General features: G+C 42.2%; 2 protein-coding genes and 2 pseudogenes across 5 annotated transcripts; 3 read left to right on the plus strand and 1 right to left on the minus strand.

Annotated features, from left to right (window-relative positions):
* Positions 1 to 586: 586 nt before the first annotated feature.
* JADE3 (jade family PHD finger 3) lies at positions 587 to 212,231 on the plus strand. 2 transcript variants are annotated; one of them, XM_056107343.1, is made up of 11 exons: positions 587 to 714; positions 129,543 to 129,599; positions 130,294 to 130,373; positions 151,721 to 151,878; positions 171,518 to 171,708; positions 177,796 to 178,007; positions 188,536 to 188,703; positions 191,907 to 192,023; positions 204,153 to 204,623; positions 207,484 to 207,601; positions 209,163 to 212,231. In XM_056107343.1, the coding sequence occupies exons 2-11, from the start codon at positions 129,554 to 129,556 to the stop codon at positions 210,062 to 210,064; spliced, it is 2,463 nt and encodes an 820-aa protein (XP_055963318.1). In that variant the 5' UTR covers positions 587 to 714; positions 129,543 to 129,553; the 3' UTR covers positions 210,065 to 212,231. The 2 variants fall into 2 exon arrangements, with proteins under 2 accessions (XP_055963318.1, XP_055963319.1); XM_056107344.1 differs by lacking the exon at positions 587 to 714 and adding an exon at positions 1,141 to 1,192.
* Positions 39,449 to 40,444, minus strand: LOC130016637 (mirror-image polydactyly gene 1 protein-like; annotated as a pseudogene).
* Positions 161,964 to 162,775, plus strand: LOC130016627 (E3 ubiquitin-protein ligase RNF138-like; annotated as a pseudogene).
* A 19,022-nt stretch (positions 212,232 to 231,253) lies between the features above and the next one.
* On the plus strand, positions 231,254 to 259,058 carry RGN (regucalcin). 3 transcript variants are annotated; one of them, XM_056107350.1, is made up of 7 exons: positions 231,254 to 231,543; positions 235,233 to 235,410; positions 239,990 to 240,172; positions 252,820 to 253,035; positions 254,002 to 254,133; positions 255,532 to 255,686; positions 258,734 to 259,058. In XM_056107350.1, the coding sequence occupies exons 2-7, from the start codon at positions 235,248 to 235,250 to the stop codon at positions 258,782 to 258,784; spliced, it is 900 nt and encodes a 299-aa protein (XP_055963325.1). In that variant the 5' UTR covers positions 231,254 to 231,543; positions 235,233 to 235,247; the 3' UTR covers positions 258,785 to 259,058. The 3 variants fall into 3 exon arrangements, with proteins under 3 accessions (XP_055963325.1, XP_055963324.1, XP_055963326.1); XM_056107349.1 differs by lacking the exon at positions 231,254 to 231,543 and adding an exon at positions 234,714 to 234,791; XM_056107351.1 differs by lacking the exons at positions 231,254 to 231,543; positions 252,820 to 253,035 and adding an exon at positions 234,714 to 234,791.
* The last annotated feature ends 29,300 nt before the right edge of the window (positions 259,059 to 288,358 follow it).

Here is a 288,358-nt window from a genome sequence, read left to right on the forward strand (position 1 = left end):
AACCACAAGCACATATATTATTCATTCATTAGGAGCTAGTAGTTTACACAATTGTGAGGCTGGCTAAGAAAATCTGAAATCTGTAGTGTATGCACTTAGAGAGGAAAAGTAGGGCCCATCACGATTATCCGTGATCATTTCTCTTTTTTTAGAGCAACAGATAAGGAGCTTTAATTACATCATCAAAATATCTACAGAGCAGCACCTAGCTGAGCGTTCGATCCAATAATTGAGGGCTGTAGCTTCACCTACCTGCCATATCAAAGAGCCACACATCATAAACCATTTGTACTGGCAACTGGATGCACATACTTCGTTACTAGCTACCTTCGCCTTATTATTATAGGTAATGCATGCACAAGCAAGCTAGAGCAACAGCGGCCGGCTACGAGTTCTATCCACGAAGGTGCTACTTGGAGAACTTTAGAATAGGAAGGCGCCAGGACAAGCTCCATTTGCGTTTCAACAGAGCCAAGCACCTCCCAGCCGTCCTCTCTGGCACTTAGCGGGCCGAGGCTCCTCCCGGCAGCAGCACGCCCAGCGGGAGCGGCGAAGAACCCACCTGGAGCACAGCGCCGCGGGTGCGGGAGCACGAATGGGCGGAGCTTCGCGGCGCGCCCGCTGTGCTGACGGCGCCCAGCCCGCCAGAAGAGCGCTCGGCGGGCGAACGGCGGGGAGCCAGCCGGGTAGGGCAAGCGCGGCCGGCGCTTGCGGGTGAGTAGGGGGGGGGGGGGAGCGGTAGGAGGGGGGCAAGAAGGAAGGGGAAGAGGCGGAGCGTGGGAGCGCACAGTGTCAGGAATACAATAGTGCTCAGCGCTGCTTCAGCCGCCGCCGCCGCCGCCACCGCCGCCACCAACCACCACCACCACCGCTGTCGCCGCCGCCGCCGCCGCCGCTGCTGCTGCCGCTACCGCCGCCGCCGCCGCCCAACCGCCTGCCCGGAGCTGAGGCCTGACGGGCCGGGCGGGCGAGGGCCGAGGGCGGGAGCCGAAACACAGGGGGAGGCTCCGGCGGATCGAGCGGCCGGAGCGGGGGGCGGGGGTGGGGAGGAGATTTCGGGGGCAGGTGCGAGGGAGCGGAGAGAAGAAAGCGAGCGGGTAGGGGGGCGGTTACCACTCCTACCGGACTCGCCCGGCACGGAACCGGGCCCGTGAGGAGAGCCGGGAAGACGCGGCGAGCGCGCCTAGCGAAGGTAAGTGCCCCCGGGGCTAGACGCGGCGCGAACGCGGTTTGGGGGCTGTCGCGCCGGCGGGGCAAGCCAGAGCGGCGGCCTCAGAGAGCCCGGGCGGGCGGCGCGGAGCGCAGGGTCCCGGCCCAGCCTCACCGCGCTGGGGGTCGCTCTAGCAGCGCCGTCGCCGCCCTCGTCCCCCGCGTCTTCTGGCCGGGAGCGTGTGTGTGGGCTGAGGGAAAGTGCCCGGCTGCCCCGAGGGCGGCCGGAGCCGCGGCGGGGGGCCGTCGCGGGGTCGGGGGCGGACGCTGGGGCTCGGCTGCAGCCCGCGGCTTCCCTCAGGCAGGAATTGAGCGCCATAACTGTGGCGGCTTTTTTCCCAGGTGCCCCCTCCCTCTCTCGCTCGCTGCCCGGAGTCGGGGCTCACGGGGTCAACCCCGCGGCGGGAGGACCTGTTCTGGCAGCCGCCACCCGGGGGGCTCGTCCGCGGAGCGAGGGCGCACCCCGGCTTTTCCAGGTTTGCGGAGGGGGCGCGGAGGAGCGAGTGCCTGAGGTGGGGGGGGGGGCGGCCGGCGCGGGGAGGCCCTGAGTATAGCCCCACGGCGGGATCGCAGGCGCCCCGCAGGCGACCAACTTTCCCTCCCCCTCAGTCATTGTTCGGGCGCTGTGGGTCGGTGGCCGCCGAAACCTCCAAACCCCGGGCGGTCTGGGGGGGGGGCGGGGGAGGGCTGGTGGGGTGGGAACGCGTGAGTGTTTGGCGAGGTTTACGGGGTGGGGGACGGTGAAGAGGGAACTTTCCCACCGCTCGAACGGCAAAGTTTAACTTATCCACTCATCGAGTTGATTTGATTCCCTCTGCCACGGGGCAATCGAAGTTTTTTTTTAACACAAAAAGTTAACCCTCCCCTTGCCCTGCCACAGAGGCGGGGGGGGGGGGGGGGATGGGGGGATGGGGGAGTGGGAGGGATACTGGGATCCGTGGTGGTGGGAAATGGGTACTGGTGGAGGGATGGGTATTTGATCATGGTATAATTGAAACCCAAGCACAAAAATTTTTAAGTCTACAACTGTACCTCATGATGTCTCACTAATAAAAGTTTTAAAAAAAGTTAACCCTCCCCTTGTTCGGTCTTTTTCTCCTGGCTTTTCAGGGCCACTGCTTGCCTGAAGTCTGGCTTTAAATGGCCCGGCGCATCCTACATGTGTGATTTGTGAGGGGCCAATGGAGTTGGCTCTTGAGTGACAGTAATGGTGGTCAGAGAAGTCAGGTTTTCAAGTTTACGGTATCGTTGTGTAGCCCTGGGTCATATGTAACTGTTAGGCATTTGGCAAGAAACTTGTTTGGCTGCCTCTCTGACTTTCTGGTGTGGCTGAGAACTCCGTGGCTTTAGATGTGCACGAGGTTTGGTGCTGTTCTTGGGGCTTTGGGGATTTTGTTTTTGTGTTGTTTTCCTGGGCCAGCAGTTTATCTTCGGACTGAGAGATGAGCTTCCCCACACACCCCTTGGCGGCCTGATTGTATAAGAAATCAAAACTGTGTGGATGGTGCTGCCCAGTGGCTTGGAGGTAAAGGTGAACTAACTCCCTGTATACCTTCTGAGGAAGATAACTGTCTGCTTCTCTCAGCTTGGAGATGAGTGGAAAATAATTTAGGTAAAACCTGTTTGCACAACATCTTTACTTACTTGAAGCAACCCAAAATTCGCTTTCTTAGAGTCATTTTCTTAAATACCTCCCCTGCAGCCACTTCTTGTCAGCGTAAGGTAGTGCGGGAATGAAAGGGGGGAGGTGTAGTTAGGGGGGCGCGCGTTGGCGAGGGGGGCAGGGTGCTCAAGAAAAATTGTCTTGAACAAAACTTTGTGTTTTTATTTAATTCAACATTTTCATTTCATTGTATCCGTGAACAGTAGGAATATGAATCACTGACCTCCATACCTTGTGCACAGTGTAGTTGTCTTTGATCACTCTGGATATGTTAAAATAGATGTTTTTCCCCATTTTTCTTTTGTTTAGCTGGGAGTTAGTCTAACTATAACATATCATTTCGTTTAAAGTGAGCACTGAGCTTAAATACTTGAACTGTGAAAAGATAATATCTCCATTGAAGAGATGCGAGGATTACATGAGATCTTTGAGAAGTGTTTCTCAATTAATGTTAGCTATCATTAATGCTTCCTTTTTCAACTGTACTCTTCTGTACAATTTTGTTTACTACAGAAGAGCTCTTGCCCCAGTATTGTTGCCTTGAGACAGATCCTTGCATTCTTTCATTCTTCATCTAGTCATTTTGGAATACTCAGGAGCACAGGTCTAGTTCCAGAACCTGCATTTGCTATTTCTATGTTTCCTGAGTCATAATGCTGTATTTTGTCAATGTAGTAAATACCTCCTTATAGGATACTTCGAATCTTAACAACAGGCAACTTATTAAGAGAGAAAGGCCTTCCTTCTGGAAGTATTTCTGATCAGCTGGAGCCCGGAGTGACTTAGAGCAGCCCTAATCGGGCCTGTGGTTCACTTTCTGGCTTATAGAAGAGGTATCCTAGAAGCAGGACAGGTGATGGGTACAGGGCTTTCATTACAGTTGAAAGATACAGGTTAGTGAAAGTTAAAATATAGAACAAACGATGATGAAGGCTGTAGGTTGGCTGTGATCTTCTCCTTTGATAATGCCTCTCTTTTTCCTCTTTTGTGTTCCACCAATCATGACAACCATTTTCTCCCCTAAGCTACACAAAGCCATTTCTTTCTGTCCAGTACGTTGAGGCCTAACTGGAATTAGCAAGTATTTTGGAGTCTGTTTGTGTGTGTATGGAGAGTGGTGGGTACATGAGGCCAGGTGTTGGGTGTTCATGAAGACAGAGTTCTTAGGAGTCTAGAACTAGAACAGGGATAGAGAGCCCAGGGCCAAAAAGTGAGGTTTAATATTAGACATAACACATATACCTCCTTGTGGAGTTTATAAAAAATATTAGCTCAGGTACAGATCATACACTGGCTTATTTGAAGAAAATGTCTCATCAGGAGATAACATGCTCTGACCTTTATTTGCCTCACCTCATATGTGGGTGGTAGAAATTATATGACACCTATCTGGTATTCTTCTGAAATGGCTACTATGGTGACACTTGAATGATTTACAAGTTTCTGCCCATTCTTCCAGTTATATGGGCTGGGAAATCTGAAACATTTTGATTTGTGGAATGGGGAGAATCTGGGATGAGTAGGTTGATATGATGAATAAAAGCAAACTGTCATTATGGAGAAAATAACTATTGCTTTGGGTTTTCTGTTTTTTTGGAATCTTTGTGATTCCCCATTGCTATTTTTGCCTCCTCCCTGTAGGTTTCTTCACAGACAGTAGCAGCAAAGCATTCACCATAGAACTGAATCTGTGCTTCTCTTGGGTAGCAGCAAGATATAACTTTTCTTTTGAAGAATTTTTGCCTGATCCCATAGCTAAGCTTGTTGAAAGAAAGGTAAGAACTCAGAAGTCATTGGACTAAAGAAATAAGGGGCTTAATGTGGGGAAATAGTACTGGTTCTTTACTGGATCTTTGACCAATAGGAATTTTTAGGCAGTTAATAATTTAATAACTGTCGTAGCCGAGAAGCTATAGCTAAGCCCTGCTACTGAAGGATCTCCTTATGCCTTGATATTTGCTCATAGGCAAGGAAACTTGAGATTGGAGTAGCTTGGATTGGTGTCAAGATAATAGGGTACCAGAGCCAAAGAGATAGTATAAGAGGTAAGCACTTACCTCATATGTGGTTGTGGCAGAAGTTGCTGGAGCTGCAATCTAGTTCACATCCCCAGCCCTACATATGGTTTTTCCAAGCACTGCTGGATATGCTACCCATCTCCCCCACAAAAAGGCATGGCCTGTGTGCTGGAATCTCCTAGAGAAATTATTTTTGATAATTGTTTTTTAAAAGTTGCAAAAACAAAACAAAGAATTCCTGTCTTTTCTCTATCAAGGTTATTAGTTTTGAACAGTGTATCCCATTTACTTTATCATTTGCTCTGTTTATTTGTTTCTTTTTCTGTATCATTTGAGAGAAACTACTGAGAGATTGGTACTTGTCAGGGGTACCCTTTCATGAAGGGTGACTTAGATGCAGCCACTGGACATAACAGAACTTGGATGGTTATTCAAGGAGAACCTTAGAGGTAGAGTGAAATCTGCTCATAGCTGTGAAGTTCACATTTGTAAATCACATGGAATCTTTGGTGGTAGGCAATAGAAATAATTACCATTTTATAAAAGTGACTCAGATAAATGCCATTTTTCTCATTCTTAAGTTTTTTCATAGCTACATTAAATTTTAATACTGTTATGAAAAAACCACCTTGCCACTCACCAACTTTGCAGCCATAATATATTTTAAATTCCTTTATTTAGCAAACATTGTATTGGGAGTCTCCTTTTTGCTGTTTGTGTAAGTAGGGAAAATTTTTCATCTACTTTCAACTCAAATATCCAGTGGAAAGGAAGTAAGGAAACCAGTTATCATTGTCAGGGATAAGAGTACTCAGTTGAAGGAGTGTCCGTGGGGTGAGTAGGTACATCAAGCTGGTTAAGGATCTAGAGACAGATACTTAAGAGTTGTTTGGGTTGTATGTGAGTGTGGGGATTAATTTCCTCTGATGCTTAGATGAAAAGGTTCATGAGTTAAGGAAGGCATTGGTATCAAAACCCAGGGCAGGCTATGGGGGTCAGACCAATGCATTCTAATCTACCATTTATTCAAAGCCCATTACTTCTTTATGCTTAAGTTTCCTCATCTGCCGAACCACATATTTGAGATAATAATTTAGACAATAATTACACTGCAGACATTTATTTCACCTTCCCCTCCAAACATGCAGCATGTAAGGAAATAGCAAGAAAAGTATTGGATATTATGGTGGAATTAAAGGTGGAGGTGTTTCTATTTTTTCTGTAAATATTTTAATTACTAATTTTACCGAGAGCTGTGATGGGGATTACAATATGGGATAATAACAATAAGAGCAGCAAGGATTTGTTAGCCAGTTGCAGTATGCTGAGCACTATGCTAAGTGCTTAACATATGGCATCTCTTTGAGGTGTAAGTCTTAAAGAAGTAAAATAGCAGTATTTCTGACAAAGGTATTACAGCAAATAACAAGTAGACTGTTTCTCTGAGAGAGACCAAGGTGTCATGGTATAACTAAAGGATGAGTAAGAATAAGCAAGGTGAAAGTCAGAAGAGATCACCAAGCAGACAGGGTTGTGAGGGCACTGAAGTGGGAGAAAGATACGGAAAAGATCCACAGAGGTTTGGTTAGCCTGGGGAAAGAGATGAAATAGGCAGGGAAAAGATTGACAGGGCCTTGTGGGACCTCGTTAAGGCACTGCTGATTTATTACAAGGGCTTTGGGAAACTGCTAGAAGGTGTTTTTCACCTTTTCTTAAACCACATGATGTGTGCAGGGATCATGTGTGGGTAATATATATGTATTTGATCCAGAAAAGCATATAGGCTTAAATAAAAGTGGCTTGAGAAAGTAGAATTTAAAAGGATTTAAACAACATTAAAGTGTGCCCTTAACGTCTGTGTAAAGTTTCTCCCTGTTCAAAGCAAACCTCTGTCTTGTTTGTGGACCACACCCAGCAGTTCTCAGGATTTACCCCTAGTTCTGTACCTGGGGATCACTCCTGGCGAGACTTGGGGTGAGGGTGAACATATGGGGTCGTAGGAATCAAACCTGGGTCGGCTGTGTGCAAAGCAAGTGCCTTAACTGCTATACTATCTCTCCAACTCCAATAAAGTTGTTTTTAAACTATACCTGTATTTATTCCTATAGTACTCAAGGTTCCTGTGTTTCATATGTGTTTGAGAAAAATAATTCCTCCTTTAGTGTTCTACTTTATGTTGTTTTTTGTCTGTTTGTTTTTGTTTGGGTGCTATACACAGCAGGGCTCAGGATTTAGTTCTGGCTCTGTGCTCAGAGATCACTCTTGCCTGGCTCAGGAGAAACCATATGGATGCCAGGGATTGAACCTGTGTCAGCTGTGTTCAAGGTAAGCGCCCTACCTCCTATACTTCAGCTCCAGCTCAATGTGTTCCACTTTGTGAACCAGTGAAGATAATGTTTCTGGCACAAATAAGTAGCTCCTTTTTTGTTTTATTTTCATCCAGGTACTGTGGAGTTTTCTCTCTCAAACTGTTTGTTAGATGCAATGTAAACTTCATTGGAGGAAAAGGGTGTTCTTTTTTTCCTTTCCGTACCACAAACATGTCAAAATCACCTGTATCTGTTAGGGTATTGTGGGCGATGATCAGGGTTGGTTAGCAGATGGTTGGATGATCTAGAATAACCAGCCTTCCTTAGATATCTGGTGGTTGGCATGCTGAACAGTCTAGGAAGTCCTAAGCTGGGATGGCTTATCTCCACTCCGAAGCTGGGATGGCTTACCTCCACTCCGAGTCGTTTGCCCTACAGTTGGCTAGTCTGCATTTCTTCCCTTTTTTAAGCTTTTGGGTTAACCCAGCAATGCTTAGGAATTACTCATGACTCTGCACTTAGGAATTATTCCTGCAGGTGCTCGAGGGATCATATGGGATGCTGGGGATCAAACCCCGATTAGCTGCATGCAGGGCAAGTGACTTACCCACTGTACTATCTCTGTAGACCCTAGTCTGTATTTCTTAACATGATTGTCTCAAAGGCATAAGGAGTAGCAAGCCGAGACAGTCAGCAGTACAAAAATACTTCTCAAGCCTCTCATGTAACATTTGATGTTTTCCCTTCAGCCAAAGAAGAAACATGGCAACCAAAGCCAAGGCCAGTGGTTGTATGACGGGACCATCCAAAGATGTGAATGTAGGAATCAAAAATGTTTTGGGGCCATTATGCAGTAATGACTGCAGTATTGCATAATAATTAGTAATGAATGTAACCTCTTTTCCCTTTGGCGAGTCTTGTTAAACACTCATTTCTAAATACACTGCATTCTTGAGACTAAGCAATATAATTATTCTACCTTTTCTACCCTCTACAGAGTATAGCGTGAGTTTTTCTAGGACAATGCCAAAGGGAGACAGTGTGGCTCTGGAGGTAGTTATTTTTGTGAGTGGATTAACTGCTCACTGATCTTTGGTGGCTATTATCAGAGGAGGCCTTGTTTTTTCTCATTCTCTTGTTCAATAAGCACTTTATCACAAAATAATGTTAAATATGTGCTTCACAACCGAGGGCCATATGGCTCTCTCTGGACTTCTAGGATATTCCAAGGGACCCACATGTGTGTAAATGAACCACAGCATGGGAAGAACTGGTAGAACCTGAGGGCCACGGGAAGGAAACAAGTTTGAAAGGCAGCCACAGTTGGAAAAATGTTGAGAAACACTGCTAGATTGTACCAGGTGTTATAGTTGAGCAAAAAGATAGTTAATTAGGAATCCATCATTCCATGGAAGATGAAAGAACTATTTGTAAACTTTCCTTGTACTCTTTAGGTAATTTATGGTTTTTACCTAAGGATAAAGGATTCTCTGTGGATATGTTTTATTTGGTCAAGAGTTTAAAATCTGGTGTTTGCAATAAAGAATCTAGTATTATGTTGTGAAATGGGTGGTCCAATGACCAGTAATTGTAAGGAATCAGTCTTTTACCTTTGCTTGTGAAGATTTAAGAAGTAGCACCTTTCATGTAATATAAATAAAATGGCTTTGTAAATGGCTTGTGTCCTAAAATAAGGTAAAGGCCCTCCAGTTGATCATCGATTTGCTTGAGCGGGCCCAGTAACGTCTCCATTGGAGACTTCGTTGTTACTGTGTTTGGCATATCGGATACGTCACGGGGAGCTTGCCAGGCTCTGCCATGCGGGCGAGATACTCTCGGTAGCTTGCCGGGCTCTCCGAGAGGGGCGGAGGAATCGAACTCGGGTCGACCATGTTGGCTGCGTGCAAGGCAAACGCCCTACCCTTGTGCTATCGCTCCAGTCCTAAAATATATTACTTTAAAAATGCTTGTGGATCCCAGAAAAGACATACGGAAAACTGAATAGAAGGCTGACTTTGTACATCTTGCAGAGGTACATTCCTCCAGAAATTTGCCTGACTTTCCTCCTAAAATAATATTAAAATGAAAAAATCTGGCACTTTAAAAGTCCATAATTTGGAAATAACCATCAGGATTATAAACATTATAAACATTATATTGTCTGACACAGTAAACACAGGAATTTATTCAAATATTTACAGGATACTTGGAGTATTGTTTAAATTACTAAAAAGAGGCCATACACTAAGCATCAATCAGGACAAGTATCATGACTATAAAATATTACACTGATAGAACATGATCACCAAGATGTGTGAAATGAGAAAAGCAAGTATTAGAACAGTGCTGCCATTTATGTAAACTACTGAAGAAATAATTTTTACATTTTTGCTTAAGAGACAAAGATATTTTTTGGTGATGCAAAATAGTTTTATTGAAACTTATTTAGAAAGAGATGAGGGGAAAGAGGCTTGATGGCCTGGATTAACGCATAGTCCGTTCACTTTTCTGCTCCAAGCTGCTGGGTTCTGCATTAAGTCCTTGTGCTTCTGGGGCCGTGGCTGTGCTGGGGAGCCGCTCGTGGGGGGTGACTGGTGACCTCGGTAGGGCGTGAAGGACGGACCGGAACGCCCCCCTTCCCATGAGGTTTTAGTCGCCCCCACTCCCCCGGCTCATACCTGCTGTCCACAAGGCTCCCATGTGGCCGCCATCTTTCTTTCCAGAGGGAGGAGGGCGGAAGGGAGCAACACCCTTTCCCCTCCGGGCAGACATGATGGCCTGGATTAACGCATAGTCCTTTCACTTTTCTGCTCCAAGCTGCTGGGTTCTGCATTAAGTCCTTGTGCTTCTGGGGCTGTGGCTGTGCTGGAGAGCCGCTCGTGGGGGGCAACTGGTGACCTCGGTAGGGCGTGAAGGACGGACCGGAACGCCCCCCTTCCCATAAGGTTTTAGTCGCCCCCACACCCCTGGCTCATACCTGCTGTCCACAAGGCTCCCATGTGGCCGCCATCCTTCTTTCCAGAGAAGAGAGGGCGAATGGGGCAACACCCTTTCCCCTCCAGCAGACTTGATGGCCTGGATTAACACATAGTCCTTTCACTTTTCTGCTCCAAGCTGCCGGGTTCTGCATTAAGTCCTTGTGCTTCTGGGACTGTGGCCGTGCTGGGGAGCCGCTCGTGGGGGGCAACTGTTGACCTTGGTAGGGCGTGAAGGACGGACCGGAACGCCCCCCTTCTCATGAGGTTTTAGTCGCCCCCACACCCCTGGCTCATACCTGCTGTCCACAAGGCTCGATGAGGGGAAAGAGGAAGTACCTGTTCAAAGGAGAATGCAGGCCTAAGAGCAAGCCAGTAGACAAAATATTTCTGAAAGATTATTGAAGCACTGAACTTCTGAGCACATATGACCAGGGCTTTAGGGTGGAAAAGAGTCTTTGTTTGGGTTCTTTTGTTCTGAGGTACATCTGGTAGTGCTCAGGGATTACTCTTGGCTCTCTGCTAAGGTATCATTCATGGTATTGTTGGAGGGACCATATGCGGTACTGGCAATTGGACCTGGGTCAGCAGTATGTAAGGCAAGTTGCTTAGCCTGATTACTAGATCTTGGGCCGTTGTTGACATTTTATGTCTTTGTTTTGGGCCACACCCACTGTGGTCAAGGCTTGCTCTTGTTTTGTGCTTAGGGGTCACTCCTGGTAGTACTCAGGGAACCATATGTGGTACCAGGGGTCAAACCTGGGTTGGCCACATGTAAGGCAAGAACCTTACCTGCTGTATTGTCTTTCCAGCCCTGATAGAGTCTTTTCACAGTATGAACTTGTATATATAGTCAATGAATTTTAAGCTATGCTATTATATTAATAATATTAGGGGGAGGGGTAATATTGGGTTACTTACTCCTGACTTTGTGTGTGGAGCAACTTCTGCAGCACCCAGGGCACCATATGGTGCTGGGGACTATAGGAGGCTCTTGTAGCCATTTTCTGGCCCTGTTATCCGATTTTTAATTAAATACATTTATTTAAAAAGAGATAGTGTTTATTTAGGGCAATATGAATTCTCATCAACTTCCGCCCAAGTTGACCTAGTCAGAATGAATAAAAATAATAAAATCTGTTAAAGAATATATCACCAGTTTTCTTTCTTAGAAATGTCTCAAAAATAGTATAATTCTGAATTTTTATTTTTGGTTTGGGTACCACACCTGGCAGTACTCAAGGGTCACTCCCAACTCTGTTGGAGAGTCACTCTGGCCATGCTCAGGGGACCATTCAGTACCAGGATCAAACACGGGCCTCCCGCCTGCAAAGCATGCATTAAGCCCAGTGAGCTATTTATCTGCCCCTCATAATTCTGAAATTTTAACTATAGTTCTGAGATTCCAGAATAGCATGAGTGGAATCATACATATGTAACCTTTTTTATTCTAACTTTTTTACATGAATTAATAGATTGTTACTTTTTTAATCACTGAATGATTGTACATTGTATGATTGTACCACAGTTTGTTCATTTACCTGTTGAAGGAAAACTTGACTACTTCCATTTTTATGGCAATTAAAAATAAAGCTTCAGGTGCTAGATACCAGGGGTTAAGGTGCTTGCTTTGTAAGTGTCAGTGGCCAACCCTGGTTCCATCCCTGGTACTGGTACTGCTGGGTGTGGCTCAACCCTCCCACCCCACCAAATAAAGTGGCAATAAACAATAAACATGTTTTTTTCAGTTCATTTGGCTAAATATAAGAAATAGGATTGAGTTTTTGTAAGAATCTAACAAAATGTCTTCCAAAGTGGCCCCTCCATTTTGCATTCCCACCTGCCTTAAATCTGAGGTATGTGGCAAGTTCCTTTTTCTTTAAATGCATGCCCAAAAGTTCTAAAATCATTTGTTGAAAAGGCTATCTTTTCTCCACTGAATTGCTTTTGTATCTATGTCAGAAAACAATGCTTTGTCAGTCTATTTCTGGGCTTTCTTCTATCGCATTGATCTGTATGTCTTTCATTTTGCTATTACCACAGTGTCTTAAAACCAGATATGAGTACTCATTTCTTTATTAGAATTTTAGTGGTGAGAGAAAGCATCCTTAGCTTCTTCCTATCTTGGAAGGATTGCTGTCTCTCACCGTATACTATTAAGTTGATTTTAGGGTCTTTATAGAGCCAGGGAGATAGCTTTGACCCCAAGTTTAATCCCTGGTACCCACAACCCACAAGTATGACCAAATGTGGCCCTGAACATTGCTAAGAATAGCCTTACCCACCCAGCACTATTTGGTATTGCCCCTATAATAAATAATGGAAATAATAACAAAAATAGTATATACACACCCTGTTGTAGTGTAAAGAGCTAGCATAATAGATCTGGAACTGCTGTCTTGAAAAGGTTTGATTGCATTATTAGTCTATGGTTTCTGGGAAATTGACTCTTCAAACCTTTTGAAAATATATTTTTATTCCTTTTCTAGTGCCCCCTATTTTTTTATGCTAGTCCAAGTTCCTGCTTTAATCATAATCTTTCTACCTGAATGTTTTTTTTTGTAGGAGTACTGCTATTTATTCAGCCACTGATTAGCTGATTGAATTGGGCATGAACTCTACCTTACTTTTTTTTTCATTTTTTACAATTTTATTTATTGAATCACTGTAAGAGCAGTTACAAAGCTTTTGGGTTGAAGTCTCGGTCATACAATGAAACACCCGTACCTTCACCAGTGCCCATTCTCCACCACCAAAAACCCTAGTATACCCTCATCCCACACCCTCCCCCCACCTGTGGGGCAGATGATTTCCATATTACTTTCTCTCTACTTTGATCATATTCAATATTTCGACACCAGACCCATCATTATTATTTGAGATTTTACCCCAACACTCAGATATGCTGAAAAGGCAACAATAGACAATTTGTGTTCTGTTGCTGGTTATGAATAACATACGATGTCGTGTGGCTGTAGTAGGGCCATGTGATTTTGAAATTCCGAAATTTTAACACTTAAATCTGGAGGAATTACTGCCAAAAGCCACTGGTTTTCGAGATTTGTTTCTGAGTCTCTGGGATCATGGCTGTTGAGCTGCTTGATCAGGAGCCAGAGAGGCCGTTCGTGGGCGATAATTTGTGGTCTCATTTGGGTGGGGAGGACAGGCCCGGCTCCACCCCATCCCGTGAAGCCCAACAAGTTTCGTCACTGCGGGCCCAGGTCTGACTGTCCAGTGGCCTCTGAAGGATGACGGACACCGAGCCGCCAAGAGGGCGCAGGTGGAGTGACAACACTCTTTCCTCCCTGGGGTGGCCCGGTGACAGTAACATACTGTGGGATCCGGAAGCATTTCTGCCAAAAGCCACTGGGTTTTGAGATTTGTTTCTGAGTCTCTGGGATCATGGCCGTTAAGCAGCTGGATCAGGAGCCAGAGAGGCCATTTGTGGGCGATGACTTGGGGTCTCGTTGGGGTGGGGAGGACAAGCCCGGCTCCATCCCCATCCTGAGAGGCCCTATGTGTCTCGTCACTGGGGGCCCAAACCTGACTATCCAGTGGCCTCTGAAGGATGGGCCGCCAGGGGGAACAGGCCAAGGCACAAAACCTATTCCCACCTGGGTGGTTGGCCTAGCACTGGTAACCTACTGCAGGGACCGGACACATTTCTACCTAAAGCCGCAGGTTTCCAAGATTTGTTTCTGAGTCTCTGGGATCATGGCCATTAAGCAGTTCAATCAGGAACCAGAGAGGCCTTGCCTCCAATTATATAGCTGAGCCGGAGGTGGTTTGTGGGTGTGTTTCCCACATACCTAACTTTTGGCTGTTTACTTTCTTGGTAAACTTTGCCCCAAGTTTTTGGGGTCTGGCCAAAGGCACAGCAGCAATTTTGGGGTATCTGGAAGTCTGAAGGTGCCATCAGGCTGCTGATGCACTCACCTCACAGGTACAGATTGACCTGCTGGCGGCACCATACCCCCTTCTACCTGAATTTTTTGCTTTAGCATTTCATTTATACCAGATCTGCTAGCAGTAAATTATGTTTTAGTTTGGGCTGAGAGAGTCTTCATTTTTCCTTCACTTTTAAGGGATATTTTCATGGAATATGGAATTCTGATGCGACAATATTTTCTTCTTTCAGGATTCTACTTCACTATTGCCTTGTATGGTTCATAAGTCTGCAGTAATTCTTACCCTCATTTGTCTATAGTCAATGTGTCCTTTTCCCTTTTGCTGCTTCGTCTTCACACAAGTATGGCTTTTGTACTTTTTTTCACATTTATCCTCCTTGGTATTCTTTAATCTTTATTTGTGGTTTGTTGTCTACTTTTGATTTTGGAAAGTTCTAGGCAATTTCTCTTTTTATTTTTTTGGGCCACACCCAGTAATGTTTAGGGCTTACTCCTGGCTCTGAACTCAGGGTCACTCCTGGTGGGCTAAGCGGACCATATGGGGTGTTGGGGGTTGAACCCAGGTTGACCATGTGCAAAGCAAGTACCCTCACTGCAGTACTATTGCTCCTTCCCCCTTTGGCCATTTCTTAAGTAATTTGTTGTACTTTTCTGTGACTCTTTGAGATTCTAATTACAAGTATATTTCACTGTTTGATAATGTCCCACAGTTTCTGAATGCTATGTATTATGTTTTTTTCTCACTTTTGTCAATTTTAATATTAATGTTTTTGGTCCCTCTCAAGCAGTGCACTTCCACCCAATTGGACCAGATTGCCCAATATGATTTTAATTTTCATTGACTTGATCAGTAAACTTGATCTTCTTACTCACTTATTCTTTCCCTGGCTGTGCTCATTCTACTGTAGAGAATGCTTTTAATATTTTTTCGTTTATAGTGTTTCCGTTTGATTCTTAATTTGTCTTTGCTTAGCAAATTTTATATTATATGTATAATCTTACTTATTGGCTACCTTCTCTATTAGAGTCTTTGACAAATTAATCGTGATTCTTTACATTCATTTAATTTCTGATAATCCCAAAACATATGTGTAACCAAGTCTGAATCTGATAGTTGCTTTGTTACTTGGAATTGTGTGTGTGTGTGTGTGTGTGTGTGTGTGTGCATGCGCACGCATGTGTGGGGGGTTGGCTTTTTGAGTCAGACCCCTTGATACTCGGGGTTTACTCCTGGCTCTGCACAGAGGGATCATATGGAATGCTGGGGATTGAACCCAGGTCTGCCAGGTGTAAAGGCAAACGCCCTACCCTCTATACTTATCACTTAAACCCTTGGAATATTTTCCTGCCTTTTATTGTGCCTCATAAACAAGTTGAAAACAGAACATGGGCAAGAGATGCTGGAGTAAATATTTGACGTGTTTGGAGAACATACATTTCCTTCTGCTAGGCTTTTAGTATGGGGGTTTAAGCTAATCTAGTGAGGAGCTGGCATGCGTTTGATGTTTGTTTTTGCTATAGGCACCAGAGATTTCTGATTCCTCTTGTGATGCCTTCTTTTTGCCTCTTGCTTGGCTTTGGGTTTTTCCTTTGTGCTATTTCCCAAGAGCTATCTCTTACAGCCCTCCCAGTTGTATTTCACTGTTACTAACCTCATAGTTGGTTTGCCAACTAGGGGGTGGTTGGTGGGGGGAGGAGAGAGTTCTCTAATGATTTGATTAAGCCTCAGATTTAGGCATACACTGGGACCTAGGTCTTTAGTGTATCCTTGGCAGGATTTTCTGCCCCTCCTCCAGGGGTGAATCTTCCCTTTCCCTTTTGTTTCCCCAGCTTCTGTAAATATCCACCAGTGTCCTCAAGTCATGGGTTTTAAGCCAGTTCCCCTGCAGTTGAAGTCTTTTGTTCTGTACTAGAGATAGGAAAAGGGATCTGGGTGGATTTGATTGTGGGGCTGTTTTCCCTACAAAATATATAGTTTGGATTATCTGATTGCTTTATAGATATTTTATAAATACATATTACCCAAATATATTATCCAAATATATGCATATACATGTATTCAGAACTATTGAGAGCTTTAATGAGGCCTGGTTTCTTAGAGCCTCCTTAATGTGAATGACTTACGATTTCTCAGATCCTATCTTTTGTTTGTTTTTGGACCATATTGAGTGGTACTCAGGGGCTACTCTTGGCTCAGTGCTTGGAGGCTACTCCTAGAGGTACTCACAGTACCATGTAGTGTGGGAAATTGAACCTGTGATGGTCCCAGCCCTTTAAACCATCTCCCTGGTCCTCAAATCTAGGTTAACACATCTTTTTACAGGACACCTCCAACATTTCAGTACACTGAGGAGAGAGTTGTAAAAACTCAATATGCTCACTCAGTTCTTTCCCTTGAGCACTCATTTATCATTAGAAAATCAGCGCAAACGCCCCTTTCTTGCATAATGGCAATGTAGTATGTTCAGATTCAGACTAAGCTTGCATCAAGGACAGAGGGAACATATTTTCCCCTGGAGAACTTCTCCCTTTCTTCTGAGACAGACAAAAGGCTACCAGACAGTGTGGATGAATTCCAGGTATATGCAAATAAAGAACCTATTTTTTCTGATTTTCTTCTTAGAGAATTGTTGCTTGCTATTTAGTTAACAAGCCAAATATCAGTTCTCATTTTGTGTTAAGAAAATCACATGTAACATGTTATAATAGCCATATAAATTCCATGTAAAGCAATAGTTTGAAGATAGAATATTTTTCAGGCTGTCAAAATAAAAATTGGGACTTTTCCATACTTCCACTGTGAAAAGTATAAGTCTGCCTCAGCAATGCGTGACTTCCTAGTATACACAACAGTCAGAACTGCAGGCAACTTTTTCCTGACTCCATCATGGTTTCTTTCTTTCCCCATGATTCCTTACCTACTTACAATGTTAAAAAGCAGTAGGAATTATTTTCTTTTCAAACTTAGATGAAACTTTGAGTATAATACAGTTGTATTCTATTTGTCTCATGTGAAACTCATGTCTTATATAGGAAGTGTGTGCTGAAACTGCATTTAAATACAATATAAACATTTTTATACTTCCAAACAGACCAACTTGTAAAGTTTTCAGTTATGCCCTTCGACTTCTTTAGGAGAATCCTGTGAGCACTTGGCTTTAGGAAGGTCATCTATTGATGTTCTGTTGTCCTGATCTCTGTGCCAACACACCCTAGGTCCAGCTAAACTTCCTTCCAGACTGCTGTCCACAAAGATTCAGGACCTTTGTAACATTCCTACTACTCACTGATCACTACTGCTCACTGCATAGTAATAAGTGTCCATATTTGAGAGACCCTAGCAGTCAATATTCTCAGCACCAAGTCATAACCATTCCCACCATCCTTACCTTTTTTTCAAATATATTCTACCCATTCCATCCGAGCATTCACTCATAGATTCTAAACACACCATTAGTCATCCTGTTGCTCTATCTATTCTGCCTCTGCCTGTAGTTATCTATATTTTGGGGGGTTTTTTTCATCCTTTACATTCCTCAGTATACACTCAAGGGCTCAGTATTTTTTTAAAAAAATTAGTGGTTTCTACCATTTCTAAAGGTTAACTGGATTAAATGTGTTCATTATTTTTTCCCTAAGTGGGATGATGCAATTGAATGCTTCATGTCCATAAAGTCCTTTCACCTCCCATGTTTACAGTGTGACTTTTCAGCCATTCCTATCAAGTAGAGTCTGTTTCTCTACTTCCTGAATCTAGACTGTTTTTTAACTTTTTTGACCAGTGAAATGCAGTACGAGTAACTGTGTGACTTCTGAGTTTTATATCTCAAGAAGTCTTGTAGCTTTCCTCTTGCTCCCTGGGAACCCTGAACCAAACATGTTAAGAAGCCCTGATGAGTATGCTGGAGTAAGAGGCATATGTGAGGAGAGCAGCAAATAAACCTACCATCAAGTTCAGAAATAGTGCAGTGTGTACATGCCTTGCATGCAGCTGGCATGGGTTCCATGTGAGGCACCAAATAATGATCCCCTGAGCACCACCAAGAGTGCTCCCTGAGCATAGGACCAGGAGTAAGCCCTGAGCACATGTGGGATGACTGTGGCCCAGAAACTTAAGGCAAAGCGTACCATCAAACATATGAATGAGATCATCTTAGAATGTTTAGCCCCAGTTCCATTGCCTTATGACTGACCCCCAGATGAAGGCCCCTAAGAAAAGCCAGCAAAAGAACCATCTAATTCAAACCTAGTTTTCTGGTGCACAGAATTGTAAGTAAATAAAGGGGTTGTTATTTTAAGCTACTACTTTTGGGGGCATTTTATTACTTAGTGATAATTAACAGAAAGGGCAGCATTTGTATTTCATTTTTTCCAGGGCCTGGCCATAGTAGGTTTTCTCTCTGAAACCAATCTTCGTGATTTGTATGTGCTTTTAATTAGGAACTAGGATAACCCCTTCCAGTTACAAATGATGAAAGGAAGTTGCATGACAATGAAAACAAATGGTTTATTCAAGGTTATGTAATAGCAGTATCAGATATCAAAATCTATATCTCAGGTAGAGGTAGATTATTTCCTAGTGAATTTCTTATTTGCTCTTGGTTCTTGATGGCTAACTTGTCCCTGACTGATTGGGTTGTGTAAATTAGAGGCAGGTATAACATTGTGCATCTTCTGCATTTTCATACTCTCCTGCTATCCCAAACACATACTCGTTAACAGACACATCAGCATCCAATAAATACTTGTTGATTAATTGACATTTAAAAAGCAATTATACTTAGAGCTGTTCCATATCTTCTAGTGGTAATTAAGATAGTATGCATTTGTCAAAACCTGAACTATAGTTTAAAGGGTAAAATATTAAATTATGATTTAATTCAAAGCTATTTTGTTGAGAATTTTTTTTTATTTTTATTGATTTATTTTGAATACCCATCCCTCCACCAGTGACCATTTCCCACCACCACGGATCCCAGTATCCCTCCCACCCCCCATCTCCCCCCAACCCACCCTGCCTCTGTGGCAGGGAATTCCCTTTTGTTCTTTCTCTCCTATTGGGTGTTGTGGTTTGCAAAAGAGTTAAGCCTGATTTTCAGGGAGAAATGTTGGATGATTTACTTTCCATTGATCACTTTGTATATAAGGAGATGTCGCGGCATGCGGTTTGGAGTAAAGGTCCTGGTTCCCGCATGCCCAAGCTATGCGTGTAGAGGCTCATGGTCACCGGGGTTCCATCTGGAGGAGGCGGGATGCGGCACCTACCCCATCTGGGACTTCCCGGTGATCTCGGCTCTGTTTGGGACTTGGAACATTCTCCGGGAGCTGTGGAGCCTCCCAGCGGCCTTTCTTCTCTGTGGCTGTGTGCTGTAAAGATAGCGCTGGGGGGCGGGTTGTTGAGGATCTTTTTTTTTATAAATATGGCTAAATTTGTAAGTAACATATTATTTTGAGAAAATAAATTTGGCCCTTCAAAAATATATTTGCACCTAACAGACACTCAGTAATGTTAGGTTTTTTTCTCCTTGTATACAAAGGCTTCACGATCATTTGGCAAAACTTGCTAAAGAGGGGCCAGAGAGATATTACAGGAATTAAGGCATTTGCCTCACATGGAGCCAACTATAGTTAGATCCTGGGCCATGCATATGGATGGTATCTTGAGCACAGAGATAGGAGTAGCTCCTGCACACTACCAGGTGTGACCCAGCCCCCTCCCATTAAGTACCGGTAAAGGAAGCATTCCTGCCTTTGAACCTAACCGGATTCCAGATGGCTTTCATTGTCTTATGATGTTTAAAAGGTATATAAATTGCCATTTTGGAATTCCTGAGTAAATAAAGCAAAATATATAAGTGCTGTCACACTATTCGAAGGGCTGACCACCTAAAACCTTAATTTACTTTGAAAGACTTAGGTTCAGAACAAACCATTAGCCCTCTGTTAGATGGCCAAATATTTTCTCTCTTGGTGGTTTGGGGCACAACACCAGCTGTGATCAGGCATTACTTCTGCATCTGCTTTCAGGGAACAGGGGATCATATGGATGATCGAACCCAGATCAGCCATGAGCAAAGCCAAGCCATATTTTTAGGCTTTTTGTACAAAAATATTTGTACAAATATTTTGGATCATTATTTACTAATGATTAGAATGTAGACTTTTTTTTTGCTTTTTGGGTCATACCTGGTGATGCGCAGGGGTTACTTGTGGTTCTGCACCTCAGGAATTACTCCCGGCATTGCTTACAGGAACATAAGGGATGGTGGGAATTGAACCCTGGGTCGGCTGCATGCAAGGCAAATGCCCTACCCTCTGTGCTATCGCTCCAGCCCCAAATATAGAATTTTTTTTTGCTTTTTGGGCCACACCCGGCGATGGACAAGGGTTACTCCTGGCTCTGCACTCAGGAATCACCCCTGGCGGTGCTCAGGGGACCATGTGGGATGCTGGGAATCGAACCCAGGTCGGCCGCATGCAAGGCAAACGCCCTACCTGCTGTGCTATTGCTCCGGCCCCACAAATATAGACTTTTTAAACTAATATTTAAACTTACAGATTTTATTTATTAGAGATATATAAACTTCTGTTTGATAGGAACAGTACAGATTAACTGATCTCTAACACAGTGGTCTTCAACCAGCACTGGTCCACAAGTGTTGAAAGGTTGAAGATATTAACTTATGTTAACTTGTTCTAAGATATTAACCTCTTGATATCTCATTCTGGCCTTTTTACTTTTAGTACCTGTAGCCACTGAATATGTCAAATACTCTTTGAATCAGTTTTCTGTCTCATAGGTCCTCTCACAAATTAGTCTCTGATATTTATTCATTCTTTATTTGTAAGTTTTATTATATTTTGGCATCCAAATATTCTGTGACATTGTCTGTTGTAATGACCCATCCTGTACAAAGTCCCTGAAATCCACTACTGATTGCTGGGTTTGATGCTTTACCAGCACCTTGAAATAACTTTGTTGTCATCCTGGTACCTGAAGAGGTCCTCACAGGAAAAAACTGGATACCTCTGCAGGTACTTAAGAACACAGCAGACTCTCTAAAACCACTTGCACAGAATGAGAAACTGTTGGTTCTGTTCTTCTATACTTTGAGGGGATGATATTAAGAACATTTATTTTAGGAGATCCAAAGAAAACACACATACTAGGCCCTTGTTTCTTATCAAATACAATTCTTATAATCTGATTTTACTAGTAATAGCCATAAAATAAGTATATTGGAACAATAAAATTTGATAAACTGCGAGCTGCCTTAAAATTCCAGTAGCTTTGACAAAATATACTGCAACTCATTGTGCTGGAAGCCTCTTTTTCCTTGACAGGTTTTATTTTAACACTTTCCTTTTCTCACATGATCAACAAATTCAGCAAATGCCCTGTGTTCCAGGCACTAGGCCCTGCTTAACATTGACCTTCCCCACCTCCCCTCCTACTTGTGCCCCAAGCAGGTTCCACTAGCATCAACATCAGTCATTGATTTGCAGTTGTCTAGTATTAAAATAGAGAATAGAATTCCAGTGGAGGTTCTCAGCACCCAAAGGATTAAAATGGAGTCTAGCAAAAAATAATAGATTTTCACGTTTAAGAAGGTATAATTATGTACAGTACCACAGAATATTAAGTGCATCCAGCTTTGAACCATTCTGTGAAATGGTTAAGCCAGGTTAAAAATAAGTTTTACTAACAACCCAGTATTAATAAATATTCTAAATTGGCTTTTAGCTTTATTTAAAGATACATAAAATGAATACTTCACATAAAAACTCAAACTCAGAAATAATCCCTGTATGGTTCCTATTCATTTTTTTAAATACATACTTTCTGTGCAGCATTGGGAATCCTTTGCAGAGCAAGTCTGAACCCAAGTTTGAAAACAAAAAAGGGGTTGATTAGTAGGTAGTGGGCAAATATTCAACCTGTTTTTTATTTCCTGGTGATTATTAACATAAAATTATTTAATAATCATACATTTGGGTTTTTTGGCCACATTCATCAATACTCAGCACTTACTCCTGGCTCTGCACTCAGGAATAACTCCTGACAGTACCCAAGTATTTTTATTTATTTATTTATATTTTATTTATATTTGTATTATAATTATTTTATTTATAGTTATTTCTGTTTTATTTAATTAATATTTATTTTTATACATAAAGCTTTTAAATCTCTGACACATTAACAATGATTCAAAGAATTCTAAAAACTTAGACAAAAGTATTTGGCGGATTCGAGTTAATGGGCCAACCTGGTTTTTTTTCCTTGGCTTCCCTGTCAAATGAATCATAGATGGAGTCTTTGGTTATAGTTTTGGCCATGGGAGGCATTTCTGAAATGCCCACATAGATTTTTTTGGCCATTCTGGAACTGGTTGTGATGGTATAGGCATTGCTTTGGTAGCATTTCATTGATGACATGCAAAAGGTCTCCTTCATTCCTCATCTGAAATTGGCATTGTAAATCGAATACAGAGTCAGTTTCGAGGCAGAGGAACTGAACGATATCCATGTGATCACTGTGAAAACCAGGGAACTTTTCTGATAGTCCCATTAGAGTGGTGCCATAGCTGGGTGATGTGGAAAGGCAGTCAGGAGAGCAGAAAGAGCAGGTCTAAAACAAGGAACATCTTAATCGATTTTTAATTTTATTTATTTTATATAATATAAATAAGTATAAATATATATATAAATATAAGTAACTCCTGGCAGTAGCCAAGTATTTATATTTATTTATTTATTTATTTATTTATATGGTCCCCAAGGGACCATATTGAATGCCGGAGATCAAACCCTGAAACCCTGGTTGACTGCATCCAAGGAAAATGTCCTACCTGATGTACCGTTGCTCTGGCCCCAAAATTCTTTAATATTTAGATATCTCTCTTTCTCTCTCCTCTCTCTCTCTCCTCTTTCTCCTCTCTCTTCTCTGTCCTTTCAGCTTTTGCCCTGGAACCTGTGCTCTTCTTATAATTTATAGACCTAAAAATATTGAACAACTTAACTAGACTTGGATTTACAACTTTTGAACTCATCAGTGCGAAGTCTTTTTCTCAGTTGAGTTTTTTTCAAGTATTTAGCTTATTTGAAGGAAGGTTGGGGTCATTCACAGCAGTGCTCAGGATCCACTCCTGGCTTTGTGCTCAGTGGTCACTGCTGATGGTACTCCAAACACCATTTGTAGTGTCAGGGGTCAAACTGGTATTGGCCACATGCAAGGCAAGCACCTTGACCACTGTTCTTTTTCTGCAAGTCAACTGCCTTAACCACTGTGCTACCTCTCCATCCCCCCATTTTAAAAACCTCATTTGTAATTCTGTTGGTTTTTTTTTATTGTCTTTTAGAAAACATTCTGAATAAAAATAATTTGTTGTTTACATGACTTAACAGCAAATATTTGTAGCTTGACTTCATTTTATTAATGGTGTCAGTCATCAACCAATATTTTAATTTTGATATTCCAATTCATCATTTTTAAAGAGTTCATTTATGGGCTGGAGCGATAGCACAGTGGGTAAGGCGTTTCCCTTGCACACAGCCGACCCGGTTGGCCCAGGTTCAATTCTTCCGCCCCTCTCAGAGAGCCCAACAAGCTACGGAGAGTATCTCGCCCACACAGCAAAGCCTGGCAAGCTCCCCATCTCACAATGTAGATGTTACTGAGCCTGCTCAAGCAAATCGATGAACAACGGGAGGACAATGCAGTGCAGTGCATTTGTGGGGAAAAGAGGTACATCTGGCAGTACTCAGAAGGTATTCCAGGTGATGTATATGGAGCCAGGTGTTAGTGGGGATAAGGTCCTGTCAGAAGTGATCCCTTAGCACAGAGCGAGAAGTAAACCCTGAGCACAGCCAGATGTGGCCCCCAAATAAAAGTTTTATCTATTTCTGTTTTTTTTTCTTTTTGGATCACACCCGACATTGCACAGGGGTTACTCCTGGCTCTGTACTCAGGAATTACTCCTGGCGGTGCTCGGGGGACCATATGGGATGCAGAGAATCAAACCCGGGTCGGCCACATGCAAGGCAAACGCCCTACCCACTGTGCTATTGCTTCAACTCCCCTATTTCTGTTTTTATAATAAATTAGATAGAAATATAGATCTTGTACATGTTGTTCTAGATTTGTACCTGAATATTTTGTCTCTTTTGGAGTTGTTATGAATGGTGGCATTTTAAAAAAGCCTTATTTAAAAAAAATTTATTAAGACTCCATGATTTGTGTAGATTTTTTTTTTCTTATTGGGTCATACCCAGCGCCAGCGATACTCAGGGGTTACTACTGGCTCTATATTCAGGAATTACTCCTGGTGGTGCTTGGGGGACCCTATGGGATGCCGGAGATTGAGCCCAGGTTGGCCGCGTGCAAGGCAAATGCCCTACCCACTGTACTATCAATTTTGCGCGTAAATGGTGTTTTTTAAGAAAATTCAGCTTCAAGTTGTTTATTGCCCCCATATAGAAACTCACTTTTTGTAATTTACCTTACATCTTGTTCCTTTGCCTAGCTATTGTAAGTTTTTTTTTCTTTTTGGGTCACACCCAGGGATGCACAGGTATTATTCCTGCTTCATGCTCTCAGGCATTACTCCTGGCAGTGCTCAGGGGACCATATGGAATGTTGGGAATCGAACCCGGCTTGGTCGCGTGCAAGGCAAATGCCCTACCCTCTGTGCTATCACTCCAGCCCAACATTTTATTTTTTGACTGAGATTCTATAATTTATAAAAAATTGAATCACTGTGAGATGCAGAATTACAAAGGTAATCATGGTTGGGTCCCAAAGGGGAGAGGGAGTTTCTGTAATTTTTAGTTATAAGATATTTTCTTTTTTTTTTCTTTTGGGAGCCGGGATCGGACGGGGACGCTATACCTAACTCTGTGCTCAGGAATTATTCCTGGTGGTGCTCAGGAAACATATGGGATGCTGGGGATTGAGCCTGAGCCAGCTGTGTGCAAGGTAATGATGCCTACACACTGTACTATTTCTCTGCCCCAGTTGTTGTAAGATTCTAAAAATAGACGTATCTTTTGCTTGTAGGAGTACTGGATTTGCAAAATTCCCAGCACTTTATCGTCCCCCAAGCTGCATCAAGAGTGACCTCTGATCTAAACGTTGCCAAGTATGCCCCCCATAAAACAACAAAAATCGATTCCATGATAATATTCTCAGCAACAATCATGTTGTTTAGGCATATGAATAGTTATTTTCTTTTAATATTTAATATTTTGTTCCTTGTTTTATAGACTAAGATTTCCAGAGGTGAGAAAGGACATTTTCTTTTTTCACCTTTAAATCTTTCAACTCTGAATTCTTTATCAGGGTGATGAAATTCCCTTTTATTACCAGTTTGCTGAGATTTTCTATCATGAATGCATGCTGAATTTGATACATGCTTTTATCATCAACTGATGTGATTGTTGGGTTTTCCATTTTTAGGCTTTCTATGGTTTATTAAATTGATTTTTGAATATTAAGCCTGAGACAAACCTCGTTTATTGTAAAATTATTCACAGAAAGGATGTTGATCTATAGTTTTATTTAAGGATTTTCTGGATTTGGTGTTGGGGCTTTATAAAATGTTTGGGAAAGATTCCTACTCCTGTTTTCTGGAAGATATCTTGTATAATTGGTGTGTCTTTTCCCCTTAAGTGTTTGTTTGAATTTGCTAGTGAAACCATCTGGACCTGGGCTTTTCTTTTTAAAAAAGAATTTTAAGGACCAGAATGATAGTACAGTAGGGAAGGCATTTTCCTTTCATGTGGCCAACCTGGGTTCCATCCCCGATTTCCCATATGGTCCCCTAAACATGCCAGGAGTGACTCCTGAGTGCAGAGCCAGGAATAACCCCTGAGCATCACTGGGTGTATCCCCCAAACCAAAAAAAATCTTTAAAGAATTTTAATAGAGATGCCTTTTTGCATTCCTTGATATTGGTAATAAAACAGGTTGTTTTTCTTTCTCATTCTTGCTAGGATTTATCAATTTCATCAGTCTTTCAAAGTTCACTTTTTAATTGATTTTTCTCTTTTCACTTTCATTGATTTCTTCTTTGTTTTAATTCTTTTTAATGTAGGAGTACTGCTATTTATTCAGTCATTGGTTAAGCTGATTGAATTGGGCATGAATTGCACATTACTTTTTTTGTTTAATTTTTTTAATTGAGTACCCATTACAAAGGTCTTTGTAATTGGGTTTCAGTCATACAATGATCCAGCACCCATCCCTCCACCAAAGTACATTTCCTACCACCAGTGTCCCGTTTCCTACCACCAGCCCCCAATCCCCCCCCCCCACGCCAACACCCTGCCTTCCTCTATGGGAGATACTTTCCTTCTCTCTCTCCTTTTCCTTTTGTGCATTATGGTTTGCAATGCAGGTACTAAGAGGTCCTGGTATTTGTTCAGGGTATTCAGCATTTTTATCGGAATGGTAAGGCTGAAGTAGCTTTTCATTGGGTAGCTGCTTTGGGGTGTGGATGTGACTGCCAAGGATTCCAGAAGTACAAGTTGGTGGGGGGAGGCATCCCATCCCGACCCTGAGAAAGCCTGGAGATTTCCGTCACAGAACCTGCATATCCAAATTTTCAGCAGATTATATCTTGGTGAGGTCCGTGGAGACAGTGGAGTCAGGCCAGGGGTATGGCAGCTATTTTGGATTGTGGAAGCAAGTGGCTGCCAGGGGCCCTGCTTGGGCAGGCACCAGACTTACCTGCCCCCCCCCAATATACCTTGGTGTGTTCAGCCATGTTCACGGGTCTGAGATTAACTGTGGCTTTTGATCTCTTTCCAGATTTATGGGTCTCTGAAGTAAAGCCACTAAATGAGCTTGTATAGCTGAGCTAGAGGTGGTTTGTGTTCATGGCTCCCACATACCTAACTAAGCCATTTAAACTATTGGTAAACTTGGCCCCAAGCTGTTAGGTCTAGTCAAAGGCACAGTGACAATTTGGGGGTGTCAGTCAGTCTCAAGGCACCATCAGGCTGCTGATGCATTTGCCCTGCTGGTACAGGTTGACCATATCCCCTTAATTATTTTTACTATTAACTTATTCCTTTTTCTGTTCCTCTAAGGAAGGAGTCTAGATTATTTTTCTTGGAAATTCTTTCCTAAAAGAATGTTTCTTCATATAAATGAACCTCTAAACACTGCTTCAGTTGCAATTTACAAATTTATCTTCACTTTTCCTTAATTTTAAGTATTTCATAGTTTTTCTTGAAAGTTTCTCCTTGATTCATGTATTAGATGTATATTATCTCACTTTGAAATACTTGGAATTTTCTGTTTTATCTCTTTGTCGATTTCTGTTTTTTTTGTGATCAGGGAACATATTCCTTATGATTTAAATTCTTTCACATTTGAGGTTTGTTTTATGACCTAGGATATAGTCAGTCTCGTTCAAAGACTATATATTCTTTTATTTTCTGGTAGTGTGTTCTATGCATGTCAGTTAATTTCACTTGGTTTATAATGGTGTTCAGATGATAATATTGCTAATTTTTTTGGTCGACTAGTTCTAAATATTAGAGTGTTACCTTCAGTTATAATTATGGATTTTTTCTAATTCTAACTTTAGGTTTGATATATTTTGCTTCAGATGTTTTAAAGCATTCTTGTTTGGCACTTACATCCTTAGGATTAAGTCTTTGGGGGTAAATTAATAATCTTTTTGGTTCTCAGGAGGCCTGGGGGCCCCAAGAGCAATTCTCAGGGCATCTAGGCCAGTGGTTTAGTGAAAGGACCTGAGGATACAATGCTGCTCAGAGTTTGTGGTGCCAGGGCCACCCAGAGAGTATTCAGGGGCCTACAGAGCTGCATCTGGAAATGTCTGGGGGTCCTTATGGTGCTGGAGATCAAACCCAGGTTGGGTAATGTCTCCAGACTTCCATATCTCACTTTTTCCCTGTGATTTTCTTTCCTCTGAATTGTTTTTTTTGGGGGGGAGGGGGATCAACGTATCATATTTTTTTTCATTCTTCGGCTTTCCACTTACCTGTATTATTATATTTAAAGTGACTTTAAAGAAATAAAGTGATTTTCCTATAAAGCAGTGTGTAGTTGGGTCATGTTTCTAAATCTGTTCTGACCAATCTGTTTTTTTAATTTTAGCATAGACCCTTACCTATAGTATAATTATTTTTATGCTTAGCTTAGGCCTGTAGTTTCTTTTCTTTGTGTTACTTCTGTTGTTCCCTCTTTTTCTACTTTATCGCCTTCTTATGGGTTATTTGAACTTTTTAGTACTTCTTTTTATCTATTGCAGACTTTTACTTTATCAGTGCATATTTTTGTGGTTCCTCTAGGCATTATAATGTGCATTCTTAGCTTTGTGGTCTACTTAAAATCATTACTTCCCTACTTCAAGAGGATGTAAAATCCGACCACTATATAGGTTTCTTTACCCTTCTCCTTAATATTGTAGATACATCCTACATATCACATCTATAATTTTTCAGAGTTCCTTCACACATTATCATTTATGCTGTCAGCTGCCAACCATATTTTAAAGAATTCAAGAAAAGACTTAAAAATTTATCAATTGTGTTGCTGCTTTTTAGTCCTGTTTTAAATTTCTTTCTGATAGTTTCCCAACTACTCAAGAACTTCTATATTAGTTTTTAGAGCAGGATCCTGACTATAAATTCTCATGGATATTTTTGCTGGATGTAGAATTATGTGTTTACAGTTCTTTTATTTCCAAACTTATACTACTTGTGCTACTTTGTTTTGACCCTTATGGTTTGTAGTGAAAAATACACTGTTATTCAAGTTGTACTCTTGTAAGATAGTGTTGTTTTTCTCTGACTGCTTTTAAGCTTTCTTTGTATTTATGTTGAACAGTTTAATTTGCATGTGTCTGGATGTGGATTTCACTGATTTTATTCTATTTGGAGTTTTTCCCTGTTAGCTATTCAAGTAATTAGCCTCTAGGTTCCAGAATTGACTGAAAGGATAATGAATGACACAAGACTTTGTTTAAAAGTGTCTTTGCATTATAGGGACTTGTACACATTAGACATAGAAATACATATCTCAGACAGAATTTAACATTGGTTTCGTAAATCATGTTTGTAATTCCAATTCTTTCAGTGATGTGGAAGGTGGCTGGAAATGGACTAGCATGGAGAGAATTGAGCTCCAAAGAGAATGAGTTTGTAGCTTTAAATACTTTGTGAATTGCAGGTCTATAATGTTCATTTTCAATTTATTTTTCCACCAGTCTGTTACTATGCATTCACAGAATTTGTGCCCCCCCCAACATGAAACTCTGACATAAATATATGTTGCAATGCTGTCTGAAGGAAAGTCAGAAAATTTGGCAGGAGGCATCAGGTTTTGGTTTGAGCAGGGATTGGTACATTGTAGCATGCCAACCAAATCTGGCCCACTACCCTTGCTTAGAGTGGGTTTTTCTGTTTTTAAGGTGTTGGGAAAAAACCTACAGAATGACATGTAAAAATTATATGGAATTCAAATTTCAGTTGTGTGTTTATTGAACCACAGCCATGTTCATTTGTTTACCTGTTATCAATAATTTATTTAATACTACAATAACAGTTGAACAGTAAGACAAAGAACAGTGGCCTGCAGAGAAAAAATTATTTACTGTTACTTTACAGAAAGTTAGCTAACTCCTAATTTAGAATAATATCTAGTAAATTGAGGGGTTTTTTTGCTTTATTGAGTCATACCTGGTGGTACACAGGGGTGTTACTCCTAGCTTTGCACTCAGGAATTACTCCTAGCAGTGCTCAGGGACCATGTGGGATGCCGGGAATCGAATCCCGTTTGGCTGCGTGCAAGGCAAATACCCTACCCAGTGTACTATCACTCCAGCCCCATTAAATTGAGTATTATGTCAGTGATCTGAACTGTATGAAAACAGAACTGTGTGAAAAAAGAATTCATTTCTCTCATTTCTTTACTCCCCTGCATCACTCACCCTGATTGTTGCTTCTGCAATAAACAACAAACTTGGGTTTGCTTTGTTCACACACCTTACCTGTGGTGATCATGCACATTTTTGGTTACCATGATCAACAGAATTGCACACTTGATTTTGGTACCAGGGATCCCAAATAGCAGAGCTGCTGAAGTCACCGTCAAATGTATGAAGTGATGCAGGAGATCAAAGACATTTGTGGGGGTCTATCACTGTATCACCCCAGGATCCTGTACCTTATTATTTGTTGCAGTCTCTTAATACTTAGATAAATATACACCTAGCAGTAGCAAAAATAATGTTTTATGTAGAGAGGCAGGGAACAAATTAAAAAAAGTGAGCAAATTTTAGACGTTAAGGATTTTTTGGGAGGGCATTATGTCAGAAATATACTTAAATTTCACTTGTAAAACATTTCCAGATTTATATTAATGAAAGCACTGGCAGTAAATACTATTTGTATTTTTAAAACTAAAACCCCAACTCCCCATCAAATAAAGGTAGAACCCAAATTTTTCTCTTTTAATAGTCTTAGGCATAAGAAAGGTAGTAGCTAAGTGTTTTTAACTGATTAAAGTTTTAGACACCTAAATACATACTAAATATTTTCAATCCTGAAGCAATATCCTACATTACCTATATATTTTTAAATGAATCCTTCAAGAAAGTGTGCTATTTTAGTCAAAATGGGTGAACGTGAAGGGCATTACGCTAAGTGAAATAAGCCAGGCATACATGCATGGTACTGTTTAATGTGGAGTTCTTTAAAAAGCCAGTCTCATAGAAATAGAGTACAATGGTATTTCAGAGGGCTAGAGGTGTCACAAATGAGGAAAGAGAGGTCGGTAAAAGAAAACTCTTTGTGATTAAAGAGGGTCAGCTATACAGCATGTTGACTGTATGAAGTTTGCTGAGAGTAGATCTTAAGAATTTTCACTTTAAAAACAAAGGTAACAGGTAATGGATCTGTTAATTAACTGTAGGGATCCTTTCACAGTGTGTACCAAACCATATTCTGTACTTTTAAATATATTTTAATTTTGTAAGTTATACTTTAGTAAAGCTGAGGGGGAAAATGAGGAGCGAGCTTTTTAAAAAATATATCTTAATTAGCCCTTCAAATCAGGAAAAATTGATTGCAAGTAAAACCAGAAATGCTTCTACCTCAATGTCTGAAGAAGATTGTTACTTGGAGATACTTGAGACATACAAGTATAAAGGACTCAGGGAGATTTTCTTGGCTGAAAGAGATAAAAGCTGTTATTTAAATTTTGTTTTCCTCCTTCTGAGTTGGGCTTTTTACTGGTCTAATTACCTGTTTGACTTCATTCAGGCTTCTTTTGTGGCACTCTTTTTCTATGACTTGTGACTTGTGAGGGGAAATGGCTGGTCACTTTTAGATGAAGGGGAAAACCCAACTCTAACCGGAAACATTGCCCCTTTCCTCTACACATAGAGTGGATCTTTCCCTTGCCTGCAGGACAGCTTTGTCAGCTTACTTTACAAGTCTTTTGAGATGATCATGGTCTCCCAGTCCCTGCCTTCTATATCAAGAACCAAATGAGCATGCCTGTGCTACATAAGTATTTTAGGGACCTGAAGAGAGTACAAAAGTTAAAATGCTTGGGGCTGGAGCAATAGCACAGCAGGTAGGGTGTTTGCCTTGCACGCAGCCAATCCGGGTTCGATTCCCAGCATCCCATATGGTCCCTCAAGCACCGCCAGGAGCAATTCCTGAGTGCATGAGCCAGGAGTAACCACTGTGTATCACGGGGTATGACCCCCCTCCCGTTGATCATCGATTTGCTCGAGTGGGCCCAGTAATGTCTCCATTGGAGACTTTGTTGTTACTGTGTCTGGCATATCAAATACTCTCGGTAGCTTGCCGGGCTCTCCGAGAGGGGCGGAGGAATCGAACTCTGGTCGGCCATGTTGGCTGCGTGCAAGGCAGACGCCCTACCTGCTGTGCTATCACTCCAGCCCCAAAAAGAAAAAAAAGTTAAAATGCTTATATAGCAGGAAACTTGTTGCCCTGACACCAGTTATGTTCAAATCCCAACACGATGTATGGTCCCATGAACACTACCAGGTACGCACCCCCCAAAAAAAGATGTTTTAGACCCAATTTCTGTTACCCAGTGAATTTAGGCTTCTTAAGTGGATTGCATTTCATAGAATTCTTAGAAACAACCAATTTTAAATGCACACTATGCATTAATTTCTAGGGTAAAATATTCTCTTGTTCGGAAACAGGTTTTTAGATGACAAAACTCTTTGTTCTGTGCATGCACATATATTTTCTTTTTTAAAGGAATTTTTTATTTTTATCATTTTATTGAAGTACTAGAATTTGCGATATTGTTCACTAGCGGTAGGGCGTTTGCCTTGCATGCAGCTGGCCCGGCTGAGCCAGGTTTGATTCCTCTGCCCCTCTCGGAGAGCCCGGCAAGCTATCGAGAGTATCTTGCCCACACGGCAAAGCCTGGCAAGCTACCCGTGACGTATTCAATATGCCAAACACAGTAACAATAAGTCTAAAAATGGAGACGTTACTGAGCCCACTCGAGCAAATTGATGAACAACTGGAGGACAGTGCAGTGCAGTATTTTTATACAGATGTCATTCCAACACCACACCCATCACCACTTTCCTCCCTCAGTGTCTCAAGGTGCATATATATTTGCTATAGCTATATTCAGTAACTATATATGTTAATTATAGGATCCATTGCTACCATAAAGTATAGTTGTCATAAAATACTCTGGGCTATACCACCTTAGAGATAAAACATGAATATGAGTAATAGTCAATCAAAGACTTTTGCTATTATAATTCTCCAGCTTCTAGAGCATATACATATACTCTTCAAACATACACACTTTACGCTGGATGCCTGCTATGTTTTTCTTTTCTTATTTTGTTTGTTCATTTGTTTTTTTGCCACACTCAGTGATGTTCAGGAGTTACTCAGGGCTCTGTGCTCAGAAATTACTCCTGGCCTGGTGGTGTTTGCAGGATCATGGGGGATGCCAGAGATTGAACCCAGATTGGCTATCTGTAAGACAAGCACATTTCCTGCTGTACTATATCTCTCTGGTTCCTCTGCTGTGTTTTTCTCCGATATTTTAGAACAGAGCTTCTTAAGCTTTTTCCACTCTTGACCCCTTTTCACTCAAAATTTTTTTCACCTAAACCTGGGTATATAAAATAGATATAAAAATGAAACATTTACTAATAATTATAAGCAAGTTTATTTAAAATACATTTTAAGATTGTTATAACCCCCCACTTTCAGTTATGTAACCTCCATATGGGTTTTCCAGTCACAGTTTAAGAAGCTAGGCATTGGGCCAGAGAGAAAGTACAAGAGTAAAGAACTTTGCTTGCAGTACATTTGACCCTGGCTTAATCCCTGGCACTGTACGTGGTTCCCTGATTACCTCCAGGAGTAGTTACTGAGCACAGAGCCAGGAGTAAGATCTCAGCACAGCCAGGTGTGACCCAGCCCCCCACCTCCACCCCACAAGAAAGAAGCTAGACTTTTAGAACAGTTATTTTCAACTACTAGGTTCACAAAAATTTCCTGCTGGTCTACCATAGAGCTACTTAGGTCTATGGTCTACCATAGAGCTACAGGTGTTCCTGTGTTTTGTAGCAAAAATATTCTTATTACAAATAATGGAGTTTTAATGCTCATTTATTTGCAGAAAAGTGTTGTACCATATCCGATGGTGCATATATTCCTATTCCTCATATTTCACTGAGGAGATTTTAGATGTATGAAGCTAAAAATTTAATTTCTTCCTTTACCTAAACTAGGCCATCTCCTGCTTTCATCCGAGATATTGGATTTAACTTGTCATCTTCCTACCTATCCATTCTATTATGTACAGCCTGTACCCACTTCATGTTTAAGTGGTTGGCCTATTTCGCCAGCACAGCTACTTCATAAAAGTTGATTGTCATTCCTCCCCAAACCGTCATTTGCATTTGTATCCCTTTTCCCCTGCCTTTTTTTCTAGCTTCCTGAGGCAGGAGCTTACATTATTTATTTGAATCTTTTTCTTCTTTTCCAATGTGAACATTTAGTTCTATTAATTTCCCTCTCAGCACTGATTTGTGTCCCACAATTTTGATTTGTTGTATTTTCATTTTCATGCAATTCAGTGTCATATATATGTATATATATATATATATATTACTTTCCACTCATATCCTTATAATTGAAATAAGTTCTGGTAGAATATAGATGGATTGTATTTTTTTTAATTTTTATTAGTGAGACACCATGAGGTACAGTTGTAGACTTAAAAATTTTTGTGCTTGGGTTTCAATTATACAATGATCAAATACAAAATTTGATTGTATTTTTTAAACTCAGTCTGCCAATCTCTTGAAATTAGTTTATTCAGAACATTTGTACTTGCTGATCCTCCAAAGATCAGTAAAATGTCTGTTCATAGAATAAATCTAGATTTGTTCCTGACTTCTTCCTAAGTCACTTTTATATGACATCATAGAAAGCTTACCTAAATGAAGAGTTAAATGTTTCTGGAAGGCCTAAACCTTATTTTGCCATATAGCAAGTTTATGAGCTTGGGAAAACGTTACCATTAAAAATGCTCACTGAGGGGCTGGAGCAATAGCACAGCGGTTAGGGCGTTTGCCTTGCACGCGGCCAACCTGGGTTCGATTCCCAGCATCCCATATGGTTCCCTGAACACCGCCAGGGGTGTTTCCTGAGCACAGAGCCAGGAGTAACCCCTGTGCATTGTCGGGTGTGACCCAAAAAGAAAAAACAAAAAAAATGCTCACTGAGGGCTGGAGAAATAGTACAGTAGGTAGGACGCTTACCTTGAATGTGGCCAACCCAGGTTTGATGGTTAGCAACCCATATGTTCCCCCCAAACACTGTCAGAACTAATTTTTCACTGCATAGCCAGGAGTAACCCCTGGCTATGTACATTGCCAAGTGTGACCCAAACACATACACACACACACACACACACACACACACACACACACACGAATGCTCAGCAAGAGACTAGAGCTATAGTGCAGCCGGTAGGACATTTGCCTTGCACATGACTGAACTGGGTTCAATTCCTGGCACTCCAAATGGTCCCCTGAACTCCACCAGTGATCCTCTGAGCACAGAGCCATGAGTACTCACAGATCCCTTAGCACAAAGCCTCAACACTGCCAGGTGTGGCTCAAAAACAAAAAACAGTGCTCAGGGCTTGATACTAGAGACACACAGATAATATATGCACACTCCTTGCCTAACAGTAATTTTTTGTGGTTTATTCAATCACAGTGCGATACACAGTTACAAAGTTGTTGATACTTTGGTTTCAATAGTGGTTTGGGGACATTAGTGGTGGCAATGTACATTGATAAAGGGACAGGTGTTGGAAGATTATATGACTGAAGCAAGCTACTTTTTTATAGTGTAGGAGCACTGCTATTTATTCAGCTATTGATTAAGCTGATTGAATTGGGCATGAACTCCACATTACTTTTTTAAATTTTGGTGGGGGGGAACAGAGCGATAGCACAGCGGATAGGGCATTTGCCCTACAAGCGGCCAACTCAGGTTCAATTCTTCTGTCACTCTTGGAGAACCCAACAAGCTACCAAGAGTATCCTGCCCGCATGGCAAAGCCTGGCAAGCTCCTGGTGGCATATTCAGTATGCCAAAAACAGTAACAAGTCTCACAATGGAGACGTTACTGGTGCCCGTTCGAGCAAATCAATGAACAATGGGAGGACAGTGCTACAGTGCAACAGTGCTTTTTAAAAATTTTTTTAATTTTATAAGTTCACAATGTTTGATTACATTTAATATTCAAACACCAATCCCACCATCATTATACCTTTCCACCACCAAATTCGGGATGTTTCCATCCCAAACCCCAATCCCTGCCCCAAAATACAACAAAAATAATATATTTCATATTGTCTGTTATGAAGAACTGCTGAACATGCTTGCAAAAAAGTGTTCATATAGGAAACAGTGTGAAGATTGTTCTACTTTGGCAGGAACCATTAGGACATTCTATAGGATATTACTAACATGTTAAAGTTTGGGTGATGTGATCTTTGGTATATATATATGAAAATATGTATATATGCATATATATTTTCCTCTATGACTTGTTGCCTACTATCTGAACCCCATCAAATGTGAAGTAATTATGGAGAATGCATAGGGAGTGTCTTAGGATGTGTCACAGTCACATGGTCCAGGAATATGTTTGCTCATATGTGAGGCTCAGCCTGAGCGTGTGGGGAGTAGCCTTGAGTGTGGAAGCGGTTGGGTTGTGGAGGTTTTTGGCTGCTGGAGCTGGATTCCTTGGGGTGGGGAGGGCTCTCACCCGCCCCCCTCTGGGGTGCCCCAGTGAAGACAGCCTGGTGAGGGGTCAGGGCATTCTGCTGTGCTCTTTCAGGGGTTTTATAGTCCTTGGGTCTTAGCTGTTAATGAGATTACAAGGCACCAGGTGCAGTTTGTGGGTGTGACTGCCAAGCTACTGGAAAACTGGGGAGCTGGGTGGTGGAAGCCCAGTCCTGATCCAAGCGGGTCTGGGATCTCAGTCATGGGTTCCCACCTACCTCTGCATTACAGGCCCTAACTGCATCTTTTGATATCTTTTGAGATTTATGGGTCTCTGAAATAAGGTCAATAAATGAGTTAATATATCTTAGCTGGAGGTGGTTAGTGGGTGTGTCTCCCACATACCTAACTTTTGGCCATTTAATTTCTTGGTGAAATTGGCCCCAAGTTGTTGAGGTCTGGCCAAAGGCACAGCAGCAATTTGGGCTATCTGGAAGTCTGAAGGCACCATCAGGCTGCTGATGCACTTGCCCCCAGGTACAGGTTGACCTGCTGATGGCACCATACCCCCTAACAGTAATTTATAGTCAAAGGAAGACACATAGAAGTGACCAGATAACTACAGCATATAAATATAGTAGCGGTTAGTAGGGGCTTTATACCCATCTGTGGGTGGGGGGATTTGGAAGGAAGATTTCCAATTAGAAGTGAAGATAATGGTAAATTTTATTATTTTTTATTGAATCACTGATACAGTTATCACTTTCATGTTTGAGTTACAGTTATACAATGATCAAATACCCATCCCTCCACCAGTGCACATCCTCCATCACCAGTCTCCCGATATACCCCTTCTTTCTCAACCTCCCCCTGCCTCCATGGCAGACAATTTCCCCCAATAATGTTAAATTTTAAGTAACAAGTGGAGATTGACCACATAAAAGGGAGCAGCAGAGGAATTTTCTTTAATTTTTGAATTTTTGTTCATGTTTAAGGAAAGATTAGCAATACAGTCAGGAAAATAAACTCAGTAGCCATCTACCCCTAGGCATTTATATTGTATAATCTAGATGTTCTTGGGCTTTGATTTTGCATGAGTGGGGGGCCTCCCAAGCAAGATTTGGTGGACACACAGACCTTATCTAGTAATGCTTTGATATTCAGACAACTGGGCTGAATGGTTCAAAGCTTTTGCTAGTGATGTGAAAATGTTGAGATCCCCCAGTGCTGGGTACCAACTGGACTGCCCTGAAGTGCAGGGGCTGCAGGGGATGGGGAGCGTGGGAACACTGGTCAAGGGAAGTTAACACTAGTGGTGGTATTGGTGCAGAAACATTGTATTTCTTTGTTTTTTTTGTGGGGATTTTTTGTGGGGAGGTTGTTGTTGTTGTTGTTTTTCTTTATGGGTTACACCTGGCAATGCTCAGAAGTTACTCCTAGCTCAGAAGTTACTCAGGAATTACATGTATGAGCTTCTGGGTTTGTTCCCCATCACCTCAAAGAAACAAAAAGAAACAAGACTTCATCCATACAATCATGTGTTCTAACACTGAGATATAATATCCCTGACACTGTCCCCACCCCAGTCTGTGGGAGTTTTGAAGATTAAGATCACTAAAATTAAGATTTTGACCTCTGTTCACCATGGATTAGGAATCAGTTCTTGGACCATTAAGCTCTGATAATTGCTAAGGTATGTGAAAATGCCTTTGGAAAGTCCCTCCTTTAAATGAAGGATCACATAAAAGAATGTAGCTCTAGGGGCTAGAGTACAGGGATTAAGTTACTTGATTTGTATGTATCTGACTCTGGTTCTATCTGATTCCTCAAACATCACCAGGGTATTCCAGGTAATTCCTAACACCACAGAGTCCAAGCAGCATCACTGGATCCCTGCATTGAACACTCTCCTAGTTAGCCAGAAGCCACAAGGAGGAGCTCCCACAGCACTGCTTGGACTCCACCAAAAAAGAATATAAGTCTACAGCTTTGTCCTGGACTTACGTGGGATAATGAACCAATCTTATTTAAGGATCATTTTATTTTTGGAGATCAAAAGAGGCCAGCTTCTTTGATATTGAATCCTGAAATTTGGCAAGTGTAAAGGATACCTATGTTTTCCCTGTTTTTTTGTGTGTGTGTTTGTAACTGATTTTTTAATTTTTTTTATTTTTAATTTTTATTAGTGAGACACTATGAGGTACAGTTGTAGACTTACAAATTTTTGTGCTTGGGTTTCAATTATACAATGATCAAATACCCATCCCTCCACCAGTGCCCATTTCCCACCACCAAGGATCCCAGTATCCCTCACACCCCCCATCCCCCCATCCCACCCTGCCTCTGTGGCAGGGCATTCCCTTTGGTTCTCTCTCTCCTTTTGGGTGTTGTGGTTTGCAAAAGAGGCATTGAGTGGCAATCATGTTTGGTCTATATTCTACTTTCAGCATGTGTCTCCTATCCAAGGAGGATCCTCCCAACACCCTTTATTTGGTGCTCCCTTCTCTATCTGAGCTGCCTTTTTCCCTAGCATGTGTGGCTGGCCTCCAAGCCATGGATCAAAATTCCTGGTACTAATCTCGGCCATTCTTGGGTGTTAGTCTCCTATTTTGTTACTTTATGTTCCCCAGATGAATGCAATCTTTCTATGTCTATCTCTCTCTTTCTGACTCATTTCGCTTAACATGATACTTTCCATGTAGTACTACTTGTATGTAAATTTCATGACTTCATCTTTTCTAACAGCTACATAGTACTCCATTGTGTAAATGTACCAAAGTTTCTTTAACCAGTCATCGGTTCTCGGGCACTCAGGTTTTTTCAGATTCTGGTTATTGTAAAGAGTGCTGCAATGAACAAACAAGTGCAGATGTCACTTCGACTATACTTTTTTTGCCTCTCTGGGATGTATTCCAAGGAATGGTATTGCTGGGTCAAATGGGAGCTCAATTTCTAATTTTTGGAGAATCGTCCATACTGTTTTCCAAAAGGACTGAAACAGTCGGCATTCCCACCAGCAGTGAAGGAAGGTCCCTTTCTCGCCACATCCGCACCAGCACCAGTTGCTTTTATTCTTGTGGATGTGGGTCAGTCTCTTCAGAGCACATTCTTGATTGTTTTCAGCAGTCAGATGTCTCATGTTGTTTGCTGAAGTCTGGTTCTGCTCTTTCAGATGATGAAGCTCCTGCTCTAGCTATTTGCACTGACACAAAGCAGCATCCCGTTCTTCTATCACAGCATTCATTTCTTCTGCAGTTATTCTCTTTCTGCGTTCCTTGGTCTTGTAGATTCTATCCACAATTATAGCTCCATTCTTCTGAATGGCTATGCCTGTGTCTGCATTGTTTATTCTGTTAAGTAATTCCTGTAATGTTATGTCATTTTCTTCAGGGTTAATATTTTCTAGCGCTTTTAGAGACATTTCCATATGCTTGGCTCGTGCAATTGCTTCATCTCACTCCTCATCAGCTAACTGTAGTTGTGAAAGAATAGCTTCATCATGCTCTCTCTGAGCAAAATAGACTTCTTCAACCAGAGCTGCTGTTTTTCCAGCAATTTGAGCTTCTGTCGCTTTCTCCTGGAGTTCCAGCTTAAGCTTTAATAATCTTTTTTATCTTCACTAGTGAGTTCTTCTTGAAGCTTTTTATTGCTTGCTCTGAGAATGTCCAATTCTTTCATAAAAAATGTTACTGTCTCCTCTGTATTTAAGTCTGAAATAACTTGAGAAGGAATCATACATTCATAATGCATATCATTATTTCTATTTCCCATCATGTTGGAATTCACAGCAGTGTGGTCATCAGTCTCATCACCTGGAGATGGACAGCTGACCTGAAAATTTCTTAAGCTTTGTTCTGTCAGTTCTACTCCCTCATATTTGGCTTCGTTAACTAATTCAGTGAAATTCTGATGTGTGCTTCCCCTAGAATTCATAGTTGGCTGTTCATCTGGTTTTGTACTTTTATCTTCTTCTATTATGCCTTGTTCAAGGTAACCATGGGCTACATATGAAGGAGTCTTATTCCCATTTTGGATGTCAAAATAAAATGCCTTTTGACCAGTCTTCCATTTGTATTTTTTAAAATATTTTTATTAGTGAAACACCATGAGGTACAGTTATAGACTTATAAATTTTTGTGCTTGGGTTCCAGTTATACAATAATCAAGTACCCATCCCTCCACCAGTGCCCATCCTCCACCACCACGTGTCCCAGCATCCCTCCCACCTCCCATCCCCCCGTCCCACCCTACCTCTGTGGCAGGGCATTCCCCCTTGTTCTCTCTCCCTTCTTTTGGGTACTGTGTTTTGCAAGAGAGGCACTGAGTGGCAATCATGTTTGGTCTATAGACTACTTTTAGCATGCTTCTCCCACCCTGGGAGGGTCCTCACAACACCCTTTATTTGGTGCTATCTTCTCTATCTGAGCTTCCTTTTCACCTAGCACGTGTGGCTGGCCTTCAAGTCATGGAGCAAAATTCCTGGTACTAATCTCAGCCATTCCTGGGTGTTAGTCTCCCGTTTTGTTGCTTTATGTTCCACAGATGAATGCAATCTTTTTGTGTCTGTCCCGCTCTTTCTGACTCATTTCGCTTAACATGGTACTTTCCATGTAGTACCATTTGTACTATTTGTATGTAAATTTCATAACTTCATCTTTTCTAACAGCTACATAGTACTCCATTGTGTAAATGTACCAAAGTTTCTTTAACCAGTCATCTGTTCTCGGGCACTCAGGTTTTTTCCAGATTCTGGCTACTGTAAAGAGTGCTGCAATGAACAAACAATTGCAGATGTCAATTCGACTATACCTTTTTGCCTCTCTGGGATATTTTCCCAGCAGTGCTATAGCTGGGTCAAATGGCAGATAAAATTCTAATTTTTTGAGAATCGTCCATACTGTTTTCCAAAAGGGTTGGACCAGCCGACATTCCCACCAGCAGTGAAGGAAGGTCCCTTTCTCGCCACATCCGCGCCAGCACCAGTTGCTTTTGTTCTTGTGAATGTGGGCCAGTCTCTGTGGTGTAAAATGATATATCATTGTTGTTTTGATCTGCATCTCTCTGATGATTAGTGATGTAGAGCATTTTCTCATGTGCCTTTTTGCCATTCGGATTTCTTCTTTGCGAAAGTTTCTGTTCATTTCCTCACCCCATTTTTTGATGGGGTTGGGTGATTTCTTCTTGTGGAGTTTAACCAGTACCTTGTATATCCTTGATATCAACCCCTTGTCGGATGTGTATTTGGTGAATATCCTTTCCCATTCTGTAGGCTGTCTTTGTATTTTGGTCACTGTTTCTTTTGAGGTGCAGAAGCTTCTTAGTTTAAGATAGTCACATTTGTCTATCTCTTTTTTCACTTGCTCGGCCAGTGGCGTGACATCTTTGAAGATATCATTAGCTTCAATATCATGGAGAGTTTTGCCAACTTTGTCTTCAATAAACATTATGGATTCCGGTCTGATGTTGAGGTCATAAATCCATTTCGATCTTACTTTTGTGCATGGCGTTAGGCAGAGATCTGAGCCCACTTTTTTGCATGTAGCCGTCCAGTTTTGCCAGCACAATTTATTTATTTATTTATTTTTACAAAACTTTCAAGTTTAAGTCTCAGTCATACAATGATCAAACACCTGTCCCTTTACCAGTACATATTTTCCACCACCAAGAAGCCCAATATAAGCCCCCCACCCCACCCCTCCCCATGCCTGTGAGGAAGATGATTTCCACTTAACTTTCTCTCTATTTTGATCACATTCATTATTATTTTTTTGATTTACAATTTTTTGTGCTTGGGTTTCGATTATACAATAATCAAATACCCATCCCTCTATCAGTGCCCATTTTCCACAACCATGGATAATATCCCTCCCACCCACCCCCCATCCCACCCTGCCTCTGTGGCAGGGCATTCCCTTCTGTTCTCTCTCTCCCCCTGGGTGCTGTGGTCTGCAAAAGTCATTGAGTGGCAAACATGTTCAGTCCATAGTATACTTTCAACATGCATCTCCCCTCCTGGAAGGATCCTCCAAACACACTTTATTTGGTGCTCCCTTCTCTATCTGAGCTGCCCTTTCCCCTAGAATGCTGGGCTGGCCTCTAAGCTATGGAGTAATCTTCCTGGTGCTGATCTCAGATATTCTTGGGTATTAATCTCATATTTTGTTACTTTATATCCCCCAGATGAATGCAATCTTTCTATGTCTATCCCTCTCTTTCTGACTCATTTCGCTTAGCTTGATACTTTCCATGTTGTACCACTTGTATGTAAATTTCATGACTGCATCTTTTCTAACAGCTACATAGTACTCCATTGTGTAGATGTACCAAAGTTTCTTTAACCAGTCATCTGTTCTTGGGCACTCAGGTTTCTTCCAGTTTCTGGCTATGCCAGCACAATTTATTAAAGAGGCTTTCCCTGCTCCATTTCACTTTTCTTGACCCCTTATCGAAGATTAGATGATTATATGCTTGGGAGGAGATATCTGTATATTCAACTCTGTTCCATTGGTCTGAAGCTCTGCCTTTGTTCCAGTACCATGCTGTTTTAATGATTACTGCTTTGTAGTAGAGCTTGAAGTTAGGTAAGTTGATTCCTCCCATTTTCTTTTTCCCAAGAATCGCTTTCGCTATTCCCAGGGGCTTATTGTTCCATATAAATTTCAGGAGTGTTTGCTTCATTTCTTTGAAGAATGTCACGGATATCCTTATAGGGATTGCATTGAATTTGTACAGTGCTTTGGGAAGTATTGCCATTTTGACAATGTTGATTCTCCACATCCGTGAACATTTTTCCATTTCCTCGTTTCCTCTTTTGTTTCCTGAAGTAGCGTTTTGTAGTTTTCTTTGTACTGGTCCTTTACTTCCTTAGTTAAGCTGATTCCCAGGTACTTGATTTTCTGGGGCACAATTGTGAATGGGATTGTTTTCTTCATGTCACTTTCTTCTCTTTCACTATTTGCATATAGGAAAGCCATGGATTTTTGGGTATTGATTTTATAGGCTGCCACTTTACTATACAAGCCTATTGTTTCTAGGAGTTTCTTGGTAGAGGTTTTAGGATTCTCTAAGTATAGTATCATATCATCTGCAAATAGTGAGAGCTTAATTTCTTCTTTCCCTATCTGGATGCCCTTAATATCTTTTTCTTGCCTAATCGCTATTGCAAGTACTTCAAGTACTATATTGAACAATAGTGGAGAGAGTGGTCATCCTTGTCTCGTCCCTAACCTTAGGGGGAAGGCTCTCAGTTTTTCCCCATTGAGGATGATGTTTGCTGTAGGTTTGTGGTAGATGGCTTTAACTATATTGAGGAAAGTCCCCTCTATACCCATTTTGGCAAGGGTTTTCATCATGAATGAGTGCTGGATCTTGACAAAAGCTTTTTCTGCATCTATTGATATAATCATATGATTTTTATCTTTTCTTTTGTTGATATGATGGATTATGTTGATTGATTTCCAAATGTTGAACCATCCTTGCATCCCTGGGATGAATCCCACTTGGTCATGATGTATGATCTTTTTGATGAGTTGTTGAATTCTATTGGCTAGTATTTTGTTGAGAATCTTCGCATCCGTGTTCATCAGGGATATCGGCGTGTAGTTTTCTTTTCTTGTGGTGTCTTTGTTTCCTTTTGGTATTAGATATGGGCTTCATAGAAACTGTTTGGGAGAGTTTCTGTTTTTTCAATTTCCTGGAAAAGCTTGAGAAGAACTGGCAATAGGTCCTCTTTAAATGTTTGGAAATATTCGCTGGTAAATCCTTCTGGGCCTGGGCTTTTGTTTTTGGGAAGACTTTTGATTACTGTTTCAATTTCCTTGATGTGAATAGGTCTATTCAGGTACTCTATATCTTCTTGATTCAGCTTTGGGAGATGATAGGAATCCAGGAATTTATCCATTTCTTCTAGGTTCTCGTGTTTCGTGGCATACAGACTTTCAAAGTAGTCTCTGATGATCTCTTGAATTTCTTTAGTTTCTGTTGTGATATCCCCATTCTTGTTTCTGATTCGATTTATTAGGGCTCTCTCTCTCTGTTTCTTTGTGAGTGTTGCTAGTGGTTTATCTATCTTATTTATTTTCTCGAAGAACCAGCTCTTGGTTTCATTGATCTTTCGGATTGTTTCTTTGTTTTCCATGTCGTTGATTTCTGCTCTAAGTTTTATGATCTCTTTCCTTCTGCCTGATTCAGGCTCTTTCTGTTGATCCTTTTCTAAGGTCTTGAGCTGTGAGGTCAAGTTGTTTATGTGCATCGTTTCTACAGATCTAAGATATGCTTGCAGAGCTATAAAATTTCCCCCTTAATACAGCTTCCGCTGAGTCCCATAAGTTCTGGTAGTTTGTGTCTTCATTCTCATTTGTTTCCAGGTATCTGTTGATTTCATCCTTGACTTCGTTCCTGACCCACTCGTTGTTCTGCATCGAGTTGTTTAATTTCCAGGTGTTTGATTTGGTTCTCCGTGTCTGTGTGTGATTCACTTCTATACTCAGTGCATCATGGTCCGAAAAGATGGCTGATACTATTTCTATCTTCCTGATTCTGTTGAGGTCTGTTTTGTGTCCTAGTGCATGGTCTGTTTTGGAAAATGTTCCGTGCGCACTGGAGAAGAATGTGTATTCTTTCTTTTTGGGGTGTAAAGCCCTGTATAGGTCAATAAGCCCTCTCTCTTCTATTTCTTCTTTCAAAGCCAAGAATTCCTTGCTGGGTTTTGTTCTTGTTGATCTTTCCAGAGGTGATAAGGCGATGTTGAAGTCTCCAAGTACTATTGTGTTGGTAGCGATGTCCTCCTTAAAATCTGTTAGCAGTTGTTTTAAATATTTAGCTGTTCCCTCATTAGGTGCATATACATTTAAGAGTGTGATTTCTTCCTGTTGTACGTATCCCCTGATGAAAAGAAAATAGCCTTCACTGTCCCTTCTCATCTTTTTCAACGTGAAATTAATGTTGTCAGATACTAGTATGGCCACCCCAGCTTTTTTGAAGGAGCTGTGTGCTTGCAGGATTCTTTTCCATCCTTTGACTTTGAGTCTGTGTTTGCTCTGGCTGTTGAGATGAGTTTCTTGTAGGCAGTAGAATGTTGGGTTCTGTCTCTGTATCCATTTTGCCACTCTGTGTCTCTTAAATGGTGAATTTAGACCGTTGACATTGAGAGAGAATATGGTTATGGGGTTTTGTGTCATGTTTCTGTGAGGGTATGTTGTGGTTGTAGGGTTTGTCTTGTCTTATAGTAACCCCTTTAGCCCTTGTTTTAGGTTTGGTTTTGAGTCTATGAAGTTCCTGAGCTGCTGTTTATCTATAAAATAGTGTACCGTTCCTTTGATTTTGAGGGAGAGTTAAGCCGGATAGAGTATTCTTGGTGAAGCATTCATTTCCGTGAGTTTTTTGACTATTATCTCGCCACTGCCTTCAGGCTTGGAGGGTTTCCTCTGATCGGTCTGCTGTGAATCTAAGGGGTGCTCCTTTGTATGTGATTTCCTTCTTTGCCCTTGCTGCTTGCAGTATTGTGTCTCTATCGGCAGCATCGATCATTCGAACTATGATATGTCTTGGAGTGTTTTTGTTCGGGTCTCTTTTAGCTGGCACCCTTCGGGCTCCTTGAACCTGAATGGCTGCATTGTGGAGCTCTGGGAATTTTTCAGCAATGATTTGTTTGACGGTGTTTTTTTCGTTGGGATTGTTTCCCTGAGCTTCAGGTAGTCCCATGATTCTAATGTTGTTCCTCTTGGAATTATCTGCTAGGACTCTGATTTTCTGTAGAACTATTTTGAGATCCCTTGCCACTGTTTGTTGTTGCGTGTTGGCTTGGTGCAGCTGATCTTCCAGCTCACTGATTCTCTCTTCAGCTGCAGTCATTCTATTGTTAAGAGAAGAGACTGAGTTTCTTATTTCATCTACGGAATCTTTTAATCGTGACATTTCTGCTCTCATTTCTTCGCCTAATTTGTCAATTTTTTATGTGGTGTTACTGGCTGTCTGTCTGACTGTTTCATTGAGTTGATTGAACGTCTTCATGACTTTCCATCAGAATTCGATGTCAGAGAGGTCCCTTAGGTGAGCAGTATCTACAGAATCTTCTAGATTATTTTCGTTGTCCTCCCCTTGTGGTGGGGATTTTCTTTGTTTCTTCATATTGCTGAGTAGGTTGGGGACTAGATTCCTTGGGGACTAGGATCCTTAGTATGGGTAAACAACCCATGGCCGCATTGGCGGCCGCCCGCCAGATAACAGGCCACGCCCACTTCTGAAGTCACGCACACTTGTGAAGAGGCCACGCCTCTACAGAAACCTGGGTTTGGGATGAGATGGGCGCCGCGTGAGGAGTGAAGAGGGGAGGGCAGACACTCAAAACTGCTTTTCTCCAGGCGTCTGGGTCTTGCAGGGAGAGATGGAAGTCTTGCAGGGAGAGATGGAAGTCCCGGGGTCTTGCAGGGAGAGATGGAAGTCCCGGGGTCACGAACCGCTGTTTTCCCTGTTTTATTGGCTTTGGTTTTGACTTAATGTGTTCCTAGTCACTGATAACAAATATTTAGGTTAAGTATCAAGTATTATTGATAGTTAAGGAGACAAGTGAGTACTACAAAGGGGTAAAAGGTATGGTGATGGTAGTGCACAGAGATACAACCTTGAATATAGATACATATAGCAGGTAAAGTCTTAATGTGTTCCTAGTCACTGATAACAAATATTTAGGTTAAGTATCAAGTATTATTGATAGTTAAGGAGACAAGTGAGTACTACAAAGGGGTAAAAGGTATGGTGATGGTAGTGCACAGAGATACAACCTTGAATATAGATACATATAGCAGGTAAAGTCTATATGTAGTCTATATAGAGAGTCTATAAGTAGATATATAATGTACATAAAGAAAAACAAGTCAGTATTATACAACTCTTAATAATCTCAAGATGAATATATCATTTAACCAGTGAATAGGTCAAGAAAAACATTACCAACACACCTCAAGGGGAAGTACTATGTTTTAATATGTATTTTCCTGAAGCCTTTATTGAACAGCTTTTCTTATTTTAATGACATTTGAATATCATCTTATGAAAGAGCCTGGTGAAGAATTTTACCTTTTCTTTTCTCTTGAGCGATAGCACAGCGGGTAGGGCGTCTGCCTTGCACGCAGCCAACATGGCCGACCCGAGTTCGATTCCTCCGCCCCTCTCGGAGAGCCCGGCAAGCTACCGAGAGTATTCGATATGCCAGACACAGTAACAACAAAGTCTCCAATGGAGACGTTACTGGGCCCGCTCGAGCAAATCGACGATCAACGGGAGGGCCTTTACCTTTACCTTTACCTTTTCTCTTGAGTAATAGCACAGCGGTAGGGTGTTTGCCTTGCACGCAGCCAACATGGCTGACCCGAGTTCGATTCCTCCGCCCCTCTTGGAAAGCCCGGCAAGCTACCGAGAGTATCTCGCCCGCATGGCATAGCCTGGCAAGCTACCCATGATGTATTCGATATGCCAAACACAGTAACAAGTCTCACGATGGAAACGTTACTGGGACCACTCGGGCAAATCGATGAACAACGGGAGGACTGTGACCGTTTTCTATTGAGTAATCTGTCTTATTAATTTACTGGACATAGTAATCTCATTGTTTGCACCTATTGACTTTTTTACATTCACTTGATTGACTTCCCGTTAACTGTCAATTTGCTCCAGCGGGCGCCAGTAACATCTCAATTTGTCCCTGTCGCGTGCTAGTGTAGCCCAATGGCGTCTATTCGTTCTAGGAACATGAAGAGCCTCAAACCGATCGTTCATGATCTTGATGAAGAAGTCTGACCTTTTGGTAGGTGGGTGGCCACGTGGTCTTTTGACATCACATGGAATCCAGTCGGTAACAGCTCTAGTCCAGCAATCATCTCTTAATCTCATTACGTGACCAGCCCCTCTGATTTTTGATGCCTTGGCAAACGAGACAGCATCCCTGATTCTTGATCATTGATGGAGGTTGAAACTCCGGATTCTTTCTCTCATTTGAGTGAAATGTGATACTCCAAACATAGCTATTTCAATTCCTCTTCGGGAGACCTGAATACTGTTCTCATCCAGTTTTCATAGGGCCCAGGTCTCTGAGGCATATGTTAATGCAGGAAGAACAGTGGAATCGAAGAGATGTGCCCGGAGCCGGAGGTTTTTCGTCCTCTTAGCTATTTCGTCAACGCTCTTGAAGGAGTTCCAAGCCGCTCTCTTCCTCCTGCACAACTCAGGTGCCAGGTCATTCATCGTGTTGACTTCTCAACCTAGGTACACATAACTGTTGCATTTGGAGATGGTCGTTCCGTTGAGAGCGAATGGAGCGTCAGGAATGAGGCTGTTTCTCATAAACATTGTCTTCGTGAGATTCAGCTGTAGTCTGACCTTTCCACGCTCAAGGTCGAAGTCAGCCAGCATTTGTGCATCTTGGCTAATGTTTGGTGTTATTAGAACAATGTCATCAGCAAAGCGGAGGTAGTGTAGTTGCCGACTATCTATCTTCACTCCCATTCCTTCCCATTCCAGTTGTCACATGATGTCCTTGAGGGTGACACTGAAGAGTTTCGGTGAAATGGTATCACCCTGCCGAACCCATCTCTTGACATCAATGATTACTTCTTTGTAAAATGGTGAGATCCTGGTAGTGAATCCATAATACAGCTCATGGAGGATCCTGATGTATTGAGTTTGAATGCCCTGATTGGCTAGGGCTACAATGACCGCTTCCATCTCAACAGAATCAAAGGCCTTCTTTAAATCAATGAACGTTAGACAGAGCAGCATCTGGAACTCCCTAGAAACCTCAATGAGCTTGATTATCATGTGGATATGGTCGATGGTTCTGTATCCTTTGCAGAACCCGGCTTGCTCACATGGTTGTAGATGACAGACAATAGGCAGATTGGGCGATAGTTGCCAATGTCGTGGATGTCTCCCTTCTTGTACAGTAGTACAGACCTGCTGGTTTTCGATTGGGACAGAACCCTGCATTCTGATAGGTAGTGTGTGAAGAGCCGAGCCAACGTACTGATGAGTACTGGTTCTTCAGGTGTTCAGGTCTGGCCTTGTCTGGGCCGGGTGCTGTTCATTTCTTTACCAACAGAATGGCGTGTCGGATTTCAGAAGGGGGAACATTGGGAACGACATATCCATCCTGTGGAATTTGGTATGTCAGCAGGTGGACATGGCTATCGAAGAGATTTGAGTAGAAGTCCTTGATAATCTTCTCCATTGCCCTTCTGGAAGATGGGATAGAACCATCAGGACGTCGGAGGGCAGACATCTTGGTCTTGTAGTTGGCGAAGGACAGGCGGGCGTTACAAATGCTTTTCCCGGCTTCTGCCACATCTACCAGCACTTCTGATCTTCTCTCTTTGAGGTCTTCCTTGATCGAATCTCTGCACTGCTTTGCGAGCTCGGACGTTCGCTTGCGGTTGCCTGAAGCATGCGCCAAACCATGTTGGCGAATAAGCTCAAGATATTTCGAAGACCGGTGTTTTTTTTGTGGCTATCTCTCTCTTGGCGTTCCTCACACAATCATGGAGGTGCTGAACCAGTCAATCATATTCCTCGTCAATGTTGTCAACAATGGCATCTTCCCATGTTGCAGCACTAGTGCCAAAGAGCTCCCAGTTTGTGGTTGTTCTAGGAGTTCTCTTTTTAAACTTTGCAGCCCTTTCTCCCCGATCTGTGAAGTAGAATTTTGCACAAAGGAGACGGTGGTCTGATCCCGTTTGGAATTTTGGGACAACAGCGACATTGGTCAGGCAAAACCGTCGATTGAATATGATGTAGTCTATTTTGTTGTGGAACCGTCCACCGGGAGACTCCCATGTCTAACGTTTAGATTTGGCCTTCTGGAACCTTGAGTCACCATGGATGGTCTTGGTCGCCATGATGAACTCAGACAGTCTCTCACCCTGTTCCATTCTAGGCCATAGTTCCCAATGTGGAGTTCTTTGACTGATTTTCTAGGTCCTATCTTGGCATTAAAATCACCCACAATGATCCTGTAGAAGGTGTGGTCTTCTTTATTGAACTTCTCCAGTTCCATGTAGAACTTCTCAATTTCTCCTTCATCATAATTGGATGTTGGTGCATAGACAACGAAGATAGAAACTGCCGGCAGTGAGCCACATCTATTCAAGTGTGATCATCCGATTCGGGTTGTTAGGCATTTGAATAAATCAATGCTCATGTTCAAGTTCATATTGACAAGGACACTGTTTCCTCCGACACCTCTTTTATCGCATGTTCCGAGGAACAATTCTTCTCCAGTATCAAAAACGACGTGATGTGATTGTTGCCTTATTGTCTCGGTCAGAACAATGATGTCGTACTTGATCTTTTGCGCTTTTACCATCAGGTCCTCGATGGATGCATCTGATGCTAGCGTACGTGCATTGAAAGTACAGACGATCATTTTTGTCTTCCTTCGTTGTGGCAGCCTAGTTCGGCCTTGAGATTTTATCAGCCTCTCCTTTCTCATCCTTCTCAGTGCTGCCATATTGGTGACCCCTTTAGGGTCAGGGGAATGAGACCCATTGTAATTACTGATTTTGGCATATCGAATACACAACGGATAGCTTGTGAGGCTCTGCCGTGCGGGCGAAATACTCTCGGTAGCTTGCCAGGCTCTCCGAGAGGGATAGAGGCTTTTGGGGTGGCCTCTCATCACCCTTGTAGGTGTTCCCATGGTTCAACCCATATTTGAACCCTATCAAATATGGTATGGCAATTCTGGAAGATGGGTATTTAGTGTCTTATAATGTGTAGCGTGGCCACTTACGAGTTGGCTTTTTGTGGAGAGGGATTGGGCCACACTCCACAGTGCTTGGTGGTTTCTGGGGATCAAACTAGAGTTTGATATATGTAGCACAAGTGTCTTAACCTATACTATCTCACCAACCCCATGAGTTTGCTTTGTTGCTAAAGTCAATTTTGGATTTTGTCCTGGGCATTTTGAATAGTATGATATTAGACTACAGCTTTTACAGCCCAATGAGCAATGTTGAATTATTTGTTTCATCAGCCAACTGATCTGGATAGGTGCAGACTGCAAAGTTCTAAAACTCACTTTCTATGGATTGTAGTTTCAGTATCAATTCAGCATTCACTGTCTTTGCTTTTAATCTATTCAGATCTCTCCACTTATGACACCCAGTGGTCAGTGTGGGACCTGAATGTTCCTCTCAAGAGTCTTAGATATGCTAATTAGTAAAAGATACACATATGTACAAGTTGAAATTATAATTCAGTTTATAAATATGTGACTTTATGGGTTTACTTTCCTGAGCTTTGTTTTCTTCCATTGTGTATTCTGGTTTCCTAGTCAGAAACCAGCCATTTTCCAATACTTCCCAAAGCACTGTACAAATTCAATGCAATCCCTATAAGGATACCCATGACATTCTTCAAAGAAATGGAGCAAACACTCCTGAAATTTATATGGAACAATAAGCCCCCACGAATAGCTAAAGCAATTCTTGGGAAAAAGAAAATGGGAGGAATCAACCTCCCTAACTTCAAACTCTACTACAAGGCAGTAATAATTAAAACAGCATGGTACTGGAACAAAAGCAGAGCTGCAGACCAATGGAACAAAGTTGAATATACTGACATTTCCTCCCAAACATATAATCTAATTTTTGATAAGGGGGCAAGAAAAGTGAAATGGAGCAGGGAAAGCCTCTTCAATAAACTGTGCTGGCAAAATTGGACGGCTACATACAAAAAAGTGGGCTCAGATCTCTGCCTAACACCATGCACAAAAGTAAGATCAAAATGGATTTATGACCTCAACATCAGACCAGAATCCATAATGTTTATTGAAGACAAAGTCGGCAAAACTCTCCATGATATTGAAGCTAATGGTATCTTCAAAGATGTCACGCCACTGGCCGAGCAAGTGAAAACAGAGATAGACAAATGGGACTATCTTAAACTAAGAAGCTTCTGCACCTCAAAAGAAACATTGACCAAAATACAAAGACAACCTACAGAATGGGAAAGGATATTCACCAAGTACATATCCGACAAGGGGTTGATATCAAGGATATACAAGGTACTGGTTAAACTCCACAAGAAGAAATCACCCAACCCCATCAAAAAATGTGGTGAGGAAATGAATAGAAGCTTTCGCAAAGAAGAAATTCGAATGGCAAAAAGGCACATGAGAAAATGCTCTACATCACTAATCATCAGAGAGATGCAGATCAAAACCACAATGAGATATCATTTCACACCACAGAGACTGGCCCACATCCACAAGAACAAAAGCAACCGGTGCTGGCGCGGATGTGGCGAGAAAGGGACCCTCCTTCACTGCTGGTGGGAATGCCGGCTGGTCCAACCCTTTTGGAAAACAGTATGGACGATTCTCAAAAAATTAGAATTTTATCTGCCATTTGACCCAGCGATAGCACTCCTGGGAATATATCCCAGAGAGGCAAAAAGGTATAGTCGAAGTGACATCTGCAATTGTTTGTTCATTGCAGCACTCTTTACAATAGCCAGAATCTGGAAAAAACCTGAGTGCCCGAGAACAGATGACTGGTTAAAGAAACTTTGGTACATTTACACAATGGAGTACTATGTAGCTGTTAGAAAAGATGAAGTTATGAAATTTACATACAAGTGGTACTACATGGAAAGTATCATGTTAAGCGAAATGAGTCAGAAAGAGCGGGATAGACACAGAAAGATTGCATTCATCTGGGGAACATAAAGCAACAAAAAGGGAGATTAACACCCAGGAATGGCTGAGATTAGTACCAGGAATTTTGCTCCATATGAATGGAAGGCCAGCCACAGGCTCTAGGTGAAAAGGAAGCTCAGATAGAGAAGAGAGTACCAAATGAAGGGTGTTGTGAGGGCCCTCCCAGGGTGGGAGAAGCATGCTAAAAGTAGTCGATAGACCAAACATGATTGCCACTCAAAGCCTCTCTTGGAAAACACAGTACCCAAAAGAAGAGAGAGAGAACAAGGGGGAATACCTTGCCACAGAGGCAGGATGGGACGGGGGGGGGGGGGGAGAATGCAGGTTGGGGGGGGATGCTGGGACCAGTGGGGATGGATGACGGGCACTGGTGGAGGGATGGGCACTTGATCATTGTATAACTGAAACCCAAGCACAAAATTTGTAAGCCTATAACTGTACCTCATGGTTTTTCACTAATAAAAAAAGAAAAAAAACAGGGGAAAAAAAAAGAAACCAGCCATTTTCAAGATACACTGCCTCTGTGGCACAGGGAACAGACAGAAAGTAAGAAAAAAAAACAATGAAATTGGCTTTGCACTTTTGTAGCTGCATTCAACCAAGTGGGATGAAAAATTCCTCTCCTTTGAGAGTTTTAACTTCTATAGTATCCCTCTTCCAGTCATTGATTGTGCTGTCACAACCTCCAACAAGGGTTATTATGAACATGAGAGAAGAAAGAACAAGGAGGGGAAATGGGATTTATTTATAGGCTGAGGTTTTTTTAATGTAGGAGTACTACTACTTACTCAGCCATTGATTAAGCTGATTTAATTGGGCATGAACTCCACATTACTTTTTTATTCAGAATTTTAATTTAATTTTTATTATTTTTAATCACTGTGAGATAGTTACAAAGCTTTCCTGTTTGAGTTTCAGTCATACAATGATCGATCACCCAAGCCTCCACCAGTGCCCATCTTCTACCTCCAAGAACCCCAGTATTCCCCCATATCCCACCCCTCTCCCTGCCTCTATGGCGACAATCTCTCCCATACTCACTTTTGTATTGCTTGTTATAAATAGCATAGGATGTTGCATGGCTACAAGAGCGGTCGTGTGCTCTCGGAACTCCAAAATTCCAGATAATTAGGGTCTGGAAAAATCTCTACAGCAAGCTGCTCAGTTTGGAGATTCTTTTGTGTGTCTCTGGATCTTGCTGTTTAGGAGTTTAATTAACAGCCCGAGCCAGTTTGTGGGTTTGACCTCCAGGGTTCCATGGCGGGGGTCGAGGGGTATGGGGGGAATGAGAAGGACCTACAGACTGAGTTTTATGACTTCATTTTTCCAAAAAGTATCTTGAGTTGAGCATGTGCTGTAATCATAGTGCTGAAAATGTCAGATTCTGATATATTAAGTTTCATCTAGTGAATTCTGGGAAAAATAGTAAATTCACCATTTCATTTGTACTTGGCATTTTGGTAATCCTTATTCAACTGCCAATTGATAGAATGTGTGTGTGGTGTTGTTTTCCTGGAAGGACCTCACACATGCAAACCAAGTGTTCCGCTGTTGAGCTACATTCCTAACACTAATGTGCACTTTATAGAGTTCTTTAATAGTTCCACATACACTCTGTACATAGTTTACAGTTGTAGTTGGTGGATAAAAAGGTAGGTGTATTTTTGTTCCATCTTAGAAATAGAAATCCTAACTGATAATTTAAGTTATAGTTTAGATTGTTATCCACAACACCAGAGCATTTATCCCTGAAATAAGTTTCAGAGGTGCAGTGTTCCGTTTAGTTAAATGGACAAAAGTTAAAGGGTAAAGTAGAAACTGCATTATTGGCTGAATACATAATGACATCAGGAAAAACAAATGTACTTTCTGAAGGCATACATAACAAGCTCATCTGGAAGCACAATTCTTTGTCCTCATGTAGCATATCATTGACCTCTGTGTTTTCCTTGGTTCTTCCTCTCTATTACATTCTCTTACTTCAGTTCTGTTCCTTTCTAGTAACCTTTATCCCCTAGGATTTCATTCATCAACCCCTTTCTCCTCCCTCCTTTTTGTGTGTCTGCTTTTATCCCACACTCCTTGTTAACATTACAGTCATAACTTTTTTTCACCAGACTGTCTTCCAAGAATATACTGCCATGTGACACCTCAAGATGTAAGTACTTGTAAGATGGAGAAACTAGCCTGGAAAGGTGGGAGGGTTGAGTCAGCTTTTGCTCATAGATTAAGAACAGACCTAGTCTCTGCTAGGGATTGTGGTAATTTAACCATCTGCTTTTCTAGCATATTAGAAATTTTTTCTCATAGTATTTTTCATTGTTGAAGTTGCAGCTTAGGAATGTGGGTCTAGAAAGATGGTATTATTCAAGTCACACTAACCTCATTAATTTAGGAATATATTGGAGCCTTATGGGTTTTTTTTGCTGCTAACCTTGAATTTTAATAGGAAGAAACTACTGACTGCTACTTTTATGTGTTTCCTATGGTAGTTAATCACTGTAGGAAGGAAATCCTAAATGATCGCAATAATGTAAGAGGCCAGAGAGGTGGGTAGTTCAGGGATTAAAGTGTAGGCCTTGGCACCAAATAAAGGGTGTTGGGAAGATCTGCCCAGGATGGGAGATGCATGCTGAAAGTAGACTATAGAGGGAACATGATTGCCACTCAATTCCTCTTTTGCAAACCACAGAACCTAAAAGGAGAGAGAGAACAAAAGGGAATGCCCTGCCACAGAGGGCAGAGTGGGATGGGGGGATGGGAGGTGGGAGGGATACTGGGATCAGTGGTGGTGGAGAATGGGCACTGGTGGAGGGATGGGTACTCGATCATTGTATAACTGAAACCCAAGCACAAAAATTTGTAAGTCTACAACTGTACCTCATGGTGTTTCTCTAATAAAAATTAAAAAAAAAGTGTAGGCCTTGGGGCTGGAGCAATAGCAGAGCCTTTGCCTTGCACGCAGCCAACCCGGGTTCGATTTCCAGCATCCCATATGGTCTCCTGAGCACCGCCAGGAGTGATTCCTGAGTGCAGAGCCAGGAATCAGCCCTGAGTATCGCCGGTGTGACCCAAAAAGCAATAATAATAATAATAATAATAATAATAATAATAATAATAATGAAAGTGTAGGCCTTGGGGTCTGGAGTGTTAGTACGGCGGGTAGGGCATTTGCCTTGCATGCGCCGACCTGGGTTCGATTCACATCATCCCATGTGGTCCCTCGAGCACTATCAGGAGTAATTTCTGAGTGCAGAGACAGGAGGAACTCCTGTACATCGCCGGGTGTAACCCAAAAAGAAAAATAACATGAAGTGCAGGCTTTGCATGTGGCCAACCCCAATTTGGTTCATGACACTGCATAGTCCCTTGGCCCCCACCCAATATCTCTAGGTGCAGCCCTGGATATAATGCCTGAAGAATACCACATCCTTGGACCATTGCATTGAACTGCCAGAGGAATTCCCTAGGCTTCCTGAGCACCACTTGGGGAACAACCCCCCAACACACACACACACACACACACACACACACACACACACATTGGCAAGGCACATGTTAATGTGTTGCACGTTTTATTTAGCCTTGTGCTTTCAATATTTTTATGGTAGAAACACATTTTTTGAAAAACACAATGGGGCCAGAACTGTAGTATAGTGGGTAGGGCACTGGCCTTGTATGCGATTGAGCTAGGTTCAATTTCCAGCACCTCATGTGGTTCCCCAAGCCCGCCAAGAGTAAGCCCTGAGTACCAACAAGTGTAGCCAATAACTCCCCCCCCCCAAAAAACTTACAGTTGGCTTTCAAGGTGTTTATTCAGATCATTAGGTTCCAGACATGCAAAGGCTGTTGAATTCATAACCTTCTGGGAATATATTAGCTATGTAAATATTAAAAATTTTTGGTACAAAAGATAAGGTATATTTTGAAATGAAGATTCTCAAGTACAGTATGTTGTCTCATTTACTCCCACTAAAATCCATTATCATCTTTTTAAATTGTTTTTCAAAATTTAATTTTATTAAAGCACTGTGGAGTATAAAGTTATTCACAGTTGGGTTTTTGACTTACAATGTTCCATCACCAATCCTGTCACCAGTGTTAGCTTCCCTCCACCAGTATTCCCAGATTCCCTCTTCTACCCACTCACCCGAGCCCCAGCCTGCCATTTTGACAGGCACCTTTAAATTTGGTTACATAAGTTTGGGTCTCACAATTTCAATATCGTTTACTTTGTGGTTTAGATATTTAGCGCTCTTATTTCTTAACATCACCAATTTACCTGAGTCTCCTTGACCCTTCGTCCTATTGATTCTCATCTCTCTCTACTCCCCTTCCTCTTCATTCTATTTCTTTTCTTCTGCCTATACTCTGGGGTCAAGTATGATCTAGACATCTGCTCTTAATCCATTGCTTTTCCTCATCCAGTTACTCTAAACACCACATATAAGTGATATCATCCTGTTCCATCCATTTCTTGGGCTGGAGCAATAGCACAGTGGGTGGGGCATTTGCCTTGCAAATGGTTGACCCTGGTTCGATTCCTCCATCCCTCTCGGAGAGCCCGGCAAGCTACCAAGAGTATACTGCCCGCACAGCAGAGCCTGGCAAGCTCCCTGTGGTGTATTCGATATGCCAAAAATAGTAACAAGTCTCACAATGGAGACATTACTGATGCCCGCTCGAGCAAATTGATGAACAACAGGAGTACAGTGCTACATTCCTACAGTGCATCCATTTCACAGCAAATTGAATGATTTTATCAGTCCTTACAGCTGTGTAGTGTTCCATTGTGCATATATACCATGTCTTCACAATCTGCTGATCTGTTGTTGGACATCTATATTCCAAATCTTAGCTATTGTACTGAGTGCTACAATGAATAATGATGTGCATATGTCCTTTCTTGTGTTTTTCTATCATGGAGGTAGATACCCAAAAGTGGAATTGCTGGGTTTTAGGGTAGCTCAATTTAAAATTTACTGAGAAATTTCCATACTGTTTTCCATAGGGGTTGAACCAGACTATATTCCTACCTGCAGTGGATGAGAATTCCTTTAACACCATATCCTGGCCAATGCAGTCTGTTCACATTATGTTTGTTAAGTGCCATTCTCACTAGTGTGAGATGGTACTCATCTTATCTTGATTTCCCTAATAAAGAATGATGGTGAGCATTTTTCCATGTGCCTATTGGCCATCTGTTGATCTTCTTCAGAGAAGTCCCTGTTCATTTCCTCTCCCCATTTTTGATGGGGTTTTTGGATTCAACGTAATCTCTGATGATCCTTTGAATTTCTGTCATGTCTGTTGTGACATTTCTGATTTGGTTTATTAGGATTCTCTCTTCCCTTGTGAGTCTTGCTAGTGGTTTATCAATCTTGTTTATTTTTTTTTAAAGAACCAGCTCTTGGTTTCATTGATCTTTTGGATTTTTTTTATTCCAGTTCATTAATTTCTACTCTAAGTTTTGTTATTTCCTTCCTCCTGCCTGCTTTGAGCTCCTTTTGTTGGTCATTTTCCAGTTTCTTAAGTTGTGCAGTTATTTATATGGGCCCTTTCTTCCTTCCTGATGAATGCTTGCCTAGATACGAACTTTACTCTTAACACTGCTTTTGCTATATCCCAAAAGTTCTGGTAGTTAATGCCCTCATTCATGTTTGTTTCTAGTAAACTCTTAATTTCCTCTTTGATTTCCTCTCTGACTCACTGGTTGTTCAGTAATGAGATATTTAATTTTGAGATGTTCAATTTGTTTCTCATTTCTGTTTGTGGTTGGCATCTACTTTCACTCTATCATAGTCTGAGAAGGTACTTGATATGATTTCTATGCTCTTGACTTTGTAAAGGTATATTTTGTGTCCCAACATGTGCATCGTAGAGATAGTCCCATGTGCATTGAAAAAGAATTGTGTTTGGCTTTTTGAGAATCAAAAGCCATATATATATATATTTACTAATTCCCTTTCTTCCACTTCTTCCTTCAAAGAAAGTATTTCTTACTGAGCTTTAGTCTAGTTGATCTATCAAGATGTGATAGAGTGGTATTGAAGTCTCCAACTACTATTTTGTTGCTATCAATGGCTTTTTTCAAGTCTGTTAGTAGTTGTTTTAAGTATTTTGTTCGTCCCTCAGTAGGTGGATATATGTTTAGGAGTGTGAGTTCTTACTGATGTACATATCCCTTTATCATTAAGAAATGCCCTTCTTAAGATGGAATAGAGATCACTAAGAAAATGATGTCTGGAGGAATCAGTCGAGTTGGGAGATGTGTGTTGAAAGTAGATAATGGACCAAACATGATGACCTCTCAGTGTCTGTATTGCAAACCATAATACTCAAAAGTGTGATTATTGTCTGCCATGGAGGTGGTGGTGGTGGGGTGCGTATACTGGGGAGATTGTTGGTGGGGTATGTGCACTGGTGGAGGGATGGGTGTTTGATCATTGTGTGATTGTAGCCCAAACATGAAAGCTTGTAACTTTCTCATGGTAATTCAATAAAATTTAAAAAAAAAGAAATTACTGAAAAAAAAAAGAAATGCCTCTCTGTCTCTTATAACCCTTTTCATCCTTTTCAGTCTGTGTCATTTGATATTAGTGTGGCCACCCACGCCTTTTTGAGGGTTTTTTTTGCTTGAAGAATTGTCTTCCAACCTTTGACTTTGAGCCTGTGTTTGCTCTGACTATTCAAATGTGTTGCAGGCAACAGAATGTTGGGCGCAGTTTTCTAATCCACCCTGTCACTCTGTCTCTTAATTGATGCATTTAGTCGTTAGAGTCAATGAGAGACGTTATTGTCATGGGGTTTTGTACTATCTTCCTGCAGGAACTTGGTGTGTTTGTGGGAACTCATTTTGTCTTATTTCTTCTTGTAAAGAAGGTTTTGAGTCTATGAAGTACTGAAGATGATGTTTACCTGTGAATTTGTGTATTATTTCTTTATACCTGAATGAGAATCAAGTTTGGTTATTAATTCTTGGCAAGACATTCATTTTGTTGTTGTTGTTTTTGATATATCCCACCACTATCTTTGGACCGAGAGGGTTTCATTTGATAAATCTGCTTTAAATCTTAAGGTCACGCCTTTGTATATAATGTTCTTCTTTGATCTTGCTACTTTAAGTATTCTGTCTTTATGCTTTTCATCATTCTGATTAGGATGTGTCTTGGAGCATTTTCTTTTTTTTTCTTTTTTATAAATTTATTTATTGAATCACCGTGAGAGCAGTTACAAAACTTTCAAGTTTAAGTCTCAGGCATACAATGATACCTGTACCTTCCCCAGTGCCCATTTTCCACCACCAAGTCATAGTCGCAGTCACAGTCACAGTCCTCCCGTTGTTCATCGATTTGCTCGAGCGGGCCCAGTAACATCTCCATCATGAGACTTGTTGTTACTATGTTTGGCATATCGAATACATCACGGGTAGCTTGCCAGGCTCTGCTGTGTGGGCAAAATACTCTCAGTAGCTTGCCGGGCTCTCTGAGAGGGGTGGAGGAATTGAACTCGGGTCGGCCATGTTGGCCACTTGTAAGGCAAATGCCCTACCGCTGATTCCACCACCAAAAACCCCAGTATTTCCCCCAACCCAAACCCTCCCCCTACCTGTGGGGCAGATGACTTCCACATTACTCTCTATTTTGATCACATTCAATATTTCTACACCAGACCCAACATTATTATTTGGGATTTTACCCCAACACTCAGATCTGCTGAAAATGCAACTGTAGACAATTTGTTTTCTATTGCTGATTATAAATAACATATAATGTCGCACAGCTGCAGTAGTGACCGTGCAGTTTTGAAATTCCAAAATTTTAACACTTAAACATGGAGGGATTTCTGCCAAAACCTGCTGGGTTCCGATATTTGTTCCTGAGTATCTGGTATCATGGCCGTGAAGCAGCTTGATCAGGAGTCAGAGAGGCTGTTGGTGGGTCAGGTGCAGGTAACCTACTGTGGGGACCAGATTCATTTCTGCCAAAAGCTGTTGGGTTCCAAGATTTGTTTCTAAGTCTCTGGGATCATGACTGTTAAGCAGTTTGATCAGGAATCAGAGAGGCCTTGCCTCCAATTATATAGCTGAGCTGGAGGTGGTTTGTGGGTGTGTCTCCCACATACCTAACTTTTGGCCATTTACTTTCTTGGTAAACTTGGCTCAAAATTGTTGGGGTCTGGCCAAAGGCACAGCAGCAATTTTGGGGTATCTAGAAGTCTGAAGGCACCATCAAGCTGCTGATGCAGTCACCTCACAGATATAGATTGACCTGCTGGCGGCACCATACCCCACAGAGAGTTTTCATTTGGATTTCTTTTATCTGGTACCCTACACAGGCTTCCTAGATTGGGTGCATGCACTCTTCAGCTTTGGGAACTTAAGAGCAGTGATATATTTGACTATAGCTTCTTCATTAGGATTGCTTTCCTGGCCCTCTGGGACCCCAATAATTCTTGTATTGTTTCTCTTGAATTCATCCCAATGTTCTCTTGTCAGATGTTTTTGTTTGTTTGTTTTGAGGGTTTTTTCCATTTGCTGCTGTTGTCTGGATATTTTCTGCGCCTCAATAAAACTTTCATTTCTGTAATTTCTATTTGTAGTGTCCTCATTTGTGCTCTCATATTCTCTTATGTTTTATTGGTAGTCCATTCCATTGTTTTCTCTGACATTCTTAAACAACCTCAACAATTCATCTCTAATTTCCTTATCAGAGAGTTTCCATAGCCAGTTATTACTGGGTGAGTCTTCCGGGCTACATCTTCACTCACTTAACCTGGTGTGGTTCTGTGTTGCTTTCCCATTGTAATGTTTAAAGTTTGGAGTTGTTTCTTGTGTGTTGTTGTGTGGCTAGGGGGCTACAGTTAGGATATCTTTGTATGCTGACAGTGAATTATAAAGAGGTGAAGAAACGTGCGGCCACATAGCATAGCTGTCATTGGTTGGGTGGGGGTAAATCCTGACCTAGGAAGGCAAGATGGTGATCTTGAGTACCAAGCTTAGCAAGCCAGTCCACTGCTTCACTCACCTCAGTTGCTGTAGCATTTCTCTCTATTAATCACCTTGATTGCTAGCAGGACAGACTCAGGGAACTGCCTGAGTTCATATTCCATTGTCATATGCCAGACAGTCCCTCCTTGAACCAAAACAGTAATGGACATTTCCCACAGTTTAGGTTTTTGGTTTTTTTCTTTTGACAAAGCAGCTAATTTGAAAGAAAGTCACTTATTCTTCTTCTTACTCTTTTGTGTTAGTCATTTCCATGGGATGTTTCTGTGAAGATTTCTTTAAATGTTGGTGAAATTCACTTTGGTACTGGGGGAAGAACTATAAGGCACAAAAACAGTGATTAGTCAACATTTCTGTTAAGAGTACTAATTTAATACATAAATTTGTCCAAGACATGCTAATTCAAGCTAAGTTTAAGACCACTAAAATTCTTGTAATCCCTTGCCTATAATAATTTTCAGTACCAATTAAGTGAACTATTCCTTATTGATTGTGAAATATTCCCAGGTAACACCATTAAAAACTGTAGTTAATTCAGGTTATTGTAATAGTTTTTATAGTTTGTCTTGGGATGACTGTACTGCATTTTGTAGAATCTTTGAAATCAAAACTGATAAAAGTTTTAGTTCTAGGTTGATGGAACTTGATGACTAGAAGGATGTTAAAGAATACCAAATCCTGGGGCCAGAGCAAGAGCACAGTGGGTAGGGTACTTGCCTTGCATACAACTGATCAGGTTTGATCCCTGGCACCCCGTATCATCTCCTGATCCCACCAGGAGTTATCCCTCAGTACAAATCCAGGAGCAAACCCTGAGAACCACTTGGTATTGCCCAAAACGTGCAGACATTCTTTCTAAAACATTTTTTTCTGACTCTTGACTTTTTCCCCCATAAAGAATATTTTCCCTTCATATATTTTGAAGCTACTTCCTCATTTTTCCATGACAAATTGTTCTCTTTTCCAAGCCAAGATATATTCCAGGCACTTTCACCACAGTTCCCAGCTCTCCCATTCATAGACACACAGAGCAAATCTCCTTGCTACAAAATATTTGATTTGTTTTGGGACTACTCCAGCAATGCTTAAAAAGATGCTTTTAACTCTGTGCTCCCGGATCACTTTTAGCAGTGCTTGGGTGATCACGTAGTACTGGAGATTAAACCAGGTCTTTCCATATGCAAAGCGTTCACTCAACCTGTTGAGTTTCCTGTCCAACCCCACTTCGCCAAAATTTTTTATAATGTAGGAGTACTGCTGTTTGTTCAGACATTGATTAAGCTGATTGAATTGGGCATAAACTCCACATTACTTTTTTTTAAAATTTATCACTGTGAGATAGAGTTACAAAGCTTTCATGTTTGAGATTCAGCCATACAATGATGGAACACCCATCCCTCCACCAGTGCACATTTTCCACCACCAATGTCCCCAGTATCCCCTCCCTGTATACCCCCCACATCCCAGTCCTCACCCTGCCTCTATGGCAGACAGTTTCCCCAATATTCTTTCTGTAATTTTGGGCATTATGTTTTGCTCAAAATTTCCTACCACCATTCAAGCCTATGTGGCAGGGGCAGACACTAGATAATTTATTTTCCATTGCTCATTTTCAATATCATGAGAGAATGCATGGCTGTGATTGTAAATGTAAATTTCTAGATTGTAAATGATTAGGTTCCAGAGACATCTCTGGATGGCACCAATCCATTTTGGGATTCAATTGGGAGTCTTAGGGCCAGGGCTGTTGGTGCGCACCCAGAGGCAAATTGTGGGCATGACAGCCTGACAGTCAGTCTGCTGACTGTCAGGGGAGGGACAGCCCGGGTCCAGTGCCATCGTGTGGCCTGGAGATTCAGTCCTGGAACCTGCATGCCTGGGCCTTAATTGTGGAAGCTCTTCGTCACTGGGATGGATATCTGTCAATGGATATCATGGAATATCTGGGGTGTCTCAGTGAAATTGGCTCATTATGGGGCTCGGAGAGATCTCTGGTGCTATGGTGTCTTCCTGGACTCACTGCTGGGCCAGGGCTGTTGGTGTGCTAAGATCCACATTACAAAATTTTCAGCAGATTATATCTTGGTGAGATCCATCATGAGATGGTGGGGTCAGGCTGGGGTAGCACTGTCTTCCTGTTGTTCATCGATTTGCTCGAGTGGGCACCAGTAACATCTCACAACAAATTGTGAGACTTGTTGTTCCTGTTTTCGTCATATTGAATATATCACAGGTAGTTTGCCAGGCTTTGCTGTGCAGGCGAGATACTCTCGGTAGCTTGCCGAGCGGCAATTTTGGATTATGGAAGCAGGTGGCTGCCGGGGCCTCTGCTTGGGGCATAGGCCATCCCTCCTCCCTCCAATTTTCCCTGGTCTGTTCAGTCATGCACGGGTTCAAGCTTAACTGTGGCTTTTGAGCTCTTTTAAGATTTATTTAGGGGTCTCTGAATCAAAGCTGGCAGTAGAGCTTACAGGGTAGTGCTGGAGTTGGTTCGTGGGGGTGACTGCCAGTGCTTCCATGTGTATTGGGAAGTGGGGGAAGGTAACCCACTCCAACTCTGAGAAAGCCTGGAGATTTCAGTCACAAAACGTGCATACCAGAATTTTCAGAATCTTGGTAAGGTCCATCCTGAGACAGTAGAGTCAGGTGGGGGATATGGCAGCGATTTTGGATTGTGGGAGCAAGTGGCTGCTGGGGGCTCTGTTTGGGCAGGCCACCAGGCCAACCTACCCTCCTCCTTTTTACCCCAGTCTCTTCAGCCATGCGTGCGTCCAAGATTAACTGTGACTTTTGATCTCTTTTGAGATTTATCTATGGATCTCTGAAGTAAGGCCAATAAATAAGCTTGTATAGCTGAGCAAGAGGTGGTCTGTGGGTGTGACTCCAACATACCTAGCTTCTGGCCATTTAATTTCTTGGTAAACTTGGTCCCAAGTTGTTGAGGTCTGGCCATAGGCACTGCCGCAATTTTAGGGTATCAAGAAGCCTGAAGGCACCTAAGGCTGCTAATGCACTCAGCCCGCAGGTACGGGTTGACCTGTTGGTGACACCGTACCCCCACTTCCCAAAATATTTTAAGCCATCTTATTTTTCTACTCCCCATATTCCCTTTCCACAATCTTTGGCATTCTTGAGCTAAAACCTTTGTGGTTCATTTAATAACTTCTTATTTTGAGGATTTTTTTTAAATTTTGGCGTCACACTTGGTGATGCTAAGGGCTTACTCTTGCCTCTGTGCTTAGATATCCTGCTGGTGTTCCAGTGGCCATATGCATTGCCAGGATTCAAACCCAGGTTTGCTTCATGGAAAGCAAGCATTCTACCAGCTGAACTATCTCTCCAGCTGTATTTGAAAGATTTTTGTTTGTTTGTTTTTGTTTTTGTTTTTGTTTTTGTTTTCAAGGTTGGAGCGATAGCACAGTGGTAGGGCATGTGCCTTCTGCGCAGCCAGCCTGGCAGAGCCGGCTTTGATTCCTCCGCCCCTCTTGGAAAGCCCAGCAAACTACCAAGAGTATCTTGCCCGCTTGGCAAAGCCTGTCGAGCTACCTGCGACGTAATTAATATGCCAAACACAGTAACAACAAGTCTAAAAAATGGAGATGTTACTGGGCCCACTCGAGCAAAATCAATGAACAACGGGAAGACAGTGTTTGTTTGTTCAATTTTTATATATTTTATTTTCTTAAATAGTTCATTGCATATAATATTCAAACACCAATCCCACCACTGAGCACCACAATAAGAGGGAAGTGTGTGAAGGTTGTTGTATTTCATTCCGGAGCAATTTAAGCCCCTATATAAGAGAATACAAGCAAGTATGTTAAAACCAAAAGTATGCTACTTTTGGTAAGTAAGTGGGCTAGAGTATAAAAGGTCGCATGCTCTTGGACATTCTGTGTCGCTCTCTTCTGGGAGCTTTGTTTTATAGTCTCTGGATCTTGGCCGTTGATGTGATTACATGGGCTGGGACAGTTTGTGGGTGTTACTGCCAAGCTACTGGAAAACTGGGAAGCTGGGGGAGGGAGGCCCAGTCTCAATCCCAGCAGGCTTGGGGAGCTCAGTCACGGGTCCCAATACCTGGGTTTTTCTGCCAGTTTCCACTTGGGTGAGGCTCATCTGAGTTTGGGTAGGGTGGTCTTGAGCATGACAGCGGTTGGGTTCTGGAGGTTTTTGGCTGCTGGGATTTTGCTTGGGGCAGGGAGGGAAACTCAACACACCCCCCTCCTAGGTGCCCCTGTGAAGACAGCCTGGCATGGGGTCAGGACATTCTGCATTGCTCCTTTCTGGGAGCTTGTGTTTATAGTGTCTGGATCTTGGCTGTTGATGAGGTTACATGGTGCCAGCGGCAGTTTGTGGGTGTGACTGCCAAGCTACTGGAAAACTGGGGAGCTGCGGGGAGGAGGCCCAGTCCCGATCCGAGTGGGTGGCCTTGAGCATGGCAGCGGTTAGGTTCTGCAGATTTTCGGCTGCTGGGGTTCTGTTTGGGGTGGGGAGGGAAACTCAACCCGCCCCCCTTATTTCAAGGATTTTAGTGCAGTAGAAATACTCGGTGTCATTTGACTATATACATTGTTGTTACAAATTCTTTGTGTTTATTTCTGTATAGTATTTATCATCTTGTTTAGTCTTGTGTTCTTTTGCTTTTACTTTTCATATAGAAGATTTTTTAACTATTTCTTGTAGGTAGAGCAGTTGGTGAATTCTGTTAGTTTGGTATTTGAGAAAGTTCTTATTTCTGTATGATACTTAACTAATAATGTTGCAAGGTATAATCTTAGCTGGTAGATTTGGGAGAAAGAGGGCCACACCTAGTGGCACTCTCAGAGTGGTACCCTGTTCAAGGGTTGCTGCTGACAGTGCTGAGGGTGCAGATATTTGAAGTGCTAAGGATTAAACCTAACATGTGAAGCATGTGTGCTAACCCTTTATCTCTCTGGTCCCTTGGATGGTAGTTATTATATTTTAGTTTTCTGAATATATCATTACACTCTCTTACCTCCCTTCAGATTTTCTTTTTTGAAGTACCTTTGTATATTACCTGCTTCTTTTCCTTAGCAGCCTTTAAATTTTGCTTTGTTGTTGACTTTTAACAAATTTTATAATGATGCATCTCACAAATATTTCTTTTTGCTTTTAGAAATTTGGGTGTTCTGTTAGCTTCCTGGACATGTATAATTAGTTGATTCCCTGGGTTTGGGACATTTATAGCTATTATTTCTTTGAATAGCTTTTCTGTTCCCATTTTCTCTTTCTGTCTTCTAGGATACCCATTATCTTTATCTTTCCTTGAAATGCAATCTAATATTTCCCAGTTTCTTTTTTTCCAGTGGTAAGTTGCCACTGTAATTTTCTCTTATTACCTTTCTCTTTAAGATTAGTTTCTGCATTTTTCTAAATCTTGGTTCCCTATCCTCTTCTATTTCAGCCATTTTTTTTCTTTTTGGATCACACCCGGCGATGCACAGGGGTTACTCCTGGCTCATGCACTCAGAAATTACTCCTGGAAGTGCTCAGGGGACCATATGGGATGCTGGGAATCGAACCCGGGTCAGCTGCGTGCGAAGCAAATGTCCTACCCGCTGTGCTATTGCTCCAGCCCCCATTTCAGTCATTTTAAAAATGGGGGTAAGTGTTCCTGGTTTGGGCAACACCTCCAATACCCCAATAGGGGCCCAAATAGGGGCCATATCTGGCTTTGTGATCAAGAGTAACCTCTACAAGTCTCAAACTATATGTGGTGCCAAGGCCTTCACATCAGGGACATGGGCTCATTCTCATGCAAGGTAGTATCTTTTCTCTTACACTACCTCAATGGCCCCTATTTTACATATTCATTTCCAGTTTCACAATTCCTTTCCTGTATAAGATTATTAAGCCTGCTTGATGTTCATTTGTTTTGATTTTGGTTTTGGTGGGCACATGTAGGGTGCACAGGGCTTAGTCCTGCGTCTGTACTCAGGAATTACTCCTGGTAGAAATTAGGGAGTCCTATGCATGCTGGGAATCAAACTTGGGTCAGCTGCCTACAAGGCAAGCTGTACGGTCTCTTTGGCCCTTGATGTGCTTTCTGTGTAGGCAGAGAAACATATGGTGCCATTTTTCACTCTTCTACCAATCCAGGTGGGTTGGAGCGATAGCACAGCAGGTAGAGTCTTGCCTTGAACGCAGCCGACCTGGCTGACCAGGGTTCGATTCCTTCGCCCCTCTCAGCCCGGCAAGTATCTCGCCTGCATGGCAAAGCCTGGCAAGCTACCCATGATGTATTCGATATGCCAAACACAGTAACAAGTGTCACAATGGAGACGTTACTGGGCCTGCTCGAGCAAAATCGATGAACAACGGGAGGACAGCAACAGTGACCAATCCAGGTATGTCCATATTTAGAATCTGCATTTTTATGTCACCACCTCAGTATCTGGGTCCCTTTAGTTCATAACAGGTTTCTATCCAGTCTCCATAGTCCTTCATTTCCTGTCTCTGCTACTAGACTTCAGACCGAACACCAGTACCAGTGCTCAGTTAGCAAACAACATACTTCATTCTCAAATTAGTAGTTGCTTGTGCCAACCTAGGTGCAGCAGCACATAGATGCTGCTTTGGCTACATTTCCCTTCCCATTCCCTCTTCCACTTCTTTACCAAGTCATCAACCACTCACCTTGGACGTAAAAAATACTCGGGTCAGACCTACAAAGTCGGCAGTGAGCTGGTGGGACTTTCATGTAGGTAAGTTTATTTCTGGTTGTGAAAGCTTATCCAGAATGTATTTCAGAAAATAGAATTACTGGATTTTAAGAGTATTAATGTTTTGTTCTTCAAAGTGGCTTTGCCAATTTATATCCTTGTCCTTTAAGTTGTCATTTGTGTAACATGATTCCCAAACCTTTTTCTAATTTTGGTTTCCCTCTCTAAATTCACTTTTGATGGTAATTGTGATACTCTGTTTACTGCTTATTTATTCATTTGTCAAACTGAGAATATTTCTGAATTCAGTCTAACTTGAGTACTTGTATCACAGTATGGTATTGACTGGCATCAAAAAATGAACAGCTACTTGGGTGGTGATAATGTTAGTGGGAAGGTGTAAAGGTGGTGGGATTGCTGTTGGAATATTGAACGTAATAAATCATTGTGAACAACTTTATAAAAATAAAATAATAAAATATGCTTTAAAAATGAACAGCTAGTTCCGTACACCCCAGCATTTCCACCTTTGGGAATATACCTCAAGATTCCAAAAACACAACACAGAAAAGACATCTGCACTCCTATGTTCATTGCAGCACTATTCACAGTAGCCAAAATATGGATACAACCCAAGTGCTCAAGAACAGATGATTGAATAAAGAAACTATGGTACATATACACAGTGGAATACTACTCAGACATAAGAAAAAGATGAAGTCGTGCAGTTTGCTAATACATGAATTGATCTGGAGAGTACCATGCTGAGTGAAATGAGTCAGAGGGAGTGGGGCAGATATAGAGTTACCTCACTCATATACTGACCGTAAATAAATATAGGTAGGAAATTAACTAATGCACAAAGGTGATTGAAACAAAGAGCAGGAGAACTGGTCCCTAGTAGTAAGCTTGCCACTATGGGCAGAGGTTGGATAGATCAGGGAAGTATCACAACAACAATGATAGGGGAAAGTGGTCACTCTCGATGAGGACTGGGTGCTAAAAGGAGATAAATGATGTGTATGAAGCACTTTCAGTAACAGTATTGTAAAACATAGTGCCTAAAGTGGAGAAAAAGGGAAAATGCCTACTATAGAGGCAAGCTGGGGGGCAGGATGGAGACTTGGGACATTGGTGGAGGCAAGTGGACACTGGTGAAGGAACTGATGTTGGAACATTGTACACCTGGAATTTTGTAACTTTGGAATTCAATTTAAAATTTTTTTAAATAAAAACATGTATATCAAGTTAAAAAGAATGTATAGTTAGGGGTCAGAGAGTTAGTCCACCATATAATACACTTGATTTGCATGCAACCAGCCTGGGTTCTATCCCCAACACTCCATATGGTTCTCTGAGCACAGCCAGTAGTGATCCCTGAGCACTGACACAGGAATAAGCCCTGAGTACAGCTGAGTGTGAGCAAAAAATGAACAACTATTATCCCACATATAAGAAATGTTTTTTCATTGCAGTGACTACATAATTCTGTGTAAATTGCAAAATTGTTTGTAAATTGATGCAAATTCCAAAGAGTAGTCATCCTGTTTTTGCTTTTGAGTTTTCTTATTTCTTCCTCTAAGTCACTAATTCTAGGTTTATGTATTTCTCTAGTCAAAATTGTGATCAGCAGTGGGTCAAAGGTGTAGATCTGTCAGATTTACCTTTCATGTTTAACTTTCTGAAGCCTGGGTTCTTATTTTGGTGGGAGGACACTACACCTGACTCTCCTCAGGGCTTTCTCCTGGCTCTGTGCTCAGGAATCACTGCTGATGGACTTGGGGGGTATATGTAGTCCCAGGGATCAAACCTGGGTTGGCCGCAAGCAGGGGAAGCACCTTACCCACCCTACCATCGCTTTAGTCCCTGAAGCTTGAATTTTTTAAAAAAATTTACCAAGTTTGTCAGCTGTCTTCACATATACCAAACCTATGAAGAATTTTCTCAGTACATGAATAAGTAACTAGGGCTGGAATGATTGCTTGGTGGGTTGAATCAAATGCTTTTTATTGTTTTGTTTTGGGGATACATCCAGCTATGTTCAGGGTTTACTTCTGGCTCTGTGCTCAGGGATCACTCCTTGTGGGACTGCAGAAGATTTTGAAACCATACAAACTTGAAGCCAGGAATCAAAGGGATTAATAATTCTGATTCAAGCGAGTAAATCTCTTCCTAGAGTACAGCTTAGTTTTGTTAATTAACTAGCCAGGAATATCCCCCCAGTTGAGATTTAACTCTCTACATGCCCCAATAAGTCATGTGTCTGTACCTAGCTCAATTATTATCTCTACCAGAAAGTAGTCCCTGTAGCTCTCTCTATTGCCACTGGCCAAGGTGGCAGATTCCTCCATTCCTGCTCTCGTAGTACTTTGTTCATAAAATTATCCTGGTTTTTGAAGGATTACTCCACAGCTTAGAGCCCGGCCTCACATGATGAGGGAAAAGACAGCTCAGATAGAGAATGGACCATAAAGTAAAGGGTGCTAGGAGGACCCGCTCAGGATGGGAGATGCGGGCTGAAAGTAGACTATAGACCAAACATGATGGCCACTTAATACCTCTATTGCAAACCACAACATCCAAAAAGAGAGAGAGCACAAAAGGGAGTGCCCTTTCACAGAGGCGGGGTAGGGTGGAGGCGATGGGGTGCGGGTGGTGGGAGAGATACTGTGACCATTGGTGGAAAATAGGCACTGGTGGAAGGATGGGTACTTGAACATTGTATGACTGAAATGCAAGCATGAAAGTTTGTAAGCCTGTAATTGTACCTCACCGTGATTCACTAATAAAAAATTAAAAAAGAAAAGAAAAAATTATCCTGGTTTTCACCCCATCCAGATTTGGGCAGTGCATAACCTAGTCAGACTAATGATTGTAATTTGTGCAAAGAAGTGTTGTAAGTGTTGTAATAATAGACCTGACTTTGAAAGACCTGCTTACAAGGTTGTTAGTTGACTAGTATCTGAGAACTTGATTTTCAGCGGAGTTCCCACCATTGCCAGAATTGATAATGATGGTTTATTGTGCCCAAACTGTTGATACAGTTTGGTTTCTGCTGAGTAAGTTTTCCTTCATGAAGTCTGGAATTTTGGTTTGTTGATCAGGAGGTGCCTATATGACCAGCCACCGATAACAACCCCGGGTCCCGAGTCTCTAATGAGCGTCCTTAGTAGACAGCTTTTCGCATGTGTTATAATAGCTCTTTGGTAGGGAAATTAAGTGAATACTGTGCAACTCCACTGGGAGAAGACTCTTAGAGGCTTATTCCTGGTTTCCCCTGAATTTCACCCAGTGTGCCCTTGCTGATTTTGTTTTGTATCCTTTCACTATAATAACATATACAGAATTGATTACATGCTGCATTCTGTGATTCCTCCTAGTGAACTTGGGGATGGTTTTCTGTGATACCTGACATAGAATCCTTGCAAAAACATTGTTAAATGTTTGTTCAACACTCACTCAAAGGATTTAGTCCTGGTAAGGAACCCAGTGAAGAAAGGAGTTTCTTGTGTTAGCCTTGACTCTCCTTTTGAATAGTCACCTTTAAACTTGAACATTCTTCACTTCTCAAGTACAGTCCACAGGGTCCTACCAATGGGAATCTGTGCATACTGGGGAGCAATGGGAGAATTTTAAAGGATTACCAGGATCAGATATGCATTTGGGGAATCAAGAATCAGGAATATTTGTGAGGAGTGTTTGCTTTGTCATTTTAAAACTTATTGCAAAGCCACTAAAATTATCATAGTACAGTAATGGACTAGAAATTTGATCTAATACCCAAGCTTCTCAGATTCCAGCCTAAAATTCCTCAAATCTCTGTTGTTATTGTGATTCTAGGAGTCAATTCTAGGGCAAGGCAGACGGTCTACCAATGAGCTACAACTCTGATCCTTCAAATCTTTGAGTTCTTTGGTGTACCTGTAAAAGTGAATGTATATAGACTTAGTTTCTTCTCAGCTTTCTTTCTGATACAAGTCATGTGAAATCAAATATCACTTATACCACCTTCACCAAAGCCCTTTGAAATTTTTAGTTGATTGTGATACTGTTAGTTTTCAGTAGGAATTGGGGTTTGTGAATTTAGAACCTAGGAAAACCAGTAAGCATGCAAGCAGTTTTTACTCTTCTCCTGTGACTTACTGATGTTTCAAATCACTGCTCAGGGATAATTTTGTTTAATTTTGTCTTGTTTTGGCCCACAACTGGCAATGCTCGGGTTACTCCTGATTCTTTACTCACGCAGTGCTCAAGGGACCATATGGGATGCCAGGGATCAAACTTGGGTCCGCTGTGTGCAAGACAAGCACCCTACCAGCAGTACTATCTCTCTAGCTCCTTGTTACTTTGAATTTTTGTAATTTTTTTCCTTTTGTAAAAAATATTCCTTTTTCCACAGTATACTGCCATTCTTTTGTCTTTTATTTGTCTTTCTGCACGTAAAGGGTGATGTTTCCTAAAGGTAAAGGTAAAGGTAAAGGCCCTCCCGTTGATCGTCGATTTGCTCGAGCGGGCCCAGTAATGTCTCCATTGGAGACTTTGTTGTTACTGTGTCTGGCATATCGAATACTCTCGGTAGCTTGCCGGGCTCTCCGAGAGGGGCGGAGGAATCGAACTCGGGTCGGCCATGTTGGCCGCTTGTAAGGCGAACGCCCTACCGCTGTGCTATCGCTCCAAGGGAAAGTTTAATTATAGCATGCAGTAATCTCCTTGGGGAGATCAGAGAAAATCAGTTACTACACATTAGATAGAAAGATCTTTTAAATGTTTTTTTGAAAGAAAAACATCCTCTACTGAAGGAACAGAAGTGGGATGATGGAGTTTTGCTGTTCCTGTTTTGCATTTCTGAGAGTAAACTTGAAAGCACAGGATCTTCTGACCATTGGAGCTGAAATTATATATGCAGCGTTTCTCATGAAATAACATTTACCTCTAAAAATACAGCGTTTATTCTTGTCTTGGGTAATTCTAAAACTTTCTAAGCAGAAAATTTTGATGCAGTTTGCTGGTTCAAGGCCCATATGAACGTGAATTAACATTGATTACATGTCTGTGTATTGACTGATTCCTGAAATGATGTCTCATAGGGTTTAAAATTGAACCTCTGTGGTGAGCATGTGGTGCTAACTGGGAGTATGCCAGTTAGTCATAGCACCTGCGCCTTTTCACAGGGTCTTGTTGAGGCTGCCCAAGAGTCACACACTCAGAGGTAGGAATTCTGCCAATGAGAATTCTATTCTAAATGTCAAGAGTCAGAGTTATAGTCTAGCAAGCTGACTAAAACTCTGAAGCAGGAGAAACAGAACTGAAAATAAAATCAGGTCCCACCCAAACTCATACTGATGGTAATGATCAGTTCCCTTTTTTATTAACCTACTTTTGCATTAAACAGCATTCAAGAATCCTGGGTGTGGGGGTGGTGGTGGGAAGTTTCAAAGTAATGGTGGTGGGAAGGTGCAATGGTGGTTAGATTGGTGTTGAAATATGGAATGTAAACAATTATTGTGAACAACTTTATGAAAAATTTAAAAATAAAAAAATTAAGTAATGTGGAGTTCATTCATGCCTGCTTCAATCAGGTTAATAAAGAGTATTGAATAAATAGCAGTACTCCTACATAAAAATAGTAATGAATAAACAGCAGCACTCCTGCATAAAAAAAGAATCCTGGGGCTGGAGCAATAGCACAGCAGGTAGGGCATTTGCCTTGTACGCCGGTGACCCGGGTTCGATTCCCAGTACCCATTATGGACCCCCAGCACTGCCAGGAGTAATTCCTGACTGCAGAGCCAGGAGTAACCCCTGTACATTGCCAAGTGTGACCCAAAAAACAAACAAAAGAAGAATCCTGGGTGTGATTGCCTAGGAATATGGGAAGAGGGTAATCAGATCGGACTTAGAAATTTAAGATGTACACAAGGGGACCTAATACCTCGCTGGGTACACAAAACGATTACCTTAATTTTGGTAAGTACAGTACAAACTCCTAAAGAAAACTAGGGCATTTAAGTTATGAAAAATGTGTATATAAGCATTAGTTCATTTTTTTCTTTGTTCATTATAGGTCCTCAGAAGTTCATAGATAGATTTTCCAGAGTATGTGAGGGCTTTTGAGATAAAAAGAAGCAAAGGAAAGGTGTCTTGTCATTTTTTGTTTTGTTTTGTTTGTGAGTAAAATCCTACAGTATTTGGTTCAACAGCATGAAATTGCTGGTACTCAAACATTTTGACCTGCTACAATGGCACTTTCATATGTTCAGTTTAGTTTATTTTCAGCACACAGATGCTTTGAAAATATTCTGTTACTGTCTTGGGCTTAACTTTATCAGAGTCAGAAGGATATCAAAATCTAGAAAGACTTATTCTTTTTAATAATTTATATTATTCCATATCAAACTTTTAACTGTATATATTGATTTATAACAAATATTAGAAATATGTTTATAACAAAATATAATACATATTACATACATTACATATTACATTACATATGTATTTAATATATTATAATATGTATTATGTGTATTATTTAATATGTATTATATGTATGTAATAATACATGTTAAATATATAGTTTGATGAGTTTGATTATATTCATATACCCATGAAACCATGACTGCAAACAAGAGCCATCACTTTTAAAAGTTTACTTGTCCTCTTATTTTCCAAAAAGCAGTTATTTTGAAAAAGCAGAGGAGGCAAGTGAAGGAATCTAGCACTCAACTGGGGTGAAAGAGTTGATTTAAGGAAAAGAGAAAGTAGAAATAACAGTGCCACAAGCACAGAGAGTGGGGGTAGAAAGGGGAAACATCTTGCCTCTCTTTGGTGACAAGAACATTTAACATGAATTTTGCTCCTTCAGAAATATTTATTTTTTTAAATTTTTTTATTAAACACCATGAGGTACAGTTATAGACTGACAAACTTTCATGCTTGGGTTTCAGTTATACAAAATATCTATTTGTTTTTCTTTTGGGGTCACACCCGGCGATTCTCAGGAGTTACTCCTGGCTCTACACTTACGAATTACTCCTGGCAGTGCTCAAAGGACAATATGGGATGCCAGGGTATTGAACCCGGGTCAGCCCTGTGCAAGGCAAACGTGCTCTCCACTGTCCTATGCTCCAGCTCCTCAGAAATATTTATAAGGGCCTTCTCTTCCATGCTCAGTGACCTGGGTGTTACTCCCTATGGCCCTTGTGTTGCATTGCTGAAGAGGGGTGAGCCATACAGTGTCAGGGATTAAACTTGGGGCCTTTTACATTGTAGTATTGTACTTTAACTATCTCCCTAGCACCCACACTTCCACCCCCACTTTTAAAAATTTTAGGTACACAGTATAGTATTGTTAATAGGCACGGCATAGCACAACAGATACCTAAAATATTTATCTTGCATAAGTGAAACTATATGCTGACTGAAACAGCTCCTCCCATATTATAATCTCTCCAGTCCCAGGTAGTCATATTCTGTTCTCTGCATCTATGTGTCTGATTGGTTTAGATATCCATGTAAATAAAATCAGGCATATTTTCCTTTATGCCTGCCCCCGCGCCTGGCTGTCCTCACCGGGGCCCCTTGGAGGGGGGAGGGTTGAGTTTCTCTCCCCCCACCACCCCGAGCAGAGCCCCAGCAGCTGAGGACCTCCGGAGCCAGCCACGGCCATGCTGGGACCACTCTCCACACGTCTGGACGGACCTCATGCATGAAAGAACTGGCAGAGGAACCCAGGCATGCGGGTCCCGGGGCTGAGTTCTCCAAGCCTACTCAGATTGGGACTGGGCCTTCTCCACCCAGACCCCCTATCTTCCAGTAGGTAGGTGTCACACCTACCAGCTGCCGACAGCGCCAGGTTGGTCCCATCAACAGCCAAGACGCAGAGACTATAAAACCCAGCTCCCAGAGGAGAACAGCGCAGTCTCCTGCCCCCACGCCTGGCTGTCCTCACCGGGGCCCCTTGGGGGGGGGTTGAGTTTCTCTCGCCCCGAGCAGAGCCCCAGCAGCTGAGGACCTCTGGAGCCAGCCACGACCATGCTGGGACCACTCTCCACACGTCCGGACGGTCCTCATGCATGAAAGAACTGGCAGAGGAACATTCGCGGCTGCACAACATCTTATTATCTTTCCTTTGCAGAACCTGGCAGGCTACAAGAAGTATCCTGCCCGCAAGGCAGAGTCTGGCAAACTGCCCGTGTCATACTCAATATGTCAAATACCAGTAACAATGATGGGTCTCATCCTCCTAATCCTGAAAGAGCATTGAAATGGCTCTTTTAAAATCTCAGGGCTAGGTAGAAGGAGACATTACTGGTGCCTGCTCGAGACAATTGACGAACAACAAGATGATCGTGATCGTGATTTTCCTTTATATCACTAGCTAATTTTGAGTAGCATAATATTATCCAGGTTTGTTCATGATGTTGCAAAAGAGGTGGTATTCCCTTCTTTTAAAGACTAATTTTTTATTGTGTATTTATACCACATTTTATCCATTTATCTATCAGTGGATGTTTAGGTTGCTTTCATGTTTGACTATTGTGAATAATGCTGCAGTGAATAAGGCAGTACAGATAACTTTTCAAGGACCAGAGAGATAGTAGAGCAAGTGGGCACTTGCCTGTACCCAAGTTCAATTCCCAGTATCCAATATGGTCCCCCGAATACCACCACAAGTAATTTCTGAATACAGAGCCAGGAGTTACCACTGAGCATTCACAGAGTGTGCCCCCCCCCCCAAAAAACCAAAATACTCCAGATAACTCTTCAAGATCTTGGTTTTAATTATTTTATATATATATATAGATTGTGTCTATGAAATATGCATAGTTCAGCATCACTAGTTATCAGGGAAATGTAAATCAAAATTACCACAGTAATGTATTCCTTCACACCTGTTTGGTTATTTTTTAAAATAATCTTGTCAGGGATATGGAGAATTTAGAACACTTATGTACTGTTACTGGGAATATAAAATGGTGTGTCCATTATAGATTACTTCTTGATCACTTGATATCACGTTACTCATCGATTTGCTTAAGTGGGAGCCAGTAACGTCTCCATTTGTCCCTGTCACGTGCTAGTGTAGCCCAGTGGCGTCTCCTCGTTACAGGAACATGAAGAGCCTCAAACCATTTGTTCAGGGTCTTGACGAAGAAGTCTTACCATCTCGTAGGTGGGCGGCCATGCGATCTTTTGATGTCCCATGGAACATCTAGCGGTCGTCTTCAAATTGCATTACTTGTTCAGCCCATCTGATTTTCGATGCCTTGGCAAATGAGACAGTATCCCTGATTCTCGATTGTCAATGGAGGTTGGAACTCCGGATGCCTTCTCTCACTTGAGTGAAGCGTGATACTCCAAGCATAGCTCTTTTGATTCCTCTTTGGATGACCTGAATAGTGTTCTTATCCTGTTTTTGTAGGGCCCAGGTCTCTGAAGCATATGTTAGTGCAGGAAGAATGGTGAAGTTAAAGAAATTTGCCCGGAACCATAGGTTCTTCGTCCTCTTAGCTATTTCTTCAATGCTCTTGAAGGTGTTCCACGCTGCTCTCTTCCTCCTGCACAGCTCAGGTGCCAGGTCGTTCGTCATGTTGAGTTCTCAACCTAGGTACATATCACTGCTGCATTCAGAGATGTTCATTCTGTTGAGAGCAAATGGAACATCTGGAACTAGTCTGTTTTTCATAAACATTGTTTTTGTGAGATTCAGCTGCAGTCCGATCTTCCCACACTCACAGTTGAAGTCGGCAAGCATTTGTGCCACTTGGCTAATGTTTGGTGTTATTAGAACGATGTCATCAGCGAAGCGGAGGTGGTGTAGTTGCCGACCGTCTGTCTTTACTCCCATTCCTTCCCATTCTAGTCATCGCATGACGTTCTCAAGGGTGGCACTGAAGAGTTTCAGTGAAATGGTATCGCCCTGCCGAACTCCTCTCTACGTCGATGATCACTTCCTTGTAGAATGGTGAGATCCTGGTGGTGAATCCATAATACAGCTCATGGAGGATCCTGATGTACTGAGTTTGAACACCCTGTTTGGCTAGGGCTTCGATGACCACTTCAGTCTCAACAGAATCAAAGGCTTTCTTTATCAATTTAAAGAAGACCTTTCAAACCACAGCACTCAAAAGGAGAGAGAACAAAATGGAATGCCCTGCCACAGATGTAGGGGGGGATGGGGGGATGGGGGGTGGAAGGGATACTGGGATCAGTGGTGGTGGAGAATGGGCACTGGTGGAGGGATGTGTATTCGATCATTCTATAACTGAAACCCAAGCACAAAATTTGTAAGTCTACAACTGTACCTCATAGTGTTTCACTAATAAAAATTTAAAAAAAAGAAATATATTGCACACAGTGCAAATATGTAAATGTGTGTAACATTTCTTTGGCATGTTCATTGCTTAATAATTATATGATGTCTTTGGGCTGGAGCGATAGCACAGTGGTAGGGCGTTTGCCTTGCACGCAGCCAACATGGCCGACCCGAGTTCGATTCTTTCGCCCCTCTCGGAGAGCCCGGCAAGCTACCGAGGGTATCTTGCCCTCACGGCAGAGCCTGGCAAGCTACCCTGTGATGTATTCGATATGCCACAGTAACAACAAAGTCTCCAATGGAGATGTTACTGGGCCCGCTCGAGCAAATTGATGAACAATGGGAGGACAGGACAGTGATCATCCCTGTCTTTAATTTTCTCTTTTACTTTCAAATCTATTTTGTCTGATCTAAGACTGGCTCTATCTTTTTAGGGCTGCTGCATGTCTATATGATTGTTTTCCTACCTTTCACTCTGAGCTTGTCTTAATCATAAAAATTCAGATTTGTCTTCTGCAAGCTGTAGAAACTTGACTTTTCTTCCAAATTAATCCAGCCACTCAATACATTTTGATTTGGGTTCAGCTATTGATCTATAGGAGTTTATTGGGGTTTTTTTCTGTATATTCTGATTACTTGTGAACATTCTCTTGTTTCTTAGGCCTTCTTTTATTTTCTTTCCCTATATTTTGATATCTAATTATGAACTGATTTGATGTGATTTATCTCTTCCAATATGATTATCTTAAATAACTTTTCTTGATATATCTATGTATTAAAAATTTAACTTTATACCCTCTATTAAATTTAAAGCAAATATGTCTGCGTTATGGGAATTATGTGATAACATATTTTGTTGAGGTGTAAATTTATGCCATTGAATCATATACATACTTATACCCTAATGTTGCCTCAAATCAAAAGTAGAAAAAGTAGAATAAAAATTGTAGTTATTATGAATGAAAAAATCATTTAAAATATTAAAAAATAAATAAAATAAAGAAGGCCTTTCATTCTGTCCATTATAGAAAACAGTAAAAATAATAAATAAAAGTAGAACAACTGTATAATCCAGCAATCTCACAACCGTATAATCTAGCAATCTCACTTTTCATATAAATCTAAAAGTAATGTTTGTTGTTTTTGTTCTTTTGACTTTTGACTTTGGGGCCACCCCCAGCAGTATTCAAGTCTTACTCCTGACTCTGTACTCTGGAATCACTCCTGGCAGGGCTCAAGAGACCATAAGAGGTACCCAGGATTGACCGTGGGTTGGTCACATACAGGGCAAGTGCCATACCCTTTGTACTACTGCTCCGGGCCACAAAATGTTTTGTTTTTAACTTGGATATCTTTGAAAGAGAATTTGGTTCCAGGGGAGAATTGTAAAAAGATACACCCAGATCCCCCATCTTCCAGGTGTTACACCCACCAACTGCCTTCGTGCTGTGTAATCCCATCAACGGCCAAGACCCAGAGACTATAAAAACTTGGGCCGAGATCTCCAAGTCTACTCGGATTGGGGCCGGGCATCCTCCACCCAGATCTTCCAAATTCCAGTAGGCGGGGGTCACACCCACCAACTGGCCCCCTGGTGCCATGTAATCCCATCAACAGCCAAGACCCAGAGACTATAAAAACCAGCTCCCGGAAGAGAACAGTGCAGTCTCCTGCCCCCGCGCCTGGCTGCCCTCGCTGGGGCCCCTTGGAGGGGAGCGGGTTGAGCTTTCCTCCCTGCCCCGACCAGGGCTCCGGCAGCCAAAGACCTCCAGGACCAACCACCACCATGCTGAGACCACTCTCCGCACACATGAAGGTACTGGCAGAGGGACAAAGTCACGCAGGTTCCGCGTGTAATCCCATCAACGGCCAAGACCCAGAGACTATAAAAACCAGCTCCCAGAACCGGACATCTTATTATGACATCTTATTATCTCATTCCTACTTTGGACAAACTGGCAGGCTACCGAATGTAGCCTGCCCACACGGCAGAGTCTGGCAAACTCCCCGTGGTGTACCCAATATGCCAAAACGCAATAACAATGATGGGTCTCATTCTCCTAAAGAGCCTTGAATATAATCTCAGGGCTAGGATGAAGGAGACGTTACTGGGGCCTGCTCGAGGCAATCGACGAATAACAGGATGGTTGCCCTGGAAGAGAACAGCGCAGAGTCTCCTGCCTCCATGCCTGGCTGTCCTCAAAGGGTCCCCTTGGAGGAGGGTGGGTCGAGTTTCTCTCCCTACCTTATTATCTAGGTCTTACTCTGGAGAACCTGGCAGGCTACCAAAAGTATCCTGCCCACACGGCAAAGTCTGGCAAACTCCCCGTGGCATATTCAGTATGCCAAAAACCAGTAACAATGATGGGTCTCATTCTCCTGACCCTGAAAGAGCCTCGAATGTGGCACTTCTTAAAATTTCAAGGCTAGGACGAAGGAGACGTTACTGGGGCCTGCTCGAGGCAATCAATGACTAACATGCAAGAAAATTGCAGACCCTGTTGATGGGGGAACAATAGATGTTAAATTTCCCTAGAGAAGGGACTCTGCAAGGAAAATTAGACTGAGAGATGAACTTTAGTTGCATTGTGGAGTGCTTTGGGTTCAAGGCCTATGAGTTTGAAATTTCTACTTAGTCATTGAAGGTTTTTGTGCTCTTAATCTGCCAACTAACGTTAAAAGTATACAATTGAAATTTACTTTTCCAGCTTGTTCCAGACTAAAAATGTTATCACGTATCTCAGTTGCACCTTCATTTGAATGAACTTTGAATAACTTGATTGTTCCCCAAAGTTAAATTTACTCTCAAAGGGGAAAAATGCTTCCATTGACATTATTCAAAGAATTAAATGATGAAGGAGCAGAAAGCAAATCCAAGGGAAAAAGGTCCAAAACATTTTGAGATGTTGCATCTCTTGAAAGTTTTCCTATAATTAGATATGTAAATTTTGGCATTTAAAAATAATTACTTCGGGGCTGGAGAGATATCACAGTGCGTAAGGGCATTTGCCTTGCACGCGGCCAACCCGGGTTCAATTCTCAGCATCCCATATGGTCCCCCGAGCACCACCAGGAGTATTTCCTGAGTGCATGAGCCAGGAGTAATCCCTGTGCAATGCAGGGTGTGACCCAAAAAGCAAATAAATAAATAAATAATTTAAAAAAAAAATAAAAGTAATTACTTCATGGTTAACACGTGTATAATTAATCTTTTGAGTTGACATCTACCCTGCATTTACTGGAGTAGCACTGATACAAGTCAGAGGATGGGATTATAACTAGAAAGAAAAGGGATTCTAATAATAATGTTAATTCTCTTCAGTTGAGGGATTAGGGTGTGGGATGTGGTTCTATGACTTTCTAGTTGCCTAATTAACTGCTGATTACAGAGGAAACTCATCCACCTCTCAGATAAAGATTTTTTCTAATTTTTAATTGAGATCCTGTAGTTTACAGTGCTGTTAAGAATGGTTTCCCATGCACATAATTCCAATACAACCCATCACCAGTGTATCCCATCCCTTTCCTAATGGCCTCAAGATCCTGCTCTCCCAAGCCTCCGCCAACTCAACTGTATGTATTAGTTATCCTATTATGTTGGACTTTTGTTGCTATCTTGCTGTGTATCTTTTAAGTCCCATGTATGAGAGAGATCATTCTGTATCCATCTCCTTCCTTCTAACTTGATTTCACTCAGCATGTTATACTGTAGTTTCATCTGTGTTACTGCCAATTGCGTGATTTTACTTTCGCATAGCTGCATTGTATTCCACTATGTTTATATACCACAACTTCTTGATCCATAGTTGGGTGTTTGGGTTGTTTCTGTATCTTTGCTATTGTTCTGTGTGCAATGATGAACACAGGTGTCCGTATATCTTTTGAATTTTTTTTGTGTTCTGTGGGATAAAGTGTGCCAAGAAGTGATAATGTTGGGTTGTATGGTAGTTCTATTCCTATTTTTTGCATAGATTTCCATGTTGCTTTCCATAAAAGCTGAACCAAATGATAGTCCCACCAACAATTGATGAGGGTTCCATTCTCACCATAACCTCTCAAATACTGTTTCCAGACTTGGATATGTATCATTCTTACTGGCATGAGCTGTTAATCTCATTGCATTTTTCATTTTCACAGCATTTTTATTTGCATTTCCCTAATTGTGAGTGATAATGAGCACTATTTCATATTCCTGTCGGTCATCTGCATGTCTTCTTTGGGGAAATGTCTGTTCATCTCCTCACCCTATTTATGGATGAGGTCATTGGATTTTGTTTGTTGGGTTTTGTAAATGCTTTATAGATCTTGAATATCAACCCTTTATCATATGTACTGTGTGCAACTATTTTCTCCCATTCATTAGGGTATCTCTTTTTATTAGATCTTAAATTTATTTTTCTGTGCAACAGCTTTTTAATTTGATGTAGGTCCATTTGTTTATTTTTGGCTTTGTTGACGATTGATCTACATTCAGTTTCCTAGAGAGTTATGATGATGTTTTCTTCAGTGTATTTTATGGATTCAGTGTATCATTGTATTTTTTGGTCTCTTCTTGAGACCTTTACTCCACTTTGACTTCACGTTTATGAAGAGTGTGACATGTGGCTCTCATTTCATTTTTTTATTTATGGCTATATAGTTTTCCCAGCACCATTTGTTGAAGAAATTTTTTCTTTACTCCACTTCATATATTTAGCTAATTTTCATAGATTAACTGGACACAAATCTGGTTGCTTAACTCTGGGACTCAGTTCTGTTCCATTGGTTTGCAGTTACTGGTCACATTTTTCTTTAGTCCAGTCCAGTTCAGTTATGATTATTGTAGCTTTGTAATATAGTTCAAAGTTGGGAAACCCAATGTTTCCCATCTTCCTATTTTCTTAAGATTGTTTTGGCTATTCAGCGAGTTTTATGATTCCATGCAAAAATTTTAAAACTTCTTTGAAAAACATCATTGGAATTTTAATAGGTATTGCATTCAGTCTGTATAGTACTTTGGATAGGATGGTCATTTTAACAATGTTGCTTTTTCAAATCCATGAACATGAAATGTCTTTTCATTTCTTGATGTTCTTTTCTGGGCTGGAGCGATAGCACAACAGGTAGAGCATTTGCCTTGCATGCAGCCAACCTGCGTTCGATTCCTCCATCCCTCTTGGAGATCCCGGCAAGCTACTGAGAGTATCCCGCCCACACAGCAGAGCCTGGCAAGCTCCCGGTGGCGTATTTGATAGGCCAAAAAAAAAAGTAACAAGTCTCACAATGGAGACATTACTGGTGCCTGCTCGAGCAAATCAATAAACAACGGGAGGACAGTGCTACAGATGTTCTTTTCTATTTCTCTTAGTGATTTATAGTTTTTAATTTATAAGACTTTCACCTCCCTTGTTGTTTTAATTTTATTATTTGTGTACAGGAATACCACTTATTTTTATGAATTAATTTTGTCACCTACTACCTTACTGTATTATTTATTTTTATTATTTTTATTTTTATAGCACAGCGGTAGGGCATATGCCATGCACGCAGCCAGCCTGGCCGAGCCGGGTTTGATTCCTCCGCCCCTCTCGGAGAGCCTGGCAAGCTACCGAGAGTATTTAATATGCCAAACACAGTAACAAGAAGTCTCACAATGGAGACGTTACTGGGCCCGCTTGAGCAAATCAATGAACAACGGGAGGACAGTGTTTTATTTTTATTTACTGTATTACTTATTTTTATATAATTTTGTATTATTTCTACATGTTCTTTTGTGGAGTTTTTAGGGTTCTCATTATGTAGTATCATGTCATAGGCAAATAGTGATAATTTGACTTACTCGTTTTCAATTTGGATCCCTTCGATATCTTCTACTTGTCTGATTGCTTTGATGACAAGTTCCAAAACTATGTTGAATAAGAGTGGTGATAGTGGAAATTGTTGTCTTGTGCCTGATCTCAGGAGAAAGACTTTCAGTTTTTCACCATTGAGTATGATATGAGTGTGGTTTTGTTGTAGATAGTTGTTTCTATCTTGAGGTACGTTCATTCTATTCCTACTTTTTGAATGTTTTTTTTAATCATGAATGGGCGTTGGATCTTGTCAAAAGTCTTCTCTTCATTGATTTATATGACTATATGTTTTTTATCTTCTTATTGATATGGTATAGTACATTAATTGATTTGTGTGTATTGAACCATCCTTGCATCCCTGGGATGAACCCCACTTGATTATGGTATACAATCCTTTTGCCATGCTGCTGGATTCTGTTTGCTAGGATTTTGTTGAGGATCTTGCATCAATGTTCACCAGGGACATTGGTCTGTAATTTTCTTTTTTTACTAGTCGTTTAAGTATGATATTGATTTCATAGAATCTGTTAAGGAGGATTTCTGTTTCCTCAGAATTTTGGAAGACCTTGAGGAGTGTGGGCACTGGGTCTTCTTTGGAACTTTTTTAGTAGAACACACTATCCATCTGGACCTGGGATTTTCTTCTTGGAGAAATTGTTAATTACTATTTCAATGTCTGCTTGAGATTGGTCCATTAATGTTTTCTATTTCCTCTTGGTTCCGTCTTAGAAGTTCATAAGATTTTAAGAATTTGTCCATTTCTGTTAGGTTCTTGAGCTTAGTGGCATAAAGTTGTTCATAGTAACCTCTTAGGAGTTTTTGTATTTCTGAGGTATATGTTGTGACTTCTTCCCTGTCATCTCTGGTCCTATTTATTGTTTTCTTTTTCTCTTATTATTGTTTTTAATTTTTATTTAAGCACTGGTTACAAAGTTATTCATAGTTGAGTTTTAGGCAGACAGTGCTCCAGCACCAATTCTGCTGTCAACTTCCCTCAAACAGTGTTCCTAGTTCCCTCTCCTACCAGCCCCACCCCCAAGGCCTGCCATCCTGACAAACATCTTTTTATGCTTGCTTGTTAAAGTTTGGGTCTCTTGATTTCAGTGTTGTTGACTCTGTGGTTTAGATATTTAGTTCTGTTATTCCTTAACACCTAAATCCCCTTCATCCTTGTTCCCTGTTATTTTGCATCTGTCTCTTCTCCCCCCACTTGATTTCTTTCCTTCTCTTCCCTATACCCTGGGGCCAGGGGTGATCTAAGCATTGCCTCTTAATGCCATTGCACTTCATCCTGTTATTCTGAATAGCGTGTATAAGTGATATCATCCTGTGTTTATTCTTCTCATGGCTTGCTTTACTTACCATAATATCTTCTAGTTTCATCCATGTTGCAGCAAATTGCATGATTTCATCACTCCTTACAGCTGCATAGCATTAATCACTTAATCACTTAACTTCCCGTTAGTCGTCGATTTGCTCGAGCGGGCACCAGTAACGTCTCCATTTGTCCCTGTCGCGTGCTAGTGTAGCCCAATGGCATCTGTTCGCTCTGGGAACATGAAGAGCCTCAAACCGATCGTTCATGATCTTGACGAAGAAATCTGACCGTCTGGTAGGTGGGCGGCCACGCGGTCTTTTGACATCCCGTGGAATCCAGTCGGTAACAGCTCTAGTCCAGCGGTCGTCTTTAAGTCTCATTACGTGACCAGCCCATCTGATTTTTGACACCTTGGCAAATGAGACAGCGTCCCTGATTCTTGATCGTTGACGGATGTCAGAACTCTGGATTCTTTCTCTCATTTGAGTGAAACATGATATTCCAAGCATAGCTCTTTCTATTCTTCTTTGGGAGACCTGAATAGCGTTCTCATCCTGTTTGCGTAGGGCCCAGGTCTCTGAGGCATATGTTAATGCAGGAAGAACAGTGGAATCAAAGAGATGTGCCCGGAGCCGGAGGTTCTTCGTCCTCTTAGTTATCTCTTCCACGTTCTTGAAGGCGTTCCAAGCCGCTCTCTTCCTCCTGCGCAGCTCGGGTGCCAGGTCATTTGTCATATTGACTTCTCGACCTAGGTACACATAGCTGTTGCATTCGGAGATGGTCGTTCCTTTGAGAGAGAATGGGGCATCAGGAACGAGGCTGTTTCTCATAAACATTGTCTTCGTAAGATTCAGCTGTAGTCCTACTTTTCCACACTCACGGTCAAAGTCGGCCAGCATTTGTGCCGCTTGACTGATGTTTGGTGTTATTAAAACAATGTCATCAGCAAAACGGAGGTGGTGTAGTTGCCGACCATCTATCTTCACTCCCATTCCTTCCCATTCCAGCCGTTGCATGATGTTCTCGAGGGTGGCACTGAAGAGTTTCGGTGAAATGGTATCACCCTGCCGAACCCCTCTCTTGACATCAACGATCACTTCTTTGTAGAATGGTGAGATCCTGGTAGTGAATCCGCAATACAGCTCACGGAGGATCTTGATGTATTGGGCTTGAATGCCCTGATTGGCTAGGGCTTCAATGACCACTTCCGTCTCAACAGAATCAAAGGCCTTCTTTAAATCAATGAACGTTAAACAGAGCGGCATCTTGAACTCCTGAGAAACCTCAATGAGCTTGGTTATCGTGTGGATATGGTCGATGGTGCTGAATCCTTTGCAGAACCCAGCTTGCTCGCATGGTTGTCCTTCATCTAGTGTTCTGCCAATCCTATTTAGGATGACTCGAGTGAACAACTTGTAGATGACAGACAATAGGCAGATCGGGCAATAGTTGCCAATGTCATGGATGTCTCCCTTCTTGAACAGTAGTACGGTCCTGCTGGTTTTCCATTGGGACGGAACCTTGCATTCAGACAGGTAGCGTGTGAAGAGCCGAGCCAGTGTATTGATGAGTGCTGACGGCAGGTTCTTCAGGTGTTCAGGTCTGACCTTGTCTGGGCCGGGTGCTGTTCATTTCTTTACTGACGAAATGGCGTGTCGGATTTCGGAAGGGAGAATGCTGGGAACAACATATCCATCCTGTGGAATTTGGTGTGTCGGCAAGTGGACATGGCTATCGAAGAGATTTGAGTAGAAGTCATGGATAATCTTCTCCATTGCCGTTCTGGAGGATGTGATGGATCCATCAGGACGTTTTAGGGCAGTCATCTTGGTCTTGTAGTTGGTGAAGGACAGGCGGGTGTTGCGAATACTTTTCCCGGCTTCTGCTGCATCTACCAGTACTTCTGCTCTTCTCTCTTTGAGGTCTTCCTTGATCGCATCTCTGCACTGCTTTGCGAGCTCAGACATTAGCTTGCAGTTGCCTGAGGCATGCGCCAAACCATGCTGGCGAATTAGCTCAAGAGTTTTCACATAGACCAGTAACTACAACTGGTCTCATTCACCTGACCCTGAAGGCATAGCATTACAGTGTGTATATATACACCCATGGCTGGAGCAATAACACAGCGGGTAGGGTGTTTGCCTTGCATGCGGCCAACTTGGCCGACCTGAGTTCAGTTCCTCTGCCCATCTTGAAGAGCCGGGCAAGCTACTGAGAGTAACTCGCCTGCACAGCAAAGCCTGGCAAGCTCCCCATGACATATTTGATATGCCAAATACGGTAACAATAAGTCTCACAATGGAGATGTTACTGGGCCCACTCAAGCAAATTGATGAACAACCGGAGGAGAGTACTACATGTACACCAAACCTTCATGATTCTCTTATCTGCCATTGGAACCTAGGTTGATTCCAAATCTTAGATAATATACTGAGTGCTGCTATGAATAATAGTGTGCGTACATCCTTTTGAATGAATATTTTTCTGTCCTGGGAGTAGATGTCAAAAATTGAAATTGCTGCATTTCAATTTTAAGTTTACTGAGAACTTAAACTTACTGATTTCCTCCATACTGTTTTCCATAAGGGTTGAATCAGACAACATTCCCACCAGCAATGGATGAGAGTTTCTTTTTCATCATATCCCCACCAACACAGATTGTTCCCAGCATTTTTGATATATGGCATCCTCACTTGTGTGAGATACTATCTCATTGTTGTCTTGATTTGTACTTCCCTAATAATAAGTGATGTTGTGAATTTTTCATGTACCTGTTGGCCATCCATTGCTATTCATCAGAGAAATCCTTGTTCATTTGCTCTAACCATGTTTGGATGGAGTTTCTGGATTTTTTTATTGTTCTTTGTTGAGTACTTTACAGATCCTGGCTATTAACCTTTATTTGATGTATTGACTGCAAATATTTTCTCTAATTCAGTTAACTGTCTTTTATTTTTAGCCACTGTTTCTCTTGGCTTGCAGAAACTCTTTAAGTCGATATACTGCCATTTATTTATTTTTTGTTCTGTTGTTTTGCCAGTGTCATTGAAGACACCTTTAAGGTCTAGGTCCTCTTCTTAGTGAGTCTAGCTAATAGTTTGTCAATCTTGTTTGCTTTTACAAAGAACCAATTCCTGGTTTGGTTGACCTTTTGCATTGTTTTCTGTATCATTGATTTTTGCTCTAATATTTTATTATCTTTTGCCTTCTATTTGCTTTGGGTTTCATTTGTTGTTCTTTTTCTAGTTTCTCTAGTTGAAGATTAGATTATTGATTTGAGCTCTTTCTTCCTGGTATTCACGTCAATAACTAGAAATTTCCCTCTTAGTACTACTTTTGCTGTGTTCCATAGATTTTGATAATTGGTATCTTCATTCTCATTTGTTTTGAGAAATCATTTGTTTTTTTATTTTTATTACAATTGTTATGTTTTTTAAGTTCTAGGTATTTAGTCTTTGTGCCACTTTCTCTTTATGTTTAATTTCTACTTTGTGACTCTGTAGTCTAAGATACTTGGTATGATTTCTATTTTTGTCATTTTTATGGATGTTCAAGTTATGTCCCAGCATGTGATCTGTCCTGGACAATGTTCCATATGCTGTGGAGAAGAATGTTTATTCAGTCGTTTGGGAGAGGAAGGTCCTGAATATGTCTTTTAGACTCGGTTCTTCCCATTCCTCATTTAGGGTTCTTAATTCTTTATTGATATTTTGCCTGGTTGATCTTTCCAATGATGAGAGTGGAACAATGAAGTCTTCCACTACTATTGTGCTGCTATTGATGTATTTCCTCAAGTCTCTTAGAAGTTGCTTTATAAAGTTTACTGCCCCTGGACTGGAACAATAGCACAGCGGGTAGGGCGTTTGCCTTGCATGCAGCCAACCCGGGTTCAATTCCGAGCATCCCATATGGTCCCCAGAGCACTGCCAGAAGTGATTCCTGAGTGCAAAGCCAGGAGTAACCCCTGAGCATTTCCAGGAGTGTCCCAAAACAACAAAAAAAGAAAGTTTACTGCCCCTTCATTTGGTGCATATATATTAATGACAGTTTAGACCTTATGATCTTTTGATCCCTTGGTGAGCATGTAATGTACTTTCCTATCTTTTATTTTCTTTGGTTTGTTATTTGGCCTGTAACCAGTACAGCTGTCCCTGTTTTTTATTTCTGCAATTTTCCTGTATAATTGTCTTTCAACCATTGACTCTGGGCATGTGTTTATCATGGGAGTTTAAGTGTGTTTCCTGTAAGCAACAAAATGTCAGGTTTTGAGTCTGGAGCTATAGTACAGCGAGTAGGCTATTTGCCTTGCACGCTGCTGACCCCAGTTCGATCCTCAGCATCCCATATGGTCCCCTGAGCACTACCAGGAGTAATTCCTGAGGGCAGAGCCAGGAGTAACCCCTGAGCACCGCTGGGTGTGACCCAAAAAGCTGTCACTGTCCTGCCATTGTTCATCGATTTGATCGAGTGGGCACAGTAACGTCTCCATTGTGACATTTGTTACTGTGTTTGACATATCAAATACGTCATGGGTAGCTTGCCAGGCTTTTGCCATGCAGGCAAGATACTCTTGGTAGCTTGCCAGGCTCTCCAAGAGGGGTGGAGGAATCGAACCTGGTTCGGTCATGTGGCTTGTGTGCAAGGCCAACGCCCTACCCGCTCCCAAAAAGAAAAAAAAAGTCGGGTTTTTTTTCTGCTGATCCAGCCTACTAGTCTGTGTCACTTGTTTGTTTTGTTTTGTTTGGGGGCCACACCCGGCAGTGCTCAGGGCTGACTCCTTAATCTGTGCTCAGGCATCATTTTTGGTGAGATTTGAGAGACTATATGGAGTGCTAGAGTTCCTACGTGCTGTACTCTCCCCAGCCTATCTGAGTAACAATCTTGCTGGGTAGAGGATTGTCAGTTGGAAGTTCTTTTCTTTCAAAACTTTGTATATGTTATATTTGGACCATTCTTGTCTTGTTTATAGAGTTTCTCTAGAGAAATCTGCAATGAATCTGATGTGCTGTCCCTTGTATGTGAGGTTTTGTTTCTGTCTTGCAGCCAAGACTTCTTAGAAGTCAGTCTTCGTCTTTGGTTCTTGCCATTTTGATTACAAAATGTCTTAATATAGTTTACTTTAGTAGGTACTCTTGAGCCTCTTGTATCTGCACTCCCATCTCATTCTTCAGATTGGGTAAATTATCCTAAATGATCTCTCCCACTATTTTTTTTTCTTTTCCTCTGTTGTCTCCTGAAATTCCTATGATTCTAAAATTGTTCCTCCTGGCATTGTCAGTAATTTACCTTATGTTCTCTTTATTTTTTTCAATCTCTTTTGTATTTCCTTATTTGTTTACTATATCTTTGCATGTACTTCTTAACTTTTTGACTTCACCCATATCACTTCTAAGGCTTCTACTGCATTTTAAGTTGTTACATCTATTCAGATGTTACCTTTCATTTGTTCCAACAAACTCCCTTCAAGTTTGTTGATTCTTGGCACAATCGTCATTTTCAAATTGTTAAGCATTTTTATGATTATTATGAAGACTTCTTCAGGCAAACTTTAGAGGTCTTGGTACTAGTGATCCACCTGGGATTTTGTTGCCTCCTGTTGGTATCTTGCAATTTAGATGTTACACTTAAGCTTGGTCAGGATTAGGTTGGATGAGTGTTGTTTAATGATGCTGTTTCTGTCCAGAGGATGTTCCTTGTTTTTAAGCTGGGAGTGTGTAGATGTCTAGAAGATACTGCCTCTTCACTGCCACAGCACATGTGCTTCGGTCTTTTGTTTTAATAGTATTGTTGCAATGTATGGCTCAGATGCGCAATAGTGTTGTTGCAGTGTTAGTCCAGGTATTTTCCCAATCCTGCTGCCTGCTGAAACACAAAAGCCATTTTCTGAGCAGGCCACACAGCACAGTGTCAAGTTGTGTGAGTAACCCCTGAGCATCACTGGGTGTGACCCAAAAAGAACAAAAAAGAAGTTTATAGATGAAATAAGAAAATTTAGTGGAAGGCCTTAGCAGTAGAGTGATTACAGCTGAGAATGCAGTCAGTGAACTCCAAGATGAGATGCAGAAAACGTGTAGAGAAAAGCAGAAGTTGGAAAAACTCCTCAAATAAACAGCAGATGAAAGAACTTTGGGATGAATTCAAGAGGAACAATATCATGGGAGTCCCAGAACAGGAAAGTAGTTCCAATGAAGAAATATTAGAGGGCTGGAGCAATAGTACAGAAGAGAGGGTGTTTGCCTTGCACGCAGCTGAACTGGGTTCAATCCTCGGCATCCCATATGGTCCCCTGAGCACCACCAGGAGTGATTCCTGAGTGCAGAGCCAGGAATAACCCCTGAGCATCGCTGGGTGTGACTCAGAAAGCAAACAAAAAATAAATTAAATTTAAAAAATTTAGGAGCTGGGGCTGGAGTGATAGCACAGCAGGTAGAGCATTTGCTTTGCATGCAGCCGACCCATATGGTCCCCTGAGCACCACCAGGAGTGATTCCTGAATGCAGAGCCAGGAGTAACCCTTGTACATCGCTGGGTGTGACCCAAAAAGAAAAAAAATTAAAAAAGAAGTATTAGTCAAAGGAATCATGGATGAAAAATTCCCAGAGTATGCATGCACCCAGATTCAAGAGAATGGAAGGGTGGCAGCTAAAATGGACACAAAATATTACAAGACAAATCCTAATCAGACAAAACACCCTTGGTCTGGGGAAGTGTCAAGGGGGTACTTTCAAGTAGGATGAGGAATTGAAATGGAATGACATTTACTACTCATATGACTGGTATCACCTGTTTCTAATATAGATCAGATCTTTAACCCCTCTGTGATCTTGGGCTCCCCTTCTAGCTACAGCACAGTTGTGCCTGCTTTGAGAATAGTTCAGTGTCTTGGGTATAACAGTCACTTCTGAATTCTAAGTGCCTTCTGAATTCTTTTTTTTAAATTATTTTTAGTGAAACACCATGAGGTACAGTTGTAGATTTACAATTTTTTGTGGCGTTCTGAATTCTAAGGCCGAAGCAATAGTATAGCGAGTAAGGCACTTACCTGGCTCGTGGCTGACCCAGGTTCAATCCTCAATATCTCATATGGTCCCCCAAGCACTGCCAGGCATGACTCTTGAGCACAGGCCCAGAAGTAACCCAAGCATTGCTGGATGTAACACAAAAACAAAACATAAAAAGAGGGAACTTGGAACTGGAATGACAGTACAGTGGAGATGGCGTTTGCCTTGCACATGGCCGACCCAGGTTCAGTCCGTAGCATCCCATGGTTCTCCGAGCACTGCCAGGGGTAATTCCTGAGTGCAGAGCCAGGAGTAACCCCTTAACATTGCCAGGTGTGACCCAAAAAGTCACAAAAAGGGGAGGGAGCTGAGCAGTAGTAAAGCAGGTAAGGCATTTGCCTTGAATGCAGCTGACCCTGGTTCAATCTCCAGCATCCCATATGGTTCCCCAAGCATCGCCAGGGGTAATTCCTGAGTGCAGAGCCAGGAGTACCCACTGAACATCAAAAGCAAAAAACAAAAAACATAGTGGTTAAAATAATAATTTATTTCGTTCTGTGAGTTGGTCATTTGTGATGAGCCTTGCTAAGTAAGTGGTTCTACTATTAACTCATCTCAATTAGTGCCTGTGGTCAACTATAGTTCAGTCAGAAGCTCAGCTCCTGAGCTTATCTGACTGTTATATGAGGCTATGGCAGGGAGTAGAAGCACATTTTTATTTGAGTTGTTTTTGGTTTCATTTTGTTTTGCTTTTGGGGAGGACTACACCTGGCAGTGCCCAGAGGTTACTCTTGTATCTACACTCAGAGATTACTCTTGTTGGAGCTCAGGGGACCATATTGGATGCCAGTAATCGATCCCAGGTCAGCCACATGCAAGGCAAGCACTGGACTTACTGTACTATTGCTCTGGCCCCAAGGCCTGCACATTTCTTATCTTTTCATAGCCTAGCCTAGGACTCTTTTTGTGGTAGCTGAGAAGCCTTCAAAGAATGAATTTTTAAATAAAATAAATTATAGCAGTAGTACAGCAGTTACAATGCTTGCCTTACAGGCAGTCAACTTGAGTTTGATACCTGTCAACACATACGGTCTCCCCTGAGCATCGCCATGAGTAATACCTGAGCACAAAGCCAGGAGTAAGTCCTGAGTACCACAGGTATGGCCCCAAACACACACTAAATAAATAAAATTTCATTTCAGTTATTTCCAAAATAGCAGCAGTTCAATAAATCCAAAATTTTGCTGTTAAAAGTTTGGCGAACAAAAGAGTATATTGGGTGTTTTGTTTGTTTTGGAGCCATACCCGGTGATGCTCGGGGATTACTTCTGACTCTGCACTCAAGAATTTCTCCTGCTGTGCTCAGAGGACCATATGTGGTTTTGGGGATCAAGCCTGAATTGGCCACATGCAAGGTAGGCGCCCTATCCACTGGCCCCACAAAAGAATGCATTTGTTTAATTGAATCACCGTTACAAAGATAGACCATTACAAAGATAATTATGATTGGTTTCCAGTCATACAATGTTCCAACACCCATCCCTTCACCACTGTAGATTTCCTATCACCAGTGTCCCCACTTTGCCTCCCCACCAACCCCCTACCTGCCTCTATAGCCGGTACCTTCTCTCTCTCTTTCTCTCTCGCTCACTCTCCTTTTGTGCATTATGGTTTTCAATACAGATACTAAGAGGTAATCCTGTTTGCTCAGGGTGTTGGGTTTTTATCAGGAAGGTACAGCTGGAATAGTTTTTTCAACTGGGTGGCAATTTGTGGTGTGGACATTACTGCTGGGGCTTCCAGAAGTACAAGGAGGTAAGGGGAGGTAGCCCACCCCAACCCTGAGAAAGCCTGGAGCTTTCAGTCACAAAACCTGTATACCTGAATTTTCAATAGATTAACATCCCAGTTAAGTCAATCCTGAGACAGTGGATTCTGGCTGTATGGTGGCGATTTTGGATTGTGGGAACAATCAGCTGCTGGAGGTTCTGTTTGGGCAGGCACTGGGCTAACCTGCCTCACTCCAATGTACCCGGGTTGTTCAGCCTTGTGGGGGTCTGGGATTAACAGTGGCTTTTGATTTCTTTTGAGATTTGTTTATGGGTCTCTGAAGCAAGGCCAGTAGAAGAGCTTACAAGGTGGTGCTGGAGTTGATTTGTGGAGGTGACTGCCAAGGCTTCCAAGAATATGGGGAAGTTGGGGGATGTGGCCCCTCTGATTCTGAGAAAGCCTGGAGATTTCAGTCACAAAACCTGCATACCCGAATTTTCAGCAGGTTCCAGCTGGGGGCATGGCAGGGATTTTGGATTGTGGGAGCAAACAGCTTCTGGGAGCTCTGTTTGGGCAGGCACTGTGCTAATCCACCCCTTCCGATGTGCCCCAGGTTGTTCAACTTTGTGCAGGTCGAAGATTAACTGCAGCTTTTGTCGCTTTTGAGATTTATTTAAGTCTTTATTATCTCAAGGCTGATAAATGAGCTTGTATGGCTGAGCCAGAGGTAGTTTGTGGGTGTGGCTTTCTCATACGGTACTTCTGCAGTTTAATTTCTAGGAAAACTTGGGCCTGAGTTGTTAGAGTAGGGCCAGAGGCATAATGGTGATTTGGGGGTGTCAGGAAGCCTGAGGGCACCTTCAGGCTGCTGATGCACTCATCCCATGGGTCCAGGTTGACCCACCTGTGACCTATGCCCTCTGGGCCCTAGTGGCAATGGCAGCAGCAGCCCCAACAAAGACCAGGAACAGAGCAAAGGATGCTACTCTTTGCGACTTGGGTACTATGGGCAGGCCACAGCCACCAGTCCACCAGAACCTGACCAGAGAGCACACACCCCCATCCTTAGTCTCCAGACAGTTGGTGCTCAGGGAGGTCCTACTCTATAATATTCTGTGGGCAGTGTGGGCTGATCTGGGTGTCACTAGGAATGGCACCCCCTAGACTTCCTGAACTCTGCTAGCTGGAAGTACATAAAGAAAAGGTTAGAAAATGGGGGCCATTTTGCTGTCACACAAACTATATTATGCCAGTTTTCAGTCATTCCTCTAACATCTTAAAACATACGTGTTATGGGGGCTGGAGCAATAGCACAGTGGATAGGGCGTTTGCCTTGCACGCGGCCGACCTGGGTTCGATTCCCAGCATACCATATGGTCCCCTGAGCACCGCTAGGGGTAATTCCTGAGCGCAGAGCCAGGAGTATGCCCTGTGCATTGCCGGGTGTTACCCAAAAAGCAAAAAAAAAAAAGTCTTCTTTGTGTTCAGTGGTAAAGGCTAATCAGTAACAAAAATTGTTAAAATGGTTCATAAGTGAGGACTTTGATGACACTTATTTTGTGAAACAATTATTTTGAAACTTGGATCCTCTGCTGTCTGAATGTGCCTCACATTTTTTTTAATTCAGAATCATTAATTCTGGACCCTAGAGATTTTTTGTTTGTGTGTTTGTTTAGGGATCACACCCAGAGATGATGAGGGATTACTCCTGTTTCTTCACTCAGGAATTCTCCTGGCAGTGTTCAGGGAACCATATGGGATGCCAGGGAATGAGCCTTGTGCAAGGTAAATTCCCTACACACTATTCTACAGTTCTGACCCACCATAGATGTTTAAAACATAGTTTCAGGCGCACAGGAGAGATAGTCCAGTAGGAAGGTGCTTACTTGTACCTTGAGGTCCACCCGGGTTTGATCCTAGCACTCATAGGGTCTCCCAAGCACCACCAGGAGTAATCCATGAGCACAGAGCCAAGAAAAAGCCTTGTGTCATCCAAAAAGCAGAACAAAACAAAAAGTTTCAGATTCACTGACACTCCTCAAGTCAGAAGTCTGCGCCCATGTCATCTGCCTTTTAAATCTGGGTGTATTTATGATTGCTTCAACTAATGCAATAGAGTTTGTGACTTCTGAAACTTTAATAAAAGACAATCTAGCTTCTGCCTTGTTCATTAGAATATTTATAGTGGGCCTTAGAGTTTGTATATCTGATTAACCTTGAGCCACTTGTGCTGGAGAGGTGTCATGTTGGTGTCTGGAGATGTTCTCTTCTGTAAGCTTAGTCATCATCCTGTCAAAGGTGCTAAAGTAATGAAAAAACGCCACTGGCCGAGCAAGTGAAAACAGAGATAGACAAATGGGACTATCTTAAACTAAGAAGCTTCTGCACCTCAAAAGAAACATTGACCAAAATACAAAGACAGCCTACAGAATGGGAAAGGATATTCACCAAGTATACATCCGACAAGGGGTTGATATCAAGGATATACAAGGTACTGGTTAAACTCCACAAGAAGAAATCACCCAACCCCATCAAAAAATGGGGTGAGGAAATGAACAGAAACTTTCGCAAAGAAGAAATTCGAATGGCAAAAAGGCACATGAGAAAATGCTCTACATCACTAATCATCAGAGAGATGCAGATCAAAACCACAATGAGATATCATTTCACACCACAGAGACTGGCCCACATCCACAAGAACAAAAGCAACCGGTGCTGGCGCGGATGTGGCGAGAAAGGGACCCTCCTTCACTGCTGGTGGGAATGCCGGCTGGTCCAACTTTTGGAAAACAGTATGGACGACTCTCAAAAAATTAGAATTTGATCTGCCATTTGACCCAGCGATAGCACTCCTGGGAGTATATCCCAGAGAGGCAAAAAGGTATAGTCGAAGTGACATCTGCAATTGTTTGTTCATTGCAGCACTCTTTACAATAGCCAGAATCTGGAAAAAACCTGAGTGCTCAAGAACAGATGACTGGTTAAAGAAACTTTGGTACATTTACACAATGGAGTACTATGTAGCTGTTAGAAAAGATGAAGTTATGAAATTTACATACAAGTGGTACTACATGGAAAGTATCATGTTGAGCGAAATGAGTCAGAAAGAGCAGGGTAGACACAGAAAGATTGCATTCATCTGGGGAACATAAAGCAACAAAAAGGGAGAGTAACACCCAGGAATGGCTGAGATTAGTACCAGGAATTTTGCTCCATGAATGGAAGGCCAGCCACAGGCTCTAGGTGAAAAGGAAGCTCAGATAGAGAAGAGAGTACCAAATGAAGGGTGTTGTGAGGGCCCTCCCAGGGTGGGAGAAGCATGCTAAAAGTAGTCGATAGACCAAACATGATCGCCACTCAAAGCCTCTCTTGGAAAACACAGTACCCAAAAGAAGAGAGAGAGAACAAGGGGGAATACCCTGCCACAGAGGCAGGATGGGACGGGGGGGGGGGATGAGGGTGGGGGGGATGCTGGGACCCATGGGGATGGATGACAGGCACTGGTGGAGGGATGGGCACTTGATCATTGTATAACTGAAACCCAAGCACAAAATTTGTAAGCCTATAACTGTACCTCATGGTTTTTCACTAATAAAAAAAGAAAAAAAAGTTTAAAAATTAAAAAAAAAAATAAAGTAATGAAAAAAAATGAAGAAACATACAGATGATCCCAGGTGTTTGAAACTTTTAATCTGAGGATCCAGATAGCTTAGATTAGGATAAAAGAGCATTCCATTTTGTGTTTTATCTAAATTTGGAATCTACAGAATTGGTGAGATGATAAAATGGTGATTTTTTTTTCTTTTTGAGTCATACCCAGCGATGCTCAGGGGTTACTCCTGGCTCTTCACTCTGGAATTACTCCTGGAGGTGCTCGGGGGACCATATGGGATGCTGGGAATCAAACCCGAGTCTGCCACGTGCAAGTCAAACACCCTACCTGCTGTACTAGCGCTCGGTCCCCGTGGTGGTTGTTTTATGACATGATTTTCAGTGGTTTGTTAACAGCACTTGATAACTGGAACGGAATAAATGAATGGGTGTGGCAATATTCCAAAATTTTAATTTATGGACACTGAGGTAAGAATCACACTATTTTCCCATCATAAAATACATTTCTTTATTTTTTCCAGCCATTACAAATGGAAAATCCATTCTTATCTCATGAGCTATACCAAAAACAAGCAGCACGATAGACTTAGCCTAGAGTCCATAGTTTGCTAACCTTTGATCTAAAAGATTTTGTAATGCTCATAAATGTAATCTTAGGGCTTCTGGACAGCATTGTTCTGATTTCATGCTTTGAATTCATATCTCCTTTCTAAGCAAAATTATAGTAGATAAAAACAAAAATCTGAAAGGCATATCTGTGATCAAGAGAACAAATCTCTGTATGAGAAATAGATCAAACAGTAAGTGGAGATTATTAGTCATAGGCCTCTAGCTACTGATGTGCTAGACTCTGGATATACAAAAAGATAGGGATGACTGGAAATGGCTATAGATAATGGGGATTATAAGCACTCAGGGAATGGAAGAAATGATTTGTTTGAAGTCAACAATTGCCCATGAACAGAGATAGAGAAAGATGTTACTTCTATTCCCAGTGGCCATCAGGAAAGCAGTGAGACTCATATTGATTTACTATCTACATCCATGCTTTTCCCTCTCGTAAGGTTCAAACTGAGAATTCTGGAAGGAAGAGAATGATTAGAGGAGAGAAATTATATTTCTTCAAGTTTAACCTACGAACTGAAATTTCAAAGTAAGGATGGTTGTCAAAATTAACTATCAAGAAAATTAGCCATCAAGAAAATTAACCCCCACTAGAAATAATTTTAGAATGACATTTTTTTAGGGGAGGGGACTTCTACGTAGTATTAAGGGAGCCTTGGGGCCACTCCCATTGATTCTTGGCAAACCAATTAGTAGATTAATGGAAGGACCTAAGGATGTGCTGCTTCTTGGGTCCAACAGTGCTGGGGATTACCTAGGCCATCCCAGTAATACTTGAGGCACCACGTGGGGCAGGGGATTGAACCAGGGTCAGCTACTTTAAAGACATGTGCCTTAACTCCTGTACCGTCTCTCTAGCCCCTAGAATGACTTTAAACATTTTCAGAGAAGGCCTCAAGTGCAGTGCTTGTGTGAGGCCCTCGCACCACCACAAATTGCAACAGCAATACAATTACAGATATGTGTGTGTGTGTATTGTGTTTTGGACCACATCTGGCAGTGCTCCAAGGATACTCCTTACACAGTACTTGAGGGCCACTCTTACTAGTGTTTAAGGGACCATGCAGTGCTAGGGAGCATACCTGAGTTTCTTTCACGCAAAGAATGTTCATCAACCCATTGATCTCCCCTGCCTAAATCAGTATTATATTTTAGCCTTTATGTTTTTAGTCGGGGACCAACCCATATTCTGAAACCAGGACTAAGATAGCCATTTCCTAACTGATTTTGTCCTCAAAATCACTCTCCACCCAGGGGCCAGTGGTTTATTTCAAAGAAATTGAAGCTGTATGTAGCCCCTACGCACTTGCCATGGCTAGAAACCAATACATGTATATTTCACATGTATTTATTTAGATTATTTCAAATGTTAACATAGGAGAATTTATTTTGTATTTCCTTTTGTATTGGGGCCACATCTGACAGTACTCACTACTTACTCCTAGCTGTGCACTCAGAAATCACTCTTGGCATTGCTTAGGGGACCATATGTGATACCAGGAATCTAACCCAGGCTGGCTACATGCAAGACAAGCTCTCTACCAACTATACTATCGGTCTGGCCCCTAAAATCGAATTTAATAGTTGGTTGGATGTTTCAGGGTTAAGAGAAAAGAGTTAAGATCTTTTTGTTTTAAGACAGTATAAAACAGGATGCTTTGCATAAAACCAACCTCACAAAGAACAGCACAGAGTCTCTTGCCCCCATGTCTGGCTATCCTCACCGGGGCCCCTTGTAGGGGGACAGGTTGAGTTTCCCTCTCCACCCTGAGCAGAGCCCCGGCAGCTGAAAACCTCTGGGACCCAGCCACAGCCATGCTGAGACCACTCTCTACATACTAGGATGAGCCTCATGCATGAAGGAACTGGCAGAGGAACCCAGATGTGCAGGACCCGGGGCAGAGATCTCTAAGCCTGCTCGGATCAGGACTGGGCCTCCTCCACCCAGATCCCCCATCTTCCAGTAGCTAGACAGTTATACCCACCAACAGCATGTAACCCCATCAACAGCCAAGATCCAGAGACTATAAGACCAAGCTCTAGTTCTCACTCTCAGAGAACCTGGAGAGACTACCAAGAGTTTCTTACCCGCATATATGCCTAACTGGGAACACCTGTAAAGGTGATTAGAGGCTGCCCCAAAAGCCTTCATCCCTCTGGGAGAGCCTGGCAAGCTACCGAGAGTGTCCTGCCCACACAACAGAGCCTGAAAAGCTCCCCGTGGCTTATTCGATAGGCCAAAAACAGTAACAATGATGGTCCTCATTCCCCTGACCCTGAAAGAGCCCCCAATATGCCATTGGGCTACACTAGCACACGACAGGGATGGATGAAGACATTACTGGTACCTGCTCGAGCAAATTGATGAACAATGGGGTGATAGTGATAGTAATAGTGAAAGCAGGATGCCAAGTGAGATTACTAGAAGGGAGGAAGAGTCAGGGAGAAAAGAATATGTTGACCTCAGGGCTGATCATTATCAACTTGATGTGCCAGAGGTTTGGGATTGTTTTCTATTTTTCTTTCTTTTCCTCTTCTTTCTTTCTGTCCTGGAAGTCATAAGCTTTCATGTAGTGTAAAAGGATACTTCAGGGAAGCCCCATTACTTACAAAACAGGCTATTTGGGAACAACACCAGGAACACAACAGAGAGCAGTTGCTTCAAGAGGGATGGTTAAAAGGAAGAAACAAATAATCAGTATATCAAATGCCACTAATGGATACTTAGAGATCTGGGAACTTAGAGAGCTTGGAACTATGCTTAGACTGATGACTTTCCAAAGCCAGTTGAGTGACATAGAGAGCAAGAAAGAGAAGACAGACCATTGAATACTTTTGGAAGATTTTGCAAAAAAAGCAAAATACAAACTCATTAGCGAGAAATGTAGACTTCACTTGATCACTTGACTTCCCGTTAATCGTCAATTTGCTCGAGCAGGCACCAGTAACGTCTCCATTTGTCCCTGTCGCATGCTAGTATAGCCCAATGGCATCTGTTCATTCTAGGAATGCAAAGAGCCTCAAACTGATCGTTCATGATTTTGATGAAGAAGTCTGACCATCTGGTAGGTGGGCAGCCACGTGGTCTTTTGTTTGTTTTTTTTTCTTTTTTTTGCTTTTTGGGTCACACCCAGAAACGCTCAGGGGTTACTCCTGGCTCTGCACTCAGGAATTATACCTGGCGGTGCTTGGGGGACCATATGGGATGCTGGGAATCGAACCCCAGGTCGGACGCATGCAAGGCAAACTCCCTACCCGCTGTGCTATTGATCCAGCCCCCACATGGTCTTTTGATGTCCCGTGGAATCCAGTCGGTAACGGCTCAGTCCAGTGGTCATCTCTGTATCTCATTACGTGTCCAGCCCATCTGATTTTTGACGCCTTGGCAAACGAGACAGCTTCCCTCATTCTTGATCGTCGATGGAGGTTGGAACTCCGGATTCTTTTTCTCATTTGAGTGAAACATGATACTCCAAGCATAGCTCTTTCAATTCCTCTTTGGGAGACCCGAATAGCATTCTCATCCTGTTTGCGTAGGGCCCAGGTCTCTGGGGTGTATGTTAATGCAGAAGAACAGTGGAATCAAAGAGATGTGCCCGGAGCTGGAGGTTCTTCGTCCTCTTAGCTATTTCTTTAACGCTCTTGAAGGCGTTCCAAGCTGCTCTCTTCCTCCTGCGCAACTCAGACTTCTCGACCTAGGTACACAAAACTGTTGCATTCGGAGATGGTTGTTCCATTGAGAGTGAATGGAGCATCAGGAATGAGGCTGTTTCTCATAAACATTGTCTTCGTGAGATTCAACTCACGAAGTCCGACCTTTCCACACTCACGTTCGAAGTCGGCCAGCATTTGTGCTGCTTGACTAATGTTTGGAGTTATTAGAACAATGTCATCAGCAAAGCGGAGGTGGTCGAGTTGCCAACCATCTATCTTCACTCCTATTCCTTCCCATTCCAGTCGTCGCATGATGTTCTCGAGGGTGGCACTGAAGAGTTTGGGTGAAATGGTATCACCCTGCCAGACCCCTCTCTTGACATCGATGATTACTTCTTTGTAGAATGGTGAGATCCTGGTAGTGAATTCGTAATACAGCTCACGGAGGATCCTGATGTATTGATTTTGAATGCCCTGATTGGCTAGGGCTTCGATGACTGCTTCCATCTCAACAGAATCAAAGGCCTTCTTTAAATCAATGAACGTTAGACAGAGTGGCACCTGGAACTCCCGAGAAACCTCATTGAGATTGGTTATCGTGTGGATATGGTCGATGGTGCCGAATCCTTTGCAGAATCTGGCTTGCTCGCATGGTTGTCCTTCATCTAGTGTTCTGCCAATCTTATTCAGGATGACTCGAGTGAACAGCTTGTAGATGACAGACAATAGGCAGATTGGGCGATAGTTGCCAATGTCGTGGATGTCTCCCTTTTTGAACAGTAGTACAGACCTGCTGGTTTTCGATTGGGACGGAACCTTGCATTCAGACAGATAGCGTGTGAAGAGCTGAGACAATGTATTGATGAGTACTGACGGCAGGTTCTTCAGGTGTTCAGGTCTGACCTTGTCTGGACTGGATGCTGTTCGTTTCTTTACCAACGAAATGGCGTGTCAGATTTCAGAAGGGAGAACATTGGGAACGACATATCCATCCTGTGGAATTTGGTATGTGGGCAGGTGGACATGGCTATCAAAGAGATCCGAGTAGAAGTCCTGGATAATCTTCTCCATTGCCCTTCTGGAAGATGTGATAGATCCATCAGGACGTTGGAGGTAGTCATTTTGGTCTTGTAGTTGGCGAAGGACAGGCGGGCGTTACAAATGCTTTTCCCGGCTTTTGCTGCATCTACCAGCACTTCTGCTCTTCTCTCTTTGAGGTCTTCCTTGATCGCATCTCTGCACTGCTTTGCGAGCTTGGACGTTAACTTGCGGTTACCTGAGGCATGCGCCAAACCATGTTGGTGAATAAGCTCAAGAGTTTTTGAAGACAGGCTTTTTTTTTGGCTATCTCTCTTGACATTCCTCACACAATCATGGAGGTGCTGAACCAATCGATCATATTCCTCGTCAATGTTGTCAACAATGGCATCTTCCGATGTTGCAGCAATAGTGCCAAAGAGCTCCCAGTTGTTGGTCGTTCTGGGAGTTCTTTTCTTAAACTTTGCAGCCCATTCTCCCCACTCTGTGAAGTAGAATTTTGCACAAAGGAGACGGTGGTCTGATCCCGTTTGGAATTTTGGGACAACAGTGACATCGGTCTGGCAAAACCGTCGCTTGAATTTGATGTGGTCTATTTCGTTGTGGAACCGTCCACTGGGAGACTCCCATGTCCAACAATTAGATTCAACCTTCTGGAACTGTGAGTTACCAGGGATGGTATTGCTCGACATGATGAACTCAGACAGTCTCTCACCCTGTTCATTCCATTCTAGGCCATGGGTCCCGATGTGGAGTTCTTCGGCTGATTTTCTAGGTCCTATCTTGGCATTAAAATCACCCACAGTGATCTTGTAAAAGGTGTGGTCTTCTTTATAGAACTTCTCCAGTTCCATGTAGAACTTCTCAATTTCTCCTTCATCATAATTGGCTATTGGTGCATAGACAACGAAGATAGAAACTGCCGGCAGTAAGCCACATCTATTCAAATGTAAACGTCCGATTCTGGTTGTTAGGCATTCGAATGAATCAATGTTTATGGCCAAGTTCATGTTGACAAGGACACCGACGCCTCCAACGCCTCTTTAATCACATGTTCTGAGGAACAATTCTTCTCCAATGTCGAAAACGGCATGATGTGATTGGTGCCTTCTTGTCTCGGTCAGACCAATGATGTCGTACTTGATCTTTCGTGCTTGTACCATCAGGTCCTCGAGGGATGCATCCGATGCTAGCATACGTGCATTGAAAGTACAGACAATCATTTTTGTCTTCCTTTGTTTTGGCAGCCTAGTTCGGCCTTGAGATTTTATCAGCCTCTTCTTTCTCATCCTTCTCAATGTTGCCATATTGGTGACACCTTCAGGGTCAGGGGAATGAGACCCATTGTAATTACTGGTTTTGGCATATTGAATACACAATGGATAGCTTGCAAGGCTCTGCCGTGCAGGCGGAATACTCTTGGTAGCTTGCCAAGCTCTCTGAGAGGGATAGAGGCTTTGGGGGTGGCCTCTAATCACCGTTGTAGGTGTTCCCATGGTTCAAACCATATTTGAACCCTATCAAATATGGTACAGCAATTCTGGAAGATGGATATTAAGTGTCTTATAATGTGCCGTGCAGCTGCAACGCATCCTGGAGCGTGGTGGCGGCTGGGTAGTGGAGGTAGTGGAAGTCTGCCAGTGAGGTATTTATCTGGTATTGGTAGGGGTAGGGTGGGTCTAATGTGCGCAATCCAATCCCTGGGTCTCTGGCAATCCAATCCCTGGGTCTCTGGCGGTTGGTGGAACTAGACACGGCAGGGTAGGGTGGGCCTCCTGACTTTAATCCCTTCCTCACCTGTGGTTGGTGGAAGCAAGCAGAGAATCTCTGTCCCCGGGTCCGTTGAACCTGGAGTCCAAGGTCTCAGAGTTCCGCTTATCTTGTTCTGTGGGGCTTCAGTCATGCGTGAGTTTCAACCCGAGCTTCCAGAAAGCGTCTTGGAGCATGGCGGCGGCTGGGTATCGGAGGTAGTGAAGGTAATGTAGACTTAAGAGAGAGTTTATAGATATAAGAAAGTAGATATAGGAATCTGTTATCAGTTACATATCTAGTATAAAGACAGAATTAGTAAAAAGCACATTTTTCCTGTTAACAGAAACTTCATTTAACACTATCTAAAAATTAGAGTGGATGAACTTGCTAGTGAGTTTCCTGTCATTGTAGTGGTTAAGAGAAGTCAACAGTGTTAAAAACCATCTTGGATGGTGTCATTGAATAATTTAGCTTCTGTTTATTTTTCAACAGGGCCCAAAGTTATAATAAGCATTATGAAATAACAAATTATAGGGACTAGAGCAATAGTCCAGTGGGTAGGGCATTTTCCTTGCATGTGGCTGACCCAGATCCGATCTCTGGCATCCCATATGGTTCCCCAAGCATCACGAGGAGTAATTCCTGTGTGCATATCCAGGAGAAAACCCTGAGCATTGCTGGTCTAGGACCACAAACCAAAATAATTAAAAATAATAAATTAGTAGGAAGAGAAGTAACACGGGAGCAGAGGTTCATCAGTAATGTGGGGGAGTAGTATAGCTATATATCCAAGCCAGAGTCAACAACACTGAAAATATTAGATTCAAACTACAATGACCAAACTTTAAAACACCTGTGAAGGTGGCAACCTAGGGGGGAGTAGGGGAGGGAACCTGGGGATACTGATGGAACAAAGTTGACACTCGTGGTGGGACTGGTGCTAGAATATATGCCTCAAACTCAACTAATAATCTTGTAAATCACAGTTATTTAATGAAATAATTTTTAATTAACAACTTATGGGTTGAAGAGCTAGTACAGCAGGTTGGGCCCTTTCCTTGCACACAGGTGACCCGGGTTCAATCTCTGGCATCCCAGATGGTTCCCCAAGTGACAGGAGTGATCCCTGGCAAGAGTAAGCCCTGATCACCAGGTATGGCCCCAAGACAAAAATCAACAAAAAATTAATGCCTTGTCTGGTGATTTCTTGACCAATTTATCAAATCAGTGGGGTGTAAGTTAGTGTAGCTTTGGTCTTGAAGGTTGAAATAAAACTGGGAATTATCAAATAAGTATTGAGGCTTAATGTCCAGAAAAGTTTCGTCATTGTGATAGTCAACCATGATCTCGGCTCACGGGTATTTTTAATAAGATATTTGACACACAGAGTTGAATCTATTTCAAGTATTTTTCTATTATTCTTTCATTGCTTCTATAAAAGACTGTTGCATGGACTAATTAAAAAGGCACTGAGAATCTGTATTGCAAACCATAATGCCCAAAAGTAGAGAGAGAGTATGGGGGAAATTATCTGCCATGGAGGCATAGGGAGGGTGGGGAAGGCGGGGTATACTGGGGAGATTGGTGGTGGTGAATGTGCACTGGTGGAGGAATAGGTATTTCATCATTGTATGATTGTAACTCAAACATGAAAGCTTGTAACTGTATCTCTCAGTGATTCAATAATTTTTTAAAAGGCAATGAGAGGGCCCAGAGTGATGATAGTATAACAGGTGGGGTGTTTTTAGCCTTGTACATGGCCAACTTGGATTCGATCTCCGACATCCCATATGGTCTCCCGAAGTACTGCCAGGAATAATGCCTAAGCACAGAGCCAGTAATAACCCCTGAGTATCACCCGGTGTGACCCAAAAGGCAAAGAATGCCCTGAGAGGGGCTGGAGAGCTAATACAGTGAATATAATGTTTGCCTTGTATGCAGCAGGCCAGGGTTCGATCCCTGGAACCCCATAGGGTCCCTGAAGCCCTGCCATGAGTGATCCTGAGCAGAGACCCAGGAGTAAGCAAGCCCTGAGCACCACCAATGTGGCCCATAAACAACCCCTGAGGGCCGAAGAGTTAGCCCAGCAGGTAAAGTGCTTGCATTGCATGTAGCTAACTACCCAGAACTCCATCTGACCCCCCCAAGCACTGCTAGGAGTGATCCATGAGCACAGAGCAAAGAGTAAGCCCTGAGAAGTAGATGTGGCCCCAAAACAAAAAATAAAAAGGCACTGAAATGATAAAAGAAATGAATAGAGAATAAAAATTTTCCCCTTTTCTCTGCTTCCTATTCCTATAATAGATGCTTTTAGTTTCCAAAGAAGTTTGGTTTTCTAAGGTCAGTGAATATAGTTTCCATCTATATTTTCTAGTCCTCACCTTAGTTATTTTAGTGATTCTCTTCAGTAAGCATTTAAAACAATTGAGGGGTAACCTTTTGCTGTTTTGTCTCAAATGAGTACTTATTTCTCTCCAAATCTGGTTGCTCGGGGTATTGAAGCATGAACAACATAAATGGCTGAACTCAACTAATTCTCAGAAAGCCACATTTTAGTCAATACTTTCCAATTTTCTCACTCATAATTTCTTTTACAGAACTAACAAGTGGTAAAACTAATTAAAGTTTTGTTTCTTCTCATCATACATTTTAAATTCTCTGTTAACCTTTTGAAAATGTTAATGAGAAGTAAAATTACTGAACTCCAGATAGGGAAACTAGAAAATGCAAGTAATGAAAAAACAGCTCAACACCACCACCACCACCAAAGAAGAATCAAGACACCAGATGTGATGAATAAATATTTATTATGAATAAATACCTTTCAGGGGAAAATATATACATGCTTTTTACACTTTCCTTCTGTGGATCACAGATAGAGGTCAGCCGCCCAGTTGTGCTATTGCTATATTAATATCAGAGAAATTAAATATCACAGCAATTAAAATTACCAGGAAGCTCATCTTAGTGATGCAGAAGGTCAGTCCACCCAGAAGACATGTGCATGCACCAAATAACAGCTTCAAAGAAGCAAAACTCTATAACTGAGCAGAGAAATAGAAACTTCCCTGCCAATTTCACTGCCCCTCTTTCAGTAATTGATAGAACTTATAGATAGAAAGTCCTCAGTAATGATACTGAAGGACTGTTATCACCAATCATCCAGGTCTGATTGACAGAGTGCTTCACTTTGGCAAATGTCTACTATACTTCCTTTTCAAATACATAAGTAACATTCACCAATAGACTTCCTTGTATGTTAACTTCCATATCTGACTAATCCTTTGCTATGGACATTGCTCTGAGGACGTCAGCATTTTTAACAACCCTCTCCACTTCACTCACGCCCACACACCTTGATTGATTTTGGGATTAACTCTGAAAATCCACTCTGATTGACTTGTCACACATCATTAGCTTCCCAGTTTTAGGTTGTGATCACCCAAGTCATAGTAACAGTATGTATGATGCACCTGGTCTTGTGATTTCTCTGAGGGAGCTAAAGGACTTGGTTTCTCAGTTCTGGTGGCCAGTTCAGTACCTGCTTTCTGTTAGCCCGATATTGAGAATTGGTGGTGAGCAGTGGCTTTGAACTTTCTCGGTAAATTTGGGATTGTTTCTTTTTGTTATACTTAATATGTGTGACTTGCATGCCTGTTACTAACAGCTGGGATAAAGATTATTTTTCCTCCTAATAAGTTCTGATAATCACTTTAAATCAGGAATATTTTATTGTAAATATATTAGGGGTACATGAGTAAAAATTTCAGTGTCACAGCACAGAAAGATTGCATTCATCTGGGGAACATAAAGTAATATATGGGAAACTAACACCCAGGAGTGGCCGAGACTAGTACCAGGAATTTTGCTCCATGACTTGGAGGCCAGCCACACGTGCTAGGGGAAAAGGAAGCTCAGATAGAGAAGGAAGCACCAAATAAAGGGTGTTGGGAGGATCCTCCCAGGATGGGAGAAGGATGCCGAAAGTAGACTATAGACCAAACATGATTGCCACTCAGTGCCTCTCTTGCAAACCACAGAACCCAAAAGAAGAGAGAGAGAGAACAAAAGGCACAGAGGCAGGGTGGGATGGTGGGGATGGGGGGTGGGAGGGATGCTGGGACCTGTGGTGGTGGAGGATGGACGCTGGTGGAGGGATGGGTACTTGATCATTGTACAACTGAAACCCAAGCACAAAAATTTGTAAGTCTGTAACTGTACCTCGTGGTGTTTCACTAATAAAAAAATTTTAAAAATTATTTCCAAAAAAAAGACATAATGGAAAGTATTTTATGAAAGTATTTTTTCTGTGAAAAAATGAATTATGTATTTCATAGTAAAAGCTATTGTTAATTTACTTTTTAAATTTGTTTTGTGGTCATACCTAGTGGCGTTCAAATGTTACTCCTGGCATATAAAGCATGCACTCAGTTCTTTAATCTATCTTACCTTAAAATGATAAATTGGTTTTCCCTTACATGTTTTGGTGATCCAGGGATTGAACATGCAAGACTGGTGCTCTACCACTGCACTACATCCCTGGCCGAAGGAGACTTAACTGGCAAATATTATCATTAACCACATTTATATTTTGTAATTTTTCTCTTCACTATTAAGATATAAAGCTTATTTATCTGAAGAGTTGAAATTGTTTAATATATACATCAATTAGAAAATATACTGCTAATTTCTCTTTTGATTTGGGGCCACCCCCAGCAGTGCTCAGGGCTTACACCTGACTCTGCACTCAGGAATTACTCCTGGCAGTGCTCAGGGGAATCATATGGGGTTCTGGAATCCAACCCAGGTCGGCTGCATGCAAGGCAAATGCCCTACCCACTGTACTATTGCTATGACCACTGTACAGCTAATTTTTAAGTTATTCGAACTAAGGCCTATTCCTTTTAATATTGAAAGGGCAACGACCATTAATATCTATCAAGATAATATCACAGAAGAGGCCACCCAAGCTGAATCCTTCCAGTGAAGTCTCGTGTCAGCCAAATAATCAACTAAGAATTTGGAAGAGAATAGTATTAGAAGAAAGTGATAATTCAATTGTATGTTCCAGTTTTCTATATTTTTTTCTTTCTTTAAAAGAAAGTTTTTGTTCAGACTTAACAACACTAAAAACATGAGATCTAAGCTACAGCTACTGGAACTTGGTAATGTGCCTGTCAAGTGACAGGCAAGTAGGTTGTGGTGGGGGGGATGGAGTATGGGAACACATTGGTTAAGAGAAGTTGACTACTGGTAGAGGGATTGGTGTCAAATATATGCCTAAAACCCAAATATCAGTAACTTTGTCAATCACAGATTTTTAATTAAATAAAAATTATTTTTAAAAATGTAAGAAAGTTTTTTGTTTAGTTCTGAGGTTGACAGAAGAGTTGTCTGTGAGCCAAGTCTAGCCTTCCAACTATTTCTATATATGTTATGAGCTAAGAATGGTTTTTACATTTTTAAATGGTTGGAAATAAAGAATAATGTTTCCTCACATGTGTAAATTATATTAAATTCAAATTTCAGTGTTCAAACTACAAGTAGTAGTTTTATTAGAATAAACCTGTGTTCATTTCTATATGCACCATCTATGGCTGCTTTAATGCTGCAATAGTAGATATAAGTACTTGCAACAGAGACCATATGACACATAAAGTCAAAAGTATTTGCTATCTGGTCCTTTATGAAAAAAAATTCTGATCCTGATTTAAACTCTGTTCCCACCCTGGCTTTCCCATGCAGAATGATTTATCCTTTGTATTTGATGTTTTCTTCATTTTTCTTCAACGAATTTTTGAAAGCTTTGGTGAAGATGTGACCTTTAGACTCTTCTGATCCCAGAGGACTTGTAAGCTTTAATTTTGAAAACTAAACTTTAAAACTTTAAAATGATGAAGAAAGATTAGTTTAAAGTACAAAAAAATTGTCTACTCCCTGTTTTGGTGCTTTTCTACCCCTGCCCCTTCCATCTCTCCTTCTTCTCATCTTTCCTTCTCCTTCCTTTTTCATTTTAACTCCACATTCTGACAGAGGTAGCCATTGATATTTGTAGCACATTGTGTATTTGCCAGAAGATATTTATTTTAAAGACCCCAGTTTATACATTTGTGTAAGAACTCCTGAGTCTTTTTTCCTCTTCTCCCCACTTTGTGTAGCTCCCACTTTTACTTATTTTGGAGCCACACCTGGTGGTGCTCAGGAGGGGATTGCCATGCCAGGGATTGAGCATGGGCCTCCTGTATGCAAAACATGTGCTCAGCAAAAGAGGTAGCTCAATGAGCTGAGCGCATGCTTTGCATGTGGGAGACTTTGGTTCAATTCCAAGCAACACAGGTGCCCTGAGCACCACTGAGTTACCTCCTAAAAATTAAAAATAAAAGACAAAGATTTGTTGACAGTGAGGAAAAGAAATATGTGGCATATATTCTTGTTCTCCTGATTGGTTTGATTTGCTCAGTCTTTACATAGACTTTTGTGGCTTTAGTGGCATTAAGCCCTGGACTACTGTAATGTAGAAATGAAAGATCTATGCGGCAGACAAAGTGAAGTTTTGTTTCCACAGCATTGAGGCAGTGAACATTTTTAGAAGGGGTGAATTCTACTAAAGCACAGGTGGAGCAGGGTCAGAGAGATAGTACAGTGGGAATGGCTTGCATGAGAGCAACCCCGGTTTGATAACCAGTGTCATATATGGTCTGTGTCCCCTCCTCCTCCCATTCAAACCAGCCCTACCAGGTGTGATCCCTCAGCTCAGAGCCAGAGCCAGAAATAAGCCCTGAGTATGGCCTAAACCCGCCTCCCAGAAAAGCACAGGCAATGGTCTCAGTGTGGAGTTAGTATTGTTTACTCCATAACAAAGGTATTTAACTCAAGAAACATTTATAAGGGTCAAAGAGATAGTACGGGGATTACATGAAGCCAACTCCAGTTTTGTCTCCAGCACCCCTGAGCACTATCAGATGTAACCCCCTAAAACTTAAAGCAATACATTTATAGAACTTGTGATTTCACCTTAAGTAGTTTAGGAGATTTTTGCCTCCTTTAAAAATAAAAAACTATGTTGGTCTGGTCTTAAGAGTGGCCTTACTCAGGGGCTGGAGTGATCTCACAGCAGGTAGGGCATTTGCCTTGCACACAGCCGACCCAGGTTCAATTCCCAGCATCCCACATGGTCCCCCAAGCACCGCCAGGAGTAATTTCTGAGTGCATGAGCCAGGAGTAACGGCTGTGCATCGCTGGGTGTGACCCCCCTCCCCAAAAAAAAGCAAAAAAAAAAGAGTGGCCTTACTCAAAGGTCTGTCTCTATTAATGACTCTGAAGAATATTTTCCTAAAAACCTAAGGAAACTGAACTACGAATTCTTCTTTACTTAGGATTTACTCCCAGATACCATCATGAATTTATCCTCTCTGATTTTATCTTAAGTTCTTCTTGATCCTATTTACATGTTCATCCTGTTCAACTTCTTGAGCTGATGAGCTTAGTAAGTTCCTTAAGCATTGCTCAAAGTCCTGCTTTCTTTTTGATAAAAATTGCCTTTAGGTTTCAGGAAGCGGCCCTTTGTTACTCTAACTGAGTGAATAAGCTCAAAATAAGCTCAAGTTACTCATTTCTACACTATTTTTGATTCTTATCATTTTTGCTTCATATTTTTGATTCTTATCATTTTGAGAACAGAATTTCTCAACTTACCAGTATTGACATTTTAATCACTTAATCACTTAATCCCCGTTATTCATCGATTTATTCGAGCGGGTGCCAGTAACATCTCCATTCATCCCGGTTGCGTGCTAGCGTAGCCCAATGGTATCTGTTCGTTCTAGGAACATGCAGAGCCTCAAACCGATCATTTAGGGTCTTGACGAAGAAGTCTGACCATCTTATAGGTGGGCGTCCACGTGATCTTTTGATGTCCCGTGGAATCCAATCAGTAAATGGCTCTAGTCCAGAGGTTGTCTGTAAACCTCATTACGTCTCCAGCCCATCTGATTTTTGATGTCTTGGCAAATGAGACAGCGTCCCTGATTCTTGAGTGTTGACGAAGATCAGAACTTCGGATTTTATCTCTCATTTGAGTGAATCGTGATATTCCAAGCATAGTTCTTTCGATTCCTCTTTGAGAGACCCAAATAGCGTTCTCATCCTGTTTTCGTAGGGTCCAGGTCTCTGAGGCATATGTTAATGCAGGAAGAATAGTGGAATCAAAGAGATGTGCTCGTAGCTGGAGGTTCTTTGTCCTTTTAGTTATTTCTTCAATGCTCTTGAAGGCATTCCAAGCCGCTCTCTTCCTCCTGCGCACTCAGGTGCCAGGTCATTCATCATGTTGATTTCTCGACCTAGGTATATATAACTGTTGCATTCGGAGATGGTGGTTCCGTTGAGAGCTAATGGAGCGTCAGGAACAAGGCTGTTTCTCATAAACATTGTCTTCGTAAGATTCAGCTGTAGTCCGACCTTTCCACATTCACGGTCAAAGTCATTCAGCATTTGTGCTGCTTGGTTGATGTTTGGTGTTATTAGAACGATGTCATCAGCAAAGCGGAGGTGGTGTAGTTGCCGACCATCTATCTTCACTCCCATGCTTTCCCATTCCAGTCGTCGCATGATGTTCTCAAGGGTGGCACTGAAGAGTTTTGGTGAAATGGTATCACCCTGCCGAACCCCTCTCTTGATATGGATGATTACTTCTTTGTAGAATGGTGAGATCTTGGTAGTGAATCCGCAATAGAGCTCACGAAGGATCTTGATGTATTGAGTTTGTACGCCCTGATTGGCTAGGGCTTCCATGACCGCTTCCGTCTCAACAGAATCAAAGGCCTTCTTTAAATCAATGAACGTTAGACAGAGCGGCATCTTGAACTCCCGAGATACCTCAATGAGCTTGGTTATTGTGTGGATATGGTCGATGGTACTGAATCCTTTTCGGAATCCAGCTTGTTCACATGGTTGTCCTTCATCTAGTGTTCTGCTAATCCTATTCAGGATGACACGAGTGAATAGTTTGTAGATGACAGACAATAGGCAGATTGGGCGATAGTTGCCAATGTCGTGAATGTCTCCTTTCTTGTATAGTAGTACAGTCCTGCTGGTTTTCCATTGGGATGGAACCTTGCATTCAGACAGGTAGCGTGTGAAGAGTCGAGCCAATGTATTGATGAGTACTGATGGTAAGTTCTTCAGGTGTTCAGGTCTGATCTTGTCTGGGCCAGGTGCTCTTTGTTTCTTTACCGACGAGATGGCATGTTGGATTTCGGAAGGGAGAACATTGGGAACGACATATCCATCATGTGGTATGTGGTATGTGGGCAAGTGGATGTGGCTATTAAAGAGATCTGAGTAGAAGTCATGAATAATCTTCTCCATTGCCCTTCTGGAAGATGTGATAGATCCATCATGATGTGGGAGGGCAGTCATCTTGGTTTTGTAGTTGGTGAAGGACAGGCGGGCATTACGAATGTTTTTCCCAGCTTCTGCTGCATCTACCAGTACTGCTGCTCTCCTGTTTTTGAGGTCATCCTTGATGGCTTCTCTGCACTGTTTTGCCAGTTCGGATGTTCGCTTGTGGTTGCCTGAGGCACGTGCCAAGCCACGTTGGCGAATAAGTTCAAGAGTGTTCGAAGAAAGAAGGTTTTTTGTGGTTATCTCTCTCTTGGCATTCCTTGCACAATCATGGAGGTGTTGAATCATTCGATTGTATTCCTCATCAATGTTGTCAATGACGGCATCTTCCCATGTTGCCGCAATAGAGCCAAAGAGCTCCCAGTTGGTGGTTGTTCTGGGAGTCCTCTTCTTAAACCTTGCATTCTTTTCTCCTCGTTCTGTGAGGTAGAATTTTGCACGAAGAAGACGGTGGTCTTCTTGACATTTTAGGTCAGATAAATATACTAGTCTCTGCTGTAGGATGTTTAGCAGCCTCTGACCCTTGAACCTACACCCTAGATATTGATAACACCTCTCTCTTCCAAGTCACAACTGAAAATGTCATCAGATATTATCATGCATCCGCCAAAGGATAAAATTCCCTTCTGTTAAGAACCCCAGGCTTAGGTATTTCTCTTTTTCAAACTGCAAAGGTTTGTTGTTTATTACTTTTTATTATTATTAGCTATCCATGTGATATGGAGACTTCACTACCCCTTTGACTGCATTATGATTTTTCTCATTTTTTTCCAACTCTGCTGAAAATCCATCTTGAATGTCAGTAACAACTACTTTTATAGTTTGTCTTCCTGATCATCTGTCATTTGTGGGTCATGAGGGCCAGACACCTTGAAATCACAGAAGTAGTTTTTCTTAATGACAAATGTTTTTACATGGATACTGTAATGTGGGGAATGAAACTTGAATGCTTTGCCCACAAAAGTCTGTTACTTTAATGGTATTAGATTGGTTTACGACTTTTACCTATTTTCTATTTATTTTATTTCATAAATATAATCTTGCTATAAAACTAATTTCCAATTTTTTCCACTTAGCACATTTTCCTGATGAAAGAAAATACTTTATACTTTAATCATAAAATATACTTTAATTAGTCCTCTTTTTCTTGATAGCCAAGTCTCATTTATTTCTATTATAGAGTTTTAATACCATTTTTGTTTAGAAATCATTTTGTGTGATTTTAATTACTTATTTTTTTCCTTGTGGGGAGGGTTCTTCCAAGTAGTCACCAGAACCACTCCGGGGACCATGTGGTTCTGGGAATCAAACTTGGGACCTATGGCATGCTAGGCATGTGCTTCCAGCCCTTTGAACTATCTCCCTAGCCCTTGAATTATTTTTCAAAGATGAATGTTGGAAATAAAATTCCCAGGTCACAGGGTGTGACTATTAAACTAGAATCTTAGTTTTTTTTGCTGCTATTTTATGTCACTGCTGAGAGCAGTGCTCCTTACACTAATTGTGCTTTTCAAAAGTTTGACTTTGAGGGGAAATAAAAGGAAATAAAAGGCTTGTGTTTTATTTAATCACTTTTCCTTGCCTGCTTGCTCTTGTGTGGAAATATTTAGGGGAATCAAGTAACCACTAAACCACAGAGTTAGATTCCAGCCCCAAATAATCCCAGTTGGGTTGATTTCCAGGCAATACTCCTTTAAAGGAGTTTCACCCACGTGAAACATTTATTTTATACATTAATATTTTGCCTGGCTTACAGTCACTGTGAAAATAAATCAGCATGCTGCTAATAATTTTAGTTGAGAATATGGGAAGAATAAGATCTGAAAATTGCCATCAATTTACTGTTCTGCATGGATGCAAGGTGAAGACAGGTGCACATTGCTTTTTGTCCAAAACCAAGTAATATTCATTATGGAAGGTAAGAAAGAAAAGAATTCCTTTATAAAGTCTATATCTTGAATAAAAGACTAGAAAACAAAGAACTTAAATAAGTGGCCCAAATGTAAGACATCAAGGTGTATCACAAACTTATTCTAAGATTTAATGAAAATTCATATACTATGTTAAGTGTGGGTTCCTAGAAGCATAACCTGCAACAGTATTTAAATGTGCAAGATTTATTGAAGGAGTGTTCTCAAGGAGCAAGGACAAAGAGGAAGGAAATAGAGCAGAGGTTCTAAAACTTACCTTATTTGAATCACCTGGAGAGCTTTAAGAATTTGTAGTGTCTTTCTAACATACCTAATAACATGGTTGAGGGAAAGACTACAACTATGACAGTCTCATCAGAATCCTCTTTAAGAGTGGGGGCATGTGTTCCCCCAGGCCCTCCAGGAGTGGTCCCTGAGTGCAGAGCCAGGAGTAAGCCCTGAGTACCTCTGCATATGCCCCCCCCATCAAAAAAAGGAAAGTATTAATTTGGGAGGAGGGAATCTGAGGAACTTCAATTGAGATCCAGCAAATGAGTAAAAAACGAGTTGGTCGGGGTAAACGGGGAAGTGAATCATAGGCCAAGGGAAGAGGAGAACCCTATGCAGCAGCAAGCAAGTGTAAAAAAAGGATTATGCATTTGCAGAATTATGTGTAGCATAGAATGTGTAAGAGGCAGGGAGCAGTAGCTGGTGAAGGCTGACAACTTGGAGCCAGAATACTGAGTACCTCAAAGGCCAATCTTACAGAGCTGGGCTGAAAAGGACAGCATTCCTGGTGTCATTTTCATAGCCATTCTCAGGTCTACAGGTCAATTTAAGAGTGTCCTGACCTTTTGATTGCTGCTCCACCATCCCAGGTGAGGCTTGCATCCAGCTGATATCACTGGGCACACTCTGGAATGGGAGGCAGAGCCTTTCCCTCTGGTTAGGTCCCAGCAGCCCCAACACCCAAACATGTGCCATAAGTGCCCACTCCACAGCTTCTGAAGTATGTCGCCAAGTAAGCGACTGAGCTACAGATCTACTCAATAGATGACACGCTACTCAGCTATGTTTCCTGAATACTTGCTCACAGTTATTCACTGAAGACAGACAGAGGAGACAGATAGCAGCCTTCAACCAATTACTCAGCATCTTCAAGGGGATCTAACTAACTAAAGTCTAACTAAATACTCACCCCCAACACAGCAAGAACACTAGAAAGCCATGCGGAAAGCATGAAAGCCCTCCAAGTTTAATAAGCAAAAACAGTATTACCAGTGATACAAACAACAACCATCTCAGTAAATCCTCAGTGACTTTAGTGACACCATGGTGTGTATGTTTAACAAACTCAAAAGGAATGACTGCACAGGTAGCAAAGCACAAGAAAGTATAAGAGTGAAAGTGAAAAAACTACTACAGTCATAAATGACAGAAATGAAGATAATGGTAAAAAAATAAATAGAAGCTCTGAATAGTAAAATAACAGCATTTTAGCAGAAGATCAGGAAACTCCAAGATGAGAACAAGGAAACCACTAGGAAACAGCGGAAAGTGAAAAATAATTTGTAAAGAAATGAACAGTGTACCAGTTCAAGAGGAGCAATATGAGTTATCAGAGTCCCTGAAGAACAGGAACGCAAATGTGATGAAGAAACTATAGTTTTAGAAATTCACTTGATAACTTGACATTCCATTACTCATCAGTTTGCTCGAGTGGGTGCCAGTAACATCTCCATTCATTCCTGTCACGTGCTAACGTAGCCCAATGGTGTTTGCTCATTCTAAGAACACGAACAACCTCAAACCGATCGTTCAGGGTCTTGACAAAGAAGTCTGACCACCTCATAGGTGGGTGGCCACACGATCTTTTGATGTCCCATGGAATCCAGTTGGTAATGGCTCTAGTCCAGCGGTCATTTCCAAATCTCATTACATGTCCAGCCCATCTGATTTTTGATGCCTTAGCAAACGAGACAGCGTGCCTGATTCTTGATCGTTGATGGAAGTCAGAACTCCGGATTCTTTCTCTCATTTGAGTGACACGAGATACTCCAAGCATAGCTCTTTCGATTCCTCTTTGGGAGAACCAAATAGCGTTCTCATCCTGTCTTCGTAGGGCCCAGGTCTCTGAGGCGTATGTTAATGCAGGAAGAACAGTGGAATCGAAGAGATGTGCTCCGAGCCAGAGGTTCTTTGTCTTCTTAGCTATTTCTTCAATGCTCTTGAAGGCATTCCAAGCTGCTCTCTTCCTCCTGCTCAACTCAGGTGCCAGGTCATTCGTCATGTTGACTTTTCGACCTAGGTATACATAACTGTTGCGTTCGGAGATGGTCGTTCCGTTGAGAGTGAATGGAACGTCAGGAATGAGACCGTTTCTCATAAACATTGTCTTCGTGAGATTCAGCTGTAGTCCGACCTTTCCACACTCACGGTCGAAGTTGGCCAGCATTTGTGCCGCTTTAAAAATTATCTATAGAAAATTTCCAGAGTTGACGAATATAAGATTCATGAGGCCCAAAGGTTCCCAGTAAAAAACAGACCCCAAACTATGTAAATTCCAAGACAAATTATACTCAAAATGACAAAATTCAAAGATAGAGACAGTATTAAAAGTAGCAAGATCAAAAAAGGAACTTAAATACTAATCAGGTCCTATAAGATGCACAGCAGATCTAGCAAATGAGACTCTATGAGCCAGAGGAGTATAAAACTGAATGAGATGAAAACTTCACCAGAAATATTCTATCCAAGTAGATTATCATTCATATTTGAAGGAATGATACAGGGCATTAGGGACAATCAATAGCTTAGGGAAGTTATACCCTGGAAACCAGTTTTGCAGGAAGCGTTAAAAGTTTCCTATTTGCTTTTTCACAGATATATATTTAAGCACACAAGGATGAACCTTTAACAACCTGTTAATGATCTCTTATAGAAGGGCTTAGTGACCCCTGGGTGAAATACAACTATCTTCATACTCTTTCCTCTAAGGATTCTTCTTTGTAGCATTTTCATTGGTTTTTCATAACAGACAATACAAAATATATTATTTCAGTTCTGCTTTGGGCAGGAATTGGGTTGGTGGTGGGAAGGTGTAATGGTGGTGGGATTGGTGTTTGAATATTAAATGTAATCAAATATTGTGAACTACTTTATAAAATAAAAAAATAAATAAAAGTTTGTTACATGCCTGCCAAAGGGGCTGGCTGGGAGATGGGTGGGAATCTGGGAACATTGGTGGACGGAAGGGGACATTGGTTGTGGAATTGGTGTTGGAATATTGTATGCCTGAAACAAGTCTATTATGAATCACTTTCTCAGTCACAGTGACTTAATCAAAATAAAAAAGAGGAAAAAATTAAAGTGTCTGCCATATCCAGTAGGTTACATGCCATCACTGCCCTCTGGTGACCAAGTACATTGGCTAAACTTCTGAGCCCCAATTTTCTCATCTGTAAAATGGCTGTGAGAATGATATATATTTACAACACTTTTGTTGTGATTAGAAATAATAGACATATAATTTTCTATCTTGGGGTAATTCACATATTTACTTTTTTGTCACTTATATAGTAATTAAAACAATGGTCTGGGCATTTCAATAATCAGATCAGTGTACTGTAACAGTCCCCACCTTCAGATTAACTGTTTTGTTTTCTTTCTTAAAATCATTTGCAATCCAGTTTCTTATTTTTCACTACTTATTACTGGATTCTATGATCTGTTTTAGGTTGTTTTGATTTGGTGGGGGGGGGGGGGACTGGAGCAATAGCACAGCAGTAGGGCGTTTGCCTTGTGTGCAGCTGGCCTGGCCGAGCCAGGTTCGATTCCTCCGCCCCTCTTGGTGAGCCTGGCAAGCTACCGAGAGTATTTCGCCCACACGGCAAAGCCTGGCAAGCTACCCATGACGTATTTAATATGCCAAACACAGTAACAACAAGTCTCATGATGGAGACGTTACTGGGCCCACTCGAGCAAATCGATGAATAATGGGAGGACCATGACCATGACTGTTGATTTGGGGACCACACCCAGCTGTGCCTGAAGTCAACTCCTGCCTCTGTGCTCAGAGATCACTCCTAGCAGTTCTGGGGGTACCATATGCAGTATGCATCAGGGCACCATATGCAGTACTGAGGATTGAAGTATGTTGGCTTCATGCAAGGCAAGGCAAGGGACTTAACCCTGTACTAGTTCTAGGCCCCCCTAAATGAACTGCTTAAATGTGGGCTTTTTTTTACTAATGATATAATACCAAACTTTCTGTGCAGTGTATATTGTTACCGTAACAATTTATAAAACACCAAGTTTGGCAAATTCTTAAATATGCATTTCCTTTCATCATTAACAGCTTGGTTACTTACTAGAGAATAGAATATTTATAGGAAATGGGAACTCTGTTTCTACCTAAATTCCTAAGACCAGAAATTAAGGTGAAAACATTTTTATTTCACAAGAAATCTTAGGTATTCTGAAACCCTAAAGGAAGACAAGAGAGGGAGAGGGTCCAGACTTAGATAATTAAAATATTGAGGACAGAGAGATTGTACAAAGGAGAAGGCACTTGACTTACAATGTGGCCAACCCTGGTTTGATCCCCAGCCCTGTATATGGTCCCTGACCACTGCCAGGTGTCAATCATGAGTAGAGACCCAAGAATAGCCACTAAGTACCCTAAGTATGCTCCCCTTCACAAACACACTGAAGAATGAAAATATTTTTTCTCTGACATGTGATACCTTCAGTCCCACTATGTATTATCTATACACAATTTTCTATTACTTTTTAAAATTCTTTAAAATTAATGTAGATAAACCCCACAGCTATTCATACAATTCTAGAATCAAAATTGATTAGATAACAAAGCTCCAATATTAAAATCAGTAAGTATAAAAAGTCAATTTTTGTGAAAATTGTTATATCTAATTGCAGGGTTGTTAAGTCCTTGTCTAAGAGTTTATTACATTTTCATTTTTTAGGAGGTGTCATGCAGCTGCATATGCAGCCTCAGTTTCAAAGATTTCAAGATCTATAGTTTGGGCCAATGACTCAACATAATGTTAGCTATGGGAGGTGGATGTGGCTGCTGGAAATATGGGGTCTTGGGGAAAGGCTACCCACCCCTGTCACTGTCACTGTCCTCCCGTTGTTCATCGATTTGCTCGAGCGGGCCCAGTAACGTCTCCATTGGAGACTTTGTTGTTACTGTGTTTGGCATATCGAATACATCACAGGTAGCTTGCCAAGCTCTGCCGTGCGGGCGAGATACTCTCGGTAGCTTGCTGGGCTCTCCGAGAGGGGCGGAGGAATCGAACTCGGGTCGGCCATGTTGGCTGCGTGCAAGGCAAACGCCCTACCGCTTGACAGATTGATAGCTACCCACCCCAACTCTTAAAAATACTGGTATTCTCAGCCTGAGCACTGGATTTCTGAAATTATTCACAGATTTGTATCTCTGCAGAGAATATTTGTAAAGCAGTGGAGATGATCCCTTGGTGTGGCTGAAGTACTTGGTGGGATGTTGTAAAATCTTAGCACGCTGAAGGTTGTGTGTTCATGGGATCTGGATCGGGATGGCTGTTCTCTCTCTCAAGCTTGAGCCCCTCTCACTCTGACTCTGGATCTCTCCCGCCTGGGCCTACAGTCTTAGTTTATATAGTAATCACATAAGGTGGTGACACAAAGGTGGGTTGAACAATAACAAATCAACAAAGAGAGGTAAGACCACTCCTCCAGGAGATTAACTCAAGGATAAAATCTAATCTAAAGAGATTGCTTCAGATTACTAGGAGATCCACTCAAGGGTGAGATCCCAACAAGGATGTGTTCATCCCTCAGTTAGTAATTTACTTAAATAGTTGTAATAAATCTACTTCTAATATTTCTAGCAGTGTCATTCTGTATGAGCATAGTAAGAGATATAAACTTAGTTTGGTTCTTCCTGAGAATATCTCACTATACATTCCGCAGTCCTCAGACCAGGTTAATCTTCCTAGCCCCAACAGGGTCCTAGTCTCATCGTTACTTTTGGATCATGACAGCATTTGTCCATGATCATGTCTTCAACCTATAGTTGAGTATTGTGGTGCTTTGGCCTGGCCCATTTCGATGCCAGGGTAGTTCACAGCTTGCCCTGGGTCCATTCAGTTCCTCGTTGGGACCCTGCTTTTGGGGTGTTAGGAACTAAGGGCAACTGAGTCAAGAAAGCAGATGCCCAGGAGTAAATATTATCTGGAGTCAAACAACTCCCAAGTTACAAAACATAATATTAACTGTCTTCCTGTGCCCATACAGAAAGGACATTGTTTTAAGGTAAACTATTCAAAAGACATAAGGAGAGGAGAAAGGCAATATTAACTTGTAATACAAGTTCAGTGCCCTGGGATGGGTGTGACCCGATAAACGTAAGCTACCTAAGGAAGGACAAAACAGTGTTATCCTACAGGATGTGTGTATAGCTGCTGGAGCTTTGGCTGGGCAGGTATTCAGCTCTCCACCTCCCAGTGGTGCCCCAGGGTTTTCAGTTGCAGGAACCAGTGATTCCATCAATTTTAGCTACTTTGTATGCATCTCTTGGGAGATTTTGTCAGGATTCAGTAGTGCAGGACTAGTAGGTGAGTCTAGTTGGCATGGTGGCATCTGTGGGATGAGTACCCATTGCTACTCTTCTTGACTCAGCCTAAACATTTCTTATTGGTAAAATGTTATGCTGATTTTAAGATTTTTTTAGAGTTTGTGGAGGTTAAATTTGTATACTGTCAGATGCATTTATTGTAATTTTGCAGTGCTAAGTACCAAATCCAGGGTCTCACACATAGAGGCAAGTGGTAACTTAGCTACATTCCCATCCCAAAGTTTATCCATTTTTGCAATTTGTGGCAACATAGATAGAACTAGAAGATATCATACTGAATGAAGTAAGAGTGAAAGGGACAGATATAGAATGATCTCTCATATGTGTTACTTAGGATACACAGCAAGGGGGTAGAGCAATAGTACAGTAGGTAGGGTGTTTGCCTTAAACATGGCTGACCCAGGTTCAGTCCTCAGCATCCCATATGACCCCCCCCCAAGTACTAGTAGGATTAACCCTTGAGTATCACCAGCTGTTGCTCAAAAGCCCTCCATGACCCCCCCCCCAAAAAAAAACAGTGATAGCAATAAAGATCCATATGCAACATAACAAGGGATCTGATTCACATAATTGACTTGAGTGGAAAGAAGGCAAGCCACTGGGCTCCTTGAGGGAGGAAGACAGGTATACTAGTGATGGGTAGCCCTGTAGCACTGTCCTCCCGTTCATCAATTTGCTCTAGCGGGCCCAGTAACGTCTCCATTGTGAGACTTGTTGTTACTGTGTTTGGCATATCGAATACATCATGGGGAGCTTGTCAGACTTTGCCATGTGAGCAAGATACTCTCGGTAGCTTGCCGGGCTGTCCAAGAGGGGCGGAGGAATCGAACCTGGGTCAGCAGGGTCAGCTGCGTGCAAAGCAAATGCCCTACCCGCTGCGCTATCACTCCAGCCCAGTGATGGGTATCATGTTGAAATTATGTCCATGAGAAACCATTATTAATAGTACTGTAAACCAGAAAAAAAATTTTTAATTTGTCTGTTTTTAAGTGTACGATTCAGTGGGTATTTATTATAATATCTGTTTTGCAACCATCACCACTAACAAATTTTTATTTTTGCTTTTTGGGTCACACCCAGTGATGCTCAGGGGTTACTCCTGGCTCTGCACTCAGGAATTACTCCTTACAGTACGTGGGGGAATCATATGGGATGCCAGGGACTAAATCCGGGTTTGCCACATGCAAGGCAAATGCCCTACATGCTATACTATCACGCTGGCCCCACTAACAAATTTTAGAACATTGTCCTTCCTCCCCAAAGCTTTGTTTCCACTAGTAATACACTGATACTCCTTTTCTCAATTCCAGAAATTGTCTTATCTACTTCCTGTCTAGCTATGCCTGTTATGGACAGGTCATATATCTGGACTCATATGATAAATAACTTGTTCATAACTTACTTCACTGAGCATAATGTTTTTGCTAGATGTTACATTTGCATTTTTCATATATTGTAGCATGTATACAACTTTCTTTTTATTACTGAGTACTATTGCGTGGTGTGGATCATGATCATGATTACGATCATCCTGTTGTTCGTCGATTGCCTCGAGCAGGCCCTAGTAACCCTTCGTCCTAGCCCTGAGATTTAAAAAGTGCCATATTCAAGGCTCTTTCAGGGTTAGGAGAATGAGACCCATCATTGTTACTGGTATTTGGCATATTGGGTACGCCACGGGGAGTTTGCCAGACTCTGCTGTGTGGGCAAGTTACATTCGGTAGCCTGCCAGGTTGTCCAAAGTAAGAATGAGATGATACGATGTCTGGAGCTTCCGGGAGCTGGGTTTTATAGTCTCTGGGTCTTGGCTGTTGATGGGATTACACGGCGCCAGGGGGCCAGTTGGTGAGTGTGACCCCTGCCTACTGGAAGATGAAGGATCTGGGTGGAGGATGCTTAGCCCCGATCCGAGCAGGCTTGGAGATCTCAGCCCCGGGACCCGCATGCCTTTGTTCCTCTGCCGGTACCTTCATGCGTGTGGAGAGTGGTCTCAGCATGGTTGTGGCTAGTTCTGGAGGTCTTTGGCTGCCGGAGCTCCACTCGGGGCAAGGAGGGAAACTCAACCCGCCCCCTGCAAGGGGCCCCAGTGAGGACAGCCAGGCGTGGTATGGATGTACTACATATTGTTTTACCAGTCACTTTCTGAAAGACAGCTGGGTTGTCTCTAGTTTTTTACTGTTGTGTTTAAAGCTGCTATAAATGTCTGTATACAGGTTATAATTAAATACAGGTGCATAATTAAATGCCTATGGCAGAGCCTAGCAAGCTACCCATGGCATATTCGATAAGCCAAAAACAATAACAATAATGGGCCTCATTTCCCTAACCCTGAAAGAGCCTCCAATACAGCAGTGTTGGGAAATACGAGTAAGGAGAGGCTGCTGAAATCTCAGGGTTGGGACGAATAAGACTTTACTGGTGCCCGCTCTAGTAAATCGATGAACAATGGGATGGATGACAGTGATTTCTCCTAGCAGTACATGGGGAATCATATGAGATGCCAGAGATTGAACCCGGGTCAGCTGTATGCAAAGCAAATTTCCTACCCACTGTACAGCTCCGGCCCATTTTTTGCAAAGAACTAGCCCTTTGTTTTAGAATGCTTGTGTCACTCGTATTCATAATAGCAATGTATGGAGAAGTAGTCTGTTCACATATTCTTTATAAACTTTTGGTGTTTTATTTTTTTCCATTTCAGTAATTGCGGTTTTAATTTCCATTTCCCTAATGGCTGATGATATTGAACATCTCTTCATATACTTATTAGTTATTACTATTGCATTTTGGTGATTGGCTTCATATTTAAGCCAATCCCTCCACCTGTTTTTACTTAGGTGCTGTGATTTTAATAATAGCTATTTTTGTGTGTTAACTATATTTAATAGTGTTTCAGGCATACAAACTTCCAACTCCAAACCCGCCACCATTTTTAGCATCCATCCACCAAAGCCCCTATACACTCTACTTTGCCTCCTTAGCAAATTTATTTTTAAAAATTTAATTACTATAGTTTAGGTAACATGCTTGTGATACATTTTGTATTACGAAATATGCAGCAGGTTTTGGTGTGCACAGTTACCTCACTTCTGCATCACCAAAGTATCCAAGACCATTGACCAGTGTCTTTATGTCCTCCTTATTTCCCCCCACCCTCAAATCTCTCTTTTCTTGGCATTCTCACAGCCAAGGGTTTTCTACCATTTGATAACAAGATGAATGTGACCATCCATTCAAGTCAATTTTTTGGTGAATGATTTGCAATTATATATATAATTTTCTTTCCTGTTGAATTTTGAGAGTTTTTTTTTGTTTTACGGTCATACCCAGTGGTCCTAAGGGCTTATTCCTGGCTCTGCACTCAGGGTTCAAAGCTGGCAGGCTTGGGTGACCATATGGGCTGCCAGAAATCAAACCCAGATGGGCCGCATCAAGGCAAGCACCTTACCTGCTGTACTATTTCTCAAGCCCCTGAATTTTATGTAGTAATTAAAATATTTTAAGAGTTCTTAACATATTCTGTATTCAAGCCTGTTGTAAGTAAGATACATGGTCTGTAAATATTTTGTCCTGTTCTATAGCTTGTTTTTGTATCTTAAACCTTTTGCAGAATGAGATTTTTTTTCAATTTTGAAGACTAGTTTTTTCTTTGACAAATGCCAAGTTTAATAGCCTTTTGCACACTTACCTTGTCTCTTTCCCCACTCTTTACCTCACATAAATTTAGTTCTGTTATCATTGCCCACTGGTTTGTCTTTTTATATTGTTTTGTCTATTCATCAAATTTTCACTTATTGTAGCATATATAGTACTTTATTCTTTTTATTGCTACTTGAGTATTATTGCATGATATGGATATACTACAGATTGTTTTACCAATAACTTGCTGAAAGATAGCTGGGTTGTTTCCAGTTTTCACTGTTGTGTATAAAGCTGTTGTCTCTATACAGGTTATTGTATGTTAATCTTACCATGTTACCTAAACTCTACTATTTTTATGAGATGCAATGATTTTCAACTGTTGGCAGTACCTGTTACTTTTTTTGTTTTGTCTTTTGGGGAACACCCAGCAGTGCTCATGGGGTTGTTCCTGGCTCTTAACTCAGGAACTACTCCTGGCAATGATGCTCAGTGACTGTATGGGATGGAGGGGATCAAATCCGAGTCAGCCGGATGCAAGGAATGCCCTGCTCAGAGTACTATCTCTCTGGCCCTTATTGTTGCTTTTGATATAAGCCATTCTCATAGGTATGAGATCTTAGATGGCATTTTCCTTATGATCATGTGGTCATGAACATTTTGCTTATGGCTTATGTGGTGATGAACATTTTTTTCATGTATCTCTCAGCCAGTTTTATTTCTTTGGCAGGCATTTATTCCAGTCTTCTGCTCAGTTTTGTTTGGATTGTTAAGTTGTGTGAGGTTTTCTGTTTTTTTAAAGTTTATTTTATTTAAGCACTGTGATTTACAAAGTTACTCATAATTGTGTTTTATACAGAGTGTCACAGCACCACCATTGTCAATTTCCCTTCATCCTTGTTCACAGTTTCCCTCTCCAGCCCACTCCTCCCCCAGCCTGCCATCTTGATGAGCACCTTTTTATGTTTGCTTGTTAAAGTTTGGGTTTCATGATTTTGGTGTTGTTGACCAAACACCACCAGGAGTAATTCCTGAGTGCAGAGCTAGGGGTAACCCCTAAGCATTTTCAGGTATGGCTCAAAAACAAAAAATAAAAGATCTTTCTGATTTAATTCATTCAACATAATACCTTCCACTTTTATCCATGTTGCAGCAAATGGCATGATTTCATAACTTCATGCAGCTGCACTGTGTGTATATATGTGTATATACACACACACACACACACACACACATATATATATATATACACACACACACACCACATCTTCATGATCCATTTATCTGCCATTGCACATCAGGTTGATTCCAAATCTTAGCTAATGTACTGACTTCTGCAATAATAATGGTGTGCATACATCCTTTTGAATGAATGTTTTTCTGTGATGAGCATTTTTGTATGTGCCTGTAAATCTATATAGATTAGTATTTTTATCTATCATTGGCAACGCACACAAAAAGAAATGACATTTTAATCATTAGGCGTTTTAGTCCAAATATTATTTCACAAAATATAAGCTTTCTGTAACATTCTTTGTGATGTATATATAGATAAAGTATGTGGGAGAAAGTGTGTGTGGTGTATATATAGATAAATGCAGGGGTGGGGGAAAATGCCAGGGATTAAACTCCGGTCCTATAGGTGCAATAAATGTGCTGTGCCACTGAGTTACAGTGCTGACTATAATATCTATTAATATATCCCTAATAAAATATAGGTAAAATTTTTGATTAGCTTAGTTATTTGGAGCGATAGCACAGCGATAGGGTGTTCGCCTTACAAGCGGCCAACATGGCCGACCCGAGTTCGATTCCTCCGCCCCTCTCGGAGAGCCCGGCAAGCTACCGAGAGTATTTGATATGCCAAACACAGTAACAACAAAGTCTCCAATGGAGACGTTACTGGGCCCGCTCGAGTTATTTGGAAGATTGGGGAAATGAGAAAGATGGCAACGTGCAGACAACAAAGCACTTAAAATATGGGGCATGTCTGATTTTTATTCCGTCAGTTATCCATATCTCATGCTTTCAACTTTGGCCCTTTACATGTCTGTCTTTGCTGCCACTTTTTCCATGTGGCTACATATGAAGTTCCAGCCAAACTTGTACATCCTCTGCTGCCTGGACTTTATCTTAAAGCTTATATGTGACCTTGAAGCTTATATGTGACCATGAAGCTTATATGTAACCTTGCCCAGTCTTTGAGATACTCTGGGATGGATGTGTTTTTGTTGACCATTTTATTCATTGTTTTTCTCTTTCCTAGGATGCTCCAAGATGAAACGCCATAGAACACTCAGTAGTAGTGATAGTTCGGATGAAAGTGAGTAGAGCTAATAACCTGTGTATATACTCCTTGAAGATTTTTTCCTTGACTTGAAACCAAGTTGCTACATGTATTTTTCAGTGGTTGAAAAAAATAGTTTCTAGGAAAGAGAAATTAGGGTCCATTTTTCTTGATTTTATACAATATATGTCATTTATTTTTCCACTTCCATTTAAGCAACAAAGGTACAGTCTTACAATGATTTAATAGTACTTTTCTAGAAAACAAAAGAAATGTGTGAAAGAAAAATCATAATATGTAAAATTCTAATTGTAGCTCAGATACTAGATGTTTGACTAGATGAGCCAATATTTGTGAAGACAATAGCACTTGGTAGAATTCTGAAGGATACACAGAATACTTACACTACATTTTTTAGTTTATTCAGTTGTAGAGACTTTTACTCCATAGCAGAAGAACATGTATAGTTGCTACAAATGTTTATAAAGATTGATTATATCAAATATAATCTCTTTTAACATTAGTATTGTTTTTGAACATTGGAAAGTCACCTAATGTTAATCTCCATTATGAGACTTCTAGGATTCAGTATAACTTTTTTTCAGTGGTATGAGATAACTGTGATCTTTTCCATCATATACTTAATATGCTCTTGAGTAACTTTTAGTAATATGACACTTAATCATATTAGTAAGCAGTATGTCACATTTTTTATAACTCTCTTTTTCAGGTCCATCTACTTCCTTCATTTCTGGATCAATGTATAGGAGCAATCCCAAAATTCCAAATGAACGAAAAAAGCCTGCTGAGGTAAGATCAAAAATTCAGTTTTTAGACTTAAAAATAGATACCTTTTGCCTATATACCAATAATATCCAGATCTCAGATCCATGAGGAATTAACTATGTGCTAATTAAGACACTTGTTTTTTTCCTTTCTTTTTTTGTAGGAGTATTGCTGTTTATTCAGCCATTGATTAGGCTGATTGAAATGGGCATGAATTCCACCTTACTTTTTTTTCCTTTTTTTTATAATTTTATTTATTGAATCACTGTGAGAGCAGTTACAAAGCTTTTGGGTTGAAGTCTCAGTCATACAATGAAACACCTGACCCTTCACCAGTGCCCATTTTCCACCACCAAAAACCCCAGTATACCCTCATCCCACACCCTCCCCCTACCTGTGAGGCAGATGATTTCCACATTACTCTCTCTCTACTTTGATTACATTCAGTATTTCGACACCAGACCGACCATTATTATTTGGGATTTTACACCAATGCTCAGATCTGCCAAAAAGGCAACAGTAGACCATTTGTTTTCTGTTGCTGGTCATAAATAACATATGATTTTGAAATTCCGAAATTTTAACAATTAAATCTGGAGGGATTTCTGCCAAAACCTGTTGAGTTCCGAGATTTGTTCCTGAGTCTCTTGGATCATGGCCGTAAAGCAGCTCAATCAGGAGCCAGAAAGACCATTCGTGGGCAGCAACTCGGGGTCTCGTTGGGATGAAGAGGAAAGGGAAGGCTCCACCTCCATCCCGTGAGGCCCCGCGTGTCTTGTCACTGTGGGCCCAAACCTGACTGTCCGGTGGCCTCTGGAGGATGGCAGCCACCAAGCCGCCAAGAGGAACAAGCGAAGTCACGAAACCTATTTCCACCTGAGGTGGCCTGGTGCCGGTAACCTACTGCAGGGACCAGATGCATTTCTGCCAAAAGCCGCTGGGTTCCAAGATTTGTTTCTGAGTCTCTAGGATCGTGGCCGTTAAGCAGCTTGATTAGGAGTCAGAGAGGCCATTTGTGGGCAGCGACTCGGGGTCTTGTTGGGGCGGGGAGGAAAGAACCGGCTCCACCCCATCCCGTGAGGCCACATGAATCTTGTCACTGCGGGCACAAACCTGACTTTCCAATGGCCTCTGGAGAATGGTGGCTACTGACTTGCCAAAGGGGATTGGGTGGAAGGACAGCATCCTTTCCCCCCTGGAATGGCCCGGCAACAGTAACCTACTGTGAGATCCGGACGCATTTCTGCCAAAAGCCGCTGGGTTTCAAGATTTGTCTCTGAATCTTTATGATCATGGCCATTTAATAGCTTGATCAGGAGCCAGAGAGGCCATTCATGGGCGATGACTTGGGGTCTCGTTGGGGTGGGGAGGACAGGACCTGCTCCATCCCCATCCCATGAGGTCCTGTGTGTCTCATCACTAGGGGCCCATACCTGACTGTCCAGTGGCCTCTGAAGGATGGCGGCCACTGGGCCGCCAGGGGGAACAGGCCAATGCACGAAACCTATTCCCACCTGGGGTGGCTCGACGCCAGTAACCTACTCTGTAAACTCAAAAAAGGGGCACAGCACACAGCGGCGGTGGCTCTATCTCTCCCGCCACCCGCGTTCGATAGTCTCACACTGCTTCCCCCACCCCGGGGAGGTCGATGGCGATGGGCAGGCAAGGGAAGGAACGAGGGCCAGGCTGGTTGTCTTAGTCGCAGTTTATTCCAGTCACACCAGTCTCCTCTGCTTCTGCCTCTGCTTCTTCCTCCCCCATGCTACTTCATTCTCCTTCTCCATCCCCCTTCATCCTCCTTCTGATCCCCCAGCCCACTCTCACAGTACAGTTAAATCCCAAAGCACGAGGGGTTGGGGTAACAATTACACATAGGTGTGCTCATAATCAATAGGGGTAGAATTCTTTCCCTCAGGGAAAGCTACTCCTAGGACAGATCCTTGCTCAGCAGGACGACCCACCCTAGAGCAGAATCCCATGGGTGTGTTTCTCCTCTCCTTGTCCGACAAGCATATAAGAATATATAATATAAATCATTTTGTATGGATACAGTAAGAAATATCTTAAACTTACAGAATTGCTCTCCTAAGGCCATCTCAATCTCAGACTACAGTGCTCAGGACAGATAGTCTTTCTCACCCCTAGCAGGATCCTAGTCTCGTCGTTTCTTTTGGATCATGACAGCATTTGTCTATAATCAAACTCTTATAGTTAAGAATCATGGCACTTTGGCCTGGCCCATTTCGATGCCAGGGTAGCTCACCGCTTGCCCTGGGTCCATTCAGTCCCTCGTTGGGACTCTGCTTTGGGGGTGTTAGGAACTAAGGGCAACTGAGGCTTAAGTCGAGAAAGTAGATGCCCGGGAGTGAATAATATTCAAAGCCAATTAAATCCTAAGTTACAAAGCATAATGTTAACGGTCTTCCTGTATCCATACAAAAAGGGCATTGCTTTAAAATAAACTGTTCATAAGGCATAAGGAGAGGAGAAAGGCAATATTTCACTCATACATATAAAATCATAGATTTCTGAGGAATCTAACCTTACAAGTTAACAGAGTCTGATTAGGGGGAAAGCTGATTAACTGGTTGGGGAGGAGAGCATAGGGAAGAATTTATAGATAAACACAATGGAATGGAAGTGCCTCAGGAGCACTGTGATAAACCTAAGTTCCTCGTGGAGAAAGGGAGAAAGGACAAAGCAATGTCATCCTACAACCTACTGTGGGAACCAGACGCATTTCTGCCAAAAGCTGCAGGGTTTTGAGATTTGTTTCTGAGTCTCTGGGATCATGACTGTTAAGCAGCTTGATCTGGAGCCAGAGAGACCGTTTGTGGGTGGCGACTCGGGGTCTCGTTGGTGCAGGAAGGAAAGGGCCGGCTCCACCCCCATCCACATGTCTCGTCACTGTGGGCCCAAACCTGACTTTCCAATGGCCTCTGGAAGATAGCAGCCACTGAGTTGCCAAGGGGGAGCAGTTGGAGGGACATCACCCTTTCCCCCTTAAGGCGATCCGGTGCCAGTAGCCCATTATGGGGACCAGATGCATCTCTGCCAAAGGCCTCTGGGTTCTGAGATTTGTCTCTGAGTCTCTGGGATCATGGCCGTTAAGCAGTTCCATCAGGAACCAGATAGGACTTGCCTCCAAAAAAGCTGAGCTGGAGGTGGTTTTGGGGTGTGTTTCCCACATACCTAACTTTTGTCCGTTTACTTTCTTGGTAAACTTTTCCCCAAGTTTTGGGGATCTGGCCATAGGCACAGCAGCAATTTGGGGGTATCTGGAAGTCTGAAGGCACCATTAGGCTGCTGATGCACTTGCCTCACAGGCACAGATTGACCTGCCAGTGGCACCATACCCCCAAGGACACTTGTTTTATAATGGACTGGTTTGTTTCCTAGAATGATTATATTTTCTTTTCCTTTAGAAAAATTGTTATCTTTATGCTTTACTTTCATTTTGTTGATGACATGAAGTGTCTGGCTTTACTATATAAAAACTGGCCTAGGTAAAAATTTAAAGGAAGATGGGCTTAGAGAATTGAAACATACTCAAAGGTTTTGCTTATGATTGGAAAGTTGACAAGTGGAGGCAGTATAGGAGGGGATATAGATGATAAATCTGCCATCATAACAACTACCTCTCAGAGCTACCAAATATTCAATCTTTAATTGATGAAAGCTTTATATTTATTTGCCAAAATTAAGCATTTATAACAATTTCCTTGAGCACTTCTTGAAAATGCTGATTTCAGGCCCACTACACCCTGTGATACAGAGAATTATTATTTCTAAATAGGATGGCTGAAATTTGATTTTTAAAAAGTTACTCAAGAGTTGGAAAATCAGTTCAATGGGCTAAATGCATGCAAAGCAGAGTCAGGAGTCACCACCAGGTCCTGGAGCGTAACACCACTACCAAAATGAAAAGAAAAAGTGACATAGGTGACTTTTATAATCAGAAGAAATAGAGTAATTATACTATCTTCTTTCATTCCCCTAATAGGCTCTAAACTAGGTATGGTTCTTTTTCACTAAAGCAGAGGGGTCACAGTGGTGTTCAGGGGCTGTTTCTGGCTCTGTGCTCAAGTGGACCATATGCAATGCCAGAGATTGAACTGCTGTACTTTCTCTTTTTGCTTCGGGAGAATCTATGTGTACTGGGGATCAAACCTGAGTTATTGTCTCTCCAGCCCAAAACTTTGGTAAGTAAGAAAGAGAAAACAATACCAGTGTGTTCCTGTGGTATAATCAAAGTCTCGGCAGTGAGGAAGGACAAAACTTGATAACAAAGAAAACAAATAGCTAGAATTGAATAGAGGTTGTGAACACAGGCAGAGAAAAGGAACGTGGAATCATTAATGGAAGAGAAGTAGAAGAAATAAGTGGGAAATAGCAGAAATAACAATTTCATATCACAAGTGAGGCCTAGCATAGCCCTCAAGGAGTCAGGGGATCACTGTAAATTTTTTTCTTCCTCTGTTATTCTAGAAACAAGTGATGTCAATTTCTCCCTGCCTCTTATAGTTTGTGGGCCACATTCAGCAGTGCTGGGAATAGAACCCAGGATCTCACACTTGGTAAGACAAATGCTCTACCCAATGACCCAATGACCTCTTAATACCTGTATTGAAAATCATACAAGAGGAAAAGGAGAGAGAGTAAGAGAGTAAGAGAGAGCCTCCCATAGAGGGAGGCTGGGAGTGAGGTGTGGGGTGTTGGAGGTTTGGTGGGAGGGAAACAGGACATTGTTGGTGGGAAATGTACACTGGTGGAAGGATGGGTGCTGGATCGTTGTATGACTGAAACCCAGTTATGAACAGCTTTGTAATGATCTATCTCACGGATGTTCAGTTAAAAATTTTTTTAAAAAGTAATGTGGAATTTATGCCCACGTCAGTCAACTTACTCAGTGGCTGAATAAAAGCAGTACTCCTACATTAATTAATTTTAAAAAAAAGTACTCTACCACTGAGCCACATATTGACCCTAAAATTTTCCATTGTCAGGCGTTAGGGATCAAACCCAGATATCCTACCTGCAAGACACTTATTTTTCCACTGAGCCACATCCACAACTCCTTTTTGTTTTGTTTTTGTTTTTGTTTTTCATGTAAATTTTCTTTTTTCTTATTTGGAATTTCAGTCATACAGTATTCCAATACCCATCCCTCCACCATTGTACATTTCCCAGCACTAGTGTCCCCAAATTCCCTCCCATCACCCCCACCCCCTGCCTGTCTCTATAGCAAGTGCTTTTCTCTCTCTCTCTCTCTCTCTCTCTTTCTCTCTCTCTCTCTCCTTCTCCTTCCCAATCTCTCTCTCCCTCTCCCTCCCAATCTCTCTCCCTCTCTCTCCCTCCTTTTGGGCATTGATCCACAGATCCTTTTGTCTCATTTATGAGAGTGTCCGTTTCAACTCTTTTTTTTTTAATGGGGTAAGGTGGGGCTTCCAAAGTGTTCAGGTGATTCTCAACCAATTAAGCCAGCAGTTCAGTACAGTTTGGGTCCTGCATTGTTGGGGGTTACCTTGATCACCCTAGAGTTGCTGGGGGGGCTCTTGAGCCACAGCTGACAGTGCTTGGAGTCCTGTATGGCTGCACCTTGTAATGTGGTGCTAGTGATCAAACCAGAGTTGGCCACATGCAAGACATGCCCTTTAACTTCTCTACTATCTGTATTCTATTTTTTTACCAGAATTTATCCACAAAGTTGTTTACAACATGATTTCAGGCATAAAGTGTTCCTACCTTCAATCCCACTGTCTTGCAACTCCATCTGTGTCCCATTTTAATAGCATCATACCATTTTTACATCAGTTTCTCGTTTTCTTGACTCAGCTTACTCCCCATTTGCTTCAAATGGATATTTTAAGATTCACGTAGGACATGTAAATAGTTTCTTCTAGTGGGTAATTAGGACCAAAACAGAATCAGACTGCATTTGTTTTGATCCACGTTTCATTTTAGTGCAACTCAAGATAAAATGTTAATATTACAAAATAGAGTGATCTTCTGGTATTTCTTAGTGTTTAACTTTTATGGTGATTGTTGTCATACTTAGAGCCGAAGATTATATGCTTTCTTTTTATTCAGTATTTCTGAAAACCATGGTTTTTATTACCAATACCCTACTGATCACCTAGATATAACCCTGTTGTTTTTTTCTGATACTTATGATATCATACATCTAATTTAATTTTTCCTGAAAATTAATTAGTATCTTACAGTGTGATACATTCTTTTGTCAAAACTAAGAAGTCACCTTGACATTTTACAATTAGCTATACTTTAGTCTTGATTAGGATGTGACCTTTTTTTTCATTAATATCTCATTTTTGTTCCAGAATTCTGTCAGAATATAGCAGTACAATTAGTTTTACAGTACAATTAGTTATCATGCTCACCCTGTCTCCTCTGGTCTGTGACAATTTCTCAATTTTCCCTTTAAGTTTTTGCCTCAACAATCTTGAAAAATACTGTCTAGATATCCTGTAGAATGTTCCCCAATCTGGGTGTGTTTCATATTTGTTTTTCATTTGTTTGGGGCCACACCTGGTAAATGTTTGTTTTCTTTTTAAATTTGGATTATGATTTAGGGGAGAGAATAAGTACCCTTCATATAAAATTATATCAGGAGATCATGATATTCATATAAAATTATATCAGGAGATCATGATATTCATATCATGATATTCATGTCATTAATTCATATTATTAATGTTAACCTTTATTATTTGGTTAAGGTTCTGTTTATGAGGTTTTTCTGTTATCAAGTTACTATTTAATTCTTTCTCTATTCTGTTCTTCATAGAAGTCACTAAGGGCTGGGGAGATGGCTATGGCTCAAAGGGATAGAACTCATGTTTTTCATGCAGGAACCCCAGGTTCAACCCCTGACACCTCTTGATCTCCTGAGCACCAACAGGAAGTGACCCCTCCAGCACCTCTGGTATGGACCCAAAACCAAAAATAAAAGTCACTAAGCTTAACCTGCTGTTAAGAGGGTTGTGTGGGGGTAGGGAGCCAAGAGGAGTAATTAAGCTGCTTTTCCTGAAAAGAAGAGTAGGTCACATCTATTTAGTAATTATCAGTAAGAAAGATTTGTCCCTTCTTCATTTATAATTTTATCATTTTATCAGTATAGACTAGTGTATATTTATTTCACACTTCGTATTTTTATCAGTATTTGATCATTTTATCAGTATCGACTAGTGTGTATTTATTTCACACTTTGATTTTCCAGTTCTAAATAAGTTATTGTTTTTCTCAAATGATTTCATAAATCAGTGAAATAATTTTTATTCTTTATCTCTTTATAATTCTATTGATTTCTGCCTGTTTTTCTTTATAATTTTCAGCCTTCCTTCTTTTGACTTTTTTTTTGGGGGGGTCACAGCTGGCAATGCACAGGGGTTACTCCTGGCTCATGCACTCAGGAATCACTCCTGGAGGTGCTCAGGGGACCATATAGGATGCTGGGAATCGAACCCGGGTCAGCCGCGTGCAAGGCAAACGCCCTACTCGCTGTGCTACCGCTCCAGCCCCTCTTTTGACTTATTTTGTAATTTTTCCACTTGGTTCTTAAGGTTAAGTGTTAAGGCCATTTTACATGTTTACTTTCATTTTCATTCAGTACAGTATGCATATTTATTTCCCCTCAGACTCCTGTTTGACCTATGGATAATTTATAAATGCATTATTTTGCTTCTAGACATTTGGTGACTTTCCTGCTATCTTGATATTTATTTCTAGTTTGAATCCTTTTTTTTAAAGAAAATAGTATGCTTGATTTCAACTCTTTTACATTTCTCTGAGTTTAGTATCAAATAACATCAAATAAAACTCAGTATAGTAGAATAGGGCTGGAGCGATAGCACAGTGGTAGGGCATTTGCCTTGCACACAGCCAACATGGCCCACCGGAGTTCGATTCCTCCGCCCCTCTTGGAGAGCCCGGCAAGCTACCGAAAGTATCTCGCCCGCAGGGCAGAGCCTGGCAAGCTACCCATGATGTATTCGATATGCCAAACACTGTAACGATAAAGTCTCCAATGGAGACGTTACTGGGCCCGCTCGAGCAAATTGATAAACAACAGAAGGACCGTGACCGTGATAGTAGAATAGTCTATTATATTTACCTATACCCTCTTATTGGGCTGGAGCAATAGCACAGCGGTAGGGCGTTTGCCTTGCATGCAGCCAATATGGCCGACCCAAGTTTGATTCCTCCACCCCTCTTGGAGAACCCGGCAAGCTACCGAGAATATCTCGCCCGCATGGCAAAGCCTGGCAAGCTCCCCGTGACGTATTCGATATGCCAAACACAGTAACAAGTGTCACAATGGAGATGTTACTGGGCCCGCTCGAGCAAATCGATGAACAACGGGAGGACCGTGACCCTCTTATTGCTAATTTTTTGTTGGTGTTATAGATCAAAGCTAGAGCCTTGTATATGTGAAGCATGCACTCTCTCTGGAGCTTCTTCTCCTTTTTCTGTATGAAATCCCAAGTGCATATCTGGAGAAAAACCTTACAAGAAGGTGAAATACCTCTGTGACTACAGGCCTCAAGAATTTGGGTTTTTTTAAATTTCATTTCTTGGGCCATACCCAAGGGTGCTTAGGGATTACTCCTGTTGATGCTCAGGGAACCTTGCAGTGCCAGGGATTAAAAGCAAGCCTTCTACATGCAAAGTCTGTGCACAGCCTGTTGAGCTTTCTATCTGGTCCCAGCCCCCAGGAATTTTATACCCTTTTTGTAGTCCCGCTTGAACCCTGGCAACTCATCAAATTATGTACTTAAATGTCTTCCTACAGGTATACCTGCAGGGATATTCTCTCCTAGGTTGGCCATTTGTCCTGCGACTACCTTCTCTGATGAATTACAAATAGCTCATTAATTTATAGCTTTTCTGCCTTTTTTTTCTCTTCTTATATGTTTAACTTTGCTTTTCTGACTCCTTCTGTAGGGATATTCAAGTTAAAGCCTTATATTTTTACTAGGGGTTAGTCATTGAAATGTCATATATATGATGATTTTCATTGAGGTTTAATAGCTGCTTTAATAGATAAATATTTTCCTTTATGTTTAGTGCTTCCTTTATGTATAGAGCCTGAGTGAGATTTCTGTGTATGCTTCCCGAAATTATTTAAGGTTAATTCCTTTTATTAAATATAGTTGCTGTTTGTATGCTAGGGTTTTTTCTTTGGGGTGACACATTTGTTGTATTGTTATGTTTAGTTTTCAGTTTTAAGTGACTGGGAATCAACACAGATCAATCTTTCTGCTTCATTCACATAGACCAGACAGTGTTCCCCTTTGTGTCATACAGTGAGTTAAGTGTTTTTCTCTAAAAAATATTACAGAAGCTGGGGGCTGGAGCAATAGCACAGCGGGTAGGGCATTTACCTTGCACATGGCTGACCCGGGTTCGATTCCCATCATCGCATATGGTCCCCTGAGCACTGCCGGGGTAATTCCTGAGCACAGAGCTAGGAGTAACCCCTGGGCACTGCCGGGTGTGACCCAAAAAGAAAAAAAAATATTACAGAAGTTTTCAGAATTTTCATAAGAAATTGCCCACTGGATTCTTCACACTATAGATGTTTAATGATATGCTTTGAAACATGATGCCCTGGATGGTGATTTTATAATGCAAGTTTATTATTTTTCTTACTATAGTAAGGAATGGATAGCAGGATTCATCTTATAGCTTCCAGGTTAGAATAAAATGCTCTTGAACTTCTATTACTATGTTTGATAGCACAGGAAGTATATGTTATAGAACAAAATATTATTTACCTTTTCATTAGATCCTTCATGTTATAAATCATAATTTTATATTTGAATTTATAGAGATTATGTTTATTTTCCCAGTACTGTTTATTTTAATTATTTTGGTAGTTGTGGATTTTATAGTATACATCAACACAACCTTCAGAGATTTCATATATAATGTAAAATTCTTAAAATAGTATTCACCATTTCTTCTCTATTAATCTTTTATGCTGGTTTTGTCACATACATCTGTATTTCAAAATTCCACAGTGAATTATTACTATTTCTGCAGTATCTTCTAAATGTAGAGAAACACCTAATATCACTATCACTATCCTCCCGTTGTTCATCAATTTGCTCGAGCGGGCCCAGTAATATTGTGAAACTTATTACTGTGTTTGGCATATCGAATATGTCATGGGTAGCTTGCCAGGCTTTGCTGTGCGGGCAAGATACTCTCGGTAGCTTGCTGGGCTCTCTGAGAGGGACGGAGGAATCGAACTCGGGTTGGCCATGTTGGTTGCGTGCAAGGCAAACGCCCTATCCGCTGTGCTATCACTCCAGCTCTCTCCATAAATAAAAGTTGTAAAGAAAGATAATTGACAACTCTTACCTTGAAAGAAAGGACTCAAGGTCTGGGAATATGGCTCAGTGATGAAGTTCATGCCCTACATGTATGAGACCTGGATTTAATTCACAGCACTATAATACAAACAAAACCCCTAAAACTAACCTGATCACAATAGAATATTATTCAGCCACACAAAAATTAATCTTGCTATATGGAGTTCAACATCACAGGTAAGATAAAGAAAAATATATGATCTAATTTATAAAACAAACCCTAGTCCTATCTTAAAAATACAGAAAACATGGAGGTAGGATTGGAGACGTAGTCAAAATGGGTGAAAGATGTCAAACGTCATGATGATAACACACAACATGGTAACTGTACCCAATACTGTACATTTTTGTTTTTTTGACCACACCTGGCAATGCTCAGAAGTTACTCTTGGCTCTGCACTCTGAGGGTCATGCAAGGCAAATGCCCTACCCACTGCACTATTGTTCCAGGCCCCTGTGCTATATACATATTTCAAAACTACCACACCTGGTGGTATCCAGGGGTCATTCGCGATGGTATTCAGGGACCATGCTGTGCTGTGATCAAACCCATTATGTCCACATTCAAAGCATGCACTCAGCCCTTTGAAACATCTTCTTGGTTCTAAAAGATTTTCAACATTCTCATAAAAAATCCATGCATGGTGATGGGTGGTACTCATTTTGAAGATCACTTTTTGGTTTTGTCTTGACTTTTGGGTCACACCCAGTAGTGCTCAAGAATCACTCATGGTTGGCTGAGGGGGCCACATACAAGAGTTCCGATGATAATTTTGAAGACTTCAAGATGAAATAGTAACTTCTTGGCTGCACACCCATATTTGTGAAGCAATCTGTTAGATATTATTAATTATGCTTTGGTCAGTCTTTGAAGCAAGTTAGTTTTTAATTGAATGCAACTTAGAACTGAGGGGGGAAGTGGAAGTATGAAAAATATGGGCTTCTCCAGAGTGGAAAAAGCAAAGATGTATAGAGATAAGCAAGTGAGATATGTGTTCAAGAGAGTACCTGGGCTTGAAGAACAAGTCTATGCTTTGGCCATTTGTGACTCACTCGTGAATATAACTAGAAAGACAGGAGACATTCACTTTTCTGCCTCAGGCTGCCAAGCTTTGCATTGGGTTCTTGCGCCTCTGGAGCCATGGCTGTGCCGGGGAGCCGCTCGTGGGGGGCAACTCATGGCCTCGGTGGGGCATGGGGGATGAGCCAGGAGCGCCTCCCTTCCCATGGGGTTGCAGTTGCCCCTTGGCCGCCAGCTCGTGCCTGGCTTTCCAGAAGGCTCCGGGGCGGCCACCATCTTGCTGCTCAGGGTTCATTCCTGGCTGACTCATGAGACAATATAGGTTGCTGGTGATCAAAGACAGATCAGCTGTGTGCAAGGCAAGTGCTCTACCCACTGTACTATGGGTTCAGACCTAGGAGGTACTATTTTAATTAAGCTCTTAAGAAAGAGATCATTTTTTTCAGTAACGCTTCTTCATATCTCACATCTGAATACACACACAAAAAATATTTGTGTTGGGGACTTTCAATGGTTCTTTTATTATAGAAAGGTAATATAGTTGCAATAATATTAAAGGTTTATGATTCTGCTGTACAAAATTACTGCACCTTCACTGCTACCAAAGTGCAGAAGATCCTCCATCACTTCAATATAACAGAAGCTCTTAAAAAGCTAGGGTTGATTAAAGCATTTGGTGAGTGAGTAGTAATATTAGGTTAACATCATGATTCTGGTAAGACAGGTAACCATCCAGTTTCTAGAGTTTCTAGATACTGGGTTTGTTAAGGACTACGCACTTATGATTTAGATATAATTTTTAGTTGAGGGGGATTGACTGTATGCAATACAGATGGTAGAATGGAAGAATCTGGCAGGATGAACTGATTGAAAATACTTTTAATTCATAAGATCTTCAAACATACAAATAGAATAACAACCTCCATTACCCAGCTTCAGTAATGACCAACGTGATTGCTATTTATGCTCTCCTGTCTTTCTTTGTTTTTTCTTCCACGGTACCATGCCTCCCCAGGAGGGAAGGGGTCTTCCCTTCCCTTTCACCCCCCCTGCCCCCGGGCAATACCTAATATATTTTATTTTAATTTTTCGTTATAAATAAGTTTTCCACTGAGATGGCTCATGTGAACAATAAAGCTTAAGCTGTTCATGAAGGGCATTTTCATTTTGTAGCTCTGGCAGGTTGAGCATTTATTATTCTAATTGAATTCATAGTTAAGCCCCCTTTGTTTCTGCAAACATATGAGAGGCCAAGATGTGTATGCACTCTTGCAATTGGCATAGCTGCTGGACTGTATGTTAGCCTGTGAATCCCCTCTTTGACCATAAATGAGCAATTATCTGGTAAGTACAAAACCTTTTTGTTTCAAGAACTTTGGGGAAACTACCAATGCATGTAAAATAGACACACAGGAATTTGTAAAACTTGACTTTCATTATTAGGTCACTGTCGACATCTGGATCCCTCACTGACAATCATTAATTTAGTAACTAATGGTCATATTCTATATTTTGTGAAATTTCTACCCTCTCAGAATATTGCTTAAAGTTCTTGATTGGGCTGTTGGTTATGAACTTTGTCTTTGGGAGCCAGATAATGCATGTTTTAGTTGGGTCTTGAACTCACATCTCCTATATTTTATATTACATCAACAATTAGTTAACTGTATCAGAGAACTCAGCTATATACTTCATTTTGCTTTTAGAAGGAAAAGCTGATATTGTGATAGTAATAATATAATTGCTGCTAAAATTCAGTTAGAAATTTGCACGAGCCCAGTACCATGTTATATCCTATATATGTTAATACAATTAACTTGTAAACCCCTATGTAGTAACTGTTATGATTATCCCTGTTTTACAAGTAATAAATAAGGCCCTCCCGTTGATCATCGATTTGCTCGAGCGGGCCCAGTAACGTCTCCATTGGAGACTTTGTTGTTACTGTGTCTGGCATATTGAATACTCTCGGTAGCTTGCCGGGCTCTCCGAGAGGGGCGGAGGAAGTGAGTTTTACAAGTGAGTAAACTGCAGAGAATCTAGATAACTTACCCCAAATTACAAAGTAGTGAAATCAGTAGACCAATCTAGGTAGCCTATCTCTGAACTCATTTTTGTTTTTGTTTGGAGGGCACATGTGAGTGTTCAGAGCTTACTCCTGGCTCTGGGCTACACCCAGTGATACTCAGGGCTTATTCCTGGTGGGTCTAGGGGAACCATATAGGGTGCCAGGGATCAAACCTGGGTCTTCCACATGCAAGGCAAGCACTTTACCTGCTGTAATATCTCTCCATCCCCACCATCTCAGAATTCTTTTTTAAAAATTTTTATTAGTGAAACACCATGAGGTACAGTTGAAGACTTAAAATTTTTGTGCTTGGGTTTCAGTTATACAATGATCCAGTACCCATCCCTCCACCACTGTCCAGTCTCCATCATTTACATTTTTTTTTTATTTTTGTTAGTGAAACACCATGAAGTACAGTTGTAGATTTACAAATTTTTGTGCTTGGGTTTCAATTGTACAATGATCAAACACCCATCCCTCCACCAGTGTCCATTTTCCACCACCACATGTTCCAGTATCCCTCCCACCGCCATCTCAGAATTCTTGAGTTAATAACATCTTCAAGAATGACAGGCCTGAGATAGAATTAAGAATTTATTTGCATTGGGGCCAGAGAGATAGTACAGCGGGTAGGGCGTTTGCCCTGCATGCAGCTGACCGGGGTTCGACGCCTGGCATCCCATATGGTCCCCCAAGCACCGCCAGGAGTAATTCCTGAGTACAGAGCTAGGAGTAACCCCTGAACATCGCTGGGTGTGGCCCAAAAAGAAAAAAAAGAATTTATTTGCATAAATGAAGCCTGGGTACCAGAAAATAAATGTGTTAAAAAAATAATATCAGGGGCCAGAGAGATATTACAGAGGGTAAGGCACTTGCCTAGCATGCTGCCAACCTTGGTTAAATCCCCAGCACCACATAAGGCCCCCCAGTCCCAGCCGGTAGTGATGCCTGAGTGCAGAGCCAAGAGTAACCCCTGAGTATCACCAGGCGTGGCCCCAAAACAAAAGCAGATCCTATCCACAAAAGACAAAGGTAATATTCATAGGCTCCAGAAATTATAATGTGGACACATTGGGGGGGGGGTAACCATTCAACCCACAACAATATGTTCCCAAGCTCTTTAGGAATTACACCAAGTAGATTTTCATAATAATCTCAGAGCATGATTTTATAATCAACCTATCTTGCGAAGTATATCACTTGGAAAATAATGAAATATTTTATGGGGTTAAAAATACTTGGCCCATGGGAGATGCATGCTGAAAGTAGTCTATAGACAGAACATGATTGCCACCCAATGTCTCTTCTGCAGACCACAGCACCCAAAAGGAGAGATAGAACAAAAGGGAGTGCCCTGCCACAGAGGCAGGGTCGGATTGGGGATGGAAGGGGTGGGAGGGATACTGGGATTGGTGGGGGTGGAGAATAGGCACTGGTAGTGGGATGGGTACTCTATCATTGTATAACTGAAACCCAAGCACAACAACTTGTAAGTCTACAACTGTACCTCATTGTGTTTCACTAATAAAAAAATAATAAATTAAAAAAATAAATTAAAAAAAATACTTGGCCCTAGTATTCTTTTCAGAATAAATGTAGGCTTCCCCACAGCTCTATCTTTCCAAAGAGTAGTTTAGCACAGTTATAAATTGCTGCCACCATTTACCCATTGGTACATTAAAGGCAATCTAGTAATTTATAGTAATGGATCAGAGTGTTCACCAAAATGATGATTTAGTGTCTCTTGCTAGCTGCCCAGAACACTGAGCTTTGTGCAAAACATGTTAAATGCATGTATATAAAACATGATTTAATAAATCACTAGTTTTTGTTTCTTGTAGACTTAGCTTTCTCCCTGAACACTACCCAATTAATTTTAATTAAGTAAAATTCTTTGTGAGGAGGTTATTTTGTTGCCATCTGGCCACCCACATGTTTAAAATTTGTTTATATCTCTACCTTTCTGGGGTCATTATTATTCATTATAAGAATTCCCTATGTGAAACCAACAGGCATTGAAGAGATGTCCCTGCAGTGTAACAAATGGAATGAGTTCTTCATTTAAACAGCTTCATTTGATTGTGATAGTTCAATGCTGTGCTCTGTGAGATATTAAACAGTACTGTACCAACTAAGACTTAAGTACTTTATTGGATCGTGCTCTGTGCCTCTACTTTCATGTTACTCAGAATATGGAGAGTGTTTTCCTAAATATTTTTCCTTTATTATTCAAGGCTAAAATATTCACAAATAACACCTCTTCCTTTGATCTTGCAGAAATGTGGATGCATTTTTCTTCAATGTGCAAGGGGTTGAGTTTTTTCAGAGGTAGAAATTGGGTACATGAGTTATAAGCCAATGAATATATTTTTTAAAAAAATTTTATTAGTGAAACACCATGATATATAAAGTATATATTCTCTCATTGCGTAGATGTTAATTGGATGTTTATCACTAAAATTACTGTCAAAAGCTGTTGATTAGGGCCAGGGTGATAGCAGGTAGGACATGGAGCTGACCCTGATTCTATCTCTGGCACCCTATTTGGACCCCCAAACGCTTCTAAGTCACTCCTGATCACCAGGTGTGGCCCAAATTATTCCTGCAAAATATTACTAAAAAAGTAAAATAAGATGCTTTAATTTTCATGTTCCTAATGTTTAATTGAAATATATTAAATATTAGGGTTTTTTTTAACATTTCTCTACATTTATAGCTAAGAGTCAGAGTTAGAAAACTTAAATATGGGCCAAAGCTGTGGCTCAGCTCTTTAAATACAAAGCTCTCACCTTGCGTGTGTGATACCCCTAGGTTCAATTCCTGACACCGCAAATAAATAAGTAAATAACTGTAAATAGATTGTACTCTTCACTACTGAGGGAGACTCTAAAAAACTTAAAACAATTTGTTTACAAAGAACCAATTAGTCCCAATAATTCTCAGATTAGAGCAGTGTTTCCCCAAGTGAATACTGCCCCCTTGGGGGAGCACTGGAAAGATCCAGGTTTGGTGCTTTTTGTTTGTTGACATTAAAGAAGGAAGATTTCCAGGATTGGGCACTGAATGCTTTGTTGGGAAGAGGGGAGGGATGGGGTGTGAAGCAATATCATTTTTATTGAAACTTATTTAGAAAGATGTGAATGATTTTTCCTGAAAGGAAGTGGCAGGGCAGGTACATGAAATAAATTGAGGAACCTCTGTTTATAGAGCATCTAGTAACAGAAATAAAATGTGTTGATTAATTTTACTAATGGTGAGTAGTTCTAATACCTAACATGATGAATGCCAAAAAAATAGCACAGTGGTAGGGTGTTTGCCTTGCAAGCTGCTCGCCAGCCGAGCCAGGTTCGATTACTCCGCCCCACTCAGAAAGCCTGGCAAGCTACCGAGAGTATTTCGCCCCCATGGCAAAGCCTGGCAAGCTACCCTCATGTCATATTCCATATGCCAAATACAGTAACAACAAGTCTCACAATGGAGATGTTACTGAGCCGGCTCAATGCTACAGTTACTTCAGAGATTGCTGGCCAACTGAAATAAAGAAACAAGAAAATATTGTAACTAAAAACAGTAGCAAGGCATTAATAAATATTTCAAAAAATAAAGAGCAAAGCAGTTTAGTTACTAACAGATACTACACCACAGCAAAGTGATATCTATTTTAAAAATGCAAGTTTATTTCAGTATTAAAAATTATAGTATTATTAATTGAAGAAAACATAGGAAAACACCCCATAATATCTGTATAAGTGGTTGTTCAAGGATTCTGTTCCATCAAAAAGAAAAACAAAGGCAAAGATAAATAACTGAATTACATCAAAATAAAAGGTTCCTATGGGGGTATGGTGCCGCCAGAGTGTCAGTATATACATGTGAGGCAAGTGCATCAGCAGCCTGATGGTGCTTTCAGACTTCCATATACCCCAAAATTGCTGCTGTGCCTTTGGCCATGATCCCAGAGACTCAGAAACAAATCTTGAAACCCAGCGGCTTTTGGCAGAAATGCGTCTGCACCCTGCAGTATGTTACTGTCGCCGGGCCACCCCCGGGGGAAAAGGGTGTTGTCCCTCCGTCTGCTCCCCCTTGGTGGCTCGGTGGCCGTCATCCTCCAGAGGCTATTGGACAGTCAGATCTGGGCCCGCAGTGATGAAACTTGTTGGACCTCACGGGATGGGGGTGGAGCCGGGCCTGTCCTCCCCACACCAATGAGACCCCAAGTCATCGCCCACGAACGGCCTCTCTGGCTCTTGATCAAGCTACTCAACGGCCATGATCCCAGAGACTCAGGAGAAATCTCAAAACCCAGTGGCTTTTGGCAGAAATCCCTCCAGATTTAAGTGTTAAATTTCGGAATTTCAAAATCACATGGTCCTACTGCAGCCACGCGACATCATATGTTATTCATAACTAGCAATAGAACACAAATTGTCTACTGCTGCCTTTTCAGTAGATCTGAGTGTTGGGGTAAAATCTCAAATAATAATGGTGGGTCTGGTGTCGAAATATTGAATGTGATCAAAGTAGAGAGAGAGTAATGTGGAAATCATCTGCCCCACAGGTAGGGGGAGGGTGTGGGATGGGGCTATACTGGGGTTTTTGGTGGTGGAGAATGGGCACTAGTAAAGGTACGGGTGTTTCATTGTATGACCGAGACTTAGACCTGAAAGCTTTGTAATTGCTCTCACAGTGATTTATTAAATAAAATTATAAAAAATGAAAAAAGTAAGGTGGAGTTCATGCACAATTCAATCAGCTAATCAGTGGCTGAATAAATAGCAGTACTCCTACATAAAAATATAAAAAAATAAAAATCCTGGCATAAGAAAAAAAAGGTTTCTATACAGCAAAAGAAATTTCTGATGAAATAAAAAATACATCCCACTGACTGGGATATTTTCATACACCACATATCTAACAAGGGCTATAATTCAAGGGTTATAAAAGCTACTCCAAAAAATAAAGTAAGTAAAAAGGGAAAACAGCTCAAAGAGCTAGATCTTTACATACAGGAAATCAGATTTTCTCTCTGGCAACACACTGTCCCCCAAGCACTATCTGGAGTGACCCCTGAGCACTGCCAGATGGAACAACAAAACAAAAGGTATACAAATCATCAACAGACTCATGAAAAAAATATCAGGGCATGTAGCCAACCCTGGTTCCATTTACAGCACCACGTATGGTCCTTGAGCCCTGTCAGGAATGATCCCTGCACACAGAGCAAGGAGTAAATCCTTATCACTGTCAAGTGTGGTCTCCCCCCAAAAAACCAAAGATCCTTATTATAACATTATCAGGAAAATGCAAATCAAACAATAACCTAACACCTTATACCTGTAATCATCAGGGAAATGCAAATCAAATCAACAAGATATCATCTCACACCACAGAGACTGACATACATCAAAAAGAACAAAGCAACCATTATTGGCGAGGATGTGGTGGGAATGTCAGCTAGTGAGAATGTCTACTGGTCCAGCCCTTTTGAAAACAATATGAACACTCCTCAAAAAACTAGGAATTGATATGACCCAGCAATTCCACTCAATACCCAAGAGTAGCAGAAGTTGAGAACTGATCTTTCATAGGAATCTTATAGCAAAGGGACATTGTGGTGGAGGGAAGTGGCCACTGTGGAGCAAGAGGTGGTAAAGTATGCATAAAACCTTATTACAAACCACAGTGCTTAAAAGGAAAAGGAAAAATGCCTGTCATAGAGGCAGGCTGATTGGTGGGAGGGAAACTGAAGATGTTGGTAGAGGAAAGTGGACACTGGTGAAGGGACTGATGTTAGAATGTTGTATGCCGAAACTAAGTCATGGATAACTTTGATAAATCATCATGCTTCAATAAAATATTCAAAATTTTTAGAAGGCCAGCAATATCAAGTGCTGGAAGGAATGTGATTTCTTAAAAAGGAAGAAAATCCTTATGTATGCACTGTTGGTGAACTTGTAAGTTGGTCCAGCCTCTCTGGAAAACAGTATGAAGGTTTCTTAAAATATTAAAAATAGATCTATCATATGATCTAGCAATTCCACTGCTAGGAATCTATTAAAAGAACACTAAAACACTAATTCAAAAAGAGATAATCAGTGGTTAAGGCGCTTGCCTTGTATAAGGCCTACCCAGGTTAATTCCCTGAGCACCACTGGGTGTGACACAAAAGCACAACAGAAAAGGGATGCATGCTTATGTTCTTGCAGCACTACTTGCAAAAGCCAAGAAATAACCCAAGGACCCAAGGACAGATAAGTGGATACAGAAAATGTGGTTTATATACACAGTGGATTATTATTCAGTTATTAGAAAAGATGGAATTTTTGCTACGTGTATGGAATTAGAGGATCATAAGTGAAGTATGTCAGGAGAGAAACAAATGCTATATGATCTCTCTTGTGTGGTATATAAATGAACAAAGCAAGGGAGCAGATACAGTCCAACAAAACAATCAAACTGGGAATATAACTAATTTTACCAAGGACTTGAGGAGTGGACTAAAAAGTGTTGAAGGGGGCAAAGAGATAGCAAATACACATGGCCAACCCAGGTGCAATCCCCAATATCCTATATGGTTCCCTGAGTACTAGCAGAAGTAATTTATGAGTGAAAAACCAGGAGTAACACTTGAGCATCACCAATTGTGGCACAAAAACAAAAGTATGGAGGGGATCAAGTGAATTGTGGTAGCAGGTAGCAGGATATTGATACTTGGGTGGTGGGTGTAGTATGGTTACATTGTACGCCTAAAACATTTACGGTCTTGCAAATCAACGTTACCTCTATAAAAGATAAGGTATATCCCCCACAAAGTTAGAAGTGTTAGAGAAATAGCACAACAATCTAGCTCATATCCTTTACATTCAGATGGCCCTAATTCAACCTATCAGCACAAACCTGTGTAGTCCAAAATCAATTCAAAAAGGAAATTCAATGTTATCATACAGAATATTAATATAACTAAGAAACAAATTATTTCCTGAAGATATAATACACTGAAGATTTTAACAAAATTTGACACCCACTCATAAACATTCAAGACACTAAGAACTGTAAGATACTTTAATACTGAAATATATATATATATGTCTATATATATGCTACAGTCCTAAACCTAGTAGTATCACGTAATGGGGACACACCAGAGGCATTTCCACTAGTTTCAGAAGAAGAGAGATATGCTCTGTTATAAAATAACAGGTATTATCTGTTATTTTTCCAAATATTGGTCATTATTAGCAGTTAAATAAGAGAAATCAGTAAGAGACATGACTAGATAAAGACGATGCAAAACTTTTATTTGCACATTATATGAAATTCTATCACTGAATGTAAGAAATAAGAAAGTTATCAATAGAACAACTTGCTAATAATTGTTGTAGGCAGAATATCCACCAGTAGATACTGATCCATGACAGTTTGAGGGAAAGTAGGAGTTTTTTATACTCTCAGTATCTCCTCTACAAATTTATGAATTAGAATGGGAAATATACCAACCTAACAACAGAGAAAGCCAGCAAGACTTAAGCAAGACCATTAATAAGACATTGATATCATAAATATATAATGTAATGAGAAGTATGAAACTTCATTACAGTGATATTCTTATCCCAAAGCAAATAACAGTAATCATGAGAAAACAACAAAAAACCAAATTGTGGAGATGTTCTGTAAAATATGTCCAGTATGTTATAAAAGTGTGAAAGTTATGAACCAAGGAGATAATACTGGTATTAACACTTGTAACTGTATAACTTCAATAATAAAATGTTTAATAATAAACACTGAAAAAAAGAATTGAAATGTTTAACGAATTCAGTAAGTAAAATGACATCAAGTGTTACCCATTCCATTCCATAGCAGTCTCAATGCATTGTCTTCCCAGGTGTTCCGGAAGGACCTCATCAGTGCTATGAAAATTCCAGATTCTCACCATATTAATCCTGACAGCTATTACCTATTTGCGGATACATGGAAGGAAGAGTGGGAGAAAGGAGTCCAAGTACCAGCCAGTCCAGACAGTGTTCCTCAGCCTTCTCTCAGGTAAATTCTTACACCTTTGTATTTTGTATTCTCTCACATAAATTCTTACACCTTTGACTTAGGGGATAAGTATGTTGTGGTTATCTGTATTGGGAAGAGACATTGAATAGACCCTTAAACATTTATAATATAAAGGTGTATACCATGTTCATCAGTTCATTCAGACTAGTAGGTGATTATACAAAGCTAAGGATAGATCAGTAAGCTGATTTATCTAAGAATATTTTATATTCCCATTTACAGAATGGGAATTCTTTGAAGTTCAATCTGAAATTATGATAAGTTATAGGAGACAAGAATTTCCAAATCTCATACAAAAATCAGTGCCATGTATTAGTCTTTGAAAAGAATTACATAGACTCATACTAATCCGATTTATTGAAGTTACTTTATTTTAATATGGCTTCCTAGTGATGACATCTATATATAGAGGGCCAGAACAGGTTGGTGAATTTTATTGCTCATTACACAAAACCACTTATATTTCTTTATTTTTAAATTTCATTTATTTTTTCTCATTATATCTCATGCTTATTTGGGTTTATTTTACTCTCTAGCTTCTTGGGTTGGAATCTTAGCTTATTGAAACACTTCCTCTTTTCCAGTATAAGCACTTGGTGTTACACATTTCATTCTTTTTAGCTATACCCACAAATTTTGTTTTTGTTTGTTTTTTTTATAACAGGCAACTTTTACTAAGAGCAGTAACTTTGAAAAACAACAAATACTGCATACAGAGAGTAGAAACCAGAAAAAAGAAACAGAATGTAAAGAACCAGAAATGTTTCAAATTTCTTCCATTTCCACACTTCAATTTTTTAATTTTAGCCAGCATTATAAACTATCATCATGTAAACTTATACCCACAAATTTTGATGTTCTATTTCATTCACTTGTTTTCCCTTGAGACTCACTCATGGATTATTTTACTTATTCCCTCTCTTTTCCTTTGTTGTTGATATAGTGATGATCTGGATTTACATACAGATGCCTGTTGTGCTCACACATTTTAGCTCAGGTTCACCAAAGGTCACATATCAGATTATTGCGTTTGCAGAATTGGCCAAAGTGTAATCACTGAGGTTTGCACTCCTTTAGTTGTGTAACTTGCACACATATTCTCCAAAAAGAGCACTCTTAGTTGAGGTAAATAAGTTGTGTTCATAGTGCTTGCCAGGGGTTCACAGTGCTGCTCAAACATGTGCTCGATAAAAGCCATTCTTCCTGTTTGTAGAAACGGCATCCCTTTTTGTTGTTTTTATATACATCTAGCTATAGCATGGCCAGAAATTGCTCGTATTACTTACTCTGGATCATAGACAGCAGATCTGCCAGGATCATGCTTAGTGCACGTGGGACACCAGGAATTAGAACTTGTTACCGTATGCTTACAAGACTCAGCCCCTATGCTATTCCTCCACGCCGCTCATAGATTATTTAGAAATAAGACTTTAGTTTCCAACTATCTTTATGTTACTGACTAGTTTTGACTCCATTGTGTTGAAAAAACAAACTTTATCATTTCAAGTTTTAAAATTTTGTTGAGATTTATTTTATGGCCAATATATAGTATGTCATGATACATGTTCCATGTGTGCTTGAAAACAATGTATATGCTACAGCTATTAAGAGGAATGTTTTATACATGTCATTGTGATCCTATTTGTTGGTTGTGTTGAGTTCTTCTATAATGTTTCTCAACTTTTTTCTGGCCCTGACCCTTTTCCAACCTTATTTCATTTCTATGGTCTCCCTGCCCTGCCTCTTAGTCTTGTGCCATGGCATTTACACTATTGTTACCTGTGGCCCCACTGGAATATTCTGGGGTCCCAAAAGGGGAGCCTACGTGGTCCCCAGTTGAGAAAAGTTGTTCTATCCTCTCGATGATTTTGTTTATTCTGTCAAGTACTGCTAAGTTGAATCTCCAGCTGTGGTGGGGTGAGTTGCCTGTTTCTGTATTCTGGTCAATCATTTTTGTTCCACAAGTTTTGCAGCACTGTTGTTTGGCACACATAATTTTATTTTTTATCTTTTTGGTGGAGTGATTAGTATACCAATATATAATGTTCTCCATCTCTGATAATTTTGTTATAAAATATACTTTATCTTATATCAGTGTCACTTCATTCGAGTAATATTTTCATCATACTTATTTCTCTGTTTTAGTTATATACTTATAACTTTGGGGGGGTTGTAGACAGCCATATTTATTTAGATTCTATTTTTCAGTCTGCTCTGTCAGTCTCTGTCCTTTAATGTATTGCATTATTTTTTAATAAGAAGTCTTGAATCCAGGACCAGAGAAATAGTGCAGTGACTCCTGGAGCCAGAGAGATAGTACAAGCATGAAGGCACTTGTCTAGCACACACCTGACCAGCTTCAATCCCTAGCACCACTTGTGATCCCTGAGCATCACCAAGAGCATCACCTGAGCACTGCTGGGTATGGCTTATAAAGCTAGAAAATGTAAAAAATATAATTAAATTTATATTAGATTATGAAAATTAAAATAATAAATGAGCTAACACACTGAACATGCAATGGACCCATAAAATAGGTGATATATATGCTTGCTTCTTTTCCTTTTCCTGGTGTGGAATTCTGCTGCTAATACTATATTTTAGTTTAGAAATTAGATGGTTATATGAGAACAGAGAAATCTCACAAACTTGGTATCAGTGGGTTTCATTTATTTATTTATTTATTTATTTTTTATTTATTGAATCACTGTGGGAAAGGTTACAAAGCTTTCAGGTTTAGGTCTCAGTCATGCAAATATCAAACACATTTCCCTTTACCAATACATATTTTTTACCATGAAGAACCCCAATAAAACCCCACCCCCCACCCCTCCCAGTCCCTGTGAGGCAGATGAATTCTAGTTAACACTCTATCTGCTTTGATTACATTCACTGTTTCAATAAAAGATTCACCACTATTATTTAGAGTTTACCCCCCCAAATCAGACATGCTGAAAAAGTATTGTGAAATGATTTGCTTTCTACAGCTGGGTTCAAGAATTAAATGTTGGTTTTGGATTTCTGCTATTTTACCTATTGACCCTGGAAGTATTTCTACTGAAAGTCAGATAGTTAAGAAATTGGTTTCTGTGTTCTGGAGTCATGGCCGTGCTGGAAAGCCGCTCGTGGGGGGCAACTGGTGGCCTCGGTAGGACGTGAAGGGCAGACCGAAACGCCCCCCTTCCCATGAGGTTTTAGTCGCCCCCACACCCCCGGCTCATACTTGCTGTCCACAAGGCTCCCATGCGGCCGCCATCTTTCTTTCCAGAGAGGATAGGGCGAATGGGGCAACACCCTTTCCCCTCCAGGCAGACATGATGGCCTGGATTAACGCATAGTCCATTCACTTTTCTGCTCCAAGCTGCTGGGTTCTGCATTAAGTCCTTGTGCTTCTGGGGCTGTGGCCGTGCTGGAGAGCAGCTCGTGGGGGGCAACTGGTGACCTCGGTAGGGCGTGAAGGACGGACCGGAACGCCCCCCTTCCCATGAGGTTTTAGTCGCCCCCACACCCCCGGCTCATACTTGCTGTCCACAAGGCTCCCATGCGGCTGCCATCTTTCTTTCCAGAGAGGAGAGGGCGAATGGGGCAACACCCTTTCCCCTCTGGACAGACATGATGGCCTGGATTAACGCATAGTCCTTTCACTTTTCTGCTCCAAGCTGCCGGGTTCTGCATAAAGTCCTTGTGCTTCTGGGGCCGTGGCTGTGCTGGAGAGCCGCTCGTGGGGGGCAACTGGTGACCTCGGTAGGGCGTGAAGGATGGACCAGAGCACCCCCCTTCCCATGAGGTTTTAGTTGCCCCCACACCCCCGGCTCATACCTGCTGTCCACAAGGCTCCCATGTGGCCGCCATCTTTCTTTCCAGAGGGAGGAGGGCGGAAGGGAGCAACACCCTTTCCCCTCCGGCAGACTTGATGGCCTGGATTAACGCATAGTCCTTTCACTTTTCTGCTCCAAGCTGCTGGGTTCTGCATAAAGTCCTTGTGCTTCTGGGGCTGTGGCCGTGCTGGAGAGCCGCTTGTGGGGGTCAACTGGTGGCCTCGGTAGGGCATGAAGGACGGACCGGAACGCCCCCCTTCCCATGAGGTTTTAGTCGCCCCCACACCCCCAGCTCATACCTGCTGTCCACAAGGCTCCCATGCGGCCGCCATCCTTCTTACCAGAGAAGAAAGGACGAATGGGGCAACACCCTTTCCCCTCCGGCAGACTTGATGGCCTGGATTAACGCATAGTCCATTCACTTTTCTGCTCCAAGCTGCTGGGTTCTGCATTAAGTCCTTGTGCTTCTGGGTCTGTGGCCGTGCTGGAGAACCGCTCATGGGGGGCAACTGGTGACCTCGGTAGGGCGTGAAGGATGGACCGGAACGCCCCCCTTCCCATGAGGTTTTAGTCGCCCCCACACCCCCGGCTCATACCTGCTGTCCACAAGTTGCCATGTGGCCGCCATCCTTCTTTCCAGAGAAGAGAGGGCGAATACGGCAACACCCTTTCCCCTCCCGGCAGACATGATGGCCTGGATTAACGCATAGTCCGTTCACTTTTCTGCTCCAAGCTGCTGGGTTCTGCATTAAGTCCTTGTGTTTCTGGGGCTGTGGCCGTGCTCCAAACTTAACTCTGATTTTCAGGGAGAAAGGTTGGGTGGTTTACTTCCCATTGATCACTTTGTATATAGAGAGATGTCGCGCGGCCACGCGGTTTTGAGAAAAAGTCCTAGTTCCCGCATACTCGAGCTGTGCTTGTAGAGGCTTCTGGTCACCGGGGTTCCATCTGGGGGAGGCGGGATGTGGTACCTACCCCATCTGGGACTTCCCAGTGATCTCGGCTCTTTTTGGAACCTGTTTTTTTTTTCCCCCTCCGGGATCTGTGGTTCCCGCCTTCCATGTGGTCCTTCTCTTGGGCTGTATGTTGTAAAGATGGCGCTGGGGGGCGGGCTGTGGGCGTGACTTCCGGAATCAGAGGTTACCTGGGAGCTGTAGTCCCGGCAGATTTGAGAAAAAGTCCCAGTTCCCGCATACTCGAGCTGTGCTTGTAGAGGCTTCTGGTCACCGGGGTTCCATCTGGGGGAGACGGGATGCGGTACCTACCCCATCTGGGACTTCCCGGTGATCTCGGCTCTTTTTGGAACCTTTTTTTTTCCCTCCTGGATCTGTGGTTCCTGCCCTCCATGTGGTCCTTCTCTCGGGCTGTATCTCATTTATTTATTTTATAGCTGTCAACATTAGCCATTTAATGACCTGATGAGTCACTTAGATTTAATATAATTATTGATTGGTTAGAGCTTAAGATTACAATTTTATTTTGTGTGTGAAGGTCTTTTTGTATTTTTCTGGCTTTCTGCACAAATTATCACAATAATTAAAATATAGTCTAAATCTGTCCAAAAGCCCCATAACTCAATTAAATTGAATTTTTAATTTAAAAATATCCCTTTAAAATATCTCCAGAAGCTATAAAGGTAATAGCTCAAAGGATTGTATTCCACCATACACTTAAAGAACTGAGAAGTGACTACTGAATGAAAATTTAGAATCAAACATAAATGTTTATTTTTGTTATAAAATAGCCACAGTGATGAGGTTCTAGCAGTATAGCCCAGAGGAATTTAATGAAAGTGAATTTATAGGCATAAATAAATAACATTACTATGAAGATAAGAATAATGATGTCAGAGTAAGTGTTGTCATCAAAAAGCACATTATAGGAACTCAAAAAATATTTTATAGTTTGAGAAGATAACTTAGGGGTCCGAGTGCATGCCTTCTATGTGCAGGGACACAGGTTTGATACCCGGCACTGCATACCCTCCACATAGCAATGCCATTTGTAACCCTAGAGACCTCCTAATCACCAACAGATGTGGTCCTGGTAGCCTCCAGTAATGATGAACCTAAATAGCACCACATCACCAGCCCCTAGCCATAAACTATCTGGCCCAGTTGTCCAAATATTGCCAGGCGTGATCCTTGGAGCCCCTGAGAACTCTTGGAGGGAGCCCAAAATTGTATTGCAACATTGAAAACATAATAAAATGTTGGAAACTGATCCAAACTAGAAAGGAATACACCAGTTTACCAAGGCATTAAAAGTGCTTGTTTTATGTAATGAAAGGAAGAGGCAAGCACTGTACTGTTACTTATATATGGAAATAAAAAGAGTTTAAATTCTATTTTCAAATGATAATATATTAAATACATATACCTCAACCACAGTAATGAAAGTGTCATTCATATATAAATATATAGTTATAGAGAAGTGTGTATAGAGGATAGTGGGAATATGGCAGCACAACTGTGATTAGAAAAGGAAGAAAGACATGACTATAAGCTACTTAAGAGCAGAACCTCTACTCTAAAATACTGGCTGCCTGCCTGCATGTCTGACTTCTTCCTTCCTTCGTTCCTTCTTTCTTTCCCTCCTTCCTTCTCTACTCCCAGCTGTACTCATGGCTTTCTCCTGCCTCTACACTCAGTGATCACTCCTGAAAGTGATCAGGGGACCATATGTGGTGCCAGGAATTAAATCCAGGCTGGCTATCTGCAAGGCAAGCACCCTAACCGCTATACTATCACTCCAGGCCAAGTGTGTTGGCTTTTTATTTTTTAATTTTAGTTGTTTTGGGGGGCCACACCTGGCATTGCTCAGTCCTTACCCCTGGCTCTTAGCTTTGGGGTAACTCCTGGCAGGGACTGTGTGTGGTACCAGGGAGACCATACCCAGGTCAGCGGCATGCAAGGCAAGCACCCTACCACCTGTACTATTGTGGCTACTTAGTAATTTTCAGTAAACATTCATTATTGTAAAGAGAATAGGACAAAGTGAAAAAATAAAAATGGACAGATGTTAGGAAGGAAAAGTTGTGAGTAAACAAAATATAGGTTTAAAAATGAAGATAAGCACAGAAAGGGAAGGGCATTAAAACAAGGAGTATAGAATAAAAGCAAATAGGAGGGGCTAACCTTTTTTTTTTTTTTTTTTATTTATTTATTGAATCACTGTGGGAAAGGTTACAAAGCTTTCAGGTTTATGTCTCAGTCATGCAAATATCAAACACATTTCCCTTTACCAATACTTATTTTTTCCCATGAAGAACCCCAATAAAACCCCACCCCCCACCCCTCCCCGTCCCTGTGAGGCAGATGAATTCTAGTTAACACTCTATCCGCTTTGATTAGATTGTTTCAATAAAAGATTCACCACTATTATTTAGAGTTTACCCCCCCCCCCAAATCAGACATGCTGAAAAAGCATTGTGAAGTGATTTGCTTTCTCCAGCTGGGTTCAAGAATTAAATGTTGGTTTTGGATTTCTGCTATTTTACTTATTGACCCTGGAAGTATTTCTACTGAAAGTCAGATAGTTAAGAAATTGGTTTCTGTGTTCTGGAGTCGTGGCCGTGCTGGAGAGCCGCTAGTGGGGGGCAACTGGTGGCCTCGGTAGGGCGTGAAGGGCGGAGCGAAACGCTAGGGGGGGGGGGCTAACCTTTTAACCTCCAATCTCTTATTCAAAAAGTATTTTTTTTACTTTCTCAAACACATTATTGAAGGAGTTTAGTGTAAGTGAACATACATTAAAACTATCACTGTCGCTGTCCTCCTGTTCATCGATTTACTCGAGCAGGCCCAGTAACATCTTCATTGTGAGACTTGATGTTACGATGTTTGGCATATCTAATACATCACAGGTAGCTTGCCAGGCTTTGCAGTGCGGGCGAGATACTCTCGGTAGATTGCCAGGCTCTCTGAGAAGAGGAAAAATCGAACCTGAGAAAACTGGGTCAGCCTCGTGCAAGGCAAAGGCCCTACCCTCTGTGCTATCGCTTCAGCCCATTAAAACTATAAGTAAACTAAAATAGGAAGGTTGTATGGGGGGCTTCTTACTATATTCTCATGACAAGTTTTAAGTTTGTTTTTTGGATTTTTCAAATAATGCCTCATGCTTTATTTTTGTTTTAATTGATCAACAGAGCCTGGAGACATACAGAGGTTAGGGTGATTGCTTGCATGTGGCCAACCCAGGTTTGATACCAAGCACTTTACATGGTCCCCTGTATCCCACAGGAATGATCCCTGAGTATAGAGCCAGGAATAAGCCATGAACACATCCATGCCTGTCCCCCAAACCAAAAATAAATTGGTAAATAGTCAATAATTTTTCCTATCGCTACAATTCACATTCTATAAAATTCAACTTTTAAAATTGTATTCGTCTTTAGTTTCTTTGCAAAGTTATGCAACTACCTGTATTTCCAGAATACTTTAATTATTCCTGAAAGAAGCCCTACATCTTTAATAAACAAAACTTATTTTTCTCTTCCTGGCTTCTTGCAATCACTGTATTAACCTGCTAACACTGCCATAATAAAGTACCACAGACTGGGAGGTTAAACAACAAAAATGTATTCTCTCAGTGTGAAAGTTGTAAATTTAAGACGAAGTTTCCAGGGGGTATGGTGCCTCCACCAGGTAGACCTGTACCTGTGGGGCAAGTGCATCAGCAGCCTGATGGTGCCTTAAGATTTCCAGATACCCCAAAATTGCTGCTGTACCTTTGGCCAGACCCCAACAACATGGGGCCAAGTTTACCAAGAAGTTTAACGGCCAAAAGTTAAATATGTAGAAGACACACCCACAAACCACCTCCAGCTCAGCTATATAAGCTCATTTATTGGCCTTATTTTAGAGACGCATAAATCTCGAAAGAGATCAGAGGACGCAGTTAGGGCCTGTAGCATAGAGGTAGGTGGGAACCCATGACTGAGAGCTCCAGGCTTGCTTGGATAAGGACTGGGCCTCCTCCCACCATGTTCCCTGTTTTCCAGTGGCTTGGCAGTCACACCCATAAACTGTACCCAGTATCATGTAATCTCATCAGTGGCCAAGACCCAGAGACTATAAACTAAAGCTCCCAGAAGAAAGCTCCACAAAATGTCCCGTCCCTGTGCCAGGCTGTCTTCACCAGGGCACCTCGGAGAGGGTGGATTGAGTTTCCCTCCATGCCCCAAGCAGAACCCTGGCAGCTGAAAACCTCCAGAACCCAACCACCGCCACGCCCAAGGCCATTCTCCACATGCTCAGACAAGCCTCACCCAAGACAGGATGAACTTCACCAGAGAGCAGTCCGGCAGGAAAACCCAGGTATGCGGGAACCCGTGACTGAGATCTCCAAGCCTGCTTGGATTGGGCCTGGGCCTCCTCCCCCCAGGTCCCCAGTGTTCTGGAAGCTTGGCGGTCACACCCACAAACTACCCCCAGCACCATGTAATTTCATCAATGGCCAAGACCCAGAGACTATAAACTAAAGCTCCCAGAAGAGAACAACACAGAATTTCCTGGATATTATATCCTATCATAACAAGCAATACAAAATAAATCATCTAGCATTGCCTTTTTGGCAGGTTTGAGTGGTGGTGAGACTGGTGTCAAAATATCAAATGTTGCCAAAGTAGAGAAAGAGTTTGGGGGAAATTGTCTGCCACACAGGCAGGGGAAGGGTTGAAATGGGGGTATGGTGGGGGAATACTGGGGATTTGGGTGGTGAAAATGTGCACAGGTGAGAGAATGAATGTTCGATGATTATATGACCAAAGCTCAAACATAAAAGCTTTGTAACTATGTCTCACAGTGAATCCAAGCAGAGGGAAAAAATAAAATAATAAAATTCAACATTCAGAATAGAATTTAATAAAAGTAATGTGGAATTCATGCCCAATTCAATTAGCTTAATCAGTGGCTGAATAAATAGCAGTACACCTACATTATTTTAAAAAATAATAATAAGGCAATGCCAAGGAAGAGCTGGCAGGGGCGGTGGGATCTCAGCCTCGTGAACTTCGGGCTCGGCCCCATTGCAGGCAGATGAGCTCGGGATATCTAGGATGACCCTCCCCGCCCACCCTCGGCTCGGCCAGGCAGCTGCAGCCAGATGATGAAGCCCTATCACCACGCAAGGTCAGCCCTGTTCCAGCACACGTGGGGGAACCCGCTGCCTCGGTGCCGCCACTCTGGGGCTAAATGGAGCCGGCTGGGATGCCACCACCACTTTGGCCACCACTGCATCTGCTGGGTCATGGCCATGGAGTTCTCCACAGCCACCCTGTACACTGAAGATGATTTCTATTGCCCCGTGTGCCAGGAGGTGCTCAAGACGCCTGTGGGGACCGGGGCCTGTCAGCACGTTTTTTGTAGAAAGTGTTTCCTGACTGCAATGAGAGAGCAGAATGCATTGTCCCCTCTGTTGTGGAAATGTGACTAGAAGAGAAAGAGAGAATGTCCTGAACGGGCCTTAGACCTTGAAAATACCATGAGGAAGTTTTCTGGTAGCTGCAGATGCTGTGCAGAACAGATTAAATTCTATTGCATGAGACATCATGTAAGAAGTATCAAGATGAATATGGTGTTCTTCTATTATAGCAAACTTTAAGATCTCTCAAGATTCAGTAGGGAGCAGGAGCGAAACATCCACATCTGATAATACAGAAATTTACCAAAAGAATACAAGTTCTGGACCTCCAACCTTTAAGTGTCCTTTATGTCAAGAATCAAGTTTTACCAGACAGTGTTTACTGGATGATTCCAACTGTAATCACCTATTTCAGATAGTTCCTGTGACCTGTCCTATTTGTGTGCCTCTTCCTTGGGGAGATCCTAGCCAGATTACTAGAAATTTCACTAGTCATCTAAATCAAAGACATCAATTTGATTATGGAGAATTTGTGAATCTTCAGCTAGATGAGGAAACCCAATATCAAACTGCTGTTGAAGAATCATTTCAAGTAAATATCTGAAAATTGTAGACATCTCCACATCTTTGTTCCTGCAAGTGCCATCTTTAAGGGGAAGACTAGATGAAGTCTTTTGATAACTTGATTTGTATATTAATAAAAGTAATTCACTCTACTGTTTTAGTTTAGTTGAAAATTAAGGTGGATGCTCTTAAAAACATTCTTTTGAGAGTTAAAAAAAATTAAGATGTTATCTTGAAAAGCATTAAAGAATTGTATTTTATTAATGTAAGAGTGAAAAGGGAATTCTTGTACTTTATCTTAACAATACACATTGAATTTTTCCTTATTTGCCTTTAAAATTTGGTGCAATTTCTTCCATTGACATAATTCACAATAGCCAGTTCTGAAAGATGTCGATCATCCTGTTAGTCGTCGATTGCCTCAAGCAGGCCACAGTAACGTCTCCTTCATCCTAGCCCTAAGATTATATTCAAGGCTCTTTAGGAGAATGAGACCCATCATTGTTACTGGTATTTGGCATATTGGGTACGCCACAGGGAGTTTGCCAGACTCTGCCGTGTGGGCAGGCTACATTCGGTAGCCTGCCAGTTTGTCCAAAGTAGGAATGAGATAATAAGATGTCATAATAAAATGTCGCACGGCCGCATTTCAGAGATCTGGTTTTTATAGTCTCTGAGTCTTGGCCGCTGATAGGATTACACGGTGCCAGGGGGCCAGTTGGTGGGTGTGACCCCCGCCTACTGGAATTTGGAGGATCTGGGTGGAGGATGCTCGGCCCAAATCCGGGTAGGCTTGGAGATCTTGGCCCCGGAACCCGCGTGACTTTGTCCCTCTGCCAGTACCTTCATGTGTGCGGAGAGTGGTCTCAGCATGGTGGTGGCTGGTCCTGGAGGTCTTTGGCTGCCGGAGCCCTGGTCGGGGCGGGGAGGAAAGCTCAACCCGCTCCCCTCCAAGGGGTCCCAGCAAGCGAGGACAGTCAGGCGCGGGGGCAGAAGACTGCACTCTTCTCTTCCGAGATCTGAAAGATGTAATTGATTTAAACCTGATATCCAAGCCAGTTACTTAGAATGACAGAATGGGGTCTTGAATGCTAAAGTAAAAGAATCCAAAGGAAACTTTTAAAATGTAGGTAGTTCTTTGTAAGCTGGATGCAGCTAGATTTTTTTGTCATCAGAATTCTCAATTGCCAGAATTTCTGGTCAGCTAGGAAAAAACTTTAAGTTGTTAAAATTATATTCTATATATATATACTTAAATGAGAGATTTTGGCTTCAGTTCATTTTAGAAATTCATTTGAATACAAAGATGTTTTTATTAGGATTGTTTGTGTGTATACACACACTCTGTATGCATGGAGTTTGTCAGGTCATGACAATTTCCACTAAGATTTTTTTTTTTTTTGCTTTTTGGGTCACACCTGGCAATGCACAGGGGTTACTCCTGGCTCTGCACTCAGGAATTACTCCTGGCGGTGCTCAGGGGACCATATGGGATGTTGGGAATCGAACTTGGGTCAGCCGCGTGCAAGGCAAATGCCCTACCCGCTGTGCTATCGCTCCAGCCCCCTCCACTAAGATTTTTTAATGGATAAGCAAATGGGATTGAATGTTTATCTGATCTGATTAAAGTTTATATGTCCCTATGTTTTTTACAAAAAGTGATACGTAAGTGCTAAGTGGTCTACTTGGCCTCTTTTACCTTTAAAATTTTAGTTTCACACAGACCTGTTTGTATGGTGCTTATTTGTTATTCTCAAAGATACGTGTGACTGTGAAGTAGTAGTCGTGAGACATTCTAACAGCCACTTTGTTTCTACTTTCAGACAAAACTGGTTTTAGGTATTCATTAGTGAGAATCATACTGGAAGGTCCAAATCACAGAATTAAAGAGTGGATTAGCTGATATTCCATACTAATACACATTGTTTTTGCTTTCTTTAATATAACTAAAAGAACATAAAGGTTAATCTCAGAAGTAATTTGCTGCTAATATATTACTTGTTATTAATATTGTTGACTTCTACAGTGTCTACCTTGTTGACTTTTCTACAGTGAACATTTTAAAACTTGATTTAATAAAAAAGTTAATTTTGAAAAATAATAATAATAGTAATAGAAAGAAGTTGCTCTCAGGGTTAGTGTCCAGTGAAACTTCTCTTCCTGCCTTTTGAACAGTCACATTCTCATGTCATTATATGACTTTTCCTCTATGTTGGCAGGGAAAGAGAGAGATCTCTAGTGTCCATTTTTTTTCTTATAGAGATACCTACCAGATTAGATCTGAATACATATGAACTTACTTAACGATTATTATATACTTTTGGGTCCTATTTTCAAGTTTAATCATACAGAAGGCTTAGAGCTTCAAAATATGAATTTTGGAGAACATAGCTCAGTACATACTAACCACGAATCTACTTACTATCTCTTGTACTTATTTCTCTTTTTATTAAAGCATCATGATTTACAATGTTATTCATAGTTGAGCTTCAGATATGCAATATTGTAGGGCCGATCCCACCACCAAGTGTCAACTTCCCTCCGTCAGTGTTCCCAGGTTCCCTCCCATGTCCTCCCCCACCCCAACCTGACCTCTTGACGGGCACCTTTCTATGTTCAGTTATAAAAGTCTGGGTCTCGATTTCAGCGTTGTTGACTCTGTGGTTTGGATATTTGGTTCTATCATTTCTTAACACCACCTTTCTTCTTTCTTCCCCTGGCCTGGCCTCCATTACTTCTCATCTGTCTCTTCTCTCCAAATCCCCTCCACTCTTTCCTTCCTTCTCTCTATACTCCGGGGCCATCTGGTACTTGTTCTTGACATTTTATATAAATAGAACCATACTTTTGAAACTGACTTTTCACTCAGCATTATATTTCCGGGCTGGAGCAATAGCACAGTGGTAGGGCGTTTGCCTTGCACACCGCCAACATGGCTGACTCGAGTTCGATTCTTCCGCCCCTCTCGGAGAGGCCCCTGTCGGAGAGCCCGGCAAGCTACCAAGTGTATCTCGCCCGCACGGCAGAGCTTGGCAGGCTACCCGTGACGTACTCGATATGCCAAACATAGTAACAACAAGTCTCATGCTGGAGACGTTACTGGACCCGCTCGAGCAAATCGATGAACAACAGGAGGACCGGACCGTGACATTATATTTTCCAAATACATCCACGTCGTTAGTATTTTATTTCTTTTTATGATCAAATAATAATCCATTGTATGGGGCCAGAGAGATAGCTTAACAGGCTGGAGTGCTTGCTCTGCATGCAGGATCCCCAGCACACCACATGTACCCTGAACACCAAGCTGAGAATAGCCACTGAGCCATGATGGTATGGCACCCACAAAAAAATAGGGGGTGGAGCGATAGTACAGCAGGTTAGGTGTTTCCCATGCATGTAGGCAACCTGGATTTGATCCCTGGAATCCCATATGGTCCCCCAAGCACCACCAGTAGTAACTGAGTAACCCCTGTGCATTGCTGGCTGTGACCCAAAAACAAAAAAAATATTGTGAAGATATAACAGATAGATAGCTCAAGTGGTAAAATGATGTTTGTCATATATGAGACCCTATGTTCATTCCCCAGTACCAGCAGGAAAGCATTGCAAGTTGTATTTCTAGTGGGCCCTGATAACTGCTGGATGTGGCCCCTGTGATAAAAAGAACTTGGGTATTTGTTGAATCATAAAAGTTCTTTATGTATTCTGGGTATACTTCATTTTTTATTGAACATGGTTTACAGATATTTTCTCCCAGATATACAGATTGTCTTTTCACATACTTGGTGCTGTCCAAGACAATTTTTAGTCTATATGACGTTCGTCCTATTTTTTCCTTTGGTTGCTTACCCTTTTGCTGTCATATATAAGAAATCATTGCCTAAATAAACCAAGTTTTTCTGTAAGAATTTTGTATCTTATATTTGATCCTTTAATCCATTTAATTAACTTTTGTGTGTGCTGTGAGACAGAGAGATCCAACTTTGTTTTGTATATGGATATACAGGAATTTCAGCTCCATTTGTGCCATTTCCTTTGTGAAAGTGAAGAGTACACCCCAACCTTACCCAACTTAGTTCTATGAATCCCTTATAAACTAGGTTACTAGGTAACGGTAACATAATTCTTAAATCATCAAGAAATTGCAGTACTACTTTGAAGTGAGTGGGAGCTTGTTGAGCCAACACCCAGTGGTGCTGTAGGGATACTTCTAGCTTTGTGCTCTGAAATAACTCCCAACAATGATCAAGGAAACTGTGTAGTGCCCGGAATTGAACCAGGGTCAGTCACATGCAACACAAGCAACTTTACCTCTGTTCTGTCTCACTGGCTTCAGTTCTGCTATTTTTTTTGTCTTGGAGCAACACCTGGCTCTGCTGGGGATCTAATCGAGGTTGGCTGCATGCAAGGCAAACACCCTGCCTGCTGTACCATCTCTCTGGCCCTTATTTCTACATTTTTAAATCCTCTCTGGTGGTATGGACCCCTGCAATTTCCATAAATGTAGGAAACTCGACTGCATTTATTTGTGTAGTGGAGTGCTGCATTTCCATTCACCCCTAAAAGAAAAAGAATTGCAAATCTACCATGGTGACTTTTTTTAAATTTGTTTTCTACTTTGAGCTGATTATTCTACATAGATAGGCTGGAGCGATAGCACAGTGGTAGGGCATTTGCCTTACAAGCAGCCAACATGGCCGACCCGAGTTCGATTTCTCTGCCCCTCTCAGAGAGCCCGGCCAGCTACCGAGAGTATCTCGCCCGCATGGCAGAGCCTGTCAAGCTACCCATGACGTATTTGATATGCCAAACACAGTAACAACAAGTCTCATGATGAAGACGTTACTGAGCCTGCTCTAGCAAATCAATGAACAACAGGAGGACCGTGACCAATTCTACATAGATAATTATTCTACATAGATATTTTTTTATGCTTTTCTCAATTATAGTTACTTTTGTCTCACTATATGAAAATTTTTTTCTTTAAAGTTACCATACTTGTAATGGGTTTTTAAAAAATTTTTAATTGGGTTGCCTGTCTTTTTAAATAGTTATGTAAAAGCCTATAGATGTAAGAATTTCACCATCTACATGTAATTGTAACTATACACAGTTCTGTAGATTGCCTTTTTCACTCTCCTACTTTTTCTTTTTATTTGTTTTGAGTCGAAGAGCCCGGCAAGCTACTGAGAGTTTCCCGCCCATACCCGTGGCATATTCTATATGCCAAAAACAGTAACAATAACGGGTCTCATTCCCCTGACCCTGAAAGAGCCTCCAATACTGTTGGGAAAGACAAGTAAGGAGAGGCTGCTAAAATCTCAGGGTTGGGACGAATGGAGACATTACTGGCACCCACCCAAGTAAATCAATGAACAACAGGATAACATTGATACACTGATTTGTTTGGGGAACACTCCTAGAGGTGCGTAGGGCTTACTACTGGCTCTGTGATCAGGGATTACTCTTGATGGGACTCGGGAAACCAGATGTGATGTCAGGGATAAAACCTGGGTCATCTGCATGCAAGGCAAGTTCCCCTACCCACTGCACTTTCTTGCCAGTTCCTCAATTATGTCTTTTGATAAGCAAGGTTTTTCATCCCTTACTATATGATTAATATATTTGTCTGTTATTTAAAATGTTTGCTTACTTCAAGATCTTAAAGATAGTCCCCTTTGCTTTCTTCTAGTACTAGTAAATAAAAGTAAAGTAAAGTAAAGGCCCTCCCGTTGATCATCGATTTGCTCGAGCAGGCCCAGTAACGTCTCCATTGGAGACTTTTTTGTTACTGTGTTTGGCATATCGAATACGTCACGGGGAGCTTGCCAGGCTCTGCCGTGCGGGTGAGATACTCTCGGTAGCTTGCCGGGCTCTCCGAGAGGGGCGGAGGAATCGAACTCGGGTCAGCCATGTTGGCTGCGTGCAAGGCAAACGCCCTACTGCTGTGCTATTGCAGAATTTTTGTTTGATTTTGGCTCAAGCACCTCTCAGTGCTCTGCACTCAAGGATCACTTCTGGTGGTGCTCAGGGGACCATGTGGGATGCCAGAAATTGAATCTGGGTCAGATGCATGCAAGGCAAACTCGCTTCCCGCTGTACTATTGGTCTCGCCCAAACATACTACATTATTTATACATAGAATTTGAGGCAATTGCGATGAATAGCAAAATATCCCTTTTAGATAGAGAGAAATCTTGAGAAAAAATTAGTCTATAACTACCTCATAGACTATGCACCAAGGAAGCATACTTAATATCATTGTCTCTGAAAAATTCACATGTATGTCTTTTCCTTTTCAACTGGGCTCATTTCAGCCTTTTCACAGCAGTTACCAAGTTTTTCTTTTCAGTTAATATTTGGGCTTCTTTTTTCTTCAAATATTTATTGCCTTTTGCTTTTAAAAATATGGTAGAAAAATTTAATGTGCAAATGTGTGTGGTTACTACCTCTATTTAGCATACGTTATTTGAATTGTAAGCTTTTAGAGGAAAACTTAGGAGGAAATACCCAATATTTATAGAATTGAACTATGTCTAAACATATTTATTTATATTCTCATGGATATGTTGATATTTATGAATCTTTCTTCTTATATACTCTAAAGAAATTGTCTCTTTAAGCCTCCCAAATAATTTTCATTATTTTATAGTACGTGTGTCTATTTCTCTTTTTGGTCCATTCTTTTAAATTTGCAGGGAAGAGCTGGAGAGATAGTCCAGTAGACAGGGTACTTGTGTTGCATGTGGCCACCCTGGGTTCAGTCCCTGGCTCCCTATATGGTCCCCTGTGCCAAACTAGGAGTGATCCCTGAGCACAGAGCCAAGATAATGCCCTGATCACAGCCAAGTGTCGCACAAAATAAAATAATTAAAAATAAAGTACTATTTGCAGGGAATAATAATATTTCTTCTTTGTTATAACTTTTTACACTTCATACCATATTTAACACACCAATCATAGGATAAGTTATTGGGATGAGAGCCATCTAATTTGTCGTGGGTTTTTTTTTTTTTTTTTTTGCTTTGGACTCTTAAGTCAGAAGGGGGATTGTTCAAAACTGTTGGACAAGTTGATAGAAAAATAGAAATATTTTCTGGTTAATTGTTTTTGTTTTTTCAAGGGGGGGCATACCGAGTGGTGTTCAGTGACTGGTTCTTGAGGGTCTCTCTTCGTAGTGCTTGAGGGATCATGTACTAAGAATTCAGCCTGAAGCTTTTGCATGGTGCTCCATCACTTTGGACTATCTCTCTGACCCCAATATAGGAATTTTTCATTCCATCATGTTAACTTGACTCAGACTTAATGGTTATTAGAATTTATGATTGGGAGATGCTATGTTTATATAACTCTGTGTCCCTTGGCTAGTGAAAATAATAAGAAATATAACAACTTCATTGGTGGTGGAAGGTGTGCACTGGTGGAGGGATGGGTACTCATGCATTGTATGACTGAATCACAAGGACAAAAATATGTAAATCTGTAACTGTACCTCATTGTGATTCACTAACAAAAATTTCTTTTAAAAATTTTAAAAAATAAATAAAAAGCAAAAAAGAAATATAACAATAATATTATTGAACTATTTTTCTATGTGATCTTAAGACTTTATATATTTATTTCAGATCATTTTCTTTTTAATTTTTAGTTGAGTCACTGTGATTTACAAAGTTATTCATGATTGAGTTTCAGGCATACAGTGTTCCAGTACCAGTCCCTTCACCAGTTTCCACATCCCTCCACCACTGTTTCCAGTTTCCCTCCTGCTCCCCAGTCTGCCTCTATGATAGGCACTTTTTTCTTTTTCTTTTTTCCTTTTTGCCCCCTTTTAGGCACTGTAGTTTACAATATTGTTATTGATAGGATATCATGCATATCACTTTACCTCTTTTCAGCACCTAATCCTGGTCCAGAGTGATCAGTTCCCTCTATCATTTCCACTGTGTTCTCTTCCCTGACTTATCCCCCTTACCCGGGATGAAGAGACAACTTCTGAGTGCTGCTTCCTAGATATTTTTTGACACTTTGAGTTTGAGACACCAGGATGGGGTAGGGCTGAGAAGAGTCCTACCCAGGGAGCAGATAAACTTTGGAGGGGTCCTGACCTCTATTTCATATAATTTTCATAGCCCTATAAACTTGATTATACTATTTTATCATGACTGTAGCACTGCTCTCCCATTGTTCATCGATTTGCTAGAGCAGGCACCAGTAACGTCCCCATTGTAAGACTTGTTACTGTTTTGGGCATATTGAATATGCCACGGGGAGCTTACCAGGATACTCTCGGTAGCTTGCTGGGCTCTCCGAGAGGGACAAAGGAATAGAGCCCGGGTTGGCCACATACAAGGCAAATGCCCTACCCACTGTGCTGTCACTCTTTTAGCTGAGAAAATTAAACCTTATAGAAATAAAGTAACTGCCTAATATCACTGTGTACTCTTTATCACCGTGACCCATTGTTTCATTTATAACATAAAATCATGAGTTTGGCTGAAATATATCTCCTATATAGAATGTGGCTATGACCCCTTACCTCTTTTTCCTTTCTAGATAAACTTGGTAGCCTTTGCACCAAAACACACAATGCAACATTTTATTAAATGTAGTGAGGACCCAGGAACTATGAGTGCAAATGAAGCATTTTGTTATAAATGTTCATGATAGATAACAAAACTGAATTTGCATAACCATTCGCTTTCTAGAAAGTACCTCGCCATTAACTTCCAGTTGTGAGAATAGGCTGTTTACCTAGGATACAAAAGAGGAACAATCAGTCCCTGTGTGGCCTTATTGCTGTTGGATTCATTTAGTCAGTTGCTGGAATCTGTTATTTGTTTATTGTTATCAGTGTCTTTCTTTTGCTTTTTTAGGATTGTAGCTGAGAAGGCAAAAGAAGTTCTCTTTGTCCGACCACGGAAATATATCCACTGCTCCAGCCCAGAGACCGTAGAACCTGGTTACATCAACATCATGGAGTTAGCGGCATCGGTGTGCCGCTATGACTTAGATGACATGGACATCTACTGGCTCCAGGATCTCAATCAGGATCTTGTCCAAATGGGTAAATTGTTTTCTTACCAGTTAGTTGTCCTTGATTCATAACTTTTATTCAAGTTGTCACAACTTTAATTTCCTGTCATTTCATGGCTTCCTTTTGCTGGCTTTACCATTTATTTTCTCTTTGATCTTAATGAGGCATTTCTGAAAGTGCATGAACACCATTGAAATAGCATTAACATTTAAATCTGACCTTTTCTTTCTTTATTCATGGTGAATAGCACAGATCAGAGATAGAGTGTAAGATTCACTAGGTTATTTTCCAATTTTTAGTGTGAAAGTGGTCATGCCTGGTTGAACATCTTATTGAGAAGAATTCTGATGCATCCTCCTGACTTAGTCCTGAAAAGCCATCTGATCAGCAAACAGGATCAGGGGTAGCCTCTGGCACCTCAGCCTCACAGAGTGAATCTCCATCCTCACCAATAGGCAACTCAACATCTGGAACTGGGGACCAATACCACTTAACACAGGACTTGTAATGTTGCCACCTTGGGCAAAAATAATTAAGAACAAAAGATCTCAAAAGCAGTTTATAGATCTATCCAGTGTTTTCTGGAATTGTCATACAGTTCTCAAAAATCAAATTAAGAGGCCAAAGCAGTAGTACAGCTGGTATACCTTGCAGATGGCTAACCCGTGATTGATCCACTAGACCTCATTTGGTTCCCCATGCCTGCCTGAACTGATTCTTGAGCACTGAGCCAAGAGTGAGCCCTGAGCAACACTGCCATGTGTGGCCCAAATGCCCACCAAAAAATCAAATAAAGGACACACACACTAAGATAAAGCACAGACAAGCATAAAAAATTGTAAGTCAACAGAGTAAGAATAAATATATACCAGCATGCTGGGAAGTGTTAGCTGAAAGGAAACTCACTTTATACTTATGGTTCTTTTTGACTTGTCAATATGAGCAGTGCTTAGGTGCAAGTGATCTGATGGAATTATGGGAGTTTTCTAAGTTTCCATGTGAGTTATATTTAAAGTTATCTCATTTTATTTGTATAAGACATGTTCATTGCTAGTACAGGATTTCGTTTTATTCCCTCTCTTCCCTTTTGTTTCTTCCTACGTTGGTAAATGAATTCATGAGAATACGAAATTAAAGTTGAATCCAGCATGGCATGACAATAGTAGTTACTCTGACAGTAACCCATATTTATTATTTTTAAAACTTTCATTTTATTATTTTTTTGTAAAAAATCTGTGTGGTTTTAATTTTTTTTATTTTAAGTAGTGAAACACCATGAGGTACAGTTGTAGACTTAAAAATTTTTGTGCTTGGGTTTCAGTTATACAATGATCGAGTACTCATCCCTCCACCAGTGCCCATTCTCCACCACCACTAATCCCAGTATCCCTCCCACCCACCCCCATCCCCCCATCCCACCCTGCTCTGTGGCAGGGCATTCACTTTTGTTCTCTCTCTCCTTTTGGGTGCTGTGGTTTGCAAAAGAGGCATTGAGTGGCAATCATGTTCAGTCTATAGTCTACTTTCAGCATGCACCTCCCATCCTGGGCGGATCTTCCCAACACCCTTTATTTAGTGCTCCCTTCTCTATCTGAGCTATCTTTACCCCTAGAGTGTGCTGCTGGCCTACAAGCCATGGAATAAACCTCCTGGTATTTATCTCAGCTATTCTTGGGTGTTAGTCTCCTAATTTGTTACTTTATGTTCCCCATATGAATGCAGTCTTTCTATATCTGTCCCTCTCTTTCTGACTCATTTCGCTTAGCATGATACTTTCCATGTAGTACCACTTGTATGTAAATTTCATGACTTCATCCTTTCTAATAGCTACATAGTACTCCATTGTGTAGATGTACCAAAGTTTCTTTAACCAGTCATCTGTTCTCGGGCACTCAGGTTTTTTTCATGTTCCAGCTATTGTAAACAGTGCTGCAATGAACAAACAAGTGCAGATGTCACTTTGACTATACTTTTGTGCCTCTCTGGGATATATTCCCAGGAGTGGTATTGCTGGGTCGAATGGGAGCTCAATTTCTAGTTTTTTGAGAATCGTCCATACTGTTTTCCAAAAGAGCTGAACCAGTTGGCATTCCCACTAGCAGTGAAGGAGGGTCCCTTTCTCGCCATGTCCGTGCCAACACCGGTTGCTTTTGTTCTCTTGGATGTGGGCCAGTCTCTGTGGTGTGAAATGATATTTCATTGTTGTTTTGATCTGCATCTCCCTGATAATTAATGATGTAGAGCATTTTCTCATGTGCCTTTTAGCCATTCGGATTTCTTCTTCGAGGAAGCTTCTGTTCATTTTGTCGCCCCATTTTTTGATAGGGTTGGATGTTTTCTTCTTGTGGAGTTCAACCAGTACTTTGTATATCCTTGATATCAACCCCTTGTTGGATGTGTATTGGGCGAATATCCTTTCCCATTCTGTAGACTGTCTTTGTATTTTGGTCACTGTTTCTTTTGAGGTGCAGAAGCTTCTTAGTTTAAGATAGTCCCATTTGTTTATCTCTGTTTTCACTTTCTTGGCCAGTAGCGTGACATCTTTGAAGTTACTATTAGCTTCAATGTCATGGAGGGTTTTACCAACTTTGTCTTCAATTTATCTTATGAATTCTGGTCTGATGTTGAGGTCTTTAATCCATTTTGATCTTACTTTTGTACATGGTGTTAGACAGAGATCTGAGCCCAGTTTTTTTGCATGTAGCTGTCCAGTTTCACCAGCACAATTTGTTAAAAAGGCTTTCCTTACTCCACTTCACATTTGTTGCTCCTTTAACAAAGATTGTATGATTATATGTTTGTGGGGAGATGTCAGTATATTCAACCCTGTTCCATTGGTCTGCTGCTCTGCCTTTGTTCCAGTACTGTGCTGTTTTAATTATTACTGCTTTGTAGTAGAGTTGAAGTTAGGGAGGTTGATTCAAAACTTTCACTTTAGGGGCTGGAGCACTAGCACAGCGGGTAGGGCGTTTGCGTAGCATGCGCCGACCCAGGTTCGATTCCCAGCATCCCATATGGTCCCCTGAGCACTGCCAGGAGGAATTCCTGAGTGCAAATCCAGGAGTAACCCTTGGGCATCACCAGGTGTGACCAAAAAAGAAAAAAATTACCTTTCATCTTAGGGGCCAGAGCAATAGTAACAGCGGGTAGGGTGTTTGCCTTGCAGGCAGCCAACCCAGATTCAATCCCTGGCATCCCATATGGTCCCCCAGGTACCACCAGGAGTAACCCCTGAGCATTACCAGGCATGGCCCAAAAAACAACAAATAAAACCTTTTGTCTTATGACTTCACTTGCTATACTTTCAAAGAGGAGAAAGGGAATTAAATATAGGTGAGATCCACAGAAAAGACTGACAAAGTAGAAAATCATAGTGTAAGAGCATATACAACAGATTGATGACTCGGTGTATGATTGTTAAACTGTGTCCCATCCATGTACAATATATTGATCCTACTGCTAGCTACTTTCAGTAATGAAACCACTTTAGGGTGTCTCTTACAAGTTTGTAAAACCTTTTGGTATTTTGCAGTTAACTCCCCTTGGCTGTATGTTTTTAAATGAACTTACTTGAGGAAATAATTTTAGAATTTATGTGAGGAAATAATTTTAGATTTGTTTTTGATGAAAATGAAAGGCAGCTATGCTAACCACTATACCCCCAATGCTAAGCAACTTATTTGAGGAAATAATTTCAAAATTTACCAAAAAATGCAGAGTTAGCATAGTTATGTATTTCTATTACACTTTATTTCCATTAATGTTTACATTCAATTTACCATGGTACATTTATCAAAGCTAAGAAACTATCATAAGTATGTTTCTATTAAGTAAATTCTAGGCTTTGTTGGGATTTCACCAGTTTTTTCACTAGTGACCTTTTTCTGTTCCAGGATCCTATTCCAGGATACCACATTACATTTGACTTGGAAGAATTTTAAAACAGGATTACTTTATCAAATTTTTCATAAGGGTGAATAATATTTTAGTGAGGATTATTAAATCTGAAGGTTTTGTTTTTTAAAAATTAAATTATCCAGTGTAAGGAAATTTTTAGACCAGGTGCTTACGGACTGGATAACTAATACAGGAGTTTAAGGCATTTGCCTTGCATCTTGTCTACCACTGTTGGAATCCCCAGAACCATATGTGGTTCTGCAAGCACCACCAGGTGTTACTCATGAGCACAGAGCCTAAAATAGCTCTTGAGCACTGCTGGTGAATGCCCCCCAAGTTAGTACTTACTATATAATTAATTACCTCATCTCAGTCTCACTAGAAATCAGTGAGTTTGGTATTATTATCTTCTTGATATACATAAGGAAAGTATGCCTTTAAAAGGATAAATGAAGGGCTGGAGAGATGGTATAGTGGGTAGGGCACTTGCACACAGCAAACCCTGGTTCAATTCCTGGCATCCCATATGGTTCCCTGAGCACCAGCGGTGTGGCCACAAAAAAAAAATAAGGATAAGTAACTTGTATGTTTGTCTTGGCTAGAAAAGTGAAGTAAATCATACCAGCTGAACTTTTGATTTTACAAGTAAGTATAACATTTAAAAGGTAATTGGCAGCAGCTGGAATGGTAGTTTAGCAGGTAGGGTTGCTTCCCTTGCACTTGGAAAATCCGGAATCAATTCCCAGTACCCTAGATGTTCACCTGAGCCCTATCAGGAGTGACTCCTGAGCACAGCTGAATGTGGCCCAAAACAAAAACAAAAAATATGGGGCTGGAGCAATAGCACAGCAGGTAGGGTATTTGCCTTGCATGCGGCCAACCTGGGTTCGATTCCCAGCATCCCATATGGTCCCTCAAGCACCGCCAGGAGTAATTCCTGACTGCAAAGCCAGGAGTAACCCCTGAGCATCGCCAGGTGTGACCGAAAAACAAAAAATAATTAATTTATGAAATGCCAGCATTCCTTAGGATGCCTTATTTTGCAAATGGAGTTAATTACTGTTTCAGTTTGTTTTGGATTATTTAAAGAATTCATCCTGAAGTTTAAAAGCTATTAGAATAAATATATTTGTGCTCTCACAAAATCGTTAGTACCCCTAAGAAAAATGTTTAGTTGTTACCAGTGTCTACTGCATGAATCATTTATTTGAATGAAATACGGAAAACTAAGAAAAATTAAAAGTATGAAGGAAAAAGGAATCAGAAGACCAAAAAGCTAATTCAGAATTTTCAGTTGGACTTTGTGAATGCCAGTAGGTTTCTTTTATATTTATAGTTTACCACTGGAAAATATTACTGGATTTTTGTAATCAGGTTTGAAAAACAAAATACTTATGTATAATATCTAGAACTTAACAACAAGTCTCACAATGGAGACGTTACTGAATTTGCTGGAGCAAATTGATGAACAATGTGAGGACAGTGCAGACAGTGCAATATCTAGAACTCACTATTATGGTTATAGCTTTTAAATTGTAAATTTCTTTATAAATTAGATATGGGTAAGGGGATATTACTTAGTAGTAGAAATCGTTCCTCACATCTGTTAGGTCCTGGATTTGATAACTATCTTACGTATATATCCACATACACATTAGTTGTTTTCATTAATTTTTTAAGAAGGAATTACAGGGCTGGAGTTATAATATAGCAGTTAGGTCATGTCCTTACATGTGACCCACCTGGACTCAGTTCCCTGCCCAGAGTGATCCCTGAGTGCAGAGCCAGGACAAAGCTCTGAGCACTGCTGGGTGTGACCCAGAAACCAAAAAAAGGAATTATGATTTATGAATTATTCATGTGGTTCTAATTATTACTGTGATTTAAAGTGTTCAAAATTGCAAAGCTCAGTGAAAGTCATCCCTCAGTGGGAATAAGAAAACACAGAGATTTAGAGGATTTAGACAGAAAATTGAAAAGATCAGTATGTCTTATAAAGAATATGATGAAATATATTTCTTCCTTCATGTGACAGATAATATTTAATGATATGTACATATTAATATAGTAAAAGGTTCTTTAAAATTGGATTGTTTTGGATCAGGGAAAATGTTGTTTTATCTTCTTTCATCTCCCCTAAATCCTGCACAAGGCTTACAATAGGTGGTTTGCAAATGAAAGCTGACTCACAGGCTGGTGATCGTTTGTATTTCTGTGCAGGTTATGCGCCAGTTGATGAAGATCTTATGGAAAAGGCCATAGAAGTCCTGGAACGCCAATGTCATGAAAATATGAACCATGCTATTGAGACAGTGGAAGGGCTAGGCATAGAGTATGATGAAGATGTGATCTGTGATGTGTGCCGGTCTCCAGACAGTGAAGAAGGGAATGATATGGTGTTCTGTGATAAGTGTAACATCTGTGTACATCAGGTTAGTGAAACTCGAGATTGTTCCCTCCCCTTTCTGAAGTTCAGTGATATAATCCTTACCAATATCTCGGTAGCAGTTTTCATACTTAAATAAGAATGAAAATAAAGATTTGGCCTAGAGGTAGGTGTTTGGCTTATTCATGGCCAACCCTAATTTGATTTCTGGTCCTGCATATGACCCCCCCAAGCACAACCAGGAATCACCCCTGAATATAGATAGAGCCAGGAGTTAGCCCTAAGGCCTCTGCTGGGCGTGGCCGAAAACAACCAAAAGATTTGGCCTCGCTGCTCTTCAGTTATCACTTGAGAAATAGTACGTTTTGTGAGCCACAAGGTGACCTAATAACTTTACTCCAGGAGTCCAAACCTAGGTGTTTATTGTTTTGCTTCATTCCCCTACTATTAAGCTTGTCTTACCAATAGTTTTGTGGTTCCCTGGGGAGCTTATTTGCTGCATCGTGACTTTCTTCTCTGCCTTCAAATCCTTGTTACATAAGCAGATCACACCCATGATCAGTAACTTAAGCAAATTTATTAAACTTTCTGTAACTGGAAGTCCAAACTTATCCTGGCACTCAGTGCCCTTCCCCATCTCCCAGAATTACCATTCCCAAGAAACTCCATTTTATTTCCCCTGGGAAATACCTAATGGTGCTCAGGAGACCATGCTACACTGGGGATCAAATTCAAGAACTCCAACTTGAACCATCTCCCCAACCTAGAAAGTGCTGCTTTAAAAGATTATAGAATTTTAGAATTGTAAAAGACCGTCCCACTCAGTTTTACATATAATTCCAGAAGAGATGTATTGAGTTTACTCAAGCTCTTACTGATAGTTACTTGTGTTTTATACCTCACTTTTTAATTTGATAATAATGACAGTATCTGCCTTCTTTTCTGTTTTTTTCTTCCCCACAAGCCCCTATGTATCAGTGAAGAAAGGTTACACAAAGGGACAGTGATGAATATTGATGACTGCCCTTTCTCTGTATTTCAGGTGTAGTCCAATTAAAAATAACCTTCTGGGGCCAAGAAGATAGCTCAAAGTTTGTGAATTTATTCCCTGGCACCACATGGCATACTTAAGCTCCACTAGATATAGGCCTTGTGGTTCCCAACATCACCAGATATGGCCCTAGTTGTGCTAGGAGTGGTCCTGAACCCCCAACTTCATTAGGGAGACCCCCCTCTCAAGAAAAATAAAATGCCCTCTCTCCTACTTCACCTATCAAAATTTGTGTATCTTCCAAAACCAAGTTCAAGTATTTTTTTACCATAGGCTCTTTTTTGACTTTTTTTAACCCATTGTGTATTTCATTAATTTCTGTTGGCTAATAAGTTCACAGCATCATCTTTTTGCTAGGGCTAGGTTGTATGCCAAGAATACATTCTTTGATGAAGAAACAAAGGCTTTGCCCCCAGGGAGATCAGTTATAAAGACTACAAGGAAAATGCCTGTTTAGCATAGAAAGCCAAATGGGGAGGGGGTTTTTTTGTTTGTTTGTTGTTTTTTTGGTTTGGGTGTTTGCTTTTTGGTGGAGGTGGGATTGCAGGTTTTGGTTTGGTTTGGTATTTTTATAAAATTCCAAATACTTAAGAATTTAAGTGTTTTTGTAACTAGAAATCTGTGCTGCTGTGAAGCACCTGAGAAAATTGGGGGTCAAGAACAGCTTCCAAAGGCTGGAACTGTAGTACAGTGCCTTGTACATGGCTGACCTGAGTTCAATCCCCACCATCCCATATGGTCCCCTCAGCATCCCCAGGAGCAATTCCTTTTGGAGGGCCTTTTGGTTCATACCCAGCGATGCTCAGGAGTTACTCCTGGCTCTGCACTCAGGAATTACTCCTGGGGTCCTTGGTGGACCATATAGGATGCCAGGAATCAAACCCAGGTCGACTGCATGCAAGACAAAAGCTCCTACTGCTCTGGCTGCCAGGAGTGATTCCAGAGTGCAGAGCCAGAAGTAACCCCTGAGTATTTCCAAGTTTGCCCCCACTGCCACAAGAGAAAAGAACAACTTCCAGGAGACCAAGCTTAATCTTAATGGTCAAAAAAAGATGCAGATAAAACTGCAATATGTTTAAGTAGAGAAAACATGTTAGATGAGGTAGTACGAATGTACAAATGTATGTCAGAAGTGACTTAAGTGGTTCAGCACTGAACAGGGAGAACATTAAAATGGAATAGGAAAGCAGGAAGAATGAGGCTAGGAAAGTGTATAAGGGATAATGTGAAGGGCTTTCTCTGAAAACTAAGAAAGTTTGGGGTTTTTTTCTGTTAATCTTGAAGGATATGCTTTATAATTTGGAAAGTTAATTCTGGCTATAAAATGACTGCTTTAACAGAAAAACAAATTTAATGACTAAAATCATTAGCATAGGAAAGAAAAATTAGGGCTTAGGACAATTTTAGTCCCTGGATCTCCTAATCTGTGAGAAACTACCCAGAAATAATAGGTGACTAAGTGGGTCTTTTCCTTCATTTTACATGTGTCCTTTAAATGGTAATTTTTTTTTAATTTTAAGGATAAATTTAAGGGTCTGACAATAGAGATCCATAGCCCATTATCTGCAGTTATAACATTTTTTTGGTTACTCATGCATCCAGGGCCACTGAACTATTTTCTGGCCTCTTTTATTTTTATTCTATTTTATTTTTGTAAAGTTGTTCACAATGGGCTGGAGCAATAGCACAGTGGTAGGGCATTTGCCTTGCACACAGCCAACATGGCCAACCCGAGTTCGATTCTGCCGCTCCTTTTGGAGAGCCTGGCAAGCTACCGAGAGTATCTCGCCCGCACGGCAAAGACTGGCAAGCTCCCTGTGACTAATTCAATATGCCAAACACATTAACAAGAAGTCTCACGATGGAGACATTACTGGGCCTGCTCGAGCAAATCAATGAACAATGGGAGGACCGTGGACCGTTCACAATAATTGATTACATTCAATATTCCAATACCAATCCCACCACCATTACACCTTCCCACCACTGTATTTTGAATTATTCCACCTTGGTCCCCCCAGTCTGCCCCCAACACAGAAAATAATAATTTATTCTATATTGCTTTTTATGAATAATCTTGTATTGCTTTTTATGAATAATCTGCTAAAGATGACGCAAAAAAGTTTCTTTAGAGAAAAGTGTATGAAGATTGTTGTATCACCCTGAAGCCATTATGCCCTTTTATAGCGTATGAGATGTAGCTCCAGAAATTCTAAGATTTTTTTAATAGAATAAATTATTAACTGGATGACAACTTTGGGATCTGGAGGCATCCCTGCAGCATGTTGGTCTCTTCCTCTTCAACGTTTATTTGTGAATCTCTGGATCATGGCCATTAAATGGAGCCAGAGGCGGTTCATGGGCATGACTGCCCATGGAGATGGGGAAATGTTGCCTATTCCTGACTTTGTGTGAGCCTGGAGATTTTGGTCACAAGTCCCGCATACATGGGTTTTTCAGCAGATTCCCTTATGGATGAGGCTCATCAGAGCCTGTGGACATCAGCCTTGAGCATTGCAGCGATTGATTTCTGGAGGTTTTCAGCTGTCGGGACTCTGTTGGGGCTGAGGGGGTAGACTCAACACCATCCAGTTTGCTCCATAGGGGACAGCCTCGTGCAGAGTCTGGAGTCATCTCTGTGGTGTACAACATTTTAAGGTTCTGAAAATTGCAATTTTTTGCTTGTCTGGGTTAATATGGGTGAAATGCTAGAACTCTTGGAATATAAGATTATTTGTAATCTTTATCTTGTTTTGTTTAAATAATTCACCTATTTTTGTTAAAGAAACTTCAGTGTATTTGATTATTTGACAGTGTTCATGGTTATGTTGGTAGATAAGGTAGTATGCCATGTATGTTCTATAGGATCAGTTTCCTAAAATATAAACAACTAATGAATTTTCTGACATGTGTCTCCCTAGGGTTTTCAGAAAAATAATTTTAAAGCTATAATAACCTAAAAGAGAGTAGTACAAAGGCCATCTATATATTTTCTGAATTAATCTTTCACAATTGGGAAAATATTAATGAATTCTTTTTTGGTTCTTTGACTAACAAATTAGAATTAGCATAATTCTCTGCAAGGAAATGGGATGTGACTTAGTGGCAGAGCATCTGTCTTGCATATATGAGGCCCTGGGTTCAGTTCCTCAGCACTACCAAAAAAAATCTCAAACTTGTTTTGTTTTGAAAACATATTCACTAGTGACTATGAGCAATACCCGATCCTTACACTCAAAGACATGACAGTAACATCTGACCAGGCCTTGCAGAATATAAGATGATATATATTAAGGATAGTTGTTGGTACCAAACACAAAGTTTCATCTAAGGATATCCTTCTAGGGGCCGGACCAATAGTACAGCAGGTAGGGCAATTGCCTTGCACACAGCCCACTTTAGTTTGATCCCTGGCACCCTGTATGGTCCCCTGAGCACCACCAAGCGTGATTGCTGAGCACAAAGCCAAGAGTAAACACTGAGTAGCACCAAATGTGCCCTCTCCCCTCACACACTAAAACAAATAAATAAAGATATTCTTCCAGAGTATGTGCACTTTAATTCTAAAGAGAGTATTAGATTAGAGCTCCCTCTGCTGTCTGAAAAGTGACTTTGGAAGATTTAGTTTACTCCTTAAAAGAATTGGGGACTAATTAACTTCTTTTTAGAGGGCAGGGAGTGTCTAAATCCACTGGTGCTCCTGGGCAGTTCCTTTCTCTCTGCTCAAGACTAAGCCTGGGTGGTGCTCCAGGAACCATAAGTGATGCCAGGGATTCAAATTAGGGGCGACCGTGTGTAAGACAAGTGCCTTACTTCCTATACTGTCTCTCTGGCCAATGTTGAAGTGTTTATTTATTAGACACTTTTTTTTTACTTTCACCATATTATATTCTTTATGGTTAATAGTTTATAAATAACTACAGGGGCTAGAGAGAGTGTGCAGCTGGTAAGGTTCTTGCCTTGCAAGCAGCCGACCGAGGTTTGATCCTCAGCATTTCATATCGCCCTCCCACAGCCCCACCAGGAGTGATCCCTGAGCACAGTGCCAAGAGAAACCCCTGAGCACAACTGGATATGGTCCCAAAACCAAAAAAATAAAATAAATTACATGCATTAAAAGTGAATTAACAGTATTTTAAATCCCGTTATCCCAATAAAAATGGTTTTAAAAAATGATATCAATAGACTTTATATTTTCACAATCACGATCACGACCATCCTGTTATTCGTTGATTGCCTCGAGCAGGCCCCAGTAACGTCTCCTTCATCCTAGCCCTGAGATTTTTAAGAAAGTGCCGTATTCAAGGCTCGTTAGGAGAATGAGACCCATCATTGTTACTGGTATTTGGCATATTGGGTATGCCACAGGGAGTTTGCCAGACTCTGCCGTGTGGGCAGGTCACATTCGGTAGCCTGCCAGTGTGTCCAAAGTAGGAATGAGATAATAAGATGTCGCGCGGCCGCATTCGCTTCTGGGAGCTGGGTTTTATAGTCTCTGAGTCTTGGCCGTTGATGGGATTAGACGGCGCCAGGGGGCCAGTTGGTGGGTGTGACCCCCGCCTACTGGAATTTGGAGGATCTGGGTGGAGGATGCTCAGCCCCGATCCGAGTAGGCTGGGAGATCTCAGTCCCAGGACCCGCATGCCTTTGTTCCTCTGCCGGTACCATCTTGTGTGCGGAGAGTGGTCTCAGCATGGTGGTGGCTAGTTCGGGAGGTCTTCTGCTACCGGAGCCCTGGTCGGGGCAGGGAGGAGAACTCAACCTGCTCCCCTCCAAGGGGCCCTGGCGAGGACAGCCAGGTACGGGGGCAGGAGACTCTGCACTTTATATTTTAATAATTTAAATGATTTTTATTGAAAACAGTCATTATTCTAAATCCTTTTAGATGTTTGTTTTCTCTTAGCCCAAGTTTTGAATACTGAAATCAAAGCTTGAATTAATTTGCCTCAACATATATGCTCATAATTGTTGTGTGACATATATTTGGCATTGAGATTTTGGGGTTGTGTTTTTGTTGGTTTGATAATTTTTTGTTGGTTTTAGTTTGTTTTTTTTTCTTTCGGGGCACACCTAACCAGTGCTCAGGGCCATCTCCCAGCCATGCTTGGGGATCACTCCCTGTAATACCCAGTGCTTGGAGAACCATGTAGTGCCCAGAATCAGGATCTGGCCTAAGGCTCCTGCATACAAAGCATGTTCTAAGCCATTAAGCACTCTCAGCCCCAGCACTGAATTTAATAATTCCCTAAAATCATGTGTAAAATATTGTCTGTCCATATTTCTACTCTCTCAGGAGAGTTCCCAACCTTTATCATTTTATGTTCTAGAAGTTTGAAGTCACTACTGGAAATATAAGCCTCAGTGACCTTATGACCATGAATAAGTCCACACAAGACCTCAAGTAAATGATTTGCTGCCCAGTAGAATGACTAGGAAATAAAGGGCATTCCTAGAAGTTTTACTTCTGCTGATTTGAAAGAGGCTCTGTTTTAGGGAGGAAGCATGATTTCATTCCCTTGCAAACTTTTTAGACTTAGAGAAAGAAAATATTTAAAGGTTAGAAGCATAAAATGATTCCCTGCTGTTGTGAAAGTAACCCGGTTGGAGTTCAGCTTCAGTTGTTGAGCTAAAATAATTTGTTTTATCAAGCCAGCTACTTGAGTTCAGCCTAGAGAGTATTCCATATAAATTGCCCATAAAGGGCATAACCCCCGTAACTTTACAATCTTACTGAGGAGATGAAGCATGGCAGCCAAAGTAAAGAACATAACCACATTGAGTAGGGGGTAGTAGTCAGGAAGTGGAAGAGACAGAAGAATCTACAGTGACCTGAGAACTGAGAAACAACGGACTTTTTAGATTGGAGACCAACCAACTTTTTCTTTGAAGGGCCTTGTAGTCAATATTTTATACTTAAAGGGCCACTTACAGTTCCTGTTAAATATCCTTTTTGGGTGTCATTTAAAATATGGGCAGGGCTGGAGAGATAGCACAGCGGGTAGGGCGTTTGCCTTGCACGCAGCTGACCCGGGTTCGATTCCCAGCATCCCATATGGTCCCCTGAGCACCACCAAGAGTACAGGAATAACTGCTGAGTGCAGAGCCAGGAGTAACCCCTGTGCATCGCCAGGTGTGACCCAAAAAAGCAAAAAATAAAATAAAATAAAATATGGGCAGAGAGATAACACAGGAGATAGGGTGTTTGCCCTGTATGCAGCTGATCCTGGTTCAATCCCCGACACCACATAGTAGCCCCTGAACACTACCAGAGTCATTGCTATAGTGACCCAAAAACCAAAGAATAAAATACAAAGACATTCTTACCTTATCGGCCTTATAAAATAGGCTTCAAGTAGTAGTTTGCCAGCCCCTGGTTTAGATGGAGGGTGAAGGTGAAAACAGAAAGAATTTCTTTTTTATTTTACAAATCAAACATTTGCTGTAATAAATCATAAGGAAAATTATTTTAAAGCATTAAAGTTACATGTTCCCATATAGAGTCATGACTCTCAGTTTAAGAAGCAAAGATCTATTCAACCTTCCCTCTTTCTGTTCTGCTCAAAATCTGTTGCTTTATAGTATCTGTAGTTTTGCCTTTTCCAGGCTTTTCTTTCTCTAATTTATTCACTTAGCAATATGCATTTTAGAAAACAGAAAGAATTTCTAAAGGATTGGTTCCTGTGAAATTATATGAAATCTTTATTTCCAGGTAAGACATATGGCTGTGAAATAGCCAGAGCAATAGTACAGTGGGTTGGGGGCTTGCCTTGCACATAATAGACCCAAGTTAGATCTCACTTTTCCATATGATTCCCTGAGAACCTCCAGGAATAATTCCTGAGTGCAGAGCCAGGAGTCAGCCCTGAGCATCACCGGGTATGGCCCCCAAAATAAGCAAACAAATCCAGAAGTATGACTTCCAAATAGAGAAAGAATTGGATATATGGGGGAGAAGAGGATTTATGAATAAATCAATCCAAGCCTGATAAGACTTGCTGTTGTGGGATGGAGAAGGCCAGAATCTAAGGATCACTCTCTAGAGAACACTGTAAGCCCCAGCGACAGTGGTTGAGGAAAGCAGGTAATGTAAGTATAGGTATTTATATCTGGAAGCTGAAAGCATGGTGGTGGCATAGATAGAGAATTGGGAAAAGGGGTCATTTGGGGGCAGCTGATGTAATTTGAATCTGAGCTGTGGGTGAACCTTCTGGCGCAGGCAGAAATTTTGAAGGTAACTTAGTGAATCAGTCATTTGTAGATGGTATGCCAGGCCACTTGGGGAACCAGGTAATGCCCAGCTTTAGTCTATAAAGGAGTAGAGCAAAAATTGGGGGAACAAATTTGGAGGTAAAAAGAAATCTAAATTTTTTTTTTTTTGCCAAACCTGTACCGCCCTCCTTGCCAGTAATTCATTTATTTGTCTGTAAAAGAATTAAAGAAGCTTTTTCGTCCAGACCCCGAAGTAGGTTACTATCGCCGGGCCACCCCAGGGGGGAAAGGGTGTTGTCCCTCCGCCTGCTTCCCCCTGGCGGCTCGGTGGCCATCATCCTCCAGAGGCCATTGGACAGTCAGGCTTGGGCCCGCAGTGACGAAACTCATTGGGCCTCACGGGATGGGGGTGGATCCGGGCTTGTCCTCCCCACCCCAACGAGACCCCAAGTCATCGCCCACAAACGGCCTCTCTGGCTCCTGATCAAGCTGCTTAATGGCTATGATCCCAGAGACTCAGAAACAAATCTCAAAACCCAGCGGCTTTTGGCAGAAAAGCGTCCGGACCCCACAGTAGGTTACTGTCGCTGGGCCACCCCAGGGGGGAAAAGGTGTTGTCCCTCCGCCTGCTCCCCCTCGGCAGCTCGGTGGCCGTCATCCTCCAGAGGCCATTGGACAGTCAGGTCTGGGCCCGCAGTGATGAAACTTGTTGGGCCTCACAGAATGGGGATGGAGCCGGTCCTGGTCTCCCCGTCCCAACGAGACCCCAAGTCATCGCCCACGAAGGGCCTCTCTGGCTCCTGATCAAGCTGCTCAACGGCCAAGATCCCAGAGACTCAGGAGCAAATCTTGAAACCTAGTGGCTTTTGGCAGAAATCCCTCCAGATTTAAGTGTTAAAATTTCGGAATTTCAAAATCACATGACCCTACCGCAGCCACGCGACATCATATGTTATTCATAACCAGCAATAGAACACAAATTGTCTACTGCTGCCTTTTCAGCAGATCTGAGTGTTGGGGTAAAATCTCAAATAATAATGGTGGGTCTGGTGTCAAAATATTGAATGTGATCAAAGTGGAGAGAGAATAATGTGGAAATCATCTGCCCCACAGGTAGGGGGAGGGTGTGGGATGGGGGTATACTGGGGTTTTTGGTGGTGGAGAATGGGCACTGGTGAAGGTACGGGTGTTTCATTGTATGACCGAGACTTAGACCCGAAAGCTTTGTAACTGCTCTCACGGTGATTCAATAAATAAAATTATAAAAAATGAAAGAAGTAAGGTGGAGTTCATGCACAATTCAATCAGCTAATCAGTGGCTGAATAAATAGCAGTACTCCTACATAAAAAAAAGAATTAAAGAAGCTTTTACAACTCATTATAGAGTACTGTGATTAGTCTAATATTTTATTCAATTTAGGATTTATTCACAGATTCAAATTGAGCAAATAATTATTATGCTATGCTAAGTACTTTTTATGCATCTAACAGGCACTGTTAGGATGTTTATACTCATTAGCACATTTGCTCTTCAAAAGTTTCATTCTGTTTATTTTCTAACACTTTTTATCTTGGTCACAATGATGCATGACTTGTAGAATTTGTATATGACTGTCAAATTATAATACATAATTATTGAAGAAGCTTTAGAAAATTAAGGCCAAAAAGAATTAAGGCCAAAGTAATACCAAAACTCAGATAACAAATAGCTATATTAACCTGTTTGTGTTTGTCCTACAATATTCTGTCATCCTTAAGGTCAGTTCTCATATGCTGATCTTCTCACTTTGCTGATATCACTTAGATGCTGCAGTTTGCTTTTCTATCTATTTTAAAAGTTAGTAAATTCTGTTTATGAGTTTGTACCCTTATTTACCTCTTGTAATAATAGAGGGATTGCTGAAGAGATAGTACAGTGGGTAGGATGCTTGCCTTGCAGTTAGCTGACCCGAGTTCAAGTCCCTGGCATGACATATAGTTGGTCCCACTAACCCACATCTGGGCTGTACAGCCCTGAGCACAGCCTGGTGTGCCCCACCCCCAAAAACTTAATTTTTTTCTTTTTGGGTCACACCCAACGATGCTCAGGGGTTACTTCTGGCTCTACACTCAAGAATTATTCCTGATGGTGCTTGGGGGACCATATGGGATGCTGGAAATCTAACCCAGGTTGGCCGTGTGTAAGACAAACACCTTACCTGCTGTGCCATTGCTCCAACCCCAAAACTTAAAATTTTTTAAATTAGGGAATGCTCTGTGACAGACATTTACTTTGGTGGAAAGATCCTAACTATTCTTCCCATCTCTTCCTCAGGCCTGTTATGGTATCCTTAAGGTCCCAGAAGGCAGCTGGCTGTGTCGCTCCTGTGTCCTAGGCATTTATCCTCAGTGTCTGTTATGTCCAAAGAAAGGTGGAGCCATGAAGCCTACCAGGACAGGTACTAAATGGGCTCATGTCAGCTGTGCACTGTGGATTCCAGAGGTAAGAATTTGACTAAGTCTGCTATTCAATTTTCTCAGGGTGCTGTTTCCCACAAACAGCTCAGCAGTCAGGTAGGTAGTGGTGCTTCTAGGATAGCATATCAGTTCGTGGTGCTCACCAGGAGTCACACTCATTTAGTTGTGACACTTGTTTAGTTGGTTATTGGGCTTGCCAGGGGTCACTGTGGTCCTAACACACAATTTGGAAGTACCTTCCTCATCAGCATTCACATACTTTTTTAGGTGCGATTGTCATACCTTTTAGTTGAGGTGCTCATACACATTTGATTGCAATACAGCCTGAAATTACTTGCAGAGCCAGGCATCACAGACAGCACCACTGCCAAGGAAAAACAGTAGAGCTTCCAGGATCACACTTGTCATATGTAATAACACCAGGTACCAAACTCACAGCCTCATACTTGCCTTGCAAGCACTTTTTTGGTTTGTTTTTGGGCCACACAGGCAGTGTTCAGGGTTTACTCCTGGCTCATCATTCAGGGTACCATATGGAATGCCATGGATTGAACCCACTGTCCTATCACTCCAGCTCCAATGAGACCTTTTATATGGAAGTTTTTTAACCTTTTTGGGGGCCATCACCTGGAAGTGCTCAGCACTACTGGCTAGCTACTTCGGCGAACTCCTGGCAGCGCTCAGGGGACCACACTGTGCGAGAGATCAAACCCAGGCCTCTAGTGTGCAAAGAATATGCTGCAGCCCTTTGAGCCACCTCTTGGCCCCACATCATTCAGTTATTCTTGTATTTATCCCTTTTAGTACCCTCTGAGACTAATTTCACATTGAAGCTACTTTGACTAAGAAGAAAGAGTATGCTGATGATTAGTGTGTAATTTTTTAAAATTTCAGTTCAAAAATGTTATCATTGTCGTTCTTTCAACTGAAGTTCTACAATCTGTTGTATAAATTGCTGCTAATTTTGTATGATATGTTGCCAACAATATCACATGTTTTTAAGCTGAACTTGTCACTGCCTTTTTGTTTTCCTTAATTGATTTTTTTAAGAAAAAAAAGGTGCAGCACACCATCTCTAACATAAATAGTCCTATATCATGTGAACTTTACTTCCTTCAGTTTCTAAGTACAGAAATCTTTGAAGCTAGGCATGCTAATGGGCTAAAAAGATAGTATAGCAAATAAGGTGCTTGCTTTGCACCCAACTGACTTGAGTTCAGTCCCTGGCATGGGGTATGGTCTCCCAAGCCCCACCAGGTCATCAAAAGGTGTGACCCTAAGATTTACAGGAATGAAAAAGGCTTGCCATGCTTAGTCTCCATTCCCACACTCTTATCTTTTACATGAATTTTTTATATTAAAGAAATGATTGAAGGTTTCAGCAGTGGCTAGAGTCAGGCTTTAAAAGTGATTGTGATTCCATAGTAACCTTTTTTGTTGTTATTTTGCATGGACCACACTGGCATTTCTCTGGGCCAGCTCAATGCTCATGGATCATCTATGGTGGTGCTCAGGGTGTGATGTCAGGAGTCAAACCCAGACCTCCTGCATGCAAGACATACACACTAACTCTTTGTTTTGTCTTGGCTCAGGGGCCACACACATCAATTCTCAGGACTTACTCCTGGCTCTGTGCTCAGAGAAAACTCCTGGCAGACTCAAGTGAAAATATGGGCTGCTAGAGATCAAACCCGGGTCAGCTGCATGCAAGACAAGTACCCTAATCTCAGGAAGGGGCGGGAAGGCCAAGTTCCCACCCTACCAAAGCCCCTACAGCTGGACTCACACGCCACGACTGCCACCATGCCTCCTGCCAGACAGCCCAGTAAAACATTGTGGATTTTTTTTGAGACATCACCAAACTACAATAATAATATTCCCAACAGGAGCACACCAGATTGGATGGGAATGTAAAGTAGAAGTCGACTAATCTAAACTAACAGAAACGTTAATGCAAAAGCCTTAACTAGTAACAGCAGCTTAGTAAACCCTCAGACAAGGACTTAATGTCCCCATGTTGAGATACAATATTTTTTTTAATTTTTATTAGTGAGACACCATGAGGTACAGTTGTAGACTTACAAATTTTTGTGCTTGGGTTTCAGTTATACAATGATCAAATACTCATCCCTCCACCAGTGCCCATTTCCCACCACCACGGATCCCAGTATCCCTCCCACCCCCCATACCCCCCATCCCACCCTGCGTCTGTGGCAGGGCATTCCCTTTTGTTCTCTCTCTCCTTTTGGGTGTTATGATTTGCAAAAGAGGCAATGAGTGGCAATCATTTTCACAGATTTTTTTGTATTATTTATTTCTTTATTTCTTTATTTATTTTTCTTTTTGGGTCACACCTGGTGGTGCACTCAGGAATCATTTCTGACCGTGCTCAGGGAACCATATGGGATGCTGGGAATTGAACCCGGGTCGGCTGCATGCAAGGCAAACACTCTACCCGCTATGCTATCGCTCTAGCCCTTTGATCATTTTTTTGATCATTTCATTAGCCATTTAGTAGTAACAGGTGATATTGGATAAATTATTATAGGCCTGCTACAGGGGCAGGTTTTAAGAAGGGTAGTTGAGATAATGGAGATATTGATGGAGGAAAGATGACAGTGGTGGTAGGATTGGTGTTGGAATAATGAATGCCTGTAACAAAACATCATGAACAACTTTGTAAACCATGGTATTTAAATAAAGTAGTGGTTGGGGAAAAAAGACAAGTGCCCCACTTGCTGTACTATCACTCTGCCCCTGCCTTTACTGAATTTGTGAGGCATGCTCACCTGAGCTCAGTGCTTACTTTAAGCTCTGCGCTCAAGAATCACTTCTGGTGGGGCTCATGGGACCATGTGGAGTATCAGGGATCAAACTCAGATCGGCTACGTGCAAGGCAAGTGTCTTGCCTTCTATACTATTTCTCTAGCCTGCACACTAGCCCTTTAAACTATCATCTCGGCCCCCAAATTATGAGATAACAGAATTCTCTTTCTTTTTTTTTGGAGGGGGTTAATGCTGAGTATTGAACCTATAGCCTCACACATGAGTGGCATCTGTTTTAGATACTAAGCCACGTCCCCAACCCCCACTTTTTTGATAATCTTAAGAGAAAAAAAATATCGCAGTGTTTTGATAGTATGAGGTGCATTGAGACATCATTTATGGTTTGTGAAAGGTTCTTCTGAATGCCTTAGTGCTTCTGCCTTACAGTACTTTTATTTGTAGGTCAGCATTGCTTGTCCTGAGAGGATGGAACCAATCACAAAGATTTCCCACATTCCACCCAGTCGGTGGGCCTTAGTCTGCAGCCTTTGTAAACTGAAGACAGGAGCTTGCATTCAGGTAAGAGCCCATGAGAAGGTAGAGTGGGTTAAAATCAAATTTCACGGGCTCATCTTCCAACTGGGACCTTTATACTAACTGAAATGTCACTCAAGGAGAGACTCTGCCATTTACAGGCCACTTCTGGAAAGCCTTTTTAAAGGTGTTGCCTCTGTATTATCTGCTTTTCTTTTCAGTATTCATAGTGATGTTAGGTAATCTCCATCCTTTGCAGTCAGATGTGATGGGTTGGGTGAGTTCTGAAGTTTGATGATGGTAATCTTAGGTAAAAATAAGCCACAATTAAAACAACCAAGCCCAGGGCTGGAGCAGTAGCAGAGCAGGTAAGACACTTGCCTTCATGCAGCCAACCCACGTTCAATCCCTAGCACCATGTATGGTCCCTGAGCACCACCAGGAATAAGCCCTTTAGCATTGCCAGGTAAGGCCCAAAAACTAACAAATAAATCCACTAAGCCCTTCCTTGTTCTTGTGTGGGTCATCCACTGACCTAGATGGACTTGGGCTCTGGAACGACTTGGCAAATGATCCTGTTGCTAAACTATGTAAAACTCATTTGGGATAGAAGATGTATATGAAAGAGTAAAATGCAGTGGATTAGTTTGAAAAACAAACTCATAGTAAAATTTTCTGAAATATCTGGAGCATCCAGCAGCTTCAAGTTTAAAAAGATATGAAGGGAGGAAAAGAGATAATGTGTTTAAGAGAGAACACAAGGCTTCTATAGAGTGGAAACAGGCAAGCACAGGAACATAGAGATACATGTTCAAGGGAGAACTCAGGCTTAAAGAACTGAAGAGTAAGACTCATACCACCTTTTATTTCAAATGCAAATAGTTTTGTTTTGCTTGTGAAAGGGAAGACAGGGTTGATGTTCCACTTACCAGTCTTCCTGCTTAGAAAACCTAGGTTGGAGTTAGGATCGCATTCTGACCACCATAGAAAGCTTGCCATATAATGTCATAGCATAAAGAAAGTTGTTCTAGGTGCTCTGTGAAGGTGATTACTATTCGGTTATCATGTAGCTGTTTTGCTCTAGACCTGGTTTTCTCCAAACCTCCAAGAAACCCTGAATCTATAGCTGGAAACTGGGGGAGCTGGGGCTTTGTTTGTGTTTTGCAGGAGGGCACACCAGGCAGTGCTTAGAGTTTACTTCTAGCTCTGTGATAAGGGATCACTCCTGGTGGGGCTTGGGGGACCACATACAGTGTCAGCGATCAAAACTGGGTCAATTGTATGCAAGGCAAGCGCCCTACGCACTGTACTATCTCTCCAGCCCCTGAGAAGTGGTATTTTTTTAAAGAATACATTAACTAAGACCCATTGAATTTTTTTTATTTAGATTTTTATTAGTGAAACACCATGAGGTACAGTTGTAAACTTACGAATTTTTGTGCTTGGGTTTCAGTTATACAATGATTGCATACCCATCCCTCCAACCAGTGTCCACTCTCCACCACCACTGATCCCAGTATACCTCCCACCCCTCTTCCCCCCATCCCACCCTGCCTCTGTGGCAGGGCATTCCCCCTTGTTCTCTCTTTCCTTTTTCCTGGGTGCTGTGGTTTGCAAAAGAGGCATTGAGTGACAATCATGTTCGTTCTATAGTCTACTTTCAGCACGCATCTCCCATCCTGGGAGGATCCTCCCAACACCCTTTATTTGGTCAGGATGACTGAGTGGTCTAAGGCACCAGACCCATTGAATTTTTAATTTATCTTTATATCTGAGAGAATTAGGTAATTTTTCTTGATTTTATTGGCTAATTTTAACTGCAGTAACAGCAATTATAAAAGGAAAAAATTAAAATATAGTTATTCCCATGTAGTCTACTACCTTAACACATCCCTATTTCTGTTTCTTAGAGTTCTCTTCTGTTTGCTCCACAACCGGTAATTTCCCCTAGCACAAAGACCCCTGCCTGTTACCAGTGCTCAATTAATGTTTATTGAATAAATATATCCATATTAAATATATCACAGATTAGTTTATGATATGCAGTCCCCCACTAAAATTATGTTTCATGTTTTTCTTATTGTGATACCTGCACCTACCCTCTATTTTTTTTCTTTTTCTTTTCCCCCTCTATTTTTAACAACAATTGGCAACACTACCAAGCTGGGATAAAACACTAGCCTTGACCTTAGCACACCTAAACTTGCATTGCAGCCCCACATTGCCTCATTCTACCCTTTATTATAGTTATTTATCTATGGTCATCTATCTATAGTTCCCTAATAGACTGTAAGCTCAAATTGTTTCATCCTTAGCTTTCCCACACCGTTGACATGGCAGACAGTAAATAGTAGATTGATGGATGGATGGATGTTACGTGAACAGATGGATTGAGAAAATATTTGGGAGGAGGTTTCTCATTCAGGCAATAGTTTTGGCTTGAATTCGGCAGTTTATAATGGTCTTACCAAGTTTTATATCAAGTAATTGCTTTTCTTGAACAAATATGTGTCTCTAATTGTGTGTCAGGCTCTGTTCTAAGCACTTTGGATCTGTGAGTGAACCAATAAAGTATTTTTGACCATGAAGCTTTCACAGTTTTGATTGAGAAAAATAGGAACCATGTATTAAACAGTGTTAGAAGATGCAAAGTGCAATGTAAAAGAAAAGTGTAGAATATGTGAAGATGGGGACTGGGCAGGGGGCATGTGTTACAAGTTTAAATTGAGTGGTCAAAGTAGGTTTTGTTTGGGGATGATAATTAAGCAAAGATTCAAAAGAAAAAAACTATATATCTTCGAGATAGAAATGTTATAGACAGAGAGATTAATCAATGCAAAGGCATTGTCATATTCAAATATATATCATATGATTTCATATGTCATTGTTTTTATAGATAGGAATATTGTCAGAGGTTCATGAGACTGGAATATATAGTGGAGAAGATCAGAGAGATTACCTGGAATCCTGATTAGAGAGAGCGGGAACTGGCCATTTTTTCTCCATATAACAGATTATAAAATATTTTATGGGCTAGAGCGATAGCACAGCGGTAGGGCGTTTGCCTTGCACGCAGCGAACATGGCCGACCCGAGTTCGATTCCTCCGCCCCTCTCGGAGAGCCCGGCAAGCTACCGAGAGTATCTCGCCCGCACGGCAGGGCCTGGCAAGCTCCCCGTGATGTATTCGATATGCCAAACACAGTAACAACAAAGTCTCCAATGGAGACGTTACTAGGTCCGCTCGAGCAAATCGATGATCAACAGGAGCGCCTTACTTACTTACTTTTTACTTAAAATATTTTAGGCTTTGCAAACCATGCAGTCTCCATGATAGCTACTAGAGATAGTAAGTAAACAAATGAGCATGACTGTATTCCAACAAAACTTTTTTTGATTCTTGGGTCACATTCTTTTGTTGCTTAGGGCCTACTCCCAGGTCAGTGTTCACGGGTCACTCCCAGTGTTATGTCTGCCCCAGTGTCCTAGCAGTGCATCTCTCCTGCCCCCAGTACAACTTTTTGTGATCTCTAAAGTTTAAATTTCATGTAATTTTTGTCACAGTGTGCTCTAATTTTTATTTTTCCCCAACATTTAAATATAAGGGGACATTTAAATTACAATTAAAATGTAAAGGGACCAGGGAGATGGTTCAAAAGGCTGAGTGCATACCTTGATTACAGGAAACATAGGTTCAATACCTAGCACTGCATAGTCCCTCAGATACTAGGAGTAGCAACCCTCATTGCAAAGTGTGGCCCAAACCATCTGCCGGCCTCCCACCCTCCAAACAAAAAAGATTTATAGAAATATCAGAACCGTCATTGACTCTCATTCTTAGTTCATGGGCAGAACAGAAATATGCAACTGGTTGATTTTTGTCTGTTAGCCTGTTTGTAGGGCTCCTAAGATCACCATAAAATATTTGGTTCTTTTTTGTTAAAGAGAAGATATTGTCAAGGGTTTAAGGCAGAGTTGGTTTGCTTTAGTTTTCTGAGTCACAACTGGTATTTCTCTCTTTTTTATTTTTTCTTTTTTTGGGTCATACCCGGCGTTGCACAGGGGTTTCTACTGGCTCATGCACTCAGGAATTACTCCTGGCGGTGTTCAGGGGACCATATGGGATGCTGGGAATTGAACCCGGGTTGGCTGCGTGCAAGGCAAACGCCCTACCCACTTTGCTATCACTCCAGCCCCACAAGTGGTATTTCTCAAGTGTCAATCTTACCAAGTTGCTCAGGGGTCACTCCTGGAGTTGCTCAAAGGACTATGAAGTGCCCTACTGAACCTCCTGCGTGCCAAGTATATGCGTTAGCCCTTTGAGCTACCTATCTCCTTGACCCTCCACTGATGTTTGAGCAGACAAGTGAAATGTTTGATGTATATGTTTTTAAGAGATTCTCCATGTTATCATACAATATCTAAGATTTTCTTCAAAATAAATCTAGAGAAGACTGTAGACATAGTAGGGTACATGCTTCTCTTGTACACAGTCAACTCAGCTTCCATCCCAGGTACCCTGTATGGTCCCTTGAATCCTACCAGGAATGATCCCTGAGTACAGAGCCAGGAATAGCCCTGAGCACTGATGGGTATACCCCTTCCCGGCCCCCAAAAATACTGAAGCTAGATGATGGATATGTGAGGTTTAGTATTATTGCTATTACATAGGCCTTTTTATTTCCATAGTAGAAGGTTAAAAACAAAAGTAGGCACTCTGGCTGTTGAGTTTAGAAGGAGGTGAGGGTTATAAACAGGAAAAGCAGTTAGGCCACTCAGAGAAATGTGGTGGTGGCTTTGACTAGTCTTGGAGATACTAAATGGAGATATTTATATAATTTATATAACAATAAATGGAGATAACTTGGAGATACTAAAAGTGGTTGTACTCTCAGTGAATGTTGAAGGGTAGAGCCAACAGGATTATCTGTAGATCAAATTATGAGTTTAAGAGAAAGATGAGATTTGGGGATACCTCTAAGTTTGGGGGAAGAGTGAGTTGCCATAAACCAAATAGAAAAATCCGATTTGTGGGAAGGACTATTAGTTCAGTTTGAGGCTTCTAAATTTGAAAAGTCTATCCAATCTCTTAGTGGAAATATAAAACTGACCATTGTATGTGCACATTTGAAGTTTGGAAGGAAATTGTGAGCAGAATACATACATTTGTGATTTAGTTTAGCTTGGACTGTATAAAATCACTGAACTAGGCCAGAGAGATAGTACAAATTTTAAGGCACTTGCTAGCATACAGATATGGCTGAAACCGTGGTTTGAATCCTGGAACCACAGCCTGAACACTGGGCCAGGAAAAACCTCTGAGCACAGCCAGGTCTGACCCAAAACAAACAAAATTTTTTAAATATTGTTCAGTAGGGACTGGAGCGATCGTATAGCCAGTAAGACACTCACCTTGCATGCAACTGACCCTGGTTCAGTCACTGGCATCCCGTATAGTCCTCCAGAACCAGCCAAGAGTGATCCCTGACTATAGGGCCAAGAGTAAGCCTTGAGCTTCACCAAGTTGTGGCCAAAAAACAAAAAGTAAAATTAAAAGATAACTGAGTTAACCAGGAGTGTTGATGAAACATTACCAGGCATTGAGCCAGAGGTTCCCAAATTTATTTTGCAATCCCACTTTCAGAAAAAAAATATTCAAACCACCCAAGAAAACCCTAACTTCTTTTTTTTTTTATTAGTGAAACACCATGAGGTACAGTTGTAGATTTACAATTTTTTGTGCTTGGGTTTCGATTATACAATGATCAGATACCCATCCCTCCACCAGTGCCCATTTTCCACCACCATGGATAATATCCCCCCACCCCCATCCCCCCATCCCCCCCTGTCTCTGTGGCAGGGCAATCCCCTGTGTTCTCTCTCTCCTTTTGGGTGTTGTGGTCTGCAAAAGAGGCATTGAGTGGCAAACATGTTCAGTCCATAGTCTACTTTCGACATGCATCTCCCCTCCTGGGAGGATCCTCCAAACATCCTTTATTTGGTGCTCCCTTCTCTATCTGAGCTGCCCTTTCCTCTAGGATACCCGGCTGGCCTCTAAGTTATGGAGTAATCCTCCTGGTGCTGATCTCAGCTATTCTTGGGTATTAATCTCATACTTTGTTAGAAAACCCTAACTTCTTTAAGAGTCCCAAGGTTGCTATCTCCCCACTCTTTGTTCCAACACCTCCATGACTAACACCTTGTTTTCCTTTGTCAAAATAGATGAGAACACTACTTTTTTTCCTCAAAAGCCATTGTTAGAAAAGATAATGCCAAACCTATTAGTAATCCAGTTAGCATCTGGTACTCACTATGGGGATCATGTAAGAGTCATCCACGTTTCTCCCTACAGGAACCATGGAAATCATATATTTAAGATTAAGTAGTATATCTTGGGTAATTTGCTTTATAAAACCTTGAAAAAAATTTGGTCTTTGGATAACACCCGATAGTGCTCAGGGCTTTCTCCTGGTGGTGCTTGGGGGACTATATGTAGTGAGGTAATTGAACCGGCATCTGCCACCTGCAAGGCAAATGTCTTAACCTCTGTACTATATCTCCAGAAAAAAACATTTCTTTATGGTTGAAAAAATCAGTTTCTAAATCAATCTCTAGTGTTCTTTTTTAAGATTTTTTTTATTGCATCAGCCTTATATAAGCTAGTTTCCATATCACTTCATACTCACTGGGAGGGTGGTAATAATCAAAAGAGTAAACTATAACTACAATTTGAAATAATGTGGATAAATTGAAACTCCTGTGCTTTCTGGTATGGTAATGTGCAGCCACAGTGCAGAGCAGTATGGCAATTCCTCAGTAATGTTAGATGTGCAATTACCATATGACTCAGCAATTACACTTCTTAGTACATACATGTAGTCTAAGAAGTCCTCAAGACTATCATCAGGGTCCAGAGGCTAGTACAGAGGTTACTACACTTGCCTTGCATGTGGCCAACCCACGTTTGAATTCCTAGAATCACATATGGTCCCCTAAACAAGGCCAGAGGTCACTCCTGAGCACAGAGCCAGTTATACCCCCCTGAGCACCTCTGGGTATGGCTTCCCCACCCCAAAAAAGAAGAGATTAATCCTCAGCTTTAATAATTTACTACAAGGACTCACAGAATTCAGAGATATCATTATACACATAATTACATGTATTTAATTACATGTACAAAGGATATAAATTAAAATAAGCAAAGCTACATACCTGGCATGGAGCTTCTACTTGCCCCCTCCAAGTAGAGTCATGTGGACAGTGAATCTTTCTCCCAATAATGATATATAGTAATAAGAGTCTTGCCAAGCAAAATTCTCCCTTGATATTGGTCACATAGACACAGCTGACCACCTACATGGCTGATCTTAATCTCCATCATCTCCAAAGGTCAAACTGATACCACATGGCGTAGAACCTCTGCCATGAATCATGATTAGCACTGACTATCAGATATTGCCCAAGGCTCATCCCAGTCAAATAAACTTACTCTTTTGGGGGGAGGTTGAGCCACACCCAGGGGTTCTTGAGTGTTATTCTTGGTCTTGGAAGTCACTCCAATAGTGCTTGGGGACCATGTGATGTCAGGGATGAAATTGGAGTTAGCTGCATGCAAGGAAAGCACTACAACCCCTGTAACTATAACATATATACTATAACCTCTGTGCCCCTAAATAAGCACTCTTAGTAAGCAAGGCAGTCCAAGAATTTAGTTTGTTGCTTGGAGCTGGGGATAAAGAGTCAAAGCTTTCTTTCGGTAAAGCTAATCTTTATTGCACATAGCACTGTAGCACTGTCCTTCCATTGTTCATCAATTTGCTCAAGCGGGCACCAGTAACGTCTCCATTGTGAGACTTGTTACTGTTTTTGGCATATCGAATACACCACAGGGAGCTTGCCAGGCTATACTGTGCAGCGGGATACTCTTGTTAGCTTGCCGGACTCTCTGAGAGGGACGGAATCGAACTTGGGTCAGCCGCGTGCAAGGCAATTGCCCTACCTGCTGTGCTATGCTCCAGCACATAACCAAAGAGAAATGAAAGCATATAACCACACCCCCAAAAATGGCAAGCTAAAGCAGATATTTCTCAGATCAAATTTATAGAAGGTAGAGGCAAATATTAATGACTAAAAAAGGACAATACATGAAGGGTAGGGATGTGGCGCAAATGTGTACACAAATGTTCTTAGCAATATATTTCATTGTACCTCAAAATGAAAACAACGTAAATATCCCTCAGGTGGTGAATGGGTAAAGAAATGTGGTATATTGGGGCCAGGGAAATAGGACAGTAAGCAGGCACTTGCCTTGCATGCAGCTGACCCAGGTTCTATTCACAGCAAACCTGAACACTGCTGGGTGTGTCCCAAAACCAAAACAAACTAAAAAGATGGATTTGTCATATTTTTAAATGCCATATTTTTAAAGCATTAAACACTGATATATGCTATAATATGAATATACCTTGAAAATATACTAAGTGAAAAAGAAATCAGGCAGAAACAAACACATGTTATGTAATTCCATTTATATTGAATATTTAAGCAGGGAAAATCTGCAGAGACACAAGTCAAATATTGGTGACTGAGACCGGATTTGGGGAAAGGAAATTACTGCAAATGGACAAAAGGTTTCTTTGTGGATAATGATGAAAATATACTAGAATTATTTAGTGATGGTTGCACAATACTTCAGATACACTATAAACCACTGAAATATATATACTTAAAAGTGATGTTTTATTATATGAAAATTATATCTTATGAAAGCTTTATGTTAATTAATGCAATAATACCTCTCCATCACCTTAAGCAATCGAACTTGGGTCAGCCGCGTGCAAGGCAATTGCCCTACCTGCTGTGCTATGCTCCAGCACATAACCAAAGAGAAATGAAAGCATATAACCACACCCCCAAAAATGGCAATTAAAGGAGAAATAAATAAGATATATTAAAAGTGTATTTTGTTTAATAGAATGCTAAATATATGTGTTTGGAAAAAAAGGAAATGATATTTGATTGGCACCAGAACCTTAAATTTATGGGTTTAAATTTATAAATTTAAATTTTAAATTTAACCCATTTATATCTTTGAATGGTCCTTTACCACTAAAATATATGGCCCTCCAACTATAGATAGATATCACAGAATTTTTAAAACCATAACTGGATTTTATGTTGTTTTGCCAAAAGGGCAGTCTATTTTTCTTCTTAAGTTCCCAGTTCTGGGGCCAGATGATAGAACAGTGGGTTGTCTGCTTGCCTTGCACAGGACCAACCAGGATTCAATCCCTGAGTCCCACCAGGAGTGATCCCTGAGCACAGAGCCAGAAGTAAACCCTACGCACAAATCAGGTCCAAATTCTTATGAATGTGTTGTCTTTTTATATATTGTATGGCAATCACACAGAATGATGCTCAGAGGCCCAGGACCATGACCTGTGGTTACAGAAACCACCAGGCCACACCTGACAGTAAAGGGTACATTTATATGGTGCTGGGGATCAAACCCAAAACCTAATACATGCAAGGCATGTGCTATACCACTTGAGCCATGTCACTAGCCTTCACAGATTGTCCTGTTTTAGTAATTTATATTTAGCTCTTCAAGTCCTTGTTCCACCTTTAACATGTATCACACTTGCTTGTCTCTCTGCTTGCTTGTTTTACCACTCTGGAAAGCCCATGTACTCTTTTGAACAAGTATTTTTTCTCTTCATCTCCTCTCACATCTTTCTAAGCCAGTTTCATTCAATGATAACTACCTTGTTCACTAAAAAATTATATTTGTCTCTACTATCTATAAATTTGATGAGAAACGATCTGTGTTTGGCTACCCTTTAGTTATTTTATGTCACATAAACCAAGTGATATGGGGAGCACAGAGGGTACAGTATGACTTGTTTTTTTTTATGTACGAGTACTGCTATTTATTCAGCCACTGATTAGGCTGATTGAATTGGGCATGAACTCCACCTTACTTTTTTCCCCATTTCCTATAATTTTATTTATTGAATCACCATGAGAGCAGTTACAAAGCTTTCGGGTTTAAGTCTCAGTCATACAATGAAACAGCTGTACCTTCACCAGTGCCCATTATCCACCACCAAAATCCCCAGTATACCCCCAGCCCACATCCTCCTCCTACCTGTAAGGCAGATGATTTCCAAATTACTCTCTCTATACTTTGATTACATTCAACATTTCGACACCACACCCACCATTATTATTTGAGATTTTACCCCAACACTCAGATCTGCCAAAAAGGCAACAGTAGACAATTTGTTTTCTATTGCTAGTTATGAATAACATATGATGTCGCATGGCTGCAGTAGTGGATGCGCGATTTTGAAATTCCGAAATTTTAACAATTAAATCTGGAGGGATGTCTTGCCAAAACCTGCTGGGTTCCGAGATTTGTTCCTGAGTCTCTGGGATCGTGGCCATTAAGCAGCTTGATCAAGAGCTAGAGAGGCCGTTTGTGGGTGGTGACTTGTGGTCTCATTGGGGTGGGGAGGAAAGTATGACTTGTTTCTTGATTTCTGTTTTGGGCTCACACTTAACGATGCTCAGAGAGGTTACTCCTGGCTCTGCACTAAGGAATTCCCCTTGGCAGTGCTCAGGGGGATCATATGGGATGCTGGAGATCAAACCCAGGTCAATCACATGAAAGGCAAATGCCCTACCTGCTGTATTATCGCTTCAGTCCACAGCATGACTTTTATTCGAGGATAAGAAATGCTGCTCAAGGCCCACAAATGAGCCCTCTGGCTGCTGATCGAGCTGCTTATTGGCCGTGATCCCAGAGACTCAGAAACGAGGTACTACATGGAAAGTATCATGCTAAGCAAAATGAGTCAGAAAGAGAGGGATAGACATAGAAAGATTGCATTCATCTGGGGAACATAAAGTAACAAAATAGGAGACGAACACCCAAGAGTGGCCAGGATTAGTACCAGGAGATTTGCTTCATGGCTTGGAGGCCAACCACACATGCTAAAGGAAAAGGGAGCTCAGATAGAGAAGGGAGCACCAAATAAAGGGTGTTGGGAGGATCCTCCCAGGATGGGAGAAGCATGCTGAAAGTAGACTATAGACCAAACATGATTGCCACTCAATGCCTCTTTTGCAAACCACAACACCCAAGAGGAGAGAGACAACAGAAGGGAATGCCCTGCCACAGAGACAGAGTGGGATGGGGGGGATGGTGGGTGGGAGGGATACTGGGATCAGTGGTGGTGGAGAATGGGCACTGGTGGAGGGATTGGGTATTTGATCATTGTATAACTGAAACCCAAGCACAAAAATTTGTAAGTCTACAACTGTACCTCTCACTAATAAAAATTAAAAAAAAAACAAAGCTCGGAACCCATTAGCTTTTGGCAGAAATTCCTCCAGATTTAATTATTAAAACTTCAGAATTCCAAAATCATGCACATGCGTAATCACATGCAATTCATAATCAGCAATAGAAAACAAATTGTCTAATATTGCCTTTTCGGCAGATCTGAGTGTTAGGGTAAAATCCCAAATAATGGTGGGTTTGGTGTCGAAATATTGAATGTAATCAAAGTAGAGAGAGAGTAACGTGGAAATCGTCTACCACACAGGGGGATGGGGGCATACTGGGGTTTTGGATGGTGGAAAATGTGCACTGGTGAAGGGTTGGGTGTTTCATTATTGTATGACAGAGACTTAAACCAAAAACTTTGTAACTGCTCTCACGGTGTTTCAATAAAAAAAGAAAGAAATACTACTCAAAAAGCAGGTAAGGCGCTTGCTTGCCTTGCACGCAGCCAACCTGGGTTCGATCTCCAGCATCCCATATGGTCCCTTGAGCACGGCCAGGAAGAATTCTTGAGTGTAGAGCCAATAGTAACCCCTAAGCATCATCAGTAGTGGCTCATAAACAAATACTACTCAAACTTTCTTTTTATAAGAGCAGATTTTCTTTGTTACTTGTACAGCTTCTATTATGGTCAAATTAGAACCAATCCTCCCTCTTACCTTTGCTTTCTATGATATTTCAATTTTTTTTTTATGGGCTACATGCAAGGTATGTGTCCCACCCACTATGTTATTTCTCTGGCCCCAAGGCTCTCAATTTAGATGTTAGAATGTAAAGTTTCACCTTCCCCCCAGCCCCACTTTCTTAACACATCTTCTTTTCCTGCAGTGCTCAGTAAAAAGCTGCATTACTGCCTTTCATGTCACCTGTGCCTTTGAGCATAGCCTAGAGATGAAGACCATCCTAGATGAAGGAGATGAAGTTAAGTTCAAATCATACTGCCTCAAGCACAGCCAAAACAGGCAGAAACTGGGAGAGTCTGAGTACACTCTACACAGAGCTACAGAGCAGTGCCAGGCCAAAAGCGAGAAGATAAGTCTAAGGGCACAGAAGCTTCGGGAGCTGGAGGAGGAGTTCTACACCCTAGTCCGTGCAGAAGATGTGGCCACAGAGCTGGAGATGTCCACAGTTGCGGCCGACTTTATCTATAACTACTGGAAACTAAAACGGAAAAGCAATTTCAATAAGCCGTTATTTCCACCAAGGGAGGATGAAGAAAATGGTCTGGTGCAGCCAAAAGAAGAGAGTATTCACACTCGCATGAGAATGTTTATGCATCTACGTCAGGACCTAGAAAGGGTAAGGTGAACTACTCTTTGTGACTGGTTTTGTAGGTCTTGGTTTACATAACACTGTATGTAAAGGAAGAGGATATAGCTCAACAGCAGATTGCTTGCTTTGCAAAGACAAAGCACTGGATGCTATTCAGCACAAAAGTTTTTAAAAAGGGGTCTGGAAGAGAGTTCAGTGGGTATGGTGCTTACCTTGCACATGGCCAACCTGGGTTTCATCCCTGGCATTCTATAGTCCCCCGAGCACCACCAGGAGTAATTCTTGAATGCAGATCCAGGTGTAACCCTTGAGCACCATGGAGTGTAACCCAAAACCAAAAAAAATGTAAGAAAAGATTAGGAGAGAGAGGTAGTTCTAGCTTTAGTCCATTTTGTTTCTATATATTTATTTTTGTGCCACAGCTCGTAGTGCTAAGGAGCTATTCCCAACATGGTGTTCAGGGAACCATGTGCTGGGGATCAACCCCAGACCTCCTGCATGCAAAGAATGATTTACTGGTTTTGCTTGTTTTGCTCTTTCTGGCCCTATGTAGTTTTATTTTTTAAATGTCAGTGCAGGATCAGGGATGTGGTTCACAAGTGGAGTACATTCCTTGCATGTATGAGGCCCTAAGCTAAAATTGATCCCTAGCACTGTAAAAATATATAGAAGGTCATGGGGCCAGAACCGAGGTTCTAACCCCAGCATCTCATAGGGTCTCCCAAGCACCGCCAGGAATGATCTCTGAGAATTCCCAAAAGCAAAGAAAAAAAAACCAATATAGAGAAGTTCAGCTAATTTATAGTGTGGTCTTCAGTATCACTGCTTATCTTCTGATTCAACTGTGACCCTAAACATTGGGCACTGATTAAATTTTCTAGACATGTTCAGGGAGTTGAAAAAGACCCACTTATAAGTGCTATGAACTTTAAATTCGAAGTAATTATTCTTTATTTTTGCTTTGGCATTTGTCACCTGGTTTTCATATCATTAAAATTTTATCACAGTTAAGAAAAATATGCACTGGGCACTGTTTGCTTAGCAAATATTTGAAATGAACTGTTGAAACAGTTCAAATTAACTTCCCATATTAAGAGACTCAACTAGAATGGGTTCAAGGAAAATTAAGTGCTATATATGCTAATTCTGCCATTTTAATCTGTATGGTTTAATCATTTTATATTAAAATTAAACATTACTTTTGGAAATGATATTGGTTAGATTTAGTCTTTAAAATTATCTTTGCCAATGAAGCTGTGGATTCATATTACAGTGGATAGACAGTTCATGAAACAAAAAGTGGATCCATCTTGGAAGCAGGCACTGTTGACATTTGGGCTAGACATTTTTTTTGTTGTGCAGATTTGTCTTCTACACTGCAGGATGTTTTAATAGCTGAAGAGACTGAGCACATGCTTTTTACCCATTAGAAACCAGTACATCTCTTCATGATAGTCACAGTGTCATCTAGATCACTGTTTGGTTCTAGTGAGAACCACTGTTCTCTAAAGGCCATATTGTAGTGTAAAAATAGTATTTGTGTTTGATTTTTGTGGGAAGGGGTTATTTGTATTTAAATGTACTTTAACTCATGCACTTTTTTAAACTGTTTACTTGTATCATTGTGAGACACAAATTTATAAAGTTATTCATGATTGACTTTCAGTAGTACAATGGTCAAGGACCAGTTCACTTGCCAATATCCACTTTCCTCCATCAGTGTCCCCAGTTGCCCTCCTGCCCCATAGACTGCCTCTATGGCAGACCCTTTTCTTTTTTCATTTGAGGCAGTGCAGTATGGTTTGCTGCAATTCTCTTACTGAAAGGGTATTATGCATATCATTTTACCTCCTTTCAGCAGCCAGTTTTGTCCAGAGTGATCACTTACCTCTATCATTGTCATAGTGGTCCTTTCTCTCATCTAGTGGTCCTGCCCACATTTTAGCCCATAAAACTTTTTTTTAAGTTTTTGGGGCCATACCCAGCAATGCATGGGCCATTAGCTGCAGTCTTGGGCCCCAGCATGTAAAGCCTGTGCTTAGCCTATTGAACTGTTTCTCTGGCCCTTTTACTCATATTTTAAAATATGGGATAAAAGTAATAAAATTTGGTACACATAGATTGGAGAGATTTCTCAGGTGCTGAGTACATGCTTTGGGTACAGGAGAGCTCGGTTTGATTCCAGTATCTCATGGTCAATCCTTTAAGTGTCACTGGTAGTAGTCCCCAAGCACTGCCAGGTATGGCCCAACCACCCCCCCATATGACATATGTATATATCAATCATAGTAACTCATTGAATCTATGATGAGCCTATGAAGAAAGCACTATTGATTATCCCTGTTTAAAAATTCATAAACTGGATCACAGAAAAGTTTAATGATTTTCCAAGTCTGGGAGTATGGGACAAGAATTGATCGTTGTGGATGTGGAAAATGAAATACAAAGTGTGAACAGAAAAGCTACTTTCAGTCTTCCCAGATGACCTTTATCCTGCTGGTCCAGCATTCATTAGCAAATCATACCAGATCCTGGGGGCCAGAGAACTAGCTGAAGAGACTGAGCACATGCTTTGCATGCAGAAGGCCTGGGATTGATTCCTGGCACTTCAGATCACCAGTCTTCCCTACCTGACTGTGCAAATAAGTATGGAGCCCATGGTCGTGCAGAGAGAATATTAGGAGGTGATTTTGGAGCATTTTGTTTGTGTTGCTGATGGAAATGGTAACCATATCCAACATCTGACCTGCTCTTGGGTTCTGCTTTCTCTCCTCACACTACCCCCCACTCCCAGACTTTAGTTACTTTAATTTTAATTAAATAATTTCAGTTGCTATGTTTGTATATTGTGACCAAAATCTCTATTTGTGGGGGATTGGGTTTTCAGGTCCGAAATCTATGTTACATGATAAGCAGACGAGAGAAGATGAAATTGTCACAAACCAAAATACAGGAACAGATCTTCAGTTTACAAGTCCAGCTTGCTAACCAGGAAACTGCTGCAGGTAATCTGTATGTTTACAGTGTTCAAGGAAATACTGTAGACTCTGGTTATATCCTATTTAACAATTTAAATTTTAATGTTGATCTTAAAATCTTCAAAACCTTCAAAATTTGTGACCAGATGCCACATTTCCTGTCCAACCTAATCTTACACAACCAATTCCACTGTAAGCTTAGGAATCAAGATATCTCAAAATGAGATTGGGAGAATTTCACATCTACAAGAGATAGTCTAAGTCTCAGACAGACACTATGGGAGCCATAATAGGAGAAACAGGTGAACGTAATTACAGTATCTAAGCATGGAGAACTTGACTGGAATCATAATAGTCATGTTCAGTGGCTCATTTAGTACAGAGCCTGGGTAATCAGGATTCACGTGGTAAGTGTGCAGAATCCTGGATCTTCCAAGGTTCAACCAGGAGAGCCCAATGACAATGGAGAAGCGTCCCTGTATGCTATTGAAAACAGTCCCTAGACTATGTGGTTTCTAATGGGTGGGATCCAGCCTCATTGTGACTTGTGGCATCCTACGTAGCAACCTCTGGTAGCAATGAGGACTGTGGCCATTTAGCATGGATCCTTAGGGAACATAAGATTCCTATTGGAGCATCATAGTTCTTTCTCGGTGTCATCTTTATGAGGCTAAAGGAAGATGGCGAGGGGAAAAATCAAATCCATATACATGGAAGAATTTTTTGATAGTTTTCTCTATAGAGCCCTCAGAATAACAGAGGAAGATCTGTTCTAAAATGATTGACAAGTGACATAGCTAGGTTACTGCCAGTATTCCTCAGGCCAAGCACGTAGCAGGCACTGGTTGGAATATCATAAGTCCTTCCTGCTGGCCTTGTCACTATGAAACCTACCCCATGCTTTTATGAAGGTCATTTGTAATCATGAAATTATTTTTGTTTAGGGTCATAATATATGTGGGAAACATCCACTGCTACTTCTACTAATGTCAAGTTAAACCACCTATTCAAATACTTCAAGCTAGATAGAATATTTTAGCACAAATTCTAAAACCTGTACTACATTTCTGAATATGTATTTTACTTGCCTTCGGGAGACCAGGAGAGATGGGAGAGTAGAATCTGAAATGTCTAACAAGAGTGGCCCACAGTCCATGTAGCCAAATCATATGGTCTGGCCCTGGTAAGCCAGTCATGCATGCTTCTTGTCAGTTGTCAATAGCCTGTCTGCCTATATTATATGGACTTCAAATGATGTTATAAATATCCAGTGGTCCTTAGCAGACAAAAAGTGTCTCAACCCTGGCATATATATATGGCATAAGTAGAGAACTGCCCACTAACCATATAAACATACATACACACACACACACGGACATAAACATACAGACTCTGTTCTAAACCATTACTAGTGACATTCTTTTCAAAACTGAAAGAGCAGGTGAAAATGCTTGAAGACACGCAAAGACAGGCACTTGATAAACATGAAGATTGGGTATGTGAATAACTCTGCCGTAGTACACATGATATTACTAAGTCTGTCGTTATATAATCAGTTGTTTAAAAGCATCTTTCCTTTTTATCTCAGGACTGCCTTTGACAAATGCACTAGAAAATTCACTATTTTACCCACCACCAAGAATTACCTTAAAGTTAAAAATGCCTAAGTCAGCCTCAGAAGACTGCCAGAACAGCTCCACAGAGCCTGATCAAGGAACCCTCTCTCCTGGCAGCAGCTCCCCTGTACGCAGTGTAAGGGGCACCCAGGAGCCACTAGAAATGAGAATGAAATCATGCCCGAGATACCCACTAGAGGGCAAGAATCACTGTTTGCTGGCCAGCCTTGGCCATTCCAAGAGTGAAGCAAAGGATCCTAGTCCTGCTTGGAGAACTTCGTCTCCTGAGTTATGTCACGGGCAGTCAGTGGGTAAGCCTCTGGTCCTTCCAGCTGTCATTCATGGACAGTCCTCTATGGGGAATGGGAAAAATCAGTCTAATTCCAAATTTACCAAATCCAATGGTGTGGATGGCAGCTGTTCAGGAGATGGTACCCAGAAAGACAGCTCCAGTGAGACATTCTGTGACCGTGAGCCTGTGCTCAGCTCACATTTAGCTAGTCAGAGCAGCTTTAGGAAATCCAGCATGGAGCACTTTAGTCGGTCCTTTAAGGAGACCACCAATAGGTGGGTGAGGACCACAGAGGACCTCCAGCGCTATGTCAAACCTGCCAAGAACATTGGCCCTAAGGAACAGCACTGGGGCAAGCAGCACGTTAGGCGGGCTGCAGGCAAAGTTCCATATCAAGAAAATGATGGCTATTGCCCAGATGTGGAGCTAAGTGATTCCGAACCAGAAAGTGAGGGAACTAAAGAAAAAGTCAGGGTAAAGAGGGAGAGTTCAGACAGGGAAAATCTGTCCCGTGATTCCAGGCGGGATTGCCGAGGTAAAAGCAGACCACATCACCTTTCTCATAGTACAATGCAGAGGTGATTAAAAAATTTCAAGAATATTTGAGCCTGTGCCTCATATATTGGGGAAAAACCATACACCAAAAGGATTCTAGAATATTTTAGGAGGGGTTGTAGTGAGAATGATAAAATGTTTTCATAACTGTTTGACTTGCAGTTTTTGAAATGGTTTCAAGTCCAATTTTTACAACTACATTATCGAGATTGCCAGAGGTTTTTTACCAGAGGCTATTGAGAACAACTCAGCCCAAGATATTTGCTCAGTAAATACTTTGGGAGAACTTTTCAGATACATTAACACAATAATGAACATACTATTACGATTTCTTGCACTGTTAATAAATTTGCAAGAGATTATGAATCAAACACTAAGACTTACTTGTCTACAGCATGTGACTCCCAGAGTTCTGTCTGTAGGAAATTCCTAATTACACTGGTATCTTGGAAACCCTCTTCAGGGAGAGACCAGGGACCAATATCTCAGATGCTGTCAAGCTCACTACCCTCTTCCTTTGCTTTTGCACAAGGATGAGTTCCTTTCACAGTATCTCACCTTACTGAGTCAATTCTCCTATTGCTTTTAGGTGTCCAGTGCCTGTTCCTAGACTTGTTTGTTGGGGACGCACTTGTAATTATTTCACCCCCGCTAACAAGTGTAAAAGGCTGATTGTGGATAGTGTTTACAAAAGTACAAAAGTACTACTTCTAAGGAAATGCTCTGATTCACTCAGTTTAGGCATTTGTGAAGGATCCCAGAGCCTTTCCCAAAGTGAGACCATTTTGCGGGGTGGGGGGGGGGGGAATTTGTGCCAGGTCAGGGTTTTTTGTTATTTTCAAGTAAGTTTGACTTAAATAAGTTTGGCTGACAGTTTTTGTATACCTGCTTTAATGTTTATAAAATTTTTATTGAGGTATAATTAAAATATAGTAAAATGCACAGAGGTTAAGTATTCTTACCTGCTTTAATTTTGAAACAGATTTTTATTGTCAAACAGAATTTGAAGGCATGTGTTTAACACATGGATATAATTTAGCTTTGTACCACTTTGAATCAGAGGAAATTTCCCAAGCAAAAAGGCTGGAGCCATTTTTCAGAAGTTGCTTACACCCTGTTCCCAAACTATCAGCCTTCATTAATTTTGGGGAGGAAGAGAATAATTACATTGTTGGGGGAGGGGGTATAAAACATGTCTGCTTCCCATTTAAAGAAGGGGAAATGTTACAGTTTTTAAAATGTGAAGCTGACTATAATTCTCTGCTCTTTTCTTCTTAGCCTTAAATTAATATTCTCTTTCTTCTAGTTTGGGAAAATGTAGTGGGAGTTTTCAGATTTTAAGAAAAATGCCATTTTAGATTTCTAAAGATGCTGGTAAGACAGCCCAGCTGCTGAAGGTGTGCCAGTCAGTAAAGGCGGGGGGGGGGGGGTCCCTCTTTTCTCCATCAGCATGGGAAACTCAGTAGTTCTCTCCCTGATTTTGTCCCTGTGACCTTGAAATGAGTTCCTTTGCTTTTGGTGTTTACCCTCTTTTTCCAAAAAGCTCTGTATTTTTGCCTCACTGTGGCTACATCTTCAAAATGTTTCTTTTGTGCCTGTGTACATGTGTGAACACGCCATAGCATGTGTGGTAGGTGTCCTGTATTTTGTTTGAATGAAAAAAGCTATGGATTATCCAAAATGAGGAAGATAATTTCACCTACTTAATGCACTATGTTTCTGTGCTTTTCATAGTTATTTTGGGGTAGATATTAATTTGACACCTTCGTGATAAAGAAATTATAATGGAGCTGTGTTGTGAACTTCTGTTAGAGACCAATTCAGTAGCCTATGTAACTTCATGCCTTTTAATTATGAGTGAGTGAGAGGAAAAGCAAACAGTGAAAAAGTGCTTCAGCCAAATTTCATATGTATGCCATTGGGAAGAGTATTGACTAAAAGGATTTCAGTCAGGGAAATATAGTTGTAATATTTTTACAGAATTTTCCTTGTTAAATGAAGGAGCCTTCATTTGTGTAAATTTCAATTGCCCTAAGATGTATTTGCTACATTTTGCTGTTGTTTGAAGTATTACCTCTTAACCTTCTTTGTTAACTTTTTCATTTTGTCTTATGTAGTCCAGTTTTCAAGATTAGCTCCGTCTTTTTTCAGATGTCACCTTTCTACCAATACTTTTTCATTAAATTATAAAAGCTATCAACTACTGTCCGCGTCATGTCTTTTATTTTGACATCTGGGCTTTAGAATATCTCACATGCTTATTTTATACTGATACATATGGGGGAAAAGGAAAGAGGAGGAAGATGAAGTAAATGTTTAGAAGTCATGATTCTTGTAAATACCAGGGACCAAAAAAGAACTTCAGGGACTTCGACTGTACCTAGAAATTTTTATCAGGCTAATACCTGATAAAACCTTAGTATCATCTTTAAAAATTGTCAGGGAAGGGTCAGAGCGATAGTACAGTGGGTAGGGATTTTGCCTTGCATGCGGCCGACCCAGATTTGATCCCCAGCATCCCATATGGTCCCCCGAGCACTGCCAGAAGTAATTTCTGAGTGCAGAGCCAGGAGTAACCCCTGAGCATTGCTGGGTGTGACCCAAAAAGAAAAAAAATGCCAGGGAAATTAACCCTGCTAAACTCACAAAATTCAAGGGACTGGGGATATAGCTCAGGAGGTAGAGCACATACCTCTACTGTTTGAAGCCCTAGATTCAAGCCCTAGTACCACAAGAAAAATACAGTCACACCGTTATGAATGCTTATATCAGGCATCAATTAAATACACATTTTAAGGTAGTCTTTATATTTTCATCCATGAGAATATATTCAATGTTACAAGGATTGTATGGTGTCATTCAGGGACTTCTGAGGGCTTTTACAAACATTTGCACTATATTTGAGAAATGTTATTGCCAAAAGTTATTGGGCAAATCAGAAGTGAAAAAAAGTCGAGATAAGGTTGTTTCCCCACCCTTCTCCTCCTCTATCTCTGTCATTATCCATTAATGGATAACTGTTTGGGTTAAGTTAATTGTTAGATAAATAGTTGGAGAACTGAAACTATAAATGTGCTTTGTTAAAACCATGTAAGGCACTTGCCTTGCATGTCGCCAACCCAGGTTCAATCTCTGGCATTCCATATGGCCCCCGAGCACCAACAGGACCAATTCCCAAGTACAGATCCAGGAGTAACCCCTGAGCATCACCAGGTGTAACCCCAAAACAAAACAAACCCCCCAAAGTGAACAAAAAACGAGTTAATTATACTTTTGTTTGTATTTCCAATGGAAAGTAGCTTTTGCCTTTGTGTTGAAACTTTGAAGGGGGTTTACTCACAGTGGTACTTGGAGGATCATAAGGTGCTGGGGATTGAACCTGTGGCTCCTATGAGCAAAGTATATTCTACAATCTCCTCAGCTATCTCCATGTATTCTGAAGAAACTTTTTTTTCCTTTTTTATTTTTTGAGGGGTTTTTTTGGGTCACACCCAGCAATGCTCAGGAGTTACTTCTGGCTCATGCACTCAGGAATTACTCCTGGCAGTGCTTGGGGGACCATATGGGATGCCGGGGATCGAACCTGGGTCGGCCGCATGCAAGGCAAACACCCTATCCATTGTACTATCACTCCAGTCCCTGAAGAAACTTTTAAGTCAAGAATAAACCAGAGAAATTGCTGGGTCAAATGGGAGCTCAATTTCTAAATGAGTCAGAGAAGGATAGACATAGGAAGATTGCATTCATCTGGGGAACATAAAGTAACAAAATAGGAGACTAACAGCCAAGAGTGGCCAAGATTAGTATCAGGAGGTTTGCTCCATGGCTTGGAGGCCAGCCACACATGCTAAAGGAAAAGAGAGCTCAGATAGAGAAGGGAGCACCAAATAAAGGGTGTTGGGAGGATCCTCCCAGGATGGGAGAAGCATGCTGAAAGTAGACTATAGACCAAACATGATTGCCACTCAATGCCTCTTTTGCAAACCACAACACCCAGAAGGAGAGCAAGAACAAAAGGGAATGCCCTGCCACAGAGGCCGGGGGGGGGAGATGGAGGGTGGGAGGGATACTGGGACCTGTGGTCGTGAAAAATGGGCACTGGTGGAGGGATGGGTATTTGATTGTTGTATAATTGAAATCCAAGCACAAAAATTTCTAAGTCTACAGCTGTACATCATGTCGTTTCACTAATAAAAATTTTTTAAAAAAGAAGTTGTCTTGGAGTAGCCGAGATAAGTACCAGGAGGTTCACTCCATGGCTTGGATGCTAGGGGAAAAGGCAGCTCAGATAGAAAAGGGAGCACCAAATAAAGGGTGTTGGGAGGATCTTCCCAGGATGGGAGATGCATGCTGAAAGTAGACTATAGACCGAACATGATTGCCACTCAATGCCTCTTTTGCAAACCACAGCACCCAAAAAGAGAGAGAGAACAGAAGGGAATGCCCTGCCACAGAGGCAGGGTAGGGTGGGGGGTCCGGGGGGTGGGAGGGATACTGGGATCAGTGGTGGTAGAGAATGGGCACTGGTGGAGGGATGGGTACTCGAACATTGTATAATTGAAACCCAAACACAAAAATTTGTAAGTACACAACTGTACCTCATGGTGTTTCACTAATAAAATTTTTTTTAAAAAAAGTTATTTGGATGTTGCTGTTTGTCTGAAAAACTTATTTGAGAAAATAGAAATAATTTTCCTGTGACTCCAGTGTAAAGGTGATAAAAGGCAAATGGGGTGCATTAATAGGAAGGCTGCTCTAATTATCAGAACATTCTACAAAGATGTAGTAGCTTTGAGAGTTAAGGGGTTCTTGAAGATCCCATTTAAACAGAGTTTGGGATTTTTTTAAATGCAACTCTGAGGATTGAAGAGGTATAGTAGTACCAGCATTAAGGTGTTTGCCTTGCATGGAGCTAACCTGGTTTGATTCCCAACACTACGTGGTCTCCTGGACACCTTAGAATGCAGTCAAAAATAGAAAGTCTAGGACCAGAGAGATAGTACAGTAGGTAAGGCCCCTATGTCGCATGCAGTTGCAGCAGCCACAACACTGGTTTGAATCCCTGGCACCACATGAATCCCTAAGCAGCCACCAGGAGTCATTCCTGAGCACCTCTGAGTGTGACCCAACCTCACCCCAACACACACACATAAGCAGATACAACTCTGCTGCCTAAAAGAAGCCCCATATTCAATATAAAGACAATAACTAAAAAAGAATGGTTTGGGGTGGAGAAAGAGTACAGGAGTTAAGTCACTTGCATTGCACGCAGCTGTTCAATCCCCAGCACTACTGCCAGTAGTGACCCCCTGAGAACAGAGCCAGGAGTAGCCCCTGAGCACTTGCAGGTTTGACCCAACTTTCCCTAAAAAAGAAATGTCGGGCCTACAATGTATCTCAAAGAGCCAAGCCAGTATGGGTGCCCTACATGTAGAGGGCCCAGCAATCCCAGGCACTGTTTGATCCCCTTGAGCACCACCAGGTGCTGCCCTGGTGGCCTACAACAACACCAGGCCCAAGCAACACTGTGTCACTAAACTAGTCAGGTCTCCTATAGCTGATAATTTAAAAACTAGGGGCTGGAGTGATGTATAACAGATAGGGTATTTGCCTTGCACACAGATGACATGGGTTCGATCCCCAACATACCATATGGTCACCTGAGCACCACCAGGAGTAATTCCTGAGTGCGGAGCCAGGAATAACCCCTGAGCATTGGGCCCAAAAACAAAAATCTTAGAACCTATTTTGAACTGAATAAAAAACACAGCATTGTGACCGGTGTGATAGTACAGTGGGTAAGGCACTTGCCTTGCACAGGGCCAACCCTGATTCACTCCTTAGCACCCCATATGGTCCCTGGAGCCTGGCAGGAATAATTCTGAGCACAGAGTCAAGAGTAACCCCTGAGCACTGCCAGGTGTGGCCCCAAAACAAACAGCACAGCATACACAGGTGGGATTGCATTGAAGCAGTATTTGGAGGGAAATTCTAAAACAATAAATGCCTATAGTAGGGGGTTAAAAAAAAGTCTCAGTGACTGCACTTTCCACTTTACAAAATAAGGAACCAGAGAGAGATTTCAACAGGAGGAGCATGAGCTTTACATGCAGGAACCGGGTTCAAATCCTGACACCATACAGTTGCACCAACAGCCACACCCAAGTACCAAAAAGAAACTGAAAAGAAAAGAAAAGGAAGTCCAAGGTAAGTCAGAGAAAGGAAATAATAAAAGAGCTGAAATCAATGAATATGGGAAAGAGAATGTCGTTAAAAACAAAAGCTGGATTTTGAGAAGATAATAAAATTACCCTGTAATGAGAGTGAGAAGGATAAGAAACACAAATTAACAATATTAGAAATGAAAGAATATTGCTACCAATTCAGTAGATATTAAAAGAATACCTGAATGCCCAAGAACAGATGACTGGTTAAAGAAACTTTGGTACATCTACACAATGGAGTACTATGTAGCTGTTAGAAAAGATGAAGTCATGAAATTTACATACAAGTGGTACAATATGGAAAGTATCATGCTAAGCGAAATGAGTCAGAAAGAGAGGGATAGACGTAGAAAGATTGCATTCATCTGGGGGATATAAAGTAACAAAGTATGAGATTAATACCCAAGAATAGCTGAGATCAGCACCAGGAGGATTACTCCATAATTTAGAGGCCAGCCGGGTATCCTAGAGGAAAGGGCAGTTCAGATAGAGAAGGGAGCACCAAATAAAGGATGTTTGGAGGATCCTCCCAGGAGGGGAGATGCATGTCGAAAGTAGACTATGGACTGAACAGGTTTGCCACTCAATGCCTCTTTTGCAGACCACAACACCCAAAAGGAGAGAGAGAACACAGGGGATTGCCCTGCCACAGAGACAGGGGGGATGGGGGGATGGGGGTGGGAGGGATATTATCCATGGTGGTGGAAAATGGGCACTGGTGGAGGGATGGGTATCTGATCATTGTATAATTGAAACCAAAGCACAAAAAATTGTAAATCTACAACTGTAAAAAAAATAAAATAAAGGGAAAAAAGTGAAAAAAAAGAATAAGGGAGTATTACAAACAATAAGCCGGTACATTTGATGTCAAAGAAGATACTGTCCCTCAAAGTGCCAAAGCACATTCAAGAAAAGACAACTTTATAAAGCTCTCTTGTTTTTTTTTTAACCACACCAGCAGTGCTCAGGGCTTACTCTTGGCTCTGTGTTCAGGAATCATTCCTGATGGGCTCAGGGGACCATATGGTGTGCCAGGGATTGAACACAGGTCAGTTGCATGCAAAGCAAGAACCCTACCCACTGTACCATTTCTACGGCCTCAGAAACTCATTATTAAATAATTGAATTTTCAGTTTAAAACCTTCTTCAAAAGAAAACTGATGCCTTCCTCACCCGAATTCTAATAAAATCTAATAAGAACCAAATAATGTTACTTGTATAAAAACTTCCCAAAAATTGAACAGCAAAGAACAGTCCTCAGCATATTCTATCAGACCAGCATTATCATGATACCAAAACCAAAGACATGTTTAGATGCACTTAATAAAATCAGATGCTTCTCAAGCACCAGCCACTATATATAGACTTGTGTACTCCAGCAATGCAGGGCCTGAGCAGCACTGCATCGTTGCATTCTCACATTAAACCACTAGCCTGAGATTGTTCCCAGATCCCCTGAGCACTGTTTGGGAAACAAAAGAGAAAAAAAAACTAAGTTGGGCTAGGAAAGATAGCAAAAGGGTTAAGGAACTTGCATTGCATGCAACCAATCCTGGCTCAATCCCCTGCATCACATACAGTTCCCTAAGCACAGAGACCAGAGCAAGCCCTGAACTCCATATATGTGACCCAACCTCCCCTCGTGTAATAAAGTAGGCATAAAAGATCTTAAATATCAAATTGGGCCAGGAATTTAGCTCAAGTGGTGAGCACATGATACTTGGCACCACATACCCGCTAAGACAGCTGGGTGCGGCCCCAGTTAAAAAAAATAACTTTAGGAGTCAGAGAGAGTACAGCAAGTGGGGTGTTTGCCTTGCTGTCATGGTTTCAGTCGCCAGAACTACATATGGTCCCCCAAGCACCACCTGGAGTGATCCCTGAGTACATTGCCAAGAGTACGTCCTGAGCACAGTGGGGTGTAGTCCAAATTTAATAACAAAAATAACAATTTTTGAAATGAATCGAACTCGGGTCGGCCATGTTGGCCGCTTGTAAGGCGAACGCCCTACCCGCTGTGCTATTTAATCTCAACAAGCACTTTGGTGAAAAAGACATACAAATGACATACACGAAAACTTATACACCAGTATTTCTCAACTACAGCCTTATGGCCCTCTCTGCGCCCCCAAGATATTTCAAAGGGGCCCAGGTGAAAGTTATATAAATGGGGGCACAACATAAAACTAAGGGGGCAGTTGGTAAGACACACACAGAGGAAAGAAGTTGGAAGGGGGCCACAGAAAAAGTGTTGAGAAACACTGATCTGTATACCATTAGTCATTAGAAAATGAAAACTAAAACCACAATTAGGTGCCTTTATACATCTACTAGAATGGTTAAAATTAATTAAAGACAATGCACAAAAAATTGTAAGTCTACAACTGTACCTCATGGTGTCTCACTAATAAAAATTAAAAAAATAAATAAAGATAAAAAAAAACTTAGAAGGAAGGAATGCCAAATAACTAAAACTAGTACTTTTTTGTTTTTTTTTTTAACCACACCAGCAGTGCTCAGGGCTTACTCTTGGCTCTGTGTTCAGGCTCTGTGTTTTTATAAACAAATCTGAATGTCAAGTGGCTTCAATTCTGATTTGATATAAGAAAGGCAACAAAATTTTATCCTCCAAATTGTATTAATGAAGTGCTATGTTAGCTCAAAAAGAATTTAAGACTCACCAAGGCCTAGAGTGATAAACTAGTGGGTAGGGCTTTTGCTTTGCACGTGGCTGACCTGGGTTCAATTCCTGTCATCCCATATAGTTTCCTGAGCCTGCCAGGTGTGATCCCTGAGCACAGAGCCAGGAGTAAGCCTTGAGCACCACTGTGTGTGGCCCAGAAAAAAAAAGACCAGAGTCCAAGGAGATAATAAAGGCTTAATTCCTTTTGAGGTTGGGGGTTACACCCAGAAATGCTGAGGGGTTACTGCTGGCTCTGAGCTCAGAAATTACTTCTGGTGGTGGTCAGTGAATCATATGGGATGCCACAGATCAAACCCAGGTAAGTCGCATGCAAGACAAGTGCCCTACCGACTGTACTACTGGACTGGCCCCAAACTAGAACTCTTTTTGTTCTGTTTGTTTGGGGGCAAGACCTGGCTATAATCAGGGTTTACTTCTGGCTCTGCACTCAGGGCTTTCTCCTGGAAGACTCAAAGGACCATATGGGGTTCTGGGTATCAAATTCGGGTTGGCTGAATGCAATGCAAGCACCATACCCATTGCACTATATCTCCAGCCCCAGAACTGGAACTTTTATACATGAATTTTGTCATGCAAAATGGCACCAACCACTTAAGAAAAGTTTGAAGTCTCTTAAACATTAACCATAGACCTACCATATGAGATAGCCATTCTGTTCCTATGTACTTATCTAAGACAAATGAAAACAAGTAAGACCTGGTAATATTAAGACAAATTCATGGTAGCTTTGTCACAGCCAGAATTGGAAGAAACTCAAACATCCATCAACACTTGAACAGAAAACCAGTTGTGGAATTTACATAATTTATATATAGGGACGAGATCGGATGTGTTCAGGGTGGTATGGCCGTAGACATACAGAGCTCCAGCAGCCGAAGACCTTCCGAACCAGCCACCACCATGCTGAGACCACTCTCCACAAGCATGAAGGTACCGGCAGAGGAACAAAGGCATGCGGGTCCCGGGGCTGAGATCTCCAAGCCTTCTCGGATCGGGGCTGGGCATCCTCCACCCAGATCTTCCATCTTCCAGTAGGCAGAGGTCACACCCACCATCTGACCCCCAGCACTGTGTAATCCCATCAACGGCCAAGACCCAAAGACTATAAAACCCAGCTCCCGGAAGCTCCAGACATCTTATTATCTCATTCTTATTTTGGACAACCTGGCAGGTTACCAAATGTTACCTGCCCACACGGCAGAGTCTGGCAAACTCCCCATGGCGTACCCAATATGCCAAACACCAGTAACAATGATGGATCTCATTCTCCTAGTCCTGAAAGAGCCTTGAATATGGCTTTTTTTAAAATCTCAGGGCTAGGACGAATAAACGTTACTGGGGCCTGCTCGAGGCAATCGACGAACAACAGGATGATCGTGATCGTGATGGGGACATATAGGGAATACCTCAATAATAAAAATGAATGAACTAAAGACAGCAAGATAAATAAAACTCAAAGTAATTATGCTGTTGGAACATTGTATTCATGAAACCCTATCATTAACAGTGTCATAAATCATACTGCCTCAAATAAAATTAAAATAAAAATATGCTGAATGAAATAAACGAAATACTGTAATTCTGTTTGTGTGTGTATGTGTGTGTGAGTGTGTAGAAAAAAGAAAACTAAACATGATATCTACCTTGGGGATTCACCCACATCTGAGCCTGAGATGTGTATACTCTTCAAAACTATTTCCATCAAAAAAGGATAGCTAGTATAGACAAAGGACCACTATGTCAATAATAGTTGAAAATGATCGCTCTGGACAAGAACTGAGTGCTGAAATTACATAAATGAATATACATGATAACTTTTCAGTATCTGTAGTATCTGTATTGCAAACCATAATGCTCAAAAGGAAAGAGAAAGAGAAGTGCCTGCCACAGAACTAAGTGGGGGGAGGGTAAGTAACTGGGGACATTGGTGGTGGGAAATGTACACTGGTGAAGAGACTGGTATTGGAACATTGTATAACTAAAATCCAATCATGAACAACTTTACAACTGTATCTCATGTGATTCAATTAAAAAAATAAATATTTTTTTAAAAAAAAGGAAATAAAGGGGGCCAAAGTAATAGTATATCAGATAGGATCCTTGCCTACACGCGGCCCACCTGGATTCAATCCCCAACACCCCATATAGTCCCCCAAACACCATGAGTGATTCCTGAGTACAGAGCCAAGAGTAACCCCTAGGCAGCACGGGGTGTGGCCCAAAAACTAAAACTAAATAAAAGTCAAAGGAAAAAGAAAATGAATGCCAGCATTTCACTGCATGACTGGAAGTTGGGAGCATGAAAGAGCTGGAGGGAGGGTTAAGAAAAGGGACAATAGCTAGATCAATGGGTGGTACAGCGGGTAGTGCATTTGCCTTGTTTAATCCCTGGCATCTCATATGGTCCCCTGATCCCACCAGGTGTGATCCCTGAGCGCAGAGCTAGGAGTAAGCCTAGAGCACCACCGGGTGTGACCCTCACCACCACCAAAAAAAGAAAAGGGCCAAGAGGAAACTGGGACATGATGAAGACACTGATGCTCTTGATGGTAATGGTTTCAGGCATGAATACTTATGTCTGCATTAATAATTATATTCTTTATGTGTATCCATTTATTGTATGTCTATTAAACATCAACAAAGCTATTGAAAGAAAACCTTCAGTTATGTCTTTGCATCCTCATAAACTTTCATGGGCCTGAACTCAGGTTTTATGCAGTCTCTTATGAGTAATGAATGGTTGGCCTTCATTCAGGCTCTAGAAACACAAGATTACACAAGGCATTATCCTTACTACCCATGAAAGTTCTCAGTGTGTCTTCTGAAACTGAAACTTCAACTTTTTGCTGCTAAACATCTGCTTCCACCATGTTTTCCTACTGTATGTCTTCTGACATAATATATCCAGGACCTATTATGAAATCATCACAATTACCACAATGGTAAAGGTAAAGGTAAAGGCCCTCCTGTTTTTCATCGATTTGCTCGAGCGGGCCCAGTAACGTCTCCATTGGAGACTTTGTTGTTACTGTGTCTGGCATATCGAATACGTCAGGAGGGAGCTTGCCAGGCTCTGCCGTGCGGGCGAGATACTCTCGGTAGCTTGCCGGGCTCTCCGAGAGGGGTGGAGGAATCGAACTCGAGTCAGCCATGTTGGCTGCGTGCAAGGCAAACACCCTACCGCTGTGCTATTGCTCCATTCATTGTGGTACTATTCTGAATAGTACCACAATGAACTAATTTTTTTTGTTTGGGGCCACACCCAGTGATGCTCAGGGGTTCCTGGCTCTGCACTCAGGAATTACTCCTGGTGGTGCTCAGGGGACCGTATGGGATGCTGGGAATTGAGCCCGGGTAAACCATGTGCAAGGCAAGCGCCATACTCACTGTACTATTGCTCCACTATCGCTCCAAGCTTTGCAGAGTGGCAGCATCTTGGCCAATGAGGTTTATCCAAGGCACGATTATTGCTAATTACGCTATCACTCTGGATTCTCACAGTGAATTTTTAACATGAACAAGGTTGTTTTTAATAGGTACCTTAGAACCAAAAGAGAAGAAAATCTCATAAAGGAAGAATGTTTTTGTATAAAAGAGAAAAATTTCCAAACATGGAAGACTTTATTCGTTATGTTTTCTTATACCAAAGATTAGTGAATAGTAGCTTTAAATATATATATATATATATATATATATTTATATATGGAGGGGACCTGAAGCGGGGAAGGTGCTTGCCTTCCATGTGGCCATCTCAGGTTCGATCCCCATCACCCCATATGGTGCCCCAAGCACCGCCAGGAATGATCCCTGAGGAAGAACCAGGAGTAATCCCAGAGTGCATCTGGGTGTAGCTCCAAATAGATAAATATAAATATATATCCAAATATATATAATCCATATGTATAAATCCATATATATGGACATATATCCAAATATATAAAAATCCATATATAATATGTATTAAATGTATGAAGTATGTTGATAAATAAAATAAGTGTTAAATATATATTAAATATATAAGTATAATGTGTATTTACATATAGAAATAAGTATGTATGGAGGGCAAGAGTGATCATACAGTGAGTAAGGCAAACGGGTAACCTGGGTTCAATCCCTGGTACCCCATATCTTCCCCTGAGCTCACCAGGAGTGATACCTGAGTGCAGAGCCAAGCATAAGCAAATACTACCAGGTGTGGGCCAAAAACTAAACAATAAATAAAATTAAATAAAAATTTACTTGTCACTTACTTGTCATCAGATAAACTGTCAGGATGTTCAAAAGAAAAAAAAATTTATTAAACAATGCTCTTTTGTGAACATTAAAAAGCATATTTAGGGACCAGAGAGATATAACAGCAGGTAGGACACTTGCTTTGCACACAGCTGACCCGGGTTTGATCCTCAGTATCCCATATGGTCCCATGAGCCCCATCAGTAAGGATTCCTGAGTGCAGAGCCAGGAGTAACCCCTGAACATGGCTCCAAAACAAAGAATATTTATATAATAGGCTTTGTTGCTATAGTTAAAAGGAAACAAATTTAATTCCTGATTACAAGAGGAGCTTTTAATGTGACAGAGTTGTCAAATTAGTTTACCATTTAAAGATAATGCCAGGACTAACTCTAAAATTTCTGTATTTCCTATAATGGTTTTGGTTTGGTTTATTTGGTTTGGGGGCCACACCTGGTAGGTGGTGATTAGGGTCTACTCCAACCTTAGTGTTCAGGGATCACTGGTTTTTTAACTAAAAGTAAGTTACCACTGTTCCATAGCTTTGTACATGTATGTATATACATAGAAACAAATAAATGGAATGATACAAAAGTTAAAAGCTTTGTAAAGAGTTTAATTTATGAAATATTTCATTACTACAAATCATAAGGATTCAATGTTAGCTAAAATTGAAATTTCTAGATCTTAAATAACATGAAGACTTAGATAAATTATTAAGTTAATCACTATGTATGATTTAGGTGCCTGGACAGTTTCTAAGTAAGAAGCAGAAAAAATTGGTCAGGGGCCAAAGCAGATAGTACAGCAGGTAGGGCGTTTGCCCTGCATGCGGCCTAGCCAGGTTCAATCCTTGGCATCCCATATGGTCCCCCGAGCACCGGCAGGAGTAACCCCTGAGCATTGCCGGGTGTGACCCAAAAAGAAAAAAAGAAAAGAAAAAGTTGGTCACTGAACATAAATTCTTGTTTTCTAGAATGGCAATCTTTATCACCCACCAATTCATAAGAAATGGCAGAGAACTAATGAAATTTTAAAACCCAAATCATCAAAGCTTTGAGAAGTCCTTTGAATGTTTACCTATGCTCAAATGCGGGCATTGTCCTTGAAATAAGTACCCTGGAATCCTCTAGTTACATCCATCAGAGCCAATGGATTACCCGATGCGTTTTGGAAAGAACTTCCAATCCTGAACCCTGGCCATTCCAAACTGATATGTCTACTGCAGGAGACTCGGAGAATACCTCCAACATTTTCACCAAAAGGCACAGTTGCATTTGCAAAGCACACACCTAAGCAGATGACACATGATCTCAAATCTGCAGGTGTGGGTCTCTAAAAAGATATCAGAGTAAGTAAGCCTGCCTGTAAGCGTCAATGGAAAAGACCTTATCAGGTCTGTTAGAAACTGTCATAGCAATAAAATGTCAAGATATTGATGTGAAGTTCATGGTTCCCATCTTAAAAGATACACATTACTTTATGCCAACTTCTAGACAGCCATGATATTGGGGCACTTTAGAGTTTTTTTTTAGGAACCCTCCAGAGATGACTTGGACCGCACCCAGCAGTTCGAAAGGCTGACTCCTGTTGCTCAGGAAACTAGATGGGATTCAGGGGATTGAACCCAAGTCAGTTACCTGCAAGACAAGTGTCCTACCCACAGTACTATCTCTCCAGCCTCAGGTTAATGTTCTAAGTCTTCATCAGGCTTTTTGTTTCCTTTTATCTTGCCTATTATAGTCCATTTTGTGCAGTAATTAACCACCGTGTTTTTCCAATATGCTCTACTTTATCTTCCTTTTCTGACTTTGGACCCCCTGTGATTTTCTCCCACTGAAGAAAATAACAAAACCTCTTGTATGTGATTTTCTCAGAACACAGTCACTGCTCCAAATTTAACCATTTGCTGACGAGAACATCATCTTTCTTCCTTATAACACTTTAGAATGTGCATTTCCTTTCAGAGACCCCTTCTGGTTGATTCCTTCAAATTGTTAATCCCAAATTTTGTCACACAAAACATGAGTTCACATCAACAAAATACTTTCGTTGAGGTCACTTGCAAAACCCAAGCCCATCAGGCATGGGAACTGGTATTGGGGTGGTTGTACCTAGCTGTAATCATTTGCTTGCCTCAGAGATGCTCTTTTCAGGAGCCATCTTACTCCTCTCACAGTATGGTCCCATTTCAAGGAACATGTAATTACTTACTGCAAATTGCTACTTATGCTCCTATAGAGTCTGTTCCCCTTTAGCAATCCTACCTACTTGTCACACTATACCTCACCCAGCGTTTTCTGGATAATTGTTAAGAGACTTTCAGATATTTATAACTACCACCCTTCCTATGGGGCATGTATTCATGGTAAAAGAGGCTGACACAAGTGAACTTGGATCTCGATGTGAGTTGCAGATCCCACAATGGGGGAAGGGGGTTCAAGGATTCATCTCTGATCCTAGCAGATGTCATAAACAATACCACTTCTCCTTTCAGAAGATCTCCCTTGCATGTCGAAAGTAGACTATGGACTGAACATGTTTGCCACTCAATGCCTCTTTTGCAGACCACAACACCCAAAAGGAGAGAGAGAACACAGGGGATTGCCCTGCCACAGAGACAGGGGGGATGGGGGGATGGGGGTGGGAGGGATATTATCCATGGTGGTGGAAAATGGGCACTGGTGGAGGGATGGGTATCTGATCATTGTATAATTGAAACCAAAGCACAAAAAATTGTAAATCTACAACTTTAAAAAAAAATAAAATACAATAAAGGGGAAAAAAAAAAAAAAAAAAAAAAAAAAAAAAAAAAAAAAAGAAGATCTCCCTGGAAAATAGTTAAGCCATGAGCCATCTCCTAGTTCTTGATTTCCTTTGACAACCCAAGTGGGAGTTCTTGATTTAGCAAATACTTCTTTCTGCACATATACAAACTTGACAAGTGAAGTAAGAGAGTTTTTGATGACTAGACTGGAGCACACAGCACTGGGTTTAATCCCTGACACTAAATATGTTCCCCTGAACCCTGCCAGGAGTGACCCCTGAGCACAGACCCAAGAGTGAGCCCTGAACACCTCTGAGTGTGACCCCAAAACAAACAAAAATAACAGTTTCTCATGAGACTTAAATAATAAATCACCCAGCTGTCTGGGAGACCCATGGGCTTGGGGAAAGTTCTTCCATGGCCCTCTAGGCCCCAGAGTCTATTAAAAGGACATTCTGCTTTTTTGAGGGGGGTGTTTGTTTGGGGGCCACACCCAACAATGCTTAGGGATTACTCCAGGCTCTGTGCTCAGGAAATACTTCTGGCAGTGCTCAGGGGACCATATGTGATGCCGGGGATTAAACTAGGGTTGGCCACATGCAAGGCAAGCCGTACCCACTGTACTGCCTCTCCAGCCTCTATTAATAGGACATTCTGGGGGCCAGAGTGAGAGCACTGCAGGTAGGGTGTTTGCCTTGCAAAGGTCTGACCCGGGTTTGATCCCTGGCATCCCATATGATCCCCTGGGTACCCCCAGGAGTAATCCTGAGTACAGAACCAGGAGAGCCCAGAGTAACTCCTGAGAATCACTTGGTGCAACCCCAAAAGCGTAAGTAAATGAATAAAAGGACATTCTGCATGTGGTTAGCACAGAGCCAGAAATAGTCCCTGAGTACTGCAAGGTATGGCTCCTAAGCAAGACAAACCAAAAAAAAAACTTGTTTGTGGTCATTTCCTGGGATTCATTTGGCTGCTATATCCTGTCCAGTCTTTTTTTGTCCTGTCCAGTCTTAAAGGGCACTGTGTGGCTCTGGTCATATCAGAGAAGAGAATGAGTCATTCTGTAACAGAAGCAGCAGGAGAGGAGCTGGAGAGATAGTACAGCAGGTAAGCAGCTCACCTTGAACAAAGCCGACCTGGATTCAATTCCTGGCATCCCATATGGTCTCCCAATCACCACCAGGCGTTATCTCTGAGCGCAAAGCCAGTAGTAACACCTGAACATCTCCAAATGTGGCCCCAAAACAACAACAACGAAAAAACAGAAACAAGCCTGGCTCCTTAGTAGGGACAACTTTCTGACCTTCTTTCAGGGCAGTGGTATCTCCCAAAATAGTTAAGATCAACATAGATACAGATCTTGTGATCTCACTTCATCTAACCTTGTAGGAAAGAGAGAGATAAAGGAATGTAGTTCCTGAGTCAGAGAGATAGTCCAGCAGGTACGGCACTTGCCTTGCACACTGGTGAACCCCAGTTTAATCTCAACCACTGCATATTGTTTCACAAGCACCCAGGTGTAAGCCATGTGCCTCACACACACCTCAAAAAATAGACATAATCACTTTCCAAATCACAAAAATAGATCCTCTCCTATCTCGACTGAATGGGTGCTAGCTATCTAGGCTTCTTACACAGTCAGATGACTGGCTCATGGCCCCATTTAGTGACAGTCCCAGATAAAGTACACAGGAAGGCTGTGGAGAATAATATGGTTTTGAACATGTCAGTGGTGTTGCTGAGGAAAGGGTTCAATATACTGGTCTGTAGCTTGAGGTATTTGCTGAGCCATCAACATTTAGGAATTTGGAGAGTCATAGGACAGGTAAAGGGCCCAACAGAAATTCCAGAGAACCCCATGAGAATCCCATTCTGCCCAGCCTCAACAAGTGTCCTTTAAATTCTTATTCTTCTGGGGTCAGAGTGATAGTACAGCGGGTAGGGCACTCGCCTTGCACACAGCTGACCCAGGTTCAATCCTTGACATCCCTTATGGTCCCCCGAGCACCACCAAGAGTAATTCCTGAGTGCAGAGCCAGTACTTACTCCTGAGCATTGCCAGGTATGACCCAAAACCTGAAAAAAAAATGCAGCAGAAGAGACAAGCTTGACTCCTAGTACCAACTTTCTCACCCACCTTCAGGCAGCCATCTTTGAACTGTAAAGATCAACATAGATTTGGGTCCTGTTACCTGACTTCATCTAACATTGAATAAAAGAGAGTGGTAAAGAAATGCAGCCCTGGGAGCAGGAGTAGGTAGGTAGGGCACTTGCCTTGCATGCTGCCAGCTGGGTTCTATCCCCGGCATCCCATATGGTCCTGTGAGTTGCCAGGAAGGATTTCTGAGCACAGAGCCATGAGTAACCCCTGAGCACCTCCAGGTGTGGCCCCAAAACAAAAAAAAAATAGAAAAAAGAAAGAAATGTAGCTTTCTCCAGAATTGAATACAACAATCTTCACACACTTTCCTCTAAGGGAACTTTATTGAACCATTTTTAGTGGATTATTCATAACAAGCAATACAAAATTAATTGTTTCAGTTGTTTTGGGGGCAAGTTTTGGTATTTGGGGTGGAAATATCCAAAATATAGTGGTGGAAGGGTGAGATTGATGTTCGAATATTAAATGTAATGAATTATTGTGAACAACTTTATAAAAATAAAATTAAAAAAAAATGTAGCCTTGAGCCAGAGAGATAGTCCAGCAGGTAAAGCACTTATCTTGCACTTGGGCCCACCGTAGTTCAATCTCAGGCACTGCATATGGCACCACCAGGGGTTATCCCTGAGCATAGAGACATAGCAATAAGCCCTTAGCACCTCTGGGTGTGACTCAAAAGTGAAATAATAATAAAGAAAGAAAATAAATTCTTATTCTGCTTATAATTAAGGCTATTGGCCAGAGTTTCCCCTAGGTGGCTTTGGGAAAAATCTCTTCTCTCTAGTGCTTTCCCATCTGCAAATAGGAACAGGACATAATAGTGATATTAAGTATCTCCCTGGGGGGAAAGGGGAAATAACTGAGTTATTCTCAGTCACTAATCTTAAATGTTGAGCCAAGAATACTTCTATCCCCAGGCGCTTGCCTTGCATGCGGCTGACCAAGGTTCCATCCCCTCGCTGGCATCCCATATGATCCCCAAGAACCACTAGGAGTGATTTCGGAACTAGGAGTAAGCCCTGGGCAACACCAAGGCGATCCAACCCCCTACGCACAACAGAAAAATAGAATGCAGCCATCCTCTCCTGCATACCGGAGCCTTACACCTTTAAATACTTTCTTTTTGTCTGACCTCCTTAGTGGAATAAAGGAAAGGCGAATGCTGCAATGATAGTGAGTTCAGGGTTGTGCAGATGACAGGGAAGGGATATTAGATTGAGCAGCAAATAACTGGGTGATTAATACATCATATATAGCACTGTAGCACTGTCCTCCCGTTGTTCATTGATTTGCTTGAGTGGGCCCAGTAACGTCTCCATCATGAAACTTGTTGTTACTGTGTTTGGCATACGAATATGTCACGGGTAGCTTGCCAGGCTTTGCCGTGAGGGCAAGATACTCTCAGTAGCTTGCCGGACTCTCCAAGAGGGGCGGAGATTTGAACTTGGGTCAGCCATGTGGGCCGTGTGCAAGGCATGTAAGGCAAACGCCCTACCCACTGTGCTATTGCTCCAGCCCGTGGATTAATAAATAATAATTAATGATAAATAATGGTGTTAATTAATAATTATTAATAATTAATGCCTTAATATGTGGATTCAACACCTACAATCAAATTCACAACTGACAACTGAAGGCTTTGTGGTTTGGTTTGGTTTTGATTTTGGTTTTTGTGCCACACCTGGCAGTGCTCAGGCCTGACTCCTGGCTCTGTGCTCAGAGATCACTCCTATTGAGTTTAGGGTACCATATGGGATGCCAGAGATTGAACCCAGGTTGGCCACATAGATGCAAAGGCAAATACTCTAACAGTCTACCCACTGTACTATCCCTCTGGCCCCCAATGGAGGCTGTCAGGCAGAGTCTACATCTGGCAAGGCAAAATGCATTGAGGATACAGAATACTTCCATAACCCAAGATAATACCTTTCACAACTCCCCAGCCCCGCATCATAGTGAATTACTGGCTCCCAGTTCATCTGAACAACCACCTCCAATTTTTTTTTAATCCTCCAGTTTCCTCCAGTTAATTTTTAAAAATGTTTTTAGGGGGCCTGAGTACAGCGGGCAGGGTGCTTGCCTTGCACACAATAGACCCATCACCCCATAAAGTCCTCCAAACACTGACAAGAATAATGCCTGAGTGCAGTAAGACCTGAGCAGTACCAGGTGTGGCCAAAATAAATAAATAAATAAATAAATAAATAAATAAAAACTGTTTTTAACTTGTGGGTATTTCGAGACAGTATAGAGGGCCCCTAACAGGACCAGGAAGCCATTCAGGCTCTCTGGAGCTGCAAAACTGAATGCTACTTTCTTCCTTATGATTTGGGAGGTGTTTTTTTAACAAGCTAGTGTTGGGAAGGGGCTGGGAGGTTGCCCAACTTGCAGCGCTGGGAAATACTAGGACCCCAATGTGGTGCTGAGGTGGGAAGGGCACAGTCCTCACAGAGGTACTCTGGAGTGTTTTCATGCAAAGCACCTTGCTCCAGCCCTTTGAACTATCTCCCTGGCTCCCAGGTCTCATATGTTTTCAATTTTCAATCTGAGCAAAGACAGAAAGAAAGAGAAAAGGAAGGAAGGAAGGAAGAAAGGAAGGAAGGGAGGGAGGGAGGGAGGGAGAGAAAGAAAGAAAGAAAGAAAGAAAGAAAGAAAGAAAGAAAGAAAGAAAGAAAGAAAGGAAAAGAAAATAATTTTTGGAAGAGTTGGCCTCCAGCCACTAGGGTCTTCTCCACCCAGGAACGATTTGTTTCACCACTTCTTTCTTCTCTAACCAGTATGGGTTTACCCTGACACTCCCTTCCCCCAATCTAAAGTTAGGCAATTTTTTTCTCCCTCCCTTCCTCCCTTCCCTTAGGCATTTTAACTACAGTTTTTTGAAACGTGTTACATCTAAGTGTCCAAATTCCAAAGCTTAGGTTCAGTGAGCTCGGAGCTTCTGTTCCACGCCCTTGCCGCAGGAGAGCTCTGCAGGAATATTTCAGCCACTCAAGAAAGAGAAGGAGTCAACGCTGCGCTGGGGGCTGGGGGAAGCACTCGGCACCGCCCAAGCTAAGCCACCCCCGTCTCTTCCTCACTGACCTTTGTGCTAGCTACCCTAGCTGTCACTAGCGGGGTGAGCGTTCAGGTCTCGCCGGCCTCCCTCCTCCACACCCCGCCAACCCCTACCCCGCACCCCGCACCCGCCCGCCCAGGAGAGGAAACGGTCTGGCGACCGCCAAACTCGACCCAGACTTGGGAGCTGAGGCGCCAGAAAGAGGCTGATCGCCACCCCGGCTGTGTACTGCGGGAGTCCGGTCAGCACCGCCTTGAGCCAAGGGCAGGCGGTTCCCACCGGCTGATTCCCAGGGCCTGGCTGTGGCCTGAGGCTTCAACTGTCCACGCAGAAAGGAGCAGTACTCCTCCCCCGGCGCCAAGGTATCCCGGGGCTGGTGCGGGTCCGAGTCACCTTCCAACTCCTCCCCCCGCCGGGGTCACCTTCGGGGGTCCAGGACCACTCGGTCCGCGCTCTCACGGGCCCCGGCGGAAGCAAACTCAATGCCCGCCCCTGGGTGGCACCACTGAGCACGGGGAGGTCACAAGTGCTGTTGCACAAGGCCCGCGCAACTCAGCCTTATCTAAGAGTGATAGCAGCAAGGCCTTTGCGACTTGGGCTAATTTGTAACAACCGATGACGATTCCAAATGCTCTGACTTTAGCCGAGAGTGTTGTGAGACTAATTTGAGTTTTTCCCAAAAAAGCTCTCATTTATTTTTAGAATCGTTGATTCCCTCCCTCCCTCCCTCCCTCCCTCCCTCCTTCCCTTCCTTCCTTCCTTCCTTCCTTCCTTCCTTCCTTCCTTCCTTCCTTCCTTCCTTCCTTCCTTCCTTCCTTCCTTCCTTCCTCCCTCCCTGCCTCCTTCCTTTTTTCCTTTCTTTTATTGATGTGCTAGATGTCAAATTCCTTGCTCATGTGATACCTGAACTCCAACAATGAGCTAAATCCCCTCTTGTTCAAAAATTTTCAGGGGTTGGAATGATAATACAGAGGGTAGGGCATTTTTCTTGCAGGAGGCCGACCCCAGCATCCTATATGGGCCACCAGTCACCACCAGGAGTAATGGTGATAGTAGTAGCACAGATCTTGAGCACAGAGCTAGGAGTAAACCCTGAGCACTGCTGGGTGTGGCTCAAAAAAAAACGTTTATTATTTCTGTTTTGGCATCATACCCCCATAGTGCTGGGGGGCAGGGTGGGGAGTGTTACTCCAGACAGTGTTCAGTGGGTCAAACCTGGGGCTCCTACATGCAAAGCTTGTGCTCCTGCCTGTAGAACTATATCCCCAGCTCCCTCTTTTGTTTCTGACGTATGTTTTTTGGGGTTGGAAGCCACAGCTGTCTGTGCTCAGGGGCTACTCCCTGGGAGTAGGTATCAGGACCCTCGTGCATACAGCCCCTTGAACTATCTCCCCAGCATCTCTTTTTCCAAAAGTAGTTCATTGGAAGAAATATCTGGAGCAATAACAGTGGGTAGGGCATTTGCCTTCCACACAACCTACCTGGGTTCAAACCTTGGCATCCCATATGGTCTCCCAAGTACGTCCAGGAGTAATTCCTGAGCACAGATCCAGGAGTAAACCCTGGGCATCTCTGGGTGTGGCCCAAAAAACAAACAAAGAAAGAAAGAAAATAGCAAAGCAGTGATTATTTTCCCTCCTTCCATCCTCTGCCTCATTCCTTTTGCCCATCCATCTGTGGACCCACAACCAAGCAGGGAGATGCCAGAGATAAGGAAGGTGCGACATATTTTTAACCAGCATCAGGTCGCAGTGTGAGAGAAAGAAGAGGCTGCTGAAAGTTTGTTTTTCCTTTTCCAGGTGGTTTTCTTTTTTTTTCTTTTTTGTTTTTTTGCTTTTTTGGGTCACACCCAGCGATGCTCAGGGATTACTCCTGGATTTGCACTTAGGAATTACTCCTGGCGGTGCTTGGGGGACCATATGGAATGCTGGGACTTGAACCCAGGTCAGCTGCGTGCAAAGCAAATGCCCTAACCGCTGTGCTATCTCTCCAGCCCCAGTTTTCTTCTTTTAAGGGCAAAGGGATGCTGGGGCCACGCACAAAGGGCTCAGGGTTAGGGCTGGAGCGATAGTACAGTGGGTAGGGCGCTTGCCTTGCACACAGGTTTGAGTCTTGGCACCAAAGATCCCGGGAGTAGCACCAGGAGTGGAGGCGGGAGTAAGCCCTGAGTACAACTGAGTGTGGACCAAAAACAAACAAACAAAAACAATGGAAAGGCTCAGCATTTACTCCTTTGTCCTCTGCTTAGTGGTACCTGGTGATCTAATTGGGTTTGGCCATATATCAGGGCAAGCACCTTAACCCCTAATAGCTATCTGTCCAGCCCCTCCCGGATGGTTCTCTGTGGCAAGGTTTTTGAGTTTCTTTTTTGATCATTTCCCCATTGATCAGTCTAATCTCAGGCCATTGTCCAGCGTAAGTTTCTGCCTAGGGGTGGTTAGGCTGCCAAACTAGTGTGTCCTCAGAGCAAGAAACAGCTGAGCTGAGCAGTGCTTTAGTGCCCAGTTACATTCCTTCCTCCATTTCCTCCTTTGAAATTAACATTGGCTGGCAGTTCTGGATTTGATTCAAACACTGGAATACAGACCCATTAGGGGGCCGAGGGGAGGGGAACAAATAGGCTGCTAGGAAACTTCCCAGGGGCATAGGAGGATGGTCTGGAACACTGGGGTGGTGATAAGGGGGTAAAAGCATGCACCCAAATCATAACAGCTAATGGGGGCAGGGTAGGAGGGAAGGAAAGTGGGAGCAGAGGGGCTATAGAGATGGGGGTGAGGGTCATGGTGGTGGTGGACAGTAATTTTGTGTATCAACACCAAAGACGTCAACGCTTTTGTAACCCTATTACCTAAATTATAATAAAATTATATATACTAATATTATATACTAACTATATATATATACACTCATACTTTTTAAAAGGAAGTTTGATGTGCCAGAGTGTGATGTGCCATAACATGCAGGAGGCCTGGGTTCAACCTTGGCACTGCACAGTCCCCAGAGCACCCCCAGGACCCCAGGACTGGCCCCTGTGACCCCAACCCCAAAGGGAGTAGTCTCTGTGCATCATTGGGTGTGTCCTCCAAAGGAAAACATAAATTATGAAGATGCTTACCTGTTGCCCACCTCGAGTTCTATCCCTGGCATCCCATATGCCTCCCCCATGCCCACCAGGTGTAACCCCTAAGCACTGCCAGATGTGGCCCCAAAACCAAAAAATATAGTGGAGGGAGACTTGCCTTGCAGGCAGTTACCAGATTCAATAATGGGCACTACATAAGGTCTGCTGAGCACCACTAGGAGTGTGTCCTCTGCTCAGAGCCAGGTAGAGCCCCTGAGCACCACCAGGTGTGACCCTCCCTGCACCCTCAAAAAGCACTAAGGAGAAATGCAAAGAAGGGAGGTTGTGGCCTGGTGAATCGGGAGAGTGCCTCTGGTTGGTTGGGCAGGAGCAGATGCACCAATGAGGGTGCAGACTGCCGCTGCCCCGGGGATGAGCTGCTGGTTAAAAGACAGCCTCTCAATCTGCGCCCTGAGCTGCAGCTAATGTCCGCTCCTATCCTGAACCTTAATTTCCCTCTCTAAAGTAGCTTCAGGGAGTAACGGACTGGTAAGTTGATTGAAGAGCTTCTGGGTCTTGCCTGTCTGCTTTCTCCTCTTTCATACCTGTCTCCTGCCACATTGGTTCTGGTTCGGGAAAACTGGTTCCAGCCCTTGCAATTCTAGTAAAGCAAAACAAAAGCCAAGAACTAGGGGCCAGGGAAATAACTCTATGGGCTGACAACATGCCTTGTGTGTAGGAGACCCGGGTTCAATCCCTAGCTCTGTGTGGTCCTTTCCCCACCCCACTCCTGCCACAGCACAACTGTGTAAGCACCCCCCAGCATAAAGTCAGAATTAGCCCCTGAGCAACACCACCAACCCTCCCCCCACCCTCCCTCCTCCCCTGCCAAAAAAATAACCCATCTTGGTCTTATCGGGGCTTGAAGCTGGGTATTTGGTTGAATTTTCTCTGTAGATTACATGTGATTTTTGTCTCTCTTACCTTCAGTAGATCTACATAACCATGTCTTCCATTAAGACTGAATGTGTTTTGCTGGAGAAATGCTGGTGTGGGGAATCTCCTGTGTGGGAGGAAGCAACTAATTCTCTACTCTTTGTGGATATTCCTGCAAAAAAGGTTTTCCGATGGGATCCGCTTAGCAAGCAAGTGCAGCGAATGAGCGTGGGTAAGGTTGAAGGTTGAGGGTGGCTCAGATCTGCCCAGACAGCACCTTTTTTTTTTTTTGCTGGACAGTGGCAGTCATGGGGTGTTTGACGTTCTGGGGACCTTCTGGTTAAAGCCTACTGAATATGCCTCATAGCCTTATTATGGCTTCGACCCTGTGCCCAAGCTCTGTCCATCCACTCTGACCAAGACACCAAGGCTGCATCCTCTCTTTCTCTTTGGCTGAGGAGCAACATTCCATATTTTGTTTGCAGTAGGGGGCACTGTAGGATCTTTCAAGAGACCTTGAGATGGTAGCTTTGAAAGATGTATGCCTGGTTTATGGCATAGTAAAATCCATCCTTCCTCATTTTTTTGCTGGGAATGGGTGGGGTAGGGGGCAACAGTATAACGGTACTCAGGGATCACTCCTGGAAGAACCTAGGATGGATTTGGGGATCAAACTTAAGTTCCCACATGCAAAGCATGCACTCCAGCCATTGTGCTATCATTCAAGACTCATTTTTTTCCTTTTTAAAAAATATTGAATCTCCATGAGATACACAGTTGTTCATGATTCAGTTTCAGTCTCACAATATTTCAACATCCATCCTTTCACCAAGCCTCCCACCCCAGCCTGCCTCTATACTAGCTTCTGTTTTCATTTATTATTTAAGGGGGCTCTCCAGCAGTACTCACGGGAAAATGCAGTACAAGGAACTCAAACTGAGGTCAGTTGTATGCCAGGCAAACACCTTTCCTGCTGTTCTATCTCTCCAGCCTAAGGCCTTAATATTATAAGGGCTGGAGAAATAATATAATGGGGTAAGGTGCTTGCCTTTTGCATGAAGCAGCCAAGTCCCCTTCAGCACCACCAGGAGTGATCCCTGAGCACAGAGCCAGAAGTAAGCCCTAAGCACAGTTAAGTGTGGCCACAACTCCCCCCCACCAAAAAATGTTACAACTCTATTTGGAAAGTAAAAAGAAGTTTTAGGCTTAAAAAGTATCATTCAGGGGCTAGAGTGGTTGCACAGTGGGTAGGGTATTGGCCTTGCACGTGGCGGACCTAGCTTCGATTCCCAGCATCCCATATGGTCCCCCAAGCACCACCAGGAGTAATTCTTGAGTGCATGAGCCAGGTGTAACCCCTGTGCATAGCCGGGTGTGACCCAAAAAGAAAAAAGAAGTATCATCCAGGGCTCTTTGTTCACTGCACAATGGAGGAATTGCAAATGTTATTCTGTTCAAGAATCAGAGACTTTACAAGCAATGGGTTTCTTCACATTCACATTCTCTGGTCCCAGAAAGTTATCTTCTTTCTGGTATGACTAGGGAAGAGAGAGATAAGAACAATTCTTGTGACTTGAAATATCTCCACCCAGCATCTTGCATTGCTTACATGCTTAGGAAATGTTTTTTTTCTTTTCTTGGGGGTGCACTCAAGCAGTGTTCTGAGGGCCACCCCCAGTAATACTGGGCCAACCAGCCCAAGATGATCCAGGGCTCAGCTGGGGACAGAGTGTGTCAAGCCCTGCCATGCTGTGACCTGTGGTACTTGGGATTTATTTTTATTTATTTAATTTTTTGTTTGTTTTGGGGCCACACTGGCAGTGCTCAGGACTTACTCCTGGCTCTGCACAAACAAGAGTCATTCCTGGTGAGCTATTCTGTTCAAGAATCAGAGACTTTACAAGCAATGGGTTTCTTCACATTCACATTCTCTGGTCCCAGAAAGTTATCTTCTTTCTGGTATGACTAGGGAAGAGAGAGATAAGAACAATTCTTGTGACTTGAAATATCTCCACCCAGCATCTTGCATTGCTTACATGCTTAGGAAATGTTTTTTTTCTTTTCTTGGGGGTGCACTCAAGCAGTGTTCTGAGGGCCACCCCCAGTAATACTGGGCCAACCAGCCCAAGATGATCCAGGGCTCAGCTGGGGACAGAGTGTGTCAAGCCCTGCCATGCTGTGACCTGTGGTACTTGGGATTTATTTTTATTTATTTAATTTTTTGTTTGTTTTGGGGCCACACTGGCAGTGCTCAGGACTTACTCCTGGCTCTGCACAAACAAGAGTCATTCCTGGTGAGCTCAGGGGACCCTATAGAATGTCGAGGATCAAACTCACATCAACCACGTGCAAGACAAACACCCTACCCACTGTACAATCACTTCAGCCCCTTGTTTTATTTTTTAAATTTTGGGTTTGGGGAACACATCCAGCAGTGCTTGGGGACATATGTGGTGCTGGAGCTCTGAACCAGGGTCAAGTCTCCATAGCCACAAGGGCAAGTCCCTGACCTATCTTATCTGTCCAGCCCTTTATCTCTCTGGCTTTTTCTTTCCCAGCTGGAGAGTTCAACAGGTTTGAGCATATGTTTGCTTGCAGGAGGCAGGGTTTAATCCCCCATTCCTCAGGGTGCCCCTAGAAATGTAGGGAGTAATCCTCAAGCACTCAAATGGGAGTAGCCCCTGAGTACAGCTGGGTGAAGCCCCCAAATAGAATAACCTGTCCCTCTTTGCCTTCCCTTTGTTGCACATACACGTGGTAATAGCACACCCACATTTTGTCAGCACTGCGGGTTTGAGGTGGTGGTGGATCTCTGGTGCTCACACATATACTTGCTGGACGGTTGCATGCCTGGCTGAAGTATCCACACTTTTTTTTTGGCTTTTTGGATCAGACCCGGTGATGCACAGGGTTACTCCTGGCTCCTGCACTCAGGAATTATTCCTGGCGGTGCTTGAGGGACCATATGGGATGCTGGGAATCGAACCCGGGTCAGCCGCATGCAAGGCAAATGCCCTACCCACTGTACTATCGCTTCAGCCCCGTATCCACACATTTTATTTCTCAATTTTTAGTTATTTTTTCCCAGGGAGAGTCACAACCAGCAGTGCTCCGGATCACTCCTGTCTCTGCACTCAGGAATTACTCCTAGTGGTGCTCAGGGGACTATATGGGATGCTGGGGACTGAACTCTAATCAGTTACATGTAAGGCAAATGCCCTACCTGCTACACTATTGCTCCACCCCCAAACAGAACATTTGTTTTAGTTGTGGGCTGGGTGAGGGGTGGCACTGTTCATAAACACCTGAATAAGGTATGCCAGAGATCACACACTGCTTGGAGGCACTAGTGGTCCCAAACAGCAGAGCTCGGGGACCTTGCTCATGGCACATTTGGCCTCATGCTACAAGCAGGTGCTCTTGTCACTGTGCCACATCTTTGTCTAACCCTTCAACTTTCCATATTTATGTATAATTTTTCCCTTCCCTTTTGATTTTTGATTTGCGGGGTGGGGGGTTGTTTTGTTTTAGAGCCACACCCATTGGTGCTCAAGGCTTACTCCTGGGTCTGTGCTCAGGAATCACTCCTGGTGAGCTCAAGGGACCCGATGGGGGTGCCATGGATAGAAGCCGGGTCAGCCACATACAAGGCAAGCTCGCAGCCCATGTACTATTGCTCCAGCCCCCTGATTATTTTTAATTTGGTCATGATGATGGGGGGTCACACATACTTAGTTGCAGTGCCCCCACACTTTGTGATGGGGATGCTTTAGTTGTGTTTGAAGACATTCGGTGGACTGTACCACCCAGAAGTGCTCAGAGCCTACTCTTTGCTCAGTTCTTGGGGTGGGGGACGGTCTTTCTATTTTAAACAAAAAGTCCACAGGAATAGAAGGGGGCATAATAAGTTTGCTTCTATGTGAAAATGTATCAAATGCAGAAAGTCTAGCCTTTTTGATGCAAAAAATGTGATAATACAATGAAGACATGGGCTGGTTTTATCACTGCAGCTACAATTCTTTCTATTATATGCATTGTTTACTTTCAAAAAGGATATAAGAAATTGTTTGCAATTGCATGTACATAAGAAGGGCCGAATACAATACAAATGCTGTATAGGATAGGGAATGGGATATCACAGCATCCAATCGTTTGGGTCTCTGAACTTCTTGGAGTTCAGGCAAATTGAGCATCATTTGCTTTGGGACTTTTGCTTTGATGCCCTCCATTAGGAATCCCATCTTGTGAGCTTGATTTGGCTCCTGCCAAATGTGGGAGGTGCTGTGGTCTGGCTTTTACACTTGGTCCCACTAGATGGAAGGTGTGAAGAAGAGTTAGGTTTGTTGCCTCTTTCTGTACCTGCTTCCCAGAACAACGTACAGAGTTTGTTCTTGGACACACTCAGTTATAATGCCTTCAGTATTCAACAGAAGGATGGGCTGGAGAGATAGTACAGCAGGTATGATGCTTGCCTTGTGTGCAGCCAACTGGGGTTTGATTCCCAGAATCCCATATGGCTCCTGAGCCCACCAGGAGTGATCCCTGAGCACAGAGCCAGGATAAACTGTGAACACATTTGGGTGTAGTCTGAAAACCAAAAAAAAGGAAGAGAAAACCCACACTGTCAACAGCTACTCTCAGATCCGTTAGCAGATTTGGACCCAGACCTTTGGATGTAAAGCAGTCATTCCAAACCTTTGAGCTATCTCCCCAGTCCCAAGAGCTGACAACCTTTGAAGTGATGCCAAGTGACCTGGTGACCAGCATGAGCTACTCAGCTGCTTGACTGCTGCTACTTTTTGTCTCTACAGATGCCTCAGTCAGCTCTGTGGCCCTGCGCCAGTCAGGAGGCTATGTCGCCACCATTGGTACAAAGTTCTGTGCTTTGAACTGGGAAGATCAGACAGTGGTCACCCTGGCCACTGTAGATAAAGACAAGAAAAACAATCGATTCAATGATGGAAAGGTGGACCCCACTGGGAGATACATTGCTGGTATGGTTTACCTTTGGCACCTACTAACTGAACTTTGAAGGAAATCATCATATGACTTAGAAAAGTCTTTCCTGTTTGAAATGTTATTCTTAATGGGTCTCAGTTTCTTTTTTGTTGTTTCTTTTGTAAGTTATAGCACTAAATGAAGAAGAAATCCCAAGACAAAAACTTCACCAGGGTCTTTTCAATTTGTTTCTAGCAGAGACTCAATTTAGTATCACACTTTTGTGATTTAAATAAATTTTGAAATAGAAGTGATATTGTGAATGATATTTACACTGAAAATCATTTTAAATTAGCATGTAAAAATTATACCTGTATGCCTTTTATCTAGACATACTTTTGGTCAACATTTGGTTCCATGTGTCATTTCTAATAAGCACATTATACTTCAAACCCACTTGAAAGGAAGTTGTGTGTTTCATATGCCTTTATTCCCAAAATTCTTCAGTATAAGTTTTCAAAGAAAAATTATGTTTTGGGGCTGGAGAGATAGTACAACAGATAAGGCACTTGTCTTGCATGCAGCCGACCTGGGATTCCATATTGTCCCTCATCCACCACCAGGAGTAATTCCTCAGTGCAGAGCCAGGAGTAACCCCTGAGCATCTCTGGGTATGTGGCCCAAAATTTAAAAAAATGAAAAAAAAGAAAGAAAGAAAAATGATGAATTCTCACATGGCCACTCTATAGTTTCCAACTTTAAGAAGTTTAATGCCTGGTCAGGAAGTTAGCTACAAAAGGAGATGTTTTGGAGAAGTGGAATAATGAGAATATAGGTAGATCAGATAAAATTGTAATTTCAGCCTTTGGGCTGGGGCGATGGCTCAACAGACTGAAGAGTATGCTATGCATGCAGTAGGCCTGGGAAGTTTAATGTTGGGGGACACTCGACAGGCTTCCAGAGGCCATGAGCTACCAATGATGGGAAGGTGATTCTTGCACGTAGAGCTACCGCCCCAACCCTTGAGCTATTTCTTTGACCTTTCAGTCCAGGATCCAGCCTCAGATGATTGATTGCATTTGATACTCATGTCTTTATCATGTGGAACATTTCCATGGTCTTTACTTACTTTTTTATATGACAGTGCTATTGTTGAAGAATAACTGCCACCCAACTCCCCACACCAGCTTTCTTTTTTAATAGAACATCCTTTATGTCCTTCATGTTGTGTTTGCTTGCTTTTTGCTAATCATCCTTGTGCAGAGGTTTCCTTGGCCCCCAGCCCCTTTAGAGAAAAAAAAATCATACAGCTGCCCGCCAAAAATTTGCCTTCTTTTAGGGATCAGTTGTCCCTCTGAATGGATCCAGCATCTGCCCACCAGGGGGCACTTATTGCCCACTTGGGGAAACTCTCTGGCCTTAGTGGAGCCTGGGCTGGTAGGTAGAACCCTGAAGGTGCCCCACCATGCTGGCCTCTCTGTGCTCACTCCCAGCATTAATTATGCAAAAACCAGGACTTCACAGTGTTCTTGCCCAGCAGAGGGTAGAGGGGCACTCACTTCCTGTCCCAGGCTTCTCTTCCTCTGAGTCACAGAGGTGGGGGCGGGGTCCTGGTGAAACCAATCCCCCCTGTCCCTCTCATAGGAACCTGCAGTGTGAACATCCTTCTCCCCAGCAGGGGTCTTGCTTAGTCAGGCTTTGCAGGTTCGGCCCATTTTCCTCTGTGGTGCTCTCAGATGGCGCGTGGTTTCATGCATGAGCTTTTCGTTTTTATTATTACAGTCAGATTTCTTTCTGCCCTCGGAGATCACACTCCAGTCTGAATGTTCTGCCTGCGCTTTTTGCTCCTTGGATGAAACGTTCCTTAAGAGTGACCTTGACACAGCTGCTGGCGACTGTTTGCTTCTTTCATTGCTTTGCTGAGTTTCTGAGGCCTGGTGTCTGCTACTGAGAGAGGGAAACTGATATCTCCAGTTTTACCTGTGGATTTGTCTATTCCTCCTTTTTTGTGTAGGGGGGTGTCTTTTTTCTTTCTTTCTTTTTTTGTTGCTGTATTTTTATTTTTGGTTTGGGGTAACTCCCAATGGTGAAGAGGGGCTCAGGTAATGCTCAAGGGACCATGCAGTGTCAAGGCTTGAATATCCAGGCCTTCTTCTGTATGGAGAGCATGTGTTCAGCCCATTGAGTGATCTCTCTGGCCCCACCCAGTGTGGTTTTTTTTTTTTTACTTTCTTAATTTTATTCTATTTTTTAAAATTCCTATTAGTGCAACACCATGAGGTACTGGGTGCTGTGGTTTGCAAAAGAGGCATTGAGTGGCAATCATGTTCAATCTATAGTCTACTTTCAGCATACATCTCTCATCCTGGGAGGATCCTCCTAACACCCTTTATTTGGTGCTCCCTCCTGTATCTGAGCTGCCTTTTCCCCTAGAATGTGTGGCTGGCCTCCAAGCATTGGAGTGAACCTCCTGGTACTTATCTCAGCTATTCTTGGGTGTTAGTCTCATATTTTGTTACTTTATATTCCCCAGATGAATGCAATCTTTCTATGTCTGTCCTCTCTTTCTGACTCATTTCACTTAGCATGATACTTTCCATGTAGTACCACTTGTGTGTAAATTTCATGACTTCATCTTTTCTAACAGCTGCATAGTACTCCATTGTGTAGATGTACCAAAGTTTCTTTAACCAGTCATCTGTTCTCGGGCACTTGGGTTTTTTCCAGATTTTGGCTATTGTGAATAGAGCAGCAATGAACATACAAGTGCAGATGTCATCTCAACTGTACTTTTTTGCCTCTGGGATATATTCCCAGGAGTGGTATTGCTGGGTCAAATGGGAGCTCAATTTCTAATGTTTTGGGGATCGTCCATACTGTTTTCCAAAAGGGCTGAACTAGTTGGCATTCCCACCAGCAGTGAAGGGGATTCCCTTTCTCGCCACATCCACGCCAACACCAGTTGCTTTTGTTCTTTAGGATGTGGGCCTGTCTCTGTGGTGTGATATAATATCTCATTATTGTTTTGATCTGCATCTCCCTGATGATTGGTGATGTAGAGCATTTTCTCATGTGCCTTTTAGCCATTTATATTTCTTCTTTGGGAAAGTTTCTGTTCATTTCATCACCCCCTTTTTTTGATGGGGTTAGATGTTTTCTTCTTGTAGAGTTCAACCAGTGCTTTGTATATCCTTGATATCAACCCCTTATCAGATGGGTATTTGGTAAATATCCTTTCCCATTCTGTAGATTGTCTTTGTATTCTGGTCACTGAGATAGTCCCGTTTGTTTATCTTTGTTTCCACCTGGTTGGTCAGGGGAGTGTCATCTTTGAAGATACTGTTAGCCTCAATATCGTGGAGGGTTTTGCCGACCTTGTCTTCAATGTACCTTATGAATTTTGGCCTGATGTTGAGATCTTTAATCCATTTTGATCTGACTTTTGTGCATGGTGTTAGTTCGAGGTCTAAACCCATTTTTTTGCATGTGGTTGTCCAGTTATGCCAGGAATATTTATTGAAGAGGCTTTTTTTGTTCCACTTCACATTTCTTGCTCCCTTATCAAAGATTAGATGTCCATACATTTGGGGTTGTGTGTACGGATATTCAACCCAGTTTCATTGGTCTGCGACCCTGCTTTTGTTCCAGTACCATCTGTTTTAATTATTACCACTTTGTAGTAGAGTTTGAGGTTGGGGTGGGTAATGCCTCCCCACATCTTTTTCCCAAGAATTGCTTTAGCTATTTGTGGGCGTTTGTTGTTCCATATGAATTTCAGGAGTGCTTGATCTATTTCTTTGAAGAATTTCATGTGTATCCTTATAGGGATAGCACTGAATCTGTATAATGCTTTCAGGATTATTGCCATTTTGACGATGTTAATTCTTTCTATCCATGAGTAGGGGATATGTTTCCATTTCTTCGTGTCCTCTTTTATTTCATGGAGTTGCGTTTTGTAGTTTTCATTGTAGAGGTCCTTTACCTCTTTAGTTAGGCTGATTCTGAGGTATTTAATTTTCTGGGGCACAATTGTGAACGGGATTATTTTTTTCATGTCACTTTTCTCTCTCTCATTATTTTTATATAGGAAGGCCGTAGATTTTGGGGCATTGATGTTATAGCCTGTGACTTTACTATACAAGTCTATTGTTTCTAGAAGTTTCTTGGTAGAGGATTTAGTATTCTCAAGCCATAGTATCATATCATCTGCGAATAGTGAGAGCTTGATTTCTTCCTTTCCTATCTGGATGCCTTTAATGTATTTTTCTTGCCTAATCGCTATTGCAAGTACTTCCAGCTCTATGTTAAACAGAAGTGGTGATAGTGGGCATCCTTGTCTTGTCCCTGATCTTAGAGGAAAGGCCTTAGTTTTTTCCTATTGAGGATAATGCTTGCCATGGGTTTGTCGTCGATAGCTTTGACTATCTTGAGGAAAGTTCCTTCAAAACCCATTTTGGTGAGAGTTTTCATCATAAATGGGTGTTGGACATTGTCAAAAGCTTTCTCTGTGTCTATTTATATGATCATTTGTTTATCTTTTCTTTTTTTGATATGATGGAGTATGATGATTGATTTTTCCGAATGTTAAACCATCCTTGCATCCCTGGGATGAATCCTACTTGGTCATGGTGTATGATCTTTGTGATGAGTTGTTGGATTCTATTTGCTAATATTTTGTTGAGAATCTTCACATCCGTGTTCATCAGGGATATTGGCCTATAGTTTTCTTTGTTGTTGGGGTCTTTGTTTGCTTTTGGTATTAGGGAGAAATGTGCCTCATAGAAGCTGTTTGGGAGAGTTCCTGTTTTTTCAATTTCCTGGAAAAGCTTGAGGAGAACTTGCAAAAGGTCTTCTTTGAATGTTTGGAAGAATTCACTAATGAATCCATCTGGGCCAGGGCTTTTGTTTTGGGGAAGACTTTTGATTACCGCTTCAATTTTCTTGATATGAATGGGTCTATTCAGGTATCCCAAGTCTTCCTGGTTCAATCTTGGGAGATTATAGGAATCCAGGAATTTATCCATTTCTTCTAGGTTCTCTTGTTTCGTGGCATACACTCTCAAAGTAGTCTCTGATGATCTTTTGAATTTCATTGGTTTCTGTTGTGATGTCCCCGTTTTCATTTCTGATTTGGTTTATTAGGGTTCTCTCTCTCTTTCTTTGTGAATCTTGCTAGTGGTTTAAATAATAAATAAATAATCTTATTTATTAATAAAAAGAAAATAAATAATCTTATTTATTTTCTCAAAGAACCAGCTCTTGGTTTCATTGACCTTTCGGATTTTTTGGGGGGTTTCCATGTCGTTAATTTCTGCTCTAAGTTTTATTATTTCTTAATTTTATTCTTATAAAATTGCTCACAATAATTTGTTACATTTGGGGCTGGAGCTATATCACAGCAGGTGGGGCGTTTGCCTTGTATGCCACTGACCCGGGTTTGATTCCCAGCATCCCATATGGTCCGCCGAGCACCGCCAGGAGTAATTCTTGAGCGCATGTGCCAGGAGTAACCCCAGTGCATCGCCCGGTGGGACCCCCCCAAAAAAGCAAAATAATTTATTACATTCAATATTCCAATACCAAAACCTTCCCACCAGCATTATTTTGAATTTTCTCAGAGCCGCCCAAACCTACCCCAAAAGCAGGTCCTAAATAATTTATTTTGTAATGCTTGTTATGAATAATCCACTAAAATTTATCCCCAAAAAGTCCACCCAGTGAGTTTTTAATTCGTTATTTTCTTTTCTTGGTTCTAAATTTGTATTTGGTTATTCCCCAACTCCCTACAAAAATACTTCAGCTCTCAGATATAGTTGTCATGCTGCAGTGCCCAGGGGTTACACACACCTGGTGGCGCTGTTCACTTAGTTTAGTTGTGGTCTCATCCACTTTATTTCCAGGCTTCCCAGGGGTCACAGACCTATTTGCTGTGGCTCCGGGGCTCCCAGACCTCATGGATTATTTTCAGTGTGTGGAGTGATGCCAGGTGATTGAACTCTCAGTCTTACTCTTAAGGCTATACCCCAGGCCCTGTACTCATACATTATGAATTTTGTTTCAAGACTGTATTGTAAATTGCTCAGTTAAACATTTTAATTTTATTTATTTTATTTTATTTACCACACCCAGCAGTACTCAGGGCTTAATCCTGGCTCTATGCTTAAGGATCGCTCCTGGTGGGCTCTAGGAACCATACAGTGTGCTAGACTCGGCCACTTGCAAGGCAAATGCCTTGCCCACTGTCCTATCTCTGTGGCCCCAGTTGATCTTTCTTTCTTTCTTTCTTTCTTTCTTTCTTTCTTTTTGTTTTTTGAGTCACACCTGGAGATGCACAGGGGTTACTCCCAGCTCTGCACTCAGGAATTACTCCTGGTGGTGCTCTGGGGGATCATATGGGATGCTGGGAATCAAACCCGGTTTGGCCGCATACAATGCAAACACCTTACCCGCTGTACTATCGCTCTACCCCTCAGTCAAGCATTTTTTTCAGACTTTTTTTTTGCTTTTTGGGTCACACCTGGTGGTGTTCAGGGGTTACTCCTGGCTTTGCACTCAGGAATTAGTCCTGGCGGTGCTCCGGGGACTATCTGGGATGCTGGGAATCAAACCCGGGTTGGCTGCATGTAAGGCAAATGCCCTACCCACTGTACTATCGTTCCAGCCCCGAGCATTTTTATAAGCACTTTAATTTTTCGTTTTGCTTGGAGGTCATACCTAGTGATGCTGTGGAGTTACTCCCTGCTCTGCACTCAGGAATCACTCCTGATGGGCTCAAGGAACCAAATATGGTGCTAGGGATCAAACCCTGGTCAGCTACATGCAAGGCAAGTGCCCTACCTGATGTACTATCACTCCTGTACTTCAAAAACTTCTTTCAGTCTAAGTCAAATAATTTCAATAGCTGTGTCGTCTCATTTTCTGACACCCTGGATACTTTTGTTTCCAAGCTGAGGTTTTGCCTGCTTCGTGTTGCCACATAATTTTGAATTGTATTCTGGACCTTTTTGGATATTATGTGATGGGACTGTCTGTGGAGGATGTTGAGATATTTGTTTTCATGAGCAGTCTATATACTCAGGTTAGGACCACAGGTTCCAGCCTGCTTTATTTTCCTTGAGTCTAGAATCTGTCCCAACTGGAACCTCTCAGTAGTCCCTGTGGGACCTGGTGAAAGTGCTAACTCTTAACTCCTTTCACCAAGTCATTGCTATGCTAATTTGCACCTGATCCATTCTAGCCTGTTCTAGTAGAAAATGAGCCACAACTTCACAAACAACTTTCTGGGAGGGAGTTGTTCTTGAGCAACATCCCTATTTATTCTCCCCTGGCTCTTTCTGTTCCCTGGTGCTCTCCTTATTGTCCTCAGGAAGAAACCACCCACTTCTAGGATTGCATGGGCAAACACAGAGAGAAGTAAAAGGGCTTTGCCCTTTTGTCCCTGTAGCTTCTCCAAATAGCGAGGAGCCCCTCCTTATCTATGGTTTTTCATTGTATTTATTTCTTGAGAAGGGACACACCTCATGGGCACACTGAGTGCAGGAGGCCAGGAGTGAGTATTCAGGGCTTACTCCTGGTCTTCTGAACTCAGGGATCACTCCTGGTGATGCTTCAGAGATCATACATGGTGCAGGGGATCGAACCCATGTCTGCCATGTGAAAGGCAAGCACCTTCTTCACTGTACTATCACTGTACTATTCACTGTACTCTGGCCTCTTCCTGTGATTTCTCAGCCTGTTAATTTCCCTGTTTCTGGCTACTCTGTTCTATTCTTGCTGCTAAATTGCCCAGGGACCAGAGCATGAGAGAATGTTTGAGTAAGGGGAGTAGGAAATTGCCGGGGGGTGTTTCCCTCATTCTCTGATCTACGGGAGTTTTTTGCTCTTTGGGACTGAGCTAGAGGGTTTCTCTAGGCTCTCTGTTTGCAGCATGGGGCTCACTTGCAAGCTTCAGAATGAATTGAGTTCAGACCAGGATCTCCCATGAAATAAAATGGAGAATTTGGGGCTGGAACGATAGTACAGTGGGTAGGGCGTTTGCCTTGCACACGGCCGACCTGGAATCCCATATAGTCCCCCAAGCACAGACAGGAGTAATTCCTAAGTGCAAAGCCAGGAATAACCCCTGTGCATCACTTGTTGTGAGCCAAAAAGCAAATAAAAAGGAGAATTCACAACCAGAGATAGTAAACTGTTGCCACCAGTTGCTTAGTTGTGCTTAATGAAAGAAAATGAGATTTGAGACAGAGGTAGTACTTTTGTTTGTTTGTTGGCCACATTTCATTGATGCTCAGGGGTTCCACCTGGCTCTGTGCACAGAAATTACTCCTGGTGGTTCTGGGAGACCATATGGGATGCCAGGAATCAAACACAGACCGGCATTGTGAAAAGCAAGTGCCCTACTTGCTCCAGCTCCAGAGGCAGTACTTCTTATCTGGAGCATTGCCTTGTGATATATTGTCAATTTGCTCTTTACACAAGGTAGTGTCCTTAATATATAAAAATAATATATATCATACATCACATATCTAATTAATATATATTATATATTGTATGGCTGGAGAGATAGCACAGTGGTAGGGCTTTTGCCTTGTGTGTAGCCAGCCCGGCTGAGCCAGGTTTGATTCCTCTGCCCCTCTCCAAGAGCCCGGCAAGCTACGGAGAGTATCTTGCCCGCACTACAAAGCCTGGCAAGCTACCCGTGACGTATTCCATATGCCAAACACAGTAACAACAAGTCTCAAAATGGAGACGTTACTGGACCTGCTCGAGCAAATCGATGAACAACGGGAGGGCATCATTCACATCATTCACATATATCATATATTATATGTGATATATTATTACATTAGAATATGTGTTGTAAATGACCTCCATTACCTCCACTACCTCCACTACGCAGCCGCCGACACAATCCAGGATGCTTTCCAGACACTCAGGCCAAGATTCATGCACAAGTGAAGCCCCACAGAGCGAGGGAAGCAGAACTCTGTGATCTCGGTCTCCAGGCTCAATAGACCTGGGAACAGAGATCCTCTTCCTACTCCCAGCAACCTGGAAGACCTCGATTACCTCCACTACCTCCACTACCCAGCCACCAAGACACTCCAGGACGCTTTCAGGACACTCAGGCCAAGACTCACACACGAGTGAAGCCCCACAGAGCAAGGAAAGCGAAACTCTGTGACCTTGGACTCCAGGCTCAATGGACCTGGGAACAGAGATCCTCTGCCTGCTCCCAGCAGCCCAGCAGACCTCCATTGCCTCCACTACCTCGACTACCCAGCCACCAACACGCTCCAGGACGTTTTCCAGACTGTGTAGCTTTGTTGCGGCTACACATCATAAAACACTTAATACAAGATCACTGCACCATATTTGATTGTGTTGAAATATGGTTTGAACCATGGGAACACCTGCAAAGGACGATTAGAGGCCACCCTAAAAGCCTCTACCCCTCTCGGAGAGCCTGGAAAGCTACTGAGAGTGTTCCGCCCACACGGCAGAGCCTGGAAAGCTATCCGTGGTGTATTTGATATGCCAAAACCACTAAATACAATGGGACTCATTCCCCTGACCCTGAAAGAGCTGCCAATATGGCAGCGTTAAGAAGGATGAGGAAGGAGAATCTCAGGGTCGAACTAGGCTGCCAAAACGAAGAAGGACAAAAATGACTGTTTGTAATTTCAATGCACATAGACTGGCATCAAATGCCTCCATCGAGGATCTGATGGTGCAAGCGCGAAAGATCAAGTACAGCATCATTGGTCTGACCGAAACAAGAAGGCATCAATCACATCACACCATTTTCGACATGGGGGAAGAACAGTTCCTCAGAACATGCGACAAAAGAGGCGTCGCTGGTGTCAGTGTCCTTGTCAATACGAACTTGGCCATAAACATTGATTCATTCGAATGCCTAACAAACTGAATCAGACGATTACATTTGAATAGATGTGGCTCACTGCCGGCAGTTTCTGTCTTCGTTGTCTACACACCAACATCCAATTATAATGAAGGAGAAATTGAGAAGTTCTACATGGAGCTAGAGAAGTTCTATAAAGAAGACCACACCACACCTTCTACAAGATCATTGTCAGTGATTTTAATGCCAAGATAGGACCGAGAGATCAGTCGAAGAACTCCACATTGGGACACATGGCCTAGAATGGAACAAACAGGGTGAGAGATTATCCGAGTTCATCATGTCGAGCAAGACCATCCATGGTAATTCACAATTCCAGAAAGCTGAATCTAAATGTTGGACATGGGAGTCTCCCGGTGGACGGTTCCATAACGAAATTGACCACTTCATATTCAATTGACGGTTTTGCCTGACCTATGTCGCTGTTGTCCAAAAATTCCAAACGGGATAAGACCACCCTCTCCTTCGTGCAAAATTCTACTTCACAGAGCGGGAATAAAGGGCTGCAAAGTTTAAAAAGAGAACTCCCAGAATGACCACCAACTGGGAGCTCTTTGGCACTATTGCGGCAACATGGGAAGATGCCGTCATTGACAACATTGACGAGGAATATGATCGACTGGTTCAGCACCTCCATGATTGTGTGAAGAACGCCAAGAGAGAGAGAGATACCCACAAAACGATACCTGTCTTCGAAAACTCTCAAGCTCATTCGCCATCGTGGCTTGGCGCAAGCCTCAGGCAACCTCAAGTGAATGTCTGAGAGAAGCGATCAAGGAAGACCTCAAAGAGAAAAGAGCAGCAGTGCTGGCAGATGTGGCAAAAGCTGGGAAAAGCATTCGTAATGCCCACCTGTCCTTCACCAACTACAAGGCCAAGATAACTGCCCTCCAACATCCTGATGGATCTATCACATCTTCCAGAAGGGCAATGGAGAAGATTACCATGACTTCTACTTAGATCTCTTCGATAGCCTCATCCACCTGCCCACATACCAAATTCCGCAGGATGGATATGTCGTTCCCAACGTTCTCCCTTCCGAAATCCGACACGCCATTTCATTGGCAAAGAAGCGAACAGCACCCGGCCCAGAAAAGGTCAGACATGAACACCTGAAGAACCTGCCGTCAGTACTCATCAATACATTGGCTCGGCTCTTCACACGCTACCTGTCTGAATTCAAGATTCTGTCCCAATGGAAAACCAGCAAGACTGTACTACTGTACAAGAAGGGAGACATCCACGACATTGGCAACTATCACCTGATCTGCCTGTTGTCTGTAATCTACAAGCTGTTCACTTGACATCCTGAATAGGATTGGCAGAACACTAGATGAAAGAAAACCATGCGAGCAAGCCAGCTTCCAAAAAGGATTTAGCACAATTGACCATATCCACACAATAACCAAGCTCATTGAGGTTTCTTGGGAGTTCAAGATGCTGCTCAGTCTAACGTTCATTGATTTAAAGAAGGCCTTTGATTCTGTTGAGACTGAAGCGGTCATCGAGGCCCTAGCCAAACAGGGCATTCAAAGTCAATACATCAGGATCCTCCGTGAGCTGTATTGCGAATTCACTACCAGGATCTCACCATTCTACAGGGAGGTGATCATTGACGTCAAGAGAGGGGTTCGGCAGGGTGATACCATTTCACCAAAACTCTTCAGTGCCACCCTCGAGAACGTCATGCGACAACTGGAATGGGAAGGAATGGGAGTCAAGTTAGATGGTTGGCAACTACACCATCTCCGCTTCGCTGATGACATCATACTTATAACACCAAACATCAACCAAGCAGCACAATACTGGCTGACTTCAACCATGAGTGTGGAAAGGTTGGACTACAGCTGAATCTCATAAAGACAATGTTTATGAGAAACGGTCTCGTTCCTGACATTCCATTCACTCTCAACGGGATGAACATCTCTGAATGCACCAGTTATGTGTACCTAGGTCGAGAAGTCAACATGATGAATGATCTGGCACCTGAATTGCACAGGAGGAAGAGAGCGGCTTGGAATGCCTTCAAGAGCGTCGAAGAAATAGCTAAGAGGACAAAGAACCTCTGGCTCCGGGCACATCTCTTCAATTCCACTGTTCTTCCTGCATTAACATACACCTCAGAGACCTGGGCCCTATGAAAACAGGATGAGAAAGCTATTCGGTTCTCCCAAAGAGGAATCGAAAGAGCTATGCTTGGAGTATCACGCTTCACTCAAATGAGAGAAAGAATCCAGAGTTCCAACCTCCATTGGTGGTCAAGAATCGGGGATGCTGTCTCGTTCGCCAAGGCGTTGAAAATCAGATGGGCTGGACACATAATGAGATTTGGAGACGACCACTGGACTAGAGCCATTACCAACTGGATTCCACGGGATGTCAAAAGATCGCGTGGCCGCCCACGTATGAGATGGTCAGACTTCTTCGTCAAGACCGTGAAAGATCTGTTTGAGGCTGTTCGTGTTCCTGGAGCGAGCAGACACCATTGGGCTACATTAGCACGCAACAGAGATGAATGGAGACGTTACTGGTGCCCGCTCAAGCAAATCGATGAGTAACGGGATATCAAGTGATTAAGTGATCAAGTTGTAAACGTTAAATATAAAATTTATATATTATATAATGTATATGTATATACTCTATATACATATATATGACACAGATTGGGACTCTATTCGATTGAATCCCTAGAATGGACCCTCCACACACATAAGCAAAGATGGTGTAACTCATCAGGTAAAAGATTCTGTGTCACTGAGTTCAGTGTTTTTTGGTTTATAGGCACCATGGCTGAGGAAACGGCCCCTGCAGTTCTGGAACGTCACCAAGGATCTCTGTATTCCCTCTTTCCTGACCATCATGTAGAAAAATACTTTGACCAGGTGGATATCTCCAATGGCTTGGACTGGTCTCTAGACCACAAGAACTTCTACTACATCGATAGCCTGTCCTACTCTGTGGATGTCTTTGACTATGACCTGCAGACTGGAAAGATCAGTATGTACTTTTTCTCATTCTTTTAAAAATACTACTGGTTGTGGCTGGAGAGACAGTACAGCAAGTAAGACATTTGCCTTGCACATGGCTGACCTGAATTCAATCCCATATGGTCCCCTGAGCCCTTCCAAGAGTAATCCCTGAGTGTCAGGAGCAAGTCCTGAGCACAACCATGTGTGGCCCCAAAAACAAGAAACAAAAAAAGAAAACAGAATGAAATGAAAATTTCATAATAGCCAAAATCATTTTTATAAAGTTGTTGCTGATTGTTCGACTCAGTTTACTCTAAATGAGTCATAGTTGGAAAGTGGCTGGGAAGGAATGATTGGCAAGAATTTAGAAGGAAGTACTTGAGATTTCTCAGGAAAGGTGTCAAACCACAAGACCAGAAACTGGAGCAATAATCGCTTGCTTGTAAGTGGTCGACCCTGGTGCAATCCTGGCACCACATATGGTCCCCCAATCCCTGGCAGGAGTGATCCCTGAGTGAGGAGCCAGGAGTCTCTTTTTTCCCTCCCCTCCTCTGAAAGTTTACAGGGTCATGTCTATCCAAACTATCCCAAGTCATGAGATAGTAATCCTTTGTGGAGGGAAGCCCATTCATGTGTCTTGAAGGAGTTAGGAAGCGTTAGAAGCATTTCATGTCTGGTGCCTATAGCCTGGTCTCTGAATAAGCCCAAATAATCCGTATTTATAATCAGGTATTTTTGTTTTGCTTTGTTATGTGGCCACACCCAGTCAAGGGTCATTACTGCTTCTGCATTCAGGAATCACTCCTGGCAGTGATCAGGTGACCATAGAGGATGCTGGGGATCAAACCCAGGTCAGGTCGGCTGCATGCAAGGCAAGCACCTTACCTGCTGTACTATCTCTCTGGCCCCTGTAATTAGTATAGAATTGTTTGATGCTCAGTATTGACTGGCCTGTTTTGTTTTGTGTGTGTGTGTCTCTGTGTGTGAACCCTAGCCAACCGCAGAAGCATGTACACGATGGAGAAAGAAGAACAAATTCCAGATGGGATGTGCATTGATATTGAGGGGAAGCTGTGGGTGGCCTGTTACAATGGAGGAAGAGTGATTCGTTTAGATCCGGAGACAGGTAAACTCACCAAAAACTTTAAAATCCCTGCAGTATCCAGAAATCGGGCTCTAGGGGCTGAAGTCCTAGTGAAATTAGAGATACTGGATTATTTTGTGGGTTTTGAGTTTTTTATTTTGGGGTGTTTTTTAGGGTGTGCTTTTGGCCACATGGCAGCAGTGCTCAACGTTTACTCCTGGCTCTGTTCTCAGGAATCGCCCCTGTCAGACTCAGGGGACCAGATGGGGTGCCAGTGATTGAACCTGGGTCAGTCAACACAATGTAAAGCAAGTGCCCTACCTGCTGTACTGTCTCTCTGTCCCTGTTGTTGGATGATTTTGGACGACCAAAGATGGTGCTGAAGAGATAGTACAGATTGTAGGGCACTTGTGTTGCACATAGCTAAACCAGGTTCGATCCTCGGCACTACAATGGTCCCCTAAGCATCACTAGGAATGATCCCATTGGACAAAACTAAGAGTAATATGCCCTTAGCATTGTTGAGTACATTCCCCCACCTCCCAAGAAAAAGAACAAAAGTATAGTCCAAAATTTCTAAAATTTCTTTCGCTTAGAGGTGTCTTTTTTTGCTCAATCAGTTCTCAGAGAAAGTAGGTTAAACATGCTTATGCTTGAGCCTTGGGTGTGGCTTAAGTGGAAAAGCTCACGCCTTAGAAGTCACAGGTCCAGATTTGATATCTGGTGACACATGCCCCTCAGCAGCACCACTGGAGGTACCCACCTCCAAATAAAAAGAAAGAAAAGTTTAAAATATGTGTTGTTCTCACAGTCTTAAGAATTTTCCTAGTAACTTTACAAGGGGGGGTCACAAAATGTTGTGCTAGTTAGAAATTTGCTAGGACTAAAACTTTGCAGTATTTGTGAGGGCCAAAGAGCACTTGCCTGAATGTGGTGCACTGAACTCAGGTTCGATCTCAGGCACCTGATATGGTTTCCCAAGTCCCACCAGGAGTGATTCCTGAGCATAGAGCCAGGGGTGGCCAAAAACAAGCAATCAAACAAAAACAAAAAGAGGGAGGCCAGAGCGTTACTTGCCTTGCATGCAGCTGACCCTCCATTTGATCCCCCCAGCACTACATGTGATCACCCAAGCACCACCAAGGATTACTCCAGAGCACAGAGTCAGGAATGGCCCCCTGAGCACCCCTGGGTGTGACCCTCCACGAAATCAAAATAACAATAATAAAACAAGGTATTTGTAAGGGCTGGAGAGATAATTCAAGTGGTAGATCATAGCTCCCAGCCATGAGTTCAACATTCAGCACCACGTGGTCCCTCAGATACTGGTAGGTATTAGCCTTGGTAGCCTCTGAGCACTAAACTGGTAGGCCTTTTCCTCTGGGGGAAAGGGGTAGCCTCTCTAAAGTGTGTAAATCAATGAAATATGTGGTGATTTAGGGAAAAGACTCCAAACTGTGAAATTGCCTGTGGATAAAACAACGTCATGCTGCTTTGGAGGGAAGGATTACTCTGAATTGTATGTGACCACAGCCAGAGATGGAATGGCCCCTGAGGGTCTTGTAAAACAACCAGAAGCTGGTGGAATTTTTAAGGTAATGTAGCCATTGTATTTTAAGAATCAAGTGGGAGAGCTTTCATTAAGTATCTGAGTGATCCATGCTTTTTCATCCTTCAAAAAACCACCCAAGGGCTGGAGAGTTAGAACTGCAGGTAGGGCACTTGCCTCGTTGTTGTGTGGCTGACCCTTGCCTTGTGTGTGACTGACATGGGTTCTATCCTAGCACTCCATATGGTCTTGTGAGCACAGCCAGGCATGATACCCAAGTGCAGAACCAAGAGTAAACCCTGAGCGCTCTCATGTGTGGCCCCAAAACAAAATCATAAATGAAAAAGAAGTCTAGGACAATCCAGTATCTTTAGCCCCTTTGTGCAAAACTCAAAGAAAAATTCTTTTTGATTCAATAGTATTTTTTGTAATTCTGTAAACCAATAGAATAATCGGCTTGAAAGACCAATATTTGGGAACATGTTTGTAAACTCAGTTGGTTATTTTTATGTCATCAAAATATTTTCAGGTTTTGGGGACCAGAGTAATAGTACAGTGGGTAGGATGTTTTCCTTGCACATGATCCACCTGGGTTTGATCCCCAGTATTCCATATGGTCCTCTGAGAACTGCCTGATGTAATTCCTGAGTGCAGAGACAGGAGTAATCCCTGAGCATCACCCGGTGTGGCCCCTCCAAAAAAGAATATTTTCAGGGTTTTAACTTTTTCCAAGAAAACAAGTGAAGACCTTTTGAGATTAAAATAAATGTAAACATTTTATTTTGTTTGGGAATCACTCCCTGCAGTGCTCTGGGCTTACTCCTGGCTCAGAGTAAGTAAGTAGCCCCTTACTCCTGGTGGGGCTCAGGATATGGTGTGCCAGGGACTGAACTCAGGTCTACTGTCTGCAAAGCAAGTACCTACCTATTGTACTATCTCTCCAGCCTAAACCTCACCTTTTTATAAAATAAAACAAGGAAGGGGGTATGATGCCACCAGCAGGTCAATCTGTACCTGTGAGGCGAGTGCATCAGCAGCCTCATGGCGCCTTCAAACTTCCAGATACCCCAAAATTGCTGCTGTGCCTTTGGCCAGACCCCAAAAACTTGGGGCAAAGTTTACCAAGAAAGTAAACGGCCAAAAGTTAGGTATGTGGGAGACACACCCACAAACCACCTCTGTCTCAGCTATGTAATTGGAGGCATGACCTCTCTGGTTCCTGATCGAACTGCTTAACAGCCATGATCCCAGAGACTCAGAAACGAATCTTGGAACCCAAAGGCTTTTGGCAGAAATGTCCTGTTCCTGCAGTAGGTTACTGGCTCTGGACCAATCCAGGTGGACCAATAGGTTTCATGCCTTGGCCTGTTCCCCTTGGCGGCCCAGTGATCACCATCCTCCAGAGGCTACTGGACAGTCAGATTTGGGCCTACAATAACGAGACAAGTGGGGCCTCACCAGATAGGGGTGGAACCAGCCCTTTCCTCCCCATCCCAGCAAGACCCCGAGTCGCTGCCTACAAGTGGCCTCTCTGGCTCCTGATCAAGCTAATTAATGGCCATGATCTCAGAGACTCAGAAACAAATCTTGAAACCTAGTGGCTTTTGGCAGAAATGCATCTGACCGCATACAAGGTGGCCGCTGCCTCAGAGCTTCTTGGAAGGCCAGGTATGAGCTGGCGTTGATGGGGCAACTGCAGTCTCATGGGAAGGGGGTGGTACCAGCTCGTCCTTCTTACCCTACCAAGGTTACAAGTTGCCCCCCACAAGCGGCTCTCCAGCACAGCATGGCTTAAGGACTTAATCCAGAACCCAGCAGCTCGCGGCAGAAAAGTGAATGGACCCTGCATTAAACTACGGCTCCATGCCTCCCTGGGAGGGAAAGGGCATTGCTCCCTTCTGCCTCCCCCACCCACCGGCAGCAAGGTGGCCGCCACCTCAGAGCTTATTGGAAAGCCAGGTATGGGCCGGTGTTGACGGGGCAACTGCAGGAAGGGGGGCGGTACCGGCTTGTCCTTCACGCCCTACCGAGATCATGAGTTGCTCCCCATGAGCAACTCTCCATCATGGCCATGGCTCCAGAGGCAAGAGGTCTTAATCCAGAGCCCGGCAGCTTGCGGCAGAAAAGTGAATGGACCATGCATTAAACTACGGCTCCATGCCTCCCCAGGAGGGAAAGAGTGTTGCTCCCTTCCGCCTTTTTCCCTCCCTGCAGCAAGGTGGCCACCGCCTCAGAGCTTATTGGAAAGCCAGGTATGAGCCGGCATTGACGGGGCAACTCATGGGAAGGGGGGCCGTACCGGCTTGTCCTTCATGCCCTGCCGAGGTCACGAGTTGCCCCCCACAAGCAGCTCTCTGGCACAGCCATAACACCAGACACACAGAAACCAATCTCATAATTATCTGGCTCTTTGCAGAAATCCAAAATCGCAAGGCTGCTATTGCGGCCATGCAAGATTATATGATTCTCATAACCAGCTATAGAAAACAAAGTATTTCACGATGCCTTTTCAGCAATTCTGATTGTTGGGGGGGGATTCTAAACAATAATGGTGAATCTTTTGTCAAAATAATGAATGTAATCAATGTAGAGAAGAGTTAAGTGGAAATCATCTGCCTCACAGGCATTGGGAGGGGTGGGAGGGGGGTATATTGGGGTTCTTGATGGTGAAAAATGAGTACTGGTGAAGGGAGATGTGTTTGATCATTGTATGACCGAGACTTAAACCTGAAAACTTAGTAACTTTTCCCACAGTGATTCAATAAATATAAGAAGATAAATAAATAAATAAAATTATAAAAAAAAAACAAGGATAGTGGATGGCTAGACATATTGTTGTGAATCATAAAAATACAATTTAATGCTACTTTGGAATGACTTTTTTTTTCTTTTTGGGTCACACCTGGCGATGCACAGTGATTACTCCTGGCTCTGCAGTCAGGAATTACTCCTGGCGGTGCTTATGGAATCATATGGGATACTGAGAATGGAACCCGGGTTGGCTGCGTGCAAGGCAAACGGCCTACCCGCTGTGCTATTGCTCCAGCCCCGGAAATGACCTTTAATCACAGTTTTTCTTTTCTTTTTTCACAGATAACTGGCCTAGGAGTCAAAGGGATCCCTCCCCAAGCCTATGCAGGTTAAATAACAGGTCTTTCTTACTGAAAAACAGAAATTCTTACTGGGAATATCTGAAAGCAATTAGAAAATTTTGGCTCTGAAATTTCAATCTAATTAAAAAGAATGAAACAATGTTATGATTACATGAGATTAGACTTTTATTTACAATTTTCAAAGGTATGGGAATTGTATAATTGTCAACCGGTCTCTTGATTCTTTGCAAATTGCTGTTCTTTATTCTGTGTCCCATTTTATTATACCTAATGCTTAAAAAACAATAAATAGAAGCAGTTCATGACATTATGTTCCTTTTTCTTCTCTTTATAATCTTTATAAGTACACTACAACTTGACCTTCATATTATTCTTTCTAATATTATTTTAGCAACTTGAAAATTTCTGGAAGATAAAAATTGAATACAATAGGAAAATCCTTGGTTTCAACTACTGTCTAATAACTGAATGAATAAAATAGCTTTATTAGGTGATAATTATCCCACACTTTATAAAGTGTGGGATATACAAAGTATATAATTTGATGGTAAGTTTAATAAATATGTATGTGGGGGCTGGAGAGATAGCAGAGCTGGTAGGGCGTTTGCCTTGCACGCGGCCAACCCGGGTTCTATTCCCAGCATCCCATATGGTCCCCTGAGCACTGCCAGGAGTAACTCCTGAGTGCAGAGCCAGGAGTAACCACTGTGCATCGCCAGGTGTGACCCAAAAAGCAAAAAAAAATTTAAAAATAAATAAATAAATATGTATGTGTATAAAGGCCCCCCCTTTAAAGGCCCTCCCGTTGATCATCGATTTGCTCGAGCGGGCCCAGTAATGTCTCCATTGGAGACTTTGTTGTTACTGTGTCTGGCATATCGGATACTCTCGGTAGCTTGCTGGGCTCTCCGAGAGGGGCAGAGGAATCGAACTCGGGTCGGCCATGTTGGCCGCTTGTAAGGCGAACACCCTACCCGCTGTGCTATCGCTCCAGCCCATGTATGTGTATATACATATATATTAATGAAGTGAATGCCATAAACAAATGAATAATTTTCCCTATGCTCTTTTGTAAACCCTTACTTTATTTTTGAGGGGATTTTTTTTGCTTTTTGGGTCATGTCCAGTAATGTTCAGGGGTTACTCCTGGCTCTGCACTCAAGAACTACTCATGATGGTGCTCAGGGCGCCATATGGGATGCTGGGGATCGAACCTGGCTTAGCCGAGTGCAAGGCAAACACCCTATCCACTGTACTGTCACTCTAAACCTTTGACCCCTAAACCTTTACTTTAGTCTCTTTGTATAATTGTCCTCCTTCCCAGGAAATCATTGGTCTGCTCTCTAGCACTACAAATTAGTCTTAAATTGTGGAATGCATTTTCTGTAGATAAGTGATTTACCTGATAATTCGATTGCCACTCAGTGTCTCTTTTGCAAACCACAGCACTCAAAAGGAGAGAGATAACAAAAGGGAATGCCCTGCCACAGAGGTAGGGTGGGATGGGGGGAAGGGGAGTGGGAGGGACACTGGGAATGGTGGTGGTGGAGAATGGGCACTGGTGGAGGGATGGGTATTCGATCGTTGTATAACTGAAACCCAAGCACAAAATTTTGTAAGTCTACAACTGTACTTCATGGTGTTTCACTAATAAAAATTTAAGAAAAAAAAATAACAAAATGTTCACTGAAGTTAGAAAAGCAATTCATGAACAGAATGAGTATTTCAATTGAGATAAAAAATATATAAGCACCTACAGAAATCAAAGCTGAAGAAATAACAGCTAAACTGGAAAATTCAAGTGAGGGACTCAACAACAGATGACATCATTTGAAAGGAAAACAGGTCAGTGAAAATCATTCCATTAGGGGAGCAAAAAGACAAAAGATTATGAAACTTTCAAGATACATCATGCAGAACACTATATATAATATTTAAGTTGCATAAAGAGAAGAGATAAAAAGATGGAAAACTTAAATTCAAAGAAATAGAGGCTGGAAACTACTTTAACCCAAGGAATGAAATACATTACCAGATCCAGGAAGCCCAAGAACAGTAAAGGTCTATGATGAATCAATATATGTCAGAAAATTAGCTCAAGGAAAAGGATACATTCCTAGAAACATACATCTTTCCCAGACTACATCAAGAAATAGAAACAGAATAATAGCATACATGGAGGTAGGACTGAGAGATTGTACAGGAGGGAAGGTGTTTGTCTTGTTTATAGCCAACCCTGGTTTGAATCCCTGGGACCACATGGTCCCCTAGCAGTGCCAGGAGTAGTCTCTGAGAATGTGGCATTTATCCCTGGGATATAATGTTGGTTTAATATATGCCAATCAATTCTACACCACATTAACAGACTGAAAGTTTAGAGTAGTCTTCTTAATAGATGTAGAAAAAGCCCTCAACAAAGTCCAATATCCAGTTATGTTACAAACTCTCAATCAAATTGGTATAGAAGAATTTAACCACAGTAAAATTCAGTCATGAAACTCCACAGCTAACAAAAAATGAAAGAAACTGAAATTTGAGAACTGTTTTTACAGAACTTAAGGAGGGGAGAGTGGGGAGTGAATGGAACGGGGTTGGGGGGACACTTTGGTGAAAGGTGTGGTTTTGGAATTTTTTATGAATGAAACCCTACGAGTAACAGTATGGTCCACCACAGTGCTTCAACTGAAAAAAGGACCAACACAAGGTAAGATACCCATTCATGCCATCTCTGATCAATATTGTGCTAGGAGCTCTGGAAAATGTGATCAGAAAAAGAAAATAAAAGGCATCCAAATTAGAAAGAAAATTATGACATGATCCTATATTTAGAATACCCTAAACACACAAAAAACCTGTTAGAACTGATAAGTGAGGGGCTGGAGAGATAGTATAGCTGGTTGAGGGCTTGCCTTCATGAAGCTGACCCAGGTTCAATTCTTAGTATCCAATAGGTTTCCTCAACCTGCCAGAAACAATTCCTGAGTGCAGAGCCAGGAGTTGCCCTGAGCATCGCCAGTAAGCCCCTCTACCTCCAAAAAAGAATTGATAAATGATTCAGTATTGTTGCAGGATACAAAGTAAACACAAAAATAAGTAGTGTGGAACAGGATGCAGATTGGCAGTAGAGCACTTTTCTTGCAGGTGAGAGGCTCTGGATTCAATCCCCAGCACCACACACACACAAAGTCAGTAGTATTTCTTTACACTAGCAATGATTCATCTAAAACGGAAGTCAAGAGAACAATTACATTTATAATAAATGCAAGAAAAATAAAATACCTAGGAATAAAATTAACAAAGAAGGTTAAGGTCTTTACACTGAAATCTCTAATATTGATGAAATAAATTGAAGATGACAAACAGCAAGCTATCCCATGTTCATAGATTTGAAGAATTATTGTAACAGATTTAATGCAAATTTTCTACATTTGGGGCCAGAGACATAATATAGCAGGTAAGGCATGTGCGTTGCATGTAGCCGACCCAGGTTTGATTCCCAACATCCCATATGGTCCCCTGAGCACCGCCAGGAGTGATTTCTGTATGCAGAGCCAGGAATAATCCGAGTATTTCTAGGTATGATTGCCAGCCCCCCAATTTCTAAAATTCATGGGCCCAAAGAGGGTACAGGGGGTAAGGTGCTTGTCTTACAAGCAGCCAATGTGAGTTTGATCCCTGGCACCACATCCTGAGCAAAGAAGTAGGAGGAAGACCTAAGTACAGAACCAGAAATAAGCCCTAAACTCAACTAAACTCAACTAAACTCAACTAAACTCAACCCCAAAACCAAAAAAAAGAAAAATCTAAAATGCACATGGAATCCAAATAGCCCAAATAATCTTTGGTGAGGGGTACCCCTGTCCATAGGCTCCGTGCTCAGTTATCATTCCTAGAAGGGCTCAGGGGACCATATATAGTGCCAGAGAACAAACCCAGCTTAGCCATGTGCAAGGCAAGTGCCCTACCCACTGTACTATCTCTCCATCCACAAGCCAAAGCAATCTTGAGAAAAACACTGTGAAGCACCAGGCTTCCAGATTTAAAATTATATTGCAAAGCTATAAGTAGTCAAAATAATATAGTACTGACATCAAAACAAACAGATGAATGGAATAGAAAGTCCATATGTTTTTCAAGCCCATATGTCTTTCTTGAGCGTGTATTCTTCTCTTTCTCTCCCCTCACATTTTTCTAAGTTAATTTCTTTCAATAAAAACTAAACCCCAACTATGAATAACTTTAAATCATGGCACTTTAATAATTTTTAAAGACCCATATTGCTTCACAGAAGAAGTTTAAAAAAGGAAAGACCATAAATAAATCCAGGGATGCGCAATAGGCACAAGGATGCCAAAAGTGTACCATTTCTTTCCAATAAAGGTTGCTGAGAAAATTGGATACCTACTTGTAAAAAAATTAAATTGGCCCTTTTACCATACACAAAACAAAAAATAAACTCAAAATTAATTGCAGACATAAGGCAGTAAAATTCTTAGACGAGATTTAGCCGAAGAGAAGGACTACATGGAGGGCGGGATCCACAGATCCCGAAGGAAAAAAAAAAAAACAGGTTCCAAAAAGAGCCGAGATCATCGGGAAGTCCCAGATGGGGTAGGTACCGCATCCCGCCTCCCCCAGATGGAACCCCGGTGACCAGAAACCTCTACAAGCACAGCTCGAGTATGCGGGAACTAGGACTTTTCCTCAAAAATGCCGGGACTACACCTCCCAGGTAACCTCAGATTCCGGAAGTCACGCCCACAGCCCGCCCCCCAGCGCCATCTTGACAGCATTTAGCCGAAGAGAAGGACTACTTGGAGGGCGGGATCCACAGATCCCGAAGGGAAAAAAAAAAAAACAGGTTCCAAAAAGAGCCGAGATCATCGGGAAGTCCCAGATGGGGTAGGTACCGCATCCCGCCTCCCCCAGATGGAACCCCGGTGACCAGAAACCTCTACAAGCACAGCTCGAGTATGCGGGAACTAGGACTTTTCCTCAAAACCGCGCAGCCGCTTATGCGGCCGCGCAACATCTCTCTATATACAAAGTGTTCCATGGGAAGTAAACCACCTAACGTTTCTCTCTGAAAATCATAGTTAAGCTTTGAGCATGGCCACAGCCCCAGAAACACAAGTACTTAATGCATAACCCAGCAGCTTGGAGCAGAAAAGTGAACGGGTTATGTGTTAACCCAGGCCATCAAGTCTGCCAGAGGGGAAAGGGTGTTGGTCCCTTCCGCCCTCCTCCCTCTGGAAAGAAGGGTGGCGGCCACATGGGAGCCTTGTGGACAGCAGGTATGGGCCGGGGGTGTGGGGGCGACTAAAACCTCATGGGAAGGGGGGCGTTCCGGTCCGTCCTTCGCGCCCTGCCGAGGCCACCAGTTGCCCCCCACGAGCGGCTCTACAGCACGGCCACAGCCCCAGAAGCACAAGGACTTGATGCAGAACCCAGCAGCTTGGAGCAGAAAAGTGAACGGACTATGCATTAATCCAGGCCATCAAATCTGCTGGAGGGGAAAGAGTGTTGCCCCATTCGCCCTCTCCTCTCTGGAAAGAAAGATGGCAGCCACATGGGAGCCTTGTGGACAGCAGGCATGAGCCGGGGGAGCGGGGGCGACTAAAACCTCATGGGAAGGGGGGCATTCCGGTCCGTCCTTCACGCCCTACCGAGGCCACCAGTTGCCCCCCACAAGAGGCTCTCCAGCACGGCCACAGCCCAGAAGCACAAGGACTTAATGCAGAACCCAGCAGCTTGGAGCAGAAAAGTGAATGGACTATGCGTTAATCCAGGCCATCATGTCTGCCCGGAGGGGAAAGGGTGTTGGTCCCTTCCATCCTCCTCCCTCTGGAAAGAAAGGTGGCGGCCACATGGGAGCCTTGTGGACAGCAGGTATGAGCCAGGGGTGTGGGGGCGACTAAAACCTCATGGGAAGGGGGGCCTTCCAGTCCGTCCTTCACGCCCTACCGAGGCCACCAGTTGCCCCCCACGAGCGGCTCTCCAGCACGGCCACAGCCCCAGAAACACAAGAATTTAATGCAGAACCCAACAGCTTGGAGCAGAAAAGTGAACGGACTATGCGTTAATCCAGGCCATCAAATCTGCTGGAGGGGAAAGGGTGTTGCCCCATTCGCCCTCTCCTCTCTGGAAAGAAAGAAGGCGGCCACATGGGAGCCTTGTGGACAGCAGGCATGAGCCGGGGGAGCGGGGGCGACTAAAACCTCATGGGAAGGGGGGCGTTCCGGTCCGTCCTTCACGCCCTACCGAGGTCACCAGTTGCCCCCCACGAGCGGCTCTCCAGCACGGCCACAGCCCCAGAAGCACAAGGACTTAATGCAGAACCCAGCAGCTTGGAGCAGAAAAGTGAAAGGTCTATGCGTTAATCCAGGCCATCATGTCTGCCCGGAGGGGAAAGGGTGTTGGTCCCTTCCGCCCTCCTCCCTCTGGAAAGAAAGGTGGCGGCCACATGGGAGCCTTGTGGACAGCAGGTATGAGCCGGGGGTGTGGGGGCGACTAAAACCTCATGGGAAGGGGGGCGTTCCGGTCCATCCTTCATGCCCTACCGAGGTCACCAGTTGCCCCCCGCGAGCGGCTCTCCAGCATGGCCACGGCCCCAGAAGCACAGGGACTTAATGCAGAACCCGGCAGCTTGGAGCAGAAAAGTGAAAGGACTATGCGTTAATCCAGGCCATCATGTCTGTCCGGAGGGGAAAGGGTGTTGTCCCAGTCGCCTTCTCCTCTCTGGAAAGAAAGATGGTGGCCGCATGGGAGCCTTGTGGACAGCAGGTATGAGCCGGGGGAGTGGGGGCGACTAAAACCTCATGGGAAGGAGACGTTTCGGTCCGCCCTTCACGCCCTACCGAGGCCACCAGTTGCCCCCCACTAGCGGCTCTCCAGCACGGCCACGACTCCAGAACACAGAAACCAATTTCTTAACTATCTGACTTTCAGTATAAATACTTCCAGGGTCAATAAGTAAAATAGCAGAAATCCAAAACCAACATTTAATTCTTGAACCCAGCTGTAGAAAGCAAATCACGTCACAATGCTTTTTCAGCATGTCTGATTTGGGGGGGGGGGTAAACTCTAAATAATAGTGGTGAATCTTTTATTGAAACAATGAATCTAATCAAAGCAGATAGAGTGTTAACTAGAATTCATCTGCCCCACAGGGACTGTGAGGGGTGGGGGGTGGGGTTTTATTGGGGTTCTTCATGGTAAAAAAAAAAGTATTGGTAAAGGGAAATGTGTTTGATATTTGCATGACTGAGACCTAAACCTGAAAGCTTTGTAACCTTTCCCAAAGTGATTCAATAAATAAAAAATAAATAAATAAAATAAAAAAAAATTAAAATTAAAATTAAAAAAAAATTCTTAGACGAAAATCCAGAGTAAACGTTACTTGATAATGCCTTGGCAATTATTTTTTTGATATGACATCAAAAGCCCAAACAAAAATAAGAACAAGTGGGACAAAATCAAATAGAATGTTTTCTGTACACAAGGAATCAATAAAATGAAAATTCCAAAGTGTGGATTGGGAAAACTATTTGTAAACCATATATCTAATAAGGAGTGGAGATTCTAATTTAATTTTCTTTGTTTTTTCTTTGTTTTGATTTTTTTGTCACACCCAGCGGTACTCAGGTCTTACTCCTGGCTCTGTGCTAAGGGATCATTCCTGGCAGGACTTGGAGGACCATATAATGTGCCAGGTATCAAAGCCTGATCAACCATATGCAAGATCCTGCACCTTAACCCCTGCATATCTCTCTTGGTCCCATGTTCCAAAATGTGTAAGGAGCTACTACAATTCAATAGCAAAATAAAACGAATTCTGAGAACTCACGGATTGGCCTTATCAACAGGGATAGGAGAGTTAGGGACTCCCAATCTGACTAACGGTAACATAGGACAGGGTCCTGGGCTTTAGCCACGGGCAGGGTAAGTGCCTTTACCTCAGATTTTTGAAGGCCAGATTGATAAGTGGTGTCAGGGATGTGACTCCAAGTCTTGAATTCTGAGCTAGTTAGTAATTGGAGATCTTTGAGGGTATTTTTTTGCTTTTTGGGTCACACCTGGTGATGCACAGGGGTCACTCCTGGCGCTGCACCCAGGAGTTGCCCCTGGCAGTGCTCAGGGACCATATGGGATGATGGGAATCGAACCTGGGTCGGCCACGTTCAAGGCAAACGTCCTTCCTGCTGTGCTATTGCTCCAGCCCTCTTTGAGGCTTTTAATTGGACACCTGGCTGTGGCTGTCAATCACTGGGAGAGAAGCCAAATGGGCCAGGGAAGAACACTACTAGTGCAGGATGGGGGCTGTGTGTGTTTTCATAATTATTCATTGAGGGACAGTGATTGGGGCTTCTGTGGTTTTGTTTTGGGATCACTAAAACTATGATGTTCAGAGATTTCCAGCCATGTTCAGGGATTACTCCTGGCTCTGAACCAAGGAATTACTCCCTTTGGTGCTGGGGGAACTTACTGGATGCCAGGGATTGAATCCAGCTTGGGCGCATACAAGGCAAGAGCCTTACCCACTATATTATCTATCCAGCCTCATGACGAGGCTATTTGTGATCATGTGATGAGGTGACCCAAAATTAGCAGAAAAGCAGGTATCTACTAACAAACAGTTCGGAAGCAGGGTGAGGAACTCCAAGGCTAGTATGCCCTGGAAACAACCTCATAGATAACATACACTACTCTCTTAAGCTGACAGAAAGAGGAAAGTTTTACCCCAATTAATCTATCAAAATCAACCGCTGAACATTTGGCTTCTGGAGCCAGAGTGATAGATAGTACAGCAAGTAGGGCCTTTGCCTTGCACGCGGCCAACCCGGCTTCGATCCCCAGTATCCCATATGGTCCCCCGAGCAATTCCAGGAGTAATTCCTGAGTGCAGAGCCAGGAATAACCCCTGAGTATCGCCAGGTGTGACCCACACACACACCGAAACAAAACAAAACAAAACAAAACAAAAAAAAAGATCTGGTTTCTGTACTGAAATTGTGCTTGCTTTAGCTAGTGAGAAAGTTGAGTGCTTGCTTTGGCAGAACATATACTATAATTGGATTGAAAGTTGATTGATGGAGCCAAGCAGAATGTGGTTAAAACCTTGCCTGGAATCAGATTGGAGTTGTTCAGTACATTTAAACCCTTGTTCTCAGGCTGGGCAGCCCCTGCAGCTTAATAAAGGTTCTTCAATTTGGCAACACGTTTGTTGGAGACTTGGAAAATTCTCACCCCATTACAAGTAGTGTTTGGAAGATTTAGAGTATCTTCTGGGATGTAAAACTGCCACCCTCAGGTAAGAATAGATCTTGATGGGGGTGGTGGGCACACCTGTCGATGCTGAGGGCTAACTCCTGGCTCTACACTCAGGGATCACTACTGGAGGGCTCAAGGGACCATATAGGGTGCTGAGGGTCAAACCTGGTTTAGTGACATGCGAGGCAAGTGCCCTGCCCATTGTATTATCGCTCTGGCCACATTTTTTGTTGTTTTACACCATTCAATTTGTGATATTGTGTAGAAAACAAATACATAATCTTCATCAAAGGAGTTGGAAATTTCACCTTATTATCTATTCTCTGTAAGAGTTTGTACAATGTTAAATGATCTAGTTCTTCCGTGTTTATAATACCCAACTGTAAAACTACGGAACATACTGTTTTCTTTGTAGGAACTTACTTCTTGAATAATAAACTTTCAGTAGTCTGGGGCCAGAGATACAGTATAGTGGGTAGAGAGCTTGTCATACTTGTAGGTGGATCCCCAGCAACACATAGGGTCACATGAGTACCACCAGGAGTAATTCCTGAGTGCAGAGCCAGGAGAAACACCTGAGCAATGCCAGATGTAGTCCAAAAACAAAATAAATAGAAAGAGAGCACACAGACGCAGAGAGAGAAGAAGGGCCACATGGACGGCTAGCTCCACAGCTCTCAGAGAAGACACCAGGTTCCAAAGAGAGCCGAGATCACCGGGAAGTCCCAGATGGAGTAGGTGCCACATCCCGCCTCCCCCAGATGGAACCCCGGTGACCAGAAACCTCTACAACCATAGCTCGAGTATGCGGGAACTAGGACTTTTCCTTCCTTGAAATTGCCAGGACCATCCCGGCTCCCAGATAACCTCTGATTCCGGAAGTCACGCCCATGGCCCGCCCCTCAGCGCCATCTTCACAGCACACAGCTGCAGAGAGAGAAGAAGGGCCACATGGAGGACTGGCTCCACAGCTCCCGGAGAAGACACCAGGTTCCAAAAAGATCCGAGATCACCGGGAAGTGCCAGATGGGGTAGGTGCCGCATCCCGCCTCCCCCAGATGGAACCCCGGTGACCAGAAGCCTCTACAAGCATAGATCGAGTATGCAGGAACTAGGACTTTTCCTCCAAACTGCCGGGACCATCCCGGCTCCCAGGTAACCTCTGATTCCGGAAGTCACGTCCATGGCCCGCCCCCCAGCGCCATCTTTACAGCACACAGCCGCAGAGAGAGAAGAAGGGCCACATGGAGGGCTGGCTCCACAGCTCCTGGAGAAGACACCAGGTTCCAAAAAGAGCCAAGATCACCAGGAAGTCCCAGATGGGGTAGGTGCCGCATCCAGCCTCCCCCAGATGGAACCCCGGTGACCAGAAGCCTCTACAAACATATCTCGAGTATGCGGGAACTAGGACTTTTCCTCCAAACTGCCGGGACCATCCCGGCTCCCAGGTAACCTCTGATTCCGGAAGTCACGCCCACGGCCCGCCCCCCAGCGCCATCTTTACAGCACACAGCCGCAGAGAGAGAAGAAGGGCCACATGGAGGGCTGGCTCCACAGCTCCCGGAGAAGACACCAGGTTCCAAAAAGAGCCAAGATCACCGGGAAGTCCCAGATGGGGTAGGTGCCACATCCCGCCTCCCCCAGATGGAACCCCGGTGACCAGAAGCCTCTACAAACATAGCTCGAGTATGCGGGAACTAGGATTTTTCCTCCAAACCGCGCGGCCGCTTATGTGGCCGCGCTACATCTCTGTATATACAAAGTGATCAATGGAAAGTAAATCACCCAACGTTTCTCCCTGAAAATCAGAGTTAAGTTTGGAGCACGGCCACAGCCCCAGAAGCACAAGGACTTAATGCAAAACCCAGCAGCTTGGAGCAGAAAAGTGAACGGACTATGCGTTAATCCAGGCCATCATGTCTGCCCAGAGGGGAAAGGGTGTTGCCCCATTCGCCCTCTCCTCTCTGGAAAGAAAGATGGCGGTCGCATGGGAGCCTTGTGGAGAGCAGGTATGAGCCGGGAGTGTGGGGGCAACTAAAACCTCATAGGAAGGGGGGCGCTCCGGTCCGTCCTTCATGCCCTACCGAGGCCACCAGTTGCCCCCCACGAGCGGCTCTCCAGCATGGCCATGACTCCAGAGCACAGAAACCAATCTCTTAATTATCTGACTCTCAGTAGAAATACTTCCAGGGTTAATTAGTAAAATAGTGGAAATCCAAAACCAACATTTAATTCTTGAACCCAACTGTAGAAAGCGAATCACTTCACAATGCTTTTTCAACATGTCTGATTTGGGGGGGGTAAACTTTAAATAATAGTGGTGCATCTTTTATTGAAACAATGAATCTAATCAAAGCAGATAGAGTGTTAACTAGAATTCATCTGCCTCGCAGGCATTGGGAGGGGTGGGGGTGGTTTTTTATTGGGGTTCTTCATGGTAAAAAATAAGCATTGGTAAAGGGAAAGGTGTTTAATATTTGCATGACTGAGACCTAAACCTGAAAGCTTTGTAACTTTTCCCACAGTGATTCAATAATAAATAAATTATTTAAAAAAATAAAATAAATAGAAAGAAAGAAGGAAAGAAAGAAAGAAAGAAAGAAGAAAGGGAAGGAAGGGAAGGGAGGAAGGAAGGAAGGAAGGAAGGAAGGAAGGAAGGAAGGAAGGAAGGAGGGAAGGAAGAGAAAAGAAAATTTCAGTGGCCAGAGAAATCACCAGAGAAACAGGCTGAGTACATGCTTCTATGCAGGAGGCTGGGTTCAATCCCCAGCAGCACATATTCTACCGAGCACCACTGGTAGTGAGCCCCCACCCCACTTCTAAGCAGGGAGTTGCCACTGAGCGCTATTAGGTGTTTTCCCTAGACCAGAAAAAAGGAGGGATAGACAAATCCACAGGTAAAACTGAAGATATCAGTTTCCCTCTCTCAGTAGCAGACACCAGGCCTCAGAAACTCAGCAAAGCAATGAAAGAAGCAAACAGTCGCCAGCAGCTGTGTCAAGGTCACTCTTAAGGGACGCTTCATCCAAGGAGCAAAAAGCGCAGGCAGAACATTCAGACTGGAGTGTGATCTCCAAGGGCAGAGAGAAATCTGGCTGTAATAATAAAAACGAAAAGCTCGTGCATGAAACCACGCGCCATCTGAGAGCACCACAGAGGAAAATGGGCCGAACCTGCAAAGCCTGACTAAGCAAGACCCCTGCTGGGGAGAAGGATGTTCACACAGCATAGTGACAGGGGGATTGGTTTCACCAGCACCCTGCCCCCACCTCTGTGGCTCAGAGGAAGAGAAGCCTGGTACAGGAAGTGAGTGCCCCTCTACCCACTGCTGGGCAAGAACAATGTGGAGTCCTGGTTTATGCATAATTAATGCTGGGAGTGAGCACAGAGAGGCCAGCATGGTGGGGCACCTCCAGGGTTCTACCTACCAGCCCAGGCTCCACTAAGGCCAGAGAGTTTCCCCAAGTGGGCAATAAGTGCCCCCTGGTGGGCAGATGCTGGATCCATTCAGAGGGACAACTGGGGGTGCCCTGATCCCTAAAAGAAGGCAAATTTTTGGCGGGCTGCTAGGTGATTTTTTTTTCTCTAACAGGGAAGAGAAGCCAAGGGAAGCCAAGGGAAGCTCTGTTTTAAACTCTCAAATAATGCCCCCCTTTCTGAGGCATGGGAGCCTCTCAGCAGCCCTGGAAAACTGCCATCTCTAGAAAACAGTTCTCAGGTACTTCTATTTCTGACAGGGGGCAGTGACATTTCTGAAAGGGGGCAGAATGTATATGCACGATAATGTCTAGAACATTATGGGCTCTCTGCATGGCTTAATAACTGGGGAGCTCAGTTATTCAAAAGAACTAGAACTCTGAGGACTTCTTTTTCTTTATTTTATATGTTTTATTTGTTTTCTTTGGGGGACACACCTGGTGATATTCAGGGGTTACTCCTGGCTCTCCACTCAGGAATTACGTTTTGGTGGTTCTCTGGGGACCATTTGGGATGCCAGGGATCAAACCCTGATTGGCTGCAAGAAAAGAAAGTTCCCTAGTCATTGTATTATCACTGTGGCCCCTGTTTTTTTTTTAACTTTAACAGAAGTCTCCTGCCTCCGCGCCTGGCTATCCTCACCGGGCGCCTTGGAGGGGGGCGGGTTGAGTTTCCCTCCCCACCCTGAGAAGAGCCCCAGCAGCTGAAGACCTCCAGAACCAGCCACAGCCTTGCTTAGACCACTCTCCACATGTCCGGACAAGCCTCATGCATGAAGGAGGCGGCAGAGAAACCCAGGCATGCGGGTCCCGGGGCTGAGATCTCCAAGCCTGCTCGCATCAGGACTGGGTCTTCTCCACCCAGCTCCCCCATCTTCCAGTAGGTAGGCGTTACACCCACCAGCTGCGGCCAGCACCAGGTGGTCCCATCAATGGCCAAGACCCAGAGACTATAAAACTAAGCTCTCGGAAGCGCGCGTCTGCAAATGTGACATCTTATTATCTCGTTTTTACTTTGGAGAACCTGGCAGGCTACCGAAAGTATCCTGCCTGCACAGCAGAGTCTGGCAAACTTCTCGTGTCATACTCAATATGCCAAATACCAGTAACAATGATAGGTCTCATCTCATCCTCCTAGCCCTGAAAGAGCGTTGAATATGGCTCCTTTAAAATCTCAGGGATAGGAAGAAGGAAAGGTTACTGGTGCCTGCTGGAGGCAATTGACGAACAACAGGAACAACAGGATGATTGTGATCGTGATCATGAAGTTAAGATCATTATTTTTATCTTTGGACCACACCTGAAGTTACTTACTTAGTGCTTACTAAGTAAGCACTTACACCAGTGCTTACTCCTGACTCTTTACTAGGGGTCACTCCTTCCCGTGCTCAGGGGATTAAACCTGGGTCAGCTCTGTGCAAGGCAAGCACCTCATGCCCTGTACTATCTCCCCAACCCCAGAAATCAAAATTATTTAAAGTTCTGTAAAGGTCATTCTACAAGCAGTGTAGTAAAAATTGGTTCAATACTGTCATGCAATACTACACTGAATGTAGGACAAGGGAGAAAGTTTGATGAGGGTCAGAACGCTTGGGTTTATTGGCTTTTGTTAGTTTGTGTTTGGCCCATATCTGGCGATGCTCAGGAGTCACTCCTGGCTCTGCACTCAGGAATTATTCCTGGGTGTGTTCGTGGACCATATGGAATGTGAGGGATCAAACATTGGTTTGTTGCATGCAAAGTAAGTGCTTTATCAACCGCATTTATCCACTCCAGCCCCTAAACTCCAATCAACAACTGTATCTCATGGTGTTTCACCACCATGAGGTACACTTGTAGACTTACAAATTTTTGTTCTTAGGTTTCAGTTATGCAATGATCAAGCACCCATCCCTCCACCAGTTCCCATTTTCCACCACCACGGATCCCAGTATCCCTCCCACTCCCCATCCCCCCATCCCACCCTGCCTCTGTAGCAGGGCATTCCCTTTTGTTCTCTCTCTCCTTTTGGGTGTTGTGGTTTACAAAACAGGCATTGAGTGGCAATCATGTTCAGTCTATAGTCTACTTTCAGCATGCTTCTCCCATCCTGGAAGGATCCTCCCAACACCCTTTATTTGGTGCTCCCTTCTCTGAGCTCCCCTTTCCCCTAGCATGTGTGGCTGGCCTCCACACCATGGAGCAAAATTCCTGGTACTAATCTCGGCCACTCTTGGGTGTTCGTCTCTTATTTTGTTACTTTATGTTCCCCAGATGAATGCAATCTTTCTATATCTATCCCTCTTTTTCTGACTCATTTGACTTAACATGATACTTTCCATGTAGTACCACTTGTGTGTAAATTTCATGACTTCATCTTTTCTAACATCTACGTAGTACTCCATTGTGTAAATGTACCAAAGTTTCTTTAACCAGGAATCTTTTCTCGGGCACTCAGGTTTTTTCCAGATTCTGGCTATTATAAAGAGTGCTGCAATGAACAAACAAGTGCAGATGTCATTTCGACTATACTTTTTTTGCCTCTCTGGAATATATTCCCAGGAGTGGTATTGCTGGGTCAAATGGGAACTCAATTTCTAATTTTTTGAGAATCGTCCATACTGTTTTCCAAAAGGGCTGAACCAGTCGGCATTCCCACCAGCAGTGAAGGAGGGTCCCTTTCTCACCACATCCGTGCCAGCACTGGTTGCTTTTGTTCTTTTGGATGTGGGCCAGTCTCTGTGGTTTGAAATGATATCTCATTGTTGTTTTGATCTGCATCTCTCTGATGATTAATGATGTAGAGCATTTTCTCATGTGCCTTTACCTATTCGGATTTCTTCTTTGAGAAACTTTCTGTTGATTCCATTGCCCCATTTTTTGATGGGGTTGGATGTTTTCTTCTTGTGGAGATCAACCAGTACCTTGTATATCCTTGATATCAACCTCTTGTCGGATGTGTATTCAGCGAATATCCTTTCCCATTCTGTAGACTGTCTTTTTATTTTGGTCACTGTTTCTTTTGAGGTGCAAAAGCTTCTTAGTTTGAGATAGTTCATTTGTTTATCTCTGTTCGCACTTGCTTGACCAGTGGTGTGACATCTTTGAAGATACCATTAGCTTCAATATCATGGAAGGTTTTGCCAACTTTGTCTTCAATGAACTTTATGGATTCCGGTCTGATGTTGAGGTCTTTAATCCATTTTGATCTTACTTTTTGTACATGGCGTTAGGCAGAGATCTGAACCCACATTTTTGCATTTAGCCATCCACTTTTGCCAGCACAATTTTTTAAAGAGGCTTTCTTTGCTCCAATTCACTTTTCTTCTCCCCTTATCGAAGATTAGATGATTATATTCTAGGGGGAGATGTCAGTATATTCAACCCTGTTCTACAGCTCTGCATTTGTTCTAGTACCATTCTGTTTTAATTATTACTGCTTTGTAGTAGAGTTTGAAGTTAGGGAGATCGATTCCTCCTATTTTCTTTTTCCCAAGAATTGCTTTAACTATTTGTGGGTGCTTATTGTTCTATATAAATTTCAGAAGTGTTTTCTCCATATCTTTGAAGAATGTCATGTGTTTTGTAATAAGGATTGCATTGAATTTGTACAGTGCCTTGGGAATTGTTGCCATTTTGACAATGATAATTCTCCCGGTCCATGAACAGGGGATATTTTTCCATTTCCTCATGTCCTCTTTTATTTCCTGAAGTAGTTTTGTAGTTTTCTTTGTACAGGTCCTTTACTTCCTTAGTTAAGCTGATTCCTAGGTACTTGATTTTCTGGGGCACAATTGTGAACGGGATTGTTTTCTTCATATCACTTTCTTTTCTTTCACTATTTGCATATAGGAAAGCCATGGACTTTAGGATATTGATTTTATAGCCTGCCACTTTACTATACAAGTCTATTGTTTCTAGGAGTTTCTTGGTAGAGGTTTTAGGGTTCTCTAAGTATAGTATCATATCATCTGTGTATAGTGAGAGCTTGATTTCTTCTTTTCCTACCTGGATGCCCTTGATATCTTTTTCTTGCCTAATTGCTATTGCAAGTACTTCCAGTACAATATTGAACAGTAGTGGAGAGAGTGGGCATCCTTGTATCATCCCTGATCTTAGGGGGAAGGCTCTCAGTTTTTTCCTATTGAGTATGATGCTTGCTGTAGGCTTGTGGTAGATGGCTTTAACTATATTGAGGAAAGTCCCCTCTATCCCCATTTTGGCGAGGGTTTTCATCATAAACTGGTGCTGGATCTTGTCAAATGCTTTCTCTGCATCTATTGATATGATCATATGATTTTTATATTTTCTTTTGTTGATATGATGGATTATGTTGATTGATTTCCGAATGTTAATCCATTCTTGCATCCCTGGTATGAATCCCACTTGGTCATGGTGTATGATCTTTTTGATGAGTTGTTGAATTCTATTTGCTAGCATTTTGTTGACAATCCTCGCATACGTGTTCATCAGGGATCTCGGCCTGTAGTTTTCTTTTCTTGTGGTGTCTTTGTTTCCTTTTCATATTAGAGAGATATGGGCTTCATAGAAACTGTTAGGGAGAGTTTCTGTTTCTTCAGTTTCCTGGAAAAGCTTGAGAAGAACTGGCAATAAAAAAGGAAAAGTCTTTAAGTGTTTGGAAAAATTCTCTCATGAATCCATCTGGACCTGGACTTTTGTTTTGGGAAAGACTTTTGATTACAGTTTCAATTTCCTTGATGTTAATAGCTCTACTCAGGTACTCTATATCTACTTGATTCAGCTTTGGGAGATCATAGGAATCCAGGAATTTATCCATTTCTTCTAGGTTCTCTTGTTTCGTGGCATACAGACTTTCAAAGTAGTCTCTGGTGATCTTTTGAATTTCTTTGGTTTCTGTTGTGATATCCCAATTCTTATTTCTGATTCAATTTATTAGGGTTCTCTCTCTCTCTGTTTCTTTGTGAGTGTTGCTAGTGGTTTAACTATCTTATTAATTTTCTCAAAGAACCAGCTCTTGGTTTCATTGATATTTCGGATTGTTCCTTTGGTTTCCATGTCATTGATTTCTGCTCTAAGTTTTATTATCTCTTTCCTTCTGCCTGACTTGAGCTCCTTCTGTTGATCCTTTTCTAAGATCTTGAGCTGTGAAGTCAAGTTGTTTATCTGCATCCTTTCTTTCGTCCTGAGATATGCTTGCAGGGCTATAAATTTTCCCGTTAATACGGCTTTCGCTGCATCCCATAAGTTCTGGTAGCTTGTGTCTTCATTCTCATTTGTTTCCAATTATCTTTTGATTTCGTCCTTGACTTCCTTCCTGATCCACTCATTGTTCAGCATTGAGTTGTTTAATTTCCAGGTGTTTGATTTGGTTCTCCGTGTCTGTGTGTGATTCACTTCTATTCTCAGTGCATCATGGTCTGAAAAATTTGTTGATACTATTTCTATCTTCCTGATTCTATTGAGGTATGTTTTGTGGCCTAGGACATGGTCTATTTTGGAAAATGTTTCATGTGCACAGGAACTTTTTGGGGTATAAAGCCCTGTATAGTTCTATAAGCCGTTTCTCTTCTATTTCTTCTTTCAAAGCCAATGTTTCCTTGCTGAATTTTGTTCTTGTTGATCTATCCAGAGGTGATAAGGCGATGTTGAAATCTCCAGCTACTATTGTGTTGCTAGCAATGTCCTCCTTAAAATCTGTTAGCAGTTGTTTTAAATATTTAAGCTGTTCCCTCATTAGGTGCATATACATTTAAGAGTCTGATTTCTTCCTGTTGTACATATCCCTTGATGAAGAGAAAATAGACTTCGCTGTCCTTTCTAATCTTTTTCAACCTAAAGTTAATGTTGTCGAATACTAGTATGGCCACCCCAGCTTTTTTGAGGGAGCTGTTTTCTTGCAGGATTATTTTCCATCCTTTGACTTTGAGTCTGTGTTTGCTCTGACTGTTGAGACGACTGTTGAAGGCAGCAGAATGTTGCGTTCTGTCTCTGAATCCATTTTGCCACTCTGTGTCTCTTAATTGGTGAATTTATACCATTGACGTTGAGAGAGATTATTGTCATGGGGTTTTGTGTCATCTTTCTTAAGGGTGTGTTGTGCTTGTAGGGTTTGTCTTGTCTTATAGTAGTCCCTTTAGTCCTTCTTTTAGGTTTGGTTTTGAGTCTATGAAGTTCCTGAACTGCATTTTATCTCGAGAAGAGTGTACTGTTCCTTTGATTTTGAGTGAGAGTTTAGCTGGATGGAGTATTGGTGAAGCATTCATTTCAGTGAGTTTTTTCACTATATCACGCCGTTGCCTTCGGGCTTGGAGGGTTTCCTCTGACAGGTCTGCCGTGAATCTAAGGGGTGCTCCTTTGTATTTGATTTCCTTCTGCTTGCAGTATTGTATCCCTATCGGCAGCATCGATCACTCTAACTATGATAATGTCTTGGAGTATTTTTTTAGGGTCTCTTTTAGCTGGCACCCTTCGGACTCCTTGAACCTGAATGGCTGCATTGTGGAGATCTGGGAATTTTTCAGAAATGATTTGTTTAACCATGTTTTTTCATTGGGATTTTTTCCCTGACCTTATGGTACTCCAATGATTCTAATGTTGTTCCTCTTGGAATCATCTCCTAGAACTCTGATTCTCTCTAGAGGTATTTTGAGGTCCCTTGCCACTGTTTGTTGTTGCCTGTTGGCTTGGTGCAGCTGATCTTCCAGCTCGCTGATTCTCTCTTCAGCTGCGGTCATTCTATTGTTGAGGGTACAGACTGAGTTTTTCATTTCATCTACAGAATCTTTTATTCGTGATATCTCTGCTCTCATTTCTTCCCGTAATTTGTCAATTTTTTTTGTCATGTTACTGGATATCTGTTTTACTGGTTCATTGAGTTGATTGAACATCTTCATTATTTTGTATCTGGATTCTTTGTCAGAGAGGTCCCTTAGGTGAGCAGTATCGACAGAGGCTTCTGAATTCTTTTTGTTGTCCTCCCCATGTGGTGGGGATTTGCGTTGTTTCTTCATGTTGGTGTGTAGGTTTGGGGACTAGGTTCCTTCGTATGGCTAAACTACCTGCGGCCACGGTGAGCGTTGGCCAGATGAAAAATAGGCCACGCCCACTTCTGAAAAGGCTGTGCCCCCACAGGTACCTGGTGTGGCGGGGGGAAGTAAAGACTGGCTGGGGGAGAAGACCAGCACAGCTTGTCCAAGAGGACGCGTGGGGGGCTTGCAGGGAGAAAGCCAAATCCCAGGTTCAAGTATGGGCGGATGAACTGAACTGGGTTTGGGAGAAGATCAGCACATCTTGGGGGGGCGAAGAGGAAAAGGCAGACGCTCAGGGCTGCTTTTCTCCCAGCGTCCGCGAGGTAGCCTGTGGGGCTTGCAGGGAGAAATCCAAGTCCCAAGTTCGAGTAACGGTGCATGAACTGACCTGGGTTTGGGAGAAGATCATCACAGCTTGTCGGGTGAAGAGGAAATGGCAGACGCTCAGGGCTGCTTTTCTCCCAGCGTCCGAGAGCCAGCCCCTAAACTTTAAACAAAAATATCTCTTTATATTGCATCTAGCCTCCAAGAAAGACTGAGTGCATGGTTGGCATGCAGGAGGCTGAATTAGATCCTTACCACCACCTGATCCCCTGAACATCATGAGGAGAAATACCTCAGCACTGAGCCCCCAAGTACCACTGGGTTTAGCCCAAAGCCAAAATAATAAAATGAGATAAATAAAATAATAATAAAAAGTGGGTCCCAAAGCAAATCCCACCCCCAAATGGAAAAAAAATTCTGTTCCCCATTCTTTCTTCTCTATACAAATATGTATTTGAGCTCAGTTCAGGGTGTGTTGTTAAAGTTGGTTGTGTTTCTGGTATATAAATATAGTGGAATGCTACTTAACTATAAGAAAAGATGAGATTAAGGGCTAAAACTATAGTACATCAAGTTGGGAGCTTGCCTTGCATGTGGCTGACCCTGGTTCAATCCTCAGCATCTTCATATTACTCCCAAGCACTGCCAGGAGTAATTTCTGAGTGCAGATACAGGAGTAATTCCTGAGCATCTCCAGCTGTGTCGCAAAAATGAAGAAGAAAAAGTTGAGGAAGAGGATGTGGAAGAGGAGGAGGAGGAGCAAGAAGAGGAAGAGGAGGAGGAGGAAGACAAATATGATGATGAGGAGGAAACAAGGTGGAGGAGAGGTGGATGAGAGAAAGAAGGAAGAGAAAGAATAAAAAGAGGAATAAGGAGAAGGAGAAAGAGAAGGAGAAGGAGGAAGAAGAGAAGGAAGAAGAGGAGAAGGAGATGGTGGAGGAGGTGGAGGAGGAGGAGAAATGATGAAATCTTGCCATTTTTGAAACTTGGAACTGAATGGTATCATGTTAAGAAAGATGTCTGAAGGAGGAAAAATACTGGATGATCTCATTCATCTATGGTATATAGAGAAACAGAACAAGGGGATGGACAGGATCAAATGATTACAAATCCCTGGCCTTGTATTGCAAAACAGAAACAATGAATCAGTGGGTAGAGTAAGTTTGTTGAGGGAGAAGGAAGAGCTGAAATTGAAATGGCACGCAAGGACTGGGGTCTTGAGCACTTTGGAGTTGGTGAAGGTGCGGTAACTTTGCATATCAAAACCATAAACATTGGAAATAGAGCAATAATACAGTAGGTAGGGCATTTACGTTGCACACAGCAGACCTGGTTTTGATCCTCAGCATCCCATATGGTCCCCTGAGCACCACCAGGAATAATTCCTGAGTGCAGAGTTAGAAGTAAGCCCTGAGCATCCCCCTGAGTGTGCTCCCCCCAAAACCTCTGATAATAACCATGTATCTAAAACCCCAACAAAATTTAATTAATTAGGGATTTGGAGAGAGTACAGGAATTAAGACACTTGCTGTGCAATGCAGTCATTCCCGGCTCTATCCCCAGCATCACATATGATGCTGTCTCCTAAACATCAGAAGTGGCCCTTGAGCCCCAGCCAAGTGTGGCCCCCCACCTTAATTAATTAAAAGACATTTTGTTTAAGCAAAGATATTTTTTAAAAAGGAAACAAAACTTGGTAGGGATCACCTTTCTTTCCAGTACATTGTGTGGGATAATCATGTGCCTGTAGGTCAATTGCTAACTGTGGAATAATCCTAGGCCACTTGGATGTCAGCAGCAGCAGATGGATTTGTGTTAGTGAGAGCTGAATAAACAAGTGCTGGCCCCTGTGTTTATTTGAGTAAGAGAAGGTCCTCCCACAGTAGTTGGCATTTACACATTAGGCAGAGCAGAAGAGTTTGAAACCAGACATGTTCACGTGAGTTTTTCTGTTTTTTAATCATCCCAGTGCAGAGATCAGGTCAGATTGCCAACTGCACTGGATGCCTTTAGGAGACTAAATGATGGTTGTGCCAGCCTGTAGCGCTCAGTCCAGGGAACAAAGAACATTCCTTGCCTCCCACCTTCACCTTTCATGGTCTAACCCAATTGATCTCTCATCGTTATCAAAACAACTCCTGCTTGCACCCAGACCTTTCCTTCAGAAAATTTACATGTAATAGGATCAAAGGCATTTTTCAAATAAAATTTAAAGAGACTTTTCTTCTGTCTTCTGTCTTCTGTCTTCTGTCTTGGTTAGTGTATACCCCTGCATGGGAACATAGTGGTCCGTGAACTTAACTAAGTGCTCATGATTTGTGGGATCTATCATTATGTCTATCCAACAAATGAATCTAGGTTACTGAATCAGAATGAAGTTCAAATCCCCTACACCCGTTGCAAGTCTTAACTAGTTACCAATTAGGCTGATGTGGGATTGCTTTGATGTGAGATACACATTATTCAGAATGGCAGAGCAGATATCTGGGTCTTCAAAACAGATATCTACAACCCATCCTTTTCTCCCTTATCATTGTTGAGGAAGTATCTACTAGATGAAACATTTTTCTGCAGGCAAGGAAGGTTGGGCCACACCCAGTACTCAGGGGCTACTCCCAGTTCTGTGCTCAGAGGTCACTCTTGATGGTGTTTGGAAAACCATGTGGTGTCAGGGCTTGAATCAGGATTGGCCACAAACAAGGCGTTTCTTAACTCCTGTACTATTTCTCCAACCCCCAAACCGTTGATTGAACCCCTGTCCCATACATGCAAAGCATATACTTGACCACTGAGTCACATCCCCTATTGGAGCAAGTCACATTCAGTGAACAAACTGCTTAACTAAGTAGTGCAGATCAGGAGAGAAGAGAGGCAGAGTTTGCAATCCTTTTGAGTTTATTTATTTATTTAGGGTCACACCCAACAGTGCCTGGGAACTATTCCCAGCCTTTGGGTTGAGATCACTCCTATTCCCCCGCTAAACAACAGCCTAATCATTTTTTTAAATTATTTCTGGAAGCATAGCCATGCAATGCAATTTGTGTTGCTATAGATGGGGGGGGGGGGGGGAAACGCAATAAAGGTAGATAACCATAGGCAAGGGAGAATGAAAATTTAAATTAAAGGGTTCCCTTTGTGGTGCTATTTCACAAAGATGTTAAGGAGGTGAGGGAGTTGGAAAGAGAATAATATAACAAGGCCATGGCATTTCAGATATCCAAGAGGACTACCTCTAATTGGCACCTTGTGGCATTTATCAATGGCTGCTCTTTCTGGGTACACAACTAAGGACCCAGATCCTCATTCTGACCTTAGCAGAATTCCCCACCACCCTCTCTGCTTCTGAGACACTGAGTCCAAGGATCTTGTGGCTTTTCTGACAAGTACTACTGAAGTCCCTAATCTTGTCTTTAGGAACCACCACTTTTGCCTTTCTTTCTTTCTTTCTTTCTTTCTTTCTTTCTTTCTTTCTTTCTTTCTTTCTTTCCTTCCTTCCTTCCTTCCTTTCTTTCTTTCTTTCTTTCTTTCCATATTTCTTTTGGGTTTTTGAGTCAACTCAGCAATGCTCAGGGGTTACTCCTGGCTCTCTACACTCAGGAATTACTCCTGGCAGTGCCCAGGGGACCATATGGGATACCAGGGATCAAATCTGGGTAGGCCATGTGTAAGGCAAATAAATGTCTTACCTGCTATACTATTGCTTCAGCCCTTGTTTCATTTTTCAGGGAAAAAGACTAAAATACACTTCTGACTTTGGAAAGATAATATTGGGGTTAAGGCACTTGCCTTGTATTCCACTGATCCCTCTTGAATTACCAGTACCGCTTGTGGTGCCTGGAGCACATTCAGGGGTCTTTCCTGAGCACGGATCCAGGATTAGCTCCTGAGCATTGCAGGGTGTGACCCAAAACAAGCATACCAAAAAAAAAAAAAAACCACAAAAGATCCAAAGTCAAAAGACAAAACTACTAAGATCATTACATTAATGGTGATGAGTATTCATTTATTCAATCAATACTTGCAAACACCTCATATGTGTTAGATAGTGTAATAAGCATTTTTACATTGATACTTTCCATATCTGCTGTGGTTTGTGGATGTGATTTCCAGGGCTTCCGGAAGTACAGGAAGACAGGAAGAGGGAGCCCAACTCAAATCCGTAAAAACCTGGAGATTTCAGTCACAAAACCCGCGTACCTGAATCTTTCAGGAGATTAATTTCTCGGTGAGGCTCATTCCCAAGACCAAGTCCAGCATGGCAGAGATTTTGGAGTGTGGGAGTAAGCAGCTGTTGTGGCCAGTAGTCAAACGAGAGTGGCCGAAGCAGCTGCCTTACTTCTCTCTGGCCATAAAGGAATTATTTTTAATCACTTAATCACTTAATCACTTAACTTCCCGTTAGTCGTCGATTTGCTCGAGCGGGCGCCAGTAACGTCTCCATTTGTCCCTGTCGCGTGCTAGTGTAGCCCAATGGCATCTCTTCGCTCCGGGAACATGGAGGGCCTCAAACCGATCATTCATGATCTTGACAAAGAAGTCTGACCATCTGGTAGGTGGGCGGCCACGCGGTCTCTTGACATCCCATGGAATCCAATCAGTAACAGCTCTAGTCCAACGGTCGTCTTTAAATCTCATTATGTGACCAGCCCATCTGATTTTCGACACCTTGGCATATGAGACAGCGTCCCTGATCCTTGATCGTCGACGGATGTCAGAACTCCGGATTCGTTCTCTCATTTGAGTGAAACGTGATATTCCAAGCATAGCTCTTTCTATTCTTCTTTGGGAGACCTGAATGGCGTTCTCATCTTGTTTGCGTAGGGCCCAGGTCTCTGAGGCATATGTTAATGCAGGAAGAACAGTGGAATCAAAGAGATGTGCCCGGAGCCTGAGGTTCTTCGTCCTCTTAGCTATTTCTTCGACGTTCTTGAAGGCGTTCCAAGCCGCTCTCTTCCTCCTGCGCAGCTCGGGTGCCAGGTCATTTCTCATGTTGACCTCTCGACCTAGGTACACATAGCTGTTGCATTCGGAGATGGTCGTTCCGTTGAGAGCGAATGGGGCGTCAGGAACAAGGCTGTTTCTCATAAACATTGTCTTCGTAAGATTCAGCTGTAGTCCTACCTTTCCACACTCACGGTCAAAGTCGGCCAGCATTAGTGCCGCTTGGCTGATGTTTGGTGTTATTAAAACAATGTCATCAGCAAAGCGGAGGTGGTGTAGTTGCCGACCATCTATCTTCACTCCCATTCCTTCCCATTCCAGTCGTCGCATGATGTTCTCGAGGGTGGCACTGAAGAGTTTCGGTGAAATGGTATCACCCTGCCGCACCCCTCTCTTGACATCAACGATCACTTCTTTGTAGAATGGTGAGATCCTGGTAGTGAATCTGCAATACAGCTCACGGAGGATCCTGATGTATTGGGCTTGAATGCCCTGATTGGCTAGGGCTTCAATGACCGCTTCCGTCTCAACAGAATCAAAGGCCTTCTTTAAATCAATGAACGTCAAGCAGAGCGGCATCTTGAACTCCCGAGAAACCTCAATGAGCTTGGTTACCGTGTGGATATGGTCGATGGTGCTGAATCCTTTGCGGAACCCTGCTTGCTTGCATGGTTGTCCTTCATCTAGTGTTCTGCCAATCCTATTCAGGATGACTCGAGTGAACAGCTTGTAGATGACAGACAATAGGCAGATCGGGCGATAGTTGCCAATGTCATGGATGTCTCCCTTCTTGAACAGTAGTACGGTCCTGCTGGTTTTCCATTGGGACGGAACCTTGCATTCAGACAGGTAGCGAGTGAAGAGCCGAGCCAGTGTATTGATGAGTACTGACGGCAGGTTCTTCAGGTGTTCAGGTCTGACCTTGTCTGGGCCGGGTGCTGTTTGCTTCTTTACCAACGAAATGGCGTGTCGGATTTCGGAAGGGAGAACATTAGGAACGACATACCCATCCTGTGGAATTTGGTATGTCGGCAAGTGGACATGGCTATCGAAGAGATTTGAGTAGAAGTCATGGATAATCTTCTCCATTGCCGTTCTGGAGGATGTGATGGATCCATCAGGACGTCGGAGGGCAGTCATCTTGGTCTTATAGTTGGCGAAGGACAGGCGGGCGTTACGAATACTTTTCCCAGCTTCTGCCGCATCTACCAGTACTTCTGCTCTTCTCTCTTTGAGGTCTTCCTCATTTTTAATTAATGTATAATCATTTTAGGTGTATAAAATAAGTATAGATATTTGTGTATACCACAAAGTGATTATCACAATAACTCTACTTAGGAACTGGGGAGATAACTCAAAAGGTAGTAGTGCATGCTTTGCAGTCAGCAGCCCTGGGTTCTAGCCATGACACTGCACGATCTTTTGATTATCAAGGAAAATGGACCTCCCAGAAACAGTCTAGTTAATATTGCCATACATAGTTACAATATTTTCTTTCTTCTGCTGAAAACTTTCAAGGTCTATTTTTCTTTTTGATTGACACCTGGCAACGCTCAAAGGGTTACTTCTGACTCTGCACTCCCAGGAGGGGGATTGTGCAAGGCAGTGTCCCTGAGGCTCTCACCCTCCATGCCTCCCTGTCCCGTATGCTCTGGCCCAGTCAAGGCCCCTTTAGATTTATTCTTGTAACTACTGTGAACTTCCTCAAGGGATCACAGGACTAGTTGTTGAATATATATGTATCTTCTGAGTGCAGGGATAGTCCTGGTGAACTCGGGGTATCAATAGGCATGCTGGGGATGGAACCAAGTGCTGTACTATCTCTCCAGCCCCAGAATTAATTGGTTTTTTTCCCCAATTTTTGGGTCACACCCGGCAATGCTCAGGGATTGCTCCTAGTTCTGTATTCGGGAATCACTCCTGGTGGTGCTTGAGGACCATATGGGATGCCAGGGATTGAACCTGGGTTGGCCACGTGCAAGGCAAACGCCCAACCTGCTGTACTATCACTCCAGTCCCAGGATGAATTGGTTTATTTTTATTTTTATTTTGCTTTTTGGGTCACATCGGCGATGCTCAACTGTTACTCTTGGCTCTGCACTCAGTAATCACTCTTGGTAGTGCTTGGGGGAGCATATAGGATGCTGGGGATCAAACCCAGGTCAGATTCGTAAAAAACAAACACCCTATCCATTGTACTTTTGCTTAGGACTGTTTTAAAGTGGAAGTGTATAGCTTGTGATTTAATTGACCTGGTTTGCCCATTCTTCATCCTTTGTCTTTGAAAACTATCTATTCTTTGTATTCTTTTTTTTAATAATTTATTTATTTATTGAATCACTGTGGGAAAAGTTACAAAGCTTTCAGATTTAGGTCTCAGTCACGCAAATATCAAACACCTTTCCCTTTACCAATACTTATTTTTTACCACGAAGAACCCCAATAAAACCCCACCCCCCACCCCTCCCAATGCCTGCGAGGCAGATGAATTCTAGTTGACACTCTATCTGCTTTGGTTAGATTCATTGTTTCAATAAAAGATGCACCACTATTATTTAGAGTTTACCCTCTCCCCCCAGATCAGACATGCTGAGAAAGCATTGTGAAGTGATTCACTTTCTACAGCTGGGTTCAAGAATTAAATGTTGGTTTTGGATTTCCGCTATTTTGCTAATTAACCCTGGAAGTATTTCTACTGAGAGTCAGATAATTAAGAGATTGGTTTCTGTGCTCTGGAGTCATGGCCGTGCTGGTGAGCCGCTCGTGGGGGGCAACTGGCGGCCTCGGTAGGGCGTGAAGGACGGACCGGAACGCCCCCCTTCCCATGAGGTTTTAGTCGCCCCCACACCCCCGGCTCACACCTGCTCTCCACAAGGCACCCATGTGGTCGCCATCTTCTTTCCAGAGAGGAGAGGGCGAATGGGGCAACACCCTTTCCCCTCTGGGCAGACATGATGGCCTGGATTAACGCATAGTCCTTTCACTTTTCTGCTCCAAGCTGCTGGGTTCTGCATTAAGTCCTTGTGCTTCTGGGGCTGTGGCCGTGCTGGAGAGCCGCTCATGGGGGGCAACTGGTGACCTCGGTAGGGCGTGAAGGACGGACCGGAACACCCCCCTTCCCATGAGGTTTTTGTCACCCCCACACCCCCGGCTCACACCTGCTCTCCACAAGGCTCCCATGCGACCGCCATCTTTCTTTACAGAGGGGAGAGGGCGAATGTGGCAACACCCTTTCCCCTCCAGGCAGACATGATGGCCTGGATTAACGCATAGTCCGTTCACTTTTCTGCTCCAAGCTGCTGGGTTCTGCATTAAGTCCTTGTGCTTCTGGGGCTGTGGCCGTGCTTCAAACTTAACTCTGATTTTCAGGGAGAAACGTTGGGTGATTTACTTCCCATTGATGACTTTGTATATACAGAGATGTAGCGCGGCCGCATAAGCGGCCGCGCGGTTTGGAAGAAAAGTCCTAGTTCCCACATACTCGAGCTATGCTTGTGGAGGCTTCTGGTCACCGGGGTTCCATCTGGGGGAGGCGGGATGTGGCACCTACCCCATATGGGACTTCCCGGTGATCTCGGCTCATTTTGGAACCTGGTGTCTTCTCCGGGAGCTGTGGAGCCAGCCCTCCATGTGGTCCTTCTTCTCTCTGTATGGCAATGTGCCACAAAGATGGTGCTGGGGGGCGGGCCGTGGGCGTGACTTCCGGGATCAGAGGTTATATGGGGGCCGGGATGGTCCTGGTGGTTTGGAGGAAAAGTCCTAGTTCCTGCATACTCGAGCTATGCTTGTGGAGGCTTCTGGTCACCGGGGTTCCATCTGGGGGAGGCGGGATGCAGCACCTACCCCATCTGGGACTTCCCGGTGATCTTGGCTCTTTTTGGAACCTGGTGTCTTCTCCGGGAGCTGTGGAGCCAGCCCTCCATGTGGTCCTTCTTCTCTCTGTACGGCAATGTCTATTCTTTGTATTATTAAGCTTGGTAGGATTCACTTGATCACTTGACTTCCCGTTAATCATCGATTTGCTTGAGCGGGCGCCAGTAACGTCTCCATTTGTCCCTGTCACGTGCTAGTGTAGCCCAATGGTGTCTGTTCGTTCTAGGAACACGAAGAGCCTCAAACCGATCATTCATGATCTTGATGAAGAATTCTGACCATCTGGTAGGTGGGCGGCCACATGGTCTTTTGACGTCCTGTCGTACAGTCGGAAATGGCTCTAGTCCAGCGGTCGTCTCTAAATCTCATTACGTGACCATCCCATCTGATTTTTGACGCCTTGGCAAACGAGACAGCATCCCTGATTCTTGATCATCGACGGAGGTCGGAACTCCAGATTCTTTCTCTCATTTGAGTAAAACGTGATATTCCAAGCATAGCTCTTTCAATTCCTCTTTGGGAGACCTGATTAGCATTCTCATCATGTTTGCATAGGGCCCAGGTCTCTGAGGCGTATGTTAATGCAGGAAGAACAGTGGAATCAAAGAGATGTGCCCGGAGCCGGAGGTTCTTCATCCACTTAGCTATTTCTTCAATGCTCTTGAAGGCATTCCAAGCCGCTCTCTTCCTCCTGCGCAGCTCGGGTGCCAAGTCATTTGTCATGTTGAATTC

Source organism: Sorex fumeus, unplaced genomic scaffold (genome assembly GCF_029834395.1).
Source record: "Sorex fumeus unplaced genomic scaffold, SorFum_2.1 ptg000162l, whole genome shotgun sequence".
Taxonomy (NCBI): Eukaryota; Metazoa; Chordata; class Mammalia; order Eulipotyphla; family Soricidae; genus Sorex; species Sorex fumeus.

Bases quoted from the DNA above. Each gene is read 5' to 3' on its own strand.
- JADE3 (XM_056107343.1), top strand. From the start codon at position 129,554: ATGAAACGCCATAGAACACTCAGTAGTAGTGATAGTTCGGATGAAA. The intron at 130,374-151,720 runs GTAAGATCAAAA...TTGTCTTCCCAG, and splicing joins AACGAAAAAAGCCTGCTGAG to GTGTTCCGGAAGGACCTCAT. The intron at 188,704-191,906 runs GTAAGAATTTGA...TTTTATTTGTAG, and splicing joins GTGCACTGTGGATTCCAGAG to GTCAGCATTGCTTGTCCTGA.
- RGN (XM_056107350.1), top strand. From the start codon at position 235,248: ATGTCTTCCATTAAGACTGAATGTGTTTTGCTGGAGAAATGCTGGTGT. The intron at 240,173-252,819 runs GTATGGTTTACC...TTTGGTTTATAG, and splicing joins CACTGGGAGATACATTGCTG to GCACCATGGCTGAGGAAACG. The intron at 254,134-255,531 runs GTAAACTCACCA...GTGGTGATTTAG, and splicing joins TCGTTTAGATCCGGAGACAG to GGAAAAGACTCCAAACTGTG.